Consider the following 288,358-nt stretch of genomic DNA (forward strand, 5'->3'; position numbering starts at 1 on the left):
CAGTAGGTTTTTACTGTCATCTTCTGAATAAATTTGCTTGGGAGTCATTGTTCTCTGGAACTGACAATGAGCTGAACAGAGAGGCTCTTCCCACTGACTGTGCTGCAGAGCAGGTGTTTTCCCACTCGTGCTGTTATTGGTGTGCAGGGACTGTGAACAGGGAAGTTGTAAAAAGCTCTCCTTATCAGCTTGGTGTTGAGACTGGATTCCAGGGTTCCTGCCTCAAGATCTACTTATGTAACTGTACAAGCGCATGCCCACACCCCCCCCCCCCAACCCTCCCCATCCCTAACCTCCTTCTGCTCTTGGAAAGCAGCAAAATCAGCTCTGCACCATGATGGAGACACATTCCCTCTGCAGTATGTTTGCTTCCTGAACAGTGACAGCTCTAAAGTTACTTAGTCCTTCTGAGATCCAGGACCTAAATGTGGCTCTTTTGAGGGTGGAAATGTTTCTGCTTGCTTTGTTGGGTCAATATTTGTGTCTCGTTTGACATGAAACATGAAGTGGTACTTTGGTAGAGGGACTGAACTCCAGTAGTTAGGCAGAACTCAATTTTACTCTGTATTTTAGGGTTTTATCTTGGAATAGACCAATAGAAACAAAGACCATTGAAGCTGTAGCTAAGAGATATTGCTCATTCTTTGTATTGGTATGGATGTGCTTTAGGTGTAAATACACCAAGTGTAACCTTGGTTTCAAAGGAATCCATGGATTCAAGCTGTGGCTATTCCTGATGGAGCACAATAAACATGAAACTGCTTCCCTATAAAGATTCCAATTCTGGGGTTGGACAATTAAGCCAGTGTTCCTTAGTCTCAAAGCAAACATCTTCTGCATAGCAAAACCTGAGGTGCAATATGTCTACGTGGCCTTGTCTTTTCTTTCAGGAAGTCAGGAACATTGTAATTGTGGTTGCTGCATTTTGAAAATCATAACGTGCTGAAATTGTTTCACTTACAAGAACTGGAACCTTAGTTGCTTTTAATTTATCTGAATAGTGGAGAAAATGTTATTCTAAGACAGAATGCAGTTTTCTTTGCTTGGTGAATGAGTGTGTGACTGGTTTTTAGCACAGGGAATTTTATTTTTTTCTTGTTGGCAATTTGTTTTTCATAAACCAAGCCTTAAAGATATGTCATCCAGATGACTCAGCTAAGATCAGGCTGCCTTTCTTGTAAATGATTATATATGCTTCCAGCTCTTATATTTGACTAGACAAAGAGCAGAAATCCTTTTTCTCGTTCCTTAGAAAATACTGGATTTGTTTACAAAAGAGTTCGAATTAAAATTTCACTGGACTCACCAGAACAATTCTAATTTTTTTTTATGCTGGATTTTCTTAAAAAAAACCTCACAGATATTTTCACTGAAAAAGTGAAATCTGTCCACACTAGGAATTAAAGCCAGAATGCCTTCCTAACTGTCACAGACTGAAATGGTTAATGATTTATGCATTCTAAGGAGACTTTTGCAGACTTTTGACTTGCATGATACCTCTGATGAGCAGAGGCCCCTCCCTCCCTCCAGTGCTGACGGTGTGAAGCCCTGAAAAGGCAAGAGCTGAGCTTACAGGCTTTTGACTGTTGATACATCTGATGAGGAATCAGGCCCCTCCCTCCCTCTGCTAATCTTGAAAGGCGGGAACCAGGCGAGACAAAAAAAAAAAACCTCAGCACACAGACCTAGGAGATGTTGGAGGCTCGAGGCATGGCCCGTGACACTAATCATGGCTATAACTCATAACTTCTTGGAGTATGGGGGCTTCCCTCCTTCACCCCCGGCAGATCAAGGCCACCACTTCAACTGACAGACATGGAAGCATCACTGGACCCCGTGGGCGGTGACTATATACATCTGTCCACTCTCAGCTTTTCTTTCTCTTACTCTCCCTTGCTCTTATCCTGCCTTTCTCTCCCCTATGCATTTTCTTTCCCCCCCCCCAAAGGTTATCTCTGTGTCACATTGTGGGATGACAGCACCCAAACTGCTAGCATGCCTGTTGATACAGAATTGTTAAAATAAACCTTGCCAGTATATGTTTTCAGACACCGATTATTTAGTGTCGTTTCACTTTAATCCACCCCAAGGGAATTATTAATAAAAACCTGCGTTACCCCCTCTCCCCTTTTCCTGGGGCGGGTCGTAACATTTTTGGCGTAGTCGGCAGGATCCTTTGGATGTGGTGGAGTAATCGGTGTTGTCTAAAATTGGTACCGAGGGCGAGTCAAATGGTGACTATCCCCTCGCTGTAAAATTATAGTAAGAATTTTTCTCCTCTCGGTGTGACCCGGGCACATCGGACCTGTTGAACAGTTTCCTGGTGTGGCCTGGACCTGTTGAAAGGTTCTCTGGTACCTGGACCTGTTGAAAGGTTTTTCCAGGGGAGAGTCAAGCCGACCCTCAGAGGGTTAAGGGGGAGAAAGACATTAACCTGAGCTGGGTTAATGATTGAGGCAAAGGGGATGGCACCCCTGGTTGAGTTATATGGGGGTTATTCCCTCCTGATGTTTGTCCTTGGTTTAGGACTGTTTCTGATAGTTGCTGTTTTGGGCGTTGTCCTTAGAACAGTGCCAAAGGAAAGACTGGTTATTCAGAAATCTCTAAGTGAGGTGATAAAATCTTTCCAAGAGTCAGTGAGAGCTTTGCAAGACCAGCTAGAAAAAGAGGCTATTCAAAAATCTTCTGGTGAGGTGATAAGATCTCTTCAGGAGTCAATGAAGGCATTACAGGAGCAATTAGAAAAGGAACGCTTGCAGTTAACTGCTGAGAGAGAGATAAACTTGTTGCTTAGGTCAGCCCTGCAAGATGAGGAGAAACAAAATGAAAGGCAGAAAAGGGTACTAGAAATGAAAAATTGTGAATCACGAGATATCAATTTAAAATACCCTAGACCGGTGGATGTTAACAAATCCCTGTACCCCTCTGGGGAATTGGAAGAGCTTAAACAAAGTTATCCAGAGGACAAGGTAATACATCTGCGTCCCCTCATTAAATCTGAAACCACTGGCCAAGGGGCAAATAGGCAAACTACCACACGGACTACCCCGTACACGGGGGAAGCACTGGCCAGAATTCAGGAAAAATATAACCGTAAGGCCAGTGAATCAGAGACTGAATATGTGTGGAGGGTGTCCCTTACTGGGGGAGACTGAATTTTATTGAGTGAAGGTGAGGCCAGAGGATTTTGGGGCCCAGGGGTCTTCCTGACCACAAATGATAACCGAGCCCCGTGGTCCTTGACCCAGAGAGCTGCCTACTGGGCAGGCGGGTTAGACCCTATAGAAAGGGGAGATCCTCACACAATTAAAACACCCACAATTGGCCACATTGTAAAAAATGTACAAAAAACAGCATGTCTCCAATTAATGCATACAAAATTATTAGACCCACAACGAAATTCCCCAATGGAACTCGAGGCGGATCCACAGAGATTTCCAGCCTTAATTCGAGGCCTGCCTGATGGACTAAAAGTTTATGCTAAACAATTACAGGAGTGCATAAAGGCAACCTCCAGACCTAGAAGAAGGGGTGCTCCATCAGGAATAACCTGGTTGGAGATAGCCCAAGAATTAATAGCTACTAGTCAGCAGCTGGGGCTCTCTGGTACCAATGGCCAGAGAATACACAGCAGGAGGGCAGGGAAGGTCCAAAAACCTGCCTCGCCAGGTATTTGTCAACAAAATGTGTCATCTAGCGGGAGAAAGAGATTCAGTCTGTGGGGAGAAGGTGTTGCAAAAGGAATTCCTCCAGAAGTGATGGATAAATTACCCACTGCTAATTTGGAATACTTGATAAAGCACTGGGATAAGATCAAAGAGCACAAGTCACCCCCTAGGGGCAGCCCCCCTAAGGAGTCCAACACTGTGATCCCCTCAGCCTCTCCAAAAACCGGACTAACCAGTTTGACCAGTTCTGAGTCAAGAAACTGGACTTACTGCTCTCAAGTAAATAAGCCAAAAAATGGCCAGTGGGTTTATGAGAGAAAACTTACAGAAAACAACCAGGGAGATTTGGTAATCACTTTTCCTCTCGGTCCTTTTAAATCTTTGGTTACATTCGTGGTAGACACGGGTGCACAGGTCTCAGCACTCCAAACTGAAGCTGCTATTCAGTGTGGCATTAAACCAGACAAAAAAAGATATGGGTAACTGATGCTTTTGGCAAATCCCGACCCCAGTACACTGCTCGAGTGAAATGCTGGTTACCTGGAGATGAGACAGCCACAGAAACTATCATGATTGTGGGGCCATTACCAGCTAACATCCTGGGGTTAGATCTCCTAAAGGGGAAGGCTTGGACAGACGCCAGAGGGAGAGAATGGATGTTTGGTCTCCCATCCCCCTCTGTCCGTCTGTTGCAAACTGCTCCAAGTCTGCCTCCTTCTAAAATAACAAATGTAAACCCCCACCCACTCCCTTTAGGAACACGTGAAAACATTACCCCAGAAATTGCAGAATTGCTGGAGCAAGGAGTAGTTGTCCCTATACACTCACCATGGACAGTATGGTCTGTCCATAAACCTAATGGGCAGTGGCAGCTGCCAGTGAGTTACCTCGATGCTGACACTGGCTCACAAATAGCTGCTGTACATAACAAAGCTGAACTGATTGCCCAGATTGCTGATGTCACCACAGGGGACCAGACTCAGAAAAGTACTATCACCCACTTAGAAAGTCTGAGACTTCAGATTCCCACAGAAAAAGTAACAGTGTGTTTTCCCCCGACGCCTTGGCCACCCCAGAGCAAATAAAGATGCTGAGAAGTAAAAAAGAACTCCAGTATGCTCTGAGTTTATTTGTTTTTTGGAGAAAACATGTTCCAAACTTCTCTATTATTACTGCCCTAGTGACATTATGCCAGATAAGAAAAGGAGTTGGATAAATAGATAGTTCCTTCTTTTTAATAATGGGTCCATAGTGGGCCAGATTTCTTTTTTTTTCCGCAGGAACCTGCCAGCAGATGAAATCAAACTGCATGAAACATGAGAACATGAAGTAACAATAAGACTGAAGAGTTATGCTGTTGTTGTTGTTTTGCCACATTGGTTGTTTGCATGTGTTTTACCTTAAAAATGTTATGATCTTAATAATTTTACAATATGTAAAAACCTACCACAAATATTGTGTTTGTGTTCCCCTACTCCCAAAATTGCTTGTATTAACAAGTTGTTAATAATTGTTAACTTGTGTGGTTTTTCCTTTTATATGAGCAACTTACTGGTAAAATTATATAAGATGTACTGTTAGTTTGATTTTTGTCAAGTTCATTTTGTCTTTTAAAATCTCTCTCTCGATTGAGAAACTCAACCAAATATAACCTGGGAGTTAATACAAGTATTTATGCATATTTAGAGTCACATAAATATGCATTATATACATTAGCCTTCTGCCTTGAAAGGCATTGAATTTCCTATTTGGTTAAATTTAGCAAACAGAACTAAATTTAGGCCTAAAAGAAAACATAAGAAAGCCTTCTACCAACTCCCAAGTAACTCAGTGGTTTGGGGTTTTTTTTTGATGTATAATTTCAAGTATTTGCGTGTATGTTTGTAACCTCATTAATGTTAAGAAATTTGATTGTAGCTATTGAGATCCTATTACATCCCCTATGACTACTCACGGGGTGGAGAGAGTAACTAATGCAAATTAGCTTACTATATTATTATAAAATATTTTTTTTTTTTAAAGGGGGGGAGAATTGCAGTATATTAGGGCTATCCCTTCCTTTCCTTCACTCTTCTGTCTTCCTGTCCACTATAAGAAAAGCACCGCCCACAAAGAAGATTCACAGTGAAAGACAAAAGAAGAGAAATTATTGAATGCATAAATCACGGGGTGGTGTCAGAGACTGAAATGGTTAATGATTTATGCATTCTAGGAGACTTTTCAGGCTTTTGACTTGCATGATACCTCTGATGAGCAGTCGGGCCCCTCCCTCCCTCCAGTGCTGACGGTGTGAAGCCCTGAAAAGGCAAGAGCTGAGCTTACAGGCTTTTGACTGTTGATACATCTGATGAGGAATCAGGCCCCTCCCTCCCTCTGCTAATCTTGAAAGGCGGGAACCAGGCGAGACAAAAAAAAAAAACCTCAGCACACAGACCTAGGAGATGTTGGAGGCTCGAGGCATGGCCCGTGACACTAATCATGGCTATAACTCATAACTTCTTGGAGTATGGGGACTTCCCTCCTTCACCCCCGGCAGATCAAGGCCACCACTTCAACTGACAGACATGGAAGCATCGCTGGACCCTGTGGGCGGTGACTATATACATCTGTCCACTCTCAGCTTTTCTTTCTCTTACTCTCCCTTGCTCTTATCCTGCCTTTCTCTCCCCTATGCATTTTCTTTCCCCCCCAAAGGTTATCTCTGTGTCACACTGTTGTATGACAGCACCCAAACTGCTAGCATGCCTGTTGATACAGAATTGTTAAAATAAACCTTGCCAGTATATGTTTTCAGACACCGATTATTTAGTGTCGTTTCACTTTAATCCACCCCAAGGGAATTATTAATAAAAACCTGAGTTACCCCCTCTCCCCTTTTCCTGGGGCGGGTTGTAACACTAACAAAGCCAACAATTTTTGTGAGGAAGATTATTTATTTAATACAACCTCTGGATTACACACTTGCGGGAAAAGATGCTATAGCTGCATCAGGATTTAAGGGAAGCACTCTGAATTTTGAAACACTGTAGTTTCAAAAGTGTGATTAATGCAGGGTCTAAATATTGAACCACCTAAATTGTGATTTTCTATGTTCCCTTGTTACAGTTCTTGCGTGTTTTTCTCTACTGTTAGTTAAGACACATCCAACCTTTCAGACAGAAGAAAGACTGTTACTTTCTTAAGACAGAAGAAAGACTATGTGCATGTTTTTGAGCACCTCTAAAGCATATGCTGGAAAGTCACCAGAGAAAATATTTGCTGGTTTGAGTAACTTTCATTATTATCTAGTAGCTACTTTCTAAAGTAAGGTCTGCTTTTGGAAGCTTTGGAGATTGTCATGGGTTGTTTTTTTCATTGGTTAGAGTGGGGGTTTCATACCTTGTGACATGCATCAGATGTGCCCTTTTTGAAATTTAAGTTATAGCACAGTTATCCACACTTTCAACAAATATAGCCTGAGATTTGGCAGCCCTGTGCTTGTGTTTAATGCTTTAATCCAGTACTCATTTTTCTGATTAGAATTTTGCAGAAGCTTAAAAACCCATCTCAAACATGAAGAAGCTTGGAAAGAAGTAACAGCTCCAAGAAATAAAGGACCCTTTGGCTGGAGCCCTTTGAGGTGAATCCAGCATATTTACTCTCCCACTTAAATTCACTTTTTTTCATAATTATTACCTTGGCTCTGAAGAAGTAATGGAAGGAAACCTGGCAACCAGAATGGAATAGCTGTCTTTTAATTTTCCATTAATGCTATTTGTGACAGAGGAATAAATGTGTCATTTAAAATGCAGCTAGATGTGCCACTTTGGGACATGGTTTTGTGAGGGATTTGGCAGTTCTGGGTTAATGGTTTGGCTTGATCATCTTAGAGGTCTTTTCCAACCCAAATGATTCTATGATCACACACTTATGGCTTACGAATTCCCTAAGGGAAGAGGAAAAAACTCTAAGTGCTGCTGCCGTAGGTGTGGTGTTTGACTTGTTTCATTAATGCTTCTTGAGGACAACAATGGTGCAAAAAGCATCTCAAAGAACCTCAGTGGCAGGTTGGCATCAACTGCATTGGCACTTTAGGGGACTTAGGTAGTTGGCCAAAACTTGCATTTGCAGTTTGCATATCTTTTATAGAAGATGTATAAAAGAATACTGAAAAAAAAGATGATAAAAATTCCAAATCCCTTTGCAATAGAGGATTAAACTACTTCGAAGGAAAGCATTTGAGTTTCTGTTGTTCTCACAATTAAGGTTATTTTGGAATTTTTGAAGGGAGAGATTTTTCCCCCCCCTTTTTTCGCAGCAACCTTAGAGGGAATATGAATACCTCTAAGGCTTGGTTTTGGCAAGCATTTTGCATATTTCTTTTACAAGTACTGTCTTTAAGAATAGGTCTCTTAATGTCACTAACTTTCTCCTCTTGGTGGTTCCTCATAAGCTTATCAGGGATGAAAGGTGATGAATGCTAAAATTCCATACGTGGTACATATTCCAAACTATGTAAGTTCAGTTGTGTTCATTAAGAAGGAACATGTGGAAATTGTTATCATCACTAATAAACTAATTTTCTTTCTCTGTGTTATGAAGAAAAGAAGAGCAATTAGGCCACCCAGGAGAATCTGTGGCAAACAACATGCATTTTACTTTTGAGGTGAAAAAAAAGTACACTGACAAATGGACAAATGCCTTATACTGTTGAAAAATGTAAAAAAACCAGCACCAGAAACTGTTGCAGTGTTTTGATGCTGTTGTATACAAGATTTTGTGTTTGTAGAATTCATTGCACTGCACTGGTTTTAATAGTCTTCTTAAAAAACATTTTGGCCTGGGTACAAAACCTATGTAAAAAAATAAGTGATAAAAAGTCCCCTTAATAATTGCAAGATGGATTCAAGGAGAAAGTAGAGCTTTTAGTGGAAGTTTAAGTGCCTCTCCAAGCACTTTATCCATTTGTTTTTGTCTTCTACTGCATGTATTGTTTATTATTTTGCTTAAAAAAAGAAGTTGGTCTCATCTGTGCACTTACTCTTCCAGCTCTGGGGTGGAACTAGAATTGTCCATGGATGTCGTGTGTTTCTGAGCATAGGCATAAAGGGAGTTCAAGGTGAAAGCTTTTCTTGAGCAGCTTTAGTTGAGGTCAGAAAGGGATTACTGGAAATAATGAGCACTGTGCTCATAACTTTTTTCCGCCCCTTCTTTTGCACTTCCTTTCATTCCCTTCCTATTTGTTTCTCTGAGGTTACTTTGGTATTTCTTTGTTCATACAACTAACATTAATGTTATTGTCCTCACAGAAATTTCTTTCAAGACAAAGTTTAGCAGGAGCTTTAAAACGGAAAGTATTCTGAAAACAGAGTGCCCTGAAGTGCAAGAAAATAAGTTAACATACATAAGCTTGGCCTGGAAACAAGTTTATTATATGTAGTAAACTGAAACAAAGTAGAAAAAGATTGAAGGGGAAAAAAAAATCTACTTGTCCATTGCTCACAGGCATGCAATTGAACATTGCTACCTTTAATGTATCATGGAGAATGGCTAGCAAAATCTTATATTCTTTCTTCAGCTCTTCTGTCTCCATGTGAAACCTTATCCACCTATCTTCTGCCAGTCATACTAGTTTTGTATAAATGTTCTGTGTTGCAAAGGGGTATTTGAATAGAAAGGGTAATATACTGTTGACACCTCTGTAAAATAAAAGACAAAAACTAAAGGCATTTTGTTTATGCATAAACAAACTATCTTAACTCCTTTAAGTTTTGTTTGGACTTTCCTCAAGAGCAGAGGCAGCAACCTCTGTGCTTGGTAGCCAGGCTGATGCAGGCAAGCCAAGAGCTTCTGTCACTCAAGTGACATTTATTGTTTTGTGCTGAGAGGGTTTGTTAAGAAATCCTCCGTAATGAAGGATGATACACACCCAAAGCTGCTTTTCTTCACACAGGATCATTTAGGTTGAAAAAGCCCTCCCAGCCTATCCAGTCCACCCTGTGCCCGATGCTGACCTTGTGCCCCAACCCAAAGCACTGAGTGCCACGGCCAGTCCTTCCTTGGAGACCTCCAGGGGTGGGGACTCCACCACTCTCCCGGGCAGCCCCTGCCAGTGCCTGACCACCCTTTCCATGGGGAAATTCCTCCTGATGTCCATCCTGACCCACCCCAGGCACAGCTTGAGGCTGTTTCCTCTCATCCTGTCCCTTATTCCCTGGGAGCAGAGCCTGACACATCCCCCCTCTCCCCCCCCCCCTCCTCCTGTCAGGGAGTTGCAGAGCCAGAAGGTCCCCCCTGAGCCTCCTTTTCTCCAGGCTGAGCCCCCCCAGCTCCCTCAGCCCCTCCTTGTATGGCTTACATCATCCTTCTACTTCTCAGATATTGTTATAAATCCAGAATATTTAGAAGCCAAGATTGTTTTAAGTGTTGTCCTTGCTTTCATTGAGCAAGTGAGCAGGAATAAATTGCCTGACTTTCTGCCACAGTGCTTTGGGTTCCCCCATTAAAGCACAGCTATTTCCTTCCTTAGAGCACTCCAGTCCCATTGTCTTCCTAGGGACTTGAGTGTATGGCTATGAATCAAATTAAGAAAACAAAAGAAACGAACTCTGGGTTTGGTCCTCGTGAAATCATTCTGTTCCTTTGATAAGAAGTAATCTATTTTATTAATAGATTTAGCTTTAGTCGGTCACACAGTGCAGCTAACAGGAAACATGGAAACTATACTGCTCTGCATAAATTTAGGTAACTAATAATAGAGTCCTTTAATTCATCTAGAAGTGTACTAGAAATGGCTTTGAAAAATGAATCACTAATTCCATCAGGTCCTTATTAAGTACCACTGTAGTGCAGCACTCTGCACTACAGGATGCTACTCTCATTTCTTCTTGAAAAATATGTTGTGTCCTGGGTAATACAGCCACTGTAGTCATAAACAGAAAACTACTGAGAATGTTCAATTATAACCAAGAAATACCACAGGTGAATCTCTCACAGTATATTAAATCAAACATTTAATTTGCTTTTAGCTATTTTCTTGCAACGAAGGAAACATCTTTGTTTAGAAGAGAAGGATTTTTCACTTTTTCCATGAAAAGGAATTATTTGGTAATGCTCTGTCCAGCTTGAGATTATGTAAAATTTGCAGGAGCAAATTTCTTGTTTGAAAGATTTACACAATAAATATCTAAAATATGTCCATGCAAATTGAAAGATTCCGATATACATCATGGAACTAATCAGGAAGAACTTAAATAAAGTCATAATCCTGGTCAGGACTGCATTGAAAAAGTTTTGCTGCTGTTGCCACATTTGGTGGGAATTATGCCCAGTGCAACACAAACTCTATCTAAGGACTACCAGAGAATTGCTGCAAATCCACAGATCTTGTCCCACTTGTTCAGACATGGTGACCATGGCTTACTTGAAGTCTCATTTGTGTGTTGAAGGCTTCACATCCAGTTTTAAAACTGGACATTCTTCCCTTTTGGATGCAAAGAAGGAGCTTTCTGCCTTTCTTTTTAGAGGGTGTGATTTCTTCCTTTCTCCCTGTGCCTTACCATATAACAATGAAAAGATTAGAAAAAAGACAAATGATGAGGAAAAAAGGGAATTGAAAGAACGAAAGAAAACTAGAGGAAGCATCAAGGAGTAGAAATAGAATAATGTGTAAGATCTTGCTGGTGGTAGAGTGTCATGGGTGGCCCAACATCTCCACCCGAGACACCGAGATGACAGGCTTGCTTTCTTGAGAGAAAGGGCTGTTGTTTGCTTGCAGGAGCCCAGTGCAAAAATTGCCAGTCTGACTCCCAAAATTGAATATGACCGAAGATGACTCCCAGACAAAATGTGCCAGATTGGCTTCAGCAAGGCCTTTCACCCAGGAAAGAAAGCCCATACCCTCGATATCTCAGGTGCAGATGATGGGCTGCCCAGGGCCCTCCAAGGACAGCAAGACCTTCCTGTCCCGGGCCCTTTCGTCTGGGAGTAATCTTCAGCCACATTCAATTTGGGGAGGTGGAATTGCAAGTTCAGCACTGGACTCCTGAAAGACAACATCCCTTCCCCCAGGAAAGAAAGCCTGGAGCCTCAGTGTCTCAGGCCTGGAAAGAAAGCCCTTAGCCATCATAGGACCTAATGCACACATCCCAGTGTTTCAGAGACAGATCTGCCAATGCCAGGTATTAACCAGGAAGATCTTCCTTTCCTGGAACTTTTGGCTTGGGAGCAATCCCTAAACATAACAAGGCCAAGTGCCGGGTCCTGCTCTTTGGCCACAACAACCCCCTGCAGCGCTACAGGCTGGGGACAGAGTGGCTGGAGAGCAGCCAGGCAGAAAGGGACCTGGGAGTTTGGATTGATAGGAAGCTGAACATGAGCCAGCAGTGTGCTCAGGTGGGCAAGAAGGCCAATGGCATCCTGGCCTAGATCAGGAACAATGTAGCCAACAGGTCCAGGGAAATGATTCTTCCCTTGTACTCAGCACTGGTGAGGCCACCCCTGGAGTGCTGTGTCCAGCTCTGGGCCCCTCAGTTCAGGAAGGACATTGAGGTCCTGGAGCAGGTCCAGAGAAGAGCAACAAGGCTGGGGAAGGGACTCGAGCACAAGTCCTATGAGGAGAGGCTGAGGGAGCTGGGGCTGTTCAGCCTGGAGAAGAGGAGGCTCAGGGGAGACCTCCTTACTCTCTGCAACTACCTGGTTGTAGCCAGGTGGGGATTGGTCTCTTTTCCCAGGCAACCATCAGCAAGACAAGAGGACATAGTCTTAAGCTGTGCCAAGGGAGGTTTAGATTAGATATTAGAAAGAATTTCTTTACAGAGAGGGTAATCAGACATGGGTTGCCCAGGGAGGTGGTGGATTCTCCGTCCCTGGAGATTTTTAAGACAAGACTGGATGTGGCAACAGTGCCATGGTCTGGGAACCACGGCAGCGTTGGATCAAGGGTTGGACTTGATGATCTCGGAGGCCCCTTTCAACCCAGCTGATTCTATGATTCTATAATAAATTTTGGAGGTGTAATCAAAATTATGGTGGTGGTCTCCCAGAAGAGAATGACGGTTCTTTCCCATAGGAAGGACACGGTGTAACCCCAGTGTAGCAGGGAAAGATGATAGGTTACCCATAGCAGGTACTAACCAGCAAGACCTTTCTGTTCTGACACCTTTGTTCTGGGAACAATCCTTGAATGTATACAGTTTTGGACGTGAAATAGACTTTTGGGTGGCAGTGTCCTGAAAGAGAATGTTCTTTTCCATAGGAAATAATGCACTTTGCCCAGGAACAGTGTTCTGGCAGCTTTGTATGAGATCAATCATTGGATGTTTCCTATTTTGAGGTGGGAGTCACATTTGGTTTGTGATGTGGTATCATAGTTCCTCTCTGTGTCATGGTAACCATTTTTGGATCCACACTTTTTGGGTGGTCTTGGTGAATTTAATTGCTTTTCCTACTCTACAGTGCTATTGGTTTGAGCTGTTGAACCAGTACAATGGGAATGTAAAAGCCAAGCTGTTGACCATTTTGTCCTGGTCATTTTAGTGTCTGAGCATTTAATGGTAGGGTTTGGTTTTGAATCTTTACTATGTGAGACTGGAGGATTATGATGGAATGTAGAGCTGTGAAGGAAAGCGCAGGTAGCAGGGTGTTTGGTGCTGTTCAGTGGGTGCACCTGAAGGTGCAGCCAGCAAAGGTTTGCTGATTTGACACTTTTGTGAGCTGTATTTTGCCAGATGTTTTCGATTTTGTAGCTGGACTCTGCTAGAGGGAAAAAATTGATTAGTACGTACAATTGGGAAGTTCATGTTGCCATTTGAGTGTGGTGCAAATAAGAATTTGCACATGAAAGGGGAAGGTCAGCAAATCCTTCCTGTTCTGATACCTTTCCTTTCAGACTGGTTGACTAAACGTTTTCGTCTTTGGATCTGCAGTTCAGGTGGTTGTTTCATGTGTACACAGTGTCATCTGGGGGAACTGTTGAACGGTGACATTGGGGAATGTCCATGAGATGGTGCTGTGGACTTGAAAAAACGTAAATGTATCATGGTTCTCTCCAAACCACGTGAAGATACAAAATTGAAAAAGTCCACCACTGCCCTCAAGGACAATGTGCCAACAGAGAAAGATTTCACTGAATTGACCTTCCATTTGCAAAAGTGTATTCAAACAACAATCTGGCTGCCTGAAAACTACACACCCAACAGTGGTGCACTACACCAAAATCAAGTGACACTCCTTTTCCTCTAGCCTGTACATTGCACTCCCACTGCAGTGCTCTACACAGTCCTTCTCAGCTGGAAGTACCATCACACTATTCCAAGGCTCCCAGAGGCCAAAGTGTCCATCTCCCTCTCGCTCCTCTGTGCAAACTGTAGAGCTAATTGTGCACCACACCTCACCATATATGCAAATGAGCTCAACAATTAGCACCTATTCACCCACCAAAACTTACAAGATATGCAAATTAGCCCACCAATTAACAAACAATCAAACACCAGGCAACATGACATACAGAAATTATATAACCTTAATTAGTACCTAATCATGCAAAATGCCTAATCAACTTGGCAAACAACACCCCTAATTAACACCTAATCACACACCAGATGTCATCAGATATGCAAATAATCCTGCAAACTATCACCTATTTATGCACACATAACCAGATATGCAAATTAGTCACACAATTAAAACTGAACTCTACAGAGCAATTAGCACCGAATTACACTCAACAACAAATAACACCCAAAAGATATAAACCAAGTAACCCAACTACACCATAGTGCCACCTACAACACAAATAATAAAAAAGTAATTAATTAATTAATCACACTTAACAGCACCACCTTGTGACAAAACCAGTAATTGCAACTAAAAAAAATTATATTCAATAGTGCCACCTTGTTAATGAAAAAGAAAATTACAACAAAAACATAATTATGCAAAACCAAAATTAACTATAAAAATGAGCACCATAATTACCACACCAGCTACACCTAGAAACCCTAAGCAACACTCCAAAAAAATATGAACCAACAATGAATCACCTGCCCAACCCTAGATGACCAAAACTGACATTACCACACCCTAAACCAGACACACCCACGACAAAACACCCTCCCCAGACCTTTGACCTCAAACCCTCAATATCTGACCCTCTTTGACCTCAACCTTTGACCCCTGACCTTTAACCCTGGGACTTTCCACCCATGACCCCCTGAATTTGACCTTTCGCCTCTGACCAGGGTCACACATTAGGGTCACAAGTCAGGGGTAGGGTCATAGGTTAGGGTTACACTTCGATTCACAGGTTAGGGTTAGGGTTTAGGGTTAGGTTTAGGGGTTAGGGTTTAGGGTTTGGGGGTTAGGGTTGAGACGGTGAAAGAGCATAGAGTCCAAGAGACAACGGGGCTGGATAACGCATGCCAAGGGGAGCATGGCAGGGCCCCAGCCAGAACCCATGAGTTTGTTGGGGCTTTCATTCCTGGGGAAAAGGGCTGTTGTTCACTTGCAAGAACCCTGTGCCAAAGTTAACAGTCTGACTCCCAGAATTGAATACAGATGAAGATATCTCCCAGACAAAAGGTGCCCAGACAGAAAGCTCTTGCAGTTTATGGAGTGCCCTGGGCAGCCCACTACTGCATCTAAGATGCATAGGTTACAGGCTTTCTTTCCTGTGGGAAAGGGCTTTGTTTTCCTTTCCAGAGCCGTGCGCTGAAATTGCCAGTCCAACTTCCAAAAGTGAATATGGATGAAGATTCCTCCCAGATAAAAGGTGGCAAGACAGAAAATTCTTGCTGCCCATGATGTCCCCAGGGTGTCCCATCAGTTGTATCTGAGAACCAAAAGTTACCGGCTTTCTTTGCTGGAGGGAAGGGCTGTCATTCGGTTGCAGGAGCCAAGTGCTTAAATTGCCAGTCCTGCTCCAAAATTGAATACAGACGAAGATTCCTCGCAGAAGAAAGGTGCCATGACAAAAAGCTTTTGCTTCCCACAGAGTGCCCAGGGTGATCCACCACCTCCATCTGAGAGAACGAGGTTAAATCTTTTTTCCTGAGTGAAATGGATGTCATTCTCTTGCAAGAGCCTTGCACTGGTATTACCAGTCTGACTACTAATATTGAATAGGATTGAAGATTACCCCAAGACAAAAGGTGCCAGGACAGAAAGCTCTTGCTGACCATGGAGTGCCCAGGCTGCCCCACCAAGTGCACCAGAGAGCCAAAGGTTGCAGGCTTTCTTTCCTGGGGAGAAGGACAGATGTTTGCTTTTTTCAGCCCTGCGCTCCAACTACCAGTCCCACTGCCAAAATTCCATACGGACGAAGATTCCTCCAAGATCAAAGGTACCAGGACAGAGAGGTCTTGCTGCCCATGGAGTGCCCAGGCTACCCCACCAACTGCACCTGAAAGCCAAAGCTTCCCAGGCTTTCTGTCTTGGGGCTAAGGGCTGCTGTACCTTTTGTTCAGCCCTGCGCTGCAATTGCCGGCACCCCCCCTCCCCAAAACCGATACAAATGAAGATTCCTCCCAGGGAAAAGGTGCCACCACAGAAAGCTCAGGCTGCCCACGGAGTGCCCAGGCTGCCCCACCAACTGCACCTGAAAGCCAAAGCTCACAGGTTTTCTGTCTTGGGGCAAAGGGCTGCTGTACCCTTTGTTCAACCCCTCAACCTGCTGCAGATGTGCTGGTTCCAGCACATCCAGTTCAGGTGTGACAGGCTGTTCCCTGGACCTCTGAGCAAGAGGAGCAGGAGGAGGGACACACCAGAGCTCACCTATGGAGGCTTCATGTCCATGAAGTCCAAAGCAGATGGGAGAGGCCATGCCACATCCGAACTTTCTCTGGGGAAGGTACTTCTCCCATGCACTGCCTAGCCGTAGCACTGGTGCCACAGCCCCCGACAAAACCCCAAGTGGTCTTTGTCCCCAGCAGAAGTGCTCCTGCTGCCAGCAGGGGTGCTCCCCGGAACAGGCCAGGAGAGGCTGAGCCTGGGGTGCTGAGCCCCTCGACCATTCTCACAAGCGCGTGCCCTGGAGGACAACTCAGGAGTCTCCACATGCCAACAGAGGAGGGATGTGAGGGAAGAGACGACAGCGGCGAAAGGAGCTCATGGCCTGTCAATCTTGAGCTCCCTGATACCAACTCACAACCCTGCCATCCAGCCCGGCCCCACCACCTCCGCGGTGCAGAGCCCCCACCGCTGCTGCGCTGCTCCTGCCCACGAACGATTGCCTTTCAAATTAAGAAAAAAGGCCTGACCCTCCGTCTCTCCCCTGCTGTGGGTGCAGCACTCTGGGCACTACGTGCACAGCAAGAGCTTTCTGGGCGGGCCCCTTTGGTCTGGGAGGAACCTTCATCCGTATTCACTTTTGGCCCTTGGACGGCCCATTTTGTAACGGGGCTACTACCCACGAATGACTGCCCTTCCAGGCAAAAAAAAAAGGCCTGATCCCCTGTCTCTCAACTGCTGTTGGTGCAGCACTCTGGGCACTACATGCACAGCAAGAGCTTTCTGTGCTGGCACCTTTGTTCTGGGAGGAATCTTTGTCCATTTGAAATTTTGGGAGTCGGTCTGTCAGTTGGGAGCCAGGGTTGAAAACAGGAAACAACAGCCATTACCCCAGGAAAGAAAACCTGGAAGCTTTGGCTTCGTGGTTGAGTTGGTTTGTCAGCCTGGAGACTCAATGAGCAGCAAGAGCTTTGTGTGCTGGCACCTTTGGGGTGGGAGGAGTCTTTGTTCATATGCAATTTTGGGAGTCGTGTTGGCTTTTTGGAGGCAGGGCTGAAAACAGGAAACAATAGCCATTTTCTCAGGAAAGAAAGCCTGGAAGCTTTTGCTCTGTGTTGCGGCTGGTGTGTCATTCTGGGCACTCCACGGGCAGCAAGAGCTTTCTGTGCTGGCACCTTTAGTGTGGGAGGAATCTTTGTATGTAATTTTGGGAGTCGGGCTGGCAGTTAGGAGGCAGGTCTGAAAACAGGAAACAACAGCCATTTTTCCAAAGAAAGAAAGCCTGGAAACTTTAGCTTTGTGGTGCAGTTGGTGGGCCAGGGTAGGCATTCCATGAGCAGCAAGATCTTTGTGTGCTGGCACCTTTGGTGTGGGAGGAATCTTTGTCCGTATTCTCTTTTGGGAGTTGGTCTGTCAGTTGGGAGGCAGTTCTGAAAACAGGAAACAACAACCCATATCCCCAGGAAAGAAAGACTGAAAGCTTTTACTTTTTGTAGCACTGGGTTTGTCAGGCTGGAGACTCCCTGGGCAGCAAGAGCTTTCTGTGCTGGCACCTTTGGTGTGGGAGGAATCTTTGTATGCAATTTTGGGAGTAGGGTTGGCAGTTGGGAGGCAGAGCTGAAACGAGGAAACAAGAGCCCTTATTCCCAGGAAAGAAAGCCTGCAAGCTTTGGCTTTGTGGTGCAGTTAGTGTATCAGCCTGGGAACTCCATAAGCAGCAAGAGCTTTATTTGCTGGCACCTTTCTTGTAAGAGGAATTTTCATCCATATGTAATTTCGGGAGTCTGGCTGGCAGTTGGAAGGCAGGGTTGAAAACAGGAAACAACAGCCTTTATCACCAGGAAAGAAAGACTGGAAAGTTTGACTTTGTGGTAAAGTTGGTTTGTAAGCCTGGGAACTCTATTGGCAGCAAGAGCTTTCGGTGCTGGCACCTTTGGTGTGGGAGGAACCTTCGTCCTTATGCAATTTTGGGAGTCAGGCTGTCAGTTGGGAGACAGGGCTGAAAACAGGAAACAGCAGCCCTTATCCCCAGGAAAGGAAGCCTGGAAGCTTTGCCTTTGTGTTGCAGTTGGTGTATCACTCTAGAGACTCCATGTGTAGCAAGAGCTTTCTCTGGTGGCATCTTTGCTCTGGGAGGAATCTTTGTATGCAGTTTTTGGAGTCAGGCTGGCAGTTGGGAGGCACAGTTCAAAAGAGGAAACAACAGCCCTTATCCCCAGGAAAGAAAGCCTGCAAGCTATGGCTTTGTGGTGCAGTTGGTGGGCCAGCCTGGAAACTCCATGGGCAGCAAGACGTTTCTGTGCTTGCACCTTTGGTGTTGGAGGAATCTTTGTTTGTATGCAATTTTGGGAGTTGTACTGGCACTTGGGAGGCAGGGCTGAAAATATGAAACAAGAGCCCTTTTCCCCAGGAAAGAAAGACTGGAAGCTCTGGCTTTGTGGTGCAGTTGATGGGCCAGGCTGGACACTCCATGAGCAGCAGGAGCTTTCTGTGCTGGTACCTTTTTTCTGGGAGGAATCTTCGTCCGTTTGAAATTCTGGGAGTCGGTCTGTCAGTTGGGAGCCAGGGTTGAAAACAGGAAACAACAACCCTTATCCACAGGAAAGAAAGACTGCAAGCTTTGGCTTTGTGGTGCAGTTGGTGGGCCAGCCTGGGGACTCCATGAGCAGCAAAAGCTTTCTGTGCTGGCACCTTTAGTGTGGGAGGAATCTTCGTCCATATGCAATTTTGGGAGTAGGGCTTGCAGTTGGGAGGCAGGGCTGAAAACAGGAAACAATAGCCATTTTCTCAGGAAAGAAAGCCTGGAAGCTTTTGCTTTGTGTTCCAGTTGGTTTGTCAGCCTGGAGACTCCATGTGGAGCAAGAGCTTTGTGTGCTGGCACCTTTGGTGTGAGAGGAATCTTCGTCCGTTTGCAATTTTGGGAGTAGGGTTGTCAGTTGTGGGGCAGGGCTGAAAAATTAAACAACAACCATTACCCCAGGAAAGAAAGCCTGGAAGCTTTGGCTTGGTGGTGCAGTCGGTTTGTCATCCTGAGACTCCACGAGCAGCAAGAGCTTTGTGTGCTGGCACCTTTGGTGTGGGAGGAATCTTCATCCTTTTGCAATTTTGGGAGTCGGTCTGTCAGTTGGGAGGCAGTTCTGAAAACAGGAAACAACAGCCCATATCCCCAGGAAAGAAAGCCTGCGAGCTTTGGCTTTGTAGTGCAGTGGGTGGGCCAGCCTGGGGACTCCATGGGCAGCAAGAGCTTTCTGTGCTGGCACCTTTGGTGTGGGAGGAATATTCGCCCGTATGCAATTTTGGGAGTAGGGGTGGGAGTTGGGAGGAAGGGTTGAAAACGGGAAACAACAGCTCTAATCGCCAGGAAAGAAAGCATCAGAGCTTTGTCTTTTTGGTGCAGTTGGTAGGCCAGGCTTGGCATTCCATGAGCACCAAGAGCTTTCTGTTCTGGTACCTTTGTTCTGGGACGAATCTTTATCCGTATGCAATTTTGGGAGTCAGGCTGGCAGTTGGGAGGCACATCTGAAAACAGGAAACAACAGCCATTACCCCAGGAAAGAAAGACTGAAAGCTTTGGTTTTCTGGCATACTTGCTGGGTCAGCCTGGGCACTCTGTGGGCAGCAAGAACTTTCTGTGTTGGCACCTTTGGTGTGGGAGGAATCTTTGTTTGTATGCAATTTTGGGAGTCAGGCTGGCAGTTGGGAGGCAGGGCTGAAAAAAAGAAAGAACAGTCTTTCCCCTCAGAAGTCTGGGGGGAAAAATGGACGGAGGAATCTGCCGGAATAGGCTGGGGAGACCCAAAAGATTTTAGGATGCGGTCAGGAGGGGCCCAGGAGTCCTGAAGAGGGTTTGGGGGACCCCAGGAGGGAGTTTAGGGGTCCGAGGTGGTCCCAGGAGATTTCCAAGTGTAAGGGGACGCACGAGAGATTTCGGGGGGGGGAGGGGGAAAGGCGGAGGGGCAGCCCCCAGGAGGGGGGCTTTCAGAGGGTCCCCAAGAGTCTTGGGGGGGATCTGGGCGGTTCCCGAGAGTCTTGGGGGAGATTCAGAGGGGTCACCAGGAGCCCCCGGACCCCCTGAACTCACCCCACACCACCATGGCCTCGTTGGGGCCGCACGTGAAAAACATCGCGGCGGGGGAGACCCTGGGACCGGGATCGATCGGGACCAATCGGGGTCAATCCCGATCCTCCCCTCCCCCGCCATCACCGCCCCGCTCCCGGCAGCCCCCGCGGAAGTTTCGACGTTCTATTGGGTGACTCATCGGCACAAGGACAGGGGCCCAGCAGAATTTGGCAATGACGTCATTCCAGCAGAGCCGTTCTATTGGCTGCGACCCACGAGGGAGCCCCAGAACCTGTTCGTGGCTTGGGGGGGAAGGACAGCCGGTACGGCCGGGAATGGGGGTGCAGAAGGTGTTCAAGTGCCCAGGAAAGGGGCAAAAAACTTTCCCCTCTCCCTCCCAGTGCCCCCTCAGCCCATCCCAGTGTCTCCCCTCTCCCCCAGTGCCCTCAGCCCATCCCGATCTCTCCCCTGCTCTCCCAGTGCCCCCTCAGCCCATCCCGGTCTCTCCCCTGCTCTCCCAGTGTCCCCGTCCATCGAGGTCCCAACCCGACTCTGCCCCCTGCTCTGCTCCGGCCTGGATTTCTCCCCTGCAGGGGCAGCTGAGGTGGCTCCAGGGTGGGCGGGAGCTTTCGGGGCAGGGGGTGGCTCCTGACATGCTGCTGGAACCGCCCCTGTCTGGGCGGGCCCGTCAGCCTGGGGCACCTCCTCACCCGATACTGGGGGACGGGTCGGCAACTGGGAGGGGCTTTGGGGAGGAATGGGGAGGCTGAGAAGGGGTTGGAGGTCGTGGGGGTAACTGGGAAGGTGTTTGGGGAAGTTTGGGGGTTTGGGAGGGAGGTTGGGGAGATTGGGGCAGCTGTGAGGGGTTTTGGGGAATCGTCGGGGATGTGGGAAGGAACTGGGAGAGAGTTTGGGGGCATACTCAAGGGGAAGGGGGCAACTAGGAGAGGGTTTGAAAGGTCCTGGGAGGGCTGGAGGTAACTGGGAGGGGTTTGGGGGCATCTTGTGGGTTTTTGTGGGTCTGGGAGGCAGTCTGGGGGCCTCGGAGGGTTTAAGGGGAAGTTGGGAGTGTCCTGTGGGACCGGGATGGGATTTGAGGGTTCCTGGAGGGGCTGGGAGGGCTTTATGCCTTTATACTGCGGGCATTGTCTAGTATTGATGGGGGTAATCCGTGAGTTGACTGTTTCATAATCATCCAAATTTTAACAAGACTTTGAAGGTGGTCAACCTCAATTTGAAGCAGCTCATTTTTAGCAACAAATTTATCCGATTTTTCTCCTGTTTCCCTCTCAAAGGCTAACGATGACTTCAACACCACATTTTCTGATTTCAAAACAGTAGACTCAACATCAGAAATCCATTCATGACTTCCCTGTCACCACTCCATCCGAATGTCTGTGCACTCACTGTGGTCTGAGAGAAACCTGCCGGTTTGCAGCGCACTGACTGGGCAACTTTTCTTTTTGCAGGTGGAAAAGGGCAGATCAAGAAAAAACAGATGGGTCCAGCAGAAGCGATGCTGCTTCTGTCAAAAGCAGAGCAGAGGCCGAAAGCACTTAAGGAAGTTGCTTACAGAAGCACTTGTGCATTCCAAGTTACAACTCAGGAGTCTCAGTGACTTGTCCAACATGGGAGTTCCTTTTCCATTTCTCAACCCCCAGATTCCTCAGGAGTAGGAAACTGAAAACACTGACTCAGAAAAGCTCCATTCCTTCCTAATAATTGTGCTTTGTCCTTCCCATTTGACAGTGCTCTTGGAAATGTGCTGGTGTGATCTGGATCTGGGAGCAGCCCTGACCTCCCACAGCCCTGACCACACACACCTCATCCAACGGCAGGAAGAACCTGCCTGGCTCCTGCTGGGGTTCTCACCACCCACCAACAGCTTCTCCCTGCAGAGGGGTGGGCAACTACCCAGGTAGGATGAGACCTGACCCCAGCAGGCAGCAAAGTCCCTGCCCTGGCACAAAGAACCCCGGAGCACAGGGACCCTGCTCTGCAGGACAGCCCCGGGCATCCCTGGCTGCACCCCCACCTTCCCAGCCCGCAGCCATCCCTGGGAGAAGGAGCCCACCTGCGCTGTCCCTCTGACGGTGCTGCAGGGAAGGCCTGCCCTGGAGAACATCCTCCTCTGGCGCAACAGAGAAACTGGGAGAGTCCTGACAGATGTGCAAGGCTGTGGGATGTGGTAGCTTTAGGAGATTCCTCCAGGAACACAAGCGACATTGCCCTGCACCTGTAGACTCACTCTGCAGAGGAGTGTGAAGTTGTGTCCCCAAGTTGTGTCTCAGCTGAACACCTCCCATCTTTCTGCTGCCTTTAACCTCCCTTTGCCTTTCTTCTCTTCTCTCATGGCTACAGGCAGTGGCCTTGGCCCTGCTGGGCTGTGCAGAGGAGCTGCTCCTGGGCAGAGCTGTCTCTCTGCAGTGCTGCCCGCTTGCCAGGATTTCCCTGTGTGCCAGGAGCCCGGCCCAGCTGAGCAGCACAGCAAGAGCCAAAGGCAGCCCTTTCTCTGCCCCTCTGGGTTCCCCGCAGGTGTCCCTGGGGCTCCAGGGGAACCTGCTGTGGAACAGACTGAAGGAAACAATGATGTTCCCTCTTCTCACCTCTTCAGTGACACTTCTTTCCAGCAGTGACACTTCTTTCCAGCAGTGACATTTCTCCTCTTAGAAAATTACCAGGGTATGATGATCACCTTTTCTAGTTTCATCATTACACAGGACACCAGGAGGGTGACGGCAAAGGATCTGGTAACTCCCTGGCACAGCGGGGGTTTTCCTGGAGTCACACAGAGAAATGTGTCAGGGCTCTGAGAGGTGTCCAACCCTGAGCTGGACTGATGCACATACGGGGGTGTTCAGAGACACGAGTCCTTCCCTGGCACACACACAGGCAGTTCATTGCAGCAGGGGCAGTGTGTCCCTGGGCTCCTGCTACCACTCCCAGAGCCTGGAGCCACCTCAGCCCTGTAATGCTCCCACCCTGCCCACTCCTACACTTCAGATGAACATTGGGATTTTCTAGTCACTGGAACTGCCCAGACCAGCCCCTCCCTGGTCCCCCCATCTCCCTGCCCCGCCCCAGCCCAGCAGAGCAGCACAGTCGTTTCTGGTCCTGCAGCAAGAAAGGGAGGCAATAGAGGACAGGGACAGTCACTGCATGTCTGGACTGCTCAGGAGATCATCAGCTCAGGCGACAGCTCCTGCAGCCCCAGGGCCAGACCCGCTTCCCAGTGGCCCAGGCAGCTGCTACCACGTGGGCACAAGCTCTGCTGCCCAGGAGGGTCCTGTAGTGAAGGACTTTGCAGATGGCCACGTAGCGGTCATAGGACATGATGGTGAGAAGGGCAAGCTCCGCTGTGATCAAGAAGAAAAGCAAAAAATACCTGTGCAGCTCATCCTGAGTAGGACATGCCCCTGGTGTTCCAGAGGGAATTGGCCATGGCTTTGGGGAGAGTGGTGCAGATGCAGCCCGGGTGTGTGAGGGAGAGGTGGAGCAGGAAGAAGTCCCTGGGGGCTGTTCAGGTGGTGGTGGCAGGCTACGGCGCTGAGGATGAGGCTGTTGCCCAGGAGGGCAGCCAGGGAGATGCCCAGGAAGAAGCAGAAGTGCAAGAGCTGCAGCCAGGAGGAGGAAGTGGGGGATGGAGCTGCTCTTGGACATGAGCTTCCTCCGGGCATCAGGAAATGTCCAAGGAGGAAAAGGCAGTGAAAACTTCGGGACAGGTTTCCTAGATCAAACCCATGAATTCCTCTGAGCATCTACCCTCATCCCAAGTATCTGCAGTCACACATATATAGATTCTGGACTGTAGAAGACAGGCTTAGCATGACTTTAAGATGATTTCTTCTCAATTTTTTGATTTATTTTTCTACTGCCAGGTCTGAGAGGGGCATCGTGGAACCAAAGGAACCCTGAGACATTTCAGAATCCCACATGTGTTGGGTCTGTCTGAGCTGGAGTTCATTTTCTCACTGCAGGCGTCACAGTGCTGTGCTTTGCATTGGGAGCTACAAAGGGGTTAATCACACCAGTGCTTTGGCAACTGCTGAGCAGGGCTGGTGCAGCACCTGCATTGTCAGCTTAGTCCCCGGGGCAAGATCATGGGAGGCGATACAGACAGGTCGGTTGAGCCAAATGGACCGAAGGGACATTGCAGAATATATGGCGTCAGCTCAGCTACAAGAGCTCAGGAAAGGAACAGGAAAGGGGGAAAATCCATTTTTTTACAATACATGCCTTCTGAGCGGCTTCTCTGTGTGGTGAAGCCCTGCTTCCCATGAAGTGGTCAGGTATCGCTGCTGACAGGAAGTAGAGAGAAAATCTTTTTATTTTCCTCTTCACTTATGCATGCGCAAACTTTGGCTTTTGCTTTAGTCAAGTGCCTGATCTCAAGGTAGAAATAATTTTCCATCTTATTCTGTCTCTTCTGTCTGACTGGGAAGGGCAGCAATAGAGCAGCTTGGTGGGCACCTGGCATCCAGGTAAGGTCAACCCACTGCAACATTGCAGGGTCTCATGGAACCAAAGGACTGCTGGGAGACTGGGGGAACTCACGGAATCAAGTGGCCGTCGTGGCACTGCCCTGCATCATAGAAGCAAATGTTTCCTGGGAAACTACAGAAACCAGGGACTTAAGGGACATCATTGGGATGTGCGGGACCTCATGGAATTAAACAAACCGTGGGATATCTTTGGAACTTCATGGAATCAAAGGGATAAAACAAAAGAATTAAACCCCATGACCAGAAACCATTGGATCGAACATTTCTTTAATATGCCAGCTGGGGATTCATGGGGGTACTCTGCCATGCATGAATCAAAGAATCAGTATAAATTTCGGAGTATAAATACAGTGATACTTGAAAGACCCTCCCCTTCACAAGCAGTCCAAAATTCTCTTCTGATTTTAGGGTCAAATAGCCTCTTGGATTTTATTCGTGGAGCAAGACTGCCATCTAGCGTCCATTTCTTCTGGGAGGGGCAGTCATTTTCACAGAGCGGTCTTCTCCCTTAGCAGGCCTCGTAGCATCTCTGATTGATCTATTCGACCCCTAACCCCTAAACTAAATGCTTTAGGACCAGCTAAGACGTGTCTTAGAACTTCCCATTTGCTTAAACAATGTAGAATTGACTTTCTTCTTAACAGAACAATCTCTTATTAAACAAGTTTTCTGAGGCCTGTAAGCTAATTTCTTGAAGATGGGCATATGATACACTCTCTATTAGTTTCCATGTATCATCTACATTCTCTCTCCTACAACTAATTGTAGTCTTAAAAGAAAAGAAAAGACTGCTACCATGCCAAAAAAGCAAACCCCTTTGTTGATCAGGATTTTTATCTAAGAAAAACTCTCCCCAAAGCCATGGCCAATTCCCTCTGGAACACCAGGGGCATGTCCTACTCAGGATGAGCTGCACAGGTATTTTTTGCTTTTCTTCTTGATCACAGCGGAGCTTGCCCTTCTCACCATCATGTCCTATGACCGCTACGTGGCCATCTGCAAAGCCCTTCACTACAGGACCCTCCTGGGCCGCAGAGCTTGTGCCCACGTGGCAGCAGCTGCCTGGGCCACTGGGAAGCGGGTCTGGCCCTGGGGCTGCAGGAGCTGCCGCCTGAACTGATGATCTCCTGAGCAGTCCAGATACGCAGTGACTGTCCCTGTCCTCTATTGCCTCCCTTTCTTGCTGCAGGACCAGAAACGACTGTGCTGCTCTGCTGGGCTGGGGCGGGGCAGGGAGATGGGGGCACCAGGGAGGGGCTAGTCTGGGCAGTTCCAGTGACTAGAAAACCCCAATGTTCATCTGAAGTGTAGGAGTGGGCAGGGTGGGAGCATTACAGGGCTGAGGTGGCTCCAGGCTCTGGGAGTGGTAGCAGGAGCCCAGGGACACACTGCCCCTGCTGCAATGAACTGCCTGTGTGTGTGCCAGGGAAGGACTCGTGTCTCTGAACACCCCCGTGTGTGCATCAGTCCAGCTCAGGGTTGGACACCTCTCAGAGCCCTGACACATTTCTCTGTGTGACTCCAGGAAAACCCCCGCTGTGCCAGGGAGTTACCAGATCCTTTGCCGTCACCCTCCTGGTGTCCTGTGTAATGATGAAACTAGAAAAGGTGATCATCATACCCTGGTAATTTTCTAAGAGGAGAAATGTCACTGCTGGAAAGAAGTGTCACTGAAGAGGTGAGAAGAGGGAACATCATTGTTTCCTTCAGTCTGTTCCACAGCAGGTTCCCCTGGAGCCCCAGGGACACCTGCGGGGAACCCAGAGGGGCAGAGAAAGGGCTGCCTTTGGCTCTTGCTGTGCTGCTCAGCTGGGCCGGGCTCCTGGCACACAGGGAAATCCTGGCAAGCGGGCAGCACTGCAGAGAGACAGCTCTGCCCAGGAGCAGCTCCTCTGCACAGCCCAGCAGGGCCAAGGCCACTGCCTGTAGCCATGAGAGAAGAGAAGAAAGGCAAAGGGAGGTTAAAGGCAGCAGAAAGATGGGAGGTGTTCAGCTGAGACACAACTTGGGGACACAACTTCACACTCCTCTGCAGAGTGAGTCTACAGGTGCAGGGCAATGTCGCTTGTGTTCCTGGAGGAATCTCCTAAAGCTACCACATCCCACAGCCTTGCACATCTGTCAGGACTCTCCCAGTTTCTCTGTTGCGCCAGAGGAGGATGTTCTCCAGGGCAGGCCTTCCCTGCAGCACCGTCAGAGGGACAGCGCAGGTGGGCTCCTTCTCCCAGGGATGGCTGCGGGCTGGGAAGGTGGGGGTGCAGCCAGGGATGCCCGGGGCTGTCCTGCAGAGCAGGGTCCCTGTGCTCCGGGGTTCTTTGTGCCAGGGCAGGGACTTTGCTGCCTGCTGGGGTCAGGTCTCATCCTACCTGGGTAGTTGCCCACCCCTCTGCAGGGAGAAGCTGTTGGTGGGTGGTGAGAACCCCAGCAGGAGCCAGGCAGGTTCTTCCTGCCGTTGGATGAGGTGTGTGTGGTCAGGGCTGTGGGAGGTCAGGGCTGCTCCCAGATCCAGATCACACCAGCACATTTCCAAGAGCACTGTCAAATGGGAAGGACAAAGCACAATTATTAGGAAGGAATGGAGCTTTTCTGAGTCAGTGTTTTCAGTTTCCTACTCCTGAGGAATCTGGGGGTTGAGAAATGGAAAAGGAACTCCCATGTTGGACAAGTCACTGAGACTCCTGAGTTGTAACTTGGAATGCACAAGTGCTTCTGTAAGCAACTTCCTTAAGTGCTTTCGGCCTCTGCTCTGCTTTTGACAGAAGCAGCATCGCTTCTGCTGGACCCATCTGTTTTTTCTTGATCTGCCCTTTTCCACCTGCAAAAAGAAAAGTTGCCCAGTCAGTGCGCTGCAAACCGGCAGGTTTCTCTCAGACCACAGTGAGTGCACAGACATTCGGATGGAGTGGTGACAGGGAAGTCATGAATGGATTTCTGATGTTGAGTCTACTGTTTTGAAATCAGAAAATGTGGTGTTGAAGTCATCGTTAGCCTTTGAGAGGGAAACAGGAGAAAAATCGGATAAATTTGTTGCTAAAAATGAGCTGCTTCAAACTGAGGTTGACCACCTTCAAAGTCTTGTTAAAATTTGGATGATTATGAAACAGTCAACTCACGGATTACCCCATCAATACTTGACAATGCCCACAGTATAAAGGCATAAAGCCCTCCCAGCCCCTCCAGGAACCCTCAAATCCCATCCCGGTCCCACAGGACACTCCCAACTTCCCCTTAAACCCTCCGAGGCCCCCAGACTGCCTCCCAGACCCACAAAAACCCACAAGATGCCCCCAAACCCCTCCCAGTTACCTCCAGCCCTCCCAGGACCTTTCAAACTCTCTCCTAGTTGCCCCCTTCCCCTTGAGTATGCCCCCAAACTCTCTCCCAGTTCCTTCCCACATCCCCGACGATTCCCCAAAACCCCTCACAGCTGCCCCAATCTCCCCAACCTCCCTCCCAAACCCCCAAACTCCCCCAAACACCTTCCCAGTTACCCCCACGACCTCCAACCCCTTCTCAGCCTCCCCATTCCTCCCCAAAGCCCCTCCCAGTTGCCGACCCGTCCCCCAGTATCGGGTGAGGAGGTGCCCCAGGCTGACGGGCCCACCCAGACAGGGGCGGTTCCAGCAGCATGTCAGGAGCCACCCCCTGCCCCGAAAGCTCCCGCCCACCCTGGAGCCACCTCAGCTGCCCCTGCAGGGGAGAAATCCAGGCCGGAGCAGAGCAGGGGGCAGAGTCGGGTTGGGACCTCGATGGACGGGGACACTGGGAGAGCAGGGGAGAGACCGGGATGGGCTCAGAGGGCACTGGGAGAGAGGGGAGAGACCAGGATGGGCTGAGGGGGCACTGGGGGAGAGGGGAGAGACTGGGATGGGCTGAGGGGGCACTGGGAGGGAGAGGGGAAAGTTTTTTGCCCCTTTCCTGGGCACTTGAACACCCTCTGCACCCCCGTTCTCGGCCGTGCCGGCTGTCCTTTCCCCCCAAGTCATGAACAGGTTTTGGGGCTTCCTTGTGCGTCGCAGCCAATAGAACGGCTCTGCTGGAATGACGTCATTGCCAAATTCTGCTGGGCCCCTGTCCTTGTGCCGGTGAGTCACCCAATAGAACGTCGAAACTTCCACGGGGGCTGCCGGGAGCGGGGCGGTGATGGCGGGGGAGGGGAGGATCGGGATTGAACCCGATTGGTCCCGATCGATCCCGGCCCCAGGGTCTCCCCCCGCCGCGCTGTTTTTCACGTGCGGCCCCAACGAGGCCATGGTGGTGTGGGGTGAGTTCAGGGGGTCCGGGGGCTCCTGGTGACCCCTCCGAATCTCCCCCAAGACTCTCGGGAACCGCCCAGATCTCCCCCAAGACTCCTGGGGACCCTCCGCCTTTCCCCCTCCTCCCCCAAATCTCCTGTGCATCCCCTTAACCCTTGAAAAACTCCTGGGACCACCTCAGACCCCCAGACTCCCTCCTGGGGACCCCCGAACACTCTTCAGGACTCCGGGGCCCCTCCCGACCCCCTCCTAGAGTCTTTTGGGTGTCACCAACCCTTTACGGCGGATTCCTCCGTCCATTTTTCCACCCCGGACTGCTGGGGGTCCACCCCCCCAAGAAACTACTGGGAACTCCCCAGTGTCCCACCACGAGATTCCTGGGTCCCTCCCCCCCCCAACCCCCTGTGGGTGCCCCCATCCTTTCTTCCCCTCGAAAATATTCTTGGGGGTCCCCCAATGTCTCCTCCAGCCCCCATCCTGCCAGGGATGGATTTGGGGGGATCTCCTTCCCATTCCCTCTGGCCCGAAGGCAAATGCCCTCCCTGTCCTTCTTCCTTTGCCCCCAGGCAGAAAAGAGAAGAGAAACAGCCAGTTGGCCCTGGCAGGTGTGGGTGTGTGCAGGCTGTGGTTGAGTGGTTGAGAAGGGAGAGGAGGGGGCTGGTGTTTGGGCCAAGTCCAGCAGGTGATGTCTTTTGTGTCTGGCAGTCCTTGGTCGGCTCCACGACCATCCAGCTGTCAGTGTTCATGACATACCCATCAGCCCTTCTCTTCTTGGCTCCTACACTTGCCAACCCTAAGCTGCTCCTAAGTTCTCTTGCTGTCAGTTCATAAAGAGGTCTTGTCAAGTGTAACTGATTTAGAAACTAAACCCTGACATCTTTGTCTTTGCCAAAGATGTGTGTGAAAGGGCAGTGCTGTTGCAAAGCAGTGTTGAGCTTCACATTGGGTGACTTGGCAGCTTCCTCTGCATCACCCATGCACCCTGGGTTTCTTTGAAAAGTACTTTTCACTCCAAATGTGACACCACATTAGCCTGTAGGTAATCCTGTCCCCAAATGGATAACTGTAAATATGAATAATTAAAAAGTGACCCCCTCCATTATTCAAGAAAAGCTTGTATCTCTGTACTAAAAGCATCCAAGGGTCACATCCCCCAGTTTTCTATCTGACAAGGGTTTGGAGGGGCTGCTTTGTGCAGGGAACCCTTTGGGGGCCCCTTGCACATGGGTAGGGCTGCACTCTGGGGGTGTGGGGCTTTGGTTCTTTGGTTGCCAGGGGCCACTGTGAGTCACTGAGCCGGGATGGGGACAATGGGCAGGGCTGGCTGGGACAGGCTGTGGCACCTGTGACATAAAAGGGAAGTGTCCCCGTGGGGCAGCTCTGCAGGGCCCATCAGGGGATGCTGCCCAGTGCAGCCTGTGCTGTGGGGAGCACACACACAGGGAGAGGCTGGGCCGGACGAGGGCCGGGGCAGCAAGGCCGCCCCAGGGAGTGGGTTCTGCCCCTGCCTGCAGGGCCCAGCCCCTGGCAGGAGCGCCTTGGGCAGGGCCCGGTGCTGCTGCTGGGGCAGGGGGTGAGGCCTTGCCGCCTGCCAGCTGCCTGGGCCCCTGTCCTTGCTGCGCCACATCCCCGAGACTCCATCCCCGCTCCTCCAGGGCCAGCTCCCTCCTTCCCAGCCCCAACCAAGCCCTTCTCTGTGTCCTCCTGCAGGCCATGGCTTTCACAACATTCCTTTTGGTGCTTGTGCAAAGCATCATCCAGTCCCTGCAGGCGGTCGGGGAGGGGTTACACAAGACTCAGTGAGCTTGGAGGTCTTTTCCAAGCTGAAGGACTCTTGGATTCTGTGATTGTGTGCTGGATTCAGCTGGGTCCGTGTTAGCAGCATTAGTTTGCTCCCAAAGTTTCCTCGCTGTCAGCTCTTGTGGCCTAAGGCTTGAGCTCCTTTAACTCCTTGTGCTGAGCTACTGATGGGAAAGGAGAGGCCTCTGCGAGCAGATTCCTGGTGTTCCCTGTAGAACAGTGAGGGAGAAGGTGTAGTCAAGTGGGAAGAGGAGTACTGTTTGTGTGTGGCCTCCTATGTGGCCTTGGCACCTTTGAGGGGCTTGAAGGAGAAAAGAGCTTTGTTAAAGTGAGAAGTGAAATAGTGTGTTGGCTGTGGGAATGGGAAGAGAAGAGGAACGGAGAATGGGAAGGGAAAGAGGAATGGAAAGACATCTGCTGATGCTGTCGTTTGTTATGTTTGCATGTAGCAGGGTGTGGTGGAAGAAAAAACCAATTGGGAAAGATCTGTGGCATGGAGAAGCATCTATGGGAACTAGATGGACTTTTATACACTGGACAATTCATCCACCGGACTGACAGTTGTTCCTCAGTTTTACCCCAGTTTATTGCTCTATTGTCATGGAGTTTTATGTACCCCAGTTTACTGTTGAATTTTTATGAAGTTTGTTATACCTCCATATTGTTCCCCTTTCTCCCTCAGATTTTCCTGCCCAAAGTTGTTTGTCACCCTGTCCTCCCCTGCTTTCCCGCTCCTCTGCCACTGATTGGCTACAGTTTGCTGCAGTGCAAAGAGAGCTCCCATTGGCCCTTTCTCCTGGAGACTCCGAAGTTCCACCTGCCTTTTCCCTGTCTCCCTATCACACTTTTCCCTGAGTTTTCAGTTCCATGCTCCTCCCCAGTTCTGAATCCTCCCCTCAGACTTACCTTATTTAAAACCCTGTTGTCCCTGAATAAAGTGGCATTGCTGCACGAACCCTCGACTGTGCCAAGAACTGTTATTGCAGTCCTCGGTCCCATTTCCCATCCCCCCGGACCATGGCAAGTGGCGCCCAACGTGGGGCACAGTTGAGGACTCTCATATTGAGAGAACTCCTGTGTCCTCACCTGGGTTCAGGCGACGCCAGGAGAGGCGATCGTCCCCGCCGGTCCTCCTCAGCAGAGCGGACGGCTGTGGGCTCAGCGGTAGCTGCACAGGTCGACGCACCAGACAGGTGAACCGCTGAGGACATTCCTCACCCTACCCTAACACCCACAGCCCGGCAGAACACCAAAGGGAGGACTTTCCATCAAGACACTGTTGTTGAGACTTGACTAACATCAACATGGGACTCACACTCTCAACCTCCCAAAAATTTGTGTACAGGCGCCTAAAAGAGTTTGTAATAGAACACGGTCACCCCTTAGATAAAAAATTGGCAAAATCACTTGCCAGATGGCTCGACCACAAGGGTCACCAGCTTGCCGAGGACACCAGCGTAGAACAGTGGCAAGTCATAGGCTACAGCCTCTGGCGGGACAGCGATAAGGGGGACCGTATAGCTAAAGAGGCGCTCATCGCATGGAGGTTAGTTCTGATGGTGCTACAGCACCAGATGATGAACAAGAATATCAGCCTCCCCAAGACAGACACTGAGCGGACAGAGAGGGACACTGAGCAGACAGAGATGGACACTGAGCAGACAGACACACAAGATGGCGGGAGGGGGAAGAAACCATCGCGCCAAATTCAAAATGGCGTCAAGGAGGAGGGACCCAGGGACCACGCGGAGAAAAGGCGGGAAGGGACACCGCGGGAAAAATCAGCGCAGGAAAGGAGGAGGCGAGCTCCCTTAGCACCACCCTCCAGGCCGCCTCCGCCTCCACCTGATTGCATCAGAGATCCCTCCCCCGGCATGCCCACGAGCACACCCACTTCCTCCAGCCCCACCTCTTCCCCGGATACATCACCTTCAAGGGGCGGAAGGGTGGCAAAGGACAGGGTCAAGGCGAAGGTCAGGGCCTCCTTCCGGCAAGATGGCTGCGCCCATAGGCCTCACACCACCGAGGCCTACCCCGCTTGCCGCCACCCTGAACCGGACATAGACTTAATGCAGCACTCCCCTGAATGGCAGCTTAAGCTACCAGATATCTGGAGAACCTTCAGGGAGGAGGCTGCTAGCGCTAAAGACACTGAATTCCTAAAAGCATTTCCCATCTATGTAGAGGAAGGAAGGGCCTCAGAGTGGCTGTAGGGAATTGGCTATAGAACATGGCTTGCCTAGGCCGTGGGAACATCTTAGATAGCGAGGTTACAGTGCCCTTGTACCCTGTTAGCTGGCTGGTAAACAGGACATTGTGATTAGCAAAACAAAAAGCAACTGAGTACCACCTGTGTCAATAAAGAAATGAGTAAGAGGTGAGATCAACATTTAAGCAGAACCAATAATGAGCTTAGCTTTTGCAATATGTATGAACTAATTATAAAGCGTATATTAAGCTGTTAGCAATGATCAATAAACGAAGCTTGCTGATTCTCATATTGAGCGTCTCATTCTTCCCTCATCACGACAAATGGCGCCCGAACAGGGACTAAGTTGAAACTGCGGTCCCCGAAGTTTGAACAGGGGGTAAGTTAAATCTGCATCCCCCAGGGGCTAAGTTAAATCAGTATGCCCCAAGCGACTAAGTTGAATCTGCAGTCTCCGAAACCTGAACAGGGGGTAAGTTAAATCTGCATCCCCCGAAGCCACGGTCTGACGCAGTAGCCGGTCGGTCCTGAAGCAGCACAAGAGGCGAAAGAGCTGGACTCTGCGCCCCAGGCGACCTTACAGAAGGGTCCTGGCCGACAACACCGCCGACATCTTGTAAAAGGCTGCAACAGCGCGCTGAAGATTTATAGGTATGGAAAGACAAGCGGTGCTTTTATTACTCCAGTGCTTTTTAGAAAAGCGGGGACTTAAGGGTATAGTTTTGAAAAAAGAATTACCAAGATTGCTTACAATGAGGGTTGCTAAAAGTTGTTTTGTGGACCCTAATACAGTTTTTGATGAAAGAGAATGGAGACGTTATGAGGTTAAGTTGTGGGAGGCTGACGCGGAGACGGAGCTCAATGTAACATGACAGAAGTGGAGAAACTGCCAGGCCAACCAGACAAGACACCTGGACAGGTGAGCCACCGAGAACAAAAGGGATCTAATGTTGCATCTATATGGAAGTCTATCCTGCTTAAAAAAGGAAGAAAAATTAGACGAACTGGCTTTGCGGCAGATGCTGCTTTCATGTAAGGGCCAGGGATATGAAGCGAACACTGTAACTGCCTTTACTATCTCTACTTGGAAAGAACTTAGTGATAAGCTCTTTACTGCTGCCTCTAAGGGAGAAAAAGTTGCTGCTTCCCTCCTTACAACTTGGCGATTGTTATCTGGAATAGTAAAAGGCATTAGAGCACAGTATGAGGACATTAGAATGCTACTAGATACCATCATACAGAGAAATCGTGTAAAAAGGGAGTCGAGCGGAGTTGAAGGGAGACGGAGCGGGACAAGAAATCACGGATCGGAACCAGGGACAACCGAGCGGCCCCGCCAACATGAACGCGGTGCTAGCATCTCGGCAGTGCATATCCAGGACGATCGGAGATGATGGTTGCAGTGTGAAAGTACTGCTGATGGACCAGAGATGAACTTTACAAGCACTATGACTGAGTTCCACCTTAAGACATTTCCAGCTTTTCATCTGAACTGTACTGTGGGACTGCGCTGCGCGTTTGTGGCTGTGTTCACGGCGCTGTGTGCTTATGCCGCCGTGCCGAGTGAACCCGTGCTGGCGCTGGGTCTGTCCGCCTGTGGCGGGTGTCTACGGGGCCGCGCCGAGCAGCGGAGCAGTGGCGGTGGTCGCGGCGCCTGTGCGGAGCGGTGCGCCTGCTCGCGTGCACGCCGGCGGCTCCGGGCGCGGCGAGCAGCGGGGGGGCTCTGTGTCCCCCGCACTGCTGACAGCCATGGTCCTGGGGGGTGTGCGTTCCCCTTCCCTTCTTTGCAGCGAGTGTTTTTTCCCTGGTGCCGCTCCTCTTCCTAGAGCGGCGAGTTAATGATGGTAGCAAAAGCCTTGAGGGGTGCAGCTGGAGGAGGGGGAAAGCTGTTTCTCCTTTTCCCCGTTAGACCAATCACCCCCTCTCTGAAACTGTTTGCAGCTGTTCTCTCCCTCTCCTATGTTTTTGTCTTTTCTTAAGCAGACTCTGTGATTAAGTTAAGTTCCTTCTGCTGATTTTCTTTGGGTGAGCCCGGTCCCTCCTCCCCCTCCTTCGTCCTTCGGCAATGAGGGGCGGGGGGGAGGCAAAGACGGTAAAACACAGAAAAAAGGGAAAAGAGAAAAAACAACTTAAAATTAACAATATCTCAACTTATAAATCAGATAAGATTGCATTGTTTTTACAGCAATAGGTGTTACGCATGCAGCGTGCTCATGGCATTCTCAAATGTTTTCTTCAAAAACAGAAAGGGAGACTGACGAAAAATCCTTTGAAGCAAGATTAGAAATAATGCAACATCCGTGCTTAGCCTTTTGCATATTACAGAAGGTTATTAAGAATTTCCTATAGCTTGCTATTTCGCATCTCTTACATGAAATTTGGCTGTTTCCCCCAGGGGCAGGGTGCAGGTAGAAGATTTGGAGACGGAACGATGAGACAGAAGGGGACATAGTCTTGCCCCCTGAAAAAGTAGTTTTATTACCTTTATGACAGAATATCATTGCTCTATGAGAAGGGTTGAAGATTTCCAAGGTAATATTCTGTTCTTTCTTGCTGTATCTGTCTTTTACATAGAGAGTTATGCAGGATTTGCAGATTGTTGATGACGGTTATGCCATAAATTTCCTTTGAATTATGAAACTGATAAGAAGTGCACAGCCAATGATTACTTGAAAATGTGTGTGATTGAGGAGCATGTTTGAGGTGGCCACCTGAATGTGGTATGAAAGAGAAAAGCTACATGAATGTGTGACTGTGTAAACTTAAAAATACCTTCTGCCGGTGTTAAGATTTTAGAGATGTGTAACATGATTCTGTTGAACCATAGTGAATCCTTATTCTGAATGGTATATGAATTCTTCAAATTCCCACCGTGAGTGATGAGGTTTTAGTTATTTCTAGACTAGCCCTGTCCGGCTAGCTGTTTGATCTGAACTGAAGTTAAATAAGAAGTTCTTACAAAAATTTAATATTCTATTACAGCCTTGTATGAAATTTATGCAAGTTAAGTCTCAGGTGGAGTTTTTCCACTGCTGTTGTTCCTTAGCTGTGTAAGCTGCGCAGGAGACCACTAGTTTTAGAGCAAGTAAAAATCATAAGCCAGCAAACATTAGTGCAGACTGCAAGGTTGGCAGAGCCTGAAACAAAATACACCACTATGCATCCAGGTGCCCGGGAACCATTCTTACAATTCGTGGAAAAGCTGCAAGATGCTGTAGAGAAACAAGTTTTGTGACAGATACAGAAGTTGCTAGTTACATAACTAGCTAGAGATAATGCAGGCTTGTGGCAGGGTGAGGTCCTTAGACCATCAAATAATTGCATTTGCATCTGCTATGGCAGTAGTGAGAGTCGTTTTGAGCTTTTCTGTGTTTTCCAGGATTTAAATCAGGAGTTGTCGATGTTGCTGCCTTGTTTGCTCAGCTCGTTGCAGGGGCAGACTGTCAAGGCCATCCTGCGTGCCTTCTCAAAAACATCTGTAGTGTTGTGGATAGTGTGTCTTCAGGCCTCCTGGTTGGAGGCCAGAGCAGACCAATTATGTTGATCAGTGTGACCAGAGCTGAAGTGTTGTTTTAAAGAATCCTTATATATTGTCTTCAAAACCCCTCCCGTGCAACAGCTGGTAGCAATATTAATTGTAAAACGGCTAGTCTCTCCTCCTTAAAACATGCCTACCCATTGTAGCTGTGTTCTCAGCAAAATAGCCTCACTAATTGTGATTAATCCTTGTTTTATACCAGATGTATTGCTTGCATAATTTGACTAGTGAATGTTTAGGGTTGTACGAAGGCAACCTGTATTCTTTGTGATGCTCAAAGCTTGCTGTTAATTGTCCAAACAAACAAACTTCTATAGTCATTCCAAGAGTTAAGGTTGTGATATTAGGAGGTACTGCTTGGAGTTTTCCTTTAGAACATACAGATCCTGTGTGACTTAAACAATGGTTCCTACCTACAGAACAGCTGTTGGCCCTGCAACAGCTTGTCAGAAGGCAACTTGATTCTGATTACATTGAACCATCTCAGAATCCTTTAATTACCCCTGTGTTTGTGATAAAGAAAAAATCTATGAAATGAAAACCTTTGCATGATCTCAGACAGGTTGGTGCAATCATAGTTAGTAAGCATTGGCTTACTGACCCCTTCTGTGCTTTCTACTGAATAACCCATTGTTATTATTGATTTGACAGGTTATCTTCTCACAATCCAGTTAGATCCCAGTGATAGAGAAAAAATGTGCATTTTTAGTTCCATCTATTATTCGTGCAGAACCTTATGAGTGTTATCCATAGAAAACCCTCTCCCATAGAATGAAAGGCTTTTCTATAATTTGTCAGTGGTTTATGTTTCCAATGCAATTTTCTGACTGTCTTTGTTGTCATTATATAGATGATATTTCTGCTAGCTGTAACCACTGAGGATTAGTTGGGTGTGTTGGACGCTGAAACCAGAAAGAGTTTTTTCTGAGTGTTCTTTGTGCTATGCTTACTCAGGTGGGCTTGGCACAGGGAGACCTTGCAGGTCAGGCAAGTCTTCATGACTGAACGGGGGCCTGTGGGGTGAAGGCAGAGTGGGCACTGGGAAGGGCCCTGCTGGCATATTTCTGTTCCTTCTGTATGCGTGCACTCCTTGCAGAAGCTGTGACCGCACCCCAGAGACATAGGGTTCCTGTAAATGTCCAGGCAGATGGGGCATGTCAGTTCGTCCTTCAGCCTGGCCTCAGCACCCACCTCGACCATGTTGCCTGAGCCTCGTGACAGGGCTGAGAGCAAGGAGGAGGGCACTGGTGAGAAACTGAGAGCACAGCATACAGAAGCCTTCAGATGTTGATTTAGCTTAATTCATTCTATTGCTCGCTCAGTTGTTGTCTCTTGTCCGGATTGTCGTCGTGCTTGTACTGTCTATTTTAGTACTAACCCTCGAGGTCTTACTCTGGCAAAAGATCCCCAAGAGTTAGATTTAATGGGATCACTGTATATACATAACACAAGTGGTAATGGGACTCAAACCTGTTTTATGTTGAGATTATTTCAATCTAGATTAATTGTTTATCAAAACCATGACTTGTCCAGCTGGCACAAACTGCCTAGCCTGTACACAAAAGAACTGTAGAGCCTGAGTGAAACAGTAGAACACACAAAGAAAGTAACAGTAACAACTAGTCCTATAGACTTGTGGCTTCAATCTATTTTTGGTTCTGTGTCTGAATGGGTTTTAAGTTTTGTTAAAGAAAAACCTTACATGGTTGTTGACAATTGTTGTAATTTTAGTAATAGTTCATATTGCTTTTTCTTGTATTGTTAAATGTGTAAGTGCTATAACAGAGAAAACATTATTAGCCCAGAATAAAAAAACGGGGGTATTTGTAGGGAATTGGCTATAGAACACGGTTTGCCTAGGCCGTGGGAACATCTTAGATAGCGAGGTTACAGTGCCCTTGTACCCTGTTAGCTGGCTGGTAAACAGGACATTGTGATTAGCAAAACAAAAAGCAACTGAGTACCACCTGTGTCAATAAAGAAATGAGTAAGAGGTGAGATCAACATTTAAGCAGAACCAATAATGAGCTTAGCTTTTGCAATATGTATGAACTAATTATAAAGCGTATATTAAGCTGTTAGCAATGATCAATAAACGAAGCTTGCTGATTCTCATATTGAGCGTCTCATTCTTCCCTCGTCACGACAAGTGGCGACCAATATCGTACCCCATGCTAAAAGATATGAAAAAGGCCATCGTCGAGTATGGGTTGGGGGCACCCTTCACCATCGAGTTGCTAGAATCCCTCTTCCTGGCCTATAAGCTGATACGTTACAACATAAGAGCAGTGATAGGAGGACTCTTTACAACAGTACAGTCCTCAGTATTTGAGGCAGAATGGAAAAAATTAATCACTGCATATGTCAATGACAAAATGGAAAGAAGGGGAATCCCAATTCAGCAGGCAATAGACATGCTCTATGGGGAGGGGAACTATTCGAGTAGGGGGGATCAAGCTCGAATTGACCCCAAATTTTTAGAAGCGACTAAAGAATTGGCATTGGAGGCCGTGAAAAGGGTGACAGATGCCTATGTGCAGACGCCTTCTTTCACACTTATTAACCAAGGCCCAAAAGAACCTTTTGTAGAATTCATAACCAGGCTAAAAGAGGCAATCAGCAGGCAGGTCCACCAAAAAGAGAGCCAGGAAATTTTATTCAATAAATTGGTTATCAAAAAGGTGAATGAGGACTGTCAGAAAGCTTTGAAGATGCTAAAGGATCCCTCCCTACTCGAAATGATAGACGCTTGTAAAAATATAGGTTCCAATTCCCATAAAGCGCGTCTATTGGCTGCCACTTTCATGGGTCCCCAATCATGTTTCAATCGTGGTGAAAAGGGACACTTCAAAAAACATTGTCCTAAGTTAGTCCCCGAACCAAATTTGCCTAAGACCCTATGTCGGAGGTGTGGGAAGGGCCGCCATTGGTCTTCTAGTTGTAGGTCAATGACCAATATCAATGGTGAGACCCTTCCCCCCAGGAGGTCCCCAGAGCTGAGGAAAAGGGTAACCTTCCAATCTTTGCCCGATCTTCACCCTTGCTCCTGTGAACATCAGGGAAATGGGGAGCAGAGCGCCCAGGGGGGCGCGACGACACAAATAACCCCTGCTCTCCGCTCCATCCTGCACCCAACACCGCACCCAGCTACCCCATTACCCAAGAGCCTCCGACAGACCTCATTCCCGTTCAGTGTGATCCTTTAAATTCAGCAGACCCTATCTCAGTTAAAAACCAGTGTGTTCCCCTAAATTGGATAATCCTTTCCGTTACTCATCCGTCTACTCACCTAAGCTCCTATGAGCAGGCCAGGGTTAGACCATCTGCCCCGGTCGATCCAGATAAGACTTACCTGATGATATCGCGCTTTTCAGCAGTGGCTAAGGGAATAATTGTAGTGCCTACTCTCCTGACGGGACTGACGAACACAAATATAGCTATATGCCTAACTGTGCATCTCCCTCCCGTGCAGTTGGAGGACCGCTTCCCCGTGGCGAAGATGGTCTCCACCGACGAGCTGCTCTGCGTGGTGTCCCCAGATGAGGAGCGGAGGGAGGGATCACTGAGGGAAGTCCACTGGACAACCTCGGTGAAGACCTCTCGCCCTCTTCTAACATGTCTCATCTACTTTTCTCAACCTAGGCACCCTCAGAAAGTCAAGGTGGAAGGGCTACTCGACATGGGGGCGGATGTCACCATAATTGCCTCCAAGGACTGGCCGTACGGCTGGCCAGCCCAGACCACTAACATCAGAGTCAGTGGTGTAGGGGGATCGCAGTACCCGATCAGGAGTAAAGAGGTAAAGAGGAACTCCAAAGTTCCACCCACCTTTTCCCTGTCTCCTTATCACACTTTTCCCTGAGTTGTCAGTCCCATGCTCCTCCCCAGTTCAGAATCCTCCCCTCAGACTTTAAACCCCTTATTTAAACCCCTGTTGTCCCTGAATAAAGTGGCATTGCTGCACGAACCCTCAACTGTGCCAAGAACCGTTATTGCAGTGCTCAGTCCTATTTCCCATCCCCCCGGACCGTGGCAGCAGGGAGATTGCCAAAACTGAAACCAGTACACAGTTGAAAGCTGAACAAAACAACATTTATTCCAAAGAAAGTAGCAAACAAAATGAGAAACCAAGAGACAGAAAAGAGAAGGGAAACAAGCCCCCAAGACAACCCCCCATTCAGTCAAGTGTTACTTACCAGGTTGTCTTACTGACCCCAGAATGCTTAGAATTCCCCATAGCAGAAGCTGCATCCTCATTATCCTCAATGAGTCAATTTTCATTAATGTGAGGAAAGCTGAGAGACTGTAGAAACATCAGTTGAATTTCAAAGTCTCCTGGTTTCTGTCTCTCCTCAGACTTAGAATCAGGGTTAGGGTTAGGGTTAGGGTTAGGGTTAGGTTTAGGGTTGGGTTTAGAGTTTAGGGTTAGGGTTAGGGTTAGGGTTGGGGTTAGGGTTAGGGTTAGGGTTAGGTTTTTTTTTAGGGTTAGGGAACCGGGTTTGCGCATAGCTTGCAGTCTCTTTTTTAGGGTTAATGTTGCGATGCGCAAACCCGATTCCCTGACCCTAATCCTAAAAAAGTGAATGCAAGCTATGTGCAAACCCTGTTCCCTAACCTTAACCTTAAAAAAGAGACTGCAAGCTATGCACAAAACCAGTTCCCTAACCCTAACTTTAAAAAAGAGACTGCAAGATACTAGGGTTAGGGTTAGGGTTACGGTAAGGGTTAGGGTTGGAGTTAGGGTTTAGGGTTAGGGTTAGGGTTAGGGTCAGGGTTAGGGTTAGGATTTGGATTAGGGTTAAGGTTAGGGTTACGGTAAGGGTTAGGGGTTTTGGTTGGGGTTAGGGTTAGGGTTAGTCAGAATCTGTCTCAATGCGCGATCTAACTATCGTGGGTTTACCCCGTTCCAGGAACGCAAACCGTAAACCCTAAAACCTAAGCCCTAACCCTTGCTAACCTTAACCGTAACCCTAACCCTAACATCTCATAGCAGAGGGAGGGAGGGGCCTGATTCCTCATCAGATATATCAACAGTCAAAAGCCTGTAAGCTCAGCTCTTGCCTTTTCAGGGCTTCACACAGTCAACACTGGAGGGAGGGAGGGGCCCGACTGCTCATCAGAGGTATCATGCAAGTCAAAAGCCTGAAAAGTCTCCTAGAATGCATAAATCATTAACCATTTCAGTCTCTGACAATTGGTCCACACAGTAACTGCAAGCTATGCCCAAAACCTGTTCCCTAACCTTAGAAGAGAGACTGCAACCCTCGAGATGTTGGAGGCTCGAGGCATGGTCCGTGACACTAATCATGGCTATAACTCATAACTTCTTGGAGTATGGGGACTTCCCTCCTTCACCCCCGGTAGATCAAGGCCACCACTTCAACTGACAGACATGGAAGCATCACTGGACCCCGTGGGCGGTGACTATATACATCTGTCCACTCTCAGCTTTTCTTTCTCTTACTCTCCCTTGCTCTTATCCTGCCTTTCTCTCCCCTATGCATTTTCTTTCCCCCCCCAAAGGTTATCTCTGTGTCACATTGTGGGATGACAGCACCCAAACTGCTAGCATGCCTGTTGATACAGAATTGTTAAAATAAACCTTGCCAGTATATGTTTTCAGACATCGATTATTTAGTGTCATTTCACTTTAATCCACCCCAAGGGAATTATTAATAAAAACCCCTCTCCCCTTTTCCTGGGGCGGGTTGTAACACCAATCAGTACTGACTCCGCCCAGTAGGCGGGGCCAGTGACGCGGACTCCACCTCTTGACTCCACCCAGTGGGCGGGGCCAGTGCTCTATAGAAGCAGAGTACATACCGGACGGCGGTGGGTATTCTGCCAGACACGCAACAGAACAGCAACAGCAAAAGCAGAGACCCAAGAGAAAAAGCAAAAGATTCTGACAGCGGTGGGCACTGAATCGGGCTTATAACCTGAGAGGGGCTTATTGGGCAGCGCTGCGTGTCCAGAATGGGCTAAACCCGTGATTGTTAGATCGCGCACTGAGACAAATTCTTCCTAACCCTAACCCTAACCCTTACCCATACCCCTAACCCTAACCCTAACCCTAACCCTAACCCGAACCCTAACCCTAACAGTAACCCTGTCTTTTGCTAACGCTAAACCTAACCCTAACCCTAACCCTAACTTTTGCTAACTCTAACCCTAACCCTAAATTTCCTAACCCTAACCCTAACCCTTTCTAACCCTAACCCTAACTCAAAACCTAACCCTAACCCTAACCCTAACCCTGACCCTAACCCTAACCCTAACCCTAACCCTAACCCTAACCCTAACCCCGACCCTAACCCTAACCCTAACCCTAACCCTAACCCTAAACCCTAACCCTAACCCTAACCGTAACCCTAACCCTAACCCTAACCCTAAATCTAACCTTAGTAGCTTGCAGTCTCTTTTTTAAGGTGAGGGGTAGAGAAAAGGGTTTGCGCATAGCTTGCAGGTTTTTTTTAGGGTTAGGGAACTGGGTTTAAGCATAGCTTGCAGTCTCTTGTTTAGGGTTAGTGTTGGGGAAAAGGGTTTGCGCAGAGCTTGCAGTTACTGTGTGGACCAATCAGCACTGACTCCGCCCAGTAGGCAAAGCCAGTGACACGGACCAATCAGCACTGGCTCCACCTCTTGACTCCACCCAGTGGGCGGGGTCAGTGCTCTATAGAAGCAGAGTACATACCAGACGGCGCTGGGTATTCTACCAGACACGCAACAGAACAGCAACAACAATGGCAGAGACCCAAGAGAAAAAGCAAAAGATTCTGACAGCGGTGGGCACTGAATCGGGCTTATAGCCCTAGAGGGGCTTATTGGGCACCGCTGCGTGTCTGGAATGGGCTAAGCCCGCAATTGTTAGATCGTGCATTGAGACCGATTCTTCCTCACCCTAACACTAAACCCTAACCCAAACCCACACCCCAGCCTTAAACCCCAAACCGTAAACCCTAAAACCTAAACCATAACCCTTGCTAACCTTAACCCTAAGCCTAACCCTAACATCTCATAGCAGAGGGAGGGAGGGGCCTGATTCCTCCTCAAATATATCAACAGTCAAAAGCCTGTAAGCTCAGCTCTTGCCTTTTCAGGGCTTCACACCGTCAGCACTGGAGGGAGGGAGGGGCCTGACTGCTCATCAGAGGTATCATGCAAGTCAAAAGCCTGAAAAGTCTCCTAGAATGCATAAATCATTAACCATTTCAGTCTCTGACAATTGGTCCACACAGTAACTGCAAGCTATGCCCAAAGCCTGTTCCCTAACCTTAGAAGAGAGACTGCAACCCTCAAGATGTTGGAGGCTCGAGGCATGGTCCGTGACACTAATCATGGTTATAATTCATAACTTCTTGGGGTATGGGGACTTCCCTCCTTCGCCCCGGCAGATCAAGGCCACCACTTCAACTGACAGACATGGAAGCATCGCTGGACCCCGTGGGCGGTGACTATATATGTCTGTCCACTCTCAGCTTTTTTTTCTCTTACTCTCCCATGCTCTTATCCTGCCTTTCTCTCCCCTATGCATTTTCTTTCCCCCCCCCCCAAGGTTATCTCTGTGTGTAGCAGTACGTTCGGATACATGTCCGGAATAAAGACAAGTGCCAAAAAATACTCAAGCACACAAAATATCTTTTATTACAGTGAGAATAATAATAATAGTAATAAACTTAGCAAGAGGAATTAAAAACTAAAAAAGGATACAAAGTAACTATCTTATCGGGTGGCATTAAAACAAATACTTAGAACAGCATTTAATACAGTATTAACTAGTGAAAAGGATACCAAAAAAAGAAAAAGGATCTTAGTAAAAGGGGAAAACTAAAGGAAAAATAGTATAAACATAAAAGGAGAATTAAAGGAACACTAAAAGGATATTAAAAAAGTCTGTTCTCTCAGTTGCTTCCTATCAATAAACTGTGCTTACCCACACAGACAGGCCAGGGCTGTCAGGATCTGCAGCAGTTGGTCGGTACCCATGCTTAGCGGGCGTCCCCGCGGAGCAACACAGTCTCGGTGGTAGGATGAGTATCGCTCAACTCAGCAGCTCCGCCACCCCATTTTTATCAGTTCCACATTACACTACGTAGGGCCAGTACGCAGTATAAGGTGATGCCTGAATGGCAGCCAAACACCGCCTGATCATTACCTCATGGCAGCAGTCTGCGCATGCCCTACTTGTAGGGCAAGGGGCGAGCGACCCCTGCCCACATAATCTTCCTCCCATCATCATCTTTCTCACCCCTATGTATGACCTCTACCACTGTGTTTCAAGGGTAGATGTATCTATCTTGCAATATGTAGCAAAACCAAGGAAGAACTCAGCTCTGATAATAGGGGATATCAGGCTGACTTGCTGAAAAGCGCAATGGACCTTACAATTAGCTTGTGCCATGAAGTTACATTGTACCATACTCTAGTTGGTTTCACATCCTAATATGATTCCGTTCTCACGCCTCTATGCTCCATTGATCATCTAATTCAAAAGTACCCCCCTTACACTGTGTCACATTGTGGGATGACAGCACCCAAACTGCTAGCATGCCTGTTGATACAGAATTGTTAAAATAAACCTTGCCAGTATATGTTTTCAGACACCGATTATTTAGTGTCGTTTCACTTTAATCCACCCCAAGGGAAATATTAATAAAAACCTGAGTTACCCCCTCTCCCCTTTTCCTGGGGCGGGTTGTAACACCAATCAGCACTGACTCCGCCCAGTAGGCGGAGCCAGTGACGCAGAACAATCAACACGGACTCCCCCTCTTGACTCCACCCAGTGGGCGGGGCCAGTGCTCTATAGGAGCAGAGTACATACCGGACGGTGGTGGGTATTCTGCCAGACACGCAACAGAACAGCAACAGCAAAAGCAGAGACCCAAGAGAAAAAGCAAAAGATTCTGACAGTGGTGGGCACTGAATCGGGCTTATAGCCCGAGAGGGGTTTACTGGGCACCACTGCGTTCCTGGAATGGGGTAAACCCGCGATAGTTAGATCGCGCATTGAGACAGATTCTGACTAACCCTAATGCTAACCCCAACCCTAACCCCTAACCCTTGCCCTAACCCTAACCTTAACCCTAACCTGAATCCTAACCCTAACCCTAAGCCTAACCCTAACCCTAACCCTAAACCCTAACCCCAACCCTAACCCTTACCCTAACCCTTACCCTAACCCTAACCCTAGTAGCTTGCAGTCTCTTTTTTAAAGTTAGGGTTAGGGAACTGGTTTTGTGCATAGCTTGCAGTCTCTTTTTTAAGGTTAAGGTTAGGGAACAGGGTTTGCACATAGCTTGCATTCACTTTTTTAGGATTAGGGTCAGGGAATCGGGTTTGCGCATAGCTTGCAGTCTCTTTTTTAAGGTTAGGTTCAGAGAAAAGGGTTTGCGTATAGCTTGCAGTCTCTTTTTTAAGGTTAGGGTTAGGTAACAGGGTTTGTGCATAGTTTGCAGTATCTTAGGGTTAGGGTTAGGGAAGAGGGTTTGCGCATAACTTGCAGTCTCGTTTTTAGGGTAAGGGTTAGGGAAAAGGGTTTGCGCATAGCTTGCATTCTCACTTTTAAGGTTAGGGTTAGGGAACAGGGTTTGCGCATAGCTTGCAGTCTCTCTTTTAACGTTGGGGTTAGGGGACAGTGCTCTATAGAAGCAGAGTACATACTGGACGGCGATGGGTATTCTGCCAGACATGCAACAGAACAGCAACAGCAAAAGCAGAGACCCAAGAGAAAAAGCAAAAGATTCTGACAGCGGTGGGCACTGAATCGGGCTTATAACCTGAGAGGGGCTTATTGGGCAGCGCTGCGTGTCCAGAATGGGCTAAAACCGCGATTGTTAGATCGCGCAATGAGACAAATTCTTCCTAACCCTAACCCTTACCCATAACCCTAACCCTAACCCTAACCCTAACCCTAACCCTAACCCTAACCCTAACCCTAACAGTAACCCTGTCTTTTACTAACCCTAAACCTAACCCTAACCCTAAACCTAACTTTTGCTAACTCTAACCCTAACCCTAAGTTTCCTAACCCTAAACCTAACTTTTGCTAACTCTAACCCTAACCCTAAATTTCCTAACCTTAACCCTAACCCTTTCTAACCCTAACCCTAACTCAAAACCTAACCCTAACACTAACCCTAACCCTAACCCTAACCCTAACACTAAACCCTAAACCAAAAGGAAACTTCCTTTGCTATGCCTACTGGGCGAAGTCAGTGCTGATTGGTGTTACAACCCGCCCCAGGAAAAGGGGAGAGGGGGTAACTCAGGTTTTTATTAATAATTCCCTTGGGGTGGATTAAAGTGAAACGACACTAAATAATCGGTGTCTGAAAACATATACTGGCAAGGTTTATTTTAACAATTCTGTATCAACAGGCATGCTAGCAGTTTGGGAGTTGGGCTATCAGTTGGGAGGCATGGCTGAAAACAGGAAACAACAGCCCTAATTCCCAGGAAAGAAAGCCTGGAAGCTTTGGTTTTGTGGTGCAGTTGGTGGGCCACACTGGGCACTCCATGGGCAGGCAGCAAGAGTTTTCTGGATCTGGGAGTCAATCTGGGGGCCTCGGAGTGTTTGAGGGGAAGTTGGGAGTGTCCTGTGGGACCAGGATGGGATTTGAGGGCTCCTGGAGGGGCTGGGACGGGTGTATACTGCGGGCATCGTCTAGTATTGATGGGGGTAATCAGTGAGCTGACTGTTTCTTAATCATCCAAATTTTAACATACAATATGATTATTAGAATAAAAAGCAAAAAGGTAATATCAACAAAACAGTAACAGGGTGAAGCTCTTGGTTGAAGACTGGTTTCTTCTTTTTCTCCAGTGATTTTAATTCTTTTTCGTCTGGGTTTTAATCCCATCTTTGGCATTTTGCTGCGAACATTTTGTCCCCATATCCATTGGAAATTGTATTAACTGTTGAGGAGAACAAAGTGGAATCCCAAGGTATGTGATATATTGATAGGATTTCACTGGTTGGCTTTTAATTTGTCCAGGTTTATCGCCATAATACTTCTGCTCTTTAACCACTTGAATCAGAATGAATTGAGTTGTTTTCTGGGTCGGGTTCTCTTTTTGAGTCCAAGGTTTTTTAGTGGATTCAGTATCAGGCACAAAGGAAATTGAGGGAGGTAAAGAATAATCTTCCCTTTGTTCATTATCACAGGGATCACTCAGTCTATTTTCATTAATGTGAGGAAAGCTGGGAGACTCTAGAAACATCAGTTGAACTTCAAATTCTCCTTGTTTCTTTCTCTCCTGAGACTTAGAATCAGGGTTCTCTGTGGTTTCCCAAGTCTCAATGCCAGGGTAAGACACTGGTTTATGAAGTTGCCTGACCAAACCAGGAGCCTGTTTTTTTAGCAACAGTTTTCTCTCTGCACTCTGGTGCAACAAGACTTTGAAGGTGGTCAACCTCAGTTTGAAGCAGCTCATTTTAGCAACAAGTTTATCCGATTTTTCTCCTGTTTCCCTCTCAAAGGCTAACGATGACTTCAGCACCACATTTTCTGATTTCAAAACAGTAGATTCAACATCAGAAATCCATTCATGACTTCCCTGTCAGCACTCCATCCAAATGTCTGTGCTCTCACTTTGACCTGAGAGAAACCTCAGGCAGGTGGAAAAGGGCAGATAAAGAAAAAACAGATGGGTCCAGCAGAAGTGATGCTGCTTCTGTCAAAAGCAGAGCAGAGACCGAAAGCACTTTAGGAAGTTGTTTACAGAAGCACTTGTGCATTCCAACTTACAGCTCAGGAGTCTCAGTGACTTGTCCAACATGAGAGTTTCTTTTCCATTTCTCAACCCCCAGATTCCTCAGGAGTAGGAAACTGGAAACACTGACTGAGAAAAGCTCCATTCCTTCCTAATAATTGCGCTTTGCCCTTCCCATTTGACAGTGCTCTTGGAAATGTGCTGGTGTGATCTGGATCTGTGAGCAGCCCTGACCTCCCAGAGCACTCATCCAATGGCAGGAAGACCCCACCTGGCTCCTGCTGGGGTTCTTGTCACCACGACCCAGTATGGGTCAATGGAATGGGGAGCAGGGTGGTGGGACCAGTAAGGACCAGTTAAGGGGGTTGGGGGCACTTCAGCATCTCCATCAAGGTCAGACCGGTACAGAGCAGCATAGACCAGTATAGATCGGTATAGACCAGTATAAACCAGTATGGACCAGTATAGACCAATATGGGTCACTGGAATGGGGAATTGGGCAGTGGGACCGATAAGGACCAGTTAAGGGGCTTGGGGGCACTTCAGCATCTCCATCAAGGTCAGACCATTATAGACCAGTATAGACCAGTGTAGACCAGTATAGACCAGTATAGACCAGTAAAAAACCAGTACGAACCAGTATGGACCAGTATGGACCAGTACAGGTCACTAGAACAGCGAGCAGGGTAGTGGGACCAGTAAGGACCAGTTAAGGGGGTTGGGGGCACTTCAGCATCTCCATCAAGGTCAGACCAGTACAGACCGGTACAAACCAGTATGAACCAGTATAGACCAGTATAAACCAGGGTAGAGCAGTATAAACCGATATAAACCAGTACGGGTCACTGAAACAGGGAATGGGGTGGTGGGATCAGTAAGGACCAGTTAAGGGGGTTGGGGGCGCTTCATCATCTCTGTCAAGGTCAGACCAGTACAGACCAGTATAAACCAGTATAGACCAGTATGGACTGGTATAGACCGGTATAGACCAGTATAAACCAGTACAGACCGGTACGGGTCATTGGAATGGGGAATGGGGCAGTGGGACCAGTAAGGACCAGTTAAGGGGGTTGGGGGCACTTCAGCGTCTCCATCAAGGTCAGACCAGTACAGACCAGTATAAACCACGGTAGAGCAGTATAAACCAGTATAAACAAGTACGGGTCCCTGGAACGGGGAATGGGGTGGTAGGACCAGTAAGAACCAGTTAAGGGGGTTGGGGGCACTTCAGCATCTCCATCAAGGTCAGGTCAGTATAAACCAGTATAGACCCGTATAGACCAGTATGGGCCAGTATAAACCGGTATAAACCAGTATGGACCAGTACGGGTCACTGGAACATGGAATGGGGTGGTGGGACCAGAAAGGACCAGTTAAGGGGGTTGGGAGCACTTCAGCATCTCCATCAAGGTCAGACCAGTACAGACCAGTGTAAACCAGTATGGACCAGTATAGACCAGTATAAACCAGGATAGACCAGTATAAACCAGTATGGACCAGTATGGGTCACTGGAACGCGGAATGGGGTGGTGGGACCAGTAAGGACCAGTTAAGGCAGAACTCAGCTGGGACTTAGTGGTTTGGGGGTGGGCGTGTCCCTTCTTTAGGTGGGCGTGGTCTCTCCCTGGTGGGCGTGTCCCATCCCAAGGTGGCCATAGCCTCTGCAAGTGGGCGTGTCTTTTGCATCCTGTCCCCCTCCCTGAACTGGGAGCTCAACTGGGACTTACTGGGTTTTGGGTGGGCGTGTCCCCTCCCAATGATGGACCCACTTTCAGCCCCTCCCCCCACCTTTAAGGGCCCCCCCCAAAGCCCCTCCCCCCCCTTCCTGCACCTCCCCAACCCTCAGGGTCCCTCCTGTCCCTCCCCCACCCTCAGGGTCCCTTCCTTCCCCTCCCCCCAGTGAACCTGCTACCCCTCCCCCACTCTCAGGAGCCCTCCCTGCCCCTCCCCCACCTTCAGGGGCCCTCAGGACCCCTCCCCCAACCTCAGAGACTCTCCTGCCCCTCCCCCACCCTCGGGGAACTTCCTACCCTTCCCCCACCCTCAGGGACCCTCAGGGCCCCTCCTTCACTTTCGGGGTCCCTCCCTGCCCCTCCCCAACCCTCAGGACCCTCCTGCCCCTCCCCCCACCTCGGGGTTCCTCCTGCCCCTCCCCCACCCTCAGGGACCCGCCTACCCCTCCCCCACCCTCAGGGACGGTCCTGCCCTTCCCCCACCCTCAGGGAACCTCCTGCCCTTCCCCCACGCTCAAGGACCATCCTGCTCCATCCCCACCCTCAGTGTTCCCTCCTTCCCCTCCCCCCCCCACTGGGGCCGTTACTGGTCCCTTACTGGTCTGTACTGGGAAGGGAGAGGGGAGGGGCCGCCCCCTCGAGGCCCCTCCCCCAGTGACGTCACCGGGTCCCAAAAATAGCCCCGGGGGCCCAAACTGGAGGGGGGACCTGGAGCCGCTCCCAGTGTGACCAGTTCAGGTACTGGGAGGGACTGGGAGGGAACTGGGAGGGAACTGGGAGGGACTGGGAGGGGGCAGGGCTTCCCCCCCTCCCCCCCCTCCATGTCCTTGGGGTGACCTTGTGGCTCCCAGTAGCTCCCAGTAACCCCAGTAATGCCTCCGGTATCTCCTGCGATCCCCCCAGTAACCCCAGTGACCCCCCCAGTAGCTCCTAGTAGCTCCCAGTAACCCCAGTGTCTATCCCAGTAGCTCCCAGTAACTCCCAGTAATCCTAGTGTCCATCCCAGTAACTCCCAGTAACCCCCCCAGTAGCTCCTAGTAGCTCCCAGTAACCCCAGTGTCTATCCCAGTAGCTCCCAGTAACTCCCAGTAATCCTAGTGTCCATCCCGGTAACTCCCAGTAACCCCAGTGTCCACCCCAGTAGCTCCCAGTAACTCCCAGTAAGCCCCCCAGTAGCTCCCAGTAACTCCCAGTAACCCCAGTGACCCCCCCAGTAGCTCCCAGTAACTCCAGTGTCCATCCTAGTAACCCCAGTGACCCCCCCAGTAGCTTCCAGTAGCTCCCAGTAACTCCCAGTGTCCCCCCCAGTGCCTCCCAGTATGTCCCAGTTTAACCCAGTTCCCCCCCCCGTGGGCCCTGGGCCGGGTGGGGGAGGGGCGGGCTCACATTTCCATGGCAACATCCCTTTCCCTCTGGCCCAGTTTCTCCCAGTTCCTCCCAGTTTAACCCAGTTTTTCCACATTTTTCCCCATTTTTCCACATTTCCCCCCATTTTCCCCATTTTTCCCAGATTTCCCCCCATTTTTCCACATTTTCCTGAATTTTTCCCCATTTCCCCCCCATTTTCCAGATTTTTCCCAATTTTCCTACATTTTCCCAGATTTTTTCCCATTTTTCCCCCATTTTCCCAGATTTTTCCCCATTTTGTCCCGATTTTCCCAGATTTTCCCCCCATTTTCCCAGATTTTTCCCCATTTTTTCCACATTTTTCCCATATTTTCCCAGATTTTCACACATTTTTCTCCAGATTTTCCCAGATTTTTTTCCCCATTTTTTCCACATTTTCCCCCATTTTTTCTCACATTTTTCCCAGATTTGCCCAGATTTCTTCCCCCATTTTCCTGGATTTTTCCCAGAATTTCCCATATTTTCACCATTTTTCCAAAATTTTTTTTATCTTTCCCCATTTTTCCCCATTTCCTGGATTTTCTCCCATTTTTTCCACATTTTCCCAGATTTTTCCTCATTTTTCCCAGATTTTCCCAGATTTTTCCCCATTTTTCCCAGATTTTCCCAAGATTTTTTCCCATTTTTTTAAATCTTTCCCCATTTTTCCCCATTTTCTGGGATTTTTTCCCATTTTTCTCCATTTCCCCCCATTTTCCCCAGAATTTCCAGCATTTCCCCCCCAGTTTGTCCCCATTTTCCCAGATTTCTCCCAGGTTTTCCCAGATTTTTCCCTATTTTTTCCACATTTTCCCGGATTTTTCCCAGATTTTTCCTCTACTTTTCCCAGAATTTCCCACATTTTCTTCCAGATTTTTCCCACATTTTTTCCCATTTTTCCCACATTTTCTCAGATTTTTCTCCAGAGTTTCTTCCAGATTTTCCCACATTTTCCCCCCTTTTTCCCCATTTCCCCGGATTTTTCTCACATTTTTCCCAGAATTTTCCGCAATTTCCCCATTTGCCCACATTTTCCCAGATTTTCCACCATTTTCCTGATTTTCCCCCCATTTTTCCCACATTTTCACAGATTTTTCTCCAGATTTTACCCACATTTTCCCCCCATTTCCCCACATTTTCTTGGATTTTTGGGTCCCCAGTTTTCCAAATTTCCCAAATTTCCCCAGTGGGAAAAAATGGGGGGAAAAAACCAGGAATTTTGGGGAAAATGGGAAAAAATTGGGGAAAAAAGTGGGAAATTTGGTGAACACGAATGAAAAATTGGGAAAAATGGGGGAAAATTTGAGAAAAAAGTGGGAAATTTGGGGAAAATTGATAAAAATGGGGAAAAATGGGGGGAAATTTAGGAAAACTGGGGGGAAATCCGGGAAAATGAGGAAAAACGGGGGAAATTTTGGGGAAAAAGTCAGAAATTTGGAGAAATGGGGGATTTTGAGGGGAAATGGAGGGAAAACTGGGAAAAAAGTAAGAAATTTGGGGAAAAAGGGTGAAAAATCAGGAAAAATGGGGGATAATTGGGAAAAATTAGGGGAAATTTAGGAAAAAATTGGGAAAAAATGGTGGAATTTGGGTAAAATTGGATGAAAAATTGGGGAAAGTTGGGAAAAATGGGGGGAAATTTGGGGAAAATGGGAAAAAATGGGGGAAATTTGGGAACAATGGAAGGAATTTGGAAAAAAATGGGGAAAAATTGAGAAAAATGGGGAAATTTGGGAAAAATGGGGGAAATGGGGGGAAAATTGGGGAAAGAGTAGGAAATTTGGGAGAAATGGATGAAAAACTGGGAAAAATGAGGGGAAATTTGGGAAAAACTTGGGTGTCCCCACCAGGTTTGGCCCCGCCATGGCCTCGATAGCCCCAAGATCAGGTGAGACCCCTACCCCACGCCCTGACCCCTCCCCCTCCCCGAGGTCACTGCCCTGACCCCCGGAGTCCAGGCTGTGACCCCTCCCCCACCCTGTGGCCCCTCCCACACTTTATGGCCCCTTCCCCATTCTGTGGCCCCTACCCCATTCTGTAGCCCCTACCCCACTCTGTGACTCCTCTCCCACTTCACGGCCCCTCCCCCACTCTCTGACCCCTCCCGCACCCTATGGCCCCTCATCCACTTTTTGGTCCCTCCCGCACTCTCAGACCCTTCCCCCACTCTGTGACCCCTCCCCCATTCTGTGACCCCTCTCCCACTCTGTGGCCCCTCCCCCACTTTACGGCATCTCCCCCACTCTGTGACCCCTCCCCCACCGACGGCTTCTCCCTGCAGAGGGGTGGGCAACTACCCAGGCAGGATGAGACCTGACCCCAGCAGGCAGCAAAGTCCCTGCCCTGGCACAAAGAACCCCGGAGCACAGGGACCCTGCTCTGCAGGACAGCCCCGGGCATCCCTGGCTGCATCCCCACCTTCCCAGCCCACAGCCATCCCTGGGAGAAGGAGCCCACCTGCGCTGTCCCTCTGATGGTGCTGCAGGGAAGACCTGCCCTGGAGAACATCCTCCTCCGGCGCAACAGAGAAACTGGGAGAGTCCTGGCAGATGTGCAAGGCTGTGGGATGTGGTAGCTTTAGGAGATTCCTCCAGGAACACAAGCGACATTGCCCTGCACCTGTAGACTCACTCTGCAGAGGAGTGTGAAGTTGTGTCCCCAAGTTGTGTCTCAGCTGAACACCTCCCATCTTTCTGCTGCCTTTAACCTCCCTTTGCCTTTCTTCTCTTCTCTCATGGCTACAGGCAGTGGCCTTGGCCCTGCTGGGCTGTGCAGAGGAGCTGCTCCTGGGCAGAGCTGTCTCTCTGCAGTGCTGCCCGCTTGCCAGGATTTCCCTGTGTGCCAGGAGCCCGGCCCAGCTGAGCAGCACAGCAAGAGCCAAAGGCAGCCCTTTCTCTTCCCCTCTGGGTTTCCCGCAGGTGTCCCTGGGGCTCCAGGGGAACCTGCTGTGGAACAGACTGAAGGAAACAATGATGTTCCCTCTTCTCACCTCTTCAGTGACACTTCTTTCCAGCAGTGACACTTCTTTCCAGCAGTGACATTTCTCCTCTTAGAAAATTACCAGGGTATGATGATCACCTTTTCTAGTTTCATCATTACACAGGACACCAGGAGGGTGACGGCAAAGGATCTGGTAACTCCCTGGCACAGCGGGGGTTTTCCTGGAGTCACACAGAGAAATGTGTCAGGGCTCTGAGAGGTGTCCAACCCTGAGCTGGACTGATGCACACACGGGGGTGTTCAGAGACACGAGTCCTTCCCTGGCACACACACAGGCAGTTCATTGCAGCAGGGGCAGTGTGTCCCTGGGCTCCTGCTACCACTCCCAGAGCCTGGAGCCACCTCAGCCCTGTAATGCTCCCACCCTGCCCACTCCTACACTTCAGATGAACATTGGGGTTTTCTAGTCACTGGAACTGCCCAGACCAGCCCCTCCCTGGTGCCCCCATCTCCCTGCCCCGCCCCAGCCCAGCAGAGCAGCACAGTCGTTTCTGGTCCTGCAGCAAGAAAGGGAGGCAATAGAGGACAGGGACAGTGACTGCATGTCTGGACTGCTCAGGAGATCATCAGCTCAGGCGGCAGCTCCTGCAGCCCCAGGGCCAGACCCGCTTCCCAGTGGCCCAGGCAGCTGCTGCCACGTGGGCACAAGCTCTGCTGCCCAGGAGGGTCCTGTAGTGAAGGGCTTTGCAGATGGCCACGTAGCGGTCATAGGACATGATGGTGAGAAGGGCAAGCTCCGCTGTGATCAAGAAGAAAAGTAAAAATCACCTGTGCGCTCATCCTGAGTAGGACATGCCCCTGGTGTTCCAGAGGGAATTGGCCATGGCTTTGGGGAGAGTGGTGCAGATGCAGCCCGGGTGTGTGAGGGAGAGGTGGAGCAGGAAGAAGTCCCTGGGGGGTGTGCAGGTGGTGGTGGCAGGCTACGGCACTGAGGATGAGGCCGTTGCCCAGGAGGGCAGCCAGGGAGATGCCCAGGAAGAAGCAGAAGTGCAAGAACTGCAGCCAGGAGGAGGAAGTGGGGGATGGAGCTGCTGTTGGGCATGAGCTTCCTCCGGGCATCAGGAAATGTCCAAGGAGGAAAAGGCAGTGAAAACTTTGGGACAGGTTTCCTAGATCAAACCCATGAATTCCTCTGAGCATCTACCCTCATCCCAAGTATCTGCAGTCACACATATATAGATTCTGGACTGTAGAAGACAGGCTTAGCATGACTTTAAGATGATTTCTTCTCAATTTTTTGATTTATTTTTCTACTGCCAGGTCTGAGAGGGGCATCGTGGAACCAAAGGAACCCTGAGACATTTCAGAATCCCACATGTGTTGGGTCTGTCTGAGCTGGAGTTCATTTTCTCACTGCAGGCGTCACAGTGCTGTGCTTTGCATTGGGAGTTACAAAGGGGTTAATCACACCAGTGCTTTGGCAACTGCTGAGCAGGTCTGGTGCAGCATCTGCATTGTCAGCTTCGTCCCCTGAATCGGGGGAAAGATCATGGGAGGCGATACAGACAGGTCAGTTGAGCCAAATGGACCAAAGGGACATTGCAGAATATATGGCGTCAGCTCAGCTACAAGAGCTCAGGAAAGGAACAGGAAAGGGGGAAAATCCATTTTTTTACAATACATGCCTTCTGAGCGGCTTCTCTGTGTGGTGAAGCCCTGCTTCCCATGAAGTGGCCAGGTATCGCTGCTGACAGGAAGTAGAGAGAAAATCTTTTTATTTTCCTCTTCACTTATGCATGCGCAAACTTTGGCTTTTGCTTTAGTCAAGTACCTGATGTCAAGGTAGAAATAATTTTCCATCTTATTCTGTCTCTTCTGTCTGACTGGGAAGGGCAGCAATAGAGCAGCTTGGTGGGCACCTGGCATCCAGGTAAGGTCAACCCACTGCAACATTGCAGGGTCTCATGGAACCAAAGGACTGCTGGGAGACTGGGGGAACTCACGGAATCAAGTGGCCGTCGTGGCACTGCCCTGCATCATAGAAGCAAATGTTCCCTGGGAAACTACAGAAACCAGGGACTTAAGGGACATCATTGGGATGTGCGGTACCTCATGGAATTAAACAAACCGTGAGATATCTTTGGAACTTCATGGAATCAAAGGGATAAAACAAAAGAATTAAACCCCATGACCAGAAACCATTGGATCGAACATTTCTTTAATATGCCAGCTGGGGATTCATGGGGGTACTCTGCCATGCATGAATCAAAGAATCAGTATAAATTTCGGAGTATAAATACAGTGATACTTGAAAGACCCTCCCCTTCACAAGCAGTCCAAAATTCTCTTCTGATTTTAGGGTCAAATAGCCTCTTGGATTTTATTCGTGGAGCAAGACTGCCATCTAGCGTCCATTTCTTCTGGGAGGGGCAGTCATTTTCACAGAGCGGTCTTCTCCCTTAGGCGGCCTCGTAGCATCTCTGATTGATCTATTCGACCCCTAACCCCTAAACTAAATGCTTTAGGACCAGCTAAGACGTGTCTTAGAACTTCCCATTTGCTTAAACAATGTAGAATTGACTTTCTTCTTAACAGAACAATCTCTTATTAAACAAGTTTTCTGAGGCCTGTAAGCTAATTTCTTGAAGATGGGCATATGATACACTCTCTATTAGTTTCCATGTATCATCTACATTCTCTCTCCTACAACTAATTGTAGTCTTAAAAGAAAAGAAAAGACTGCTACCATGCCAAGAAAGCAAACCCCTTTGTTGATTAGGATTTTTATCTAAGAAAACTTGTGATTTACGAAACCATTAAGGATGGAGATCCTCTCTCATTTCAGTGCCATTGTGACAATATGGGGCCTCATGGAACACATGGAACACAGAACACTGCACATTCCCAAGCAATCAAGGGGCCATTGTAACACTCCAGGGCCTCCTGGAAGACGGAGGCCCCGCAGAGAGACCTCAAATCAGAGGTTTGGGCAATCCTCAACCAGAGGAAGTTCAACAAGGGGAAGTGCCAGATTCTGTCCCTGTGATGGGGCAACCCCGAACGTCCGGACAGACTGGGAAGGATATTCTGCGTAGCAGCGCTGGAAAATGGCCTCTGGGGTCCTGGTGGATGGTCAGTTGGCCAAGAGTCAGTGGTGCTCTGGCGGGGGCTCACTGCTCGGTCACAGGAGGGTTTTCAGACACACGAGTCCCTCGCTTGCACACAGACACAGACAGTTCATGGCAGCAGGGGCAGTATCTCCTGGGGTTCCTGCTGCCACGCCAGGAGCCTGGATGCACCTAAGCCCTTGTGGGGTGCCACCTGCTCTGCCACTATCTGAGATGCCCCACCGCCTGAGAGATGGAAACGCGGAGCTCTGTCCAAGAGAAGCACATCCCAGAGCTGCACGCATGGGCTTTGCCAGGATTTAGAACCGTAAATGCAATGTGACACCGAGACACTCTTTGTCCCACATAACTTCAAGGTCTCCCCAGGAGGTTGATGGCAATTGTTCTTGCTCAGGGTCATCTCCCCACACCAACAGCAGGTGTGTGCTCAAGACTTGTCTGTGCAATGCAAACAGATACACCCTGTCTAGTTCTTCCGGTCTCTCCAAGGAAGGCAAAAGAATCTCTGTGTGCCGGGTGAGAAGCCAGTGTTGGAAGTTGTGGTTCTATTGTGAGTGCCAAGAGCGGATGGCAGGTCTGTGATGAATGCCCTGAGGAGATGACCTGGGTTTTCCAGTGCACATGGCAATAGATCACACCCTGCTTTGGTGGTCATTTATGTCCTACGGAGGTGACAGAGATGGGAAAGAGAATGAAATTTTTGAATGTGCCTCTGAGTGCCCCTCAAGCTGCTGCAAATGTGCAGATTGCAGTACATCCAGTTCAGGTGTGAGAGGCTGTTCCCTGGTCCTCTGAGCAAGAAGAGTTGGACGAGGGACGCAGCAGAACTCGCTTACTGAGACTGCATCTCCATGAATCCCAAAGCAAGTGCGAGGGGTTATGTATGCCACGTCCGAGTTTTCTCAGGGGAAGGTGTTTCTCCCATGCACTGCCTCCCCGTGGCACTGGTGCCACAGCCCCCGACAAAACCACAAGTGGTCTTTGTCCCTAGCAAAAGTGCTCCTTCTGCTAGCAGGGATGTTCCACGGGAAAGGCCAGGAGAGGTTGAGCCGGGAGGGTACTGAGCCCGGAGGGATGTTCTGCCTCTCGTGCCCCTCGACCATTCTCGCAAGCGCTTGCCCTGGAGGACAATTCAGGAGTCTCCACGTGCCAAAAGAGAGATGTGAGGGAAGAGACGATGGCGGTGTAAGAAGCACATGGCCTGTCAATCTGAAGATCCTCGATACCAAACACCACCCCTGCCACCCAGCCCGGCCACGCCGGTTCCACGGTGGAGAGCACGGACTGCCGCCGCGCTGCCGCCGCTGTCGCCTGGCCTCCGCCTCCAGCCAGCACCCGAGGAGAGCCCGAGAGGCACCGGCGCCTATCCCAGCCCCGGGGCGGATTTGTCGGAGGAGGACAGCCCCGAACTCCTCGTACGCACTGCTAAATGGTCCAGAGAGCTGCGGACGCCAACGGGATGGCTGTTGGTGACGGGACACGGTCTTTCCGCCCTCCTCTGGCTCTCCGGACCCCATCATGGGAACGCGGCTCTGTATTCCTGGGCCCTGGTGGACACGGACTCATTGACACTGTCGTCTTCAGAGATTTCAGGGGATTCTCTTAGAAACAAAACTCGGTTAATTGGTTCTACGACAGAGCAAATTAGCACCCTTATGAAAACATGGCTTTTCATTCCTACACAGAGTGCAGGCTTGTGACAGAATGCCTGAGTGCAAAGTGATTTATACAGCACAGGGCAGCACAAATCTGGGCATCCTGCAGTCAGCTACCATGCGTGTCCCTAGCTTCTCTTGAGGCATCGTTTCCTGGTTACTCTGATCCACTCCAGGCAGGAACCGCGATTCTCTGGTTCATGAAGATCTTTCTCTTTGGATAGGAGGAGGGGTTCTTGCCTTGCCTGGAGTGTGGAAAAGACAGAGAATAAGGGTCCGCAAGATCTGGAGTGTCACTCGTCAAGGATCTGAACACTACATCTCGGACGTGATCTGAAGAAGTTCTGAAGGCAGACAGTGCGAAGGAGCGAGGTGCAACCAAGCCAGACCAAGCGTTAGAGGTGGTGAGAGAGGAAAGCAAAGCAGTAAGAATGGAGAGACCTCCAGCCATGTGGCCATGGCCTCAGGAAGGATGGTTGCAGGACCATCCTTCATTAGCCTCTCAGTAAAAATGCAGAATTCTGAGCTTCCTCTAAATGTGTTCTCTCTCCTCTGATACTTAAGGTGGTAGAAAATTTTCAGGAGCACACAGGCATAAGGAGGGTGAACTCGATAATGCTCTTCCACCTGGGAAGCATGTGAAAGCCTCTGTTTCCTGTGGTGTGATGGGTGCCTGGGATCCCTCTGGACTTGGTTTAGGGAAGGGGTTGGGTGTAAGGGTCTCCATCTGCCAAGCCCCCAGACCTTTAACTGCCCTGGGTGGGCCAGGGCTCTCCTAGCCCCACCACTCGCAAGCAGCACTCTGGCAGTTGCCCCATGTGCTCCCTGCATGTGCGTCAGGGTCTTCATCTTGTTCCCTTCTCATCACTCAGTACATTCCCTAGGGCATATGCTCTCCTTGCCGTCGCTGGAGCTGGGATATCCAGCAGCCCTGCTGGAGCCACGTTCCTCTCAGACTTTGTGTTTTCGCAGAAGAGAAAGGCAAATCTAGAGACACTGGGCTGCTGCCCAGCAGGGCTCATCTCCCTTTCCCGGGGAGCTGGGAGAGAGGCATTCTTCCCAGGCAGATGAAGAAGGACGGGGAAAAGCCACAGAAGCGGAGGAGACACGTGTTCCCCGAGGAAGCTGCAAGCAGCCCAGAGAGCTGAGGACAGCACGGGAAGATGTGAAAGGTGCAGAAGGGTACAAGCCCGGAGCTCCCAAAAGCACATCAGTGGGTGTGCAGCAGAGCAGGCGATTGCAACTGGGGAGGGGAGGACTGCACTGCGAGCTGACCGGGAACAATCTCTGCCCATAAGTGAGACCCCAGAGCCAGGTAATGCTCAGAATGCCATCGGCTGGGGGAGCCAGACGGGCTGCTGCTTGGGGAGGGAGAAACCCAAAGAGAGCATTTGAGGTACTGAAAGTACAGTTCATTTCTCGTCCCTCCTGCTTCCTTTGCTCCCCCAAGAGATTCGTTTATGGCAGCTCTCTTCTCTCGGCACAGGGTGGAGATTTCTGACACTCTCAGCAAACAGGCAGGTTTGTCTCAGCATGAATTTTGGCTACCTCGTCGTCACTTTCTGCCTCCTCTCTATATCCCAGCTTTTCATAAATGCATTCTTTTTCCTCCCAGGAAATAGTCAACTGCCTTTTCAGGCCCCATGGGGGAATACAACTGAATAGAGAAACATCGCTGCAGATCATGTACTTGCTGTCTTTCATGGGTTCACTCCAGGCGATCTTACTTCTCTAAAGAAATAAAGAGGGAAAGAAGAGAAAGCTCAGGCCTCCTTCTCTCTCTCTGCTCGCCACTTCAGCTTCGCTATCCCTCTCCGTCTGTCCTCTCCACCACATGCTGCCACCAAAAGATATCTCGGCTCTCTCTGCAGTCACACATTTCTCCTTTTCTAAAGAAAATCAGGAGATTATTCCAAAGCTGCTCCAGGTCTATCAAACTCTCATCTCACTAACTTTATTAATGCATCCCTTTCAACCTGCAGGCTGCCTCTGGCACGACTTCCAGTTTTCCCCGGCTGGCAACATATTCAAATCTTTCTGTTTGCAGTGGGCCATGGCTTACGGGCGCTGCGATACACCGGGAGACCGATCGACGTCTGTAGGGGGAGCGGAGCTGTCAGCAGGAGCATTTCTGCTGGAGACAAATAGCACCTTAGTTTTAGACTTGGGCTGTGGCACCAGTTCTACGCCGAAGCAGTGCATGGGTGAAGCACCTGCCCAAGAGAAATCACGGCATGGCATCTCCCACCCGCTTTGGACCAATGGAGATACAGTCTCCGTGATGAGATCCCAGTTGTGTCACTTCTCCTGCTCAGAAGATTGGGGAACACCTGAAATATGTATGCTTGTCCTGAAAACAGAGAGCTCTAACTATTTTGGCAACCTGGAGAAAACTGGAGGTCGTGCCAGAGGCAGCCTGGAAGCAGAATCTGACGCATTATTAAGTTTAGAGAGATGAGGATTTGATAGGCCAGGGGTAAATTCAGTGTTCTAGCACTGGTGCCTCTTGCGCTGCGCTGTGCTTTTTACGTCACTTGGCACCCAGGTACTCAAGCCTGTTCTCTTTGTATGGCTGAAAACCCTGTTTTAATAGAAGAGCTAATACCCAACTCGTCTCCATGACGGTGCCCGGAGAGCCAGAGGACGGTGGAAAGACCATCACCCGTCACCCACAGCCGTCCTGTTGGCGCCCGCAGCTCTCTGGACCATTTAGCAGCTCTCTGGACCATTTAGCACCGAGGAACTCGGGGCTGTGACCCGGGAGCTGCCGGTAGGAATGGATAAATTCACCGTTTCTTATGTTGGCGTGTGAGTACTTGGTGATTTCACTGCTCTCGCTGGTCTCTACCAATGGGTCTTGCTGCACCTGGGCTCTACCTGCAGACACTGGCAGGGAGATGAAGAAAAGCCGTCGGAAGTGTTTTTGCACTGGATGTTTTTTCCCAAAACAAAGGGCACAGCAGCAGTCAAGCCAATACGGAGAAGAATTTTAAGAGGATATAAAGGTGTGTAGTAGTTGAAATGTCCATTAATATTTACTGGAGAGAGGTGAGCGGAAAAGAGAAGTGGATTGGTGAAGTCACTGAAGAATGGAAAGCTGCGGGATTAAGCCAAGCGAAGAGAGGAAGAAAAGCAGGAAAGGGGAAGGACGGACTACACGAATTCACTGAAGGACAGAGAGTAAAGCAAGGAAAGAATAACGGCTCGACAAAGAAAAAAGCGATGAGTGTTCCCAGGGAATACTTTATGGACCAGAGGGAGGTAGGGCTGGGAAGATAGTTCGGGAGAAGAGCTTTGTGAAGAACCTATAAGGCAGGAGGACAGTCTCGAGGAATATGCACGTCTACCACAGCGGGCCCCTACGGTCTCCGGCCGCCAGCCCTGCTCACAGATCAAAACCGCGACCAGCGCCACCAGCCCCGCTCTCCGACAGCGCCGCAGCCGCCGATCCGATTCCCGGCGCCCCGCTGCCCCCGCCAGCCCTGACTCTCTGCTCCTGGCGGGTCGCCTCCTCTCCGCCTCCTCTACCTTCCTCTCCCTCCTCCCCTTTCCTCCTCCGACAAATCCACCCCGGGGCTGGGACAGGCGCCGGCGCCTCTCGGGCTCTCCTCGGGTGCTGGCTGGAGGCGGAGACCAGGCGACATCGGCGGCAGCCCGGCGGCGGTCCGTGCTCTTCACCGTGGAACCGGCGTGGCCGGGCGGGGTGGCAGGGGTGGTGTTTGGTATCGAGGATCTTCAGATTGACAGGCCATGTGCTTCTTACACCGCCATCGTCTCTTCCCTCACATCTCTCTTTTGGCACGTGGAGACTCCTGAATTGTCCTCCAGGGCAAGCGCTTGCGAGAATGGTCGAGGGGCACGAGAGGCAGAACATCCCTCCGGGCTCAGTACCCTCCGGGCTCAACCTCTCCTGGCCTTTCCCGTGGAACAACCCCGCTAGCAGCAGGAGCACTTTTGCTAGGGACAAAGACCACTTGTGGTTTTGTCGGGGGCTGTGGCACCAGTGCCACGGGGAGGCAGTGCATGGGAGAAACACCTTCCCCTGAGAAAACTCGGACGTGGCATACATAACCCCTCGCACTTGCTTTGGGATTCATGGAGATGCAGTCTCAGTAAGCGAGTTCTGCTGCGTCCCTCGTCCAACTCTTCTTGCTCAGAGGACCAGGGAACAGCCTCTCACACCTGAACTGGATGTACTGCAATCTGCACATTTGCAGCAGCTTGAGGGGCACTCAGAGGCACATTCAAAAATTTCATTCTCTTTCCCATCTCTGTCACCTCCGTAGGACATAAATGACCACCAAAGCAGGGTGTGATCTATTGCCATGTGCACTGGAAAACCCAGGTCATCTCCTCAGGGCATTCATCACAGACCTGCCATCCGCTCTTGGCACTCACAATAGAACCACAACTTCCAGCACTGGCTTCTCACCCGGCACACAGAGATTCTTTTGCCTTCCTTGGAGAGACCGGAAGAACTAGACAGGGTGTATCTGTTTGCATTGCACAGACAAGTCTTGAGCACACACCTGCTGTTGGTGTGGGGAGATGGCCCTGAGCAAAGACAATTGCCATCAAGCTCCTGGGGAGACCTTGAAGTTATGTGGGACAAAGAGTGTCTCGGTGTCACATTGCATTTACGGTTCTAAATCCTGGCAAAGCCCATGCGTGCAGCTCTGGGATGTGCTTCTCTTGGACAGAGCTCCGCGTTTCCATCTCTCAGGCGGTGGGGCATCTCAGATAGTGGCAGAGCAGGTGGCACCCCACAAGGGTTTAGGTGCATCCAGGCTCCTGGCGTGGCAGCAGGAACCCCAGGAGATACTGCCCCTGCTGCCATGAACTGTCTGTGTCTGTGTGCAAGCGAAGGACTCGTGTGTCTGAAAACCCTCCTGTGAGCGAGCAGGGAGCCCCCGCCAGAGTACCACTGACTCTTGGCCAACTGGCCATCCACCAGGACCCCAGAGGCCATTTTCCAGCGCTGCTACGCAGAATATCATTCCCAGTCTGTCCGGACATTCGGGGTTGCCCCATCACAGGGACAGAATCTGGCACTTCCCCTTGTTGAACTTCCTCTGGTTGAGGATTGCCCAAACCTCTGATTTGAGGTCTCTCTGCGGGGCCTCCGTCTTCCAGGAGGCCCTGGAGTGTTACAATGGCCCCTTGATTGCTTGGGAATGCGCAGTGTTCTGTGTTCCATGTGTTCCATGAGGCCCCATATTGTCACAATGGCACTGAAATGAGAGAGGATCTCCATCCTTAATGGCTTCGTAAATCACAAGTTTTTCTTAGATAAAAATCCTAATCAACAAAGGGGTTTGCTTTCTTGGCATGGTAGCAGTCTTTTCTTTTCTTTTAAGACTACAATTAGTTGTAGGAGAGAGAATGTAGATGATACATGGAAACTAATAGAGAGTGTATCATATGCCCATCTTCAAGAAATTAGCTTACAGGCCTCAGAAAACTTGTTTAATAAGAGATTGTTCTGTTAAGAAGAAAGTCAATTCTACATTGTTTAAGCAAATGGGAAGTTCTAAGACACGTCTTAGCTGGTCCTAAAGCATTTAGTTTAGGGGTTAGGGGTCGAATAGATCAATCAGAGATGCTACGAGGCCTGCTAAGGGAGAAGACCGCTCTGTGAAAATGACTGCCCCTCCCAGAAGAAATGGACGCTAGATGGCAGTCTTGCTCCACGAATAAAATCCAAGAGGCTATTTGACCCTAAAATCAGAAGAGAATTTTGGACTGCTTGTGAAGGGGAGGGTCTTTCAAGTATCACTGTATTTATACTCCGAAATTTATACTGATTCTTTGATTCATGCATGGCAGAGTACCCCCATGAATCCCCAGCTGGCATATTAAAGAAATGTTCGATCCAATGGTTTCTGGTCATGGGGTTTAATTCTTTTGTTTTATCCCTTTGATTCCATGAAGTTCCAAAGATATCTCACGGTTTGTTTAATTCCATGAGGTCCCGCACATCCCAATGATGTCCCTTAAGTCCCTGGTTTCTGTAGTATCCCAGGAAACATTTGCTTCTATGATGCAGGGCAGTGCCACGACGGCCACTTGATTCCGTGAGTTCCCCCAGTCTCCCAGCAGTCCTTTGGTTCCATGAGACCCTGCAATGTTGCAGTGGGTTGACCTTACCTGGATGCCAGGTGCCCACCAAGCTGCTCTATTGCTGCCCTTCCCAGTCAGACAGAAGAGACAGAATAAGATGGAAAATTATTTCTACCTTGAGATCAGGCACTTGACTAAAGCAAAAGCCAAAGTTTGCGCATGCATAAGTGAAGAGGAAAATAAAAAGATTTTATCTCGATTTCCTTCCATACTTGGGATGAGGGTAGATGCTCAGAGGAATTCATGGGTTTGATCTAGGAAACCTGTCCCAAAGTTTTCACTACCTTTTCCTCCTTGGACATTTCCTGATGCCTGGAGGAAGCTCATGCCCAACAGCAGCTCCATCCCCCACTTCCTCCTCCTGGTTGCAGTTCTTGCACTTCTACTTCTTCCTGAGCATCTCCCTGGCTGCCCTCCTGGGCAACGGCCTCATCCTCAGCGCCGTAGCCTGCCACCACCACCTGCACACCCCCCAGGGACTTCTTCCTGCTCCACCTCTCCCTCACACACCCGGGCTGCATCTGCACCACTCTCCCCAAAGCCATGGCCAATTCCCTCTGGAACACCAGGGGCATGTCCTACTCAGGATGTGCTGCACAGGTGATTTTTACTTTTCTTCTTGATCACAGCGGAGTTTACCCTTCTCACCATCATGTCCTATGACCGCTACGTGGCCATCTGCAAAGCCCTTCACTACAGGACCCTCCTGGGCAGCAGAGCTTGTGCCCACGTGGCAGCAGCTACCTGGGCCACTGGGAAGCGGGTCTGGCCCTGGGGCTGCAGGAGCTGCCGCCTGAACTGATGATCTCCTGAGCAGTCCAGATACGCAGTGACTGTCCCTGTCCTCTATTGCCTCCCTTTCTTGCTGCAGGACCAGAAACGACTGTGCTGCTCTGCTGGGCTGGGGTGGGGCAGGGAGATGGGGGCACCAGGGAGGGGCTGGTCTGGGCAGTTCCAGTGACTAGAAAACCCCAATGTTCATCTGAAGTGTAGGAGTGGGCAGGGTGGGAGCATTACAGGGCTGAGGTGGCTCCAGGCTCTGGGAGTGGTAGCAGGAGCCCAGGGACACACTGCCCCTGCTGCAATGAACTGCCTGTGTGTGTGCCAGGGAAGGACTCGTGTCTCTGAACACCCCCGTGTGGGCATCAGTCCAGCTCAGGGTTGGACACCTCTCAGAGCCCTGACACGTTTCTCTGTGTGACTCCAGGAAAACCCCCGCTGTGCCAGGGAGTTACCAGATCCTTTGCTGTCACCCTCCTGGTGTCCTGTGTAATGATGAAACTAGAAAAGGTGATCATCATACCCTGGTAATTTTCTAAGAGGAGAAATGTCACTGCTGGAAAGAAGTGTCACTGAAGAGGTGAGAAGAGGGAACATCATTGTTTCCTTCAGTCTGTTCCACAGCAGGTTCCCCTGGAGCCCCAGGGACACCTGCGGGGAACCCAGAGGGGAAGAGAAAGGGCTGCCTTTGGCTCTTGCTGTGCTGCTCAGCTGGGCCGGGCTCCTGGCACACAGGGAAATCCTGGCAAGCGGGCAGCACTGCAGAGAGACAGCTCTGCCCAGGAGCAGCTCCTCTGCACAGTCCAGCAGGGCCGAGGGCACTGCCTGTAGGCACGAGAGAAGAGAAGAAAGGCAAAGGGAGGTTAAAGGCAGCAGAAAGATGGGAGGTGTTCAGCTGAGACACAACTTGGGGACACAACTTCGCACTCCTCTGCAGAGTGAGTCTACAGGTGCAGGGCAATGTCGCTTGTGTTCCTGGAGGAATCTCCTAAAGCTACCACATCCCACAGCCTTGCACATCTGTCAGGACTCTCCCAGTTTCTCTATTGTGCCGGAGGAGGATGTTCTCCAGGGCAGGCCTTCCCTGCAGCACCGTCAGAGGGACAGCGCAGGTGGCCTCCTTCTCCCAGGGATGGCTGCGGGCTGGGAAGGTGGGGGTGCAGCCAGGGATGCCCGGGGCTGTCCTGCAGAGCAGGGTCCCTGTGCTCCGGGGTTCTTTGTGCCAGGGCAGGGACTTTGCTGCCTGCTGGGGTCAGGTCTCATCCTGCCTGGGTAGTTGCCCACCCCTCTGCAGGGAGAAGCTGTTGGTGGGTGGTGAGAACCCCAGCAGGAGCCAGGCAGGTTCTTCCTCCCGTTGGATAAGGTGTGTGTGGTCAGGGCTGTGGGAGGTCAGGGTTGCTCCCAGATCCAGATCACACCAGCACATTTACAAGAGCACTGTCAAATGGGAAGGGCAAAGCACAATTATTAGGAAGGAATGGAGCTTTTTCTCAGTCAGTGTTTTCAGTTTCCTACTCCTGAGGAATCTGGGGGTTGAGAAATGGAAAAGGAGCTCCCATGTTGGACAAGTCACTGAGACTCCTGAGTTGTAACTTGGAATGCACAAGTGCTTCTGTAAGCAACTTCCTAAAGTGCTTTCGGCCTCTGCTCTGCTTTTGACAGAAGCAGCATCACTTCTGCTGGACCCATCTGTTTTTTCTTGATCTGCCCTTTTCCACCTGCAAAAAGAAAAGTTGCCCAGTCAGTGCGTTGCAAACAGGCAGGTTTCTCTCAGACCACAGTGAGTGCACAGACATTCGGATGGAGTGGTGACAGGGAAGTCATGAATGGATTTCTGATGTTGAGTCTACTGTTTTGAAATCAGAAAATGTGGTGTTGAAGTCATCGTTAGCCTTTGAGAGGGAAACAGGAGAAAAATCGGATAAATTTGTTGTTAAAAATGAGCTGCTTCAAACTGAGGTTGACCACCTTAAAAGTCTTGTTAAAATTTGGATGATTATGAAACAGTCAACTCACGGATTACCCCCATCAATACTCGACAATGCCCGCAGTATAAAGGCATAAAGCCCTCCCAGCCCCTCCAGGAACCCTCAAATCCCATCCCGGTCCCACAGGACACTCCCAACTTCCCCTTAAACCCTCCGAGGCCCCCAGACTGCCTCCCAGACCCACAAAAACCCACAAGAGGCCCCCAAACCCCTCCCAGTTACCTCCAGCCCTCCCAGGACCTTTCAAACCCTATCCTAGTTGCCCCCTTCCCCTTGAGTATGTCCCCAAACTCTCTCCCAGTTCCTTCCCACATCCCCGACGATTCCCCAAAACCCCTCACAGCTACCCCAATCTCCCCAACCTCCCTCCCAAACCCCCAAACTCCCCCAAACACCTTCCCACTTACCCCCACAACCTCCAACCCCTTCTCAGCCTCCCCATTCCTTCCCAAAGCCCCTCCCAGCTGCCGGTCAGTCCCCCAGGCTCGGGTGAGTAGGTGCCCCAGGCTGACGGGCCCGCCCAGGCAGGGGCGGTTCCAGCAGCATGTCAGGAGCCACCCCCTGCCCCGAAAGCTCCCGCTCGCCCTGGAGCCACCTCAGCTGCCCGTGCAGGGGAGAAATCCAGGCCGGAGCAGAGCAGGTGGCAGGGCCGGGCTGGGACCTCGATGGACGGGGGCACTGGGAGAGCAGGGGAGAGACCAGGATGGTCTGAGAGGGCACTGGGGGAGAGGGGAGACACTGGGATGGGCTGAGGGGGCACTGGGAGGGAGAGGGGAAAGTTTTTTGCCCCTTTCCTGGGCACTTGAACACCCTCTGTACCCCCGTTCCCGGCCGTGCTGGCTGTCCTTCCCCCCCAAGCCAGGAACAGGTTTTGGGGCTCCCTCGTGGGTTGCAGCCAATAGAACAGCTCTGCTGGAATGACGTCATTGCCAAATTCTGTTGGGCCCTGTCCTTGTGCCGATGAGTCACCCGATAGAACGTCCAAATTTCCGCGGGGGCTGCCGGGAGCGGGGCGGTGATGGCGGGGGAGGGGAGGATCGGGATTGAACCCGATTGGTCCCGATCGATCCCGGCCCCAGGGTCTCCCCCCACCGCGCTGTTTTTTCACGTGCGGCCCCAACGAGGCCATGGTGGTGTGGGGTGAGTTCAGGGGGTCCGGGGGCTCCTGGTGACCCCTCCGAATCTCCCCCAAGACTCTCGGGAACCGCCCAGATCCCCCCCAAGACTCCTGGGGACCCTCCGCCTTTCCCCCACCTCCCCCAAATCTCCTGTGCATCCCCTTAACCCTTGAAAATCTCCTGGGACCAGCTCAGACCCCCAGACTCCGTCCTGGGGACCCCCAAACACTCTTCAGGACTCCAGGGCCCCTGCCGACCCCCTCCTAGAGTCTTTTGGGTGTCACCAACCCTTTACGGCGGATTCCTCCATCCATTTTTCCACCCCGGACTGCTGGGGGTCCACCCCCCCAAGAAACTACTGGGAACTCCCCAGTGTCCCACCACGAGATTCCTGGGTCCCTCCCCCCCCCCCAACCCCCTGTGGGTGCCCCCATCCTTTCTTCCCCTCGAAAACATTCTTGGGGGTCCCCCAATGTCTCCTCCAGCCCCCATCCTGCCAGGGATGGATTTGGGGGGATCTCCTTCCCCTTCCCTCTGGCCCGAAGGCAAATGCCCTCCCTGTCCTTCTTCCTTCGCCCCCACGCAGAAAAGAGAAGAGAAACAGCCAGTTGGCCCTGGCAGGTGTGGGTGTGTGCAGGCTGTGGTTGAGTGGTTGAGAAGGGAGAGGAGGGGGCTGATGTTTGGGCCAAGTCCAGCAGGTGATGTCTTTTGTGTCTGGCAGTCCTTGGTCGGCTCCACGACCATCCAGCTCTCAGTGTTCATGATATACCCATCAGCCCTTCTCTTCTTGGCTCCTACACTTGCCAACCCTAAGCTGCTCCTAAGTTCTCTTGCTGTCAGTTCATAAAGAGGTCTTGTCAAGTGTAACTGATTTAGAAACTAAACCCTGACATCTTTGTCTTTGCCAAAGATGTGTGTGAAAGGGCAGTGCTGTTGCAAAGCAGTGTTGAGCTTCACATTGGGTGACTTGGCAGCTTCCTCTGCATCACCCATGCACCCTGGGTTTCTTTGAAAAGTACTTTTCACTCCAAATGTGACACCACATTAGCCTGTAGGACATCCTGTCCCCAAATGGATAACTGTAAATATGAATAATTAAAAAGTGACCCCCTCCATTATTCAAGAAAAGCTTGTATCTCTGTACTAAAAGCATCCAAGGGTCACGTCCCCAAGTTTTCTATCTGACAAGGGTTTGGAGGGGCTGCTTTGTGCAGGGAACCCTTTGGGGGCCCCTTGCACATGGGTAGGGCTGCACTCTGGGGGTGTGGGGCTTTGGTTCTTTGGTTGCCAGGGGCCACTGTGAGTCACTGAGCCGGGGTGGGGACAATGGGCAGGGTTGGCTGGGACAGGCTGTGGCACCTGTGACATAAAAGGGAAGTGTCCCCGTGGGGCAGCTCTGCAGGGCCCATCAGGGGATGCTGCCCAGTGCAGCCTGTGCTGTGGGGAGCACGCACACAGGGAGAGGCTGGGCCGGACGAGGGCCGGGGCAGCAAGGCCGCCCCAGGGAGTGGGTTCTACCCCTGCCTGTAGGACCCAGCCCCTGGCAGGAGCGCCTTGGGCAGGGCCCGGTGCTGCTGCTGGGGCAGGGGGTGAGGCCTTGCCGCCTGCCAGCTGCCTGGGCCCCTGTCCTTGCTGCGCCACATCCCCGAGACTCCATCCCCGCTCCCCCAGGGCCAGCTCCCTCCTTCCCAGCCCCAACCAAGCCCTTCTCTGTGTCCTCCTGCAGGCCATGGCTTTCACAACATTCCTTTTGGTGCTTGTGCAAAGCATCATCCAGTCCCTGCAGGAGGTCGGGGAGGGGCTGCACAAGACTCAGTGAGCTTGGAGGTCTTTTCCAAGCTGAAGGACTCTTGGATTCTGTGATTGTGTGCTGGATTCAGCTGGGTCCGTGTTAGCAGCATTAGTTTGCTCCCAAAGTTTCCTCACTGTCAGCTCTTGTGGCCTAAGGCTTGAGCTCCTTTAACTCCTTGTGCTGAGCTACTGATGGGAAAGGAGAGGCCTCTGCGAGCAGATTCCTGGTGTTCCCTGTAGAACAGTGAGGGAGAAGGTGTAGTCAAGTGGGAAGAGGAGTACTGTTTGTGTGTGGCCTCCTATGTGGCCTTGGCACCTTTGAGGGGCTTGAAGGAGAAAAGAGCTTTGTTAAAGTGAGAAGTGAAATAGTGTGTTGGCTGTTCTCTCTGCAGGGAGAAGGTGTCGGTGGGGGAGGGGTCACAGAGTGGGGGAGAGGTTGTAAAGTGGGGGAGGGGCCACAGAGTGGGAGAGGGGTCACAGAATGGGGGAGGGGTCACAGAGTGGGGGAGGGGCCATAAAGTGGGGGAAGGGTCTGAGAGTGGGGGAGGGGCCCTAAAGTAGATGAGGGGCCATAGAGTGGGGGAGGGGTCAGAGAGTGGGAGAGGGGTCATGAAGTGGGAGAGGGGTCACAGAGTGCGGTAGGGGCTACAGAATGGGGTCGGGGCCACAGAATGGGGAAGGGGCCATAAAGTGTGGGAGGGGCCACGGGGTGGGGGAGGGGTCACAACCTGGACTCGGGGGGTCAGGGCAGTGACCTCGGGGAGGGGGAGGGGTCAGGGCATGGGGTAGGGGTCTCACCTGATCCCAGGGCTATCGGGGCCATGGCGGGGCCGAACCTGGTGGGGACACCCAAGTTTTTCCCAAATTTCCCCTCATTTTTCCCAATTTTTCATCCATTTCTCCCACATTTCCCACTCTTTCCCCAATTTTCCCCCCATTTCCCCCATTTTTCCCAAATTTCCCCATTTTTCTCAATTTTTCCCCATTTTTTTCCAAATTCCTTCCATTGTTCCCAAATTTCCCCCATTTTTCCCATTTTCCCCAAATTTCCCCCCATTTTTCCCAACTTTCCCCAATTTTTCATCCAATTTTACCCAAATTCCCCCATTTTTTTCTCAATTCACCCCATTTTTCCCAAATTTCCCCATTTTCCCCAAATTCCGCCATTTTTTCCCAATTTTTTCCCAAATTTCCCCTAATTTTTCCCATTATCCCCCATTTTTCCTGATTTTTCACCCCTTTTCCCCAAATTTCTTACTTTTTTCCCAGTTTTCCCTCCATTTCCCCTCAAAATCCCCCATTTCTCCAAATTTCTGACTTTTTCCCCAAAATTTCCCCCGTTTTTCCACATTTCCCCGGATTTTCCCCCAGTTTTCCTAAATTTCCCCCCATTTTTCCCCATTTTTATCAATTTTCCCCAAATTTCCCACTTTTTTCTCAAATTTTCCCCCATTTTTCCCAATTTTTCATTCATGTCCACCAAATTTCCCACTTTTTTCCCCAATTTTTCCCCATTTTCCCCAAAATTCCTGGGTTTTTCCCCCCATTTTTTCCCACTGGGGAAATTTGGAAAACTGGGGACCCAAAAATCCAAGAAAATGTGGGGAAATGGGAGAAAAATGTGGGGAAAATCTGGAGAAAAATCTGTGAAAATCCAGGAAAAATGGGGGGAAAATCTGGGAAAATGGGGGGAAATCGAGAAAAAATCCAGGAAAATGGGGGAAAAATTGGGAAAAAACTGGGAAAATAGGGAACAATTGGGAAAAAACCTGGGAAATTCTGGGGAAAATGGGAGAAAATCTGGGAAAAATGTGGAGAAAATGGGGGGGAAAGGGGATAAATTGGGAAAAATCTGGGAAAATAGGGAAAAAATGGGGGGAAAATGGGGAATATTCTGGGAAAATCTGGAAATCTGGGGAAAAAAAATCTGAGAAAAATGGGGAAAAATCTGGGAAAAATAGGGGAAAATGAGGAAAAATCTGGGAAAATGTGGGAAAAATCATGGAAATTGGGGGGAAATTGGGAAAAAATCCGGGGAAATGTGGGAAAAAAAGGGGGGAAATCTGGGAAAATGGGGAAAATAACTGGGAAAAAATCTGGGAAAAAATGGGAAAAATGAGGAAAAATCTGGGGAAATAGGGAGAAAATCAGGGAAAATGTGGGAAAAAATTTGGGAAAATGTGGGAAAATGGGGAAAAATCCGAGAAAATGGGTGTGAAATGGGGAAAAATCTGGGGAAATGGGGAAAATGGTTAAAAATCTGGGAAAATGTGAAAAAAATGGGAAAAACTGTGGGAAAATGGGGGAAATGAGGAGAAATCCGTGAAAATGGGGGAAAATGAGGAAAAATGTGTGAAAATGGGAAAAAATGGGAAAAATATCCAGAAAAATGGGGAAAATCTGAGAGAAATCTGGGAAAATGGGGACAAACTGGGGGGGAAATGCTGGAAATTCTGGGGAAAATGGGGGGAAATGGAGAAAAATGGGAAAAAATCCCAGAAAATGGGGAAAAATGGGAAAAGATTTAAAAAAATGGGAAAAAATCTTGGGAAAATCTGGGAAAAATGGGGAAAAATCTGGGAAAATCTGGGAAAAATGAGGAAAAATCTGGGAAAATGTGGAAAAAATGGGAGAAAATCCAGGGAATGGGGAAAAATGGGGAAAGATAAAAAAAATTTTGGAAAAATGGGGAAAATATGGGAAATTCTGGGAAAAATCCAGGAAAATGGGGGAAGAAATCTGGGCAAATCTGGGAAAAATGTGAGAAAAAATGGGGGAAAATGAGGAAAAAATGGGAAAAAAAATCTGGGAAAATCTGGAGAAAAATGTGTGAAAATCTGGGAAAATGTGGGAAAAATGTGGAAAAAATGGGGAAAGATCTGGGAAAATGGGGGGAAAATCTGGGAAAATCTGGACAGAATGGGGAAAAATCTGGGAAAATGGGGGAAAAATGGGAAAAAGTCTGGGAAAATGTAGGAAAATAGGGAAAAATCTGGAAAATGGGGGGGAAATGGGGAAAAATTCAGGAAAATGTGGAAAAATGGGGGAAAATCTGGGAAAAATGGGGAAAATGGGGGGAAATGTGGAAAAATGGGGAAAAATGTGTAAAAACTGTGTTAAACTGGGAGGAACTGGGAGAAACTGGGTCAGAGGGAAAGGGATGTTGCCATGGAAATGTGAGCCCGCCCCTCCCCCACCCGGCCCAGGGCCCACGGGGGGGGAACTGGGTTAAACTGGGACATACTGGGAGGCACTGGGGGGGACACTGGGAGTTACTGGGAGCTACTGGAAGCTACTGGGGGGCTCACTGGGGTTACTGGAATGGACACTGGGGTTACTGGGAGCTACTGGGGGGGTCACTGGGGTTACTGGGAGTTACTGGGAGCTACTGGGGGGCTTACTGGGAGTTACTGGGAGCTACTAGGAGCTACTGGGGGGGTTACTGGGAGTTACTGGGATGGACACTAGGATTACTGGGAGTTACTGGGAGCTACTAGGAGCTACTGGGGGGGGTCACTGGGGTTACTGGGGGGGTCGCTGGAGATACCGGAGGCATTACTGGGGTTACTGGGAGCTACTGGGAGCCACTGGGAGCGGCCCATCCCCCTCCCTCCCCAAGGTCACCCCAAGGACATGGAGGGGGGGGAGGGGGGGAAGCCCTGCCCCCTCCCAGTCCCTCCCAGTCCCTCCCAGTTCCCTCCCAGTCCCTCCCAGTACCTGAACTGGTCACACTGGGAGCGGCTCCAGGTCCCCCCTCCAGTTTGGGCCCCCGGGGCTATTTTTGGGACCCGGTGACGTCACTGGGGGGAGGGGCCTCGAGGGGGCGGCCCCTCCCCTCTCCCTTCCCAGTACAGACCAGTAAGGGACCAGTAACGGCCCCAGTGGGGGGGGGAGGGGAAGGAGGGAACACTGAGGGTGGGGATGGAGCAGGATGGTCCTTGAGCGTGGGGGAAGGGCAGGAGGTTCCCTGAGGGTGGGGGAAGGGCAGGACCGTCCCTGAGGGTGGGGGAGGGGTAGGCGGGTCCCTGAGGGTGGGGGAGGGGCAGGAGGGACCCCGAGGTGGGGGGAGGGGCAGGAGGGTCCTGAGGGTTGGGGAGGGGCAGGGAGGGACCCCGAAAGTGAAGGAGGGGCCCTGAGGGTCCCTGAGGGTGGGGGAAGGGTAGGAAGTTCCCCGAGGGTGGGGGAGGGGCAGGAGAGTCTCTGAGGTTGGGGGAGGGGTCCTGAGGGCCCCTGAAGGTGGGGGAGGGGCAGGGAGGGCTCCTGAGAGTGGGGGAGGGGTAGCAGGTTCACTGGGGGGAGGAGAAGGAAGGGACCCTGAGGGTGGGGGAGGGACAGGAGGGACCCTGAGGGTTGGGGAGGGGTAGGAAGGGGGGGGAGGGGCTTTGGGGGGGCCCTTAAAGGTGGGGAGAGGGGCTGAAAGTGGGTCCATCATTGGGAGGGGACACGCCCACCCAAAACCCAGTAAGTCCCAGTTGAGCTCCCAGTTCAGGGAGGGAGACAGGATGCAAAAGACACGCCCACTCGGAGAGGCTATGGCCACCTTGGGATGGGACACGCCCACCAGGGAGAGACCACGCCCACCTAAAGAAGGGACACGCCCACCCCCAAACCACTAAGTCCCAGCTGAGTTCTGCCTTAACTGGTCCTTACTGGTCCCACCACCCCATTCCGCGTTCCAGTGACCCATACTGGTCCATACTGGTTTAAACTGGTCTATACCGGTCTATACCAGTCCATACTGGTCTATACTGGTCTGACCTTGATGGAGATGCTGAAGTGCCCCCAAGCCCCTTAACTGGTCCTTATCGGTCCCACTACCCCATTCCCCATTCCAGTGACCCATATTGGTCTATACTGGTCCATACTGGTTTATACTGGTCTATACCGATCTATACTGGTCTATGCTGCTCTGTACCGGTCTGACCTTGATGGAGATGCTGAAGTGCCCCCAACCCCCTTAACTGGTCCTTACTGGTCCCACCGCCCTGCTCCCCATTCCATTGACCCATACTGGGTCGTGGTGACAAGAACCCCAGCAGGAGCCAGGTGGGGTCTTCCTGCCATTGGATGAGTGCTCTGGGAGGTCAGGGCTGCTCACAGATCCAGATCACAGCAGCACATTTCCAAGAGCACTGTCAAATGGGAAGGGCAAAGCACAATTATTAGGAAGGAATGGAGCTTTTCTCAGTCAGTGTTTTCAGTTTCCTACTCCTGAGGAATCTGGGGGTTGAGAAATGGAAAAGAAACTCTCATGTTGGACAAGTCACTGAGACTCCTGAGTTGTAACTTGGAATGCACAAGTGCTTCTGTAAGCAACTTCCTAAAGTGCTTTCGGTCTCTGCTCTGCTTTTGACAGAAGCAGCATCACTTCTGCTGGACCCATCTGTTTTTACTTTATCTACCCTTTTCCACCTGCCTGAGGTTTCTCTCAGGTCAAAGTGAGAGCACAGACATTTGGATGGAGTGCTGACAGGGAAGTCATGAATGGATTTCTGATGTTGAATCTACTGTTTTGAAATCAGAAAATGTGGTGCTGAAGTCATCGTTAGCCTTTATGAGGGAAACAGGAGAAAAATCGCATAAACTTGTTGCTAAAAATGAGCTGCTTCAAACTGAGGTTGACCACCTTCAAAGTCTTGTTGCGCCAGAGTGCAGAGAGAAAACTGTTGCTAAAAAAACAGGCTCCTGGTTTGGTCAGGCAACTTCATAAACCAGTGTCTTACCCTGGCATTGAGACTTGGGAAACCACAGAGAACCCTGATTCTAAGTCTCAGGAGAGAAAGAAACAAGGAGAATTTGAAGTTCAACTGATGTTTCTAGAGTCTCCCAGCTTTCCTCACATTAATGAAAATAGACTGAGTGATCCCTGTGATAATGAACAAAGGGAAGATTATTCTTTACCTCCCTCAATTTCCTTTGTGCCTGATACTGAATCCACTAAAAAACCTTGGACTCTAAAAGAGAACCCGACCCAGAAAACAACTCAATTCATTCTGATTCAAGTGGTTAAAGAGCAGAAGCATTATGGCGATAAACCTGGACAAATTAAAAGCCAACCAGTGAAATCCTATCAATATATCACATACCTTGGGATTCCGCTTTGTTCTCCTCAACAGTTAATACAATTTCCAATGGATATGGGGACAAAATGTTCGCAGCAAAATGCCAAAGATGGGATTAAAACCCAGACGAAAAAGAATTAAAATCACTGGAGAAAAAGAAGAAACCACTCTTCAACCAAGAGCTTCACCCTGTTACTGTTTTGTTGATATTACCTTTTTGCTTTTTATTCTAATAATCATATTGTATGTTAAAATTTGGATGATTATGAAACAGTCAGCTCACTGATTACCCCCATCAATACTAGACGATGCCCGCAGTATACACCCGTCCCAGCCCCTCCAGGAGCCCTCAAATCCCATCCTGGTCCCACAGGACACTCCCAACTTCCCCTCAAACACTCTGAGGTCCCCAGATTGACTCCCAGATCCAGAAAACTCTTGCTGCCTGCCCATGGAGTGCCCAGTGTGGCCCACCAACTGCACCACAAAGCCAAAGCTTCCAGGCTTTTTTTCCTGGGAATTAGGGCTGTTGTTTCCTGTTTTCAACCATGCCTCCCAACTGATAGCCCAACTCCCAAACTGCTAGCATGCCTGTTGATACAGAATTGTTAAAATAAACCTTGCCAGTATATGTTTTCAGACACCGATTATTTAGTGTCATTTCACTTTAATCCACCCCAAGGGAATTATTAATAAAAACCTGAGTTACCCCCTCTCTCCTTTTCCTGGGGTGGGTTGTAACACCAATCAGCACTGACTCCGCCCAGTAGGCATAGCAAAGGAAGTTTCCTTTTGGTTTAGGGTTTAGTGTTAGGGTTAGGGTTAGGGTTAGGGTTAGGGTTAGGGTTAGGGTTAGGGTTAGGGTTAGGTTTTGAGTTAGGGTTAGGGTTAGAAAGGGTTAGGGTTAGGGTTAGAGTTAGAGTTAGCAAAAGTTAGGGTTAGGGTTAGGGTTAGGGTTAGGTTTAGGGTTAGCAAAAGACAGGGTTACTGTTATGGTTATGGTTAGAGTTAGGGTTAGGGTTAGGGGTATGGGTAAGGGTTAGGGTTAGGAAGAATTTGTCTCAGTGCGCGATCTAACAATCGTGGGTTTAGCCCATTCTGGACATGCAGTGGTGCCCAATAAGCCCCTCTCAGGCTATAAGCCTGATTCACTGCCCACCGCTGTCAGAATCTTTTGCTTTTTCTCTTGGGTCTCTGCTGTTGCTGTTCTGTTGCTTGTCTGGCAGAATACCCACCGCCGTCCGGTATGTACTCTGCTTCTATAGAGCACTGGCCCCGCCCACTGGGTGGAGTCAAGAGGGGGAGTCAATGCTGATTGGTCTGCACCAGTGACTTTCCCTACTGGGCCGAGTCAGTGCTGATTGGTCCACACAGTAACTGCAAACTATGCATAAACCCTTTTCCCTAACAGTAACCCTTTAAAAAGAGACTGCAAGCTATGCGCAAACCCGGTTCCCTAACCCTAACCCTAACCAAGAGACTGCAAGCTATGCGCTAACCTTTTTCCCTAACCCTAACTTTAAAAGTGAGAATGCAAGCTATGTGCAAACCCTTTTCCCTAACCCTAACCCTAAAAACGAGACTGCAAGTTATGCGCAAACCCTCTTCCCTAACCCTAACCTTAAAAAAGAGACTGCAAACTATGCGCAAACCCTGTTACCTAACCCTAACCTTAAAAAAGAGACTGCAAGCTATACGCAAACCCTTTTCTCTGAACCTAACCTTAAAAAAGAGACTGCAAGCTATGCGCAAACCCGATTCCCTGACCCTAATCCGATAAAAGCGAATGCAAGCTATGTGCAAACCCTGTTCCCTAACCTTAACCTTAAAAAAGAGACTGCAAGCAATGCACAAAACCAGTTCCCTAACCCTAACTTTAAAAAAGAGACTGCAAGCTACTAGGGTTAGGGTTAGGGTTAGGGTAAGGGTTAGGGTTGGGGTTAGGGTTTAGGGTTTAATGTTAGGGTTAGGGTTAGGGTTAGGATTCAGGTTAGGGTTAAGGTTAGGGTTAGGGTAAGGGTTAGGGGTTAGGGCTGGGGTTAGGGTTAGATTTAGTCAGAATCTGTCTCAATGCGCGATCTAACTATCGCGGGTTTCCCCCATTCCAGGAACGCAGTGGTGCCCAGTAAACCCCTCTCGGGCTATAAGCCCGATTCAGTGCCCACTGCTGTCAGAATCTTTTGCTTTTTCTCTTGGGTCTCTGCTTTTGCTGTTGCTGTTCTGTTGCGTGTCTGGTAGAATACCCACCACCGTCCGGTATGTACTCTGCTTCTATAGAGCACTGGCCCCGCCCACTGGGTGGAGTCAAGAGGTGGAGTCCGTGCTGATTGGTCTCCGCCAGTGGCTTTCCCTACTGGGCGGAGTCAGTGCTGATTGGTCCACACAGTAACTGCAAGCTATGCGTAAACCCTTTTCCCTAACAGTAACCCTTAAAAAAGAGACTGCAAGCTATGCGCAAACCCGGTTCCCTAACCCTAACGCTAAAAAAGAGACTGCAAGCTATGCGCAAACCCGGTTCCCTAACCCTAAAAAAAACCTGCATGCTATGCACAAACCCTTTTCCCTACCCCTCACCTTAAAAAAGAGACTGCAAGCTACTAAGGTTAGATTTAGGGTTAGGGTTAGGGTTAGGGTTAGGGTTATGGGTAAGGGTTAGGGTTAGGAAGAATTTGTCTCAGTGCACGATCTAACAATCGCGGGTTTAGCCCATTCCGGACACGCAGCGGTGCCCAATAAGCCCCTCTCAGGCTATAAGCCAGATTCAGTGCCCACCGCTGTCAGAATCTTTTGCTTTTTCTCTTGTGTCTCTGATTTTGCTGTTGCTGTTCTGTTGCGTGTCTGGCAGAATGCCCACCGCCGTCCGGTATGTACTCTTCTTCTATAGAGCACTGGCCCCGCCCACTGGGTGGAGTCAAGAGGTGGAGTCCGTGTTGATTGTTCTGCGTCACTGGCTCCGCCTACTGGGCGGAGTCAGTGCTGATTGGTGTTACAACCCGCCCCAGGAAAAGGGGAGAGGGGGTAACTCAGGTTTTTATTAATAATTCCCTTGGGGTGGATTAAAGTGAAACGACACTAAATAATCGGTATCTGAAAACATATACTGGCAAGGTTTATTTTAACAATTCTGTATCAACAGGCATGCTAGCAGTTTGGGTGCTGTCATCCCACAATGTGACACAGAGATAACCTTTGGGGGGGGAAAGAAAATGCATAGGGGAGAGAAAGGCAGGATAAGAGCAAGGGAGAGTAAGAGAAAGAAAAACTGAGAGTGGACAGATGTATATAGTCACCGCCCACGGGGTCCAGCGATGCTTCCATGTCTGTCAGTTGAAGTGGCGACCTTGATCTGCCGGGGGTGAAGGAGGGAAGTCCCCATACTCCAAGAAGTTATGAGTTATAGCCATGATTAGTGTCACGGACCATGCCTCGAGCCTCCAACATCTCGAGGGTTGCAGTCTCTCTTCTAAGGTTAGGGAACAGGCTTTGGGCATAGCTTGCAGTTACTGTGTGGACCAATTGTCAGAGACTGAAATGGTTAATGATTTATGCATTCTAGGAGACTTTTCAGGCTTTTGACTTGCATGATACCTCTGATGAGCAGTCGGGCCCCTCCCTTCCACCAGTGTTGATGGTGTGAAGCCCCGAAAAGGCAAGAGCTGAGCTTACAGGCTTTTGACTGTTGATATATTCGATGAGGAATCAGGCCCCTCCCTCCCTCTGCTATGAGATGTTAGGGTTAGGTTTAGGGTTAAGGTTAGCAAGGGTTAGGGTTTAGGTTTTCGGGTTTACAGTTTGGGGTTTAAGGCTGGGGCGTGGGTTTGGGTTAGGGTTTAATGTTAGGGATAGGATTAGGGTTAGGTAGAATCGGTCTCAATGCGCGATCTAACAATCGTGGGTTTAGCCCATTCTGGACACGCAGCGGTGCCCAATAAGCCCCTCTGGGGCTATAAGCCCGATTCAGTGCCCACCGCTGTCAGAATCTTTTGCTTTTTCTCTTGGGTCTCTGCCATTGTTGTTGCTGTTCTGTTGCGTGTCTGGTAGAATACCCACCGCCGTCCGGTATGTACTCTTCTTCTATAGAGCACTGGCCCCGCCCACTGGGTGGAGTCAAGAGGTGGAGTCAATGTTGATTGGTCTGTGCCAGTGGCTTTCCCTACTGGGCAGAGTCAGTGCTGATTGGTCCACACAGTAACTGCAAGCTATGCGTAAACCCTTTTCCCTAACAGTAACCCTTAAAAAAGAGACTGCAAGCTATGCGCAAACCCGGTTCCCTAACCCTAACGCTAAAAAAGAGACTGCAAGCTATGCGCAAACCCGGTTCCCTAACCCTAAAAAAAACCTGCATGCTATGCGCAAACCCTTTTCCCTACCCCTCACCTTAAAAAAGAGACTGCAAGCTACTAAGGTTAGATTTAGGGTTAGGGTTAGGGTTAGGGTTAGGGTTATGGGTAAGGGTTAGGGTTAGGAAGAATTTGTCTCAGTGCGCGATCTAACAATCGCGGGTTTAGCCCATTCCGGACACGCAGCGGTGCCCAATAAGCCCCTCTCAGGCTATAAGCCTGATTCAGTGCCCACCGCTGTCAGAATCTTTTGCTTTTTCTCTTGGGTCTCTGCTTTTGCTGTTGCTGTTCTGTTGCGTGTCTGGCAGAATGCCCACCGCCGTCCGGTACGTACTCTGCTTCTATAGAGCACTGACCCCGCCCACTGGGTGGAGTCAAGAGGTGGAGTCCGTGTTGATTGTTCTGCGTCACTGGCTCCGCCTACTGGGCGGAGTCAGTGCTGATTGGTGTTACAACCCGCCCCAGGAAAAGGGGAGAGGGGGTAACTCAGGTTTTTATTAATAATTCCCTTGGGGTGGATTAAAGTGAAACGACACTAAATAATCGGTGTCTGAAAACATATACTGGCAAGGTTTATTTTAACAATTCTGTATCAACAGACATGCTAGCAGTTTGGGTGCTGTCATCCCACAATGTGACACAGAGATAACCTTTGGGGGGGGAAAGAAAATGCATAGGGGAGAGAAAGGCAGGATAAGAGCAAGGGAGAGTAAGAGAAAGAAAAGCTGAGAGTGGACAGATGTATATAGTCACCGCCCACGGGGTCCAGCGATGCTTCCATGTCTGTCAGTTGAAGTGGCGGCCTTGATCTGCCGGGGGTGAAGGAGGGAAGTCCCCATACTCCAAGAAGTTATGAGTTATAGCCATGATTAGTGTCACGGACCATGCCTCGAGCCTCCAACATCTCGAGGGTTGCAGTCTCTCTTCTAAGGTTAGGGAACAGGCTTCGGGCATAGCTTGCAGTTACTGTGTGGACCAATTGTCAGAGACTGAAATGGTTAATGATTTATGCATTCTAGGAGACTTTTCAGGCTTTTGACTTGCATGATACCTCTGATGAGCAGTCGGGCCCCTCCCTCCCTCCAGTGCTCTTTATTTATTTAGAGATGTAAGATCGCCTGGAGTTAACACATGAAAGACAGCAAGTACATGATCTGCAGCGATGTTTCTCTATTCAGTTGTATTCCCCCATGGGGCCTGAAAAGGCAGTTGACTATTTCCTGGGAGGAAAAAGAATGCATTTATGAAAAGCTGGGATATGGAGAGGAGGTGTACCAGGCAGAAAGTGACGACGAGGTAGCCAAAATTCATGCTGAGACGAACCTGCCTGTTTGCCGAGAGTGTCAGTAATCTCCACCCTGTGCCGAGAGAAGAGAGCTGCCAGAAACGAATCTCTTAGAGGGGGAGTAAAGGAAGCAGGAGGGCCGAGAAATGAACTGTACTTTCAGTACCTCAAATGCTCTCTTTGGGTTTCTCCCTCCCCAAGCAACAGCCTGTCTGGCTCCCCCAGCCGATGGCATTCTGAGCATTGCCTGGCTCTGGGGTCTCACTTATGGGCAGAGATTGTTCCCGGTCAGCTCGCAGTGCAGTCCTCCCCTCCCCAGTTGCAATCGCCTGCTCTGCTGCACACCCACTGCTCTGCTTTTGGGAGCTCCGGGCTTGTACCGTTCTGCACCTTTCACATCTCCCCGTGCTGTCCTCAGGTCTCTGGGCTGCTTGCAGCTTCCTCGGGGAACACGTGTCTCCTCCGCTTCTGTGGCTTTTCCCCGTCCTTCTTCATCTGCCTGGGAAGAATGCCTCTCTCCCAGCTCCCCGGGAAAGGGAGATGAGCCCTGCTGGGCAGCAACCCAGTGTCTCTAGATTTGCCTTTCTCTTCTGTGAAAACGCAAATTCTGAGAGGAACGTGGCTCCAGAAGGGCTGCTGGATATCCCAGCTCCAGCGATGGCAAGGCTAGCATATGCCCTAGGGAATGTACTGAGGGATGAGCAGGGAACAGGGTGAAGACCCTGACGCACATGCAGGGAGCACATGGGGCAACTGCCAGAGTGCTGCTTGCGAGTGGTGGGGCTAGGAGAGTCCTGGCCCACCCAGGGTAGTTGAAGGTCTGGGGGCTTGGCAGATGGAGACCCTTACACCCAACCCCTTCCCTAAACCAAGTCCAGAGGGATCCCAGGCACCCATCACACCACAGGAAACAGAGGCTTTCACATGCTTCCCAGGTGGAAGAGCATTATCGAGTTCACCCTCCTTATGCCTGTGTGCTCCTGAAAATTTTCTACCATCTTAAGTATCAGAGGAGAGATAACACATTTAGAGGAAGCTCAGAATTCTGCAATTTTACTGAGAGGTTAATGAAGGATGGTCCTGCAACCATCCTTCCTGAGGCCAGGGCCACATGGCTGGAGGTCTCTCCATTCTTACTGCTTTGCTTTCCTCTCTCACCACCTCTAACGCTTGGTCTGGCTTCGTTGCACTTCACTCCTTCGCACTGTCTGCCTTCACAGCTTCTTCAGAACACGTCCGAGATGTAGTGTTCAGATTCTTGACGAGTGACACTCCAAATCTTTCGGACCCATACACTCTGTCTTTTCCACACTCCAGGCAAGGCAAGAACCCCTCCTCCTATCCAAAGAGAAAGATCTTCATGAACCAGAGAATCGCGGCTCCTGCCTGGAGTGGATCAGAGTAACCAGGAGAAGATGGCTCAAGAGAAGCTAGGGACACACATGGTAGCTGACTGCAGGATGCCCAGATATGCACTGCCCTGTGCTGTATAAATCACTTTGCACTCAGGCATTCTGTCGCAAGGCTGCGCTCTGTGAAGGAATGAAAAGCCATGTTTTCATAAGGGTGCTAATTTGCTCTGCCGTAGAACCAATTAACCGAGTTTTGTTTCTGAGAATCCCCTGAAATCTCTGAAGACGACAGTGTCAATGAGTCCGTGTCCACCAGGGCCCAGGAATACAGAGCCGCGTTCCCATGAAGGGGTCCGGAGAGCCAGAGGAGGGCGGAAAGACCGTGTCCCGTCACCAACAGCCACCCCGTTGGCGTCCGCAGATCTCTGGAACATTTAGCAGCGCGTACGAGGAGCTCGGGACTGTGACCCGAGAGCTGCCGGTAGGAATGGATACGGTCTCCGGCCGCTAGCCCTGCGCACAGATCAGAACCGCGACCAGCGCCGCCAGCGCCTCTCCCCGACAGTGCCGCAGCCGCCGATCCGCTTCCCGGCGCCCCGCTGCCCCCGCCAGCCCCGACTCTCTGCTCCTGGTGGGACGCCTCCTCTCCGCCTCCTCTGCCTTCCTCCCCCTCCTCCCCTGTCCTCCTCCGACAAATCCGCCCCGGGGCTGGGATAGGCGCCGGTGCCTCTCGGGCTCTCCTCGGGTGCTGGCTGGAGGCGGAGGCCTGGCGACAGCGGCGGCAGCCCGGCGGCGGTCCGTGCTCTGCACCGTAGAACCGGTGGGGCCGGGCTGGGTGGCAGGGGTGGTGTTTGGTATCGAGGATTTTCAGATTGACAGGTCATGTGCTTCTTACACCGCCATCGTCTCTTCCCTCACATCTCACTTTTGGCACGTGGAGACTCCTGAATTGTCCTCCAGGGCAAGCGCTTGCGAGAATGGTCGAGGGGTACGAGAGGCAGAACATCCCTCCGGGCTCAGTACCCTCCGGGCTCAACCTCTCCTGGCCTTTCCCGTGGAACATCCCTGCTAGCAGTAGGAGCACTCTTGCTAGGGACAAAGACAACTTGTGGTTTTGTCGGGGGCTGTGGCACCGGTGCCACGGGGAGGCAGTGCATGGGAAAAACACCTTCCCCTGAGAAAACTCGGACGCAGCATAACCCCTCGCACTTGCTTTGGGATTCATGGAGATGCAGTCTCAGGAAGCGAGTTCTACTGCGTCCCTCGTCCAGTTCTTCTTGCTCAGAGGACCAGGGAACAGCCTTTCACACCTGAACTGGATGTACTGGAATCTGCATATTTGCAGCAGCTTGAGGGGCACTCAGAGGCACATTCAAAAATCTCATTCTCTTTCCCATCTCTGTCACCTCCGTAGGACATAAATGACCACCAAAGCAGGGTGTGATCTATTGCCATGTGCACTGGAAAACCCAGGTCATCTCCTCAGGGCATTCATCACAGACCTGCCATCCGCTCTTGGCACTCACAATAGAACCACAACTTCCAGCACTGGCTTCTCACCCGGCACACAGAGATTCTTTTACCTTCCTTGGAGAGACCGGAAGAACTAGACAGGGTGTATCTGTTTGCATTGCACAGACAAGTCTTGAGCACACACCTGCTGTTGGTGTGGGGAGATGACCCTGAGCAAGAACAATTGCCATCAACCTCCTGGGGAGACCTTGAAGTTATGTGGGACAAAGAGTGTCTCGGTGTCACATTGCATTTACGGTTCTAAATCCTGGCAAAGCCCATGCGTGCAGCTCTGGGATGTGCTTCTCTTGGACAGAGCTCCGCGTTTCCATCTCTCAGGCGGTGGGGCATCTCAGATAGTGGCAGAGCAGGTGGCACCCCACAAGGGTTTAGGTGCATCCAGGCTCCTGGCGTGGCAGCAGGAACCCCAGGAGATACTGCCCCTGCTGCCATGAACTGTCTGTGTCTGTGTGCAAGCGAGGGACTCGTGTGTCTGAAAACCCTCCTGTGACCGAGCAGTGAGCCCCCGCCAGAGCACCACTGACTCTTGGCCAACTGGCCATCCACCAGGACCCCAGAGGCCATTTTCCAGCGCTGCTATGCAGAATATCATTCCCAGTCTGTCCGGACATTAGGGGTTACCCTATCACAGGGACAGAATCTGACACTTCCCCTTTTTGAACTTCCTCTGGTTGAGGATTGCCCAAACCTCTGATTTCAGGTCTCTCTGCGGGGCCTCCGTCTTCCATGAGGCCCTGGAGTGTTACAATGGCCCCTTGATTGCTTGGGAATGTGCAGTGTTCTGTGTTCCATGTGTTCCATGAGGCCCCATATTGTCACAATGGCACTGAAATGAGAGAGGATCTCCATCCTTAATGGTTTCGTAAATCACAAGATTTTCTTAGATAAAAATCCTAATCAACAAAGGGGTTTGCTTTCTTGGCATGGTAGCAGTCTTTTCTTTTCTTTTAAGACTACAATTAGTTGTAGGAGAGAGAATGTAGATGATACATGGAAACTAATAGAGAGTGTATCATATGCCCTAATGCTCGAATAGAGAGTGTATCATTCCTTTGGTTCCACGATGCCCCTCTCAGACCTGGCAGTAGAAAAATAAATCAAAAAATTGAGAAGAAATCATCTTAAAGTCATGCTAAGCCTGTCTTCTACAGTCCAGAATCTATATATGTGTGACTGCAGATACTTGGGATGAGGGTAGATGCTCAGAGGAATTCATGGGTTTGATCTAGGAAACCTGTCCCAAAGTTTTCACTGCCTTTTCCTCCTTGGACATTTCCTGATGCCCGGAGGAAGCTCATGTCCAACAGCAGCTCCATCCTCCACTTTCTCCTCCGGGTTGCAGTTCTTGCACTTCTGCTTCTTCCTGGGCATCTCCCTGGCTGCCCTCCTGGGCAACAGCCTCATCCTCAGCGCCGTAGCCTGCCACCACCACCTGCACAACCCCCAGGGACTTCTTCCTGCTCCACCTCTCCCTCACACACCCGGGTTGCATCTGCACCACTCTCCCCAAAGCCATGGCCAATTCCCTCTGGAACACCAGGGGCATGTCCTACTCAGGATGAGCTGCACAGGTGTTTTTTGCTTTTCTTCTTGATCACAGCGGAGCTTGCCCTTCTCACCATCATGTCCTATGACCGCTACGTGGCCATCTGCAAAGCCCTTCACTACAGGACCCTCCTGGGCAGCAGAGCTTGTGCCCACGTGGCAGCAGCTGCCTGGGCCACTGGGAAGCGGGTCTGGCCCTGGGGCTGCAGGAGCTGCCGCCTGAGCTGATGATCTCCTGAGCAGTCCAGACATGCAGTCACTGTCCCTGTCCTCTATTGCCTCCCTTTCTTGCTGCAGGACCAGAAACGACTGTGCTGCTCTGCTGGGCTGGGGTGGGGCAGGGAGATGGGGGGACCAGGGAGGGGCTGGTCTGGGCAGTTCCAGTGACTAGAAAACCCCAATGTTCATCTGAAGTGTAGGAGTGGGCAGGGTGGGAGCATTACAGGGCTGAGGTGGCTCCAGGCTCTGGGAGTGGTAGCAGGAGCCCAGGGACACACTGCCCCTGCTGCAATGAACTGCCTGTGTGTGTGCCAGGGAAGGACTCGTGCCTCTGAACACCCCCGTGTGTGCATCAGTCCAGCTCAGGGTTGGACACCTCTCAGAGCCCTGACACATTTCTCTGTGTGACTCCAGGAAAACCCCCGCTGTGCCAGGGAGTTACCAGATCCTTTGCTGTCACCCTCCTGGTGTCCTGTGTAATGATGAAACTAGAAAAGGTGATCATCATACCCTGGTAATTTTCTAAGAGGAGAAATGTCACTGCTGGAAAGAAGTGTCACTGCTGGAAAGAAGTGTCACTGAAGAGGTGAGAAGAGGGAACATCATTGTTTCCTTCAGTCTGTTCCACAGCAGGTTCCCCTGGAGCCCCAGGGACACCTGCGGGGAACCCAGAGGGGAAGAGAAAGGGCTGCCTTTGGCTCTTGCTGTGCTGCTCAGCTGGGCCGGGCTCCTGGCACACAGGGAAATCCTGGCAAGCGGGCAGCACTGCAGAGAGACAGCTCTGCCCAGGAGCAGCTCCTCTGCACAGCCAAGCAGGGCCAAGGCCACTGTCTGTAGGCATGAAGGAAGAGTAGAAAGGCAAAGGGAGGTTAAAGGCAGTAGAAAGATGGGAGGTGTTCAGCTGAGACACAACTTGGGGACACAACTTCACACTCCTCTGCAGAGTGAGTCTACAGGTGCAGGGCAATGTCGCTTGTGTTCCTGGAGGAATCTCCTAAAGCTACCACATCCCACAGCCTTGCACATCTGTCAGGACTCTCCCAGTCTCTCTGTTGCGCCGGAGGAGGATGTTCTCCAGGGCAGGCCTTCCCTGCAGCACCGTCAGAGGGACAGCGCAGGTGGGCTCCTTCTCCCAGGGATGGCTGCGGGGTGGGAAGGTGGGGGTGCAGCCAGGGATGCCCGGGGCTGTCCTGCAGAGCAGGGTCCCTGTGCTCCGGGGTTCTTTGTGCCAGGGCAGGGACTTTGCTGCCTGCTGGGGTCAGGTCTCATCCTGCCTGGGTAGTTGCCCACCCCTCTGCAGGGAGAAGCTGTCGGTGGGTGGTGAGAACCCCAGCAGGAGCCAGGCAGGTTCTTCCTGCCGTTGGATGAGGTGTGTGTGGTCAGGGCTGTGGGAGGTCAGGGCTGCTCCCAGATCCAGATCACACCAGCACATTTCCAAGAGCACTGTCAAATGGGAAGGACAAAGCACAATTATTAGGAAGGAATGGAGCTTTTCTCAGTCAGTGTTTTCAGTTTCCTACTCCTGAGGAATCTGGGGGTTGAGAAATGGAAAAGGAGCTCCCATGTTGGACAAGTCACTGAGACTCCTGAGCTGTAACTTGGAATGCACAAGTGCTTCTGTAAGCAACTTCCTAAAGTGCTTTCGGCCTCTGCTCTGCTTTTGACAGAAGCAGCATCACTTCTGCTGGACCCATCTGTTTTTTCTTGATCTGCCCTTTTCCACCTGCAAAAAGAAAAGTTGCCCAGTCAGTGCGTTGCAAACAGGCAGGTTTCTCTCAGACCACAGTGAGTGCACAGACATTCGGATGGAGTGGTGACAGGGAAGTCATGAATGGATTTCTGATGTTGAGTCTACTGTTTTGAAATCAGAAAATGTGGTGTTGAAGTCATCGTTAGCCTTTGAGAGGGAAACAGGAGAAAAATCAGATAAATTTGTTGCTAAAAATGAGCTGCTTCAAACTGAGGTTGACCACCTTCAAAGTCTTGTTAAAATTTGGATGATTATGAAACAGTCAACTCACGGATTACCCCCATCAATACTCGACAATGCCCGCAGTATAAAGGCATAAAGCCCTCTCAGCCCCTCCAGGAACCCTCAAATCCCATCCTGGTCCCACAGGACACTCCCAACTTTCCCTTAAACCCTCCGAGGCCCCCAGACTGCCTCCCAGACCCACAAAAACCCACAAGATGCCCCCAAACCCCTCCCAGTTACCTCCAGCCCTCCCAGGACCTTTCAAACCCTCTCCTAGTTGCCCCCTTCCCCTTGAGTATGCCCCCAAACTCTCTCCCAGTTCCTTCCCACATCCCCGACGATTCCCCAAAACCCCTCACAGCTACCCCAATCTCCCCAACCTCCCTCCCAAACCCCCAAACTCCCCCAAACACTTTCCCACTTACCCCCACGACCTCCAACCCCTTCTCAGCCTCCCCATTCCTTCCCAAAGCCCCTCCCAGTTGCTGGCCAGTCCCCCAGGCTCGGGTGAGTAGGTGCCCCAGGCTGACGGGCCCGCCCAGGCAGGGGCGGTTCCAGTAGCATGTCAGGAGCCACCCCCTGCCCCAAAAGCTCCCGCCCGCCCTGGAGCCACCTCAGTTGCCCCTGCAGGGGAGAAATCCAGGCCGGAGCAGAGCAGGGGGCAGGACCGGGCTGGGACCTCGATGGACGGGGGCACTGGGTGAGCAGGGGAGAGACCGGGATGGGCTGAGGGGGCACTGGGAGAGAGGGGAGACACTGGGATGGGTTGAGGGGGCACTGGGAGGGAGAGGGGAAAGTTTTTTGCCCCTTTCCTGGGCACTTGAACACCCTCTGCACCCCCGTTCCCGGCCGTGCCGGCTGTCCTTCCCCCCAAAGCCAGGAACAGGTTTTGGGGCTCCCTCGTGGGTTGCAGCCAATAGAACGACTCTGCTGGAATGACGTCATTGCCAAATTCTGCTGGGCCCCTGTCCTTGTGCCGGTGAGTCACCCAATAGAACGTCGAAACTTCCGCGGGGGCTGCCGGGAGCGGGGCGGTGATGGCGGGGGAGGGGAGGATCGGGATTGAACCCGATTGGTCCCAATCGATCCCGGCCCCAGGGTCTCCCCCCGCCGCGCTGTTTTTCACGTGCGGCCCCAACAAGGCCATGGTGGTGTGGGGTGAGTTCAGGGGGTCCGGAGGCTCCTGGTGACCCCTCCGAATCTCCCCAAGACTCTCGGGAACCTCCCAGATCCCCCCCAAGACTCCTGGGGACCCTCCGCCTTTCCCCCTCCTCCCCCAAATCTCCTGTGCATCCCCTTAACCCTTGAAAATCTCCTGGGACCAGCTCAGACCCCCAGACTCCCTCCTGGGGACCCCCAAACACTCTTCAGGACTCCAGGGCCCCTCCCGACCCCCTCCTAGAGTCTTTTGGGTGTCACCCACCCTTTACGGCGGATTCCTCCGTCCATTTTTCCACCCCGGACTGCTGGGAGTCCACCCCCCCAAGAAACTACTGGGAACTCCCCAGTGTCCCACCACGAGATTCCTGGGTCCCTCCCCCCCCCCAACCCCCTGTGGGTGCCCCCATCCTTTCTTCCCCTCGAAAATATTCTTGGGGGTGCCTCAATGTCCCCTCCAGCCTGCATCCTACCAGGGATCGATTTGGGGGGATCTCCTTCCCATTCCCTCTGGCCCGAAGGCAAATGCCCTCCCTGTCCTTCTTCCTTCGCCCCCAGGCAGAAAAGAGAAGAGAAACAGTCAGTTGGCCCTGGTAGGTGTGGGTGTGTGCAGGCTGTGGTTGAGTGGTTGAGAAGGGAGAGGAGGGGGCTGGTGTTTGGGCCAAGTCCAGCAGGTGATGTCTTTTGTGTCTGGCAGTCCTTGGTCAGCTCCACGACCATTCAGCTGTCAGTGTTCATGACATACCCATCAGCCCTTCTCTTCTTGGCTCCTACACTTGCCAACTCTAAGCTGCTCCTAAGTTCTCTTGCTGTCAGTTCATAAAGAGGTCTTGTCAAGTGTTACTGATTTAGAAACTAAACCCTGACATCTTTGTCTTTGCCAAAGATGTGTGTGAAAGGGCAGTGCTGTTGCAAAGCACTGTTGAGCTTCACATTGGGTGACTTGGTAGCTTCCTCTGCATCACCCATGCACCCTGGGTTTCTTTGAAAAGTACTTTTCACTCCAAATGTGACACCACATTAGCCTGTAGGACATCCTGTCCCCAAATGGATAACTGTAAATATCAATAATTAAAAAGTGACCCCCTCCGTTATTCAAGAAAAGCTTGTATCTCTGTACTAAAAGCATCCAAGGGTCACGTCCCCAAGTTTTCTATCTGACAAGGGTTTGGAGGGGCTGCTTTGTGCAGGGAACCCTTTGGGGGCCCCTTGCACATGGGTAGGGCTGCACTCTGGGGGTGTGGGGCTTTGGTTCTTTGGTTGCCAGGGGCCACTGTGAGTCACTGAGCCGGGGTGGGGACAATGGGCAGGGTTGGCTGGGACAGGCTGTGGTACCTGTGACATAAAAGGGAAGTGTCCCCGTGGGGCAGCTCTGCAGGGCCCATCAGGGGATGCTGCCCAGTGCAGCCTGTGCTGTGGGGAGCACGCACACAGGGAGAGACTGGTCTGGATGAGGACCAGGGTAGCAAGGCCGCCCCAGGGAGTGGGTTCTACCCCTGCCTGTAGGACCCAGCCCCTGGCAGGAGCGCCTTGGGCAGGGCCCGGTGCTGCTGCTGGGGCAGGGGGTGAGGCCTTGCCGCCTGCCAGCTGCCTGGGCCCCTGTCCTTGCTGCGCCACATCCCCGAGACTCCATCCCCGCTCCCCCAGGGCCAGCTCCCTCCTTCCCAGCCCCAACCAAGCCCTTCTCTGTGTCCTCCTGCAGGCCATGGCTTTCACAACATTCCTTTTGGTGCTTGTGCAAAGCATCATCCAGTCCCTGCAGGCGGTCGGGGAGGGGCTGCACAAGACTCAGTGAGCTTGGAGGTCTTTTCCAAGCTGAAGGACTCTTGGATTCTGTGATTGTGTGCTGGATTCAGCTGGGTCCGTGTTAGCAGCATTAGTTTGCTCCCAAAGTTTCCTCGCTGTCAGCTCTTGTGACCTAAGGTTTGAGCTCCTTTAACTCCTTGTGCTGAGCTACTGATGGGAAACGAGAGGCCTCTGCGAGCAGATTCCTGGTGTTCCCTGTAGAACAGAGAGGGAGAAGGTGTAGTCAAGTGGGAAGAGGAGTACTGTTTGTGTGTGGCCTCCTATGTGGCCTTGGCGCCTTTGAGGGGCTTGAAGGAGAAAAGAGCTTTGTTAAAGTGAGAAGTGAAATAGTGTGTTGGCTGTTCTCTCTGCAGGGAGAGGTTGTCGGTGGGGGAGGGGTCACAGAGTGGGGGAGAGGCCGTAAAGTGGGGGAGGGGCCACAGAGTGGGAGAGGGGTCACAGAATGGGGGAGGGTTCACAGAGTGGGGGAGGAGTCACAGAGTGGGGGAGGGGTCATAAAGTGGGGGAAGGGTCTGAGAGTGAGGGAGGGGCCATAGAGTGGGGGAGGGGTCAGAGAGTGGGGGAGGGGCCATGAAGTGGGAGAGGGGTCACAGAATGGGGTAGGGGCCACAGAATGGGGAAGGGGCCATAAAGTGTAGGAAGGGGCCACGGGGTGGGGGAGGGGTCACAACCTGGACTCGGGGGGTCAGGGCAGTGACCTCGGGGAGGGGGAGGGGTCAGGGCGTGGGGTAGGGGTCTCACCTGATCCCGGGGCTATCGGGGCCATGGCGGGGCCGAACCTGGTGGGGACACCCAAGTTTTTCCCAAATTTCCCCTCATTTTTCCCAGTTTTTCATCCATTTCTCCCAAATTTCCCACTCTTTCCCCAATTTTCCCCCCATTTCCCCCATTTTTCCCAAATTTCCCCATTTTTCTCAATTTTTCCCCATTTTTTTTCCAAATTCCTTCCATTGTTCCCAAATTTCCCCCATTTTTTCCCATTTTCCCCAAATTTCCCCCCATTTTTCCCAACTTTCCCCAATTTTTCATCCAATTTTACCCAAATTCCCCCATTTTTTTCTCAATTCACCCCATTTTTCCCAAATTTCCCCATTTTCTGCCATTTTTTCCCAATTTTTTCCTAAATTTCCCCTAATTTTTCCCAATTATCCCCCATTTTTCCTGATTTTTCACCCCTTTTCCCCAAATTTCTTACTTTTTTTCCCAGTTTTCCCTCCATTTCCCCTCAAAATCCCCCATTTCCCAAAATTTCTGACTTTTTCCTCAAAATTTCCCCCGTTTTTCCACATTTTCCCGGATTTTCCCCCAGTTTTCCTAAATTTCCCCCCATTTTTCCCCATTTTTATCAATTTTCCCCAAATTTCCCACTTTTTTCTCAATTTTTCCCCCATTTTTCCCAATTTTTCATTGGTGTTCACCAAATTTCCCACTTTTTTCCCCAATTTTTCCCCATTTTCCCCAAAATTCCTGGGTTTTTCCCCCCATTTTTTCCCACTGGGGAAATTTGGGAAATTTGGAAAACTGGGGACCCAAAAATCCAAGAAAATGTGGGGAAATGGGGGAAAAATGTGGGGGAAATCTGGAGAAAAATCTGTGAAAATGCGGGAAAAATGGGGGGAAAATCAGGAAAATGGTGAAAAATCTGGGAAAATGTGGGCAAATGGGGAAATTGCGGAAAATTCTGGGAAAAATGTGAGAAAAATCTGGGGAAATGGGGAAAAATGGGGGAAAATGTGGGAAATTCTGGGGAAAATGGGGAAAAATCTGGGAAAATATGGAAAAATGAGGAAAAAATGGGGGGAAATGGGGAAAAATGTGTGAAAATCGGGGAAAATGTGGGAAAAATGGGGGGAAATCGAGAAAAAATCCAGGAAAATGGGGAAAAAACTGGGAAAAAACTGGGAAAATGGGGAAAAATTGGGAAAAAACCTGGGAAATTCTGGGGAAAATGGGAGAAAATCTGGGAAAAATGTGAAAAAATGGGGGGGAAAGGGGAAAAAATGGGAAAAATCTGGGAAAATAGGGAAAAAAATGGGGGGAAAATGGGGAATATTCTGGGAAAATCTGGAAATCTGGGGAAAAAAATCTGAGAAGAATGGGGAAAAATCTGGGAAAAATCTTGGAAAAATGGGGGGAAATGAGGAAAAATCTGGGAAAATGTGGAAAAAATGTGGGAAAAATCATGGAAAATGGGGGGAAATTGGGAAAAAATCCGGGGAAATGTGGGAAAAAAAGGGGGAAATCTGGGAAAATGGGGAAAATAATTGGGGAAAAAAATCTGGGAAAAAATGGGAAAAATGAGGAAAAATCTGGGGAAATAGGGAGAAAATCTGGGAAAACGTGGGAAAAACTTTGGGAAAATGTGGGAAAATGGGGAAAAATCCGAGAAAATGGGGGCGAAATGGGGAAAAATCTGGGGAAAATGGGGAAAAAATCTGGGAAAATGTGAAAAAATTGGGAAAAACGGGGAAAATGGGGGAAATGAGGAGAAATCCGTGAAAATGGGGGAAAATGAGGAAAAATGTGTGAAAATGGGGAAAAATGGGAAAAAAATCCGGAAAAATGGGGAAAATCGGGAAAAATCAAGAAAAATGGGGGAAAATCTGGGAAAATGTGGGAAAAATGGGAAAAATGTGGGAAAAATCTGGGAAAATGTGGGAAATTCTGGGAAAAGTGGAGGAAAAATCTGGGAAAAATCCGGGAAAATGGGGAAAAAATAGGGAAAAATCTGGGAAAATCTGGGAGAAATCTGGGAAAATGGGGACAAACTGAGGGGGAAATGCTGGAAATTCTGGGGAAAATGGGGGGAAATGGAGAAAAATGGGAAAAAATCCCAGAAAATGGGGAAAAATGGGGAAAGATTTAAAAAAATGGGAAAAAATCTTGGGAAAATCTGGGAAAAATGGGGAAAAATCTGGGAAAATCTGGGAAAAATGAGGAAAAATCTGGGAAAATGTGGAAAAAATGGGAGAAAATCCAGGAAATGGGGAAAAATGGGGAAAGATAAAAAAAATTTTGGAAAAATGGTGAAAATATGGGAAATTCTGGGAAAAATCCAGGAAAATGGGGGAAGAAATCTGGGCAAATCTGGGAAAAATGTGAGAAAAAATGGGGGAAAATGTAGGAAAATTGGGAAAAATCTGGAAAATGGGGGGAAATGGGGAAAAATTCAGGAAAATGTGGGAAAATGGGGGAAAATCTGGGGAAAATGGGGAAAATGGGGGGAAATGTGGAAAAATGGGGAAAAGTGTGGAAAAACTGGGTTAAACTGGGAGGAACTGGGAGAAACTGGGCCAGAGGGAAAGGGATGTTGCCATGGAAATGTGAGCCCGCCCCTCCCCCACCCGGCCCAGGGCCCACGGGGGGGGGAACTGGGTTAAACTGGGACATACTGGGAGGCACTGGGGGGGACACTGGGAGTTACTGGGAGCTACTGGAAGCTACTGGGGGGCTCACTGGGGTTACTGGGATGGACACTGGGGTTACTGGGAGCTACTGGGGGGGTCACTGGGGTTACTGGGAGTTACTGGGAGCTACTGGGGGGCTTACTGGGAGTTACTGGGAGCTACTGGGGTGGACACTGGGGTTACTGGGAGTTACTGGGATGGACACCAGGATTACTGGGAGTTACTGGGAGCTACTGGGATAGACACTGGGGTTACTGGGAGCTACTAGGAGCTACTGGGGGGGTCACTGGGGTTACTGGGGGGGTCGCTGGAGATACCGGAGGCATTACTGGGGTTACTGGGAGCTACTGGGAGCCACTGGGAGCGGCCCATCCCCCTCCCTCCCCAAGGTCACCCCAAGGACATGGAGGGGGGGGGAGGGGGGGAAGCCCTGCCCCCTCCCAGTCCCTCCCAGTCCCTCCCAGTTCCCTCCCAGTCCCTCCCAGTACCTGAACTGGTCACACTGGGAGCGGCTCCACGTCCCCCCTCCAGTTTGGGCCCCCGGGGCTATTTTTGGGATCTGGTGACGTCACTGGGGGGAGGGGCCTCGAGGGGGCGGCCCCTCCCCTCTCCCTTCCCAGTACAGACCAGTAAGGGACCAGTAATGGCCTCAGTGGCGGGGGGAGGGGAAGGAGGGAACACTGAGGGTGGGGATGGAGCAGGATGGTCCTTGAGCGTGGGGGAAGGGCAGGAGGTTCCCTGAGGGTGGGGGAAGGGCAGGACCGTCCCTGAGGGTGGGGGAGGGGTAGGCGGGTCCCTGAGGGTGGGGGAGGGGCAGGAGGAACCCCGAGGTGGGGGGAGGGGCAGGAGGGTCCTGAGGGTTGGGGAGGGGCAGGGAGGGACCCCGAAAGTGAAGGAGGGGCCCTGAGGGTCCCTGAGGGTGGGGGAAGGGTAGGAAGTTCCCCGAGGGTGGGGGAGGGGCAGGAGAGTCTCTGAGGTTGGGGGAGGGGTCCTGAGGGCCCCTGAAGGTGGGGGAGAGGCAGGGAGGGCTCCTGAGAGTGGGGGAGGGGTAGCAGGTTCACTGGGGGGGAAGGGAAGGAAGGGACCCTGAGGGTGGGGGAGGGACAGGAGGGACCCTGAGGGTTGGGGAGGTGCAGGAAGGGGGGGGAGGGGCTTTGGGGGGGCCCTTAAAGGTGGGGGGAGAGGCTGAAAGTGGGTCCATCATTGGGAGGGGACACGCCCACCCAAAACCCAGTAAGTCCCAGTTGAGCTCCCAGTTCAGGGAGGGGGAGAGGATGCAAAAGCCACGCCCACTTGCAGAGGCTATGGCCACCTTGGGATGGGACACGCCCACCAGGGAGAGACCACGCCCACCTAAAGAAGAGACAGGCCCACCCCCAAACCACTAAGTCCCAGCTGAGTTCTGCCTTAACTGGTCCTTACTGGTCCCACCACCCCATTCCGCGTTCCAGTGACCCGTACTGGTCCATACTGGTTTATACTGGTCTATCCTGGTTTATACTGGTCTGTACTGGACTGACCTTGATGGAGATGCTGAAGTGCCCCCAACCCCCTTAACTGGTCCTTACTGGTCCCACCACCCCATTCCGTGTTCCAGTGACCCGTACTGGTTTATATTGGTCTATACTGGTCCATACTGGTTTATACTAATCTATACTGGTCTATAGTGGTCTGACATTGACGGAGATGCTGAAGTGCCCCCAACCCCCTTAACTGGTCCTTACTGGTCCCACCACCCCATTCCGTGTTCCAGTGACCCGTACTGGTTTATATTGGTCTATACTGGTCCATACTGGTTTATACTAATCTATACTGGTCTATAGTGGTCTGACATTGACGGAGATGCTGAAGTGCCCCCAACCCCCTTAACTGGTCCTTACTGGTCCCACCACCCCATTCCCTGTTTCAGTGACCCGTACTGGTTTATATCGGTTTATACTGCTCTACCCTGGTTTATACTGGTCTATACTGGTCCATACTGGTTTGTACCGGTCTGTACTGGTCTGACCTTGATGGAGATGCTGAAGTGCCCCCAACCCCCTTAACTGGTCCTTACTGGTCCCACCACCCTGCTCGCTGTTCTAGTGACCTGTACTGGTCCATACTGGTCCATACTGGTCCATACTGGTTTTTTACTGGTCTATACTGGTCTATACTGGTCTATACTGGTCTACACTGGTCTACACTGGTCTATAATGGTCTGACCTTGATGGAGATGCTGAAGTGCCCCCAAGCCCCTTAACTGGTCCTTATCGGTCCCACTGCCCCATTCCCCATTCCAGTGACCCATATTGGTCTATACTGGTCCATACTGGTTTATACTGGTCTATACCGATCTATACTGGTCTATGCTGCTCTGTACTGGTCTGACCTTGATGGAGATGCTGAAGTGCCCCCAACCCCCTTAACTGGTCCTTACTGGTCCCACCACCCTGCTCCCCATTCCATTGACCCATACTGGGTCGTGGTGGCAAGAACCCCAGCAGGAGCCAGGTGGGGTCTTCCTGCCATTGGATGAGTGCTCTGGGAGGTCAGGGCTGCTCCCAGATCCAGATCACACCAGCACATTTCCAAGAGCACTGTCAAATGGGAAGGGCAAAGCGCAATTATTAGGAAGGAATGGAGCTTTTCTCAGTCAGTGTTTCCAGTTTCCTACTCCTGAGGAATCTGGGGTTGAGAAATGGAAAAGAAACTCTCATGTTGGACAAGTCACTGAGACTCCTGAGCTGTAACTTGGAATGCACAAGTGCTTCTGTAAGCAACTTCCTAAAGTGCTTTCGGTCTCTGCTCTGCTTTTGACAGAAGCAGCATCACTTCTGCTGGACCCATCTGTTTTTTCTTTATCTGCCCTTTTCCACCTGCCTGAGGTTTCTCTCAGGTCAAAGTGAGAGCACAGACATTTGGATGGAGTGCTGACAGGGAAGTCATGAATGGATTTCTGATGTTGAATCTACTGTTTTGAAATCAGAAAATGTGGTGCTGAAGTCATCGTTAGCCTTTGAGAGGGAAACAGGAGAAAAATCGGATAAACTTGTTGCTAAAAATGAACTGCTTCAAACTGAGGTTGACCACCTTCAAAGTCTTGTTGCGCCAGAGTGCAGAGAGAAAACTGTTGCTAAAAAAACAGGCTCCTGGTTTGGTCAGGCAACTTCATAAACCAGTGTCTTACCCTGGCATTGAGACTTGGGAAACCACAGAGAACCCTGATTCTAAGTCTCAGGAGAGAAAGAAACAAGGAGAATTTGAAGTTCAACTGATGTTTCTAGAGTCTCCCAGCTTTCCTCACATTAATGAAAATAGACTGAGTGATCCCTGTGATTATTCTTTACCTCCCTCAATTTCCTTTGTGCCTGATACTGAATCCACTAAAAAACCTTGGACTCAAAAAGAGAACTCGACCCAGAAAACAACTCAATTCATTCTGATTCAAGTGGTTAAAGAGCAGAAGCATTATGGCGATAAACCTGGACAAATTAAAAGCCAACCAGTGAAATCCTATCAATATATCACATACCTTGGCATTCCACTTTGTTCTCCTCAACAGTTAATACAATTTCCAATGGATATGGGGACAAAATGTTCTCAGCAAAATGCCAAAGATGGGATTAAAACCCAGACGAAAAAGAATTAAAATCACTGGAGAAAAAGAAGAAACCACTCTTCAACCAAGAGCTTCACCCTGTTACTGTTTTGTTGATATTACCTTTTTGCTTTTTATTCTAATAATCATATTGTATGTTAAAATTTGGATGATTAAGAAACAGTCAGCTCACTGATTACCCCCATCAATACTAGACGATGCCCGCAGTATACACCCGTCCCAGCCCCTCCAGGAGCCCTCAAATCCCATCCTGGTCCCACAGGACACTCCCAACTTCCCCTCAAACACTCTGAGGTCCCCAGATTGACTTCAAGATCCAGAAAACTCTTGCTGCCTGCCCATGGAGTGCCCAGTGTGGCCCACCAACTGCACCACAAAGCCAAAGCTTCCAGGCTTTCTTTCCTGGGAATTAGGGCTGTTGTTTCCTGTTTTCAGCCATGCCTCCCAACTGATAGCCCAACTCCCAAACTGCTAGCATGCCTGTTGATACAGAATTGTTAAAATAAACCTTGCCAGTATATGTTTTCAGACACCGATTATTTAGTGTCGTTTCACTTTAATCCACCCCAAGGGAATTATTAATAAAAACCTGAGTTACCCCCTCTCCCCTTTTCCTGGGGCGGGTTGTAACACCAATCAGCACTGACTCCGCCCAGTAGGCATAGTAAAGGAAGTTTCCTTTTGGTTTAGGGTTTAGTGTTAGGGTTAGGGTTAGGGTTAGGGTTTAAGGGTAGGGTTAGGGTTAGGGTTAGGGTTAGGGTTAGGTTTTGAGTTAGGGTTAGGGTTAGAAAGGGTTAGGGTTAGGGTTAGGAAATTTAGGGTTAGAGTTAGCAAAAGTTAGGGTTAGGGTTAGGGTTAGGTTTAGGGTTAGCAAAAGACAGGGTTACTGTTAGGGTTAGGGTTAGGGTTAGGGTTAGGGTTAGGGTTAGGGTTAGGGTTATGTGTAAGGGTTAGGGTTAGGAAGAATTTGTCTCAGTGTGCGATCTAACAATCGCGGTTTTAGCCCATTCTGGACACGCAGCAGTGCCCAATAAGCCCCTCTCAGGCTATAAGCCCGATTTATTGCCCACCGCTGTCAGAATCTTTTGCTTTTTCTCTTGGGTCTCTGCTTTTGCTGTTGCTGTTCAGTTGCGTGTCTGGCAGAATACCCACCGCCGTCCAGTATGTACTCTGCTTCTATAGAGCACTGGCCCCGCCCACTGGGTGGAGTCAAGAGGTGGAGTCCGTGTTGATTGTTCTGCGTCACTGGCTCCGCCTACTGGGCGGAGTCAGTGCTGATTGGTGTTACAACCCACCCCAGGAAAAGGGGAGAGGGGGTAACTCAGGTTTTTATTAATAATTCCCTTGGGGTGGATTAAAGTGAAACGACACTAAATAATCGGTGTCTGAAAACATATACTGGCAAGGTTTATTTTAACAATTCTGTATCAACAGGCATGCTAGCAGTTTGGGTGCTGTCATCCCACAATGTGACACAGAGATAACCTTTGGGGGGGGGGAAAGAAAATGCATAGGGGAGAGAAAGGCAGGATAAGAGCAAGGGAGAGTAAGAAAAGCTGAGACTGGACAGATGTATATAGTCACCGCCCACGGGGTCCAGCGATGCTTCCATGTCTGTTAGTTGAAGTGGTGGCCTTGATCTGCCAGGGGTGAAGGAGGGAAGTCCCCATACTCCAAGAAGTTATGAGTTATAGTCATGATTAGTGTCACGGACCATGCCTCGAGCCTCCAACATCTCGAGGGTTGCAGTGTCTCTTCTAAGGTTAGGGAACAGGCTTTGGGCATAGCTTGCAGTTACTGTGTGGACCAATTGTCAGAGACTGAAATGGTTAATGATTTATGCATTCTAGGAGACTTTTCAGGCTTTTGACTTGCATGATACCTCTGATGAGCAGTCGGGCCCCTCCCTCCCTCCAGTGCTGATGGTGTGAAGCCCTGAAAAGGCAAGAGCTGAGCTTACAGGCTTTTGACTGTTGATATATCTGATGAGGAATCAGGCCCCTCCCTCCCTCTGTTATGAGATGTTAGGATTAGGGTTAAGGTTAGCAAGGGTTAGGGTTTAGGTTTTAGGGTTTACGGTTTGGGGTTTAAGGTAGAGTTAAACCATCATTTTCGGGGTATGGGCCCAATAGCTTAATTAGCTGACCTTACTAGAAAATAATATAGAGGGAGTATAGAGGATTTTGATTCCTTTAGTGTAGGTTCGATTCCTACTTTTCTAAAATTAGGAAATGAGAGGATTGGTATACCTCTATGTTTACTTTATCATAGTAACCCTTTTGGATTCAGGCACATTTCCTTGAGTGTCTTAGGTAGGGGGGTAGGCCTGCATAGGAGATAGGAAGGCTGGTATGCCATAGGCATAAGGCTAATGTTAGGGGTAAGAAGTTTTTTCAAAGCAAATGTATGAGTTGATCATATCGGAATCGAGGGTAAGAGGCACGGATTCATAAGAATCCTGCGGAAAGGAGGAGGGTTTTTGTAGCTAAAGTAGGGGGAATGAGTTCTTGAGGGAGATTAAGTGAGCTGGGGTTTAGGCATAGAATGGTTGTGAGTGCATTTATTAGTATAATATTAGCATATTCGGCAAGAAAAAGCAAGGCGAATGGCCCTGCAGCATATTCTACGTTGAACCCTGAGACTAGTTCAGATTCTCCTTCTGTCAGGTCAAATGGAGCGCGATTTGTTTCGGCAAGAGTGGAGATATATCATATTATTGCTAAGGGCCAGGAGGATAAAATGAGGTAGAGAGGTTCTTGAGTTGTAGCTAGGGTATTGAGGGTGTAGTTACCACTAAGGATAATTACGGATAGGAGAATAATGGCTAGGGTAACTTCGTAAGAGATAGTTTGTGCGACTGCTCGGAGGGCACCGATTGAGGCATATTTTGAGTTAGAGGCTCACCCTGATCATAGAATTGAGTAGACTGCCAAGCTAGATAGAGCTAGAAGGAAGAGTATGCCAAGGTTTAGGTCGGTAAGGGGAAAGGGTAGGGGAAGTGGTGTTCAGATTGTAATTGCTAGGAGAAGGGCTAAGATAGGAGTAGATATAAATAAGTAAGGGGATGAAGTTGATGGATGAATTGGTTCTTTAATGAATAGTTTTACTCCATCTGCTATAGGTTGTAAGAGGCCAAATGGTCCTACAATATTAGGCCCTTTTCGGGCTTGCATATAACTTAGAATCTTACGTTCAACTAGGGTAAGAAATGCTACGGCGATGAGGGTGGAGAGAGCATAGGATATTGATATAATAAAGTAAGTGAGGGTTAAGTGAATTGTCATGTGGTTTGTGTTGGAGCTAGGGAGAGGATTTGAACCTCTGGGTAAAGGGCTTAAGCCTTCTGCATTTGCCAAGCTCTGCCACGCTAGCGGTCCTTTTCTAGGAGGGGGTTATGGTGGAGCTCTTAGTAATTTAGTTGGGTTCATTACTGGGTGCGAAGACGTGCTTGTGGCATAGGCCTTACTTCTTCGATCCTTTCGTACTAGAAGGAGTTGTAACATAGATAGAAACTGACCTGGATCACTCCGGTCTGAACTCAGATCACGTAGGACTGTTAATCGTTGAACAAACGAACCCTTGGTAGCGGTTGCACCACTAGGATGTCCTGATCCAACATCGAGGTCGTAAACCTCCTTGTCGATGTTGGCTCTTGAAGGAGATTGCCCTGTTATCCCCAACTGGGGTAGTTAGGTTCATTAATCAATTATATTGGGTCTGGTTACTATTAGCACGTTGATGGGTAGTTCTTGGTTAAGATGGATTGTCTGATATTTGGAGGTTAAGTTTGTCTCCAAGGTCGCCCCAACCAAAAAATGCACACCAGCAAAATCCCGGGGGAGTAGGCCCTGTGGGTGAGTATTGTTTATGGGAGTGGTAGCAGATTTTAAAGTTCCACAGGGTCTTCTTGTCTTATGGGGTTATTCCTGCTTTTGCACGGGAAGATCAATTTCACTGATTATCTGTAGGAGACAGCTAAGACCTCGTTAAGCCATTCATACAAGTCCCGATTTATGGGACAATTGATTGCGTTACCTTTGCACGGTTAGGATACCGCGGCCGTTGAACGAATTGTCACTGGGCAGGCTTCACCTTTAATACTTGGTTTGCTAAAGGCTATGTTTTTGGTAAACAGTCGGGCCTTGGATTTGCCTAGTTCCTTTTACAGATTTTAATCGTCTTTGGGGGCGCTCCATAGGTGGGTTAACAGAGTTTTGGGTATAAGGTCTTGTTAAGGTTAAAAAATATCCTGTGGATTGTTAATAATGTTGTAATGTAAGCTTGCGCCATAGAGGGGATCCCTAGTTACTTATTTTAGCATAAATTCTCTTATTTAATATAAGTTGGCCTATTGGGGAAGAGGGAGTCATGAGGAAGTTTAGATTTTTTTAGGTGAGGAGCTTTGACGCATTCTTTAATGGTGGCTGCTTGAAGGCCCACAATTAAGCTGTAATTAAATTTATCCGCTAGGGGAGAGTGTATTCTTTTTTAAAGGAACTGTACCTCCTTTAAATAGCCCTTAATTCGCTTCATGTGGGTTGAGTGTAGTCCTGGGAGGTGAATTAAGAGGGAACTAAGATTCATTTCATAGGCAGCCAGCTATCACCCAGCTCGATTGACTTTTCACCACTACTAACGAGTCTTCCCACTCTTTTGCAACAGAGACGGGTTTGCTCAGTAGATAGCTGCTCGTAAGTAGCTCGCTTGGGTTTCGGGGAAGCAAGCTTAAATTGGCGTTTTGCTTGGGTAGTTCTCGCTAAATCATGATGCAAAAGGTACAAGGGTTGGTCTTTGCTATTTATTACTTGGTTTGTCATTACTATTTCTTTCTTCCCTTACGGTACATGATCTCTATTGCGTCTTGAGTTTACCTTTCTATCGCCTATACTAGGTTGAGTGAGAGAATGTTTTGATTTAATGGGTAGTATTAACTTAGTTTATATGTAATCTGGTAGAAGAGCTAGAGTTAGGCTTCAAGGCGATCTGATATGGAACAGATATCTTTCAGGTGTAAGCTGAATGCTTTAGTTATAGCTACGTCTTGGTAGACTAAGTGCACCTTCCGGTACACTTACCTTGTTACGACTTGCCTCATCTCTAGCTTAGGGGTTTATTATAAATAAAATTAATCCTAGCTTGTGAGGAGGGTGACGGGCGGTATGTACGTGCTTCAGAGCCAGCTTAAAGGAGGCATTATTATCCTGCTTTACTGCTAAATCCGCCTTTTAGGAGTGATTTCACACTCCTTGTCGTGAGGTATTCTATGCTAGAAAATGTAGCCCATTTCTACCATCTCATGAGCTATACCTTGACCTGTCTTATTAGTGGGATGTTGCTGTTGTGCCCACTGTTAAACCCTCAGTTTAGGGGTGGGCTGACGACGGCGGTATATAGGCTGATTTGGCAAGGGATGGTTGGGTGTATCGTGGGTTATCGGTTATAGAACAGGTTCCTCTAGGTGGGTTTGGAGCACCGCCAAGTCCTTAGAGTTTTAAGCGTTTGTGCTCGTAGTTCTCAGGCGGATGCTTAAGTGGTGAAAGCATCGGGATTTAGGGCCAGGCATAGTGGAGTATCTAATCCCAGTTTGTGTCCTGACTTTCGTGGAGTTTTGTTGATCATGAAGCTAAGATCATTTCTATGGGAGTATTGGATGCATCTTGTGCTTATAACAGCTTGGTTACATTTCAGTCTTAGTTGAAGTGATAATGAAAAACCACTCTTTACGCCGTATAAAGTTAATTTGGGTTTCTTGTGTGACCGCGGTGGCTGGCACAAGATTTACCAACCCTGGTAAGTTGCTTTGACTAAGTCAAGTTTACACTTATTGCTTAATATTAATTACTGCTGAAAACCCGTGGGGGTGTGGCTAGGCAAGGCGTTTTGGGCTACAATTGGAGTGGTGTGCCTGATGCCTGCTCCTGCTGTCTTTTTAAGGTGCTGAGGGCATTTTCACTGGGATGCGGATACTTGCATGTATATATTTGGCAAGAACTAACTGTACGGTTAGGACTAAGTCTTTTTTGTCCTTGGGTATGTGTAATAGCCGTCTTAACATCTTCAGTGTTATGCTTTATTGTAAGCTACAAGGACTAAGGCTGTTATAGGCATAGTGATTATATTGGGGCTTGTTTTAGTTGTAGTAATAGTTGCTATTGATTTAGGATTTGTTTAGTGGTTGGAGAAGTAATTCTAGTGGATAACAAAAATGTGTTGTTGAGAAGTTAGAAGAGTAGAAAGGGGCAGGATTGTAGTGTTGTGGGCGGGTTTGTTAAGGTTTTATGTTCCTGTAGTTGAAATTACAACGATGGTTTTTCAGGCCAAAGGTCTTGGATAGAGGCCAAGCAGGAATTGTTATGACGTACTTTATACTATTTTTAAGTGTTAGTTTTATTTTGGGAGGACTAGCAGTTGCTTCCAATCCTTCTCCATACTATGCAGTAGTGGGGTTAGTGTTGGCGTCTATTGTAGGGTGTGGATGGTTAATGAGTTTGGGGGTGTCTTTTGTATCACTAGTGTTATTTCAGGTATATTTAGGTGGGATGTTAGTGGTTTTTGTGTATTCGGTTTCATTGGCAGCAGATCCATTTCCTGAGACCTGAGGGGACTGGCAGGTTGTTGGGTATGGTGCTGGGTTAGTTTTAGTGTTGGGGGGTGGGGTGTTTATTATAGGGCTATCTGAGTTAGAGTGGTTAGGGATAAACACAGTGGATAGTGGGGGTGTTTTATCTATTCGGTTGGATTTTGAGAGAGCGGTTATGTTTTCTTCTTGGGGGGTGGGACAATTTTTAATTACGGGCTGGGGTCTGTTGCTGACGTTGTTTGTTGTGCTAGAACTTGTACGAGGGTTGTCTCGTGGGGCAATTCGGGCGGTTTAAGGAGGTGTGGTTCAGAGAATAGTTTAATGAAAATGCCAGCTTTGGGAGTTGGTGATAAAGGTTTGATTCCTTTTTTTCTGAAGGGTTGGAAAAAAGTTTGGGACCAACTGTTAAAGGTCTATGTGGGTGGAATATTAGTTAGAGTAGTGGGGGTGATTAATTGGGGAGGTAAGAGGGTGAAAGGAAATGATGGGGTAGATTAAAGTGTAAACAAACAACTGAAGAAATGAATGATGAAAGGAAATGATGGGGTAGATTAAAGTGTAAACAAACAACTGAAGAAATGAATGATGAAAGGAAATGATGGGGTAGATTAAAGTGTAAACAAACAAATGAAGAAATGAATGATGGAAGGAAATGATGGGGTAGATTAAAGTGTGTTAAAAAAATTTAACAAATTGATGATGCAAATGTCTTAATTGGAAAATTAGGGGAATGGAAAGTTTGTAAAATTTGAAATTTTTGTTAAAAAATTTAAAAACAAAAATTAATGATGAATAGAGGGAAAGTCCCTAGATCATTGCAAAAAATGACAAAATTTTTGTAATTTTTTGTGAAATTGACGACAAAAAATATGTCTGGCGTGCATTAATTAAATTGCAACTTGATGAGAGACGTAATGGAAAAACCAAGCCAACAGCACGTGACAGTGCATCAGTGCAACAGTATGAGACCAAATAACACTTGAAACCATATCATTAATTTTCACGCGAAAGTGAGAAAACCGCTCGCCGACCATAAGGGGTACATGTCAACCATATATGGGAGCCCCCTGGCGGAGCACTCTGAAGGGCTTATTGAGATCTACCCCAAAAAAATAAACCAAAAGTTTAGAAGAGAGAAAATGCCGCAATCACGAGGTCCAGGTTGGCCGAGCATCCCCAACCATTAGTAACGGAGCGCAAGTTTAGGAAAATTAAGCAAGTTATGACCCTGACCGAGGAACCAGAGGCGACAAAGAGCAAGTTATGAGAGTGGGTTATTAGTGGAAAGGGAAAGAATACACCTGAAGCTGGACATGATAAACATTACTAACGCCGGGTTGCTGGTTTCTCGTGAGGAGTACGACTAATAAATAACCCAGCACTTCTTGGTTGGTACATAGAGCAAGTGGTGAGTGGTCCATGGACCATGGATTTTAGGTTCTGTGATGTTCCTCGTATTGAGAAGGATTTTATGCGAAAATTAGCAGTTTTAGGTTTTAGTTCGTTTGGCGGGATTATTCCTAGAACATGACATGTTATGTCCTTGTGTGGGAATGTGCCTAGATCTGTGAATGACAAGTTTTGGATTGTATGGGAGATAGTATGGAAATTTGGATGGTTTTTGCAATAATAGTATGTCAGATTTTCCTACATGCATGTTATGTCTAATGTGGTGGAGGATGCTATGCAAAGTAATACATACCGTAGGGTATGGGGGGAGGGGGGGGCCCTCCCCTTGATGTACGTGTTGATTGGAAAGTTGGGGGGTGCTTGGATATTTTTTGGAAAACTCTAAGAAGGGGGCGGCCTTCAGTCTTTGGTTTACAAGACCAACGTTTTTTATAAACTATTAGAGTGGTTAGAGGTTGAGTATCTTATTTTCTAGGAGACTAGTAATGGGGAATAAGATGAGAATGATTGTGAAGTAGGTAGTTGAGGCGAGTTGTCCGATGATAATAAATGGATGTTCGACTGGTTGGCTACCGATTCATGTAAGGATTAAAAGATTTGTTACTAGGATTCAGAATAGAAGTTGGGAGAGAGGTCGGAAGGTTGTAGTTCGTTGCTTTGACATGTGGAGGAATGGGGCTAGAAATAGAATTAAGACGGAGGCGACTAGGGCTAGGACTCCTCCTAATTTGTTGGGGATTGATCGTAGGATGGCATATGCAAATAGGAAGTACCACTCAGGTTTAATGTGGGGAGGTGTTACTAATGGGTTTGCAAGGTGTAAAATTTTCTGGATCTCCTAAGAGGTTGGGTGAGAATATGGCAAGTGTTATTAGAGGAATGAGGAGGAACAAAAGGCCTAGAATATCTTTTATTGAGAAATAGGGGTGAAATGGGATTTTGTCGCAGTCTGAATAAATACCTAGGGGGTTGTTTGAGCCTGTTTCGTGTAAGAAAGTTAAGTGGATGAGGGTGAGACCTGCAATTAAGAATGGGAGGAGGAAGTGGAGGGCAAAGAACTGGGTAAGTGTAGGGTTGTCAACTGAGAATCCTCGAGGCTCAAGCTCATTCTACAAGTGTTTGGCCAATGTAAGGAATTGCTGAGAATAGGTTAGTAATTACTGTAGCGCCTCAGAATGATATTTGGCCTCATGGGAGGACATATCCTACAAAGGCAGTTGCTATTAGAGTTAAGAGGAGAATAACTCCTGTGTTTCAGGTTTCTTTATATAGGTAGGAACCATAGTAGAATCCTCGTCCAATGTGTAGGTAAACGCATATGAAGAAGAAGGAGGCGCCGTTTGCATGGAGGTTTCGGATTAGTCAGCCGAATTGAACATTTCGGCATGTATGGGCGACGGACGTGAATGCCAGGGTGATATCCGCTGTATAATGTATTGCTAGTAGGAGGCCAGTGGTGATATGGATTGTTAGACAGATGCCAAGAAGAGATCCAAAGTTTCATCAGGCGGAAATGTTTGGTGGTGTTGGGAGGTCAATTAAAGAATTGTTGATCATTTTTAGAAGGGGGTGATGTTTTCGTAACTTAGGGGCCATTAATTCTTAGTTCTGTGTAAATAAGATTATAATTAAGATAGATAGAGCGAAGGATCCTAGATAGGTTTTGATTAGTCCGGAGTGTAGAGTAGTTGAGATTTTGGATACTTTGAGTTGAAGGGTCGCTAGTCCTTCTGGGCCTATTTTTTTATATCAGGATAGGTCGATTAAATGGGATGCAATGTTCTGGCCATTGTTTAGGAGTTTAGTAGAGCTGAGGCGGTGTATAAGGGGGTTAAAATATCCTAGAGTGCTGGAGAAGTTTATAGTGATATTTTGTTTGGGGGCAGAGAAGGTATGTGTGAGTTTTGATAGTTCTAATGCCAGAATGATGCCTAATGTTGTAATAATGATAGCAGTGGTTTTTGTGACCAGTGGTATGGTTATAGGAGGGGTTTTTGTAGGGGAGATATAAGAGGTAATTAATAGACCAGCCATAATACTTCCGAGAGCGAGACGAGTAATTGGGTTTGTGACTGCTGGGTTGTTTTCATTGATGGGAGTAATGGAGGGAATCCGGGTGTAGTCAGTTTGTACTAGTAGGGCTATACGTAGGCTGTAAGTTGCAGTAAAAGCTGTAGCTACGAGGGTTAGGAGGAGTGCTCAGGTGTTTAGATAGGAGGTGTTAAGACTTTGGATAATGAGATCTTTTGAGTAAAACCCTGCTAAAAATGGTGTTCCTATGAGAGCTAAATTTCCGATTGTCAGGCATGAGGTAGTTGTAGGGAGTAGTTTCTGTAATCCTCCTATTTTTCGAATGTCTTGTTCACCGTTAAGGCTGTGAATGATAGACCCAGAGCAAAGGAAGAGTATGGCTTTAAAGAATGCATGCGTAGAGATGTGTAGGAAGGCTAGTTGAGGTAGATTTAGGCCAATAGTGACTATTATTAGTCCTAGTTGGCTGGATGTAGAGAAAGCAATAATTTTTTTGATGTCGTTTTGGGTAAGAGTACATGTAGCGGCAAATAGGGTGGATAGGGCACCTATACAAAGGCACATAGTTAGGGCAATTTGGTTGTTACATAATATGTGGTGAGTGCGAATAAGTAGAAAGATTCCGGCAACTACTATTGTGCTGGAATGGAGTAGGGCAGATACAGGGGTTGGCCCTTCTATAGCTGCTGGGAGTCATGGATGCAGGCCAAATTGGGTGGATTTACCTGTGGCGGCTAGGATGAGCCCTAAGAGAGGGAAAAGGGATATTTGGTTTGGGGAGGGTTGCTGTTGAATTTCTCAAGTGTTTATTGAGGATGCTAGTCATACTATGCAGAGGATTAGTCCAATATCCCCAATACGGTTGTAAAGTACGGCTTGAAGTGCAGCGGTGTTGGCTTCTGCTCGACCGTGTCACCATCCAATCAGGAGGAAGGATATAATTCCGACTCCCTCTCAGCCGATAAATAAGAGGAATATGTTATTAGCGATGATTAAGATGAGTATTGCAATGAGAAAGATTAGAAGGTAAAGAGAGAATTTTGTGGTGTGGGGCTCTGAGGTTATATATCATGTTGTAAATTGAAGAATAGATCATGTTACGAATAGTGCAATAGGAAAAAACGTTAAGGAGTATTGGTCTATTTTAAGGCTAAAAGGGATTTTGAAGTTGGCAATAAATTTTCATTCTCAATAGAAAGTGGTATTTTCCATATTTAAGTAGATGGAGAGGATTATGGGAATTAAACTAACTATGAAGGAAGTTTTAACAGTGTGTATGATGGTTGTTGGAGAGTTTAGGTAGTTTTTGGATAGGAGGGGGAGTAGGATGGGTATAGAGAGGGTAGCCAGGGTCAAGAATATAGAGGTGTTGAGGATTAATGGGAAGTCCATTACTTTTACTTGGACTTGCACCAAGATGAATGGCTCCTAAGACCAGTGGATTGCTATTATCCTTTAAAAGTAAGGGGGCTGAGGTCTTAGGCTCAGATGCAAGAGTTAGCAGTTCTTGTTGGTTAAACCTCCCCTCGGCAGGCAAGAAGAGTTTAACTTCTATTTTTAGGATCACAGTCTAATGTTTGGTTTAAAACTATGCTTGCATGTGGGAATTCCTGAGATTAGCTCTGGTTTTAGGATGAGGAGGAGGGAGGGTAGGATATGAAGTGTTATAAGGAGATGTTCTCGTGTATTTGAATTTTGGGTGGTTGTAATATAGGTTGGAGTTGGACCTCGTTGGGTTATAAGGAGTATGTAGAGGGTATAGGCTGCAGTTAGTAGAGTTGCGGCTCTGGTTAGGATAATGGTGAAGGTGGATCAGTTGAAGAGTGCAATTATGATAGTTAATTCAGCTATCAGGTTAGTGGTAGGAGGAAGGGCTATGTTTGTTAGGTTGGCTAGGAGCCATCAGATTCCTGTTAGAGGTAAAAGGGGTTGTAGGCCTCGTGTTAGAAGGAGAGTACGACTATGTATGCGTTCATAGTTTGTATTAGCTAGGCAAAATAGTATGGAAGAGGTGAGTCCATGTGAAATCATTAGGATTATGGCCCCTGAAAAGGATCAGTGGGTTTGGATTATTGTTGCGGCAATGACTAGACCTATGTGGCTTACTGAGGAGTAGGCGATTAATGACTTGAGGTCGATTTGGCGTAGGCAGATGGAGCTTGTCATTAGTACCCCTCATAAGGCTAGGGTTAAAAATGGGTAGTAGAGGTAGTCTAATAGGGAGTTTGTAATTATTGAGGTACGCATAATGCCGTATCCCCCAAGTTTGAGGAGGAGCGCAGCTAGGAGTATGGATCCTGCGATTGGTGCCTCTACGTGGGCTTTTGGGAGTCATAGGTGTAGTCCGTAAAGGGGAGCTTTCACTATGAAAGCGAGCAATAGGGCTAGACTTGATATGAGGCCTGTTCAGGAGTTTGTAAGAGATGAGTGTGAAAGTTTTATTATAGTGATGTGTATAGTTCCTGTTTGGGTGTGAAGATAGAGGATCACTACTAATAGGGCAAGAGAACTAATTAGTGTATAAAATAAGAGGTAGATTCCAGCACTTAAACGTTCTGGTTGGTTACCCCATCGTGTGATTAGAATTAGGGTAGGGATTAGGGTAGTTTCAAATGCGATATAAAATAATATCAGTTCTAAGGCTGAGAAGGCCAAGATAATGAATGGTTGGGTGAGGATTATGGTTATGGTAAAAATATATTTTCGTGTGGGAGGTTCTTGTTGAAGGTGATTTTGGCTTGCCAGGATTATAAGAGGTAGAAGTCAACAAGATAGAGCTAATAAGGGGGATGAAATTTGATCAGTTCCAAGTCATGGTGATAGGTTTTTGCTAGGGTAATAGGTTGAAGGAAGTCATTGTAAGCTAGCGGTTGCAATTAAGAGGCTGTGCGAGGTGACATTGAGTCATAGGAATTTTGGAGGAGATAGGAGGGTTATGGGGAGTAATATGATTGTAGGGAGAATAATTTTTAACATTGTAGAAGGTTTAGATTGTGTAAATGATCTGATCCGTGAGTTCGGGTGGAAGCTACTAGGACTGCTAGACCGGCGCCTGCTTCACAGGCTGAGAATGCTAACATAAGAATGGGCATTAAAGTGGGGGATGTTGTTTGGGTTAAATAGGTCATATGGAGAGGGTATATTGATAGTATTATACTTTCTAAGCATAGCAGGGCAGAAATTAGGTGTATTCGGTGAAAGTCTAGTCCTAGACTACTTAGGGTGAAGGCAGAGTAGAAGCTTAAATGCAGAAAGGTCATTGAGAAAGTCACGGGGTAGGACTGTGGTTTGTTGAGCCGAAATCAACTGTCTTTGTGTAGAGGATTGGTTAGAAATGCGAGGACATATGAACATGGCTAAGGCTATGGATGAGCTGCTAAAGTATAAGACTACTGCTAAAGTATAAGCAGTTTTCACTAGGCCCATGAGAAAGTTTGAGATAGCAGGGCCTTGGGTATTCTAAATTGAGCTGAAAAACAGGAGCTAGGCATTACCAAAACAAAGGCACTTAATGAGCCACCTGTGTAAACAATGGAAAGCAGTTAAGATGATATCACCACCTAACTGAGTACCAATAATGAGTCTAATTTCTGTAATATTAATGAACCTATTATAGAGTGTATATTAAGCTACTGTCAATCTACAATAAACGAAGTTCCTGGATTCTCACATTGAGGTGTCTAGAGCTTTCCGTCGCGACATCTTTGCTAGACTAACTTTCTGAAGTTATTCTGCTCATTCTAAGCCCCCTTGAATTCATTCATAAATTAGCCCTAGTGCGAGGAGGAGAATGACTGTGGAGGTTCATGTTAAGGTAGTGAGGGGGGAGAGGAGTTGAGTAGCCCATGGGAGGGGCAGTAGGAGGGCAATTTCTAGGTCGAACAAGAGGAATAAGATTGCGACAAGGAAGAATCGGATTGAAAATGGGAGGCGGGCAGAGCTCAGTGGGTCAAAGCCACATTCGTATGGGGATAATTTTTCTGAATCTGGATTTATTTGAGCTAATCAAAGGTTTAGTGAAGTTAAGATAATACATAGTGATAGAGAAATTGTGAATATAAAGAGGATGATGTTAATTGCCTTTCTCTGGTTTTGATCCAGATTTTAGAGATTGGAAGTCAATTGTAATTAATATACTAGAAGGGCAAGATCCTCATCAATAGATTGTTATGTAGAGGAACAGTCAGATAATGTCAACAAAATGTCAGTATCAGGCCGCTGCTTCAAAGCCAAAGTGGTGGTTGGATGTGAAGTGGAATTTTACGAGGCGGAGGAGGCAAATCAAGAGGAAGGAGGATCCAATGATTACATGGAGACCATGAAATCCTGTGGCGACGAAAAAGGTTGATCCATAGACTCCGTCGGCAATTGAGAATGGAGCTTCATAATATTCTATTGCTTGAAGTGCTGTAAAGTAGAATCCTAATAGGACGGTTATAAGTCGGGCTTGGGTAGCTTGGTTCCGATTGCCCTCTGTAATGTTGTGATGTGCTCATGTGACAGTGACTCCTGAGGCTAGGAGGATAGCAGTGTTTAGTAGGGGGACTTCTATTGGATTGAGAGGTTTGATTCCTATAGGAGGTCATTGTCCTCCGAGTTCTGGAGTGGGGACTAAGCTGGAGTGGAAGAATGCTCAGAAGAATCCTAGGAAGAAGAATGCTTCGGATGTAATAAATAAAATTATTCCGTAACGTAAGCCCTTTTGGACTGTAGGGGTATGGTGGCCTCGGAACGTGCTTTCTCGTACGATGTCACGTCATCATTGGAGTATCACTAGGATTATAGAGAGTAGGCCTAGGAGTAAGAGTTGGATAGAGTTGTGGTGAAATCATATGGCTAACCCAGAGGTAGTGAGGAGGGCGGCTGCTGCTCCAAAAATGGGTCAAGGGCTTGGGTCTACTACTAGCATGACTTTAAGATGATTTCTTCTCAATTTTTTGATTTATTTTTCTACTGCCAGGTCTGAGAGGGGCATCGTGGAACCAAAGGAACCCTGAGACATTTCAGAATCCCACATGTGTTGGGTCTGTCTGAGCTGGAGTTCATTTTCTCACTGCAGGCGTCACAGTGCTGTGCTTTGCATTGGGAGCTACAAAGGGGTTAATCACACCAGTGCTTTGGCAACTGCTGAGCAGGGCTGGTGCAGCATCTGCATTGTCAGCTTCGTCCCCTGAATCGGGGGCAAGATCATGGGAGGCGATACAGACAGGTCAGTTGAGCCAAATGGACCGAAGGGACATTGCAGAATATATGGCGTCAGCTCAGCTACAAGAGCTCAGGAAAGGAACAGGAAAGGGGGAAAATCCATTTTTTTACAATACATGCCGTTCATTTTCTGTGGCCATGCTTATTAAAATATCATCCATGTATTGGATGATTATTGCAGAGGGAAAACTTCTTCTGACGGGTTGAATAGCATTTGCAACTACTGTTTGGCATATGGTTGGACTGTTCTTCATCCCCTGAGGGAGAACAACCCAGTGATACCTTTGCATAGGCTGTGAGTTGTTTAATGCTGGAATAGAAAATGCAAACCTTGGGGCATCCTCGGGGTGCAGGAATATGGTGAAAAAGCAGTCCTTTAAATCAATTATTGTCAGAGGCCAGTTCGCTGGGAGCATAGCAGGTGAGGGTAATCCTGGTTGCAATGCCCCCATAGACTCAATGACTGCGTTTACTGCTCTGAGATCCTGAATCATCCTCCATTTGCCAGTTTTTTTGGGAATGCAAAATACAGGAGTGTTCCAGAGACTATTTGTTGGCACAATGTGTCCTGCTTCCATTGTTCCTCTACAAACATCTTTAAATGTTCAAGCCTTTCTTTTTTCATGGGCCATTGGTCTACCCAGACCGGCTGGTCACTTTTCCAGACCAGCTTAATCGGTGCTTGGGACGGCTGACCAATGGCCCCTATTGAAAAACCTGGCTGCTTGCAGGAGGAATTTGCATTACTGTGCCAAACTGTGAAAGTATATCACGTCCCCACAGAGAGCAAGGGATCGGGGCTATGAATAGAGCTACCTTTGCTACTTGCCCCTCTGGTCCCAAGACAGTGAGTACTTGAGCACTCTGTCTGGGTCTTTGTGTGCCTCCCACCCCTTGAATGGTTGCAGCTGGGCAAACAGTAGGCCAGTCAAGTGGCCATTCGGAGTCCTTTATGATGGAAACATTGGCTCCCGAATCCAAAAGGCCTGTAAATCGGTGCCCATTAACCTGGCACGTCATGAGCGGCTGTGCTGCTGTGATGGCTGCTGCCCAGTAAACTTGTGGTTGTCCCGTGCTGCCAAAGGCCCCTGAACCCCGCTCCCTCCCCCCCTCCCCTGCAGGCGACGTACTGTAGAAGGGGATTAACTGAGCAAGCTTCTGTCCTTTCGGGATGAAGCAGGGGGGTGAAGGGGTCCATGCCATTATCAGAATCTCGCTATGAGAATCCGAGTCTATTACACCTGGCAGCACAAACAAACCCATTCTGGTGGTAGAGGACCTTCCAATCAGCAGTGCATGTACCCCTGGATTAAGGGGACCCCGATGTCCAGTCGGGATTAGCACCACCTCAGTGGAAGTTATGAGGACTGTGTCCCTGTTGGATAAGTCCAGCCCAGCGCTGGCTGATGTGACGGGGCACAGATCGCTGGCTGGGGTGCAGGGGCACAGAGCGCTGGCTGAGCTGGGGGGGCACAAATCGCCAGCCTGTTCCCCTGTGTCGCATGTGATTGCTGTACCGGGGCGTGCGACAGCGCCCCTCGCCTCCAGTTTTTTGGCATCCTCCTTGCTTTGGGTTGCTTTTGAGGTGCCAATGCTAGAGGTTTCTGAGGGCAGTCCCTTTGGAAATGGTCAGGGGTCCCACAAATGAAACAACCATCTTTGGGTCTGGCCCCCTGCTGTGTCCTTAACTGAGTACTCAGTGCTACTGCTAGCAAATCTGATTGATGTGTTAAAGAACCCACCTCTTGGCAGGCACGAACTAATTCTGAGATACTGCAAGTTTCCCTCTTAGGAAGGGTTTGCAGAACTCTTTTACAATCCACATTAGCATTTTCGAAAGCCAGTCTTCTACTAAGGATTTCCCTGGCTTCCTCATTTTCAATCTGCCTATCCAGAGCAGATTGCAGCCGATCTAGGAATTTTGGGTAAGGTTCTGTTGGGCCCTGTATTCTTTTGGTAAATGACAAGTTTGCATCTCTGTCTGATGTAGGTAATTTTCTTATTGCCCGCATGGCATGTTTTGCTATTACCTCGTATACCTCTCTATTGGAACCGGTTTGAGCATCTATGGAACGATAGTTCCCATCCCCTGTGAGTTGGTGTGCTGATACCCCTGCTTGCGGGTCATTAGCGTAAGCAGAACAGATTTCTCTAAAATCGTTCAGCAATACATTGTATTGTGTGTTAGAAAGGCTTATTTGTAACAAGGTTCTCCAGTCATGAGGCATGAAGATGTATGTGGAACTTAGTGACTCTAAAAATGCAAGCGTGTTAGGGGATGATACACCAGTTTCTCTCATTAACTGTCTTAGTTCTTTGGTTAGTTCATGTGGTAATGGTTGGAACCTGCGGCTTTGACGTGGACCGATAATTACTGGACGTGCTTGTATAACTTATAAGTCCCCAGTACGCAATGCCTCTTCTCTGCATAAAGCCCACCTATCAATTGTACCTTCTCGGTATGTTGCTTCATCCCTTGCCGGCGGAGCTATCCCGAAATCCCCCTCCTCCTCCCCCCATTCCTCCCATTCCCCCCGCCCCCGCAGCTCCGGCGAAAGCGGCTGTCTGTGGGTGGGTGGTGGTGGTGGTTGGGGAGTACGGCGCGGGGGCGGGGAAGGACGGGTCGGTGTCCGAACCGCGTGGCAGGCGAGATGGTGGTGCCCGCTCCTGGGCGCGTACTCGGCGTTCATGCGCGGGATGGGTTGGCGAGTAAGCTGGGCTAGCCCCCCCACTCCCGTCACGGGACCCCCTGCTGCTGTCCCACTGACTGGAACCTCGCATCTGGGGCCCCGCTCCCTCCCGCCGGTCCGTGTCCCTTGGGCTCCCGGTTCCCTTCCCCGGAGTTGAATTGTGAACGGCTCCCCCCCCTCCCCCCGCCGAGCTTTGTGAGTTCAAACTGCGGCGCGTAAAAGTGGGGCTGCTGCTTGCAGCCTGAGTGGGGGTGTATGTGTTCGTCATTCTTTGGTGGGATCTGCTTAATGCAGTCATTATAGCTTGCCAGGCTGGGTAAGCATTGTTTGCTTGGGAATCCCCTCTCTGAGCCTTGAGTTTGATAAGATTGCCTATTTTGTCCCATATGTGAATGTTGAGGGCTTCAACCAGAGGTAGTTCTGGTACGGCTGCTTTAATGAGCCGCACCAACTCTGATAATTCAGCCCTTGTAACCTGACCATAGTAAGGATTCAGCAGAGCAGCCAGTGCTTCTGTGTCCCGTGATACTTCGTTAGGGAAAAAGTTTCCCATGTTACCTTTGTGTCTCGGCGCTGCTGGGGTGCGCTGCTGAAGAGGGTCTGTCGGTTTGTTGATTTGTGTTGGCTCACTGTCGGTTGGGCTGTGGCGTCCCGTCGGCGGCGGCTGATGTCCCGGTGCAGGCGGCAAGCGGCAAGCGGCGGCGGCAGGCACGGGCAGCTGTAGCGACGGACGCGGGGGCTGGCTGTAGAGGCGGCGGCTTGGGGCTGCGGCGATCGGCGTGTGCGGGCTGCAAAGCGGCAAACGAAGCGGCGGCGCTGGCGGCGGCGTCTCAGTCACGTGGCGGCGGCTCGGCGTGGTCCCGGCTCCGTCTCCGGTGAGCGCGGCGTTCGCAGCGGCGGCAGCGGCGGCTCCGGGGGTTCCCGTGGTTCGCTGGGCGGCGCGGGGGTCGGGGGCACGCTGTGTCGGAAGGCGCGGCGCGGCGCCTCGGTGAAGCCCGCGCGGTCTGAATACGGCGCAGGGGCTTTTTGCTGGCAGTGCTTTTTAAGCACGCCGCAGGGTCAGTCAGCAGCGGTGAGCAGGCGGGGAGCCGCGGCCAGTTTCTGCTGGACAGAAAACTGGAGCGGGGGCTCCGCGGGGGTCAGCGGTGGCTGGGGTTGCTAGGACGCGGCAGCGGCAAGCCACTTCTTGCACGTGGTCCACACAGTCGGTAGCGAAGAGTCGCTTTACCAGATGACCGACACTCAGGGGACTAACAGGCCTTTCCCTGACGATCTTAAGGTGCTCCGCGGCTCGTTCTCCGAGCTGCAGGCACGCTTTCGCCCAGGGAGCAGTCTTAGACGTGCGAGGTGCGTCCCAGTCACTCACCGCTTTCGATGTTGCGTTGACCCTCTCCGCTCTCTCCGGTGGCTTTAATTAAGCTAGAACCTCCCCCTAGACAGATGGGCTTTGATCCCATAAAATTTTAGTTAACAGTTAAATGCCCCAACCAACAGGCTTCTGTCTACTAGATCCCGGCGCATGTTTAATGCACATCAATGAGCTTGCAACTCAACAGGAACTTCACTACAGAATCGATAAGAAGAGGAATCAAACCTCTGTAAAAAGGACTACAGCCTAACGCTTCTACACTCAACCATCTTACCTATGACTTTCATCAACCGTTGACTATTTTCCACTAACCACAAAGATATCGGCACACTTTACCTTATTTTTGGCGCATGAGCTGGTATAATCGGCACAGCCCTTAGTCTCCTCGTTCGAGCAGAACTAGGACAGCCAGGCACCCTTTTAGGCGATGACCAAATTTACAATGTAATCGTCACCGCACATGCCTTCGTTATAATTTTCTTTATAGTAATGCCTATTATAATTGGAGGGTTTGGTAACTGATTAGTACCATTAATAATTGGTGCCCCCGACATAGCATTTCCACGAATAAATAACATGAGCTTCTGACTACTTCCTCCATCCTTCCTACTTCTTCTAGCATCTTCTACAGTAGAAGCCGGGGCCGGAACAGGATGAACAGTATACCCACCCCTAGCCGGAAATCTAGTCCACGCCGGTGCATCAGTAGACCTTGCCATCTTCTCCCTTCACCTGGCAGGTGTCTCATCCATCCTTGGGGCAATCAACTTTATCACCACAGCAATCAATATAAAACCACCTGCTCTCTCACAATACCAAACCCCTCTATTCGTTTGATCCGTCCTAATTACTGCAGTTCTACTTCTCCTCTCCCTACCAGTCCTCGCTGCTGGCATTACAATGCTTCTAACAGATCGAAACCTAAACACTACATTCTTTGACCTCGCAGGAGGCGGAGACCCAATTTTATATCAACACTTATTCTGATTTTTTGGCCATCCAGAAGTCTACATCCTTATCCTACCAGGATTCGGAATTATTTCCCACGTTGTAGCCTACTACGCCGGTAAAAAAGAACCCTTTGGCTACATAGGCATAGTCTGAGCCATATTATCCATTGGTTTCTTGGGCTTTATCGTATGAGCTCACCACATATTTACAGTTGGAATGGACGTAGATACCCGAGCTTACTTCACATCCGCCACCATAATTATTGCAATCCCCACTGGCATTAAAGTCTTCAGCTGACTAGCAACCCTACACGGTGGAACAATCAAATGAGACCCGCCCATACTATGAGCCCTAGGCTTTATTTTCCTCTTCACCATTGGTGGACTAACAGGCATCGTTCTTGCCAACTCCTCCCTAGACATGGCCCTGCACGACACCTACTACGTAGTTGCACATTTCCACTATGTATTATCTATGGGGGCAGTATTCGCCATTTTAGCTGGCTTCACACATTGATTCCCACTGTTCACTGGCTACACCCTTCACTCTACATGAGCTAAAGTCCACTTTGGAGTAATATTCTTTGGGGTCAACCTAACATTCTTCCCACAACATTTCCTAGGCCTAGCTGGTATACCACGACGATACTCAGACTACCCAGATGCTTATACCCTATGAAACACCCTATCCTCCATCGGCTCCCTCATCTCCATAGTAGCTGTAATTATACTAATGTTCATTATCTGAGAAGCCTTCGCATCCAAACGGAAAGTAGTGCAACCAGAACTTACCTCCACAAACATTGAATGAATTCACGGCTGCCCTCCTCCCTACCATACCTTTGAAGAACCAGCTTTTGTCCAAGTACAAGAAAGGAAGGAATCGAACCCTCATAAGCTGGTTTCAAGCCAACCGCATCAAACCACTCATGCTTCTTTCTTATGGGTTGTTAGTAAAATCATTACATAGTCTTGTCAAGACTAAATCACAGGTGAAAACCCAGTACATCCCATCCCAACTCCATGGCCAACCACTCTCAATTTGGTTTTCAAGACGCTTCATCCCCTATTATAGAAGAACTTATTGAATTTCACGACCACGCCCTAATAGTCGCACTAGCCATTTGTAGCCTAGTCCTGTATTTACTAGCTCTTATACTTATAGAAAAACTATCCTCCAACACCGTCGACGCACAAGAAGTAGAACTTGTCTGAACAATCTTACCTGCCATTGTCCTAATTATACTAGCCCTCCCATCCCTTCAAATCCTCTACATGATAGACGAAATCGATGAGCCTGACCTCACCCTCAAAGCTATTGGCCACCAATGATACTGATCCTATGAATATACAGACTTTAAAGATTTATCTTTTGACTCTTACATACTACCAACTATGGATCTACCACTCGGTCATTTCCACCTCCTAGAAGTTGATAACCGCATCGTCATTCCAATAGAATCCCCGATTCGAATTATTGTCACAGCTGATGACGTTCTCCGCTCCTGAGCTGTTCCTAGCCTTGGTGTAAAAACCGATGCAATTCCAGGACGACTGAACCAAACTTCCTTTATCACAACCCGTCCTGGAATCTTCTACGGTCAGTGCTCAGAAATCTGTGGAGCCAACCACAGCTTCATACCTATCGTAGTAGAATCAGCCCCTCTAACACACTTCGAAAACTGATCTTCACTTCTAACATCCTAATCATTAAGAAGCTATGAACCAGCACTAGCCTTTTAAGCTAGAGAAAGAGGATTATTCACCCTCCTTAATGACACGCCCCAACTAAACCCCGCACCTTGACTTTTTATCATACTAACTTCATGATTCACTTTTTCTCTTATCCTTCAACCTAAACTCTTACTATTTACCCCAACTAACTCACCCTCCAACAAAACACTACCCACTATAAAAACCCATTCCTGAAACTGACCATGAACCTAAGCTTCTTTGATCAATTCATAAGCCCAACCCTCCTCGGAATCCCCCTTATCCTCATCTCGCTGTTATTCCCAACCCTATTACTTCCTTCTCCTGGCAATCGATGAGTTACAAATCGTCTTTCAACTCTTCAACTCTGATTTCTCCATTTAATCACAAAACAACTAATAACCCCATTAAACAAAAAAGGCCATAAATGAGCCCTAATCCTATCATCACTCATAATTATACTTCTAACAATTAACCTATTAGGCCTCCTACCTTACACATTCACACCTACTACCCAACTATCAATAAACCTAGCCCTCGCCTTCCCTCTGTGACTTGCCACCCTGCTAACAGGCCTACGAAACCAACCTTCAGCTTCCCTTGGACATCTCCTACCAGAAGGCACCCCAACACCTCTAATTCCTGCCCTCATCATAATTGAAACAACAAGCCTTCTCATTCGCCCTTTAGCCTTAGGAGTTCGCCTCACAGCCAACCTCACAGCAGGACACCTGCTCATCCAACTCATTTCAACAGCCACTACCGTCCTCCTTCCCATTATACCTACCGTGTCCCTTCTAACTAGAACAATTCTACTCCTCTTAACAATTCTAGAAGTGGCCGTGGCAATAATCCAAGCGCATGTCTTTGTACTTCTTCTAAGCCTTTACTTACAAGAAAACATTTAACCCTTAATGACACACCAAGCCCACTCATTTCACATAGTAGACCCAAGCCCTTGACCCATTTTTGGAGCAGCAGCCGCCCTCCTCACTACCTCTGGGTTAGCCATATGATTTCACCACAACTCTATCCAACTCTTACTCCTAGGCCTACTCTCTATAATCCTAGCGATACTCCAATGATGACATGACATCGTACGAGAAAGCACATTCCAAGGTCACCATACCCCTACAGTCCAAAAGGGCTTACGTTACGGAATAATTTTATTTATTACATCCGAAGCATTCTTCTTCCTAGGATTCTTCTGAGCATTCTTCCACTCCAGCTTAGTCCCCACTCCAGAACTCGGAGGACAATGACCTCCTATAGGAATCAAACCTCTCAATCCAATAGAAGTCCCCCTACTAAACACTGCTATCCTCCTAGCCTCAGGAGTCACTGTCACATGAGCACATCACAGCATTACAGAGGGCAATCGGAACCAAGCTACCCAACCCCGACTATTAGGATTCTACTTTACAGCACTTCAAGCAATAGAATATTATGAAGCTCCATTCTCAACTGCCGACGGAGTCTATGGATCAACCTTTTTCGTCGCCACAGGATTTCATGGTCTCCACGTAATCATTGGATCCTCCTTCCTCTTGATTTGCCTCCTCCGCCTCGTAAAATTCCACTTCACATCCAACCACCACTTTGGCTTTGAAGCAACGGCCTGATACTGACATTTTGTTGACATTATCTGACTGTTCCTCTACATAACAATCTATTGATGAGGATCTTGCCCTTCTAGTATATTAATTACAATTGACTTCCAATCTCTAAAATCTGGATCAAAACCAGAGAAAGGCAGTTAACATCATCCTCTTTATATTCACAATTTCTCTATCACTATGTATTATCTTAACTTCACTAAACCTTTGATTAGCTCAAATAAATCCAGATTCAGAAAAATTATCCCCATACGAATGTGGCTTTGACCCACTGGGCTCTGCCCGCCTCCCATTTTCAATCCGATTCTTCCTTGTCGCAATCTTATTCCTCTTGTTCGACCTAGAAATTGCCCTCCTACTGCCCCTCCCATGGGCTACTCAACTCCTCTCCCCCCTCACTACCTTAACATGAACCTCCACAGTCATTCTCCTCCTCGCACTAGGGCCAATTTATGAATGAATTCAAGGGGGCTTAGAATGAGCAGAATAACTTCAGAAAGTTAGTCTAGCAAAGACAGTTGATTTCGGCTCAACAAACCACAGTCCTACCCCGTGACTTTCTCAATGACCTTTCTGCATTTAAGCTTCTACTCTGCCTTCACCCTAAGTAGTCTAGGACTAGACTTTCATCGAATACACCTAATTTCTGCCCTGCTATGCTTAGAAAGTATAATACTATCAATATACATTGCCCTCTCCATATGACCTATTCAAACCCAAACAACATCCCCCACCTTAATGCCCATTCTTATGTTAGCATTCTCAACCTGTGAAGCAGGCGCCGGTCTAGCAGTCCTAGTAGCTTCCACCCGAACTCACAGATTGGATCATTTACACAATCTAAACCTTCTACAATGTTAAAAATTATTCTCCCTACAATCATATTACTCCCCATAACCCTCCTATCTCCTCCAAAATTCCTATGACTCAATGTCACCTCGCACAGCCTCTTAATTGCAACCGCTAGCTTACAATGACTTCCTTCAACCTATTACCCTAGCAAAAACCTATCACCATGACTTGGAACTGATCAAATTTCATCCCCCTTATTAGTTCTATCTTGTTGACTTCTACCTCTTATAATCCTGGCAAGCCAAAATCACCTTCAACAAGAACCTCCCACACGAAAGTATATTTTTACCATAACCATAATCCTCACCCAACCATTCATTATCTTGGCCTTCTCAGCCTTAGAACTGATATTATTTTATATCGCATTCGAAGCTACCCTAATCCCTACCCTAATTCTAATCACACGATGGGGTAGCCAACCAGAACGTTTAAGTGCTGGAATCTACCTCTTATTTTATACACTAATTAGTTCTCTTGCCCTATTAGTAGTGATCCTCTATCTTCACACCCAAACAGGAACTATACACATCACTATAATAAAACTTTCACACTCATCTCTTACAAACTCCTGAACAGGCCTCATATCAAGTCTAGCCCTATTGCTCGCTTTCATAGTGAAAGCTCCCCTTTACGGACTACACCTATGACTCCCAAAAGCCCACGTAGAGGCACCAATCGCAGGATCCATACTCCTAGCTGCGCTCCTCCTCAAACTTGGGGGATACGGCATTATGCGTACCTCAATAATTACAAACTCCCTATTAGACTACCTCTACTACCCATTTTTAACCCTAGCCTTATGAGGGGTACTAATGACAAGCTCCATCTGCCTACGCCAAATCGACCTCAAGTCATTAATCGCCTACTCCTCAGTAAGCCACATAGGTCTAGTCATTGCCGCAACAATAATCCAAACCCACTGATCCTTTTCAGGGACCATAATCCTAATGATTTCACATGGACTCACCTCTTCCATACTATTTTGCCTAGCTAATACAAACTATGAACGCATACATAGTCGTACTCTCCTTCTAACACGAGGCCTACAACCCCTTTTACCTCTAACAGGAATCTGATGGCTCCTAGCCAACCTAACAAACATAGCCCTTCCTCCTACCACTAACCTGATAGCTGAATTAACTATCATAATTGCACTCTTCAACTGATCCACCTTCACCATTATCCTAACCGGAGCTGCAACTCTACTAACTGCAGCCTATACCCTCTACATACTCCTTATAACCCAACGAGGTCCAACTCCAACCTATATTACAACCACCCAAAATTCAAATACACGAGAACATCTCCTTATAACACTTCATATCCTACCCTCCCTCCTCCTCATCCTAAAACCAGAGCTAATCTCAGGAATTCCCACATGCAAGCATAGTTTTAAACCAAACATTAGACTGTGATCCTAAAAATAGAAGTTAAACTCTTCTTGCCTGCCGAGGGGAGGTTTAACCAACAAGAACTGTTAACTCTTGCATCTGAGCCTAAGACCTCAGCCCCCTTACTTTTAAAGGATAATAGCAATCCACTGGTCTTAGGAGCCATTCATCTTGGTGCAAGTCCAAGTAAAAGTAATGGACTTCCCATTAATCCTCAACACCTCTATATTCTTGACCCTGGCTACCCTCTCTATACCCATCCTACTCCCCCTCCTATCCAAAAACTACCTAAACTCTCCAACAACCATCATACACACTGTTAAAACTTCCTTCATAGTTAGTTTAATTCCCATAATCCTCTCCATCTACTTAAATATGGAAAATACCACTTTCTATTGAGAATGAAAATTTATTGCCAACTTCAAAATCCCTTTTAGCCTTAAAATAGACCAATACTCCTTAACGTTTTTTCCTATTGCACTATTCGTAACATGATCTATTCTTCAATTTACAACATGATATATAGCCTCAGAACCCCACACCACAAAATTCTCTCTTTACCTTCTAATCTTTCTCATTGCAATACTCATCTTAATCATCGCTAATAACATATTCCTCTTATTTATCGGCTGAGAGGGAGTCGGAATTATATCCTTCCTCCTGATTGGATGGTGACACGGTCGAGCAGAAGCCAACACCGCTGCACTTCAAGCCGTACTTTACAACCGTATTGGGGATATTGGACTAATCCTCTGCATAGCATGACTAGCATCCTCAATAAACACTTGAGAAATTCAACAGCAACCCTCCCCAAACCAAATATCCCTTTTCCCTCTCTTAGGGCTCATCCTAGCCGCCACAGGTAAATCCACCCAATTTGACCTGCATCCATGACTCCCAGCAGCTATAGAAGGGCCAACCCCTGTATCTGCCCTACTCCATTCCAGCACAATAGTAGTTGCCGGAATCTTTCTACTTATTCGCACTCACCACATATTATGTAACAACCAAATTGCCCTAACTATGTGCCTTTGTATAGGTGCCCTATCCACCCTATTTGCCGCTACATGTGCTCTTACCCAAAACGACATCAAAAAAATTATTGCTTTCTCTACATCCAGCCAACTAGGACTAATAATAGTCACTATTGGCCTAAATCTACCTCAACTAGCCTTCCTACACATCTCTACGCATGCATTCTTTAAAGCCATACTCTTCCTTTGCTCTGGGTCTATCATTCACAGCCTTAACGGTGAACAAGACATTCGAAAAATAGGAGGATTACAGAAACTACTCCCTACAACTACCTCATGCCTGACAATCGGAAATTTAGCTCTCATAGGAACACCATTTTTAGCAGGGTTTTACTCAAAAGATCTCATTATCCAAAGTCTTAACACCTCCTATCTAAACACCTGAGCACTCCTCCTAACCCTCGTAGCTACAGCTTTTACTGCAACTTACAGCCTACCTATAGCCCTACTAGTACAAACTGACTACACTCGGATTCCCTCCATTACTCCCATCAATGAAAACAACCCAGCAGTCACAAACCCAATTACTCGTCTCGCTCTCGGAAGTATTATGGCTGGTCTATTAATTACCTCTTATATCTCCCCTACAAAAACCCCTCCTATAACCATACCACTGGTCACAAAAACCACTGCTATCATTATTACAACATTAGGCATCATTCTGGCATTAGAACTATCAAAACTCACACATACCTTCTCTGCCCCCAAACAAAATATCACTATAAACTTCTCCAGCACTCTAGGATATTTTAACCCCCTTATACACCGCCTCAGCTCTACTAAACTCCTAAACAACGGCCAGAACATTGCATCCCATTTAATCGACCTATCCTGATATAAAAAATAGGCCCAGAAGGACTAGCGACCCTTCAACTCAAAGTATCCAAAATCTCAACTACTCTACACTCCGGACTAATCAAAACCTATCTAGGATCCTTCGCTCTATCTATCTTAATTATAATCTTATTTACACAGAACTAAGAATTAATGGCCCCTAAGCTACGAAAACATCACCCCCTTCTAAAAATGATCAACAATTCTTTAATTGACCTCCCAACACCACCAAACATTTCCGCCTGATGAAACTTTGGATCTCTTCTTGGCATCTGTCTAACAATCCAAATCACCACTGGCCTCCTACTAGCAATACATTATACAGCGGATATCACCCTGGCATTCACGTCCGTCGCCCATACATGCCGAAATGTTCAATTTGGCTGACTAATCCGAAACCTCCATGCAAACGGCGCCTCCTTCTTCTTCATATGCATTTACCTACACATTGGACGAGGATTCTACTATGGTTCCTACCTATATAAAGAAACCTGAAACACAGGAGTTATTCTCCTCTTAACTCTAATAGCAACTGCCTTTGTAGGATATGTCCTCCCATGAGGCCAAATATCATTCTGAGGCGCTACAGTAATTACTAACCTATTCTCAGCAATTCCTTACATTGGCCAAACACTTGTAGAATGAGCTTGAGCCTCGAGGATTCTCAGTTGACAACCCTACACTTACCCAGTTCTTTGCCCTCCACTTCCTCCTCCCATTCTTAATTGCAGGTCTCACCCTCATCCACTTAACTTTCTTACACGAAACAGGCTCAAACAACCCCCTAGGTATTTATTCAGACTGCGACAAAATCCCATTTCACCCCTATTTCTCAATAAAAGATATTCTAGGCCTTTTGTTCCTCCTCATTCCTCTAATAACACTTGCCATATTCTCACCCAACCTCTTAGGAGATCCAGAAAATTTTACACCTTGCAAACCCATTAGTAACACCTCCCCACATTAAACCTGAGTGGTACTTCCTATTTGCATATGCCATCCTACGATCAATCCCCAACAAATTAGGAGGAGTCCTAGCCCTAGCCACCTCCGTCTTAATTCTATTTCTAGCCCCATTCCTCCACATGTCAAAGCAACGAACTACAACCTTCCGACCTCTCTCCCAACTTCTATTCTGAATCCTTGTGCTGGTTTAAAAGTTAACCAGCAGGGGGAATGAACTCAACTCAAAGGAGAGATTATAAGTCAGAATAACAATTTATTAAAATAATACAGTAAGTACAATAATACAAACAAACAATTGGTCTCAACCCACAAAAACCCAAATGTATAACCCAGTACCCTGGGGCCTGAACAAAGTGGTGTTCCTTGGGCCCTGTTTGAGTCCAAAGTAAAGGGAGAGGGGAAGAACCTGCTGGTGGGAGAGCTGCTGCAGTCTGGCCAGAACTGGTGATCGCAGTCCAGTGATGGTCTAAGTCTGGTTGAGAGCGATGAGATGCAACCGTCCTCTGGATCCCACGAGTGGGTTGAAAAATGTTCCAAAACTCCAAGATTATATATCCTCCAGTTCAGGCAGGAATGTTCAGTGCTCCCCTCAGGGCGGGGAGTTCCACAAAGGGTGTGAGGACAGAAACATCCTCCTATCTCACAGGCCTCTTAACACCTAGTTTATAGCCTGAGGAGTCAGGCTCCATGGGCAGAGGGTGCGAATAGTCTATTGACAACAATAGTCTAGTTTCTGGGAAATGACATGGAAGGCTATAGAATACAGTTTTGGGTTACACCCACCATGATGAACTGATCTCAGCTGTCCTAACTAGGACATTATCCACCCCTTATTCTATGCCATCCATGTCATGCCCAAATTAACCCCCTTTAAAAACTATATCCCTTTAAAACTATATACATCTATCTATCTATGTATATATATACAATGAAACATTACAGACCATTCTCACTCAAAATTAGGTCCCCTTGTGGTACACAACGTGTCTCCCCATCTTTTTGCATTATCCACCAGGTGGAACCAGGTCCTTGAGCAAAAACAATCCCTCGGATGGGTTTGCCTTTGCTTGAGGTGGGACTAATCCAAACAGTCTTCCCTAACATTCCTCTCATATGTACCACGGGGACTTTATCTCCAACTACAGTATGCAAAAGTTCTGATTGGGCAGGGCCAGCTCGATTGATGGAACCTCGGGTGTTGACCAACCAGGTGGCCTTTGCTAAATGCAGCTCCCAGTGTTTGAGAGTCTCCCCACACAGTGCCTTCAGGGTGGTTTTCAGCAGTCCGTTGCACCGCTCAACTTTTCCAGCAGCTGGTGCATGGTAGGGGATATGATACACCCACTCAATGCCGTGCTCTTTGGCCCAGGTGTCTACGAGGCCATTCTTGAAATGGGTCCCATTATCAGACTCAATTCTCTCTGGGGTGCCGTGTCGCCACAGGACTTGTTTTTCAAGGCCCAGGATGGTATTCCGGGCAGTGGCATGAGGCACTGGGTATGTCTCCAACCATCCAGTGCTTCCTTCTACCATGGTCAGTACGTAGTGCTTACCTTGGCGGGTTTTGGGGAGCGTGATGTAGTCAACTTGCCAGGTTTCCCCATACCTGTACTTCGACCACCGTCCACCATACCATAGAGGCTTCACCCGCTTGGCCTGCTTGATGGCAGCACATGTCTCACAGTCATGGATGACCTGTGAGACAATGTCCTTGGTTAAGTCCACCCCTCGGTCACGAGCCCATCTGTATGTTGCATCTCTCCCCTGGTGACCGGAGGCGTCATGGGCCCATCGAGCCAGAAATAATTCTCCTTTGTGCTGCCAATCCAGATCTACCTGAGAGACTTTAATCCTGGCAGCTCGGTCCGCCTGCTCGTTGTTACGATGCTCCTCATTAGCCCGTTTCTTGCCTACATGAGCGTCTACGTGACGGACCTTCACACTCAGCTTCTCTACCCGGCCAGCAATGTCCTGCCACATCTCCGCCGCCCAGATGGGTTTCCCTTGGCACTGCCAGTTGGCCTTTTTCCATCGCTCCAGCCATCCCCACAGAGCATTGGCCACCATCCATGAGTCAGTGTAGAGATAGAGTCTTGGCCACTTCTCTCGTTCAGCTATATCCAAAGCCAACTGAACGGCTTTAAGCTCTGCAAACTGACTTGACCCACCTTGTCCTTCGGTCGCTTCTGCAACTCGCCGTGTGGGACTCCATACAGCTGCCTTCCATTTTCGGTTTGTCCCTACAATGCGGCAGGAGCCATCCGTGAAGAGCACATATCGCCTTTCATCTGCGGGTAGCTTGTCATATGGTGGGGCCTCCTCAGCCCGTGTCACCTTCTCCTCCTCTTCTTCAGAGGATAGTCCGAAACTCTCACCTTCGGGCCAATTGGTGATAATTTCCAGAATCCCAGGGCGATTAGGATTCCCTATCCGGGTTCGCTGCATGATCAGAGCGATCCACTTACTCCATGTGGCATCGGTGGCATGATGTGTGGAAGGAACTCTTCCCTTGAACATCCAGCCCAGCACTGGTAGTCGGGGTGCCAGGAGGAGCTGCGCTTCGGTGCCGATTACTTCTGAGGCAGCTCGAACTCCTTCATAGGCAGCCAGGATCTCTTTCTCAGTTGGTGTATAGCTGGCTTCAGATCCTTTGTATCCCCGACTCCAGAATCCCAGCGGTCGTCCTCGGGTCTCCCCAGGCACTTTCTGCCAGAGGCTCCAAGAAGGGCCATTCTCCCCGGCTGCGGTGTAGAGCACGTTCTTCACGTCCTGTCCTGTCCTTACTGGCCCAAGGGCTACCGCATGGGCAATCTCCTGTTTAATTTGTTCAAAGGCTTGTTGTTGTTCGGGGCCCCACTGGAAATCATTTTTCTTCCGTGTCACAAGGTAGAGAGGGCTTACAATCTGACTATACTCGGGGATATGCATCCTCCAAAAGCCCACAGCGCCTAGGAAAGCCTGTGTTTCCTTCTTGCTGGTTGGTGGGGACATGGCTGCTATTTTGTTAATCACCTCCATTGGAATTAGGCGGCGTCCATCTTGCCACTTCACTCCTAGGAACTGAATTTCCTGAGCAGGTCCCTTGACCTTACTCCGTTTAATGGCAAAACCGGCTCTTAGGAGAATCTGGATTATCTTCTCTCCTTTCTCGAAGACTTCGCCCGCTGTGTTCCCCCATACAATGATGTCATCAATGTACTGTAGGTGCTCTGGAGCCTCACCCTTTTCCAGTGCAGTCTGGATCAGTCCATGGCAAATGCTGGGACTGTGTTTCCACCCCTGAGGCAGTCGATTCCAGGTGTACTGCACACCTCTCCAAGTGAAAGCAAATTGTGGCCTGCACTCCGCTGCCAAAGGAATGGAGAAAAAGGCGTTGGCTATGTCAATGGTGGCATACCACTTGGCTTCCTTGGACTCCAACTCGTACTGGAGCTCCAGCATGTCCGGCACAGCAGCACTCAGGGGTGGTGTGACTTCATTGAGTCCACGGTAATCCACCGTCAGCCTCCACTCTCCGCTGGACTTACGCACTGGCCATATAGGGCTATTAAAGGGTGAGCGAGTCTTGCTGACCACCCCCTGGGTCTCCAGGTCACGAATCATCTTATGTTTAGGGGTCACAGAGTCTCGGTCGGTGCGGTATTGCCGACGGTGCACTGTTGCTGTGGCTATCGGTACCAATTGTTCTTCAACCTTCAGCAGTCCCACAGCAGAGGGGTCCTCTGAGAGACCAGGCAAGGTGTTCAACTGTCTAATTTCCTCCGTCTCCACAGCAGCTATGCCAAAAGCCCAACGAAGTCCTTTTGGGTCTTTGAAATACCCACTCCTCAGGTAATCTATGCCAAGGATACACGGGGCCTCTGGGCCAGTCACGATGGGGTGTCTGTGCCATTCCTTCCCAGTCAGGCTCACTTCAGCTTCCAGTACAGTCAGCTGTTGGGATCCCCCTGTCACCCCAGAAATGGAGATGGATTCTGCCCCTACGTATCTTGATGGCATTAATGTACATTGTGCGCCGGTGTCTACTAAGGCCTTATATCTTTGTGGCTCTGATGTGCCAGGCCACCGAATCCACACAGTCCAATAAACTCTATTGTCCCTCTCCTCTACCTGGCTAGAGGCAGGGCACCCCTAGTCCTGGTCATGGTACTCATTGTGCTCTTCTTGTGGGTATGACCTGGAGGTCCCTTCAAGAGGATCATTCCTGTACCGTCTGGAGTCTTGCCCACGAGAGACTGGAGCAACGTTTACCCTTGAAGAGTTCTTTATGGTATTTGTTCCTCTTTTCAGTTCACGTACCCGGGCTGCTAAGGAAGAGGTGGGTTTCCCATCCCACTTCCTCATAGTACCTTCTCTCCTTAGCTGGGGGACGCTGGCTCCTGATAGCAGAGACTCTTGTTTGTCCTGGTGAGATATGGAAAATCCCTTCCTTAATTTCTTCTCTTAGTTTCTGGTGTCCCTCTTCAATTTTCTCTTCCAGGCTTCGGACGTGTTCAGCCAGTTTGGTTTCTACAGATGAGACGTGGGCTCGTAATGGGGCGGTGACAGTGTCTTCATAAATCCTGAGTTTGCTAACCAATGCTCCCACCTTGTCCTCTCCCTCCCTCCATTGCAGCGTTGCTAAGTAGCGGGAATACATTTCTGGCCCGAGTCGTGCAAACTTTAACCACATTTGGGAGGTGCACTGTACGCCATCTGGACTCTTAGGGAATCTTTCATCCTCTGAAAAAATTATCTCCAGTACAGCTAACTCCCTTAAGCACCGGATACCTTGTTCCATCGTGTTCCACTGTCCTTGCTGTACGTGGAGGTCCTCTTTGCAAAGGTATCTCTCCCTCACACTGGACAACAGTCGCCGCCAGAGGCTGAGAGTTTCCTGCCTCCTTCCAATCCCTTGATCAATGACTACATCTCGAGACAGGGATCCCAGCTGTCTGGCTTCACTCCCATCTAGGATCGTATCGTTAGCTGCGGCATCCCAGATTCGGAGCAGCCAGGTCAGAATGGACTCGTTCGCCTGTCGTGTGAACTCTCTCCGGAGCTCACGTAGCTCACCCAGGGATAGGGACCGAGTGATTATTTCTGGTTCTGTCTCCTCCGGTGGATGTGAAGGTCCCGCCTCTTCGTCATCATTTGCTATACGGACTGATTTAGTCTTTGATTTCCTTTTCTGGACAGGGGCGACTGCTATTGGTTTTGCTTGTTCTTCTGGCTCCTCGATGGTTTGTGTGGACACGGTGCCGGTTGGTTTATTTCTTTCTCCCTCTGACTCAGCTGTGGTTTGGGTGGACGTGGTGTCTGCGGATTTGCTCCTTCTCTCCTCCCCCTGACAGTGCTGTAGCATGTCAAGTAGTGCCCGGTAGGCAGTGGCCAGGGCCCAGCAGGTTGCTGTGAGCTGGCCGTCTCTGGAGCTGCCAGAGCATTTTTCCTTCACCAGTCTTATCATGCTAACAGGATCCTGCAGTTGTTCAGGGGTGAATTTCCAGATCATTGGAGGAGAAAACTTTTCCAAATACTGGCTGATATCCTCCCACTTCCCGTGCCACTCAGCATTATCTGCTCCCAGGGCAGGTGTCCAAACAACCTCCCTAAAAGGCACTTTTCTGACCCTAAACATGGTGTACACAGTACAGAGCAGACAGAGCAACACTAACAATAACATTATGCTGTCCTTAACATCAAAAGGGAACTCAATGTTTTCAAAAACTGTTGTAGCAGGTCTGAAGGGGAAGAAGGAGGTGAGAGGCTGGAAACCATCCACCCCTGTTCCCCCAAAAAGCTGGGTACGATTTTTAATGAGGCCCCAGAGGTAGCAACCCAAACCAGGACAGGCAAACAGGACTGAATACACATTTACAATGAAACTCATTGCTTCTGATGTTAGAATGACATAAACATAATATACTAATAAAACAATTTGGATCCCTCTCCCTGGTCTTAAAGAGAGCATCAAAACAGGCAAATAATACCCCATCTGTGGAAATATGAACAGGCTCAAATACAACATCCATGTGAGTGCATCAAACAACATGGTGATCAGGGAGTTTCTATATTCAAATAGACAAATGCTTAAAATGAAATTGTGATTCTGACTTCTCTCTCTCTGCCCGACGTTTGGGCGCCAAAATGTGCTGGTTTAAAAGTTAACCAGCAGGGGGAATGAACTCAACTCAAAGGAGAGATTATAAGTCAGAATAACAATTTATTAAAATAATACAGTAAGTACAATAATACAAACAAACAATTGGTCTCAACCCACAAAAACCCAAATGTATAACCCAGTACCCTGGGGCCTGAACAAAGTGGTGTTCCTTGGGCCCTGTTTGAGTCCAAAGTAAAGGGAGAGGGGAAGAACCTGCTGGTGGGAGAGCTGCTGCAGTCTGGCCAGAACTGGTGATCGCAGTCCAGTGATGGTCTAAGTCTGGTTGAGAGCGATGAGATGCAACCGTCCTCTGGATCCCACGAGTGGGTTGAAAAATGTTCCAAAACTCCAAGATTATATATCCTCCAGTTCAGGCAGGAATGTTCAGTGCTCCCCTCAGGGCGGGGAGTTCCACAAAGGGTGTGAGGACAGAAACATCCTCCTATCTCACAGGCCTCTTAACACCTAGTTTATAGCCTGAGGAGTCAGGCTCCATGGGCAGAGGGTGCGAATAGTCTATTGACAACAATAGTCTAGTTTCTGGGAAATGACATGGAAGGCTATAGAATACAGTTTTGGGTTACACCCACCATGATGAACTGATCTCAGCTGTCCTAACTAGGACAATCCTAGTAACAAATCTTTTAATCCTTACATGAATCGGTAGCCAACCAGTCGAACATCCATTTATTATCATCGGACAACTCGCCTCAACTACCTACTTCACAATCATTCTCATCTTATTCCCCATTACTAGTCTCCTAGAAAATAAGATACTCAACCTCTAACCACTCTAATAGTTTATAAAAAACGTTGGTCTTGTAAACCAAAGACTGAAGGCCGCCCCCTTCTTAGAGTTTTCCAAAAAATATCCAAGCACCCCCCAACTTTCCAATCAACACGTACATCAAGGGGAGGGCCCCCCCCTCCCCCCATACCCTACGGTATGTATTACTTTGCATAGCATCCTCCACCACATTAGACATAACATGCATGTAGGAAAATCTGACATACTATTATTGCAAAAACCATCCAAATTTCCATACTATCTCCCATACAATCCAAAACTTGTCATTCACAGATCTAGGCACATTCCCACACAAGGACATAACATGTCATGTTCTAGGAATAATCCCGCCAAACGAACTAAAACCTAAAACTGCTAATTTTCGCATAAAATCCTTCTCAATACGAGGAACGTCACAGAACCTAAAATCCATGGTCCATGGACCACTCACCACTTGCTCTATGTACCAACCAAGAAGTGCTGGGTTATTTATTAGTCGTACTCCTCACGAGAAACCAGCAACCCGGCGTTAGTAATGTTTATCATGTCCAGCTTCAGGTGTATTCTTTCCCTTTCCACCAATAACCCACTCTCATAACTTGCTCTTTGTCGCCTCTGGTTCCTCGGTCAGGGCCATAACTTGCTTAATTTTCCTAAACTTGCGCTCCGTTACTAATGGTTGGGGATGCTCGGCCAACCTGGACCTCGTGATTGCGGCATTTTCTCTCTTCTAAACTTTTGGTTTATTTTTTTGGGGTAGATCTCAATAAGCCCTTCAGAGTGCTCCGCCAGGGGGCTCCCATATATGGTTGACATGTACCCCTTATGGTCAGCGAGCGGTTTTCTCACTTTCGCGCGAAAATTAATGATATGGTTTCAAGTGTTATTCGGTCTCATACTGTTGCACTGATGCACTGTCACGTGCTGTTGGCTTGGTTTTTCCATTACGTCTCTCATCAAGTTGCAATTTAATTAATGCACGCCAGACATATTTTTTGTCGTCAATTTCACAAAAAATTACAAAAATTTTGTCATTTTTTGCAATGATCTAGGGACTTTCCCTCTATTCATCATTAATTTTTGTTTTTAAATTTTTTAACAAAAATTTCAAATTTTACAAACTTTCCATTCCCCTAATTTTCCAATTAAGACATTTGCATCATCAATTTGTTAAATTTTTTTAACACACTTTAATCTACCCCATCATTTCCTTTCATCATTCATTTCTTCATTTGTTTGTTTACACTTTAATCTACCCCATCATTTCCTTTCATCATTCATTTCTTCAGTTGTTTGTTTACACTTTAATCTACCCCATCATTTCCTTTCATCATTCATTTCTTCAGTTGTTTGTTTACACTTTAATCTACCCCATCATTTCCTTTCACCCTCTTACCTCCCCAATTAATCGCCCCCACTACTCTAACTAATATTCCACCCACATAGACCTTTAACAGTTGGTCCCAAACTTTTTTCCAACCCTTTAGAAAAAAAGGAATCAAACCTTTATCACCAACTCCCAAAGCTGGCATTTTCATTAAACTATTCTCTGAACCACACCTCCTTAAACCGCCCGAATTGCCCCACGAGACAACCCTCGTACAAGTTCTAGCACAACAAACAACGTCAGCAACAGACCCCAGCCCGCAATTAAAAATTGTCCCGCCCCCCAAGAAGAAAACATAACCGCTCTCTCAAAATCCAACCGAATAGATAAAACACCCCCACTATCCACTGTGTTTATCCCTAACCACTCTAACTCAGATAGTCCTATAATAAACACCCCAGCCCCCAACACTAAAACTAACCCAGCACCATACCCAACAACCTGCCAGTCCCCTCAGGTCTCAGGAAATGGATCTGCTGCCAATAAAACCGAATACACAAAAACCACTAACATCCCACCTAAATATACCTGAAATAACACTAGTGATACAAAAGACACCCCCAAACTCATTAACCATCCACACCCTACAATAGACGCCAACACTAACCCCACTACTGCATAGTATGGAGAAGGATTGGAAGCAACTGCTAGTCCTCCCAAAATAAAACTAACACTTAAAAATAGTATAAAGTACGTCATAACAATTCCTGCTTGGCCTCTATCCAAGACCTTTGGCCTGAAAAACCATCGTTGTAATTTCAACTACAAGAACATAAAACCTTAACAAACCCGCCCACAACACTACAATCCTGCCCCTTTCTACTAACTTCTCAACAACACATTTTTGTTATCCACTAGAACTACTTCTCCAACCACTAAACAAATCCTAAATCAATAGCAACTATTACTACAACTAAAACAAGCCCCAATAATAATCACTATGCCTATAACAGCCTTAGTCCTTGTAGCTTACAATAAAGCATAACACTGAAGATGTTAAGACGGCTATTACACATACCCAAGGACAAAAAAGACTTAGTCCTAACCTTACAGTTAGTTCTTGCCAAATATATACATGCAAGTATCCGCATCCCAGTGAAAATGCCCTCAGCACCTTAAAAAGACAGCAGGAGCAGGCATCAGGCACACCACTCCAATTGTAGCCCAAAACGCCTTGCCTAGCCACACCCCCACGGGTTTTCAGCAGTAATTAATATTAAGCAATAAGTGTAAACTTGACTTAGTCAAAGCAACTTACCAGGGTTGGTAAATCTTGTGCCAGCCACCGCGGTCACACAAGAAACCCAAATTAACTTTATATGGCGTAAAGAGTGGTTTTTCATTATCACTTCAACTAAGACTGAAATGTAACCAAGCTGTTATAAGCACAAGATGCATCCAATACTCCCATAGAAATGATCTTAGCTTCATGATCAACAAAACTCCACGAAAGCCAGGACACAAACTGGGATTAGATACCCCACTATGCCTGGCCCTAAATCCCGATGCTTTCACCACTTAAGCATCCGCCTGAGAACTACGAGCACAAACGCTTAAAACTCTAAGGACTTGGCGGTACTCCAAACCCACCTAGAGGAACCTGTTCTATAACCGATAACCCACGATACACCCAACCATCCCTTGCCAAATCAGCCTATATACCGCCGTCGTCAGCCCACCCCTAAACTGAGGGTTTAACAGTGGGCACAACAGCAACATCCCACTAATAAGACAGGTCAAGGTATAGTTCATGAGATGGTAGAAATGGGCTACATTTTCTAGCATAGAATACCTCACGACAAGGAGTGTGAAATCACTCCTAAAAGGCGGATTTAGCAGTAAAGCAGGATAATAATGCCTCCTTTAAGCTGGCTCTGAAGCACGTACATACCGCCCGTCACCCTCCTCACAAGCTAGGATTAATTTTATTTATAATAAACCCCTAAGCTAGAGATGAGGCAAGTCGTAACAAGGTAAGTGTACCGGAAGGTGCACTTAGTCTACCAAGACGTAGCTATAACTAAAGCATTCAGCTTACACCTGAAAGATATCTGTTCCATATCAGATCGCCTTGAAGCCTAACTCTAGCTCTTCTACCAGATTACATATAAACTAAGTTAATACTACCCATTAAATCAAAACATTCTCTCACTCAACCTAGTATAGGCAATAGAAAGGTAAACTCAAGACGCAATAGAGATCATGTACCGTAAGGGAAGAAAGAAATAGTAATGACAAACCAAGTAATAAATAGCAAAGACCAACCCTTGTACCTTTTGCATCATGATTTAGCGAGAACTACCCAAGCAAAACGCCAATTTAAGCTTGCTTCCCCGAAACCCAAGCGAGCTACTTACGAGCAGCTATCTACTGAGCAAACCCGTCTCTGTTGCAAAAGAGTGGGAAGACTCGTTAGTAGTGGTGAAAAGTCAATCGAGCTGGGTGATAGCTGGTTGCCTATGAAATGAATCTTAGTTCCCTCTTAATTCACCTCCCAGGACTACACTCAACCCACATGAAGCGAATTAAGGGCTATTTAAAGGAGGTACAGTTCCTTTAAAAAAGAATACACTCTCCCCTAGCGGATAAATTTAATTACAGCTTAATTGTGGGCCTTCAAGCAACCACCATTAAAGAATGTGTCAAAGCTCCTCACCTAAAAAAATCTAAACTTCCTCATGACTCCCTCTTCCCCAGTAGGCCAACTTATATTAAATAAGAGAATTTATGCTAAAATAAGTAACTAGGGATCCCCTCTATGGCGCAAGCTTACATTACAACATTATTAACAATCCACAGGATATTTTTTAACCTTAACAAGACCTTATACCCAAAACTCTGTTAACCCACCTATGGAGCGCCCCCAAAGACGATTAAAATCTGTAAAAGGAACTAGGCAAATCCAAGGCCCGACTGTTTACCAAAAACATAGCCTTTAACAAACCAAGTATTAAAGGTGAAGCCTGCCCAGTGACAATTCGTTCAACGGCCGCGGTATCCTAACCGTGCAAAGGTAGCGCAATCAATTGTCCCATAAATCGGGACTTGTATGAATGGCTTAACGAGGTCTTAGCTGTCTCCTACAGATAATCAGTGAAATTGATCTTCCCGTGCAAAAGCAGGAATAACCCCATAAGACAAGAAGACCCTGTGGAACTTTAAAATCTGCTACCACTTCCATAAACAATACTCACCCACAGGGCCTACTCCCCCGGGATTTTGCTGGTGTGCATTTTTTGGTTGGGGTGACCTTGGAGACAAACTTAACCTCCAAATATCAGACAATCCATCTTAACCAAGAACTACCCATCAACGTGCTAATAGTAACCAGACCCAATATAATTGATTAATGAACCTAGCTACCCCAGCTGGGGATAACAGCGCAATCTCCTTCAAGAGCCCACATCGACAAGGAGGTTTACGACCCCGATGTTGGATCAGGACATCCTAGTGGTGCAACCGCTACCAAGGGTTCATTTGTTCAACGATTAACAGTCCTACATGATCTGAGTTCAGACCGGAGTAATCCAGGTCAGTTTCTATCTATGTTACAACTCCTTCTAGTACGAAAGGATCGAAGAAGTAAGGCCTATGCCACAAGCACGCCTTCGCACCCAGTAATGAACCCAACTAAATTACTAAGAGCTCCACCATAACCCCCTCCTAGAAAAGGACCGCTAGCGTGGCAGAGCTTGGCAAATGCAGAAGGCTTAAGCCCTTTACCCAGAGGTTCAAATCCTCTCCCTAGCTCCAACACAAACCACATGACAATTCACTTAACCCTCACTTACTTTATTATATCAATATCCTATGCTCTCTCCATCCTCATCGCCGTAGCATTTCTTACCCGAAAAGGGCCTAATATTGTAGGACCATTTGGCCTCTTACAACCTATAGCAGATGGAGTAAAGCTATTCATTAAAGAACCAATTCGTCCATCAACTTCATCCCCTTACTTATTTATATCTACTCCTATCTTAGCCCTTCTCCTAGCAATTACAATCTGAACACCACTTCCCCTACCCTTTCCCCTTACTGACCTAAACCTTGGCATACTCTTCCTTCTAGCTCTATCTAGCTTGGCAGTCTACTCAATTCTATGATCAGGGTGAACCTCTAACTCAAAATATGCCTTAATCGGCGCCCTCCGAGCAGTCGCACAAACTATCTCTTACGAAGTTACCCTAGCCATTATTCTCCTATCCGTAATTATCCTATCCTTAGTGGTAACTACACCCTCAATACCCTAGCTACAACTCAAGAACCTCTCTACCTCATTTTCTCCTCCTGGCCCTTAGCAATAATATGATATATCTCCACTCTTGCCGAAACAAACCGCGCTCCATTTGACCTGACAGAAGGAGAATCTGAACTAGTCTCAGGGTTCAACGTAGAATATGCTGCAGGGCCATTCGCCTTGTTTTTTCTTGCCGAATATGCTAATATTATACTAATAAATGCACTCACAACCATTCTATTCCTAAACCCCAGCTCACTTAATCTCCCTCAAGAACTCATTCCCCCTACTTTAGCTACAAAAATCCTCCTCCTTTCCGCAGGATTCTTATGAATCCGCGCCTCTTACCCTCGATTCTGATATGATCAACTCATACATTTGCTTTGAAAAAACTTCTTACCCCTAACATTAGCCTTATGCCTATGGCATACCAGCCTTCCTATCTCCTATGCAGGCCTACCCCCCTACCTAAGACACTCAAGGAAATGTGCCTGAATCCAAAAGGGTTACTATCATAAAGTAAACATAGAGGTATACCAATCCTCTCATTTCCTAATTTTAGAAAAGTAGGAATCGAACCTACACTAAAGGAATCAAAATCCTCTATACTCCCTCTATATTATTTTCTAGAAAGGTCAGCTAATTAAGCTATCGGGCCCATACCCCGAAAATGATGGTTTAACTCTACCTTAAACCCCAAACCGTTAACCCTAAAACCTAAACCCTAACCCTTGCTAACCTTAACCCTAATCCTAACATCTCATAGCAGAGGGAGGGAGGGGCCTGATTCCTCATCAGATATATCAACAGTCAAAAGCCTGTAAGCTCAACTCTTGCCTTTTCGGAGATTCACACTGTCAGCACTGGAGGGAGGGAGGGGCCCGACTGCTCATCAGAGGTATCATGCAAGTCAAAAGCCTGAAAAGTCTCCTAGAATGCATAAATCATTAACCATTTCAGTCTCTGACAATTGGTCCACACAGTAACTGCAAGCTATGCCCAAAGCCTGTTCCCTAACCTTAGAAGAGAGACTGCAACCCTCAAGATGTTGGAGGCTCGAGGCATGGTCCGTGACACTAATCATGGCTATAACTCATAACTTCTTGGAGTATGGGGACTTCCCTCCTTCACCCCCGGCAGATCAAGGCCACCACTTCAACTAACAGACATGGAAGCATCGCTGGACCCTGTGGGCGGTGACTATATACATCTGTCCACTCTCAGCTTTTCTTTCTCTTACTCTCCCTTGCTCTTATCCTGCCTTTCTCTCCCCTATGCATTTTCTTTCCCCCCCCAAAGGTTATCTCTGTGTCACATTGTGGTATGACAGCACCCAAACTGCTAGCATGCCTGTTGATACAGAATTGTTAAAATAAACCTTGCCAGTATATGTTTTCAGACATCGATTATTTAGTGTCATTTCACTTTAATCCACCCCAAGGGAATTACTAATAAAAACCTGAGTTACCCCCTCTCCCCTTTTCCTGGGGCGGGTTGTAACACCAATCAGTACTGACTCCGCCCAGTAGGCAGAGCCAGTGACGCAGAACAATCAACACGGACTCCACCTCTTGACTCCACCCAGTGGGCGGGGCCAGTGCTCTATAGAAGCAGAGTACATACCGGACGGCGGTGGGTATTCTGCCAGACACGCAACAGAACAGCAACAGCAAAAGCAGAGACCCAAGAGAAAAAGCAAAAGATTCTGACAGCGGTGGGCACTGAATCGGTAGCCCGAGAGGGGTTTATTGGGCACCACTGCGTTCCTGGAATGGGGTAAACCCGCGATAGTTAGATCACACATTGAGACAGATTCTGACTAACCCTAACCCTAACCCCAACCCTAACACCTAACCCTTACCCTAACCCTAACCCTAACCCTAGTAGCTTGCAGTCTCTTTTTTAAAGTTAGGGTTAGGGAACTGGTTTTGTGCATAGCTTGCACTCTCTTTTTTAAGGTTAAGGTTAGGGAACAGGGTTTGCACATAGCTTGCATTCGCTTTTTTAGGATTAGGGTCAGGGAATCGGGTTTGCGCATAGCTTGCAGTCTCTTTTTTAAGGTTAGGTTCAGAGAAAAGGGTTTGCGTATAGCTTGCAGTCTCTTTTTTAAGGTTAGGGTTAGGTAACAGGGTTTGCGCATAGTTTGCAGTCTCTGTTTTAAGGTTAGGGTTAGGGAAGAGGGTTTGAGCATAACTTGCAGTCTCGTTTTTAGGGTTAGGGTTAGGGAAAAGGGTTTGCGCATAGCTTGCATTCTCACTTTTAAGGTTAGGGTTAGGGAAAAAGGTTTGCGCATAGCTTGCAGTCTCTTGGTTAGGGTTAGGGTTAGGGAACAGGGTTTGCGCATAGCTTCCAGTCTCTCTTTCAATGTTGGGGTTAGGGGACAGTGCTCTATAGAAGCAGAGTACATACTGGACGGCGGTGGGTATTCTGCCAGACACGCAACTGAACAGCAACAGCAAAAGCAGAGACCCAAGAGAAAAAGCAAAAGATTCTGACAGCGGTGGGCAATGAATCGGGCTTATAGTCTGAGAGGGGCTTATTGGGCACCGCTGCGTGTCCAGAATGGGCTAAACCCGCGATTGTTAGATCGCGCACTGAGACAAATTCTTCCTAACCCTAACCCTTACACATACCCCTAACCCTAACGCTAACCCTAACCCTAACCCTAACCCTAACCTTAACCCTAACCCTAACCCTAACAGTAACCCTGTCTTTTGCTAACCCTAAACCTAACCCTAACTTTTGCTAACTCTAACTCTAACCCTAAATTTCCTAACCCTAACCCTAACCCTTTCTAACCCTAACCCTAACTCAAAACCTAACCCTAACCCTAACCCTAACCCTACCCTTAAACCCTAACCCTAACCCTAACCCTAACACTAAACCCTAAACCAAAAGGAAACTTCCTTTGCTATGCCTACTGGGCGAAGTCAGTGCTGATTGGTGTTACAACCCGCCCCAGGAAAAGGGGAGAGGGGGTAACTCAGGTTTTTATTAATAATTCCCTTGGGGTGGATTAAAGTGAAACGACACTAAATAATCGGTGTCTGAAAACATATACTGGCAAGGTTTATTTTAACAATTCTGTATCAACAGGCATGCTAGCAGTTTGGGAGTTGGGCTATCAGTTGGGAGGCATGGCTGAAAACAGGAAACAACAGCCCTAATTCCCAGGAAAGAAAGCCTGGAAGCTTTGGCTTTGTGGTGCAGTTGGTGGGCCACACTGGGCACTCCATGGGCAGGCAGCAAGAGTTTTCTGGATCTGGGAGTCAATCTGGGGGCCTCGGAGTGTTTGAGGGGAAGTTGGGAGTGTCCTGTGGGACCAGGATGGGATTTGAGGGCTCCTGGAGGGGCTGGGACGGGTGTATACTGCGGGCATCGTCTAGTATTGATGGGGGTAATCAGTGAGCTGACTGTTTCTTAATCATCCAAATTTTAACATACAATATGATTATTAGAATAAAAAGCAAAAAGGTAATATCAACAAAACAGTAACAGGGTGAAGCTCTTGGTTGAAGAGTGGTTTCTTCTTTTTCTCCAGTGATTTTAATTCTTTTTCGTCTGGGTTTTAATCCCATCTTTGGCATTTTGCTGCGAACATTTTGTCCCCATATCCATTGGAAATTGTATTAACTGTTGAGGAGAACAAAGTGGAATGCCAAGGTATGTGATATATTGATAGGATTTCACTGGTTGGCTTTTAATTTGTCCAGGTTTATCGCCATAATGCTTCTGCTCTTTAACCACTTGAATCAGAATGAATTGAGTTGTTTTCTGGGTCGGGTTCTCTTTTTGAGTCCAAGGTTTTTTAGTGGATTCAGTATCAGGCACAAAGGAAATTGAGGGAGGTAAAGAATAATCTTCCCTTTGTTCATTATCACAGGGATCACTCAGTCTATTTTCATTAATGTGAGGAAAGCTGGGAGACTCTAGAAACATCAGTTGAACTTCAAATTCTCCTTGTTTCTTTCTCTCCTGAGACTTAGAATCAGGGTTCTCTGTGGTTTCCCAAGTCTCAATGCCAGGGTAAGACACTGGTTTATGAAGTTGCCTGACCAAACCAGGAGCCTGTTTTTTTAGCAACAGTTTTCTCTCTGCACTCTGGCGCAACAAGACTTTGAAGGTGGTCAACCTCAGTTTGAAGCAGTTCATTTTTAGCAACAAGTTTATCCGATTTTTCTCCTGTTTCCCTCTCAAAGGCTAACGATGACTTCAGCACCACATTTTCTGATTTCAAAACAGTAGACTCAACATCAGAAATCCATTCATGACTTCCCTGTCAGCACTCCATCCAAATGTCTGTGCTCTCACTTTGACCTGAGAGAAACCTCAGGCAGGTGGAAAAGGGCAGATAAAGAAAAAACAGATGGGTCCAGCAGAAGTGATGCTGCTTCTGTCAAAAGCAGAGCAGAGACCGAAAGCACTTTAGGAAGTTGCTTACAGAAGCACTTGTGCATTCCAAGTTACAGCTCAGGAGTCTCAGTGACTTGTCCAACATGAGAGTTTCTTTTCCATTTCTCAACCCCAGATTCCTCAGGAGTAGGAAACTGGAAACACTGACTGAGAAAAGCTCCATTCCTTCCTAATAATTGTGCTTTGCCCTTCCCATTTGACAGTGCTCTTGGAAATGTACTGCTGTGATCTGGATCTGTGAGCAGCCCTGACCTCCCAGAGCACTCATCCAATGGCAGGAAGACCCCACCTGGCTCCTGCTGGGGTTCTTGCCACCACGACCCAGTATGGGTCAATGGAATGGGGAGCAGGGTGGTGGGACCAGTAAGGACCAGTTAAGGGGGTTGGGGGCACTTCAGCATCTCCATCAAGGTCAGACCAGTACAGACCAGTATAAACCAGGATAGACCAGTATAAACCAGTATGGACCAGTATGGACCAGTATAGACCAATATGGGTCACTGGAATGGGGAATGGGGCAGTGGGACCGATAAGGACCAGTTAAGGGGCTTGGGGGCACTTCAGCATCTCCATCAAGGTCAGACCATTATAGACCAGTATAGACCAGTGTAGACCAGTATAGACCAGTATAGACCAGTATAGACCAGTATAGACCAGTAAAAAACCAGTACGGACCAGTGTGGACCAGTATGGACCAGTACAGGTCACTAGAACAGCGAGCAGGGTGGTGGGACCAGTAAGGACCAGTTAAGGGGGTTGGGGGCACTTCATCATCTCCGTCAAGGTCAGACCAGTACAGACCAGTATAAACCAGTATAGACCAGTATGGACTGGTATAGACCGGTATAGACCAATATAAACCAGTACAGACCGCTACGGGTCATTGGAATGGGGAATGGGGCAGTGGGACCAGTAAGGACCAGTTAAGGGGGTTGGGGGCACTTCAGCGTCTCCATCAAGGTCAGACCAGTACAGACCAGTATAAACCAGGGTAGAGCAGTATAAACCAGTATAAACCAGTACGGGTCACTGGAACACGGAATGGGGTGGTGGGACCAGTAAGAACCAGTTAAGGGGGTTGGGGGCACTTCAGCATCTCCATCAAGGTCAGGTCAGTATAAACCAGTATAGACCCGTATAGACCGGTATGGGCCAGTATAAACCAGTATAAACCAGTATGGACCAGTACAGGTGACTGGAACGGGGAATGGGGCGGTGGGACCAGTAAGGACCAGTTAAGGGGGTTGGGGGCACTTCAGCATCTCCGTCAACATCAGACCAGTACAGACCAGTATAGGACAGTATAGATTAGTATAAACCAGTATGGACCAGTATAGACCAATATAAACCAGTACGGGTCAGTGTAACACGGAATGGGGTGGTGGGACCAGTAAGGACCAGTTAAGGGGATTGGGGGCACTTCAGCATCTCCATCAAGGTCAGACCAGTACAGACCAGTATAAACCAGGATAGACCAGTATAAACCAGTATGGACCAGTACGGGTCACTGGAACGCGGAATGGGGTGGTGGGACCAGTAAGGACCAGTTAAGGCAGAACTCAGCTGGGACTTAGTGGTTTGGGGGTGGGCGTGTCCCTTCTTTAGGTGGGCGTGGTCTCTCCCTGGTGGGCGTGTCCCATCCCAAGGTGGCCATAGCCTCTGCAAGTGGGCGTGGCTTTTGCATCCTCTCCCCCTCCCTGAACTGGGAGCTCAACTGGGACTTACTGGGTTTTGGGTGGGCGTGTCCCCTCCCAATGATGGACCCACTTTCAGCCCCTCCCCCCACCTTTAAGGGCCCCCCCCAAAGCCCCTCCCCCCCCTTCCTGCCCCTCCCCAACCCTCAGGGTCCCTCCTGTCCCTCCCCCACCCTCAGGGTCCCTTCCTTCCCCTCCCCCCAGTGAACCTGCTACCCCTCCCACTCTCAGGAGCCCTCCCTGCCCCTCCCCCACCTTCAGGGGCCCTCAGGACCCCTCCCCCAACCTCAGAGACTCTCCTGCCCCTCCCCCACCCTCGGGGAACTTCCTACCCTTCCCCCACCCTCAGGGACCCTCAGGGCCCCTCCTTCACTTTCGGGGTCCCTCCCTGCCCCTCCCCAACCCTCAGGACCCTCCTGCCCCTCCCCCCACCTCGGGGTCCCTCCTGCCCCTCTCCCACCCTCAGGGACCCGCCTACCCCTCCCCCACCCTCAGGGACGGTCCTGCCCTTCCTCCACCCTCAGGGAACCTCCTGCCCTTCCCCCATGCTCAAGGACCATCCTGCTCCATCCCCACCCTCAGTGTTCCCTCCTTCCCCTGCCCCCCCCACTGGGGCCGTTACTGGTCCCTTACTGGTCTGTACTGGGAAGGGAGAGGGGAGGTGCCGCCCCCTCGAGGCCCCTCCCCCCCAGTGACATCACCGGGTTCCAAAAATAGCCCCGGGGGCCCAAACTGGAGGGGGAACCTGGAGCTGCTCCCAGTGTGACCAGTTCAGGTACTGGGAGGGACTGGGAGGGAACTGGGAGGGACTGGGAGGGACTGGGAGGGGGCAGGGCTTCCCCCCCTCCCCCCCTCCGTGTCCTTGGGGTGACCTTGGGGAGGGAGGGGGATGGGCCGCTCCCAGTGGCTCCCAGTAGCTCCCAGTTACCCCAGTAATGCCTCCGGTATCTCCAGCGATCCCCCCAGTAACCCCAGTGACCCCCCCAGTAGCTCCTAGTAGCTCCCAGTAACCCCAGTGTCTATCCCAGTAGCTCCCAGTAACTCCCAGTAATCCTAGTGTCCATCCCAGTAACTCCCAGTAACCCCAGTGTCCACCCCAGTAGCTCCCAGTAACTCCCAGTAAGCCCCCCAGTAGCTCCCAGTAACTCCCAGTAACCCCAGTGACCCCCCCAGTAGCTCCCAGTAACCCCAGTGTCCATTCCAGTAACCCCAGTGAGCCCCCCAGTAGCTTCCAGTAGCTCCCAGTAACTCCCAGTGTCCCCCCCACTGCCTCCCAGTATGTCCCAGTTTAACCCAGTTTCCCCCCCCGTGGGCCCTGGGCCGGGTGGGGGAGGGGCAGGCTCACATTTCCATGGCAACATCCCTTTCCCTCTGGCCCAGTTTCTCCCAGTTCCTCCCAGTTTAACCCAGTTTTTCCACATTTTTCCCCATTTTTCCACATTTCCCCCCATTTTCCCCATTTTTCCCAGATTTCCCCCCATTTTTCCACATTTTCCTGAATTTTTCCCCATTTCCCCCCCATTTTCTAGATTTTTCCCAATTTTCCTACATTTTCCCAGATTTTTTCCCATTTTTCCCCCATTTTCCCAGATTTTTCCCCATTTTGTCCAGATTTTCCCAGATTTTCCCCCCATTTTCCCAGATTTTTCCCCATTTTTTCCACATTTTTCCCACATTTTCCCAGATTTTCACACATTTTTCTCCAGATTTTCCCAGATTTTTTTTTCCCATTTTTCCACATTTCCCCCCATTTTTTCTCACATTTTTCCCAGATTTGCCCAGATTTCTTCCCCCATTTTCCTGGATTTTTCCCAGAATTTCCCATATTTTCCCCATTTTTCCAAAATTTTTTTTATCTTTCCCCATTTTTCCCCATTTCCTGGATTTTCTCCCATTTTTTCCACATTTTCCCAGATTTTTCCTCATTTTTCCCAGATTTTCCCAGATTTTTCCTCATTTTTCCCAGATTTTCCCAAGATTTTTTCCCATTTTTTTAAATCTTTCCCCATTTTTCCCCATTTTCTGGGATTTTTTCCCATTTTTCTCCATTTCCCCCCATTTTCCCCAGAATTTCCAGCATTTCCCCCCCAGTTTGTCCCCATTTTCCCAGATTTCTCCCAGGTTTTCCCAGATTTTTCCCTATTTTTTCCCCATTTTCCCGGATTTTTCCCAGATTTTTCCTCCACTTTTCCCAGAATTTCCCACATTTTCCCAGATTTTTCCCACATTTTTTCCCATTTTTCCCACATTTTCTCAGATTTTTCTCCAGATTTTCTTCCAGATTTTCCCACATTTTCCCACATTTTCCCAGATTTTCCCCCATTTTTCTTGATTTTTCCTCATTTTCCCCATTTTTCCGGATTTTTTTCCCATTTTTCCCCATTTTCACACATTTTTCCTCATTTTCCCCCATTTTCATGGATTTCTCCTCATTTCCCCCATTTTCCCACAGTTTTTCCCAATTTTTTCACATTTTCCCAGATTTTTCCCCATTTTCCCCATTTTCCCCAGATTTTTCCCCATTTCACCCCCATTTTCTCGGATTTTTCCCCATTTTCCCAAATTTTCCCAAAGTTTTTCCCACATTTTCCCAGATTTTCTCCCTATTTCCCCAGATTTTTCCTCATTTTGCCCATTTTTTCCCAGATTTTTTCCCAATTATTTTCCCCATTTTCCCAGATTTCCCCCCTTTTTTTCCCACATTTCCCCGGATTTTTTCCCAATTTCCCCCCATTTTCCATGATTTTTCCCACATTTTTTCCACATTTTCCCAGATTTTTCCTCATTTTCCCCCATTTTTCCCAGATTTTTCCCCATTTTTCTCAGATTTTTTTCCCCAGATTTCCAGATTTTCCCAGAATATTCCCCATTTTCCCCCCATTTTTTCCCTATTTTCCCAGATTTTTCCCATTTTTTCCCCTTCCCCCCCATTTTTTCCACATTTTTCCCAGATTTTCTCCCATTTTCCCCAGAATTTCCCAGTTTTTTTCCCAATTTTTCCCCATTTTCCCAGTTTTTTCCCAATTTTTTCCCCATTTTACTGGATTTTTTCTCGATTTCTCCCCATTTTTCCCACATATTCCCCGATTTTCACACATTTTTCCCCATTTTCCCTCTTTTTTTCCTCATTTTTCCATATTTTCCCAGATTTTTCCCCATTTTCCCCAGAATTTCCCACATTTTCCCCCATTTTTCCCCATTTCCCCGGATTTTTCTCACATTTTTCCCAGAATTTTCCGCAATTTCCCCATTTGCCCACATTTTCCCAGATTTTTCACCATTTTCCTAATTTTCCCCCCATTTTTCCCACATTTTCACAGATTTTTCTCCGGATTTTCCCCACATTTTTCCCCCATTTCCCCACATTTTCTTGGATTTTTGGGTCCCCAGTTTTCCAAATTTCCCAAATTTCCCCAGTGGGAAAAAATGGGGGAAAAAACCAGGAATTTTGGGGAAAATGGGGGAAAATTGGGGAAAAAAGTGGGAAATTTGGTGAACACCAATGAAAAATTGGGAAAAATGGGGGAAAAACTGAGAAAAAAGTGGGAAATTTGGGGAAAATTGATAAAAATGGGGAAAAATGGGGGGAAATTTAGGAAAACTGGGGGGAAATCCGGGAAAATGTGGAAAAACGGGGGAAATTTTGAGGAAAAAGTCAGAAATTTGGGGAAATGGGGGATTTTGAGGGGAAATGGAGGGAAAACTGGGAAAAAAGTAAGAAATTTGGGGAAAAGGGGTGAAAAATCAGGAAAAATGGGGGATAATTGGGAAAAATTAGGGGAAAATTAGGAAAAAATTGGGAAAAAATGGCGGAATTTGGGGAAAATGGGGAAATTTGGGAAAAATGGGGTGAATTGAGAAAAAAATGGGGGAATTTGGGCAAAATTGGATGAAAAATTGGGGAAAGTTGGGAAAAATGGGGGGAAATTTGGGGAAAATGGGAAAAAATGGGGGAAATTTGGGAACAATGGAAGGAATTTGGAAAAAAAATGGGGAAAAATTGAGAAAAATGGGGAAATTTGGGAAAAATGGGGGAAATGGGGGGAAAATTGGGGAAAGAGTGGGAAATTTGGGAGAAATGGATGAAAAACTGGGAAAAATGAGGGGAAATTTGGGAAAAACTTGGGTGTCCCCACCAGGTTCGGCCCCGCCATGACCCCGATAGCCCCGGGATCAGGTGAGACCCCTACCCCACGCCCTGACCCCTCCCCCTCCCCGAGGTCACTGCCCTGACTCCCCGAGTCCAGGCGGTGACCCCTCCCCCACCCCGTGGCCCCTTCCTACACTATATGGCCCCTTCCCCATTCTGTGGCCCCTACCCCATTCTGTAGCCCCTACCCCACTCTGTGACCCCTCTCCCACTTCATGGTCCCTCCCCCACTCTCTGACCCCTCCCCCACTCTATGGCCCCTCATCCACTTTATGGCCCCTCCCCCACTCTGTGACTCCTCCCCCACTCTGTGACCCCTCCCCCATTCTGTGACCCCTCTCCCACTCTGTGGCCCCTCCCCCACTTTACGGCCTCTCCCCCACTCTGTGACCCCTCCCCCACCGACAGCTTCTCCCTGCAGAGAGAACAGCCAACACACTATTTCACTTCTCACTTTAACAAAGCTCTTTTCTCCTTCAAGCCCCTCAAAGGCGCCAAGGCCACATAGGAGGCCACACACAAACAGTACTCCTCTTCCCACTTGACTACACCTTCTCCCTCACTGTTCTACAGGGAACACCAGGAATCTGCTCGCAGAGGCCTCTCGTTTCCCAGCAGTAGCTCAGCACAAGGAGTTAAAGGACCTCAAGCCTTAGGCCACAAGAGCTGACAGCGAGGAAACTTTGGGAGCAAACTAATGCTGCTAACACGGACCCAGCTGAATCCAGCACACAATCACAGAATCCAAGAGTCCTTCAGCTTGGAAAAGACCTCCAAGCTCACTGAGTCTTGTGCAGCCCCTCCCCGACCGCCTGCAGGGACTGGATGATGCTTTGCACAAGCACCAAAAGGAATGTTGTGAAAGCCATGGCCTGCAGGAGGACACAGAGAAGGGCTTGGTTGGGGCTGGGAAGGAGGGAGCTGGCGCTGGGGGAGCGGGGATGGAGCCTCGGGGATGTGGCGCAGCAAGGACAGGGGCCCAGGCAGCTGGCAGGCGGCAAGGCCTCACCCCCTGCCCCAGCAGCAGCACCGGGCCCTGCCCAAGGCGCTCCTGCCAGGGGCTGGGCCCTGCAGACAGGGGCAGAACCCACTCCCTGGGGCGGCCTTGCTGCCCCGGCCCTCGTCCGGCCCAGCCTCTCCCTGTGTGCGTGCTCCCCACAGCACAGGCTGCACTGGGCAGCATCCCCTGATGGGCCCTGCAGAGCTGCCCCACGGGGACACTTCCCTTTTATGTCACAGGTGCCACAGCCTGTCCCAGCCAGCCCTGCCCATTGTCCCCACCCCGGCTCAGTGACTCACAGTGGCCCCTGGCAACCAAAGAACCAAAGCCCCACACCCCCAGAGTGCAGCCCTACCCATGTGCAAGGGGCCCCCAAAGGGTTCCCTGCACAAAGCAGCCCCTCCAAACCCTTGTCAGATAGAAAACTGGGGGACGTGACCCTTGGATGCTTTTAGTACAGAGATACAAGCTTTTCTTGAATAATGGAGGGGGTCACTTTTTAATTATTAATATTTACAGTTATCCATTTGGGGACAGGATGTCCTACAGGCTAATGTGGTGTCACATTTGGAGTGAAAAGTACTTTTCAAAGAAACCCAGGGTGCATGGGTGATGCAGAGGAAGCTGCCAAGTCACCCAATGTGAAGCTCAACACTGCTTTGCAACAGCACTGCCCTTTCACACACATCTTTGGCAAAGACAAAGATGTCAGGGTTTAGTTTCTAAATCAGTAACACTTGACAAGACCTCTTTATGAACTGACAGCAAGAGAACTTAGGAGCAGCTTAGGGTTGGCAAGTGTAGGAGCCAAGAAGAGAAGGGCTGATGGGTATGTCATGGACACTGACAAGTGGATGGTCGTGGAGCTGACCAAGGACTGCCAGATACAAAAGACATCACCTGCTGGACTTGGCCCAAACACCAGCCCCCTCCTCTCCCTTCTCAACCACTCAACCACAGCCTGCACACACCCACACCTGCCAGGGCCAACTGGCTGTTTCTCTTCTCTTTTCTGCCTGGGGGCGAAGGAAGAAGGACAGGGAGGGCATTTGCCTTCGGGCCAGGGGGAAGGGGAAGGAGATCCCCCCAAATCCATCCCTGGCAGGATGGGGGCTGGAGGAGACATTGGGGGACCCCCAAGAATATTTTCGAGGGGAAGAAAGGATGGGGGCACCCACAGGGGGTTGGGGGGGGGAGGGACCCAGGAATCTCGTGGTGGGACACTGGGGAGTTCCCAGTAGTTTCTTGGGGGGGTAGACCCCCAGCAGTCCGGGGTGGAAAAATGGACGGAGGAATCCGCCGTAAAGGGTTGGTGACACCCAAAAGACTCTAGGAGGGGGTCGGCAGGGGCCCTGGAGTCCTGAAGAGTGTTTGGGGGTCCCCAGGAGGGAGTCTGGGGGTCTGAGCTGGTCCCAGGAGATTTTCAAGGGTTAAGGGAATGCACAGGAGATTTGGGGGAGGAGGGGGAAAGGCGGAGGGTCCCCAGGAGTCTTAGGGGGATCTGGGCGGTTCCCGAGAGTCTTGGGGGAGATTCGGAGGGGTCACCAGGAGCCCATGGACCCCCTGAACTCACCCCACACCACCATGGCCTTGTTGGGGCCGCACGTGAAAAACAGCACGGCGGGGGGAGACCCTGGGGCCGGGATCGATCGGGACCAATCGGGTTCAATCCCGATCCTCCCCTCCCCCGCCATCACCGCCCCGCTCCCGGCAGCCCCCGCGTAAGTTTCGACGTTCTATTGGGTGACTCACCGGCACAAGGACAGGGGCCCAGCAGAATTTGGCAATGACGTCATTCCAGCAGACCCGTTCTATTGGCTGCGACCCACGAGGGAGCCCCAAAACCTGTTCCTGGCTTTGGGGGGGAAGGACAGCCGGTACGGCCGGGAATGGGGGTGCAGAGGGTGTTCAAGTGCCCAGGAAAGGGGCAAAAAACTTTCCCCTCTCCCTCCCAGTGCCCCCTCAGCCCATCCCAGTGTCTCCCCTCTCTCCCAGTGCCCCCTCAGCCCATCCCGGTCTCTCCCCTGCTCTCCCAGTGCCCCCGTCCATCGAGGTCCCAGCCCGGCCCTGCCCCCTGCTCTGCTCCGGCCTGGGTTTCTCCCCTGCAGGGGCAGCTGAGGTGGCTCCAGGGCGGGCGGGAGCTTTCGGGGCAGGGGGTGGCTCCTGACATGCTGCTTGAACCGCCCCTGTCTGGGCGGGCCTGTCAGCATGGGGCACCTCCTCACCCGAGCCTGGGGGACGGGCCGGCAACTGGGAGGGGCTTTGGGAAGGAATGGGGAGGCTGAGAAGGGGTTGGAGGTCGTGGGGGTAAGTGGGAAGGTGTTTGGGGGAGTTTGGGGGTTTGGGAGGGAGGTTGGGGAGATTGGGGCAGCTGTGAGGGGTTTTGGGAAGGAAATGAAAGAGAGTCTGGGGGTATACTCAAGGGGAAGGGGGCAACTAGGAGAGGGTTTGATGCAGATGCAGCCCAGGTGTGTGAGGGAGAGGAGGAGCAAGAAGAAGTCCCTGGGGGGTGTGCAGGTGGTGGTGGCAGGCTACGGCGCTGAGGATGAGGCCGTTGCCCAGGAGAGCAGCCAGGGAGATGCCCAGGAAGAAGCAGAAGTGCAAGAGCTGCAGCCAGGAGGAGGAAGTGGGGGATGGAGCTGCTGTTGGACATGAGCTTCCTCCGGGCATCAGGAAATGTCCAAGGAGGAAAAGGCAGTGAAAACTTTGGGACAGGTTTCCTAGATCAAACCCATGAATTCCTCTGAGCATCTACCCTCATCCCAAGTATCTGCAGTCACACATATATAGATTCTGGACTGTAGAAGACAGGTTTAGCATGACTTTAAGATGATTTCTTCTCAATTTTTTGATTTATTTTTCTACTGCCAGGTCTGAGAGGGGCATCGTGGAACCAAAGGAACCCTGAGACATTTCAGAATCCTACATGTGTTGGGTCTGTCTGAGCTGGAGTTCATTTTCTCACTGCAGGCGTCACAGTGCTGTGCTTTGCATTGGGAGCTACAAAGGGGTTAATCACACCAGTGCTTTGGCAACTGCTGAGCAGGGCTGGTGCAGCATCTGCATTGTCAGCTTCGTCCCCTGAATCGGGGGCAAGATCATGGGAGGCGATACAGACAGGTCAGTTGAGCCAAATGGACCAAAGGGACATTGCAGAATATATGGCGTCAGCTCAGCTACAAGAGCTCAGGAAAGGAACAGGAAAGGGGGAAAATCCATTTTTTTACAATACATGCCTTCTGAGCGGCTTCTCTGTGTGGTGAAGCCCTGCTTCCCATGAAGTGGCCAGGTATCACTGCTGACAGGAAGTAGAGAGAAAATCTTTTTATTTTCCTCTTCACTTATGCGTGCGCAAACTTTGGCTTTTGCTTTAGTCAAGTGCCTGATCTCAAGGTAGAAATAATTTTCCATCTTATTCTGTCTCTTCTGTCTGGCTGGGAAGGGCAGCAATAGAGCAGCTTGGTGGGCACCTGGCATCCAGGTAAGGTCAACCCACTGCAACATTGCAGGGTCTCATGGAACCAAAGGACTGCTGGGAGACTGGGGGAACTCACGGAATCAAGTGGCCGTCGTGGCACTACCCTGCATCATAGAAGCAAATGTTCCCTGGGATACTACAGAAACCAGGGACTTAAGGGACATCATTGGGATGTGCGGGACCTCATGGAATTAAACAAACCGTGGGATATCTTTGGAACTTCATGGAATCAAAGGGATAAAACAAAAGAATTAAACCCCATGACCAGAAACCATTGGATCAAACGTTTCTTTAATATGCCAGCTGGGGATTCATGGGGGTACTCTGCCATGCATGAATCAAAGAATCAGTATAAATTTCGGAGTATAAATACAGTGATACTTGAAAGACCCTCCCCTTCACAAGCAGTCCAAAATTCTCTTCTGATTTTAGGGTCAAATAGCCTCTTGGATTTTATTCGTGGAGCAAGACTGCCATCTAGCGTCCATTTCTTCTGGGAGGGGCAGTCATTTTCACAGAGTGGTCTTCTCCCTTAGCAGGCCTCGTAGCATCTCTGATTGATCTATTCGACCCCTAACCCCTAAACTAAATGCTTTAGGACCAGCTAAGACGTGTCTTAGAACTTCCCATTTGCTTAAACAATGTAGAATTGACTTTCTTCTTAACAGAACAATCTCTTATTAAACAAGTTTTCTGAGGCCTGTAAGCTAATTTCTTGAAGATGGGCATATGATACACTCTCTATTAGTTTCCATGTATCATCTACATTCTCTCTCCTACAACTAATTGTAGTCTAAAAAGAAAAGAAAAGACTGCTACCATGCCAAGAAAGCAAACCCCTATGTTGATTAGGATTTTTATCTAAGAAAAACTTGTGATTTACGAAACCATTAAGGATGGAGATCCTCTCTCATTTCAGTGCCATTGTGACAATATGGGGCCTCATGGAACACATGGGACACAGAACACTGCACATTCCCAAGCAATCAAGGGGCCATTGTAACACTCCAGGGCCTCATGGAAGACGGAGGCCCCACAGAGAGACCTGAAATCAGAGGTTTGGGCAATCCTCAACCAGAGGAAGTTCAACAAGGGGAAGTACCAGATTCTGTCCCTGTGATGGGGCAACCCCGAATGTCCGGACAGACTGGGAAGGATATTCTGCCTAGCAGCGCTGGAAAATGGCCTCTGGGGTCCTGGTGGATGGCCAGTTGGCCAAGAGTCAGTGGTGCTCTGGCGGGGGCTCCCTGCTCGCTCACAGGAGGGTTTTCAGACACACGAGTCCTTCGCTTGCACACAGACACAGACAGTTCATGGCAGCAGGGGCAGTATCTCCTGGGGTTCCTGCTGCCACGCCAGGAGCCTGGATGCACCTAAGCCCTTGTGGGGTGCCACCTGCTCTGCCACTATCTGAGATGCCCCACCGCCTGAGAGATGGAAACGCGGAGCTCTGTCCAAGAGAAGCACATCCCAGAACTACACGCATGGGCTTTGCCAGGATTTAGAACCGTAAATGCAATGTGACACCGAGACACTCTTTGTCCCACATAACTTCAAGGTCTCCCCAGGAGGTTGATGGCAATTGTTCTTGCTCAGGGTCATCTCCCCACACCAACAGCAGGTGTGTGCTCAAGACTTGTCTGTGCAATGCAAACAGATACACATTGTCTAGTTCTTCCGGTCTCTCCAAGGAAGGTAAAAGAATCTCTGTGTGCCGGGTGAGAAGCCAGTGCTGGAAGTTATGGTTCTATTGTGAGTGCCAAGAGCGGCTGGCAGGTCTGTGATGAATGCCCTGAGGAGATGACCTGGGTTTTCCAGTGCACATGGCAATAGATCACACCCTGCTTTGGTGGTCATTTATGTCCTACGGAGGTGAAAGAGATGAGAAAGAGAATGAAATTTTTGAATGTGCCTCTGAGTGCCCCTCAACCTGCTGCAAATGTGCAGATTGCAGTACATCCAGTTCAGGTGTGAGAGGCTGTTCCCTGGTCCTCTGAGCAAGAAGAGCTGGACGAGGGACGCAGTAGAACTCGCTTCCTGAGACTGCATCTCCATGAATCCCAAAGCAAGTGCGAGGGGTTATGCCACGTCCGAGTTTTCTCAGGGGAAGGTGTTTCTCCCACGCACTGCCTCCCCGTGGCACTGGTACCACAGCCCCCGACAAAACCACAAGTTGTCTTTGTCCCTAGCAAAAGTGCTCCTACTGCTAGCAGGGATGTTCCACGGGAAAGGCCAGGAGAGGTTGAGCCGGGAGGGTACTGAGCCCAGAGGGATGTTCTGCCTCTCGTGCCCCTCGACCATTCTCGCAAGCGCTTGTCCTGGAGGACAATTCAGGAGTCTCCACATGCCAAAAGTGAGATGTGAGGGAAGAGACGATGGCGGTGTAAGAAGCACATGTCCTGTCAATCTGAAGATCCTCGATACCAAACACCACCCCTACCACCCAACCCGACCCCACCGGTTCTACGGTGCAGAGTACGGACAGCCGCCGCGCTGCCGCCTCTGTCGCCTGGCCTCCGCCTCCAACCAGCAACCGAGGAGAGCCCGAGAGGTGCCTGTGCCTGTCCCAGCCCCGGGGCATATTTGTCGGAGGAGGACAGGGGAGGAGGGAGAAGAAGGTAGAGGAGGCGGAGAGGAGGTGACCCGCCAGGAGCAGAGAGTCGGGGCTGGCGGGGGCAGCGGGGTGCCGGGAAGCGGATCGACTGCTGCGGCGCTGTCGGAGAGCGGGGCTGGTGGCGCTGGCCACGGTTTTGATCTGTGCGCAGGGCCTCGGCCGGAGACCGTAGAGGCCGGGGCAATCCCCTGGGGTGGACGTGCATATTCCTCGAGGCTACTCTCCTGTCTGGTAGGTTCTTCACAAAGCTCTTCTCCCGAACTATCTTCCCAGCCCTCCCTCCCTCTGGTCCATAAAGTATTCCTTGGGAACACTCATCGCTTTTTTCTTTGTCGAGCCGTTATTCTTTCCTTGCTTTACTCTCTGTCCTTCAGTGAATTCGTGCAGTCCGTCCTTCCCCTTTCCTACTTTTCTTCCTCTCTTCGCTTGGCTTAATCCCGCAGCTTTCCATTCTTCAGTGACTTCACCAATCCACTTCTCTTTTCCGCTCACCTCTCTCCAGTAAATATTAATGGGCATTTCAACTACTGCACACCTTTATATTCTCCTAAAATTCTTCTCGGTATTGGTTTGACTGCTGCTGTGCCCTTTGTTTTGGGAAAAAATATCCAGTGCAAAAACACTTCCGACCGTTTTTCTGTATCTCCCTGCCAGTGTCTGCAGGTAGAGCCCAGGTGCAGCAGGACCCATTGGTAGAGACCAGCGAGAGCAGTGAAATCACCAAGTGGTCACACGCCAACATACGAAACGGTGAATTTATCCATTCCTACCAGCAGCTCCCGGGTCACAGCCCCGAGTTCCTCGGTGCTAAATGGTCCAGAGAGCTGCTAAATGGTCCAGAGAGCTGCGGGCGCCAACGGGGCGGCTGTGGGTGACGGGTGATGGTCTTTCCACCGTCCTCTGGCTCTCCGGGCACCGTCATGGAGACGAGTTGGGTATTAGCGCTTCTATTAAAACAGGGTTTTCAGTCATACAAAGAGAACAGGCTTGAGTAGCTGGGTACCAAGTGACGTAAAAAGCACAGCGCAGCGCAAGAGGCACCAGTGCTAGAACACTGAATTTACCCCTGGCCTATCAAATCCTCATCTCTCTAAACTTAATAATGCGTCAGATTCTGCTTCCAGACTGCCTCTGGCACGACCTCCAGTTTTCTCCAGGCTGCCCAAATAGTTAGAGCTCTCTGTTTAAAGGACAACCATACATATTTCAGGTGTTCCCTAGTCTTCTGAGCAGGAGAAGTGACACAGCTGGGATCTCATCACGGAGACTGTATCTCCATTGGTCCAAAGCGGGTGGGAGATGCCATGCAGTGATTTCTCATGGGCAGGTGCTTCACCCATGCACTGCTTCGGCGTAGAACTGGTGCCACAGCCCAAGTCTAAAACTAAGGTGCTATTTGTCTCCAGTAGAAATGCTCCTGCTGACAGCTCCGCTCCCCACAGACGTCGATCGGTCTCCCGGTGTATCGCAGCCCCCGTAAGCCATGGCCCACTGCAAACAGAGAGATTTGAATATGTTGCCAGCTGGGGAAAACTGGAAGTCGTGCCAGAGGCAGCCTGCAGGTTGAAAGGGATGCATTAATAAAGTTAGTGAGATGAGAGTTTGATAGACCTGGAGAAACTTTGCAATGATCACCTGATTTTCTTTAGAAAAGGAGAAATGTGTGAATGCAGAGAGAGTCGAGATATCTTTTGGTGGCAGCATGTGGAGAAGAGGACAGAAGGAGAGGGATAGCGAAGTTGAAGTGGCGAGCAGAGAGAGAGAAGGAGGCCTGAGCTTTCTCTTCTTTCCCTCTTTATTTCTTTAGAGAAGTAAATCGCCTGGAGTTAACACATGAAGGATAGCAAGTACACGATCTGCAGCGATGTTTCCCTCTTCAGTTGTATTCCCCCACGGGGCCTGAAAAGGCAGTTGACTATTTCCTGGGAGGAAAAAGAATGCATTTATGAAAAGCTGGGATATAGAGAGGAGGTGTACCATGCAGAAAGTGACGACGAGGTAGCCAAAATTCATGCTGAGACGAACCTGCCTGTTGGCCGAGAGTGCCAGAAATCTCCACCCTGTGCCTAGAGAAGAGAGCTGCCAGAAACGAATCTCTTAGAGGGGGAGCAAAGGAAGCAGGAGGACCGAGAAATGAACTGTACTTTCAGTACCTCAAATGCTCTCTTTGGGTTTCTCCCTCCCCAAGCAACAGCCCGTCTGGCTCCCCCAGCCGATGGCATTCTGAGCATTGCCTGGCTCTGGGGTCTCACTTATGGGCAGAGATTGTTCCCGGTCAGCTCGCAGTGCAGTCCTCCCCTCCCCAGTTGCAATCGCCTGCTCTGCTGCACACCCACTGATGTGTTTTTGGGAGCTCCGGGCTTGTACCGTTCTGCACCTTTCACATCTTCCCGTGCTGTACTCAGCTTTCTGGGTTGCTTGCAGCTTCCTCGGGGAACACGTGTCTCCTCCGCTTCTGTGGTTTTTCCCCGTCCTTCTTCATCTGCCTGGGAAGAATGCCTCTCTCCCAGCTCCCCGGGAAAGGGAGATGAGCCCTGCTGGGCAGCAGCCCAGTGTCTCTAGATTTGCCTTTCTCTTCTGTGAAAACGCAAAGTCTGAGAGAAACGTGGCTCCAGAAGGGCTGCTGGATATCCCAGTTCCAGCGATGGCAAGGAGAGCATATACCCGAGGGAATGTACTGAGGGATGAGCAGGGAACAGGGTGAAGACCCTGACGCACATGCAGGGAGCACATGGGGCAACTGCCAGAGTGCTGCTTGCGAGTGGTGGGGCTAGGAGAAACCTGGCCCACCCAGGGTAGTTGAAGGTCTGGGGGCTTGGCAGATGGAGACCCTTACACCCAACCCCTTCCCTAAACCAAGTCCAGAGGGATCCCAGGCACCCATCACACCACAGGAAACAGAGGCTTTCACATGCTTCCCAGGTGGAAGAGCATTATCGAGTTCACCCTCCTTATACCTGTGTGCTCCTGAAAATTTTCTACCATCTTAAGTATCAGAGGAGAGAGAACACATTTAGAGGAAGCTCAGAATTCTGCATTTTTACTGAGAGGCTAATGAAGGATGGCCCTGCAACCATCCTTTCTGAGGCCAAGGCTACATGGCTGGAGGTCTCTCCATTCTTACTGCTTTGCTTTCCTCTCTCACCACCTCTAACGCTTGGTCTGGCTTGGTTACACTTCGCTCCTTCGCACTGTCTGCCTTCACAGCTTCTTCAGAACACGTCCGAGATGTAGTGTTCAGATCCTTGACGACTGACACTCCAAATCTTGCGGACCCTTACTCTTTGTCTTTTCCACACTCCAGGCAAGGCAAGAACCCCTCCTCCTATCCAAAGAGAAAGATCTTCATGAACCAGAGAATCGCGGCTCCTGCCTGGAGTGGATCAGAGTAACCAGGAGAAGATGGCTCAAGAGAAGCTAGGAACACACATGGTAGCTGACTGCAGGATTCCCAGATATGCACTGCCCTATGCTGTATAAATCACTTTGCACTCAGGCATTCTGTCGCAAGCCTGCGCTCTGTGAAGGAATGAAAAGCCATGTTTTCATAAGGGTGCTAATTTGCTCCGCCGTAGAACCAATTAACCGAGTTTTGTTTCTAAGAGGATCCCCTGAAATCTCTGAAGACGACAGTGTCAATGAGTCCGTGTCCGCCAGGGCCCAGGAATACAGAGCCGCGTTCCCATGATGGGGTCCGGTGGGCCAGAGTACAGCGGAAAGACCGTCTCCCGTCACCAACAGCCACCCCGTTGGCGTCCGAAGTTCTCTGGACCATTTAGCAGCGCGTACGAGGAGCTCGGGGCTGGGACCCGGGAGCTGCCGTTAGGAATGGATACGGTCTCCGGTCGCCAGCCCTGCCCACAGATCAAAACCGCGACCAGCGCCGCCAGCCCCTCTCCCCGACAGCGTCGCAGCCGCCGATCCGCTTCCCGGCGCCTCGCTGCCCGAGCCAGCCCCGACTCTCTGCTCCTGGTGGTTCGCCTCCTCTCCGCCTTCTCTGCCTTCCTCTCCCTCCTCCCCTGTCCTCCTCCGACAAATCCGCCCCGGGGCTGGGACAGACGCCGGTGCCTCTCGGGCTCTCCTCGGGTGCTGGCTGGAGGCGGAGACCAGGCGACAGCGGCGGCAGCGCGGCGGCGGTCCGTGCTCTGCACCGTAGAACCGGCGGGGCCGGGTTGGGCTTGCGAGAATGGTCGAGGGGCACGAGAGGCAGAACATCCTTCCGGGTTCAGTGCCCTCCGGAGTCAACCTCTCCTGGCCTTTTGCGTGGAATATCCCTGCTAGCAGTAGGGGCACTTTTGCTAGGGACAAAGACAACTTGTGGTTTTGTCGGGGGCTGTGGCACCAGTGCCACGGGGAGGCAGGGCATGGGAGTAACACCTTCCTCTTGCGCAGCGCTGTGCTTTCTACGTCACTTGGCACCCAGCTACTCAAGTCTGTTCTCTTTGTATGGCTGAAAACCCTGTTTTAATAGAAGCGCTAATACCCAACTCGTCTCCATGACGGTGTCCGGAGAGCCAGAGGACGGTGGAAAGACCATCACCCGTCACCCACAGCCGCCCCGTTGGCGCCCGCAGCTCTCTGGACAATTTAGCAGCTCTCTGGACCATTTAGCACCGAGGAACTCGGGGCTGTGACCCGGGAGCTGCCGGTAGCAATGGATAAATTCACCGTTTCGTATGTTGGCGTGTGAGCACTTGGTGATTACACTGCTCTCGCTGGTCTCTACCAATGGGTCCTACTGCACCTGGGCTCTACCTGCAGACACTGGCAGGGAGATGAAGAAAAACGGTCGGAAGTGTTTTGCACTGGATATTTTTTCCCAAAACAAAGGGCACAGCAGCAGTCAAACCAATACCGAGAAGAATTTTAGGAGGATATAAAAGTGTGCAGTAGTTGAAATGTCCATTAATATTTACTGGAGAGAGGTGAGCGGAAAAGAGAAGTGGATTGGTGAAGTCACTGAAGAATGGAAAGCTGCGGGATTAAGCCAAGCGAAGAGAGGAAGAAAAGTAGGAAAGGGGAAGGACGGACTGCACGAATTCACTGAAGGACAGAGAGTAAAGCAAGGAAAGAATAACGGCTCGACAAAGAAAAAAGCGATGAGTGTTCCCAAGGAATACTTTATGGACCAGAGGGAGGGAGGGCTGGGAAGATAGTTCGGGAGAAGAGCTTTGTGAAGAACCTACCAGACAGGAGGGCAGCCTCGAGGAATATGCACGTCCACCCCAGGGGGCTGCCCCGGCCCCTACGGTCTCCGGCCGAGGCCCTGCGCACAGATCAAAACCGTGGCCAGCGCCACCAGTCCCGCTCCCCGACAGCGTCGCAGCAGCCGATCCGCTTCCCGGCGCCCCGCTGCCCCCGCTAGCCCCGACTCTCTGCTCCTGGCGGGTCGCCTCCTCTCCGCCTCCTCTACCTTCCTCTCCCTCCTCCCCTGTCCTCCTCCGACAAATCCGCCCCGGGGCTGGGACAGGCACCGGCACCTCTCGGGCTCTCCTCGGTTGCTGGTTGGAGGCGGAGGCCAGGCGACAGCGGCGGCAGCGCGGCGGCTGTCCGTGCTCTGCACCGTAGAACCGGTGGGGCCGGGTTGGGTGGTAGGGGTGGTGTTTGGTATCGAGGATCTTCAGATTGACAGGACATGTGCTTCTTACACCGCCATCGTCTCTTCCCTCACATCTCACTTTTGGCACGTGGAGACTCCTGAATTGTCCTCCAGGACAAGCGCTTGCGAGAATGGTCGAGGGGCACGAGAGGCAGAACATCCCTCTGGGCTCAGTACCCTCCCGGCTCAACCTCTCCTGGCCTTTCCCGTGGAACATCCCTGCTAGCAGTAGGAGCACTTTTGCTAGGGACAAAGACAACTTGTGGTTTTGTCGGGGGCTGTGGTACCAGTGCCACGGGGAGGCAGTGCGTGGGAGAAACACCTTCCCCTGAGAAAACTCGGACGTGGCATAACCCCTCGCACTTGCTTTGGGATTCATGGAGATGCAGTCTCAGGAAGCGAGTTCTACTGCGTCCCTCGTCCAGCTCTTCTTGCTCAGAGGACCAGGGAACAGCCTCTCACACCTGAACTGGATGTACTGCAATCTGCACATTTGCAGCAGGTTGAGGGGCACTCAGAGGCACATTCAAATATTTCATTCTCTTTCTCATCTCTTTCACCTCCGTAGGACATAAATGACCACCAAAGCAGGGTGTGATCTATTGCCATGTGAACTGGAAAACCCAGGTCATCTCCTCAGGGCATTCATCACAGACCTGCCAGCCGCTCTTGGCACTCACAATAGAACCATAACTTCCAGCACTGGCTTCTCACCCGGCACACAGAGATTCTTTTACCTTCCTTGGAGAGACCGGAAGAACTAGAAAAGGTGTATCTGTTTGCATTGCACAGACAAGTCTTGAGCACACACCTGCTGTTGGTGTGGGGAGATGACCCTGAGCAAGAACAATTGCCATCAACCTCCTGGGGAGACCTTGAAGTTATGTGGGACAAAGAGTGTCTCGATGTCACATTGCATTTACGGTTCTAAATCCTGGCAAAGCCCACGGGTGCAGCTCTGGGATGTGCTTCTCTTGGACAGAGCTCCGCGTTTCCATCTCTCAGGCGGTGGGGCATCTCAGATAGTGGCAGAGCAGGTGGCACCCCACAAGGGCTTAGGTGCATCCAGGCTCCTGACGTGGCAGCAGGAACCCCAGGAGATACTGCCCCTGCTGCCATGAACTGTCTGTGTCTGTGTGCAAGCGAAGGACTCGTGTGTCTGAAAACCCTCCTGTGAGCGAGCAGGGAGCCCCCGCCAGAGCACCACTGACTCTTGGCCAACTGGCCATCCACCAGGACCCCAGAGGCCATTTTCCAGCGCTGCTAGGCAGAATATCCTTCCCAGTCTGTCCGGACATTCGGGGTTGCCCCATCACAGGGACAGAATCTGGTACTTCCCCTTGTTGAACTTCCTCTGGTTGAGGATTGCCCAAACCTCTGATTTCAGGTCTCTCTGCGGGGCCTCCGTCTTCCATGAGGCCCTGGAGTGTTACAATGGCCCCTTGATTGCTTGGGAATGTGCAGTGTTCTGTGTCCCATGTGTTCCATGAGGCCCCATATTGTCACAATGGCACTGAAATGAGAGAGGATCTCCATCCTTAATGGTTTCGTAAATCACAAGTTTTTCTTAGATAAAAATCCTAATCAACAAAGGGGTTTGCTTTCTTGGCATGGTAGCAGTCTTTTCTTTTCTTTTAAGACTACAATTGTAGGAGAGAGAATGTAGATGATACATGGAAACTAATAGAGAGTGTATCATATGCCCATCTTCAAGAAAGTAGCTTACATGCCTTAGAAAACTTGTTTAATAAGAGATTGTTCTGTTAAGAAGAAAGTCAATTCTACATTGTTTAAGCAAATGGGAAGTTCTAAGACACGTCTTAGCTGGTCCTAAAGCATTTAGTTTAGGGGTTAGGGGTCGGATAGATCAATCAGAGATGCTACGAGGCCGCCTAAGGGAGAAGACCACTCTGTGAAAATGACTGCCCCTCCCAGAAGAAATGGACGCTAGATGGCAGTCTTGCTCCACGAATAAAATCCAAGAGGCTATTTGACCCTAAAATCAGAAGAGAATTTTGGACTGCTTGTGAAGGGGAGGGTCTTTCAAGTATCACTGTATTTATACTCCGAAATTTATACTGATTCTTTGATTCATGCATGGCAGAGTACCCCCATGAATCCCCAGCTGGCATATTAAAGAAATGTTTGATCCAATGGTTTCTGGTCATGGGGTTTAATTCTTTTGTTTTATCCCTTTGATTCCATGAAGTTCCACGGTTTAATTCCATGAGGTCCCGCACATCCCAATGATGTCCCTTAAGTCCCTGGTTTCTGTAGTTTCCCAGGGAACATTTGCTTCTATGATGCAGGGTAGTGCCACGACGGCCACTTGATTCCGTGAGTTCCCCCAGTCTCCCAGCAGTCCTTTGGTTCCATGAGACCCTGCAATGTTGCAGTGGGTTGACCTTACCTGGATGCCAGGTGCCCACCAAGCTGCTCTATTGCTGCCCTTCCCAGCCAGACAGAAGAGACAGAATAAGATGGAAAATTATTTCTACCTTGAGATCAGGCACTTGACTAAAGCAAAAGCCAATGTTTGCGCATGCATAAGTGAAGAGGAAAATAAAAAGATTTTCTCTCTACTTCCTGTCAGCAGCGATACCTGGCCACTTCATGGGAAGCAGGGCTTCACCACACAGAGAAGCCGCTCAGAAGGCATGTATTGTAAAAAAATGGATTTTCCCCCTTTCCTGTTCCTTTCCTGAGCTCTTGTAGCTGAGCTGACGCCATATATTCTGCAATGTCCCTTTGGTCCATTTGGCTCAACTGACCTGTCTGTATCGCCTCCCGTGATCTTGCCCCCAATTCAGGGGACGAACCTGACAATGCAGATGCTGCACCAGCCCTGCTCAGCAGTTGCCAAAGCACTGGTGTGATTAACCCCTTTGTAGCTCCCAATGCAAAGCACAGCACTGTGACGCCTGCAGTGAGAAAATGAACTCCAGCTCAGACAGACCCAACACATGTGGGATTCTGAAATGTCTCAGGGTTCCTTTGGTTCCACGATGCCCCTCTCAGACCTGGCAGTAGAAAAATAAATCAAAAAATTGAGAAGAAATCATCTTAAAGTCATGCTAAGCCTGTCTTCTACAGTCCAGAATCTATATATGTGTGACTGCAGATACTTGGGATGAGGGTAGATGCTCAGAGGAATTCATGGGTTTGATCTAGGAAACCTGTCCCAAAGTTTTCACTGCCTTTTCCTCCTTGGACATTTCCTGATGCCCGGAGGAAGCTCATGTCCAACAGCAGCTCCATCCCCCACTTCCTCCTCCTGGCTGCAGCTCTTGCACTTCTGCTTCTTCCTGGGCATCTCCCTGGCTGCCCTCCTGGGCAACGGCCTCATCCTCAGTGCCGTAGCCTGCCACCCCCACCTGCACACCCCCCAGGGACTTCTTCCTGCTCCACCTCTCCCTCACACACCTGGGTTGCATCTGCACCACTCTCCCCAAAGCCATGGCCAATTCCCTCTGGAACACCAGGGGCATGTCCTACTCAGGATGAGCTGCACAGGTGTTTTTTGCTTTTCTTCTTGATCACAGCGGAGCTTGCCCTTCTCACCATCATGTCCTATGACTGCTACGTGGCCATCTGCAAAGCCCTTCACTACAGGACCCTCCTGGGTAGCAGAGCTTGTGCCCACGTGGCAGCAGCTGCCTGGGCCACTGGGTCTGGCCCTGGGGCTGCAGGAGCTGCCGCCTGAGCTGATGATCTCCTGAGCAGTCCAGACATGCAGTCACTGTCCCTGTCCTCTATTGCCTCCCTTTCTTGCTGCAGGACCAGAAACAACTGTGCTGCTCTGCTGGGCTGGGGTGGGGCAGGGAGATGGGGGCACCAGGGAGGGGCTGGTCTGGGCAGTTCCAGTGACTAGAAAACCCCAATGTTCATCTGAAGTGTAGGAGTGGGCAGGGTGGGAGCATTACAGGGCTGAGGTGGCTCCAGGCTCTGGGAGTGGTAGCAGGAGCCCAGGGAGACACTGCCCCTGCTGCAATGAACTGCCTGTGTGTGTGCCAGGGAAGGACTCGTGTCTCTGAACACCCCCGTGTGTGCATCAGTCCAGCTCAGGGTCGGACACCTCTCAGAGCCCTGACACATTTCTCTGTGTGACTCCAGGAAAACCCCCGCTGTGCCAGGGAGTTACCAGATCCTTTGCTGTCACCCTCCTGGTGTCCTGTGTAATGATGAAACTAGAAAAGGTGATCATCATACCCTGGTAATTTTCTAAGAGGAGAAATGTCACTGCTGGAAAGAAGTGTCACTGCTGGAAAGAAGTGTCACTGAAGAGGTGAGAAGAGGGAACATCATTGTTTCCTTCAGTCTGTTCCACAGCAGGTTCCCCTGGAGCCCCAGGGACACCTGTGGGGAACCCAGAGGGGCAGAGAAAGGGCTGCCTTTGGCTCTTGCTGTGCTGCTCAGCTGGGCCGGGCTCCTGGCACACAGGGAAATCCTGGCAAGCGGGCAGCACTGCAGAGAGACAGCTCTGCCCAGGAGCAGCTCCTCTGCACAGCCCAGCAGGGCCGAGGGCACTGCCTGTAGGCACGAGAGAAGAGAAGAAAGGCAAAGGGAGGTTAAAGGCAGCAGAAAGATGGGAGGTGTTCAGCTGAGACACAACTTGGGGACACAACTTCACACTCCTCTGCAGAGTGAGTCTACAGGTGCAGGGCAATGTCGCTTGTGTTCCTGGAGGAATCTCCTAAAGCCACCACATCCCACAGCCTTGCACATCTGTCAGGACTCTCCCAGTTTCTCTGTTGCGCCAGAGGAGGATGTTCTCCAGGGCAGGCCTTCCCTGCAGCACCGTCAGAAGGACAGCGCAGGTGGGCTCCTTCTCCCAGGGATGGCTGCGGGGTGGGAAGGTGGGGGTGCAGCCAGGGATGCCCGGGGCTGTCCTGCAGAGCAGGGTCCCTGTGCTCCGGGGTTCTTTGTGCCAGGGCAGGGACTTTGCTGCCTGCTGGGGTCAGGTCTCATCCTGCCTGGGTAGTTGCCCACCCCTCTGCAGGGAGAAGCTGTCGGTGGGTGGTGAGAACCCCAGCAGGAGCCAGGCAGGTTCTTCCTGCCGTTGGATGAGGTGTGTGTGGTCAGGGCTGTGGGAGGTCAGGGCTGCTCCCAGATCCAGATCACACCAGCACATTTCCAAGAGCACTGTCAAATGGGAAGGACAAAGCACAATTATTAGGAAGGAATGGAGTTTTTCTCAGTCAGTGTTTTCAGTTTCCTACTCCTGAGGAATCTGGGGGTTGAGAAATGGAAAAGGAGCTCCCATGTTGGACAAGTCACTGAGACTCCTGAGTTGTAACTTGGAATGAACAAGTGCTTCTGTAAGCAACTTCCGAAAGTGCTTTCGGCCTCTGTTCTGCTTTTGACAGAAGCAGCATCACTTCTGCTGGACCCATCTGTTTTTTCTTGATCTGCCCTTTTCCACCTGCAAAAAGAAAAGTTGCCCAGTCAGTGCGCTGCAAACAGGCAGGTTTCTCTCAGACCACAGTGAGTGCACAGACATTCGGATGGAGTGGTGACAGGGAAGTCATGAATGGATTTCTGATGTTGAGTCTACTGTTTTGAAATCAGAAAATGTGGTGTTGAAGTCATCGTTAGCCTTTGAGAGGGAAACAGGAGAAAAATCGGATAAATTTGTTGCTAAAAATGAGCTGCTTCAAACTGAGGTTGACCACCTTAAAAGTCTTGTTAAAATTTGGATGATTATGAAACAGTCAACTCACGGATTACCCCCATCAATACTAGACAATGCCCGCAGTCTAAAGGCATAAAGCCCTCCCAGCCCCTCCAGGAACCCTCAAATCCCATCCCGGTCCCACAGGACACTCCCAACTTCCCCTTAAACCCTCCGAGGCCCCCAGACTGCCTCCCAGACCCACAAAAGCCCACAAGATGCCCCCAAACCCCTCCCAGTTACCTCCAGCCCTCCCAGGACCTTTCAAACCCTCTCCTAGTTGCCCCCTTCCCCTTGAGTATGCCCCCAGACTCTCTCCCAGTTCCTTCCCACATCCCCGACGATTCCCCAAAACCCCTCACAGCTGCCCCAATCTCCCAACCTCCCTCCCAAACCCCCAAACTCCCCCAAACACCTTCCCACTTACCCCCACGACCTCCAACCCCTTCTCAGCCTCCCCATTCCTTCCCAAAGCCCCTCCCAGTTGCTGGCCGGTCCCCCAGGCTCGGGTGAGGAGGTGCCCCAGGCTGACGGGCCCACCCAGGCAGGGGCGGTTCCAGCAGCATGTCAGGAGCCACTCCCTGCCCCGAAAGCTCCCGCCCGCCCTGGAGCCACCTCAGCTGCCCCTGCAGGGGAGAAACCCAGGCCGGAGCAGAGCAGGGGGCAGGGCTGGGCTGGGACCTCGATGGATGGGGGCACTGGGAGAGCAGGGGAGAGACCGGGATGGGCTGAGGGGGCACTGGGAGAGAGGGGAGACACTGGGATGGGCTGAGGGGGCACTGGGAGGGAGAGGGGAAATTTTTTGCCCCTTTCCTGGGCACTTGAACACCCTCTGCACCCCCGTTCCCGGCCGTGCCGGCTGTCCTTCCCCCCAAAGCCAGGAACAGGTTTTGGGGCTCCCTCGTGGGTCGCAGCCAATAGAACGGCTCTGCTGGAATGACGTCATTGCCAAATTCTGCTGGGCCCCTGTCCTTGTGCCGGTGAGTCACCCGATAGAACTTCAAAACTTCGGCGGGGGCTGCCGGGAGCGGGGCGGTGATGGCGGGGGAGGGGAGGATCGGGATTGAACCCGATTGGTCCCGATCGATCCCGGCCCCAGGGTCTCCCCCCGCCGCGCTGTTTTTCACGTGCGGCCCCAACGAGGCCATGGTGGTGTGGGGTGAGTTCAGGGGGTCCGGGGGCTCCTGGTGACCCCTCCGAATCTCCCCCAAGACTCTCGGGAACCGCCCAGATCCCCCCAAGACTCCTGGGGACCCTCCGCCTTTCCTCCTCCTCCCCCAAATCTCCTGTGCATTCCCTTAACCCTTGAAAATCTCCTGGGACCAGCTCAGACCCCCAGACTCCCTCCTGGGGACCCCCAAACACTCTTCAGGACTCCAGGGCCCCTGCCGACCCCCTCCTAGAGTCTTTTGGGTGTCACCAACCCTTTACGGCGGATTCCTCAGTCCATTTTTCCACCCGGACTGCTGGGGGTCCACCCCACCAAGAAACTACTGGGAACTCCCCAGTGTCCCACCACGAGATTCCTGGGTCCCTCCCCCCCCAACCCCCTGTGGGTGCCCCCATCCTTTCTTCCCCTCGAAAATATTCTTGGGGGTCCCCCAATGTCTCCTCCAGCCCCCATCCTACCAGGGATGGATTTGGGGGGATCTCCTTCCCCTTCCCTCTGGCCCGAAGGCAAATGCCCTCCCTGTCCTTCTTCCTTCGCCCCCAGGCAGAAAAGAGAAGAGAAACAGCCAGTTGGTCCTGGCAGGTGTGGGTGTGTGCAGGCTGTGGTTGAGTGGTTGAGAAGGGAGAGGAGGGGGCTGGTGTTTGGGCCAAGTCCAGCAGGTGATGTCTTTTGTATCTGGCAGTCCTTGGTCAGCTCCACGACCATCCAGCTGTCAGTGTCCATGACATACCCATCAGCCCTTCTCTTCTTGGCTCCTACACTTGTCAACCCTAAGCTGCTCCTAAGTTCTCTTGCTGTCAGTTCATAAAGAGGTCTTGTCAAGTGTTACTGATTTAGAAACTAAACCCTGACATCTTTGTCTTTGCCAAAGATGTGTGTGAAAGGGCAGTGCTGTTGCAAAGCAGTGTTGAGCTTCACATTGGGTGACTTGGCAGCTTCCTCAGCATCACTCATGCACCCTGGGTTTCTTTGAAAAGTACTTTTCACTCCAAATGTGACACCACATTAGCCTGTAGGACATCCTGTCCCCAAATGGATAACTGTAAATATTAATAATTAAAAAGTGACCCCCTCCATTATTCAAGAAAAGCTTGTATCTCTGTACTAAAAGCATCCAAGGGTCACGTCCCCAAGTTTTCTATCTGACAAGGGTTTGGAGGGGCTGCTTTGTGCAGGGAACCCTTTGGGGGCCCCTTGCACATGGGTAGGGCTGCACTCTGGGGGTGTGGGGCTTTGGTTCTTTGGTTGCCAGGGGCCACTGTGAGTCACTGAGCTGGGGTGGGGACAATGGGCAGGGCTGGCTGGGACAGGCTGTGGCACCTGTGACATAAAAGGGAAGTGTCCCCGTGGGGCAGCTCTGCAGGGCCCATCAGGGGATGCTGCCCAGTGCAGCCTGTGCTGTGGGGAGCACGCACACAGGGAGAGGCAGGGCCGGACGAGGGCCAGGGCAGCAAGGCCGCCCCAGGGAGTGGGTTCTGCCCCTGCCTGCAGGGCCCAGCCCCTGGCAGGAGCGCCTTGGGCAGGGCCCGGTGCTGCTGCTGGGGCAGGGGGTGAGGCCTTGCCGCCTGCCAGCTGCCTGGGCCCCTGTCCTTGCTGCGCCACATCCCCGAGGCTCCATCCCCGCTCCCCCAGCGCCAGCTCCCTCCTTCCCAGCCCCAACCAAGCCCTTCTCTGTGTCCTCCTGCAGGCCATGGCTTTCACAACATTCCTTTTGGTGCTTGTGCAAAGCATCATCCAGTCCCTGCAGGCGGTCGGGGAGGGGCTGCACAAGACTCAGTGAGCTTGGAGGTCTTTTCCAAGCTGAAGGACTCTTGGATTCTGTGATTGTGTGCTGGATTCAGCTGGGTCCGTGTTAGCAGCATTAGTTTGCTCCCAAAGTTTCCTCGCTGTCAGCTCTTGTGGCCTAAGGCTTGAGGTCCTTTAACTCCTTGTGCTGAGCTACTGCTGGGAAACGAGAGGCCTCTGCGAGCAGATTCCTGGTGTTCCCTGTAGAACAGTGAGGGAGAAGGTGTAGTCAAGTGGGAAGAGGAGTACTGTTTGTGTGTGGCCTCCTATGTGGCCTTGGCACCTTTGAGGGGCTTGAAGGAGAAAAGAGCTTTGTTAAAGTGAGAAGTGAAATAGTGTGTTGGCTGTTCTCTCTGCAGGGAGAAGCTGTCAGTGGGGGAGGGGTCACAGAGTGGGGGAGAGGCCGTAAAGTGGGGGAGGGGCCACAGAGTGGGAGAGGGGTCACAGAGTGGGGGAGGAGCCACAGAGTGGGGGAGGAGCCACAGAGTGGGAGAGGGGCCATAAAGTGGGGGAGGAGTCACAGAGTGGGGGAGGGGCCATAAAGTGGATGAGGGGCCATAGAGTGGGGGAGGGGTCAGAGAGTGGGGGAGGGGCCATGAAGTGGGAGAGGGGTCACAGAGTGGGGTAGGGGCTACAGAATGGGGTAGGGGCCACAGAATGGGGAAGGGGCCATAAAGTGTGGGAGGGGCCACGGGGTGGGGGAGGGGTCACAGCCTGGACTTGGGGGGTCAGGGCAGTGACCTCGGGGAGGGGGAGGGGTCAGGGCGTGGGGTAGGGGTCTCACCTGATCCCGGGGCTATCGGGGCCATGGCGGGGCCGAACCTGGTGGGGACACCCAAGTTTTTCCCAAATTTGCCCTCATTTTTCCCAGTTTTTCATCCATTTCTCCCAAATTTCCCACTCTTTCCCCAATTTTCCCCCCATTTCCCCCATTTTTCCCAAATTTCCCCATTTTTCTCAATTTTTCCCCATTTTTTTTCCAAATTCCTTCCATTGTTCCCAAATTTCCCCCATTTTTTCCCATTTTCCCCAAATTTCCCCCCATTTTTCCCAACTTTCCCCAATTTTTCATCCAATTTTACCCAAATTCCCCCATTTTTTTCTCAATTCACCCCATTTTTCCCAAATTTCCCCATTTTCCCCAAATTCCGCCATTTTTTCCCAATTTTTTCCTAATTTTCCCCTAATTTTTCCCAATTATCCCCCATTTTTCCTGATTTTTCACCCCTTTTCCCCAAATTTCTTACTTTTTTCCCAGTTTTCCCTCCATTTCCCCTCAAAATCCCCCATTTCCCCAAATTTCTGACTTTTTCCTCAAAATTTCCCCCGTTTTTCCACATTTTCCCGGATTTCCCCCCAGTTTTCCTAAATTTCCCCCCATTTTTCCCCATTTTTATCAATTTTCCCCAAATTTCCCACTTTTTTCTCAATTTTTCCCCCATTTTTCCCAATTTTTCATTGGTGTTCACCAAATTTCCCATTTTTTTCCTCAATTTTTCCACATTTTCCCCCAAATTCCTGGTTTTTTCCCCCCATTTTTTCCCACTGGGGAAATTTGGGAAATTTGGAAAACTGGGGACCCAAAAATCCAAGAAAATGTGGGGAAATGGGGGAAAAATGTGGGGGAAATCTGGAGAAAAATCTGTGAAAATGTGGGAAAAATGGGGGGAAAATTAGGAAAATGGTGAAAAATCTGGGAAAATGTGGGAAAATGGGGAAATTGCGGAAAATTCTGGGGAAAATGTGAGAAAAATCTGGGGAAATGGGGAAAAATGGGGGAAAATGTGGGAAATTCTGGGGAAAATGGAGAAAAATCTGGGAAAATATGGAAAAATGAGGAAAAAAAGGGGGAAAATGGGGAAAAATGTGTGAAAATCGGGGAAAATGTGGGAAAAATGGGGGGAAATCGAGAGAAAATCCAGTAAAATGGGGAAAAAATTGGGAAAAAACTGGGAAAATGGGGAAAAATTGGGAAAAAAACTGGGAAATTCTGGGGAAAATGGGAGAAAATCTGGGAAAAATGTGGAAAAAATGGGGGGAAAGGGGAAAAAATGGGAAAAATCTGGGAAAATAGGGAAAAAAATGGGGGGAAAATGGGGAATATTCTGGGAAAATCTGGAAATCTGGGGAAAAAAATCTGAGAAAAATGGGGAAAAATCTGGGAAAAATGGGGGAAAATGAGGAAAAATCTGGGAAAATGTGGAAAAAATGTGGGAAAAATCATGGAAAATGGAGAAAATAATTGGGAAAAAATCCGGGGAAATGTGGGAAAAAAAGGGGGGAAATCTGGGAAAATGGGGAAAATAATTGGGAAAAAATCTGGGAAAAAATGGGAAAAATGAGGAAAAATCTGGGGAAATAGGGAGAAAATCTGGGAAAATGTGGGAAAAACTTTGGGAAAATGTGGGAAAATGGGGAAAAATCCGAGAAAACGAGGGCAAAATGGGGAAAAATCTGGGGAAAATGGGGAAAAATCTGGGAAAATGTGAAAAAATTGGGAAAAACTGTGGGAAAATGGGGGAAATGAGGAGAAATCCGTGAAAATGGGGGAAAATGAGGAAAAATGTGTGAAAATGGGGAAAAATGGGAAAAAAATCCGGAAAAATGGGGAAAATCGGGAAAAATCAAGAAAAATAGGGGAAAATGTGGGAAAATGTGGGAAAATCTGGAAGAAAATCTGGAGAAAAATCTGAGAAAATGTGGGAAAAATGGGAAAAAATGTGGGAAAAATCTGGGAAAATGTGGGAAATTCTGGGAAAAGTGGAGGAAAAATCTGGGAAAAAATCCGGGAAAATGTGGAAAAAATAGGGAAAAATCTGGGAAAATCTGGGAGAAATCTGGGAAAATGGGGATAAACTGGGGGGGAAATGTTGGAAATTCTGGGGAAAATGGGGGGAAATGGAGAAAAATGGGGAAAAATCCCAGAAAATGGGGAAAAATGGGGAAAGATTTAAAAAAATGGGAAAAAATCTTGGGAAAATCTGGGAAAAATGGGGAAAAATCTGGGAAAATCTGGGGAAAATGAGGAAAAATCTGGGAAAATGTGGAAAAAATGGGAGAAAATCCAGGAAATGGGGAAAAATGGGGAAAATATGGGAAATTCTGGGAAAAGTCCAGGAAAATGGGGGAAGAAATCTGGGAAAATCTGGGAAAAATGTGAGAAAAAATGGGGGAAAATGTGGAAAAAATGGGAAAAAAAATCTGGGAAAATCTGGAGAAAAATGTGTGAAAATCTGGGAAACTGTGGGAAAAATGTGGAAAAAATGGGGAAAGATCTGGGAAAATGGGGGGAAAATCTGGGAAAATCTGGAGAAAAATGTGTGAAAATCTGGGAAAATGTGGGAAAAATGTGGAAAAAATGGGGAAAAATCTGGGAAAATGGGGGGAAAATCTGGGAAAATCTGGACAAAATGGGGAAAAATCTGGGAAAATGGGGGAAAAATGGGAAAAAATCTGGGAAAATGTAGGAAAATTGGGAAAAATCTGGAAAATGGGGGGGAAATGGGGAAAAATTCAGGAAAATGTGGAAAAATGGGGGGAAATCTGGGAAAAATGGGGAAAATGGGGGGAAATGTGGAAAAATGGGGAAAAATGTGGAAAAACTGGGTTAAACTGGGAGGAACTGGGAGAAACTGGGCCAGTGGGAAAGGGATGTTGCCATGGAAATGTGAGCCCGCCCCTCCCCCACCCGGCCCAGGGCCCACGGGGGGGGGGAACTGGGTTAAACTGGGACATACTGGGAGGCACTGGGGGGGACACTGGGAGTTACTGGGAGCTACTGGAAGCTACTGGGGGGCTCACTGGGGTTACTGGGATGGACACTGGGGTTACTGGGAGCTACTGGGGGGGTCACTGGGGTTACTGGGAGTTACTGGGAGCTTCTGGGGGGCTTACTGGGAGTTACTGGGAGCTACTGGGGTGGACACTGGGATTACTGGGAGTTACTGGGATGGACACTAGGATTACTGGGAGTTACTGGGAGCTACTGGGATAGACACTGGGGTTACTGGGAGCTACTAGGAGCTACTGGGGGGGGTCACTGGGGTTACTGGGGGGATCGCTGGAGATACCGGAGGCATTACTGGGGTAACTGGGAGCTACTGGGAGCCAATGGGAGAGGCCCATCCCCCTCCCTCCCCAAGGTCACCCCAAGGACACGGAGGGGGGGAGGGGGGGAAGCCCTGCCCCCTCCCAGTCCCTCCCAGTTCCCTCCCAGTCCCTCCCAGTACCTGAACTGGTCACACTGGGAGCAGCTCCAGGTTCCCCCTCCAGTTTGGGCCCCCGGGGCTATTTTTGGAACCCGGTGACGTCACTGGGGGAGGGGCCTCGAGGGGGCGGCCCCTCCCCTCTCCCTTCCCAGGACAGACCAGTAAGGGACCAGTAACGGCCCCAGTGGGGGGGGGAGGGGAAGGAGGGAACACTGAGGGTGGGGATGGAGCAGGATGGTCCTTGAGCATGGGGGAAGGGCAGGAGGTTCCCTGAAGGTGGAGGAAGGGCAGGACCGTCCCTGAGGGTGGGGGAGGGGTAGGCGGGTTTCTGAGGGTGGGGGAGGGGCAGGAGGGACCCCGAGGTGGGGGGAGGGGCAGGAGGGTCCTGAGGGTTGGGGAGGGGCAGGGAGGGACCCCGAAAGTGAAGGAGGGGCCCTGAGGGTCCCTGAGGGTGGGGGAAGGGTAGGAAGTTCCCCGAGGGTGGGGGAGGGGCAGGAGAGTCTCTGAGGTTGGGGGAGGGGTCCTGAGGGCCCCTGAAGGTGGGGGAGGGGCAGGGAGGGTTCCTGAGAGTGAGGGAGGGGTAGCAGGTTCACTGGGGGGAGGGGAAGGAAGGGACCCTGAGGGTGGGGGAGGGACAGGAGGGACCCTGAGGGTTGGGGAGGTGCAGGAAGGGGGGGGGAGGGGCTTTGGGGGGGCCCTTAAAGGTGGGGGGAGAGGCTGAAAGTTGGTCCATCATTGGGAGGGGACACGCCCACCCAAAACCCAGTAAGTCCCAGTTGAGCTCCCAGTTCAGGGAGGGGGAGAGGATGCAAAAGACACGCCCACTTGCAGCGGCTATGGCCACCTTGGGATGGGACACGCCCACCAGGGAGAGACCACGCCCACCTAAAGAAGGGACACGCCCACCCCCAAACCACTAAGTCCCAGCTGAGTTCTGCCTTAACTGGTCCTTACTGGTCCCCCCACCCCATTCCGCGTTCCAGTGACCCGTACTGGTTTATACTGGTTTATACTGCTCTACCCTGGTTTATACTGGTCTGTACTGGTCTGATGTTGACAGAGATGCTGAAGTGCCCCCAACCCCCTTAACTGGTCCTTACTGGTCCCACTGCCCCATTCCCCATTCCAATGACCCGTAGCGGCCTGTACTGGTTTATACTGGTCTATACTGGTCTGACCTTGACGGAGATGATGAAGCACCCCCAACCCCCTAAACTGGTCCTTACTGATCCCACCACCCCATTCCCTGTTTCAGTGACCCGTACTGGTTTATATCGGTTTATACTGCTCTACCCTGGTTTATACTGGTCTATACTGGTCCATACTGGTTTGTACCGGTCTGTACTGGTCTGACCTTGATGGAGATGCTGAAGTGCCCCCAACCCCCTTAACTGGTCCTTACTGGTCCCACCACCCTGCTCGCTGTTCTAGTGACCTGTACTGGTCCATACTGGTCCATACTGGTCCATACTGGTTTTTTACTGGTCTACACTGGTCTATAATGGTCTGACCTTGATGGAGATGCTGAAGTGCCCCCAAGCCCCTTAACTGGTCCTTATCGGTCCCACTGCCCCATTCCCCATTCCAGTGACCCATATTGGTCTATACTGGTCCATACTGGTTTATACTGGTCTATACCGATCTATACTGGTCTATGCTGCTCTGTACTGGTCTGACCTTGATGGAGATGCTGAAGTGCCCCCAACCCCTTTAACTGGTCCTTACTGGTCCCACCACCCTGCTCCCCACTCCATTGACCCATACTGGGTCGTGGTGGCAAGAACCCCAGCAGGAGCCAGGTGGGGTCTTCCTGCCATTGGATGAGTGCTCTGGGAGGTCAGGGCTGCTCCCAGATCCAGATCACAGCAGTACATTTCCAAGAGCACTGTCAAATGGGAAGGGCAAAGCGCAATTATTAGGAAGGAATGGAGCTTTTCTCAGTCAGTGTTTCCAGTTTCCTACTCCTGAGGAATCTGGGGTTGAGAAATGGAAAAGAAACTCTCATGTTGGACAAGTCACTGAGACTCCTGAGCTGTAACTTGGAATGCACAAGTGCTTCTGTAAGCAACTTCCTAAAGTGCTTTCGGTCTCTGCTCTGCTTTTGACAGAAGCAGCATCACTTCTGCTGGACCCATCTGTTTTTTCTTTATCTGCCCTTTTCCACCTGCCTGAGGTTTCTCTCAGGTCAAAGTGAGAGCACAGACATTTGGATGGAGTGCTGACAGGGAAGTCATGAATGGATTTCTGATGTTGAATCTACTGTTTTGAAATCAGAAAATGTGGTGCTGAAGTCATCGTTAGCCTTTGAGAGGGAAACAGGAGAAAAATCGGATAAACTTGTTGCTAAAAATGAGCTGCTTCAAACTGAGGTTGACCACCTTCAAAGTCTTGTTGCGCCAGAGTGCAGAGAGAAAACTTGCTAAAAAAACAGGCTCCTGGTTTGGTCAGGCAACTTCATAAACCAGTGTCTTACCCTGGCATTGAGACTTGGGAAACCACAGAGAACCCTGATTCTAAGTCTCAGGAGAGAAAGAAACAAGGAGAATTTGAAGTTCAACTGATGTTTCTAGAGTCTCCCAGCTTTCCTCACATTAATGAAAACAGACTGAGTGATCCCTGTGATTATTCTTTACCTCCCTCAATTTCCTTTGTGCCTGATACTGAATCCACTAAAAAACCTTGGACTCAAAAAGAGAACTCGACCCAGAAAACAACTCAATTCATTCTGATTCAAGTGGTTAAAGAGTAGAAGCATTATGGTGATAAACCTGGACAAATTAAAAGCCAACCAGTGAAATCCTATCAATATATCACATACCTTGGGATTCCACTTTGTTCTCCTCAACAGTTAATACAATTTCCAATGGATATGGGGACAAAATGTTCGCAGCAAAATGCCAAAGATGGGATTAAAACCCAGACGAAAAAGAATTAAAATCACTGGAGAAAAAGAAGAAACCACTCTTCAACCAAGAGCTTCACCCTGTTACTGTTTTGTTGATATTACCTTTTTGCTTTTTATTCTAATAATCATATTGTATGTTAAAATTTGGATGATTAAGAAACAGTCAGCTCACTGATTACCCCCATCAATACTAGACGATGCCCGCAGTATACACCCGTCCCAGCCCCTCCAGGAGCCCTCAAATCCCATCCTGGTCCCACAGGACACTCCCAACTTCCCCTCAAACACTCTGAGGTCCCCAGATTGACTTCCAGATCCAGAAAACTCTTGCTGCCTGCCCATGGAGTGCCCAGTGTGGCCCACCAACTGCACCACAAAGCCAAAGCTTCCAGGCTTTCTTTCCTGGGAATTAGGGCTGTTGTTTCCTGTTTTCAGCCATGCCTCCCAACTGATAGCCCAACTCCCAAACTGCTAGCATGCCTGTTGATACAGAATTGTTAAAATAAACCTTGCCAGTATATGTTTTCAGACATCGATTATTTAGTGTCGTTTCACTTTAATCCACCCCAAGGGAATTATTAATAAAAACCTGAGTTACCCCCTCTCCCCTTTTCCTGGGGCGGGTTGTAACACCAATCAGCACTGACTCCGCCCAGTAGGCATAGCAAAGGAAGTTTCCTTTTGGTTTAGGGTTTAGTGTTAGGGTTAGGGTTAGGGTTAGGGTTTAAGGGTAGGGTTAGGGTTAGGGTTAGGGTTAGGGTTAGGTTTTGAGTTAGGGTTAGGGTTAGAAAGGGTTAGGGTTAGGGTTAGGAAATTTAGGGTTAGAGTTAGCAAAAGTTAGGGTTAGGGTTAGGGTTAGGTTTAGGGTTAGCAAAAGACAGGGTTACTGTTAGGGTTAGGGTTAGGGTTAGGGTTAGGGTTAGGGTTAGGGTTATGTGTAAGGGTTAGGGTTAGGAAGAATTTGTCTCAGTGCGCGATCTAACAATCGCGGTTTTAGCCCATTCTGGACACGCAGCAGTGCCCAATAAGCCCCTCTCAGGCTATAAGCCCGATTTATTGCCCACCGCTGTCAGAATCTTTTGCTTTTTCTCTTGGGTCTCTGCTTTTGCTGTTGCTGTTCAGTTGCGTGTCTGGCAGAATACCCACCGCCGTCCAGTATGTACTCTGCTTCTATAGAGCACTGGCCCCGCCCACTGGGTGGAGTCAAGAGGTGGAGTCCGTGTTGATTGTTCTGCGTCACTGGCTCCGCCTACTGGGTGGAGTCAGTGCTGATTGGTGTTACAACCCGCCCCAGGAAAAGGGGAGAGGGGGTAACTCAGGTTTTTATTAATAATTCCCTTGGGGTGGATTAAAGTGAAACGACACTAAATAATCGGTGTCTGAAAACATATACTGGCAAGGTTTATTTTAACAATTCTGTATCAACAGGCATGCTAGCAGTTTGGGTGCTGTCATACCACAATGTGACACAGAGATAACCTTTGGGGGGGGGGAAAGAAAATGCATAGGGGAGAGAAAGGCAGGATAAGAGCAAGGGAGAGTAAGAGAAAGAAAAGCTGAGACTGGACAGATGTATATAGTCACCGCCCACGGGGTCCAGCGATGCTTCCATGTCTGTTAGTTGAAGTGGTGGCCTTGATCTGCCAGGGGTGAAGGAGGGAAGTCCCCATACTCCAAGAAGTTATGAGTTATAGTCATGATTAGTGTCACGGACCATGCCTCGAGCCTCCAACATCTCGAGGGTTGCAGTGTCTCTTCTAAGGTTAGGGAACAGGCTTTGGGCATAGCTTGCAGTTACTGTGTGGACCAATTGTCAGAGACTGAAATGGTTAATGATTTATGCATTCTAGGAGACTTTTCAGGCTTTTGACTTGCATGATACCTCTGATGAGCAGTCGGGCCCCTCCCTCCCTCCAGTGCTGACGGTGTGAAGCCCTGAAAAGGCAAGAGCTGAGCTTACAGGCTTTTGACTGTTGATATATCTGATGAGGAATCAGGCCCCTCCCTCCCTCTGTTATGAGATGTTAGGATTAGGGTTAAGGTTAGCAAGGGTTAGGGTTTAGGTTTTAGGGTTTACGGTTTGGGGTTTAAGGTAGAGTTAAACCATCATTTTCGGGGTATGGGCCCAATAGCTTAATTAGCTGACCTTACTAGAAAATAATATAGAGGGAGTATAGAGGATTTTGATTCCTTTAGTGTAGGTTCGATTCCTACTTTTCTAAAATTAGGAAATGAGAGGATTGGTATACCTCTATGTTTACTTTATCATAGTAACCCTTTTGGATTCAGGCACATTTCCTTGAGTGTCTTAGGTAGGGGGGTAGGCCTGCATAGGAGATAGGAAGGCTGGTATGCCATAGGCATAAGGCTAATGTTAGGGGTAAGAAGTTTTTTCAAAGCAAATGTATGAGTTGATCATATCGGAATCGAGGGTAAGAGGCACGGATTCATAAGAATCCTGCGGAAAGGAGGAGGGTTTTTGTAGCTAAAGTAGGGGGAATGAGTTCTTGAGGGAGATTAAGTGAGCTGGGGTTTAGGCATAGAATGGTTGTGAGTGCATTTATTAGTATAATATTAGCATATTCGGCAAGAAAAAACAAGGCGAATGGCCCTGCAGCATATTCTACGTTGAACCCTGAGACTAGTTCAGATTCTCCTTCTGTCAGGTCAAATGGAGCGCGGTTTGTTTCGGCAAGAGTGGAGATATATCATATTATTGCTAAGGGCCAGGAGGATAAAATGAGGTAGAGAGGTTCTTGAGTGGTAGCTAGGGTATTGAGGGTGTAGTTACCACTAAGGATAATTACGGATAGGAGAATAATGGCTAGGGTAACTTCGTAAGAGATAGTTTGTGCGACTGCTCGGAGGGCGCCGATTAAGGCATATTTTGAGTTAGAGGCTCACCCTGATCATAGAATTGAGTAGACTGCCAAGCTAGATAGAGCTAGAAGGAAGAGTATGCCAAGGTTTAGGTCGGTAAGGGGAAAGGGTAGGGGAAGTGGTGTTCAGATTGTAATTGCTAGGAGAAGGGCTAAGATAGGAGTAGATATAAATAAGTAAGGGGATGAAGTTGATGGATGAATTGGTTCTTTAATGAATAGCTTTACTCCATCTGCTATAGGTTGTAAGAGGCCAAATGGTCCTACAATATTAGGCCCTTTTCGGGCTTGCATATAACTTAGAATCTTACGTTCAACTAGGGTAAGAAATGCTACGGCGATGAGGGTGGAGAGAGCATAGGATATTGATATAATAAAGTAAGTGAGGGTTAAGTGAATTGTCATGTGGTTTGTGTTGGAGCTAGGGAGAGGATTTGAACCTCTGGGTAAAGGGCTTAAGCCTTCTGCATTTGCCAAGCTCTGCCACGCTAGCGGTCCTTTTCTAGGAGGGGGTTATGGTGGAGCTCTTAGTAATTTAGTTGGGTTCATTACTGGGTGCGAAGGCGTGCTTGTGGCATAGGCCTTACTTCTTCGATCCTTTCGTACTAGAAGGAGTTGTAACATAGATAGAAACTGACCTGGATTACTCCGGTCTGAACTCAGATCACGTAGGACTGTTAATCGTTGAACAAACGAACCCTTGGTAGCGGTTGCACCACTAGGATGTCCTGATCCAACATCGAGGTCGTAAACCTCCTTGTCGATGTGGGCTCTTGAAGGAGATTGCGCTGTTATCCCCAGCTGGGGTAGTTAGGTTCATTAATCAATTATATTGGGTCTGGTTACTATTAGCACGTTGATGGGTAGTTCTTGGTTAAGATGGATTGTCTGATATTTGGAGGTTAAGTTTGTCTCCAAGGTCGCCCCAACCAAAAAATGCACACCAGCAAAATCCCGGGGGAGTAGGCCCTGTGGGTGAGTATTGTTTATGGGAGTGGTAGCAGATTTTAAAGTTCCACAGGGTCTTCTTGTCTTATGGGGTTATTCCTGCTTTTGCACGGGAAGATCAATTTCACTGATTATCTGTAGGAGACAGCTAAGACCTCGTTAAGCCATTCATACAAGTCCCGATTTATGGGACAATTGATTGCGCTACCTTTGCACGGTTAGGATACCGCGGCCGTTGAACGAATTGTCACTGGGCAGGCTTCACCTTTAATACTTGGTTTGCTAAAGGCTATGTTTTTGGTAAACAGTCGGGCCTTGGATTTGCCTAGTTCCTTTTACAGATTTTAATCGTCTTTGGGGGCGCTCCATAGGTGGGTTAACAGAGTTTTGGGTATAAGGTCTTGTTAAGGTTAAAAAATATCCTGTGGATTGTTAATAATGTTGTAATGTAAGCTTGCGCCATAGAGGGGATCCCTAGTTACTTATTTTAGCATAAATTCTCTTATTTAATATAAGTTGGCCTATTGGGGAAGAGGGAGTCATGAGGAAGTTTAGATTTTTTTAGGTGAGGAGCTTTGATGCATTCTTTAATGGTGGCTGCTTGAAGGCCCACAATTAAGCTGTAATTAAATTTATCCGCTAGGGGAGAGTGTATTCTTTTTTAAAGGAACTGTACCTCCTTTAAATAGCCCTTAATTCGCTTCATGTGGGTTGAGTGTAGTCCTGGGAGGTGAATTAAGAGGGAACTAAGATTCATTTCATAGGCAGCCAGCTATCACCCAGCTCGATTGACTTTTCACCACTACTAACGAGTCTTCCCACTCTTTTGCAACAGAGACGGGTTTGCTCAGTAGATAGCTGCTCGTAAGTAGCTCGCTTGGGTTTCAGGGAAGCAAGCTTAAATTGGCGTTTTGCTTGGGTAGTTCTCGCTAAATCATGATGCAAAAGGTACAAGGGTTGGTCTTTGCTATTTATTACTTGGTTTGTCATTACTATTTCTTTCTTCCCTTACGGTACATGATCTCTATTGCGTCTTGAGTTTACCTTTCTATCGCCTATACTAGGTTGAGTGAGAGAATGTTTTGATTTAATGGGTAGTATTAACTTAGTTTATATGTAATCTGGTAGAAGAGCTAGAGTTAGGCTTCAAGGCGATCTGATATGGAACAGATATCTTTCAGGTGTAAGCTGAATGCTTTAGTTATAGCTACATCTTGGTAGACTAAGTGCACCTTCCGGTACACTTACCTTGTTACGACTTGCCTCATCTCTAGCTTAGGGGTTTATTATAAATAAAATTAATCATAGCTTGTGAGGAGGGTGACGGGTGGTATGTACGTGCTTCAGAGCCAGCTTAAAGGAGGCATTATTATCCTGCTTTACTGCTAAATCCGCCTTTTAGGAGTGATTTCACACTCCTTGTCGTGAGGTATTCTATGCTAGAAAATGTAGCCCATTTCTACCATCTCATGAGCTATACCTTGACCTGTCTTATTAGTGGGATGTTGCTGTTGTGCCCACTGTTAAACCCTCAGTTTAGGGGTGGGCTGACGACGGCGGTATATAGGCTGATTTGGCAAGGGATGGTTGGGTGTATCGTGGGTTATCGGTTATAGAACAGGTTCCTCTAGGTGGGTTTGGAGCACCGCCAAGTCCTTAGAGTTTTAAGCGTTTGTGCTCGTAGTTCTCAGGCGGATGCTTAAGTGGTGAAAGCATCGGGATTTAGGGCCAGGCATAGTGGAGTATCTAATCCCAGTTTGTGTCCTGGCTTTCGTGGAGTTTTGTTGATCATGAAGCTAAGATCATTTCTATGGGAGTATTGGATGCATCTTGTGCTTATAACAGCTTGGTTACATTTCAGTCTTAGTTGAAGTGATAATGAAAAACCACTCTTTACGCCGTATAAAGTTAATTTGGGTTTCTTGTGTGACCGCGGTGGCTGGCACAAGATTTACCAACCCTGGTAAGTTGCTTTGACTAAGTCAAGTTTACACTTATTGCTTAATATTAATTACTGCTGAAAACCCGTGGGGGTGTGGCTAGGCAAGGCGTTTTGGGCTACAATTGGAGTGGTGTGCCTGATGCCTGCTCCTGCTGTCTTTTTAAGGTGCTGAGGGCATTTTCACTGGGATGCGGATACTTGCATGTATATATTTGGCAAGAACTAACTGTAAGGTTAGGACTAAGTCTTTTTTGTCCTTGGGTATGTGTAATAGCCGTCTTAACATCTTCAGTGTTATGCTTTATTGTAAGCTACAAGGACTAAGGCTGTTATAGGCATAGTGATTATTATTGGGGCTTGTTTTAGTTGTAGTAATAGTTGCTATTGATTTAGGATTTGTTTAGTGGTTGGAGAAGTAGTTCTAGTGGATAACAAAAATGTGTTGTTGAGAAGTTAGTAGAAAGGGGCAGGATTGTAGTGTTGTGGGTGGGTTTGTTAAAGTTTTATGTTCTTGTAGTTGAAATTACAACGATGGTTTTTCAGGCCAAAGGTCTTGGATAGAGGCCAAGCAGGAATTGTTATGACGTACTTTATACTATTTTTAAGTGTTAGTTTTATTTTGGGAGGACTAGCAGTTGCTTCCAATCCTTCTCCATACTATGCAGTAGTGGGGTTAGTGTTGGCGTCTATTGTAGGGTGTGGATGGTTAATGAGTTTGGGGGTGTCTTTTGTATCACTAGTGTTATTTCAGGTATATTTAGGTGGGATGTTAGTGGTTTTTGTGTATTCGGTTTCATTGGCAGCAGATCCATTTCCTGAGACCTGAGGGGACTGGCAGGTTGTTGGGTATGGTGCTGGGTTAGTTTTAGTGTTGGGGGGTGGGGTGTTTATTATAGGGCTATCTGAGTTAGAGTGGTTAGGGATAAACACAGTGGATAGTGGGGGTGTTTTATCTATTCGGTTGGATTTTGAGGGAGCGGTTATGTTTTCTTCTTGGGGGGCGGGACAATTTTTAATTACGGGCTGGGGTCTGTTGCTGACGTTGTTTGTTGTGCTAGAACTTGTACGAGGGTTGTCTCGTGGGGCAATTCGGGCGGTTTAAGGAGGTGTGGTTCAGAGAATAGTTTAATGAAAATGCCAGCTTTGGGAGTTGGTGATAAAGGTTTGATTCCTTTTTTTCTGAAGGGTTGGAAAAAAGTTTGGGACCAACTGTTAAAGGTCTATGTGGGTGGAATATTAGTTAGAGTAGTGGGGGTGATTAATTGGGGAGGTAAGAGGGTGAAAGGAAATGATGGGGTAGATTAAAGTGTAAACAAACAACTGAAGAAATGAATGATGAAAGGAAATGATGGGGTAGATGAAAGTGTAAACAAACAACTGAAGAAATGAATGATGAAAGGAAATGATGGGGTAGATTAAAGTGTAAACAAACAAATGAAGAAATGAATGATGAAAGGAAATGATGGGGTTGATTAAAGTGTGTTAAAAAAATTTAACAAATTGATGATGCAAATGTCTTAATTGGAAAATTAGGGGAATGGAAAGTTTGTAAAATTTGAAATTTTTGTTAAAAAATTTAAAAACAAAAATTAATGATGAATAGAGGGAAAGTCCCTAGATCATTGCAAAAAATGACAAAATTTTTGTAATTTTTTGTGAAATTGACGACAAAAAATATGTCTGGCGTGCATTAATTAAATTGCAACTTGATGAGAGACGTAATGGAAAAACCAAGCCAACAGCACGTGACAGTGCATCAGTGCAACAGTATGAGACTGAATAACACTTGAAACCATATCATTAATTTTCACGCGAAAGTGAGAAAACCGCTCGCCGACCATAAGGGGTACATGTCAACCATATATGGGAGCCCCCTGGCGGAGCACTCTGAAGGGCTTATTGAGATCTACCCCAAAAAAATAAACCAAAAGTTTAGAAGAGAGAAAATGCCGCAATCACGAGGTCCAGGTTGGCCGAGCATCCCCAACCATTAGTAACGGAGCGCAAGTTTAGGAAAATTAAGCAAGTTATGACCCTGACCGAGGAACCAGAGGCGACAAAGAGCAAGTTATGAGAGTGGGTTATTAGTGGAAAGGGAAAGAATACACCTGAAGCTGGACATGATAAACATTACTAACGCCGGGTTGCTGGTTTCTCGTGAGGAGTACGACTAATAAATAACCCAGCACTTCTTGGTTGGTACATAGAGCAAGTGGTGAGTGGTCCATGGACCATGGATTTTAGGTTCTGTGACGTTCCTCGTATTGAGAAGGATTTTATGCGAAAATTAGCAGTTTTCGGTTTTAGTTCGTTTGGAGGGATTATTCCTAGAACATGACATGTTATGTCCTTGTGTGGGAATGTGCCTAGATCTGTGAATGACAAGTTTTGGATTGTATGGGAGATAGTATGGAAATTTGGGTGGTTTTTGCAATAATAGTATGTCAGATTTTCCTACATGCATGTTATGTCTAATGTGGTGGAGGATGCTATGCAAAGTAATACATACCGTAGGGTATGGGGGGAGGGGGGGGCCCTCCCCTTGATGTACGTGTTGATTGGAAAGTTGGGGGGTGCTTGGATATTTTTTGGAAAACTCTAAGAAGGGGGCGGCCTTCAGTCTTTGGTTTACAAGACCAACGTTTTTTATAAACTATTAGAGTGGTTAGAGGTTGAGTATCTTATTTTCTAGGAGACTAGTAATGGGGAATAAGATGAGAATGATTGTGAAGTAGGTAGTTGAGGCGAGTTGTCTGATGATAATAAATGGATGTTCAACTGGTTGGCTACCGATTCATGTAAGGATTAAAAGATTTGTTACTAGGATTCAGAATAGAAGTTGGGAGAGAGGTCGGAAGGTTGTAGTTCGTTGCTTTGACATGTGGAGGAATGGGGCTAGAAATAGAATTAAGACGGAGGTGGCTAGGGCTAGGACTCCTCCTAATTTGTTGGGGATTGATCGTAGGATGGCATATGCAAATAGGAAGTACCACTCAGGTTTAATGTGGGGAGGTGTTACTAATGGGTTTGCAAGGTGTAAAATTTTCGGGATCTCCTAAGAGGTTGGGTGAGAATATGGCAAGTGTTATTAGAGGAATGAGGAGGAACAAAAGGCCTAGAATATCTTTTATTGAGAAATAGGGGTGAAATGGGATTTTGTCGCAGTCTGAATAAATACCTAGGGGGTTGTTTGAGCCTGTTTCGTGTAAGAAAGTTAAGTGGATGAGGGTGAGACCTGCAATTAAGAATGGGAGGAGGAAGTGGAGGGCAAAGAACTGGGTAAGTGTAGGGTTGTCAACTGAGAATCCTCGAGGCTCAAGCTCATTCTACAAGTGTTTGGCCAATGTAAGGAATTGCTGAGAATAGGTTAGTAATTACTGTAGCGCCTCAGAATGATATTTGGCCTCATGGGAGGACATATCCTACGAAGGCAGTTGCTATTAGAGTTAAGAGGAGAATAACTCCTGTGTTTCAGGTTTCTTTATATAGGTAGGAACCATAGTAGAATCCTCGTCCAATGTGTAGGTAAACGCATATGAAGAAGAAGGAGGCGCTGTTTGCATGGAGGTTTCGGATTAGTCAGCCGAATTGAACATTTCGGCATGTATGGGCGACGGACGTGAATGCCAGGGTGATATCCGCTGTATAATGTATTGCTAGTAGGAGGCCAGTGGTGATATGGATTGTTAGACAGATGCCAAGAAGAGATCCAAAGTTTCATCAGGCGGAAATGTTTGGTGGTGTTGGGAGGTCAATTAAAGAATTGTTGATCATTTTTAGAAGGGGGTGATGTTTTCGTAACTTAGGGGCCATTAATTCTTAGTTCTGTGTAAATAAGATTATAATTAAGATATATAGAGCGAAGGATCCTAGATAGGTTTTGATTAGTCCGGAGTGTAGAGTAGTTGAGATTTTGGATACTTTGAGTTGAAGGGTCGCTAGTCCTTCTGGGCCTATTTTTTTATATCAGGATAGGTCGATTAAATGGGATGCAATGTTCTGGCCGTTGTTTAGGAGTTTAGTAGAGCTGAGGTGGTGTATAAGGGGGTTAAAATATCCTAGAGTGCTGGAGAAGTTTATAGTGATATTTTGTTTGGGGGCAGAGAAGGTATGTGTGAGTTTTGATAGTTCTAATGCCAGAATGATGCCTAATGTTGTAATAATGATAGCAGTGGTTTTTGTGACCAGTGGTATGGTTATAGGAGGGGTTTTTGTAGGGGAGATATAAGAGGTAATTAATAGACCAGCCATAATACTTCCGAGAGCGAGACGAGTAATTGGGTTTGTGACTGCTGGGTTGTTTTCATTGATGGGAGTAATGGAGGGAATCCGGGTGTAGTCAGTTTGTACTAGTAGGGCTATACGTAGGCTGTAAGTTGCAGTAAAAGCTGTAGCTACGAGGGTTAGGAGGAGTGCTCAGGTGTTTAGATAGGAGGTGTTAAGACTTTGGATAATGAGATCTTTTGAGTAAAACCCTGCTAAAAATGGTGTTCCTATGAGAGCTAAATTTCCGATTGTCAGGCATGAGGTAGTTGTAGGGAGTAGTTTCTGTAATCCTCCTATTTTTCAAATGTCTTGTTCACCGTTAAGGTTGTGAATGATAGACCCAGAGCAAAGGAAGAGTATGGCTTTAAAGAATGCATGCGTAGAGATGTGTAGGAAGGCTAGTTTAGGTAGATTTAGGCCAATAGTGACTATTATTAGTCCTAGTTGGCTGGATGTAGAGAAAGCAATAATAGGGTGGATAGGGCACCTATACAAAGGCACATAGTTAGGGCAATTTGGTTGTTATATAATATGTGGTGAGTGCGAATAAGTAGAAAGATTCCGGCAACTACTATTGTGCTGGAATGGAGTAGGGCAGATACAGGGGTTGGCCCTTCTATAGCTGCTGGGAGTCATGGATGCAGGCCAAATTGGGCGGATTTACCTGTGGCGGCTAGGATGAGCCCTAAGAGAGGGAGAAGGGATATTTGGTTTGGGGAAGATTGCTGTTGAATTTCTCAAGTGTTTATTGAGGATGCTAGTCATGCTATGCAGAGGATTAGTCCAATATCCCCAATACGGTTGTAAAGTACGGCTTGAAGTGCAGCGGTGTTGGCTTCTGTTCGACCGTGTCACCATCCAATCAGGAGGAAGGATATAATTCCGACTCCCTCTCAGCCGATAAATAAGAGGAATATGTTATTAGCGATGATTAAGATGAGTATTGCAATGAGAAAGATTAGAAGGTAAAGAGAGAATATTGTGGTGTGGGGTTCTGAGGCTATATATCGTGTTGTAAATTGAAGAATAGATCATGTTACGAATAGTGCAATAGGAAAAAACGTTAAGGAGTATTGGTCTATTTTAAGGCTAAAAGGGATTTTGAAGTTGGCAATAAATTTTCATTCTCAATAGAAAGTGGTATTTTCCATATTTAAGTAGATGGAGAGGATTATGGGAATTAAACTAACTATGAAGGAAGTTTTAACAGTGTGTATGATGGTTGTTGGAGAGTTTAGGTAGTTTTTGGATAGGAGGGGGAGTAGGATGGGTATAGAGAGGGTAGCCAGGGTCAAGAATATAGAGGTGTTGAGGATTAATGGGAAGTCCATTACTTTTACTTGGACTTGCACCAAGATGAATGGCTCCTAAGACCAGTGGATTGCTATTATCCTTTAAAAGTAAGGGGGCTGAGGTCTTAGGCTCAGATGCAAGAGTTAGCAGTTCTTGTTGGTTAAACCTCCCCTCGGCAGGCAAGAAGAGTTTAACTTCTATTTTTAGGATCACAGTCTAATGTTTGGTTTAAAACTATGCTTGCATGTGGGAATTCCTGAGATTAGCTCTGGTTTTAGGATGAGGAGGAGGGAGGGTAGGATATGAAGTGTTATAAGGAGATGTTCTCGTGTATTTGAATTTTGGGTGGTTGTAATATAGGTTGGAGTTGGACCTCGTTGGGTTATAAGGAGTATGTAGAGGGTATAGGCTGCAGTTAGTAGAGTTGCGGCTCCGGTTAGGATAATGGTGAAGGTGGATCAGTTGAAGAGTGCAATTATGATAGTTAATTCAGCTATCAGGTTAGTGGTAGGAGGAAGGGCTATGTTTGTTAGGTTGGCTAGGAGCCATCAGATTCCTGTTAGAGGTAAAAGGGGTTGTAGGCCTCGTGTTAGAAGGAGAGTACGACTATGTATGCGTTCATAGTTTGTATTAGCTAGGCAAAATAGTATGGAAGAGGTGAGTCCATGTGAAATCATTAGGATTATGGCCCCTGAAAAGGATCAGTGGGTTTGGATTATTGTTGCGGCAATGACTAGACCTATGTGGCTTACTGAGGAGTAGGCGATTAATGACTTAAGGTCGATTTGGCGTAGGCAGATGGAGCTTGTCATTAGTGCCCCTCATAAGGCTAGGGTTAAAAATGGGTAGTAGAGGTAGTCTAATAGGGAGTTTGTAATTATTGAGGTACGCATAATGCCGTATCCCCCAAGTTTGAGGAGGAGCGCAGCTAGGAGTATGGATCCTGCGATTGGTGCCTCTACGTGGGCTTTTGGGAGTCATAGGTGTAGTCCGTAAAGGGGAGCTTTCACTATGAAAGCGAGCAATAGGGCTAGACTTGATATGAGGCCTGTTCAGGAGTTTGTAAGAGATGAGTGTGAAAGTTTTATTATAGTGATGTGTATAGTTCCTGTTTGGGTGTGAAGATAGAGGATCACTACTAATAGGGCAAGAGAACTAATTAGTGTATAAAATAAGAGGTAGATTCCAGCACTTAAACGTTCTGGTTGGTTACCCCATCGTGCGATTAGAATTAGGGTAGGGATTAGGGTAGTTTCAAATGCGATATAAAATAATATCAGTTCTAAGGCTGAGAAGGCCAAGATAATGAATGGTTGGGTGAGGATTATGGTTATGGTAAAAATATATTTTCGTGTGGGAGGTTCTTGTTGAAGGTGATTTTGGCTTGCCAGGATTATAAGAGGTAGAAGTCAACAAGATAGAGCTAATAAGGGGGATGAAATTTGATCAGTTCCAAGTCATGGTGATAGGTTTTTGCTAGGGTAATAGGTTGAAGGAAGTCATTGTAAGCTAGCGGTTGCAATTAAGAGGCTGTGCGAGGTGACATTGAGTCATAGGAATTTTGGAGGAGATAGGAGGGTTATGGGGAGTAATATGATTGTAGGGAGAATAATTTTTAACATTGTAGAAGGTTTAGATTGTGTAAATGATCCGATCCGTGAGTTCGGGTGGAAGCTACTAGGACTGCTAGACCGGCGCCTGCTTCACAGGCTGAGAATGCTAACATAAGAATGGGCATTAAGGTGGGGGATGTTGTTTGGGTTTGAATAGGTCATATGGAGAGGGTATATTGATAGTATTATACTTTCTAAGCATAGCAGGGCAGAAATTAGGTGTATTCGGTGAAAGTCTAGTCCTAGACTACTTAGGGTGAAGGCAGAGTAGAAGCTTAAATGCAGAAAGGTCATTGAGAAAGTCACGGGGTAGGACTGTGGTTTGTTGAGCCGAAATCAACTGTCTTTGTGTAGAGGATTGGTTAGAAATGCGAGGACATATGAACATGGCTAAGGCTATGGATGAGCTGCTAAAGTATAAGACTACTGCTAAAGTATAAGCAGTTTTCACTAGGCCCATGAGAAAGTTTGAGATAGCAGGGCCTTGGGTATTCTAAATTGAGCTGAAAAACAGGAGCTAGGCATTACCAAAACAAAGGCACTTAATGAGCCACCTGTGTAAACAATGGAAAGCAGTTAAGATGATATCACCACCTAACTGAGTACCAATAATGAGTCTAATTTCTGTAATATTAATGAACCTATTATAGAGTGTATATTAAGCTACTGTCAATCTACAATAAACGAAGTTCCTGGATTCTCACATTGAGGTGTCTAGAGCTTTCCGTCGCGACATCTTTGCTAGACTAACTTTCTGAAGTTATTCTGCTCATTCTAAGCCCCCTTGAATTCATTCATAAATTAGCCCTAGTGCGAGGAGGAGAATGACTGTGGAGGTTCATGTTAAGGTAGTGAGGGGGGAGAGGAGTTGAGTAGCCCATGGGAGGGGCAGTAGGAGGGCAATTTCTAGGTCGAACAAGAGGAATAAGATTGCGACAAGGAAGAATCGGATTGAAAATGGGAGGCGGGCAGAGCCCAGTGGGTCAAAGCCACATTCGTATGGGGATAATTTTTCTGAATCTGGATTTATTTGAGCTAATCAAAGGTTTAGTGAAGTTAAGATAATACATAGTGATAGAGAAATTGTGAATATAAAGAGGATGATGTTAACTGCCTTTCTCTGGTTTTGATCCAGATTTTAGAGATTGGAAGTCAATTGTAATTAATATACTAGAAGGGCAAGATCCTCATCAATAGATTGTTATGTAGAGGAACAGTCAGATAATGTCAACAAAATGTCAGTATCAGGCCGTTGCTTCAAAGCCAAAGTGGTGGTTGGATGTGAAGTGGAATTTTACGAGGCGGAGGAGGCAAATCAAGAGGAAGGAGGATCCAATGATTACGTGGAGACCATGAAATCCTGTGGCGACGAAAAAGGTTGATCCATAGACTCCGTCGGCAGTTGAGAATGGAGCTTCATAATATTCTATTGCTTGAAGTGCTGTAAAGTAGAATCCTAATAGTCGGGGTTGGGTAGCTTGGTTCCGATTGCCCTCTGTAATGTTGTGATGTGCTCATGTGACAGTGACTCCTGAGGCTAGGAGGATAGCAGTGTTTAGTAGGGGGACTTCTATTGGATTGAGAGGTTTGATTCCTATAGGAGGTCATTGTCCTCCGAGTTCTGGAGTGGGGACTAAGCTGGAGTGGAAGAATGCTCAGAAGAATCCTAGGAAGAAGAATGCTTCGGATGTAATAAATAAAATTATTCCGTAACGTAAGCCCTTTTGGACTGTAGGGGTATGGTGACCTTGGAATGTGCTTTCTCGTACGATGTCATGTCGTCATTGGAGTATCGCTAGGATTATAGAGAGTAGGCCTAGGAGTAAGAGTTGGATAGAGTTGTGGTGAAATCATATGGCTAACCCAGAGGTAGTGAGGAGGGCGGCTGCTGCTCCAAAAATGGGTCAAGGGCTTGGGTCTACTATGTGAAATGAGTGGGCTTGGTGTGTCATTAAGGGTTAAATGTTTTCTTGTAAGTAAAGGCTTAGAAGAAGTACAAAGACATGCGCTTGGATTATTGCCACGGCCACTTCTAGAATTGTTAAGAGGAGTAGAATTGTTCTAGTTAGAAGGGACACAGTAGGTATAATGGGAAGGAGGACGGTAGTGGCTGTTGAAATGAGTTGGATGAGCAGGTGTCCTGCTGTGAGGTTGACTGTGAGGCGAACTCCTAAGGCTAAAGGGCGAATGAGAAGGCTTGTTGTTTCAATTATGATGAGGGCAGGAATTAGAGGTGTTGGGGTGCCTTCTGGTAGGAGGTGTCCAAGGGAAGCTGAAGGTTGGTTTCGTAGGCCTGTTAGCAGGGTGACAAGTCACAGAGGGAAGGCGAGGGCTAGGTTTATTGATAGTTGGGTAGTAGGTGTGAATGTGTAAGGTAGGAGGCCTAATAGGTTAATTGTTAGAAGTATAATTATGAGTGATGATAGGATTAGGGCTCATTTATGGCCTTTTTTGTTTAATGGGGTTATTAGTTGTTTTGTGATTAAATGGAGAAATCAGAGTTGAAGAGTTGAAAGACGATTTGTAACTCATCGATTGCCAGGAGAAGGAAGTAATAGGGTTGGGAATAACAGCGAGATGAGGATAAGGGGGATTCCGAGGAGGGTTGGGCTTATGAATTGATCAAAGAAGCTTAGGTTCATGGTCAGTTTCAGGAATGGGTTTTTATAGTGGGTAGTGTTTTGTTGGAGGGTGAGTTAGTTGGGGTAAATAGTAAGAGTTTAGGTTGAAGGATAAGAGAAAAAGTGAATCATGAAGTTAGTATGATAAAAAGTCAAGGTGCGGGGTTTAGTTGGGGCATGTCATTAAGGAGGGTGAATAATCCTCTTTCTCTAGCTTAAAAGGCTAGTGCTGGTTCATAGCTTCTTAATGATTAGGATGTTAGAAGTGAAGATCAGTTTTCGAAGTGTGTTAGAGGGGCTGATTCTACTACGATAGGTATGAAGCTGTGGTTGGCTCCACAGATTTCTGAGCACTGACCGTAGAAGATTCCAGGACGGGTTGTGATAAAGGAAGTTTGGTTCAGTCGTCCTGGAATTGCATCGGTTTTTACACCAAGGCTAGGAACAGCTCAGGAGCGGAGAACATCATCAGCTGTGACAATAATTCGAATCGGGGATTCTATTGGAATGACGATGCGGTTATCAGCTTCTAGGAGGCGGAAATGACCGAGTGGTAGATCCATAGTTGGTAGTATGTAAGAGTCAAAAGATAAATCTTTAAAGTCTGTATATTCATAGGATCAGTATCATTGGTGGCCAATAGCTTTGAGGGTGAGGTCAGGCTCATCGATTTCGTCTATCATGTAGAGGATTTGAAGGGATGGGAGGGCTAGTATAATTAGGACAATGGCAGGTAAGATTGTTCAGACAAGTTCTACTTCTTGTGCGTCGACGGTGTTGGAGGATAGTTTTTCTATAAGTATAAGAGCTAGTAAATACAGGACTAGGCTACAAATGGCTAGTGCGACTATTAGGGCGTGGTCGTGAAATTCAATAAGTTCTTCTATAATAGGGGATGAAGCGTCTTGAAAACCAAATTGAGAGTGGTTGGCCATGGAGTTGGGATGGGATGTACTGGGTTTTCACCTGTGATTTAGTCTTGACAAGACTATGTAATGATTTTACTAACAACCCATAAGAAAGAAGCATGAGTGGTTTGATGCGGTTGGCTTGAAACCAGCTTATGAGGGTTCGATTCCTTCCTTTCTTGTACTTGGACAAAAGCTGGTTCTTCAAAGGTATGGTAGGGAGGAGGGCAGCCGTGAATTCATTCAATGTTTGTGGAGGTAAGTTCTGGTTGCACTACTTTGCGTTTGGATGCGAAGGCTTCTCAGATAATGAACATTAGTATAATTACAGCTACTATGGAGATGAGGGAGCCGATGGAGGATAGGGTGTTTCATAGGGTATAAGCATCTGGGTAGTCTGAGTATCGTCGTGGTATACCAGCTAGGCCTAGGAAATGTTGTGGGAAGAATGTTAGGTTGACCCCAAAGAATATTACTCCAAAGTGGACTTTAGCTCATGTAGAGTGAAGGGTGTAGCCAGTGAACAGTGGGAATCAATGTGTGAAGCCAGTTAAAATGGCGAATACTGCCCCCATAGATAATACATAGTGGAAATGTGCAACTACGTAGTAGGTGTCGTGCAGGGCCATGTCTAGGGAGGAGTTGGCAAGAACGATGCCTGTTAGTCCACCAATGGTGAAGAGGAAAATAAAGCCTAGGGCTCATAGTATGGGCGGGTCTCATTTGATTGTTCCACCGTGTAGGGTTGCTAGTCAGCTGAAGACTTTAATGCCAGTGGGGATTGCAATAATTATGGTGGCGGATGTGAAGTAAGCTCGGGTATCTACGTCCATTCCAACTGTAAATATGTGGTGAGCTCATACGATAAAGCCCAAGAAACCAATGGATAATATGGCTCAGACTATGCCTATGTAGCCAAAGGGTTCTTTTTTACCGGCGTAGTAGGCTACAACATGGGAAATAATTCCGAATCCTGGTAGGATAAGGATGTAGACTTCTGGATGGCCAAAAAATCAGAATAAGTGTTGATATAAAATTGGGTCTCCGCCTCCTGCGAGGTCAAAGAATGTAGTGTTTAGGTTTCGATCTGTTAGAAGCATTGTAATGCCAGCAGCGAGGACTGGTAGGGAGAGGAGAAGTAGAACTGCAGTAATTAGGACGGATCAAACGAATAGAGGGGTTTGGTATTGTGAGAGAGCAGGTGGTTTTATATTGATTGCTGTGGTGATAAAGTTGATTGCCCCAAGGATGGATGAGACACCTGCCAGGTGAAGGGAGAAGATGGCAAGGTCTACTGATGCACCGGCGTGGACTAGATTTCCGGCTAGGGGTGGGTATACTGTTCATCCTGTTCCGGCCCCGGCTTCTACTGTAGAAGATGCTAGAAGAAGTAGGAAGGATGGAGGAAGTAGTCAGAAGCTCATGTTATTTATTCGTGGAAATGCTATGTCGGGGGCACCAATTATTAATGGTACTAATCAGTTACCAAACCCTCCAATTATAATAGGCATTATTATAAAGAAAATTATAACGAAGGCATGTGCGGTGACGATTACATTGTAAATTTGGTCATCGCCTAAAAGGGTGCCTGGCTGTCCTAGTTCTGCTCGAACGAGGAGACTAAGGGCTGTGCCGATTATACCAGCTCATGCGCCAAAAATAAGGTAAAGTGTGCCGATATCTTTGTGGTTAGTGGAAAATAGTCAACGGTTGATGAAAGTCATAGGTAAGATGGCTGAGTGTAGAAGCGTTAGGCTGTAGTCCTTTTTACAGAGGTTTGATTCCTCTTCTTATCGATTCTGTAGTGAAGTTCCTGTTGAGTTGCAAGCTCATTGATGTGCATTAAACATGCGCCGGGATCTAGTAGACAGAAGCCTGTTGGTTGGGGCATTTAGTTGTTAACTAAAATTTTATGGGATCAAAGCCCATCTGTCTAGGGGGAGGTTCTAGCTTAATTAAAGCCACCGGAGAGAGCGGAGAGGGTCAACGCAACATCGAAAGCGGTGAGTGACTGGGACGCACCTCGCACGTCTAAGACTGCTCCCTGGGCGAAAGCGTGCCTGCAGCTCGGAGAACGAGCCGCGGAGCACCTTAAGATCGTCAGGGAAAGGCCTGTTAGTCCCCTGAGTGTCGGTCATCTGGTAAAGCGACTCTTCGCTACCGACTGTGTGGACCACGTGCAAGAAGTGGCTTGCCGCTGCCGCGTCCTAGCAACCCCAGCCACCGCTGACCCCCGCGGAGCCCCCGCTCCAGTTTTCTGTCCAGCAGAAACTGGCCGCGGCTCCCCGCCTGCTCACCGCTGCTGACTGACCCTGCGGCGTGCTTAAAAAGCACTGCCAGCAAAAAGCCCCTGCGCCGTATTCAGACCGCGCGGGCTTCACCGAGGCGCCGCGCCGCGCCTTCCGACACAGCGTGCCCCCGACCCCCGCGCCGCCCAGCGAACCACGGGAACCCCCGGAGCCGCCGCTGCCGCCGCTGCGAACGCCGCGCTCACCGGAGACGGAGCCGGGACCACGCCGAGCCGCCGCCACGTGACTGAGACGCCGCCGCCAGCGCCGCCGCTTCGTTTGCCGCTTTGCAGCCCGCACACGCCGATCGCCGCAGCCCCAAGCCGCCGCCTCTACAGCCAGCCCCCGCGTCCGTCGCTACAGCTGCCCGTGCCTGCCGCCGCCGCTTGCCGCTTGCCGCCTGCACCGGGACATCAGCCGCCGCCGACGGGACGCCACAGCCCAACCGACAGTGAGCCAACACAAATCAACAAACCGACAGACCCTCTTCAGCAGCGCACCCCAGCAGCGCCGAGACACAAAGGTAACATGGGAAACTTTTTCCCTAACGAAGTATCACGGGACACAGAAGCACTGGCTGCTCTGCTGAATCCTTACTATGGTCAGGTTACAAGGGCTGAATTATCAGAGTTGGTGCGGCTCATTAAAGCAGCCGTACCAGAACTACCTCTGGTTGAAGCCCTCAACATTCACATATGGGACAAAATAGGCAATCTTATCAAACTCAAGGCTCAGAGAGGGGATTCCCAAGCAAACAATGCTTACCCAGCCTGGCAAGCTATAATGACTGCATTAAGCAGATCCCACCAAAGAATGACGAACACATACACCCCCACTCAGGCTGCAAGCAGCAGCCCCACTTTTACGCGCCGCAGTTTGAACTCACAAAGCTCGGCGGGGGGAGGGGGGGGAGCCGTTCACAATTCAACTCCGGGGAAGGGAACCGGGAGCCCAAGGGACACGGACCGGCGGGAGGGAGCGGGGCCCCAGATGCGAGGTTCCAGTCAGTGGGACAGCAGCAGGGGGTCCCGTGACGGGAGTGGGGGGGCTAGCCCAGCTTACTCGCCAACCCATCCCGCGCATGAACGCCGAGTACGCGCCCAGGAGCGGGCACCACCATCTCGCCTGCCACGCGGTTCGGACACCGACCCGTCCTTCCCCGCCCCCGCGCCGTACTCCCCAACCACCACCACCACCCACCCACAGACAGCCGCTTTCGCCGGAGCTGCGGGGGCGGGGGGAATGGGAGGAATGGGGGGAGGAGGAGGGGGATTTCGGGATAGCTCCGCCGGCAAGGGATGAAGCAACATACCGAGAAGGTACAATTGATAGGTGGGCTTTATGCAGAGAAGAGGCATTGCGTACTGGGGACTTATAAGTTATACAAGCACGTCCAGTAATTATCGGTCCACGTCAAAGCCGCAGGTTCCAACCATTACCACATGAACTAACCAAAGAACTAAGACAGTTAATGAGAGAAACTGGTGTATCATCCCCTAACACGCTTGCATTTTTAGAGTCACTAAGTTCCACATACATCTTCATGCCTCATGACTGGAGAACCTTGTTACAAATAAGCCTTTCTAACACACAATACAATGTATTGCTGAACGATTTTAGAGAAATCTGTTCTGCTTACGCTAATGACCCGCAAGCAGGGGTATCAGCACACCAACTCACAGGGGATGGGAACTATCGTTCCATAGATGCTCAAACCGGTTCCAATAGAGAGGTATACGAGGTAATAGCAAAACATGCCATGCGGGCAATAAGAAAATTACCTACATCAGACAGAGATGCAAACTTGTCATTTACCAAAAGAATACAGGGCCCAACAGAACCTTACCCAAAATTCCTAGATCGGCTACAATCTGCTCTGGATAGGCAGATTGAAAATGAGGAAGCCAGGGAAATCCTTAGTAGAAGACTGGCTTTCGAAAATGCTAATGTGGATTGTAAAAGAGTTCTGCAAACCCTTCCTAAGAGGGAAACTTGCAGTATCTCAGAATTAGTTCGTGCCTGCCAAGAGGTGGGTTCTTTAACACATCAATCAGATTTGCTAGCAGTAGCACTGAGTACTCAGTTAAGGACACAGCAGGGGGCCAGACCCAAAGATGGTTGTTTCATTTGTGGGACCCCTGACCATTTCCAAAGGGACTGCCCTCAGAAACCTCTAGCATTGGCACCTCAAAAGCAACCCAAAGCAAGGAGGATGCCAAAAAACTGGAGGCGAGGGGCGCTGTCGCACGCCCCGGTACAGCAATCACATGCGACACAGGGGAACAGGCTGGCGATTTGTGCCCCCCCAGCTCAGCCAGCGCTCTGTACCCCTGCACCCCAGCCAGCGATCTGTGCCCCGTCACATCAGCCAGCACTGGGCTGGACTTATCCAACAGGGACACAGTCCTCATAACTTCCACTGAGGTGGTGCTAATCCCGACTGGACATCGGGGTCCCCTTAATCCAGGGGTACATGCACTGCTGATTGGAAGGTCCTCTACCACCAGAATGGGTTTGTTTGTGCTGCCAGGTGTAATAGACTCGGATTCTCATAGCGAGATTCTGATAATGGCATGGACCCCTTCACCCCCCTGCTTCATCCCGAAAGGACAGAAGCTTGCTCAGTTAATCCCCTTCTACAGTACGTCGCCTGCAGGGGAGGGGGGGAGGGAGCGGGGTTCAGGGGCCTTTGGCAGCACGGGACAACCACAAGTTTACTGGGCAGCAGCCATCACAGCAGCACAGCCGCTCATGACGTGCCAGGTTAATGGGCACCGATTTACAGGCCTTTTGGATTCGGGAGCCGATGTTTCCATCATAAAGGACTCCGAATGGCCACTTGACTGGCCTACTGTTTGCCCAGCTGCAACCATTCAAGGGGTGGGAGGCACACAAAGACCCAGACAGAGTGCTCAAGTACTCACTGTCTTGGGACCAGAGGGGCAAGTAGCAAAGGTAGCTCTATTCATAGCCCCGATCCCTTGCTCTCTGTGGGGACGTGATATACTTTCACAGTTTGGCACAGTAATGCAAATTCCTCCTGCAAGCAGCCAGGTTTTTCAATAGGGGCCATTGGTCAGCCGTCCCAAGCACCGATTAAGCTGGTCTGGAAAAGTGACCAGCCGGTCTGGGTAGACCAATGGCCCATGAAAAAAGAAAGGCTTGAACATTTAAAGATGTTTGTAGAGGAACAATGGAAGCAGGACACATTGTGCCAACAAATAGTCTCTGGAACACTCCTGTATTTTGCATTCCCAAAAAAACTGGCAAATGGAGGATGATTCAGGATCTCAGAGCAGTAAACGCAGTCATTGAGTCTATGGGGGCATTGCAACCAGGATTACCCTCACCTGCTATGCTCCCAGCGAACTGGCCTCTGACAATAATTGATTTAAAGGACTGCTTTTTCACCATATTCCTGCACCCCGAGGATGCCCCAAGGTTTGCATTTTCTATTCCAGCATTAAACAACTCACAGCCTATGCAAAGGTATCACTGGGTTGTTCTCCCTCAGGGGATGAAGAACAGTCCAACCATATGCCAAACAGTAGTTGCAAATGCTATTCAACCCGTCAGAAGAAGTTTTCCCTCTGCAATAATCATCCAATACATGGATGATATTTTAATAAGCATGGCCACAGAAAATGAACGGCATGTATTGTAAAAAAATGGATTTTCCCCCTTTCCTGTTCCTTTCCTGAGCTCTTGTAGCTGAGCTGACGCCATATATTCTGCAATGTCCCTTCGGTCCATTTGGCTCAACTGACCTGTCTGTATCGCCTCCCATGATCTTGCCCCCGATTCAGGGGACGAAGCTGACAATGCAGATGCTGCACCAGCCCTGCTCAGCAGTTGCCAAAGCACTGGTGTGATTAACCCCTTTGTAGCTCCCAATGCAAAGCACAGCACTGTGACGCCTGCAGTGAGAAAATGAACTCCAGCTCAGACAGACCCAACACATGTGGGATTCTGAAATGTCTCAGGGTTCCTTTGGTTCCACGATGCCCCTCTCAGACCTGGCAGTAGAAAAATAAATCAAAAAATTGAGAAGAAATCATCTTAAAGTCATGCTAGTAGTAGACCCAAGCCCTTGACCCATTTTTGGAGCAGCAGCCGCCCTCCTCACTACCTCTGGGTTAGCCATATGATTTCACCACAACTCTATCCAACTCTTACTCCTAGGCCTACTCTCTATAATCCTAGCGATACTCCAATGATGACATGACATCGTACGAGAAAGCACGTTCCGAGGCCACCATACCCCTACAGTCCAAAAGGGCTTACGTTACGGAATAATTTTATTTATTACATCCGAAGCATTCTTCTTCCTAGGATTCTTCTGAGCATTCTTCCACTCCAGCTTAGTCCCCACTCCAGAACTCGGAGGACAATGACCTCCTATAGGAATCAAACCTCTCAATCCAATAGAAGTCCCCCTACTAAACACTGCTATCCTCCTAGCCTCAGGAGTCACTGTCACATGAGCACATCACAGCATTACAGAGGGCAATCGGAACCAAGCTACCCAAGCCCGACTTATAACCGTCCTATTAGGATTCTACTTTACAGCACTTCAAGCAATAGAATATTATGAAGCTCCATTCTCAATTGCCGACAGAGTCTATGGATCAACCTTTTTCGTCGCCACAGGATTTCATGGTCTCCATGTAATCATTGGATCCTCCTTCCTCTTGATTTGCCTCCTCCGCCTCGTAAAATTCCACTTCACATCCAACCATCACTTTGGCTTTGAAGCAGCGGCCTGATACTGACATTTTGTTGACATTGTCTGACTGTTCCTCTACATAACAATCTATTGATGAGGATCTTGCCCTTCTAGTATATTAATTACAATTGACTTCCAATCTCTAAAATCTGGATCAAAACCAGAGAAAGGCAATTAACATCATCCTCTTTATATTCACAATTTCTCTATCACTATGTATTATCTTAACTTCACTAAACCTTTGATTAGCTCAAATAAATCCAGATTCAGAAAAATTATCCCCATACGAATGTGGCTTTGACCCACTGGGCTCTGCCCGCCTCCCATTTTCAATCCGATTCTTCCTTGTCGCAATCTTATTCCTCTTGTTCGACCTAGAAATTGCCCTCCTACTGCCCCTCCCATGGGCTACTCAACTCCTCTCCCCCCTCACTACCTTAACATGAACCTCCACAGTCATTCTCCTCCTCGCACTAGGGCTAATTTATGAATGAATTCAAGGGGGCTTAGAATGAGCAGAATAACTTCAGAAAGTTAGTCTAGCAAAGATGTCGCGACGGAAAGCTCTAGACACCTCAATGTGAGAATCCAGGAACTTCGTTTATTGTAGATTGACAGTAGCTTAATATACACTCTATAATAGGTTCATTAATATTACAGAAATTAGACTCATTATTGGTACTCAGTTAGGTGGTGATATCATCTTAACTGCTTTCCATTGTTTACACAGGTGGCTCATTAAGTGCCTTTGTTTTGGTAATGCCTAGCTCCTGTTTTTCAGCTCAATTTAGAATACCCAAGGCCCTGCTATCTCAAACTTTCTCATGGGCCTAGTGAAAACTGCTTATACTTTAGCAGTAGTCTTATACTTTAGCAGCTCATCCATAGCCTTAGCCATGTTCATATGTCCTCGCATTTCTAACCAATCCTCTACACAAAGACAGTTGATTTCGGCTCAACAAACCACAGTCCTACCCCGTGACTTTCTCAATGACCTTTCTGCATTTAAGCTTCTACTCTGCCTTCACCCTAAGTAGTCTAGGACTAGACTTTCATCGAATACACCTAATTTCTGCCCTGCTATGCTTAGAAAGTATAATACTATCAATATACATTGCCCTCTCCATATGACCTATTCAAACCCAAACAACATCCCCCACCTTAATGCCCATTCTTATGTTAGCATTCTCAACCTGTGAAGCAGGCGCCGGTCTAGCAGTCCTAGTAGCTTCCACCCGAACTCACAGATCGGATCATTTACACAATCTAAACCTTCTACAATGTTAAAAATTATTCTCCCTACAATCATATTACTCCCCATAACCCTCCTATCTCCTCCAAAATTCCTATGACTCAATGTCACCTCGCACAGCCTCTTAATTGCAACCGCTAGCTTACAATGACTTCCTTCAACCTATTACCCTAGCAAAAACCTATCACCATGACTTGGAACTGATCAAATTTCATCCCCCTTATTAGTTCTATCTTGTTGACTTCTACCTCTTATAATCCTGGCAAGCCAAAATCACCTTCAACAAGAACCTCCCACACGAAAGTATATTTTTACCATAACCATAATCCTCACCCAACCATTCATTATCTTGGCCTTCTCAGCCTTAGAACTGATATTATTTTATATCGCATTCGAAGCTACCCTAATCCCTACCCTAATTCTAATCACACGATGGGGTAGCCAACCAGAACGTTTAAGTGCTGGAATCTACCTCTTATTTTATACACTAATTAGTTCTCTTGCCCTATTAGTAGTGATCCTCTATCTTCACACCCAAACAGGAACTATACACATCACTATAATAAAACTTTCACACTCATCTCTTACAAACTCCTGAACAGGCCTCATATCAAGTCTAGCCCTATTGCTCGCTTTCATAGTGAAAGCTCCCCTTTACGGACTACACCTATGACTCCCAAAAGCCCACGTAGAGGCACCAATCGCAGGATCCATACTCCTAGCTGCGCTCCTCCTCAAACTTGGGGGATACGGCATTATGCGTACCTCAATAATTACAAACTCCCTATTAGACTACCTCTACTACCCATTTTTAACCCTAGCCTTATGAGGGGCACTAATGACAAGCTCCATCTGCCTACGCCAAATCGACCTCAAGTCATTAATCGCCTACTCCTCAGTAAGCCACATAGGTCTAGTCATTGCCGCAACAATAATCCAAACCCACTGATCCTTTTCAGGGGCCATAATCCTAATGATTTCACATGGACTCACCTCTTCCATACTATTTTGCCTAGCTAATACAAACTATGAACGCATACATAGTCGTACTCTCCTTCTAACACGAGGCCTACAACCCCTTTTACCTCTAACAGGAATCTGATGGCTCCTAGCCAACCTAACAAACATAGCCCTTCCTCCTACCACTAACCTGATAGCTGAATTAACTATCATAATTGCACTCTTCAACTGATCCACCTTCACCATTATCCTAACCGGAGCCGCAACTCTACTAACTGCAGCCTATACCCTCTACATACTCCTTATAACCCAACGAGGTCCAACTCCAACCTATATTACAACCACCCAAAATTCAAATACACGAGAACATCTCCTTATAACACTTCATATCCTACCCTCCCTCCTCCTCATCCTAAAACCAGAGCTAATCTCAGGAATTCCCACATGCAAGCATAGTTTTAAACCAAACATTAGACTGTGATCCTAAAAATAGAAGTTAAACTCTTCTTGCCTGCCGAGGGGAGGTTTAACCAACAAGAACTGCTAACTCTTGCATCTGAGCCTAAGACCTCAGCCCCCTTACTTTTAAAGGATAATAGCAATCCACTGGTCTTAGGAGCCATTCATCTTGGTGCAAGTCCAAGTAAAAGTAATGGACTTCCCATTAATCCTCAACACCTCTATATTCTTGACCCTGGCTACCCTCTCTATACCCATCCTACTCCCCCTCCTATCCAAAAACTACCTAAACTCTCCAACAACCATCATACACACTGTTAAAACTTCCTTCATAGTTAGTTTAATTCCCATAATCCTCTCCATCTACTTAAATATGGAAAATACCACTTTCTATTGAGAATGAAAATTTATTGCCAACTTCAAAATCCCTTTTAGCCTTAAAATAGACCAATACTCCTTAACGTTTTTTCCTATTGCACTATTCGTAACATGATCTATTCTTCAATTTACAACACGATATATAGCCTCAGAACCCCACACCACAATATTCTCTCTTTACCTTCTAATCTTTCTCATTGCAATACTCATCTTAATCATCGCTAATAACATATTCCTCTTATTTATCGGCTGAGAGGGAGTCGGAATTATATCCTTCCTCCTGATTGGATGGTGACACGGTCGAACAGAAGCCAACACCGCTGCACTTCAAGCCGTACTTTACAACCGTATTGGGGATATTGGACTAATCCTCTGCATAGCATGACTAGCATCCTCAATAAACACTTGAGAAATTCAACAGCAATCTTCCCCAAACCAAATATCCCTTCTCCCTCTCTTAGGGCTCATCCTAGCCGCCACAGGTAAATCCGCCCAATTTGGCCTGCATCCATGACTCCCAGCAGCTATAGAAGGGCCAACCCCTGTATCTGCCCTACTCCATTCCAGCACAATAGTAGTTGCCGGAATCTTTCTACTTGTTCGCACTCACCACATATTATGTAACAACCAAATTGCCCTAACTATGTGCCTTTGTATAGGTGCCCTATCCACCCTATTTGCCGCTACATGTGCTCTTACCCAAAATGACATCAAAAAAATTATTGCTTTCTCTACATCCAGCCAACTAGGACTAATAATAGTCACTATTGGCCTAAATCTACCTAAACTAGCCTTCCTACACATCTCTACGCATGCATTCTTTAAAGCCATACTCTTCCTTTGCTCTGGGTCTATCATTCACAGCCTTAACAGAGAACAAGACATTTGAAAAATAGGAGGATTACAGAAACTACTCCCTACAACTACCTCATGCCTGACAATCGGAAATTTAGCTCTCATAGGAACACCATTTTTAGCAGGGTTTTACTCAAAAGATCTCATTATCCAAAGTCTTAACACCTCCTATCTAAACACCTGAGCACTCCTCCTAACCCTCGTAGCTACAGCTTTTACTGCAACTTACAGCCTACGTATAGCCCTACTAGTACAAACTGACTACACCCGGATTCCCTCCATTACTCCCATCAATGAAAACAACCCAGCAGTCACAAACCCAATTACTCGTCTCGCTCTCGGAAGTATTATGGCTGGTCTATTAATTACCTCTTATATCTCCCCTACAAAAACCCCTCCTATAACCATACCACTGGTCACAAAAACCACTGCTATCATTATTACAACATTAGGTATCATTCTGGCATTAGAACTATCAAAACTCACACATACCTTCTCTGCCCCCAAACAAAATATCACTATAAACTTCTCCAGCACTCTAGGATATTTTAACCCCCTTATACACCACCTCAGCTCTACTAAACTCCTAAACAACGGCCAGAACATTGCATCCCATTTAATCGACCTATCCTGATATAAAAAAATAGGCCCAGAAGGACTAGCGACCCTTCAACTCAAAGTATCCAAAATCTCAACTACTCTACACTCCGGACTAATCAAAACCTATCTAGGATCCTTCGCTCTATATATCTTAATTATAATCTTATTTACACAGAACTAAGAATTAATGGCCCCTAAGTTACGAAAACATCACCCCCTTCTAAAAATGATCAACAATTCTTTAATTGACCTCCCAACACCACCAAACATTTCCGCCTGATGAAACTTTGGATCTCTTCTTGGCATCTGTCTAACAATCCAAATCACCACTGGCCTCCTACTAGCAATACATTATACAGCGGATATCACCCTGGCATTCACGTCCGTCGCCCATACATGCCGAAATGTTCAATTCGGCTGACTAATCCGAAACCTCCATGCAAACGGCGCCTCCTTCTTCTTCATATGCATTTACCTACACATTGGACGAGGATTCTACTATGGTTCCTACCTATATAAAGAAACCTGAAACACAGGAGTTATTCTCCTCTTAACTCTAATAGCAACTGCCTTCGTAGGATATGTCCTCCCATGAGGCCAAATATCATTCTGAGGCGCTACAGTAATTACTAACCTATTCTCAGCAATTCCTTACATTGGCCAAACACTTGTAGAATGAGCTTGAGCCTCGAGGATTCTCAGTTGACAACCCTACACTTACCCAGTTCTTTGCCCTCCACTTCCTCCTCCCATTCTTAATTGCAGGTCTCACCCTCATCCACTTAACTTTCTTACACGAAACAGGCTCAAACAACCCCCTAGGTATTTATTCAGACTGCGACAAAATCCCATTTCACCCCTATTTCTCAATAAAAGATATTCTAGGCCTTTTGTTCCTCCTCATTCCTCTAATAACACTTGCCATATTCTCACCCAACCTCTTAGGAGATCCCGAAAATTTTACACCTTGCAAACCCATTAGTAACACCTCCCCACATTAAACCTGAGTGGTACTTCCTATTTGCATATGCCATCCTATGATCAATCCCCAACAAATTAGGAGGAGTCCTAGCCCTAGCCGCCTCCGTCTTAATTCTATTTCTAGCCCCATTCCTCCACATGTCAAAGCAACGAACTACAACCTTCCGACCTCTCTCCCAACTTCTATTCTGAATCCTAGTAACAAATCTTTTAATCCTTACATGAATCGGTAGCCAACCAGTTGAACATCCATTTATTATCATCGGACAACTCGCCTCAACTACCTACTTCACAATCATTCTCATCTTATTCCCCATTACTAGTCTCCTAGAAAATAAGATACTCAACCTCTAACCACTCTAATAGTTTATAAAAAACGTTGGTCTTGTAAACCAAAGACTGAAGGCCGCCCCCTTCTTAGAGTTTTCCAAAAAATATCCAAGCACCCCCCAACTTTCCAATCAACACGTACATCAAGGGGAGGGCCCCCCCCTCCCCCCATACCCTACGGTATGTATTACTTTGCATAGCATCCTCCACCACATTAGACATAACATGCATGTAGGAAAATCTGACATACTATTATTGCAAAAACCATCCAAATTTCCATACTATCTCCCATACAATCCAAAACTTGTCATTCACAGATCTAGGCACATTCCCACACAAGGACATAACATGTCATGTTCTAGGAATAATCCCGCCAAACGAACTAAAACCTAAAACTGCTAATTTTCGCATAAAATCCTTCTCAATACGAGGAACGTCACAGAACCTAAAATCCATGGTCCATGGACCACTCACCACTTGCTCTATGTACCAACCAAGAAGTGCTGGGTTATTTATTAGTCGTACTCCTCACGAGAAACCAGCAACCCGGCGTTAGTAATGTTTATCATGTCCAGCTTCAGGTGTATTCTTTCCCTTTCCACCAATAACCCACTCTCATAACTTGCTCTTTGTCACCTCTGGTTCCTCGGTCAGGGCCATAACTTGCTTAATTTTCCTAAACTTGCGCTCCGTTACTAATGGTTGGGGATGCTCGGCCAACCTGGACCTCGTGATTGCGGCATTTTCTCTCTTCTAAACTTTTGGTTTATTTTTTTGGGGTAGATCTCAATAAGCCCTTCAGAGTGCTCCGCCAGGGGGCTCCCATATATGGTTGACATGTACCCCTTATGGTCGGCGAGCGGTTTTCTCACTTTCGCGTGAAAATTAATGATATGGTTTCAAGTGTTATTTGGTCTCATACTGTTGCACTGATGCACTGTCACGTGCTGTTGGCTTGGTTTTTCCATTACGTCTCTCATCAAGTTGCAATTTAATTAATGCACGCCAGACATATTTTTTGTCGTCAATTTCACAAAAAATTACAAAAATTTTGTCATTTTTTGCAATGATCTAGGGACTTTCCCTCTATTCATCATTAATTTTTGTTTTTAAATTTTTTAACAAAAATTTCAAATTTTACAAACTTTCCATTCCCCTAATTTTCCAATTAAGACATTTGCATCATCAATTTGTTAAATTTTTTTAACACACTTTAATCAACCCCATCATTTCCTTTCATCATTCATTTCTTCATTTGTTTGTTTACACTTTAATCTACCCCATCATTTCCTTTCATCATTCATTTCTTCAGTTGTTTGTTTACACTTTCATCTACCCCATCATTTCCTTTCATCATTCATTTCTTCAGTTGTTTGTTTACACTTTAATCTACCCCATCATTTCCTTTCACCCTCTTACCTCCCCAATTAATCACCCCCACTACTCTAACTAATATTCCACCCACATAGACCTTTAACAGTTGGTCCCAAACTTTTTTCCAACCCTTCAGAAAAAAAGGAATCAAACCTTTATCACCAACTCCCAAAGCTGGCATTTTCATTAAACTATTCTCTGAACCACACCTCCTTAAACCGCCCGAATTGCCCCACGAGACAACCCTCGTACAAGTTCTAGCACAACAAACAACGTCAGCAACAGACCCCAGCCCGTAATTAAAAATTGTCCCGCCCCCCAAGAAGAAAACATAACCGCTCTCTCAAAATCCAACCGAATAGATAAAACACCCCCACTATCCACTGTGTTTATCCCTAACCACTCTAACTCAGATAGTCCTATAATAAACACCCCAACCCCCAACACTAAAACTAACCCAGCACCATACCCAACAACCTGCCAGTCCCCTCAGGTCTCAGGAAATGGATCTGCTGCCAATGAAACCGAATACACAAAAACCACTAACATCCCACCTAAATATACCTGAAATAACACTAGTGATACAAAAGACACCCCCAAACTCATTAACCATCCACACCCTACAATAGACGCCAACACTAACCCCACTACTGCATAGTATGGAGAAGGATTGGAAGCAACTGCTAGTCCTCCCAAAATAAAACTAACACTTAAAAATAGTATAAAGTACGTCATAACAATTCCTGCTTGGCCTCTATCCAAGACCTTTGGCCTGAAAAACCATCGTTGTAATTTCAACTACAAGAACATAAAACCTTAACAAACCCACCCACAACACTACAATCCTGCCCCTTTCTACTAACTTCTCAACAACACATTTTTGTTATCCACTAGAACTACTTCTCCAACCACTAAACAAATCCTAAATCAATAGCAACTATTACTACAACTAAAACAAGCCCCAATAATAATCACTATGCCTATAACAGCCTTAGTCCTTGTAGCTTACAATAAAGCATAACACTGAAGATGTTAAGACGGCTATTACACATACCCAAGGACAAAAAAGACTTAGTCCTAACCTTACAGTTAGTTCTTGCCAAATATATACATGCAAGTATCCGCATCCCAGTGAAAATGCCCTCAGCACCTTAAAAAGACAGCAGGAGCAGGCATCAGGCACACCACTCCAATTGTAGCCCAAAACGCCTTGCCTAGCCACACCCCCACGGGTTTTCAGCAGTAATTAATATTAAGCAATAAGTGTAAACTTGACTTAGTTAAGGCAACTTACCAGGGTTGGTAAATCTTGTGCCAGCCACCGCGGTCACACAAGAAACCCAAATTAACTTTATACGGCGTAAAGAGTGGTTTTTCATTATCACTTCAACTAAGACTGAAATGTAACCAAGCTGTTATAAGCACAAGATGCATCCAATACTCCCATAGAAATGATCTTAGCTTCATGATCAACAAAACTCCACGAAAGCCAGGACACAAACTGGGATTAGATACCCCACTATGCCTGGCCCTAAATCCCGATGCTTTCACCACTTAAGCATCCGCCTGAGAACTACGAGCACAAACGCTTAAAACTCTAAGGACTTGGCGGTACTCCAAACCCACCTAGAGGAACCTGTTCTATAACCGATAACCCACGATACACCCAACCATCCCTTGCCAAATCAGCCTATATACCGCCGTCGTCAGCCCACCCCTAAACTGAGGGTTTAACAGTGGGCACAACAGCAACATCCCACTAATAAGACAGGTCAAGGTATAGCTCATGAGATGGTAGAAATGGGCTACATTTTCTAGCATAGAATACCTCACGACAAGGAATGTGAAATCACTCCTAAAAGGCGGATTTAGCAGTAAAGCAGGATAATAATGCCTCCTTTAAGCTGGCTCTGAAGCATGTACATACCGCCCGTCACCCTCCTCACAAGCTAGGATTAATTTTATTTATAATAAACCCCTAAGCTAGAGATGAGGCAAGTCGTAACAAGGTAAGTGTACCGGAAGGTGCACTTAGTCTACCAAGACGTAGCTATAACTAAAGCATTCAGCTTACACCTGAAAGATATCTGTTCCATATCAGATCGCCTTGAAGCCTAACTCTAGCTCTTCTACCAGATTACATATAAACTAAGTTAATACTACCCATTAAATCAAAACATTCTCTCACTCAACCTAGTATAGGCAATAGAAAGGTAAACTCAAGACGCAATAGAGATCATGTACCGTAAGGGAAGAAAGAAATAGTAATGACAAACCAAGTAATAAATAGCAAAGACCAACCCTTGTACCTTTTGCATCATGATTTAGCGAGAACTACCCAAGCAAAACGCCAATTTAAGCTTGCTTCCCCGAAACCCAAGCGAGCTACTTACGAGCAGCTATCTACTGAGCAAACCCGTCTCTGTTGCAAAAGAGTGGGAAGACTCGTTAGTAGTGGTGAAAAGTCAATCGAGCTGGGTGATAGCTGGTTGCCTATGAAATGAATCTTAGTTCCCTCTTAATTCACCTCCCAGGACTACACTCAACCCACATGAAGCGAATTAAGGGCTATTTAAAGGAGGTACAGTTCCTTTAAAAAAGAATACACTCTCCCCTAGCGGATAAATTTAATTACAGCTTAATTGTGGGCCTTCAAGCAACCACCATTAAAGAATGTGTCAAAGCTCCTCACCTAAAAAAATCTAAACTTCCTCATGACTCCCTCTTCCCCAGTAGGCCAACTTATATTAAATAAGAGAATTTATGCTAAAATAAGTAACTAGGGATCCCCTCTATGGCGCAAGCTTACATTACAACATTATTAACAATCCACAGGATATTTTTTAACCTTAACAAGACCTTATACCCAAAACTCTGTTAACCCACCTATGGAGCGCCCCCAAAGACGATTAAAATCTGTAAAAGGAACTAGGCAAATCCAAGGCCCGACTGTTTACCAAAAACATAGCCTTTAACAAACCAAGTATTAAAGGTGAAGCCTGCCCAGTGACAATTCGTTCAACGGCCGCGGTATCCTAACCGTGCAAAGGTAGCGCAATCAATTGTCCCATAAATCGGGACTTGTATGAATGGCTTAACGAGGTCTTAGCTGTCTCCTACAGATAATCAGTGAAATTGATCTTCCCGTGCAAAAGCAGGAATAACCCCATAAGACAAGAAGACCCTGTGGAACTTTAAAATCTGCTACCACTTCCATAAACAATACTCACCCACAGGGCCTACTCCCCCGGGATTTTGCTGGTGTGCATTTTTTGGTTGGGGCGACCTTGGAGACAAACTTAACCTCCAAATATCAGACAATCCATCTTAACCAAGAACTACCCATCAACGTGCTAATAGTAACCAGACCCAATATAATTGATTAATGAACCTAGCTACCCCAGCTGGGGATAACAGCGCAATCTCCTTCAAGAGCCCACATCGACAAGGAGGTTTACGACCTCGATGTTGGATCAGGACATCCTAGTGGTGCAACCGCTACCAAGGGTTCATTTGTTCAACGATTAACAGTCCTACGTGATCTGAGTTCAGACCGGAGTAATCCAGGTCAGTTTCTATCTATGTTACAACTCCTTCTAGTACGAAAGGATCGAAGAAGTAAGGCCTATGCCACAAGCACGCCTTCGCACCCAGTAATGAACCCAACTAAATTACTAAGAGCTCCACCATAACCCCCTCCTAGAAAAGGACCGCTAGCGTGGCAGAGATTGGCAAATGCAGAAGGCTTAAGCCCTTTACCCAGAGGTTCAAATCCTCTCCCTAGCTCCAACACAAACCACATGACAATTCACTTAACCCTCACTTACTTTATTATATCAATATCCTATGCTCTCTCCATCCTCATCGCCGTAGCATTTCTTACCCTAGTTGAACGTAAGATTCTAAGTTATATGCAAGCCCGAAAAGGGCCTAATATTGTAGGACCATTTGGCCTCTTACAACCTATAGCAGATGGAGTAAAGCTATTCATTAAAGAACCAATTCGTCCATCAACTTCATCCCCTTACTTATTTATATCTACTCCTATCTTAGCCCTTCTCCTAGCAATTACAATCTGAACACCACTTCCCCTACCCTTTCCCCTTACTGACCTAAACCTTGGCATACTCTTCCTTCTAGCTCTATCTAGCTTGGCAGTCTACTCAATTCTATGATCAGGGTGAGCCTCTAACTCAAAATATGCCTTAATCGGCGCCCTCCGAGCAGTCGCACAAACTATCTCTTACGAAGTTACCCTAGCCATTATTCTCCTATCCGTAATTATCCTATCCTTAGTGGTAACTACACCCTCAATACCCTAGCTACAACTCAAGAACCTCTCTACCTCATTTTCTCCTCCTGGCCCTTAGCAATAATATGATATATCTCCACTCTTGCCGAAACAAACCGCGCTCCATTTGACCTGACAGAAGGAGAATCTGAACTAGTCTCAGGGTTCAACGTAGAATATGCTGCAGGGCCATTCGCCTTGTTTTTTCTTGCCGAATATGCTAATATTATACTAATAAATGCACTCACAACCATTCTATTCCTAAACCCCAGCTCACTTAATCTCCCTCAAGAACTCATTCCCCCTACTTTAGCTACAAAAACCCTCCTCCTTTCCGCAGGATTCTTATGAATCCGCGCCTCTTACCCTCGATTCCGATATGATCAACTCATACATTTGCTTTGAAAAAACTTCTTACCCCTAACATTAGCCTTATGCCTATGGCATACCAGCCTTCCTATCTCCTATGCAGGCCTACCCCCCTACCTAAGACACTCAAGGAAATGTGCCTGAATCCAAAAGGGTTACTATGATAAAGTAAACATAGAGGTATACCAATCCTCTCATTTCCTAATTTTAGAAAAGTAGGAATCGAACCTACACTAAAGGAATCAAAATCCTCTATACTCCCTCTATATTATTTTCTAGTAAGGTCAGCTAATTAAGCTATTGGGCCCATACCCCGAAAATGATGGTTTAACTCTACCTTAAACCCCAAACCGTAAACCCTAAAACCTAAACCCTAACCCTTGCTAACCTTAACCCTAACCCTAACATCTCATAGCAGAGGGAGGGAGGGGCCTGATTCCTCATCAGATATATCAACAGTCAAAAGCCTGTAAGCTCAGCTCTTGCCTTTTCAGGGTTTCACACCGTCAGCACTGGAGGGAGGGAGGGGCCCGACTGCTCATCAGAGGTATCATGCAAGTCAAAAGCCTGAAAAGTCTCCTAGAATGCATAAATCATTAACCATTTCAGTCTCTGACAATTGGTCCACACAGTAACTGCAAGCTATGCCCAAAGCCTGTTCCCTAACCTTAGAAGAGACACTGCAACCCTCGAGATGTTGGAGGCTCGAGGCATGGTCCGTGACACTAATCATGACTATAACTCATAACTTCTTGGAGTATGGGGACTTCCCTCCTTCACCCCCGGCAGATCAAGGCCACCACTTCAACTAACAGACATGGAAGCATCGCTGGACCCTGTGGGCGGTGACTATATACATCTGTCCACTCTCAGCTTTTCTTTCTCTTACTCTCCCTTGCTCTTATCCTGCCTTTCTCTCCCCTATGCATTTTCTTTCCCCCCTCAAAGGTTATCTCTGTGTCACATTGTGGTATGACAGCACCCAAACTGCTAGCATGCCTGTTGATACAGAATTGTTAAAATAAACCTTGCCAGTATATGTTTTCAGACATCGATTATTTAGTGTCATTTCACTTTAATCCACCCCAAGGGAATTACTAATAAAAACCTGAGTTACCCCCTCTCCCCTTTTCCTGGGGCGGGTTGTAACACCAATCAGTACTGACTCCGCCCAGTAGGCAGAGCCAGTGACGCAGAACAATCAACACGGACTCCACCTCTTGACTCCACCCAGTGGGCGGGGCCAGTGCTCTATAGAAGCAGAGTACATACCGGACGGCGGTGGGTATTCTGCCAGACACGCAACAGAACAGCAACAGCAAAAGCAGAGACCCAAGAGAAAAAGCAAAAGATTCTGACAGCGGTGGGCACTGAATCGGTAGCCCGAGAGGGGTTTATTGGGCACCACTGCGTTCCTGGAATGGGGTAAACCCGCGATAGTTAGATCACACATTGAGACAGATTCTGACTAACCCTAACCCTAACCCCAACCCTAACACCTAACCCTTACCCTAACCCTAACCCTAACCCTAGTAACTTGCAGTCTCTTTTTTAAAGTTAGGGTTAGGGAACTGGTTTTGTGCATAGCTTGCACTCTCTTTTTTAAGGTTAAGGTTAGGGAACAGGGTTTGCACATAGCTTGCATTCGCTTTTTTAGGATTAGGGTCAGGGAATCGGGTTTGCGCATAGCTTGCAGTCTCTTTTTTAAGGTTAGGTTCAGAGAAAAGGGTTTGCGTATAGCTTGCAGTCTCTTTTTTAAGGTTAGGGTTAGGTAACAGGGTTTGCGCATAGTTTGCAGTCTCTGTTTTAAGGTTAGGGTTAGGGAAGAGGGTTTGAGCATAACTTGCAGTCTCGTTTTTAGGGTTAGGGTTAGGGAAAAGGGTTTGCGCATAGCTTGCATTCTCACTTTTGAGGTTAGGGTTAGGGAAAAAGGTTTGCGCATAGCTTGCAGTCTCTTGGTTAGGGTTAGGGTTAGGGAACAGGGTTTGCGCATAGCTTCCAGTCTCTCTTTCAATGTTGGGGTTAGGGGACAGTGCTCTATAGAAGCAGAGTACATACTGGACGGCGGTGGGTATTCTGCCAGACACGCAACTGAACAGCAACAGCAAAAGCAGAGACCCAAGAGAAAAAACAAAAGATTCTGACAGCGGTGGGCAATGAATCGGGCTTATAGTCTGAGAGGGGCTTATTGGGCAACGCTGCGTGTCCAGAATGGGCTAAAACCGCGATTGTTAGATCGCGCACTGAGACAAATTCTTCCTAACCCTAACCCTTACACATACCCCTAACCCTAACGCTAACCCTAACCCTAACCCTAACCCTAACCCTAACCCTAACCCTAACCCTAACCCTAACAGTAACCCTGTCTTTTGCTAACCCTAACCCTAACCCTAACTTTTGCTAACTCTAACTCTAACCCTAAATTTCCTAACCCTAACCCTAACCCTTTCTAACCCTAACCCTAACTCAAAACCTAACCCTAACCCTAACCCTAACCCTACCCTTAAACCCTAACCCTAACCCTAACCCTAACACTAAACCCTAAACCAAAAGGAAACTTCCTTTGCTATGCCTACTGGGTGAAGTCAGTGCTGATTGGTGTTACAACCCGCCCCAGGAAAAGGGGAGAGGGGGTAACTCAGGTTTTTATTAATAATTCCCTTGGGGTGGATTAAAGTGAAACGACACTAAATAATCGGTGTCTGAAAACATATACTGGCAAGGTTTATTTTAACAATTCTGTATCAACAGGCATGCTAGCAGTTTGGGAGTTGGGCTATCAGTTGGGAGGCATGGCTGAAAACAGGAAAGAACAGCCCTAATTCCCAGGAAAGAAAGCCTGGAAGCTTTGGCTTTGTGGTGCAGTTGGTGGGCCACACTGGGCACTCCATGGGCAGGCAGCAAGAGTTTTCTGGATCTGGAAGTCAATCTGGGGACCTCAGAGTGTTTGAGGGGAAGTTGGGAGTGTCCTGTGGGACCAGGATGGGATTTGAGGGCTCCTGGAGGGGCTGGGACGGGTGTATACTGCGGGCATCGTCTAGTATTGATGGGGGTAATCAGTGAGCCGACTGTTTCTTAATCATCCAAATTTTAACATACAATATGATTATTAGAATAAAAAGCAAAAAGGTAATATCAACAAAACAGTAACAGGGTGAAGCTCTTGGTTGAAGAGTGGTTTCTTCTTTTTCTCCAGTGATTTTAATTCTTTTTCGTCTGGGTTTTAATCCCATCTTTGGCATTTTGCTGCGAACATTTTGTCCCCATATCCATTGGAAATTGTATTAACTGTTGAGGAGAACAAAGTGGAATCCCAAGGTATGTGATATATTGATAGGATTTCACTGGTTGGCTTTTAATTTGTCCAGGTTTATCGCCATAATGCTTCTGCTCTTTAACCACTTGAATCAGAATGGAGTTGTTTTCTGGGTCGGGTTCTCTTTTTGAGTCCAAGGTTTTTTAGTGGATTCAGTATCAGGCACAAAGGAAATTGAGGGAGGTAAAGAATAATCTTCCCTTTGTTCATTATCACAGGGATCACTCAGTCTATTTTCATTAATGTGAGGAAAGCTGGGAGACTCTAGAAACATCAGTTGAACTTCAAATTCTCCTTGTTTCTTTCTCTCCTGAGACTTAGAATCAGGGTTCTCTGTGGTTTCCCAAGTCTCAATGCCAGGGTAAGACACTGGTTTATGAAGTTGCCTGACCAAACCAGGAGCCTGTTTTTTTAGCAACAGTTTTCTCTCTGCACTCTGGCGCAACAAGACTTTGAAGGTGGTCAACCTCAGTTTGAAGCAGCTCATTTTTAGCAACAAGTTTATCCGATTTTTCTCCTGTTTCCCTCTCAAAGGCTAACGATGACTTCAGCACCACATTTTCTGATTTCAAAACAGTAGACTCAACATCAGAAATCCATTCATGACTTCCCTGTCAGCACTCCATCCAAATGTCTGTGCTCTCACTTTGACCTGAGAGAAACCTCAGGCAGGTGGAAAAGGGCAGATAAAGAAAAAACAGATGGATCCAGCAGAAGTGATGCTGCTTCTGTCAAAAGCAGAGCAGAGACCGAAAGCACTTTAGGAAGTTGCTTACAGAAGCACTTGTGCATTCCAAGTTACAGCTCAGGAGTCTCAGTGACTTGTCCAACATGAGAGTTTCTTTTCCATTTCTCAACCCCAGATTCCTCAGGAGTAGGAAACTGGAAACACTGACTGAGAAAAGCTCCATTCCTTCCTAATAATTGTGCTTTGCCCTTCCCATTTGACAGTGCTCTTGGAAATGTGCTGCTGTGATCTGGATCTGTGAGCAGCCCTGACCTCCCAGAGCACTCATCCAATGGCAGGAAGACCCCACCTGGCTCCTGCTGGGGTTCTTGCCACCACGACCCAGTATGGGTCAATGGAATGGGGAGCAGGGTGGTGGGACCAGTAAGGACCAGTTAAGGGGGTTGGGGGCACTTCAGCATCTCCATCAAGGTCAGACCAGTACAGACCAGTATAAACCAGGATAGACCAGTATAAACCAGTATGGACCAGTATGGACCAGTATAGACCAATATGGGTCACTGGAATGGGGAATGGGGCAGTGGGACCGATAAGGACCAGTTAAGGGGCTTGGGGGCACTTCAGCATCTCCATCAAGGTCAGACCATTATAGACCAGTATAGACCAGTGTAGACCAGTATAGACCAGTATAAACCAGTAAAAAACCAGTACGGACCAGTATGGACCAGTATGGACCAGTACAGGTCACTAGAACAGCGAGCAGGGTGGTGGGACCAGTAAGGACCAGTTAAGGGGGTTGGGGGCACTTCATCATCTCCGTCAAGGTCAGACCAGTACAGACCAGTATAAACCAGTATAGACCAGTATGGACTGGTATAGACCGGTATAGACCAATATAAACCAGTACAGACCGCTACGGGTCATTGGAATGGGGAATGGGGCAGTGGGACCAGTAAGGACCAGTTAAGGGGGTTGGGGGCACTTCAGCGTCTCCATCAAGGTCAGACCAGTACAGACCAGTATAAACCAGGGTAGAGCAGTATAAACCAGTATAAACCAGTACGGGTCACTGGAACACGGAATGGGGTGGTGGGACCAGTAAGAACCAGTTAAGGGGGTTGGGGGCACTTCAGCATCTCCATCAAGGTCAGGTCAGTATAAACCAGTATAGACCCGTATAGACCGGTATGGGCCAGTATAAACCAGTATAAACCAGTATGGACCAGTACAGGTGACTGGAACGGGGAATGGGGCGGTGGGACCAGTAAGGACCAGTTAAGGGGGTTGGGGGCACTTCAGCATCTCCGTCAACATCAGACCAGTACAGACCAGTATAGGACAGTATAGATTAGTATAAACCAGTATGGACCAGTATAGACCAATATAAACCAGTACGGGTCACTGTAACACGGAATGGGGTGGTGGGACCAGTAAGGACCAGTTAAGGGGATTGGGGGCACTTCAGCATCTCCATCAAGGTCAGACCAGTACAGACCAGTATAAACCAGGATAGACCAGTATAAACCAGTATGGACCAGTACGGGTCACTGGAACGCGGAATGGGGTGGTGGGACCAGTAAGGACCAGTTAAGGCAGAACTCAGCTGGGACTTAGTGGTTTGGGGGTGGGCGTGTCCCTTCTTTAGTTGGGCGTGGTCTCTCCCTGGTGGGCGTGTCCCATCCCAAGGTGGCCATAGCCTCTGCAAGTGGGCGTGGCTTTTGCATCCTCTCCCCCTCCCTGAACTGGGAGCTCAACTGGGACTTACTGGGTTTTGGGTGGGCGTGTCCCCTCCCAATGATGGACCCACTTTCAGCCCCTCCCCCCACCTTTAAGGGCCCCCCCCAAAGCCCCTCCCCCCCCTTCCTGCACCTCCCCAACCCTCAGGGTCCCTCCTGTCCCTCCCCCACCCTCAGGGTCCCTTCCTTCCCCTCCCCCCAGTGAACCTGCTACCCCTCCCACTCTCAGGAGCCCTCCCTGCCCCTCCCCCACCTTCAGGGGCCCTCAGGACCCCTCCCCCAACCTCAGAGACTCTCCTGCCCCTCCCCCACCCTCGGGGAACTTCCTACCCTTCCCCCACCCTCAGGGACCCTCAGGGCCCCTCCTTCACTTTCGGGGTCCCTCCCTGCCCCTCCCCAACCCTCAGGACCCTCCTGCCCCTCCCCCCACCTCGGGGTCCCTCCTGCCCCTCTCCCACCCTCAGGGACCCGCCTACCCCTCCCCCACCCTCAGGGACGGTCCTGCCCTTCCTCCACCCTCAGGGAACCTCCTGCCCTTCCCCCATGCTCAAGGACCATCCTGCTCCATCCCCACCCTCAGTGTTCCCTCCTTCCCCTGCCCCCCCCACTGGGGCCGTTACTGGTCCCTTACTGGTCTGTACTGGGAAGGGAGAGGGGAGGTGCCGCCCCCTCGAGGCCCCTCCCCCCCAGTGACATCATCGGGTTCCAAAAATAGCCCCGGGGGCCCAAACTGGAGGGGGAACCTGGAGCTGCTCCCAGTGTGACCAGTTCAGGTACTGGGAGGGACTGGGAGGGAACTGGGAGGGACTGGGAGGGACTGGGAGGGGGCAGGGCTTCCCCCCCTCCCCCCCTCCGTGTCCTTGGGGTGACCTTGGGGAGGGAGGGGGATGGGCCGCTCCCAGTGGCTCCCAGTAGCTCCCAGTTACCCCAGTAATGCCTCCGGTATCTCCAGCGATCCCCCCAGTAACCCCAGTGACCCCCCCAGTAGCTCCTAGTAGCTCCCAGTAACCCCAGTGTCTATCCCAGTAGCTCCCAGTAACTCCCAGTAATCCTAGTGTCCATCCCAGTAACTCCCAGTAACCCCAGTGTCCACCCCAGTAGCTCCCAGTAACTCCCAGTAACCCCAGTGACCCCCCCAGTAGCTCCCAGTAACCCCAGTGTCCATTCCAGTAACCCCAGTGAGCCCCCCAGTAGCTTCCAGTAGCTCCCAGTAACTCCCAGTGTCCCCCCCAGTGCCTCCCAGTATGTCCCAGTTTAACCCAGTTCCCCCCCCCGTGGGCCCTGGGCCGGGTGGGGGAGGGGCGGGCTCACATTTCCATGGCAACATCCCTTTCCCTCTGGCCCAGTTTCTCCCAGTTCCTCCCAGTTTAACCCAGTTTTTCCACATTTTTCCCCATTTTTCCACATTTCCCCCCATTTTCCCCATTTTTCCCAGATTTCCCCCCATTTTTCCACATTTTCCTGAATTTTTCCCCATTTCCCCCCCATTTTCCAGATTTTTCCCAATTTTCCTACATTTTCCCAGATTTTTTCCCATTTTTCCCCCATTTTCCCAGATTTTTCCCCATTTTGTCCAGATTTTCCCCCCATTTTCCCAGATTTTTCCCCATTTTTTCCACATTTTTCCCACATTTTCCCAGATTTTCACACATTTTTCTCCAGATTTTCCCAGATTTTTTTTTCCCATTTTTTCCACATTTTCCCCCATTTTTTCTCACATTTTTCCCAGATTTGCCCAGATTTCTTCCCCCATTTTCCCGGATTTTTCCCAGAATTTCCCATATTTTCCCCATTTTTCCAAAATTTTTTTTATCTTTCCCCATTTTTCCCCATTTCCTGGATTTTCTCCCATTTTTTCCACATTTTCCCAGATTTTTCCTCATTTTTCCCAGATTTTCCCAGATTTTTCCCCATTTTTCCCAGATTTTCCCAAGATTTTTTCCCATTTTTTAAAATCTTTCCCCATTTTTCCCCATTTTCTGGGATTTTTTCCCATTTTTCTCCATTTCCCCCCATTTTCCCCAGAATTTCCAGCATTTCCCCCCCAGTTTGTCCCCATTTTCCCAGATTTCTCCCAGGTTTTCCCAGATTTTTCCCTATTTTTTCCCCATTTTCCCAGATTTTTCCCAGATTTTTCCTCCACTTTTCCCAGAATTTCCCACATTTTCCCAGATTTTTCCCACATTGTTTCCCATTTTCCCCACATTTTCTCAGATTTTTCTCCAGATTTTCTTCCAGATTTTCCCACATTTTCCCACATTTTCCCAGATTTTCCCCCATTTTTCTTGATTTTTCCCGATTTTCCCCATTTTTCCGGATTTTTTTCCCATTTTTTCCCATTTTCACACATTTTTCCTCATTTTCCCCCATTTTCACGGATTTCTCCTCATTTCCCCCATTTTCCCACAGTTTTTCCCAATTTTTTCACATTTTCCCAGATTTTTCCCCATTTTCCCCAGATTTTTCCCCATTTTGCCCTCGTTTTCTCGGACTTTTCCCCATTTTCCCACATTTTCCCAAATTTTTTCCCACATTTTCCCAGATTTTCTCCTATTTCCCCAGATTTTTCCTCATTTTTCCCATTTTTTCCCAGATTTTTTCCCAATTATTTTCCCCATTTTCCCAGATTTCCCCCCTTTTTTTCCCACATTTCCCCGGATTTTTTCCCAATTTCCCCCCATTTTCCATGATTTTTCCCACATTTTTTCCACATTTTCCCAGATTTTTCCTCATTTTCCCCCATTTTTCCCAGATTTTTCCCCATTTTTCTCAGATTTTTTCCCCCAGATTTCCAGATTTTCCCAGAATATTCCCCATTTCCCCCCATTTTTTCCCTATTTTCCCAGATTTTTCCCATTTTTTCCCCTTTCCCCCATTTTTTCCCAATTTTTCCCAGATTTTCTCCCATTTTCCCCAGAATTTCCCAGGTTTTTTCCCAATTTTTCCCCATTTTCCCAGTTTTTTCCCAATTTTTTCCCCATTTTCCTGGATTTTTTCTCGATTTCCCCCCATTTTTCCCACATTTTCCCCGATTTTCACACATTTTTCCCCATTTTCCCCCTTTTTTTCCTCATTTTTCCATATTTTCCCAGATTTTTCCCCATTTTCCCCAGAATTTCCCACATTTTCCCCCATTTTTCCCCATTTCCCCGGATTTTTCTCACATTTTTCCCAGAATTTTCCGCAATTTCCCCATTTTCCCACATTTTCCCAGATTTTTCACCATTTTCCTAATTTTCCCCCCATTTTTCCCACATTTTCACAGATTTTTCCCCCATTTCCCCACATTTTCTTGGATTTTTGGGTCCCCAGTTTTCCAAATTTCCCAAATTTCCCCAGTGGGAAAAAATGGGGGGAAAAAAACAGGAATTTGGGGGAAAATGGGGAAAAATTGGGGAAAAAAGTGGGAAATTTGGTGAACACCAATGAAAAATTGGGAAAAATGAGGGAAAAATTGAGAAAAAAGTGGGAAATTTGGGGAAAATTGATAAAAATGGGGAAAAATGGGGGGAAATTTAGGAAAACTGGGGGAAAATCCGGGAAAATGTGGAAAAACGGGGGAAATTTTGAGGAAAAAGTCAGAAATTTGGGGAAATGGGGGATTTTGAGGGGAAATGGAGGGAAAACTGGGAAAAAAAGTAAGAAATTTGGGGAAAAGGGGTGAAAAATCAGGAAAAATGGGGGATAATTGGGAAAAATTAGGGGAAATTTAGGAAAAAATTGGGAAAAAATGGCGGAAAATGGGGAAATTTGGGAAAAATGGGGTGAATTGAGAAAAAAATGGGGGAATTTGGGTAAAATTGGATGAAAAATTGGGGAAAGTTGGGAAAAATGGGGGGAAATTTGGGGAAAATGGGAAAAAATGGGGGAAATTTGGGAACAATGGAAGGAATTTGGAAAAAAAATGGGGAAAAATTGAGAAAAATGGGGAAATTTGGGAAAAATGGGGGAAATGGGGGGAAAATTGGGGAAAGAGTGGGAAATTTGGGAGAAATGGATGAAAAACTGGGAAAAATGAGGGGAAATTTGGGAAAAACTTGGGTGTCCCCACCAGGTTCGGCCCCGCCATGACCCCGATAGCCCCGGGATCAGGTGAGACCCCTACCCCACGCCCTGACCCCTCCCCCTCCCCGAGGTCACTGCCCTGACCCCCCGAGTCCAGGTTGTGACCCCTCCCCCACCCCGTGGCCCCTCCCACACTTTATGGCCCCTTCCCCATTCTGTGGCCCCTACCCCATTCTGTAGCCCCTACCCCACTCTGTGACCCCTCTCCCACTTCATGGCCCCTCCCCCACTCTCTGACCCCTCCCCCACTCTATGGCCCCTCCCCCACTCTCAGACCCTTCCCCCACTTTATGGCCCCTCCCCCACTCTGTGGCTCCTCCCCCACTCTGTGACCCCTCCCCCATTCTGTGACCCCTCTCCCACTCTGTGGCCCCTCCCCCACTTTACGACCTCTCCCCCACTCTGTGACCCCTCCCCCACCGACAGCCTCTCCCTGCAGAGAGAACAGCCAACACACTATTTCACTTCTCACTTTAACAAAGCTCTTTTCTCCTTCAAGCCCCTCAAAGGCGCCAAGGCCACATAGGAGGCCACACACAAACAGTACTCCTCTTCCCACTTGACTACACCTTCTCCCTCTCTGTTCTACAGGGAACACCAGGAATCTGCTCGCAGAGGCCTCTCGTTTCCCAGCAGTAGCTCAGCACAAGGAGTTAAAGGACCTCAAGCCTTAGGCCACAAGAGCTGACAGCGAGGAAACTTTGGGAGCAAACTAATGCTGCTAACACGGACCCAGCTGAATCCAGCACACAATCACAGAATCCAAGAGTCCTTCAGCTTGGAAAAGACCTCCAAGCTCACTGAGTCTTGTGCAGCCCCTCCCCGACCGCCTGCAGGGACTGGATGATGCTTTGCACAAGCACCAAAAGGAATGTTGTGAAAGCCATGGCCTGCAGGAGGACACAGAGAAGGGCTTGGTTGGGGCTGGGAAGGAGGGAACTGGCGCTGGGGGAGCGGGGATGGAGCCTCGGGGATGTGGCGCAGCAAGGACAGGGGCCCAGGCAGCTGGCAGGCAGCAAGGCCTCACCCCCTGCCCCAGCAGCAGCACCGGGCCCTGCCCAAGGCGCTCCTGCCAGGGGTTGGGCCCTGCAGGCAGGGGCAGAACCCACTCCCTGGGGCGGCCTTGCTACCCTGGCCCTCGTCCGGCCCAGCCTCTCCCTGTGTGCGTACTCCCCACAGCACAGGCTGCACTGGGCAGCATCCCCTGATGGGCCCTGCAGAGCTGCCCCACGGGGACACTTCCCTTTTATGTCACAGGTACCACAGCCTGTCCCAGCCAACCCTGCCCATTGTCCCCACCCCGGCTCAGTGACTCACAGTGGCCCCTGGCAACCAAAGAACCAAAGCCCCACACCCCCAGAGTGCAGCCCTACCCATGTGCAAGGGGCCCCCAAAGGGTTCCCTGCACAAAGCAGCCCCTCCAAACCCTTGTCAGATAGAAAACTTGGGGACGTGACCCTTGGATGCTTTTAGTACAGAGATACAAGCTTTTCTTGAATAATGGAGGGGGTCACTTTTTAATTATTAATATTTACAGTTATCCATTTGGGGACAGGATGTCCTACAGGCTAATGTGGTGTCACATTTGGAGTGAAAAGTACTTTTCAAAGAAACCCAGGGTGCATGGGTGATGCAGAGGAAGCTGCCAAGTCACCCAATGTGAAGCTCAACACTGCTTTGCAACAGCACTGCCCTTTCACACACATCTTTGGCAAAGACAAAGATGTCAGGGTTTAGTTTCTAAATCAGTAACACTTGACAAGACCTCTTTATGAACTGACAGCAAGAGAACTTAGGAGCAGCTTAGGGTTGGCAAGTGTAGGAGCCAAGAAGAGAAGGGCTGATGGGTATGTCATGGACACTGACAAGTGGATGGTCGTGGAGCTGACCAAGGACTGCCAGATACAAAAGACATCACCTGCTGGACTTGGCCCAAACACCAGCCCCCTCCTCTCCCTTCTCAACCACTCAACCACAGCCTGCACACACCCACACCTGCCAGGGCCAACTGGTTGTTTCTCATCTCTTTTCTGCCTGGGGGCGAAGGAAGAAGGACAGGGAGGGCATTTGCCTTCGGGCCAGAGGGAAGGGGAAGGAGATCCCCCCAAATCCATCCCTGGCAGGATGGGGGCTGGAGGAGACATTGGGGGACCCCCAAGAATATTTTCGAGGGGAAGAAAGGATGGGGGCACCCACAGGGGGTTGGGGGGGGAGGGACCCAGGAATCTCGTGGTGGGACACTGGGGAGTTCCCAGTAGTTTCTTGGGGGGGTGGACCCCCAGCAGTCTGGGGTGGAAAAATGGACAGAGGAATCTACCGTAAAGGGTTGGTGACACCCAAAAGACTCTAGGAGGGGGTTGGGAGGGGCCCTGGAGTCCTGAAGAGTGTTTGGGGGTCCCCAGGAGGGAGTCTGGGGGTCTGAGGTGGTCCCAGGAGATTTTCAAGGGTTAAGGGGATGCACAGGAGATTTGGGGGAGGAGGTGGAAAGGTGGAGGGTCCCCAGGAGTCTTGGGGGGATCTGGGCGGTTCCCGAGAGTCTTGGGGGAGATTCGGAGGGGTCACCAGGAGCCCCCGGACCCCCTGAACTCACCCCACACCACCATGGCCTTGTTGGGGCCGCACGTGAAAAACAGCGCGGCGGGGGGAGACCCTGGGGCCGGGATCGATCGGGACCAATCGGGTTCAATCCCGATCCTCCCCTCCCCCGCCATCACCGCCCTGCTCCCGGCAGCCCCCGCGGAAGTTTCGACGTTCTATTGGGTGACTCACCGGCACAAGGACAGGGGCCCAGCAGAATTTGGCAATGACGTCATTCCAGCAGAGCCGTTCTATTGGCTGCGACCCACGAGGGAGCCCCAAAACCTGTTCCTGGCTTGGGGGGGAAGGACAGCCGGCACGGCCGGGAACGGGGGTGCAGAGGGTGTTCAAGTGCCCAGGAAAGGGGCAAAAAACTTTCCCCTCTCCCTCCCAGTGCCCCCTCAGCCCATCCCAGTGTCTCCCCTCTCTCCCAGTGCCCCCTCAGCCCATCCCGGTCTCTCCCCTGCTCTCCCAGTGCCCCCATCCATCGAGGTCCCAGCCCAGCCCTGCCCCCTGCTCTGCTCCGGCCTGGGTTTCTCCCCTGCAGGGGCAGTTGAGGTGGCTCCAGGGCGGGCGGGAGCTTTCGGGGCAGGGGGTGGCTCCTGACATGCTGCTGGAACCGCCCCTGCCTGGGCGGGCTTGTCGGCCTGGGGCACCTCCTCACCCGAGCCTGGGGGACCGGCCAGCAACTGGGAGGGGTTTTGGGAAGGAATGGGGAGGCTGAGAAGGGGTTGGAGGTCGTGGGGGTAAGTGGGAAGGTGTTTGGGGGAGTTTGAGGGTTTGGGAGGGAGGTTGGGGAGATTGGGGCAGCTGTGAGGGGTTTTGGGGAATCGTCGGGGATGTGGGAAGGAACTGGGAGAGAGTCTGGGGGCATACTCAAGGGGAAGGGGGCAACTAGGAGAGGGTTTGAAAGGTCCTGGGAGGGCTGGAGGTAACTGGGAGGGGTTTGGGGGCATCTTGTGGGCTTTTGTGGGTCTGGGAGGCAGTCTGGGGGCCTCGGAGGGTTTAAGGGGAAGTTGGGAGTGTCCTGTGGGACCGGGATGGGATTTGAGGGTTCCTGGAGGGGCTGGGAGGGCTTTATGCCTTTATACTGTGGGCATTGTCGAGTACTGATGGGGGTAATCCGTGAGTTGACTGTTTCATAATCATCCAAATTTTAACAAGACTTTTAAGGTGGTCAACCTCAGTTTGAAGCAGCTCATTTTTAGCAACAAATTTATCCGATTTTTCTCCTGTTTCCCTCTCAAAGGCTAACGATGACTTCAACACCACATTTTCTGATTTCAAAACAGTAGACTCAACATCAGAAATCCATTCATGACTTCCCTGTCACCACTACATCCGAATGTCTGTGCACTCACTGTGGCCTGAGAGAAACCTGCCTGTTTGCAACGCACTGACTGGGCAACTTTTCTTTTTGCAGGTGGAAAAGGGCAGATCAAGAAAAAACAGATGGGTCCAGCAGAAGTGATGCTGCTTCTGTCAAAAGCAGAACAGAGGCCGAAAGCACTTTCGGAAGTTGCTTACAGAAGCACTTGTTCATTCCAAGTTACAACTCAGGAGTCTCAGTGACTTGTCCAACATGGGAGCTCCTTTTCCATTTCTCAACCCCCAGATTCCTCAGGAGTAGGAAACTGAAAACACTGACTGAGAAAAACTCCATTCCTTCCTAATAATTGTGCTTTGTCCTTCCCATTTGACAGTGCTCTTGGAAATGTGCTGGTGTGATCTGGATCTGGGAGCAGCCCTGACCTCCCACAGCCCTGACCACACACACCTCATCCAACGGCAGGAAGAACCTGCCTGGCTCCTGCTGGGGTTCTCACCACCCACCGACAGCTTCTCCCTGCAGAGGGGTGGGCAACTACCCAGGCAGGATGAGACCTGACCCCAGCAGGCAGCAAAGTCCCTGCCCTGGCACAAAGAACCCCGGAGCACAGGGACCCTGCTCTGCAGGACAGCCCCGGGCATCCCTGGCTGCACCCCCACCTTCCCACCCCGCAGCCATCCCTGGGAGAAGGAGCCCACCTGCGCTGTCCTTCTGACGGTGCTGCAGGGAAGGCCTGCCCTGGAGAACATCCTCCTCTGGCGCAACAGAGAAACTGGGAGAGTCCTGACAGATGTGCAAGGCTGTGGGATGTGGTAGCTTTAGGAGATTCCTCCAGGAACACAAGCGACATTGCCCTGCACCTGTAGACTCACTCTGCAGAGGAGTGTGAAGTTGTGTCCCCAAGTTGTGTCTCAGCTGAACACCTCCCATCTTTCTGCTGCCTTTAACCTCCCTTTGCCTTTCTTCTCTTCTCTCGTGCCTACAGGCAGTGCCCTCGGCCCTGCTGGGCTGTGCAGAGGAGCTGCTCCTGGGCAGAGCTGTCTCTCTGCAGTGCTGCCCGCTTGCCAGGATTTCCCTGTGTGCCAGGAGCCCGGCCCAGCTGAGCAGCACAGCAAGAGCCAAAGGCAGCCCTTTCTCTGCCCCTCTGGGTTCCCCACAGGTGTCCCTGGGGCTCCAGGGGAACCTGCTGTGGAACAGACTGAAGGAAACAATGATGTTCCCTCTTCTCACCTCTTCAGTGACACTTCTTTCCAGCAGTGACACTTCTTTCCAGCAGTGACACTTCTTTCCAGCAGTGACATTTCTCCTCTTAGAAAATTACCAGGGTATGATGATCACCTTTTCTAGTTTCATCATTACACAGGACACCAGGAGGGTGACAGCAAAGGATCTGGTAACTCCCTGGCACAGCGGGGGTTTTCCTGGAGTCACACAGAGAAATGTGTCAGGGCTCTGAGAGGTGTCCAACCCTGAGCTGGACTGATGCACACACGGGGGTGTTCAGAGACACGAGTCCTTCCCTGGCACACACACAGGCAGTTCATTGCAGCAGGGGCAGTGTCTCCCTGGGCTCCTGCTACCACTCCCAGAGCCTGGAGCCACCTCAGCCCTGTAATGCTCCCACCCTGCCCACTCCTACACTTCAGATGAACATTGGGGTTTTCTAGTCACTGGAACTGCCCAGACCAGCCCCTCCCTGGTGCCCCCATCTCCCTGCCCCGCCCCAGCCCAGCAGAGCAGCACAGTCGTTTCTGGTCCTGCAGCAAGAAAGGGAGGCAATAGAGGACAGGGACAGTGACTGCATGTCTGGACTGCTCAGGAGATCATCAGCTCAGGCGGCAGCTCCTGCAGCCCCAGGGCCAGACCCAGTGGCCCAGGCAGCTGCTGCCACGTGGGCACAAGCTCTGCTGCCCAGGAGGGTCCTGTAGTGAAGGGCTTTGCAGATGGCCACGTAGCGGTCATAGGACATGATGGTGAGAAGGGCAAGCTCCGCTGTGATCAAGAAGAAAAGCAAAAAACACCTGTGCAGCTCATCCTGAGTAGGACATGCCCCTGGTGTTCCAGAGGGAATTGGCCATGGTTTTGGGGAGAGTGGTGCAGATGCAACCCAGGTGTGTGAGGGAGAGGTGGAGCAGGAAGAAGTCCCTGGGGGGTGTGCAGGTGGGGGTGGCAGGCTACGGCACTGAGGATGAGGCCGTTGCCCAGGAGGGCAGCCAGGGAGATGCCCAGGAAGAAGCAGAAGTGCAAGAGCTGCAGCCAGGAGGAGGAAGTGGGGGATGGAGCTGCTGTTGGACATGAACTTCCTCCGGGCATCAGGAAATGTCCAAGGAGGAAAAGGCAGTGAAAACTTTGGGACAGGTTTCCTAGATCAAACCCATGAATTCCTCTGAGCATCTACCCTCATCCCAAGTATCTGCAGTCACACATATATAGATTCTGGACTGTAGAAGACAGGCTTAGCATGACTTTAAGATGATTTCTTCTCAATTTTTTGATTTATTTTTCTACTGCCAGGTCTGAGAGGGGCATCGTGGAACCAAAGGAACCCTGAGACATTTCAGAATCCCACATGTGTTGGGTCTGTCTGAGCTGGAGTTCATTTTCTCACTGCAGGCGTCACAGTGCTGTGCTTTGCATTGGGAGCTACAAAGGGGTTAATCACACCAGTGCTTTGGCAACTGCTGAGCAGGGCTGGTGCAGCATCTGCATTGTCAGGTTCGTCCCCTGAATCGGGGGCAAGATATGGGAGGCGATACAGACAGGTCAGTTGAGCCAAATGGACCGAAGGGACATTGCAGAATATATGGCGTCAGCTCAGCTACAAGAGCTCAGGAAAGGAACAGGAAAGGGGGAAAATCCATTTTTTTACAATACATGCCTTCTGAGCGGCTTCTCTGTGTGGTGAAGCCCTGCTTCCCATGAAGTGGCCAGGTATCGCTGCTGACAGGAAGTAGAGAGAAAATCTTTTTATTTTCCTCTTCACTTATGCATGCGCAAACATTGGCTTTTGCTTTAGTCAAGTGCCTGATCTCAAGGTAGAAATAATTTTCCATCTTATTCTGTCTCTTCTGTCTGGCTGGGAAGGGCAGCAATAGAGCAGCTTGGTGGGCACCTGGCATCCAGGTAAGGTCAACCCACTGCAACATTGCAGGGTCTCATGGAACCAAAGGACTGCTGGGAGACTGGGGGAACTCACGGAATCAAGTGGCCGTCGTGGCACTGCCCTGCATCATAGAAGCAAATGTTCCCTGGGAAACTACAGAAACCAGGGACTTAAGGGACATCATTGGGATGTGCGGGACCTCATGGAATTAAACAAACCGTGGGATATCTTTGGAACTTCATGGAATCAAAGGGATAAAACAAAAGAATTAAACCCCATGACCAGAAACCATTGGATCAAACGTTTCTTTAATATGCCAGCTGGGGATTCATGGGGGTACTCTGCCATGCATGAATCAAAGAATCAGTATAAATTTCGGAGTATAAATACAGTGATACTTGAAAGACCCTCCCCTTCACAAGCAGTCCAAAATTCTCTTCTGATTTTAGGGTCAAATAGCCTCTTGGATTTTATTCGTGGAGCAAGACTGCCATCTAGCGTCCATTTCTTCTGGGAGGGGCAGTCATTTTCACAGAGTGGTCTTCTCCCTTAGGCGGCCTTGTAGCATCTCTGATTGATTTATCCGACCCATAACCCCTACACTAAATGCTTTAGGACCAGCTAAGACGTGTCTTAGAACTTCCCATTTGCTTAAACAATGTAGAATTGACTTTCTTCTTAACAGAACAATCTCTTATTAAACGAGTTTTCTAAGGCCTGTAAGCTACTTTCTTGAAGATGGGCATATGATACACTCTCTATTAGTTTCCATGTATCATCTACATTCTCTCTCCTACAACTAATTGTAGTCTTAAAAGAAAAGAAAAGACTGCTACCATGCCAAGAAAGCAAATCCCTTTGTTGATTAGGATTTTTATCTAAGAAAAACTTGTGATTTACGAAGCCATTAAGGATGGAGATCCTCTCTCATTTCAGTGCCATTGTGACAATATGGGGCCTCATGGAACACGGGACACAGAACACTGCACATTCCCAAGCAATCAAGGGGCCATTGTAACACTTCAGGGCCTCATGGAAGACGGAGGCCCCGCAGAGAGACCTGAAATCAGAGGTTTGGGCAATCTTCAACCAGAGGAAGTTCAACAAGGGCAAGTGCCAGATTCTGTCCCTGTGATGGGGCAACCCCGAACGTCCGGACAGACTGGGAAGGATATTCTGCCTAGCAGCGCTGGAAAATGGCCTCTGGGGTCCTGGTGGATGGCCAGTTGGCCAAGAGTCAGTGGTGCTCTGGCGGGGGCTCCCTGCTCGCTCACAGGAGGGTTTTCAGACACACGAGTCCTTCGCTTGCACACAGACACAGACAGTTCATGGCAGCAGGGGCAGTATCTCCTGGGGTTCCTGCTGCCACGCCAGGAGCCTGGATGCACCTAAGCCCTTGTGGGGTGCCACCTGCTCTGCCACTATCTGAGATGCCCCACCGCCTGAGAGATGGAAACGCGGAGCTCTGTCCAAGAGAAGCACATCCCAGAGCTGCACGCATGGGTTTTGCCAGGATTTAGAACCGTAAATGCAATGTGACACCGAGACACTCTTTGTCCCACATAACTTCAAGGTCTCCCCAGGAGGTTGATGGCAATTGTTCTTGCTCAGGGTCATCTCCCCACACCAACAGCAGGTGTGTGCTCAAGACTTGTCTGGGCAATGCAAACAGATACACCCTGTCTAGTTCTTCCGGTCTCTCCAAGGAAGGCAAAAGAATCTCTGTGTGCCGGGTGAGAAGCCAGTGCTGGAAGTTGTGGTTCTATTGTGAGTGCCAAGAGGGGATGGCAGGTCTGTGATGAATGCCCTGAGGAGATGACCTGGGTTTTCCAGTGCACATGGCAATAGATCACACCCTGCTTTGGTGGTCATATATGTCCTACGGAGGTGACAGAGATGAGAAAGAGAATGAAATTTTTGAATGTGCCTCTGAGTGCCCCTCAACCTGCTGCAAATATGCAGATTCCAGTACATCCAGTTCAGGTGTGAGACGCTGTTCCCTGGTCCTCGTAGCAAGAAGAACTTGACGAGGGACGCAGTAGAACTCGCTTCCTGAGACTGCATCTCCATGGATCCCAAAGCAAGTGCGAGGGGTTATGCCACGTCCGAGTTTTCTCAGGGGAAGGTGTTTCTCCCATGCACTGCCTCCCCGTGGCACTGGTACCACAACCCCCGACAAAACCACAAGTTGTCTTTGTCCCTAGCAAAAGTGCTCCTACTGCTAGCAGGGATGTTACACGGGAAAGGCCAGGAGAGGTTGAGCCCGGAGGGTACTGAGCCCAGAGGGATGTTCTGCCTCTCGTGTCCCTCGACCATTCTCGCAAGCGCTTGTCCTGGAGGACAATTCAGGAGTCTCCACGTGCCAAAAGTGAGATGTGAGGGAAGAGACGATGGCGGTGTAAGAAGCACATGTCCTGTCAATCTGAAAATCCTCGATACCAAACACCACCCCTACCACCCAACCCGGCCCCACCGGTTCTACGGTGCAGAGCACGGACCGCCGCCGCGCTGCCGCCGCTGTCGCCTGGTCTCCGCCTCCAGCCAGCACCCGAGGGAGCCCGAGAGGCACCGGTGCCTGTCCCAGTCCCGGGGCGGATTTGTCGGAGGAGGACAGGGGAGGAGGGAGAGTTAGGCAGAGGAGGCGGAGAAGAGGCGACCCACCAGGAGCAGAGAGTCCGGGCTGGCGGGGGCAGCGGGGCGCCGGGAAGCGGATCGGCGGCTGCGACGCTGTCGGGGAGAGGGGCTGGCGGCGCTGGTCGCGGTTTTGATCTGTGCGCAGGGCTGGTGACCGGAGACCGTATCCATTCCTATCCGCAGCTCCCGGGTCACAGCCCCGAGCTCCTCGTACGCGCTGCTAAATTGTCCAGAGAACTTCGGACGCCAACGGGGTGGCTGTTGGTGACGGGAGACGGTCTTTCCGCTGTACTCTGTCCCTCCGGACCCCATCATGGGAACGCGGCTCTGTATTCCTGGGCCCTGGCGGACACGGACTCATTGACACTGTCGTCTTCAGAGATTTCAGGGGATCCTCTTAGAAACAAAACTCGGTTAATTGGTTCTACGGCAGAGCAAATTAGCACCCTTATGAAAACATGGCTTTTCATTCCTTCACAGAGCGCAGCCTTGCGACAGAATGCCTGAGTGCAAAGTGATTTATACAGCATAGGGCAGTGCATATCTGGGCATCCTGCAGTCAGCTACCATGTGTGTCCCTAGCTTCTCTTGAGCCATCTTCTCCTGGTTACTCTGATCCACTCCAGGCAGGAGCCGCGATTCTCTGGTTCATGAAGATCTTTCTCTTTGGATAGGAGGAGGGGTTCTTGCCTTGCCTGGAGTGTGGAAAAGACAGAGAGTATGGGTCCGCAAGATTTGGAGTGTCACTCGTCAAGGATCTGAACACTGCATCTCGGACGTGATCTGAAGAAGCTGTGAAGGCAGACAGTGCGAAGGAGCGAGGTGCAACCAAGCCAGACAAAGCGTTAGAGGAAAGCAAAGCTGTAAGAATGGAGAGACCTCCAGCCATGTAGCCTTGGCCTCAGAAAGGATGGTTGCAGGACCATCCTTCATTAGCCTCTCTGTAAAAATGCAGAATTCTGGGCTTCCTCTAAATGTGTTCTCTCTCCTCTGATACTTAAGATGGTAGAAAATTTTCAGGAGCACACAGGCATAAGGAGGGTGAACTCGATAATGCTCTTCCACCTGTGAAGCATGTGAAAGCCTCTGTTTCCTGTGGTGTGATGGGTGCCTGGGATCCCTCTGGACTTGGTTTAGGGAAGGGGTTGGGTGTAAGGGCCTCCATCTGCCAAGCCCCCAGACCTTCAACTACCCTGGGTGGGCCAGGGCTCTCCTAGCCCCACCACTCGCAAGCAGCACTCTGGCATTTGCCCCATGTGCTCCCTGCATGTGCGTCAGGGTCTTCACCCTGTTCCCTGCTCATCCCTCAGTACATTCCCTAGGGCATTTCAGTACGTTCCCTTGCCATCGCTGGAGCTGGGATATCCAGCAGCCCTTCTGGAGCCACGTTCCTCTCAGAATTTGCGTTTTCACAGAAGAGAAAGGTAAATCTAGAGACACTGGGCTGCTGCCCAGCAGGGCTCATCTCCCTTTCCCGGGGAGCTGGGAGAGAGGCATTCTTCCCAGGCAGATGAAGAAGGACGGGGAAAAGCCACAGAAGCGGAGGAGACACGTGTTCCCCGAGGAAGCTGCAAGCAACCCAGAAAGCTGAGTACAGCACGGGAAGATGTGAAAGGTGCAGAACGGTACAAGCCCGGAGCTCCCAAAAACACATCAGTGGGTGTGCAGCAGAGCAGGCGATTGCAACTGGGGAGGGGAGGACTGCACTGCGAGCTGACCGGGAACAATCTCTGCCCATAAGTGAGACCCCAGAGCCAGGCAATGCTCAGAATGCCATCGGCTGGGGGAGCCAGACGGGCTGTTGCTTGGGGAGGGAGAAACCCAAAGAGAGCATTTGAGGTACTGAAAGTACAGTTCATTTCTCGGCCCTCCTGCTTCCTTTGCTCCCCCTCTAAGAGATTCGTTTCTGGCAGCTCTCTTCTCTAGGCACAGGGTGGAGATTTCTGGCACTCTCGGCCAATAGGCAGGTTCGTCTCAGCATGAATTTTGGCTACCTCGTCGTCACTTTCTGCCTGGTACACCTCCTCTCTATATCCCAGCTTTTCATAAATGCATTCTTTTTCCTCCCAGGAAATAGTCAACTGCCTTTTCAGGCCCCGTGGGGGAATACAACTGAATAGAGAAACATCGCTACAGATCCTGTACTTGCTGTCTTTCATGGGTTAACTCCAGGCGATCTTACTTCTCTAAAGAAATAAAGAGGGAAAGAAGAGAAAGCTCAGGCCTCCTTCTCTCTCTCTGCTCGCCACTTCAACTTCGCTATCCCTCTCCGTCTGTCCTATCCTCCACATGCTGCCACCAAAAGATATCTCGGCTCTCTCTGCAGTCACACATTTCTCCTTTTCTAAAGAAAATCAGGAGATCATTCCAAAGTTGCTCCAGGTCTATCAAACTCTCATCTCACTAACTTTATTAATGCATCCCTTTCAAACTGCAGGCTGCCTCTGGCACGACTTCCAGTTTTCCCCGGCTGGCAACATATTCAAATCTCTCTGTTTGCAGTGGGCCATGGCTTACGGGGGCTGCGATACACCGGGAGACCGATCGACGTCTGTGGGGAGCGGAGCTGTCAGCAGGAGCATTTCTACTGGAGACAAATAGCACCTTAGTTTTAGACTTGGGCTGTGGCACCAGTTCTACGCCGAAGCAGTGCATGGGTGAAGCACCTACCCATGAGAAATCACTGCATGGCATCTCCCACCCGCTTTGGACCAATGGAGATACAGTCTCCGTGATGAGATCCCAGTTGTGTCACTTCTCCTGCACAGAAGACTAGGGAACACCTGAAATATGTATGCTTGTCCTTTAAACAGAGAGCTCTAACTATTTGGGCAGCCTGGAGAAAACTGGAGGTCGTGCCAGAGGCAGCCTGGAAGCAGAATCTGACGCATTATTAAGTTTAGAGAGATGAGGATTTGATAGGCCAGGGGTAAATTCAGTGTTCTAGCACTGGTGCCTCTTGCGCTGCGCTGTGCTTTTTACGTCACTTGGTACCCAGCTACTCAAGCCTGTTCTCTTTGTATGACTGAAAACCCTGTTTTAATAGAAGAGCTAATACCCAACTAGTCTCCATGACGGTACCCGGAGAGCCAGAGGACGGTGGAAAGACCATCACCCGTCACCCACAGCCGCCCCGTTGGCGCCCGCAGCTCTCTGGACCATTTAGCAGCACTCTGGACCATTTAGCACCGAGGAATTCGGGGCTGAGACCCGGGAGCTGCCGGTAGCAATGGATAAATTCACCGTTTCGTATGTAGGCGTGTGAGCATTTGGTGATTTCACTGCTCTCGCTGGTCTCTACCAATGGGTCCTGCTGCACCTGGGCTCTACCTGCAGACACTGGCAGGGAGATGAAGAAAAGCGGTCGGAAGTGTTTTTGCACTGGATATTTTTTCCCAAAACAAAGGGCACAGCAGCAGTCAAACCAATACCGAGAAGAATTTTAAGAGGATATAAAGGTGTGCAGTAGTTGAAATATCCATTAATATTTACTGGAGAGAGGTGAGCGGAAAAGAGAAGTGGATTGGTGAAGTCACTGAAGAATGGAAAGCTGCGGGATTAAGCCTAGCGAAGAGAGGAAGAAAAGTAGGAAAGGGGAAGGACGGACTGCACGAATTCACTGAAGGACAGAGAGAAAAGCAAGGAAAGAATAACGGCTCGACAAAGAAAAAAGCGATGAGTGTTCCCAAGGAATACTTTATGGACCAGAGGGAGGGAGGGCTGGGAAGATAGTTCGGGAGAAGAGCTTTGTGAAGAACCTACCAGACAGGAGGGTAGCCTCGAGGAATATGCACGTCCACCCCAGGGGGCTGCCCCGGCCTCTACGGTCTCCGGCCGAGGCCCTGCGCACAGATCAAAACCGTGGCCAGCGCCACCAGCCCCGCTCTCCGACAGCGCCGCAGCAGCCGATCCGCTTCCCGGCGCCCCGCTGCCCCCGCCAGCCCCGACTCTCTGCTCCTGGCGGGTCACCTCCTCTCCGCCTCCTCTACCTTCCTCTCCCTCCTCCCCTGTCCTCCTCCGACAAATCCGCCCCGGGGCTGGGACAGGCACCGGCACCTCTCGGGCTCTCCTCGGTTGCTGGTTGGAGGCGGAGACCAGGCGACAGCGGCGGCAGCGCGGCGGCTGTCCGTGCTCTGCACCGTAGAACCGGTGGGGCCCGGTTGGGTGGTAGGGGTGGTGTTTGGTATCGAGGATCTTCAGACTGACAGGACATGTGCTTCTTACACCGCCATCGTCTCTTCCCTCACATCTCACTTTTGGCACGTGGAGACTCCTGAATTGTCCTCCAGGACAAGCGCTTGCGAGAATGGTCGAGGGGCACGAGAGGCAGAACATCCCTCTGGGCTCAGTACACTCCGGGCTCAACCTCTCCTGGTCTTTCCCGTGTAACATCCCTGCTAGCAGTAGGAGCACTTTTGCTAGGGACAAAGACAACTTGTGGTTTTGTCGGGGGCTGTGGCACCAGTGCCACGGGGAGGCAGTGCGTGGGAGAAACACCTTCCCCTGAGAAAACTCGGACGTGGCATCCCTCGCACTTGTTTTGGGATTCATGGAGATGCAGTCTCAGGAAGCGAGTTCTGCTGTGTCCCTCGTCCAGCTCTTCTTGCTCAGAGGACCAGGGAACAGCCTCTCACACCTGAACTGGATGTACTGCAATCTGCACATTTGCAGCAGGTTGAGGGGCACTCAGAGGCACATTCAAAAATTTCATTCTCTTTCCCATCTCTGTCACCTCCGTAGGACATAAATGACCACCAAAGCAGGGTGTGATCTATTGCCATGTGCACTGGAAAACCCAGGTCATCTCCTCAGGGCATTCATCACAGACCTGCCATCCCCTCTTGGCACTCACAATAGAACCACAACTTCCAGCACTGGCTTCTCACCCGGCACACAGAGATTCTTTTGCCTTCCTTGGAGAGACCGGAAGAACTAGACAGGGTGTATCTGTTTGCATTGCCCAGACAAGTCTTGAGCACACACCTGCTGTTGGTGTGGGGAGATGACCCTGAGCAAGAACAATTGCCATCAACCTCCTGGGGAGACCTTGAAGTTATGTGGGACAAAGAGTGTCTCGGTGTCACATTGCATTTACGGTTCTAAATCCTGGCAAAGCCCATGCGTGCAGCTCTGGGATGTGCTTCTCTTGGACAGAGTTCCGTGTTTCCATCTCTCAGGCGGTGGGGTATCTCAGATAGTGGCAGAGCAGGTGGCACCCCACAAGGGCTTAGGTGCATCCAGGCTCCTGGCGTGGCAGCAAGAACCCCAGGAGATACTGCCCCTGCTGCCATGAACTGTCTGTGTCTGTGTGCAAGCGAAGGACTCGTGTGTCTGAAAACCCTCCTGTGAGCGAGCAGGGAGCCCCCGCCAGAGCACCACTGACTCTTGGCACACTGGCCATCCACCAGGACCCCAGAGGCCATTTTCCAGTGCTGCTAGGCAGAATATCCTTCCCAGTCTGTCCGGACGTTCGGGGTTGCCCCATCACAGGGACAGAATCTGGCACTTGCCCTTGTTGAACTTCCTCTGGTTGAGGATTGCCCAAACCTCTGATTTGAGGTCTCTCTGCGGGGCCTCCGTCTTCCAGGAGGCCCTGGAGTGTTACAATGGCCCCTTGATTGCTTGGGAATGCGCAGTGTTCTGTGTTCCATGTGTTCCATGAGGCCCCATATTGTCACAATGGCACTGAAATGAGAGAGGATGTCCATCCTTAATGGCTTCGTAAATCACAAGTTTTTCTTAGATAAAAATCCTAATCAACAAAGGGGTTTGCTTTCTTGGCATGGTAGCAGTCTTTTCTTTTCTTTTAAGACTACAATTAGTTGTAGGAGAGAGAATGTAGATGATACGTGGAAACTAATAGAGAGTGTATCATATGCCCATCTTCAAGAAATTAGCTTACAGGCCTCAGAAAACTCGTTTAATAAGAGATTGTTCTGTTAAGAAGAAAGTCAATTCTACATTGTTTAAGCAAATGGGAAGTTCTAAGACACGTCTTAGCTGGTCCTAAAGCATTTAGTGTAGGGGTTAGGGGTCGGAGAGATCAATCAGAGATGCTACGAGGCCGCCTAAGGGAGAAGACCACTCTGTGAAAATGACTGCCCCTCCCAGAAGAAATGGACGCTAGATGGCAGTCTTGCTCCACGAATAAAATCCAAGAGGCTATTTGACCCTAAAATCAGAAGAGAATTTTGGACCGCTTGTGAAGGGGAGGGTCTTTCAAGTATCACTTGAAAGTATTTATACTCCGAAATTTATACTGATTCTTTGATTCATGCATGGCAGAGTACCCCCATGAATCCCCAGCTGGCATAATAAAGAAATGTTCCATCCAATGGTTTCCGGTCATGGGGTTTAATTCTTTTGTTTTATCCCTTTGATTCCATGAAGTTCCAAAGATATCCCACGGTTTGTTTAATTCCATGAGGTCCCGCACATCCCAATGATGTCCCTTAAGTCCCTGGTTTCTGTAGTTTCCCAGGGAACATTTCCCAGGGAGCACTTTTGCTAGGGACAAAGACCGCTTGTGGTTTCGTCGGGGGCTGTGGCACCAGTGCCACGGGGAGGCAGTGCGTGGGAGAAACACCTTCCCCTGAGAAAACTCGGACGTGACATCCCTCGCACTTGTTTTGGGATTCATGGAGATGCAGTCTCAGGAAGCGAGTTCTACTGCGTCCCTCGTCCAGCTCTTCTTGCTCCGAGGACCAGGGAACAGCCTCTCACACCTGAACTGGATGTACTGCAATCTGCACATTTGCAGCAGGTTGAGGGGCACTCAGAGGCACATTCAAAAATTTCATTCTCTTTCCCATCTCTGTCACCTCCGTAGGACATAAATGACCACCAAAGCAGGGTGTGATCTATTGCCATGTGCACTGGAAAACCCAGGTCATCTCCTCAGGGCATTCATCACAGACCTGCCATCCCCTCTTGGCACTCACAATAGAACCACAACTTCCAGCACTGGCTTCTCACCCGGCACACAGAGATTCTTTTGCCTTCCTTGGAGAGACCGGAAGAACTAGACAGGGTGTATCTGTTTGCATTGCCCAGACAAGTCTTGAGCACACACCTGCTGTTGGTGTGGGGAGATGACCCTGAGCAAGAACAATTGCCATCAACCTCCTGGGGAGACCTTGAAGTTATGTGGGACAAAGAGTGTCTCGGTGTCACATTGCATTTACGGTTCTAAATCCTGGCAAAGCCCATGCGTGCAGCTCTGGGATGTGCTTCTCTTGGACAGAGCTCCGCGTTTCCATCTCTCAGGCGGTGGGGCATCTCAGATAGTGGCAGAGCAGGTGGCACCCCACAAGGGCTTAGGTGCATCCAGGCTCCTGGCGTGGCAGCAGGAACCCCAGGAGATACTGCCCCTGCTACCATGAACTGTCTGTGTCTGTGTGCAAGCGAAGGACTCGTGTGTCTGAAAACCCTCCTGTGAGCGAGCAGGGAGCCCCCGCCAGAGCACCACTGACTCTTGGCCAACTGGCCATCCACCAGGACCCCAGAGGCCATTTTCCAGCGCTGCTAGGCAGAATATCCTTCCCAGTCTGTCCGGACGTTCGGGGTTGCCCCATCACAGGGACAGAATCTGGCACTTGCCCTTGTTGAACTTCCTCTGGTTGAGGATTGCCCAAACCTCTGATTTGAGGTCTCTCTGCGGGGCCTCCGTCTTCCAGGAGGCCCTGGAGTGTTACAATGGCCCCTTGATTGCTTGGGAATGCGCAGTGTTCTGTGTTCCATGTGTTCCATGAGGCCCCATATTGTCACAATGGCACTGAAATGAGAGAGGATCTCCATCCTTAATGGCTTCGTAAATCACAAGTTTTTCTTAGATAAAAATCCTAATCAACAAAGGGGTTTGCTTTCTTGGCATGGTAGCAGTCTTTTCTTTTCTTTTAAGACTACAATTAGTTGTAGGAGAGAGAATGTAGATGATACATGGAAACTAATAGAGAGTGTATCATATGCCCATCTTCAAGAAATTAGCTTACAGGCCTCAGAAAACTCGTTTAATAAGAGATTGTTCTGTTAAGAAGAAAGTCAATTCTACATTGTTTAAGCAAATGGGAAGTTCTAAGACACGTCTTAGCTGGTCCTAAAGCATTTAGTGTAGGGGTTAGGGGTCGGAGAGATCAATCAGAGATGCTACGAGGCCGCCTAAGGGAGAAGACCACTCTGTGAAAATGACTGCCCCTCCCAGAAGAAATGGACGCTAGATGGCAGTCTTGCTCCACGAATAAAATCCAAGAGGCTATTTGACCCTAAAATCAGAAGAGAATTTTGGACCGCTTGTGAAGGGGAGGGTCTTTCAAGTATCACTTGAAAGTATTTATACTCCGAAATTTATACTGATTCTTTGATTCATGCATGGCAGAGTACCCCCATGAATCCCCAGCTGGCATATTAAAGAAATGTTCCATCCAATGGTTTCCGGTCATGGGGTTTAATTCTTTTGTTTTATCCCTTTGATTCCATGAAGTTCCAAAGATATCCCACGGTTTGTTTAATTCCATGAGGTCCCGCACATCCCAATGATGTCCCTTAAGTCCCTGGTTTCTGTAGTTTCCCAGGGAACATTTCCCAGGGAGCACTTTTGCTAGGGACAAAGACCGCTTGTGGTTTCGTCGGGGGCTGTGGCACCAGTGCCACGGGGAGGCAGTGCGTGGGAGAAACACCTTCCCCTGAGAAAACTCGGACGTGACATCCCTCGCACTTGTTTTGGGATTCATGGAGATGCAGTCTCAGGAAGCGAGTTCTACTGCGTCCCTCGTCCAGCTCTTCTTGCTCCGAGGACCAGGGAACAGCCTCTCACACCTGAACTGGATGTACTGCAATCTGCACATTTGCAGCAGGTTGAGGGGCACTCAGAGGCACATTCAAAAATTTCATTCTCTTTCCCATCTCTGTCACCTCCGTAGGACATAAATGACCACCAAAGCAGGGTGTGATCTATTGCCATGTGCACTGGAAAACCCAGGTCATCTCCTCAGGGCATTCATCACAGACCTGCCATCCCCTCTTGGCACTCACAATAGAACCACAACTTCCAGCACTGGCTTCTCACCCGGCACACAGAGATTCTTTTGCCTTCCTTGGAGAGACCGGAAGAACTAGACAGGGTGTATCTGTTTGCATTGCCCAGACAAGTCTTGAGCACACACCTGCTGTTGGTGTGGGGAGATGACCCTGAGCAAGAACAATTGCCATCAACCTCCTGGGGAGACCTTGAAGTTATGTGGGACAAAGAGTGTCTCGGTGTCACATTGCATTTACGGTTCTAAATCCTGGCAAAGCCCATGTGTGCAGCTCTGGGATGTGCTTCTCTTGGACAGAGCTCCGCGTTTCCATCTCTCAGGCGGTGGGGCATCTCAGATAGTGGCAGAGCAGGTGGCACCCCACAAGGGCTTAGGTGCATCCAGGCTCCTGGCGTGGCAGCAGGAACCCCAGGAGATACTGCCCCTGCTGCCATGAACTGTCTGTGTCTGTGTGCAAGCGAAGGACTCGTGTGTCTGAAAACCCTCCTGTGAGCGAGCAGGGAGCCCCCGCCAGAGCACCACTGACTCTTGGCCAACTGGCCATCCACCAGGACCCCAGAGGCCATTTTCCAGCGCTGCTAGGCAGAATATCCTTCCCAGTCTGTCCGGACGTTCGGGGTTGCCCCATCACAGGGACAGAATCTGGCACTTGCCCTTGTTGAACTTCCTCTGGTTGAGGATTGCCCAAACCTCTGATTTGAGGTCTCTCTGCGGGGCCTCCGTCTTCCATGAGGCCCTGGAGTGTTACAATGGCCCCTTGATTGCTTGGGAATGCGCAGTGTTCTGTGTTCCATGTGTTCCATGAGGCCCCATATTGTCACAATGGCACTGAAATGAGAGAGGATCTCCATCCTTAATGGCTTCGTAAATCACAAGTTTTTCTTAGATAAAAATCCTAATCAACAAAGGGGTTTGCTTTCTTGGCATGGTAGCAGTCTTTTCTTTTCTTTTAAGACTACAATTAGTTGTAGGAGAGAGAATGTAGATGATACATGGAAACTAATAGAGAGTGTATCATATGCCCATCTTCAAGAAATTAGCTTACAGGCCTCAGAAAACTCGTTTAATAAGAGATTGTTCTGTTAAGAAGAAAGTCAATTCTACATTGTTTAAGCAAATGGGAAGTTCTAAGACACGTCTTAGCTGGTCCTAAAGCATTTAGTGTAGGGGTTAGGGGTCGGAGAGATCAATCAGAGATGCTACGAGGCCGCCTAAGGGAGAAGACCACTCTGTGAAAATGACTGCCCCTCCCAGAAGAAATGGACGCTAGATGGCAGTCTTGCTCCACGAATAAAATCCAAGAGGCTATTTGACCCTAAAATCAGAAGAGAATTTTGGACCGCTTGTGAAGGGGAGGGTCTTTCAAGTATCACTTGAAAGTATTTATACTCCGAAATTTATACTGATTCTTTGATTCATGCATGGCAGAGTACCCCCATGAATCCCCAGCTGGCATATTAAAGAAATGTTCCATCCAATGGTTTCCGGTCATGGGGTTTAATTCTTTTGTTTTATCCCTTTGATTCCATGAAGTTCCAAAGATATCCCACGGTTTGTTTAATTCCATGAGGTCCCGCACATCCCAATGATGTCCCTTAAGTCCCTGGTTTCTGTAGTTTCCCAGGGAACATTTCCCAGGGAGCACTTTTGCTAGGGACAAAGACCGCTTGTGGTTTCGTCGGGGGCTGTGGCACCAGTGCCACGGGGAGGCAGTGCGTGGGAGAAACACCTTCCCCTGAGAAAACTCGGACGTGACATCCCTCGCACTTGTTTTGGGATTCATGGAGATGCAGTCTCAGGAAGCGAGTTCTACTGCGTCCCTCGTCCAGCTCTTCTTGCTCCGAGGACCAGGGAACAGCCTCTCACACCTGAACTGGATGTACTGCAATCTGCACATTTGCAGCAGGTTGAGGGGCACTCAGAGGCACATTCAAAAATTTCATTCTCTTTCCCATCTCTGTCACCTCCGTAGGACATAAATGACCACCAAAGCAGGGTGTGATCTATTGCCATGTGCACTGGAAAACCCAGGTCATCTCCTCAGGGCATTCATCACAGACCTGCCATCCCCTCTTGGCACTCACAATAGAACCACAACTTCCAGCACTGGCTTCTCACCCGGCACACAGAGATTCTTTTGCCTTCCTTGGAGAGACCGGAAGAACTAGACAGGGTGTATCTGTTTGCATTGCCCAGACAAGTCTTGAGCACACACCTGCTGTTGGTGTGGGGAGATGACCCTGAGCAAGAACAATTGCCATCAACCTCCTGGGGAGACCTTGAAGTTATGTGGGACAAAGAGTGTCTCGGTGTCACATTGCATTTACGGTTCTAAATCCTGGCAAAGCCCATGCGTGCAGCTCTGGGATGTGCTTCTCTTGGACAGGGCTCCGCGTTTCCATCTCTCAGGCGGTGGGGCATCTCAGATAGTGGTAGAGCAGGTGGCACCCCACAAGGGCTTAGGTGCATCCAGGCTCCTGGCGTGGCAGCAGGAACCCCAGGAGATACTGCCCCTGCTGCCATGAACTGTCTGTGTCTGTGTGCAAGCGAAGGACTCGTGTGTCTGAAAACCCTCCTGTGAGCGAGCAGGGAGCCCCCGCCAGAGCACCACTGACTCTTGGCCAACTGGCCATCCACCAGGACCCCAGAGGCCATTTTCCAGCGCTGCTAGGCAGAATATCCTTCCCAGTCTGTCCGGACGTTCGGGGTTGCCCCATCACAGGGACAGAATCTGGCACTTGCCCTTGTTGAACTTCCTCTGGTTGAGGATTGCCCAAACCTCTGATTTGAGGTCTCTCTGCGGGGCCTCCGTCTTCCATGAGGCCCTGGAGTGTTACAATGGCCCCTTGATTGCTTGGGAATGCGCAGTGTTCTGTGTTCCATGTGTTCCATGAGGCCCCATATTGTCACAATGGCACTGAAATGAGAGAGGATCTCCATCCTTAATGGCTTCGTAAATCACAAGTTTTTCTTAGATAAAAATCCTAATCAACAAAGGGGTTTGCTTTCTTGGCATGGTAGCAGTCTTTTCTTTTCTTTTAAGACTACAATTAGTTGTAGGAGAGAGAATGTAGATGATACATGGAAACTAATAGAGAGTGTATCATATGCCCATCTTCAAGAAATTAGCTTACAGGCCTCAGAAAACTCGTTTAATAAGAGATTGTTCTGTTAAGAAGAAAGTCAATTCTACATTGTTTAAGCAAATGGGAAGTTCTAAGACACGTCTTAGCTGGTCCTAAAGCATTTAGTGTAGGGGTTAGGGGTCGGAGAGATCAATCAGAGATGCTACGAGGCCGCCTAAGGGAGAAGACCACTCTGTGAAAATGACTGCCCCTCCCAGAAGAAATGGACGCTAGATGGCAGTCTTGCTCCACGAATAAAATCCAAGAGGCTATTTGACCCTAAAATCAGAAGAGAATTTTGGACCGCTTGTGAAGGGGAGGGTCTTTCAAGTATCACTTGAAAGTATTTATACTCCGAAATTTATACTGATTCTTTGATTCATGCATGGCAGAGTACCCCCATGAATCCCCAGCTGGCATATTAAAGAAATGTTCCATCCAATGGTTTCCGGTCATGGGGTTTAATTCTTTTGTTTTATCCCTTTGATTCCATGAAGTTCCAAAGATATCCCACGGTTTGTTTAATTCCATGAGGTCCCGCACATCCCAATGATGTCCCTTAAGTCCCTGGTTTCTGTAGTTTCCCAGGGAACATTTCCCAGGGAGCACTTTTGCTAGGGACAAAGACCGCTTGTGGTTTCGTCGGGGGCTGTGGCACCAGTGCCACGGGGAGGCAGTGCGTGGGAGAAACACCTTCCCCTGAGAAAACTCGGACGTGACATCCCTCGCACTTGTTTTGGGATTCATGGAGATGCAGTCTCAGGAAGCGAGTTCTACTGCGTCCCTCGTCCAGCTCTTCTTGCTCCGAGGACCAGGGAACAGCCTCTCACACCTGAACTGGATGTACTGCAATCTGCACATTTGCAGCAGGTTGAGGGGCACTCAGAGGCACATTCAAAAATTTCATTCTCTTTCCCATCTCTGTCACCTCCGTAGGACATAAATGACCACCAAAGCAGGGTGTGATCTATTGCCATGTGCACTGGAAAACCCAGGTCATCTCCTCAGGGCATTCATCACAGACCTGCCATCCCCTCTTGGCACTCACAATAGAACCACAACTTCCAGCACTGGCTTCTCACCCGGCACACAGAGATTCTTTTGCCTTCCTTGGAGAGACCGGAAGAACTAGACAGGGTGTATCTGTTTGCATTGCCCAGACAAGTCTTGAGCACACACCTGCTGTTGGTGTGGGGAGATGACCCTGAGCAAGAACAATTGCCATCAACCTCCTGGGGAGACCTTGAAGTTATGTGGGACAAAGAGTGTCTCGGTGTCACATTGCATTTACGGTTCTAAATCCTGGCAAAGCCCATGCGTGCAGCTCTGGGATGTGCTTCTCTTGGACAGGGCTCCGCGTTTCCATCTCTCAGGCGGTGGGGCATCTCAGATAGTGGTAGAGCAGGTGGCACCCCACAAGGGCTTAGGTGCATCCAGGCTCCTGGCGTGGCAGCAGGAACCCCAGGAGATACTGCCCCTGCTGCCATGAACTGTCTGTGTCTGTGTGCAAGCGAAGGACTCGTGTGTCTGAAAACCCTCCTGTGAGCGAGCAGGGAGCCCCCGCCAGAGCACCACTGACTCTTGGCCAACTGGCCATCCACCAGGACCCCAGAGGCCATTTTCCAGCGCTGCTAGGCAGAATATCCTTCCCAGTCTGTCCGGACGTTCGGGGTTGCCCCATCACAGGGACAGAATCTGGCACTTGCCCTTGTTGAACTTCCTCTGGTTGAGGATTGCCCAAACCTCTGATTTGAGGTCTCTCTGCGGGGCCTCCGTCTTCCATGAGGCCCTGGAGTGTTACAATGGCCCCTTGATTGCTTGGGAATGCGCAGTGTTCTGTGTTCCATGTGTTCCATGAGGCCCCATATTGTCACAATGGCACTGAAATGAGAGAGGATCTCCATCCTTAATGGCTTCGTAAATCACAAGTTTTTCTTAGATAAAAATCCTAATCAACAAAGGGGTTTGCTTTCTTGGCATGGTAGCAGTCTTTTCTTTTCTTTTAAGACTACAATTAGTTGTAGGAGAGAGAATGTAGATGATACATGGAAACTAATAGAGAGTGTATCATATGCCCATCTTCAAGAAATTAGCTTACAGGCCTCAGAAAACTCGTTTAATAAGAGATTGTTCTGTTAAGAAGAAAGTCAATTCTACATTGTTTAAGCAAATGGGAAGTTCTAAGACACGTCTTAGCTGGTCCTAAAGCATTTAGTGTAGGGGTTAGGGGTCGGAGAGATCAATCAGAGATGCTACGAGGCCGCCTAAGGGAGAAGACCACTCTGTGAAAATGACTGCCCCTCCCAGAAGAAATGGACGCTAGATGGCAGTCTTGCTCCACGAATAAAATCCAAGAGGCTATTTGACCCTAAAATCAGAAGAGAATTTTGGACCGCTTGTGAAGGGGAGGGTCTTTCAAGTATCACTTGAAAGTATTTATACTCCGAAATTTATACTGATTCTTTGATTCATGCATGGCAGAGTACCCCCATGAATCCCCAGCTGGCATAATAAAGAAATGTTCCATCCAATGGTTTCTGGTCATGGGGTTTAATTCTTTTGTTTTATCCCTTTGATTCCATGAAGTTCCAAAGATATCCCACGGTTTGTTTAATTCCATGAGGTCCCGCACATCCCAATGATGTCCCTTAAGTCCCTGGTTTCTGTAGTTTCCCAGGGAACATTTCCCAGGGAGCACTTTTGCTAGGGACAAAGACCGCTTGTGGTTTTGTCGGGGGCTGTGGCACCAGTGCCACGGGGAGGCAGTGCGTGGGAGAAACACCTTCCCCTGAGAAAACTCGGACGTGGCATCCCTCGCACTTGTTTTGGGATTCATGGAGATGCAGTCTCAGGAAGCGAGTTCTACTGCGTCCCTCGTCCAGCTCTTCTTGCTCCGAGGACCAGGGAACAGCCTCTCACACCTGAACTGGATGTACTGCAATCTGCACATTTGCAGCAGGTTGAGGGGCACTCAGAGGCACATTCAAAAATTTCATTCTCTTTCCCATCTCTGTCACCTCCGTAGGACATAAATGACCACCAAAGCAGGGTGTGATCTATTGCCATGTGCACTGGAAAACCCAGGTCATCTCCTCAGGGCATTCATCACAGACCTGCCATCCCCTCTTGGCACTCACAATAGAACCACAACTTCCAGCACTGGCTTCTCACCCGGCACACAGAGATTCTTTTGCCTTCCTTGGAGAGACCGGAAGAACTAGACAGGGTGTATCTGTTTGCATTGCCCAGACAAGTCTTGAGCACACACCTGCTGTTGGTGTGGGGAGATGACCCTGAGCAAGAACAATTGCCATCAACCTCCTGGGGAGACCTTGAAGTTATGTGGGACAAAGAGTGTCTCGGTGTCACATTGCATTTACGGTTCTAAATCCTGGCAAAGCCCATGCGTGCAGCTCTGGGATGTGCTTCTCTTGGACAGAGTTCCGCGTTTCCATCTCTCAGGCGGTGGGGCATCTCAGATAGTGGCAGAGCAGGTGGCACCCCACAAGGGCTTAGGTGCATCCAGGCTCCTGGCATGGCAGCAGGAACCCCAGGAGATACTGCCCCTGCTGCCATGAACTGTCTGTGTCTGTGTGCAAGCGAAGGACTCGTGTGTCTGAAAACCCTCCTGTGAGCGAGCAGGGAGCCCCCGCCAGAGCACCACTGACTCTTGGCCAACTGGCCATCCACCAGGACCCCAGAGGCCATTTTCCAGCGCTGCTAGGCAGAATATCCTTCCCAGTCTGTCCGGACGTTCGGGGTTGCCCCATCACAGGGACAGAATCTGGCACTTGCCCTTGTTGAACTTCCTCTGGTTGAGGATTGCCCAAACCTCTGATTTGAGGTCTCTCTGCGGGGCCTCCGTCTTCCATGAGGCCCTGGAGTGTTACAATGGCCCCTTGATTGCTTGGGAATGCGCAGTGTTCTGTGTTCCATGTGTTCCATGAGGCCCCATATTGTCACAATGGCACTGAAATGAGAGAGGATCTCCATCCTTAATGGCTTCGTAAATCACAAGTTTTTCTTAGATAAAAATCCTAATCAACAAAGGGGTTTGCTTTCTTGGCATGGTAGCAGTCTTTTCTTTTCTTTTAAGACTACAATTAGTTGTAGGAGAGAGAATGTAGATGATACATGGAAACTAATAGAGAGTGTATCATATGCCCATCTTCAAGAAATTAGCTTACAGGCCTCAGAAAACTCGTTTAATAAGAGATTGTTCTGTTAAGAAGAAAGTCAATTCTACATTGTTTAAGCAAATGGGAAGTTCTAAGACACGTCTTAGCTGGTCCTAAAGCATTTAGTGTAGGGGTTAGGGGTCGGAGAGATCAATCAGAGATGCTACGAGGCCGCCTAAGGGAGAAGACCACTCTGTGAAAATGACTGCCCCTCCCAGAAGAAATGGACGCTAGATGGCAGTCTTGCTCCACGAATAAAATCCAAGAGGCTATTTGACCCTAAAATCAGAAGAGAATTTTGGACCGCTTGTGAAGGGGAGGGTCTTTCAAGTATCACTTGAAAGTATTTATACTCCGAAATTTATACTGATTCTTTGATTCATGCATGGCAGAGTACCCCCATGAATCCCCAGCTGGCATATTAAAGAAATGTTCCATCCAATGGTTTCCGGTCATGGGGTTTAATTCTTTTGTTTTATCCCTTTGATTCCATGAAGTTCCAAAGATATCCCACGGTTTGTTTAATTCCATGAGGTCCCGCACATCCCAATGATGTCCCTTAAGTCCCTGGTTTCTGTAGTTTCCCAGGGAACATTTCCCAGGGAGCACTTTTGCTAGGGACAAAGACCGCTTGTGGTTTTGTCGGGGGCTGTGGCACCAGTGCCACGGGGAGGCAGTGCGTGGGAGAAACACCTTCCCCTGAGAAAACTCGGACGTGGCATCCCTCGCACTTGTTTTGGGATTCATGGAGATGCAGTCTCAGGAAGCAAGTTCTACTGCGTCCCTCGTCCAGCTCTTCTTGCTCCGAGGACCAGGGAAGAGCCTCTCACACCTGAACTGGATGTACTGCAATCTGCACATTTGCAGCAGGTTGAGGGGCACTCAGAGGCACATTCAAAAATTTCATTCTCTTTCCCATCTCTGTCACCTCCGTAGGACATAAATGACCACCAAAGCAGGGTGTGATCTATTGCCATGTGCACTGGAAAACCCAGGTCATCTCCTCAGGGCATTCATCACAGACCTGCCATCCCCTCTTGGCACTCACAATAGAACCACAACTTCCAGCACTGGCTTCTCACCCGGCACACAGAGATTCTTTTGCCTTCCTTGGAGAGACCGGAAGAACTAGACAGGGTGTATCTGTTTGCATTGCCCAGACAAGTCTTGAGCACACACCTGCTGTTGGTGTGGGGAGATGACCCTGAGCAAGAACAATTGCCATCAACCTCCTGGGGAGACCTTGAAGTTATGTGGGACAAAGAGTGTCTCGGTGTCACATTGCATTTACGGTTCTAAATCCTGGCAAAGCCCATGCGTGCAGCTCTGGGATGTGCTTCTCTTGGACAGAGTTCCGTGTTTCCATCTCTCAGGCGGTGGGGCATCTCAGATAGTGGCAGAGCAGGTGGCACCCCACAAGGGCTTAGGTGCATCCAGGCTCCTGGCGTGGCAGCAGGAACCCCAGGAGATACTGCCCCTGCTGCCATGAACTGTCTGTGTCTGTGTGCAAGCGAAGGACTCGTGTGTCTGAAAACCCTCCTGTGAGCGAGCAGGGAGCCCCCGCCAGAGCACCACTGACTCTTGGCCAACTGGCCATCCACCAGGACCCCAGAGGCCATTTTCCAGCGCTGCTAGGCAGAATATCCTTCCCAGTCTGTCCGGACGTTCGGGGTTGCCCCATCACAGGGACAGAATCTGGCACTTGCCCTTGTTGAACTTCCTCTGGTTGAGGATTGCCCAAACCTCTGATTTGAGGTCTCTCTGCGGGGCCTCCGTCTTCCATGAGGCCCTGGAGTGTTACAATGGCCCCTTGATTGCTTGGGAATGCGCAGTGTTCTGTGTTCCATGTGTTCCATGAGGCCCCATATTGTCACAATGGCACTGAAATGAGAGAGGATCTCCATCCTTAATGGCTTCGTAAATCACAAGTTTTTCTTAGATAAAAATCCTAATCAACAAAGGGGTTTGCTTTCTTGGCATGGTAGCAGTCTTTTCTTTTCTTTTAAGACTACAATTAGTTGTAGGAGAGAGAATGTAGATGATACATGGAAACTAATAGAGAGTGTATCATATGCCCATCTTCAAGAAATTAGCTTACAGGCCTCAGAAAACTCGTTTAATAAGAGATTGTTCTGTTAAGAAGAAAGTCAATTCTACATTGTTTAAGCAAATGGGAAGTTCTAAGACACGTCTTAGCTGGTCCTAAAGCATTTAGTGTAGGGGTTAGGGGTCGGAGAGATCAATCAGAGATGCTACGAGGCCGCCTAAGGGAGAAGACCACTCTGTGAAAATGACTGCCCCTCCCAGAAGAAATGGACGCTAGATGGCAGTCTTGCTCCACGAATAAAATCCAAGAGGCTATTTGACCCTAAAATCAGAAGAGAATTTTGGACCGCTTGTGAAGGGGAGGGTCTTTCAAGTATCACTTGAAAGTATTTATACTCCGAAATTTATACTGATTCTTTGATTCATGCATGGCAGAGTACCCCCATGAATCCCCAGCTGGCATAATAAAGAAATGTTCCATCCAATGGTTTCCGGTCATGGGGGTTTTTTGTTTTATCTCTTTGATTCCATGAAGTTCCAAAGATATCCCACAGTTTGTTTAATTCCATGAGGTCCCGCACATCCCAATGATGTCCCTTAAGTCCCTGGTTTCTGTAGTTTCCCAGGGAACATTTCCCAGGGAGCACTTTTGCTAGGGACAAAGACCGCTTGTGGTTTTGTCGGGGGCTGTGGCACCAGTGCCACGGGGAGGCAGTGCGTGGGAGAAACACCTTCCCCTGAGAAAACTCGGACGTGGCATCCCTCGCACTTGTTTTGGGATTCATGGAGATGCAGTCTCAGGAAGCGAGTTCTACTGCGTCCCTCGTCCAGCTCTTCTTGCTCCGAGGACCAGGGAAGAGCCTCTCACACCTGAACTGGATGTACTGCAATCTGCACATTTGCAGCAGGTTGAGGGGCACTCAGAGGCACATTCAAAAATTTCATTCTCTTTCCCATCTCTGTCACCTCCGTAGGACATAAATGACCACCAAAGCAGGGTGTGATCTATTGCCATGTGCACTGGAAAACCCAGGTCATCTCCTCAGGGCATTCATCACAGACCTGCCATCCCCTCTTGGCACTCACAATAGAACCACAACTTCCAGCACTGGCTTCTCACCCGGCACACAGAGATTCTTTTGCCTTCCTTGGAGAGACCGGAAGAACTAGACAGGGTGTATCTGTTTGCATTGCCCAGACAAGTCTTGAGCACACACCTGCTGTTGGTGTGGGGAGATGACCCTGAGCAAGAACAATTGCCATCAACCTCCTGGGGAGACCTTGAAGTTATGTGGGACAAAGAGTGTCTCGGTGTCACATTGCATTTACGGTTCTAAATCCTGGCAAAGCCCATGCGTGCAGCTCTGGGATGTGCTTCTCTTGGACAGAGCTCCGCGTTTCCATCTCTCAGGCGGTGGGGCATCTCAGATAGTGGCAGAGCAGGTGGCACCCCACAAGGGCTTAGGTGCATCCAGGCTCCTGGCGTGGCAGCAGGAACCCCAGGAGATACTGCCCCTGCTGCCATGAACTGTCTGTGTCTGTGTGCAAGCGAAGGACTCGTGTGTCTGAAAACCCTCCTGTGAGCGAGCAGGGAGCCCCCGCCAGAGCACCACTGACTCTTGGCCAACTGGCCATCCACCAGGACCCCAGAGGCCATTTTCCAGCGCTGCTAGGCAGAATATCCTTCCCAGTCTGTCCGGACGTTCGGGGTTGCCCCATCACAGGGACAGAATCTGGCACTTGCCCTTGTTGAACTTCCTCTGGTTGAGGATTGCCCAAACCTCTGATTTGAGGTCTCTCTGCGGGGCCTCCGTCTTCCATGAGGCCCTGGAGTGTTACAATGGCCCCTTGATTGCTTGGGAATGCGCAGTGTTCTGTGTTCCATGTGTTCCATGAGGCCCCATATTGTCACAATGGCACTGAAATGAGAGAGGATCTCCATCCTTAATGGCTTCGTAAATCACAAGTTTTTCTTAGATAAAAATCCTAATCAACAAAGGGGTTTGCTTTCTTGGCATGGTAGCAGTCTTTTCTTTTCTTTTAAGACTACAATTAGTTGTAGGAGAGAGAATGTAGATGATACATGGAAACTAATAGAGAGTGTATCATATGCCCATCTTCAAGAAATTAGCTTACAGGCCTCAGAAAACTCGTTTAATAAGAGATTGTTCTGTTAAGAAGAAAGTCAATTCTACATTGTTTAAGCAAATGGGAAGTTCTAAGACACGTCTTAGCTGGTCCTAAAGCATTTAGTGTAGGGGTTAGGGGTCGGAGAGATCAATCAGAGATGCTACGAGGCCGCCTAAGGGAGAAGACCACTCTGTGAAAATGACTGCCCCTCCCAGAAGAAATGGACGCTAGATGGCAGTCTTGCTCCACGAATAAAATCCAAGAGGCTATTTGACCCTAAAATCAGAAGAGAATTTTGGACCGCTTGTGAAGGGGAGGGTCTTTCAAGTATCACTTGAAAGTATTTATACTCCGAAATTTATACTGATTCTTTGATTCATGCATGGCAGAGTACCCCCATGAATCCCCAGCTGGCATATTAAAGAAATGTTCCATCCAATGGTTTCCGGTCATGGGGTTTAATTCTTTTGTTTTATCCCTTTGATTCCATGAAGTTCCAAAGATATCCCACGGTTTGTTTAATTCCATGAGGTCCCACACATCCCAATGATGTCCCTTAAGTCCCTGGTTTCTGTAGTTTCCCAGGGAACATTTCCCAGGGAGCACTTTTGCTAGGGACAAAGACCGCTTGTGGTTTCGTCGGGGGCTGTGGCACCAGTGCCACGGGGAGGCAGTGCGTGGGAGAAACACCTTCCCCTGAGAAAACTCGGACGTGGCATCCCTCGCACTTGTTTTGGGATTCATGGAGATGCAGTCTCAGGAAGCGAGTTCTACTGCGTCCCTCGTCCAGCTCTTCTTGCTCCGAGGACCAGGGAACAGCCTCTCACACCTGAACTGGATGTACTGCAATCTGCACATTTGCAGCAGGTTGAGGGGCACTCAGAGGCACATTCAAAAATTTCATTCTCTTTCCCATCTCTGTCACCTCCGTAGGACATAAATGACCACCAAAGCAGGGTGTGATCTATTGCCATGTGCACTGGAAAACCCAGGTCATCTCCTCAGGGCATTCATCACAGACCTGCCATCCCCTCTTGGCACTCACAATAGAACCACAACTTCCAGCACTGGCTTCTCACCCGGCACACAGAGATTCTTTTGCCTTCCTTGGAGAGACCGGAAGAACTAGACAGGGTGTATCTGTTTGCATTGCCCAGACAAGTCTTGAGCACACACCTGCTGTTGGTGTGGGGAGATGACCCTGAGCAAGAACAATTGCCATCAACCTCCTGGGGAGACCTTGAAGTTATGTGGGACAAAGAGTGTCTCGGTGTCACATTGCATTTACGGTTCTAAATCCTGGCAAAGCCCATGTGTGCAGCTCTGGGATGTGCTTCTCTTGGACAGAGCTCCGCGTTTCCATCTCTCAGGCGGTGGGGCATCTCAGATAGTGGCAGAGCAGGTGGCACCCCACAAGGGCTTAGGTGCATCCAGGCTCCTGGCGTGGCAGCAGGAACCCCAGGAGATACTGCCCCTGCTGCCATGAACTGTCTGTGTCTGTGTGCAAGCGAAGGACTCGTGTGTCTGAAAACCCTCCTGTGAGCGAGCAGGGAGCCCCCGCCAGAGCACCACTGACTCTTGGCCAACTGGCCATCCACCAGGACCCCAGAGGCCATTTTCCAGCGCTGCTAGGCAGAATATCCTTCCCAGTCTGTCCGGACGTTCGGGGTTGCCCCATCACAGGGACAGAATCTGGCACTTGCCCTTGTTGAACTTCCTCTGGTTGAGGATTGCCCAAACCTCTGATTTGAGGTCTCTCTGCGGGGCCTCCGTCTTCCATGAGGCCCTGGAGTGTTACAATGGCCCCTTGATTGCTTGGGAATGCGCAGTGTTCTGTGTTCCATGTGTTCCATGAGGCCCCATATTGTCACAATGGCACTGAAATGAGAGAGGATCTCCATCCTTAATGGCTTCGTAAATCACAAGTTTTTCTTAGATAAAAATCCTAATCAACAAAGGGGTTTGCTTTCTTGGCATGGTAGCAGTCTTTTCTTTTCTTTTAAGACTACAATTAGTTGTAGGAGAGAGAATGTAGATGATACATGGAAACTAATAGAGAGTGTATCATATGCCCATCTTCAAGAAATTAGCTTACAGGCCTCAGAAAACTCGTTTAATAAGAGATTGTTCTGTTAAGAAGAAAGTCAATTCTACATTGTTTAAGCAAATGGGAAGTTCTAAGACACGTCTTAGCTGGTCCTAAAGCATTTAGTGTAGGGGTTAGGGGTCGGAGAGATCAATCAGAGATGCTACGAGGCCGCCTAAGGGAGAAGACCACTCTGTGAAAATGACTGCCCCTCCCAGAAGAAATGGACGCTAGATGGCAGTCTTGCTCCACGAATAAAATCCAAGAGGCTATTTGACCCTAAAATCAGAAGAGAATTTTGGACCGCTTGTGAAGGGGAGGGTCTTTCAAGTATCACTTGAAAGTATTTATACTCCGAAATTTATACTGATTCTTTGATTCATGCATGGCAGAGTACCCCCATGAATCCCCAGCTGGCATATTAAAGAAATGTTCCATCCAATGGTTTCCGGTCATGGGGTTTAATTCTTTTGTTTTATCCCTTTGATTCCATGAAGTTCCAAAGATATCCCACGGTTTGTTTAATTCCATGAGGTCCCGCACATCCCAATGATGTCCCTTAAGTCCCTGGTTTCTGTAGTTTCCCAGGGAACATTTCCCAGGGAGCACTTTTGCTAGGGACAAAGACCGCTTGTGGTTTCGTCGGGGGCTGTGGCACCAGTGCCACGGGGAGGCAGTGCGTGGGAGAAACACCTTCCCCTGAGAAAACTCGGACGTGGCATCCCTCGCACTTGTTTTGGGATTCATGGAGATGCAGTCTCAGGAAGCGAGTTCTACTGCGTCCCTCGTCCAGCTCTTCTTGCTCCGAGGACCAGGGAAGAGCCTCTCACACCTGAACTGGATGTACTGCAATCTGCACATTTGCAGCAGGTTGAGGGGCACTCAGAGGCACATTCAAAAATTTCATTCTCTTTCCCATCTCTGTCACCTCCGTAGGACATAAATGACCACCAAAGCAGGGTGTGATCTATTGCCATGTGCACTGGAAAACCCAGGTCATCTCCTCAGGGCATTCATCACAGACCTGCCATCCCCTCTTGGCACTCACAATAGAACCACAACTTCCAGCACTGGCTTCTCACCCGGCACACAGAGATTCTTTTGCCTTCCTTGGAGAGACCGGAAGAACTAGACAGGGTGTATCTGTTTGCATTGCCCAGACAAGTCTTGAGCACACACCTGCTGTTGGTGTGGGGAGATGACCCTGAGCAAGAACAATTGCCATCAACCTCCTGGGGAGACCTTGAAGTTATGTGGGACAAAGAGTGTCTCGGTGTCACATTGCATTTACGGTTCTAAATCCTGGCAAAGCCCATGCGTGCAGCTCTGGGATGTGCTTCTCTTGGACAGGGCTCCGCGTTTCCATCTCTCAGGCGGTGGGGCATCTCAGATAGTGGCAGAGCAGGTGGCACCCCACAAGGGCTTAGGTGCATCCAGGCTCCTGGCGTGGCAGCAGGAACCCCAGGAGATACTGCCCCTGCTGCCATGAACTGTCTGTGTCTGTGTGCAAGCGAAGGACTCGTGTGTCTGAAAACCCTCCTGTGAGCGAGCAGGGAGCCCCCGCCAGAGCACCACTGACTCTTGGCCAACTGGCCATCCACCAGGACCCCAGAGGCCATTTTCCAGCGCTGCTAGGCAGAATATCCTTCCCAGTCTGTCCGGACGTTCGGGGTTGCCCCATCACAGGGACAGAATCTGGCACTTGCCCTTGTTGAACTTCCTCTGGTTGAGGATTGCCCAAACCTCTGATTTGAGGTCTCTCTGCGGGGCCTCCGTCTTCCATGAGGCCCTGGAGTGTTACAATGGCCCCTTGATTGCTTGGGAATGCGCAGTGTTCTGTGTTCCATGTGTTCCATGAGGCCCCATATTGTCACAATGGCACTGAAATGAGAGAGGATCTCCATCCTTAATGGCTTCGTAAATCACAAGTTTTTCTTAGATAAAAATCCTAATCAACAAAGGGGTTTGCTTTCTTGGCATGGTAGCAGTCTTTTCTTTTCTTTTAAGACTACAATTAGTTGTAGGAGAGAGAATGTAGATGATACATGGAAACTAATAGAGAGTGTATCATATGCCCATCTTCAAGAAATTAGCTTACAGGCCTCAGAAAACTCGTTTAATAAGAGATTGTTCTGTTAAGAAGAAAGTCAATTCTACATTGTTTAAGCAAATGGGAAGTTCTAAGACACGTCTTAGCTGGTCCTAAAGCATTTAGTGTAGGGGTTAGGGGTCGGAGAGATCAATCAGAGATGCTACGAGGCCGCCTAAGGGAGAAGACCACTCTGTGAAAATGACTGCCCCTCCCAGAAGAAATGGACGCTAGATGGCAGTCTTGCTCCACGAATAAAATCCAAGAGGCTATTTGACCCTAAAATCAGAAGAGAATTTTGGACCGCTTGTGAAGGGGAGGGTCTTTCAAGTATCACTTGAAAGTATTTATACTCCGAAATTTATACTGATTCTTTGATTCATGCATGGCAGAGTACCCCCATGAATCCCCAGCTGGCATAATAAAGAAATGTTCCATCCAATGGTTTCTGGTCATGGGGTTTAATTCTTTTGTTTTATCCCTTTGATTCCATGAAGTTCCAAAGATATCCCACGGTTTGTTTAATTCCATGAGGTCCCGCACATCCCAATGATGTCCCTTAAGTCCCTGGTTTCTGTAGTTTCCCAGGGAACATTTCCCAGGGAGCACTTTTGCTAGGGACAAAGACCGCTTGTGGTTTTGTCGGGGGCTGTGGCACCAGTGCCACGGGGAGGCAGTGCGTGGGAGAAACACCTTCCCCTGAGAAAACTCGGACGTGGCATCCCTCGCACTTGTTTTGGGATTCATGGAGATGCAGTCTCAGGAAGCGAGTTCTACTGCGTCCCTCGTCCAGCTCTTCTTGCTCCGAGGACCAGGGAACAGCCTCTCACACCTGAACTGGATGTACTGCAATCTGCACATTTGCAGCAGGTTGAGGGGCACTCAGAGGCACATTCAAAAATTTCATTCTCTTTCCCATCTCTGTCACCTCCGTAGGACATAAATGACCACCAAAGCAGGGTGTGATCTATTGCCATGTGCACTGGAAAACCCAGGTCATCTCCTCAGGGCATTCATCACAGACCTGCCATCCCCTCTTGGCACTCACAATAGAACCACAACTTCCAGCACTGGCTTCTCACCCGGCACACAGAGATTCTTTTGCCTTCCTTGGAGAGACCGGAAGAACTAGACAGGGTGTATCTGTTTGCATTGCCCAGACAAGTCTTGAGCACACACCTGCTGTTGGTGTGGGGAGATGACCCTGAGCAAGAACAATTGCCATCAACCTCCTGGGGAGACCTTGAAGTTATGTGGGACAAAGAGTGTCTCGGTGTCACATTGCATTTACGGTTCTAAATCCTGGCAAAGCCCATGCGTGCAGCTCTGGGATGTGCTTCTCTTGGACAGAGTTCCGCGTTTCCATCTCTCAGGCGGTGGGGCATCTCAGATAGTGGCAGAGCAGGTGGCACCCCACAAGGGCTTAGGTGCATCCAGGCTCCTGGCGTGGCAGCAGGAACCCCAGGAGATACTGCCCCTGCTGCCATGAACTGTCTGTGTCTGTGTGCAAGCGAAGGACTCGTGTGTCTGAAAACCCTCCTGTGAGCGAGCAGGGAGCCCCCGCCAGAGCACCACTGACTCTTGGCCAACTGGCCATCCACCAGGACCCCAGAGGCCATTTTCCAGCGCTGCTAGGCAGAATATCCTTCCCAGTCTGTCCGGACGTTCGGGGTTGCCCCATCACAGGGACAGAATCTGGCACTTGCCCTTGTTGAACTTCCTCTGGTTGAGGATTGCCCAAACCTCTGATTTGAGGTCTCTCTGCGGGGCCTCCGTCTTCCATGAGGCCCTGGAGTGTTACAATGGCCCCTTGATTGCTTGGGAATGCGCAGTGTTCTGTGTTCCATGTGTTCCATGAGGCCCCATATTGTCACAATGGCACTGAAATGAGAGAGGATCTCCATCCTTAATGGCTTCGTAAATCACAAGTTTTTCTTAGATAAAAATCCTAATCAACAAAGGGGTTTGCTTTCTTGGCATGGTAGCAGTCTTTTCTTTTCTTTTAAGACTACAATTAGTTGTAGGAGAGAGAATGTAGATGATACATGGAAACTAATAGAGAGTGTATCATATGCCCATCTTCAAGAAATTAGCTTACAGGCCTCAGAAAACTCGTTTAATAAGAGATTGTTCTGTTAAGAAGAAAGTCAATTCTACATTGTTTAAGCAAATGGGAAGTTCTAAGACACGTCTTAGCTGGTCCTAAAGCATTTAGTGTAGGGGTTAGGGGTCGGAGAGATCAATCAGAGATGCTACGAGGCCGCCTAAGGGAGAAGACCACTCTGTGAAAATGACTGCCCCTCCCAGAAGAAATGGACGCTAGATGGCAGTCTTGCTCCACGAATAAAATCCAAGAGGCTATTTGACCCTAAAATCAGAAGAGAATTTTGGACCGCTTGTGAAGGGGAGGGTCTTTCAAGTATCACTTGAAAGTATTTATACTCCGAAATTTATACTGATTCTTTGATTCATGCATGGCAGAGTACCCCCATGAATCCCCAGCTGGCATATTAAAGAAATGTTCCATCCAATGGTTTCCGGTCATGGGGTTTAATTCTTTTGTTTTATCCCTTTGATTCCATGAAGTTCCAAAGATATCCCACGGTTTGTTTAATTCCATGAGGTCCCGCACATCCCAATGATGTCCCTTAAGTCCCTGGTTTCTGTAGTTTCCCAGGGAACATTTCCCAGGGAGCACTTTTGCTAGGGACAAAGACCGCTTGTGGTTTTGTCGGGGGCTGTGGCACCAGTGCCACGGGGAGGCAGTGCGTGGGAGAAACACCTTCCCCTGAGAAAACTCGGACGTGGCATCCCTCGCACTTGTTTTGGGATTCATGGAGATGCAGTCTCAGGAAGCGAGTTCTACTGCGTCCCTCGTCCAGCTCTTCTTGCTCCGAGGACCAGGGAAGAGCCTCTCACACCTGAACTGGATGTACTGCAATCTGCACATTTGCAGCAGGTTGAGGGGCACTCAGAGGCACATTCAAAAATTTCATTCTCTTTCCCATCTCTGTCACCTCCGTAGGACATAAATGACCACCAAAGCAGGGTGTGATCTATTGCCATGTGCACTGGAAAACCCAGGTCATCTCCTCAGGGCATTCATCACAGACCTGCCATCCCCTCTTGGCACTCACAATAGAACCACAACTTCCAGCACTGGCTTCTCACCCGGCACACAGAGATTCTTTTGCCTTCCTTGGAGAGACCGGAAGAACTAGACAGGGTGTATCTGTTTGCATTGCCCAGACAAGTCTTGAGCACACACCTGCTGTTGGTGTGGGGAGATGACCCTGAGCAAGAACAATTGCCATCAACCTCCTGGGGAGACCTTGAAGTTATGTGGGACAAAGAGTGTCTCGGTGTCACATTGCATTTACGGTTCTAAATCCTGGCAAAGCCCATGTGTGCAGCTCTGGGATGTGCTTCTCTTGGACAGAGTTCCGTGTTTCCATCTCTCAGGCGGTGGGGCATCTCAGATAGTGGCAGAGCAGGTGGCACCCCACAAGGGCTTAGGTGCATCCAGGCTCCTGGCGTGGCAGCAGGAACCCCAGGAGATACTGCCCCTGCTGCCATGAACTGTCTGTGTCTGTGTGCAAGCGAAGGACTCGTGTGTCTGAAAACCCTCCTGTGAGCGAGCAGGGAGCCCCCGCCAGAGCACCACTGACTCTTGGCCAACTGGCCATCCACCAGGACCCCAGAGGCCATTTTCCAGCGCTGCTAGGCAGAATATCCTTCCCAGTCTGTCCGGACGTTCGGGGTTGCCCCATCACAGGGACAGAATCTGGCACTTGCCCTTGTTGAACTTCCTCTGGTTGAGGATTGCCCAAACCTCTGATTTGAGGTCTCTCTGCGGGGCCTCCGTCTTCCATGAGGCCCTGGAGTGTTACAATGGCCCCTTGATTGCTTGGGAATGCGCAGTGTTCTGTGTTCCATGTGTTCCATGAGGCCCCATATTGTCACAATGGCACTGAAATGAGAGAGGATCTCCATCCTTAATGGCTTCGTAAATCACAAGTTTTTCTTAGATAAAAATCCTAATCAACAAAGGGGTTTGCTTTCTTGGCATGGTAGCAGTCTTTTCTTTTCTTTTAAGACTACAATTAGTTGTAGGAGAGAGAATGTAGATGATACATGGAAACTAATAGAGAGTGTATCATATGCCCATCTTCAAGAAATTAGCTTACAGGCCTCAGAAAACTCGTTTAATAAGAGATTGTTCTGTTAAGAAGAAAGTCAATTCTACATTGTTTAAGCAAATGGGAAGTTCTAAGACACGTCTTAGCTGGTCCTAAAGCATTTAGTGTAGGGGTTAGGGGTCGGAGAGATCAATCAGAGATGCTACGAGGCCGCCTAAGGGAGAAGACCACTCTGTGAAAATGACTGCCCCTCCCAGAAGAAATGGACGCTAGATGGCAGTCTTGCTCCACGAATAAAATCCAAGAGGCTATTTGACCCTAAAATCAGAAGAGAATTTTGGACCGCTTGTGAAGGGGAGGGTCTTTCAAGTATCACTTGAAAGTATTTATACTCCGAAATTTATACTGATTCTTTGATTCATGCATGGCAGAGTACCCCCATGAATCCCCAGCTGGCATAATAAAGAAATGTTCCATCCAATGGTTTCCGGTCATGGGGGTTTTTTGTTTTATCTCTTTGATTCCATGAAGTTCCAAAGATATCCCACAGTTTGTTTAATTCCATGAGGTCCCGCACATCCCAATGATGTCCCTTAAGTCCCTGGTTTCTGTAGTTTCCCAGGGAACATTTCCCAGGGAGCACTTTTGCTAGGGACAAAGACCGCTTGTGGTTTTGTCGGGGGCTGTGGCACCAGTGCCACGGGGAGGCAGTGCGTGGGAGAAACACCTTCCCCTGAGAAAACTCGGACGTGGCATCCCTCGCACTTGTTTTGGGATTCATGGAGATGCAGTCTCAGGAAGCGAGTTCTACTGCGTCCCTCGTCCAGCTCTTCTTGCTCCGAGGACCAGGGAACAGCCTCTCACACCTGAACTGGATGTACTGCAATCTGCACATTTGCAGCAGGTTGAGGGGCACTCAGAGGCACATTCAAAAATTTCATTCTCTTTCCCATCTCTGTCACCTCCGTAGGACATAAATGACCACCAAAGCAGGGTGTGATCTATTGCCATGTGCACTGGAAAACCCAGGTCATCTCCTCAGGGCATTCATCACAGACCTGCCATCCCCTCTTGGCACTCACAATAGAACCACAACTTCCAGCACTGGCTTCTCACCCGGCACACAGAGATTCTTTTGCCTTCCTTGGAGAGACCGGAAGAACTAGACAGGGTGTATCTGTTTGCATTGCCCAGACAAGTCTTGAGCACACACCTGCTGTTGGTGTGGGGAGATGACCCTGAGCAAGAACAATTGCCATCAACCTCCTGGGGAGACCTTGAAGTTATGTGGGACAAAGAGTGTCTCGGTGTCACATTGCATTTACGGTTCTAAATCCTGGCAAAGCCCATGCGTGCAGCTCTGGGATGTGCTTCTCTTGGACAGAGTTCCGCGTTTCCATCTCTCAGGCGGTGGGGCATCTCAGATAGTGGCAGAGCAGGTGGCACCCCACAAGGGCTTAGGTGCATCCAGGCTCCTGGCGTGGCAGCAGGAACCCCAGGAGATACTGCCCCTGCTGCCATGAACTGTCTGTGTCTGTGTGCAAGCGAAGGACTCGTGTGTCTGAAAACCCTCCTGTGAGCGAGCAGGGAGCCCCCGCCAGAGCACCACTGACTCTTGGCCAACTGGCCATCCACCAGGACCCCAGAGGCCATTTTCCAGCGCTGCTAGGCAGAATATCCTTCCCAGTCTGTCCGGACGTTCGGGGTTGCCCCATCACAGGGACAGAATCTGGCACTTGCCCTTGTTGAACTTCCTCTGGTTGAGGATTGCCCAAACCTCTGATTTGAGGTCTCTCTGCGGGGCCTCCGTCTTCCATGAGGCCCTGGAGTGTTACAATGGCCCCTTGATTGCTTGGGAATGCGCAGTGTTCTGTGTTCCATGTGTTCCATGAGGCCCCATATTGTCACAATGGCACTGAAATGAGAGAGGATCTCCATCCTTAATGGCTTCGTAAATCACAAGTTTTTCTTAGATAAAAATCCTAATCAACAAAGGGGTTTGCTTTCTTGGCATGGTAGCAGTCTTTTCTTTTCTTTTAAGACTACAATTAGTTGTAGGAGAGAGAATGTAGATGATACATGGAAACTAATAGAGAGTGTATCATATGCCCATCTTCAAGAAATTAGCTTACAGGCCTCAGAAAACTCGTTTAATAAGAGATTGTTCTGTTAAGAAGAAAGTCAATTCTACATTGTTTAAGCAAATGGGAAGTTCTAAGACACGTCTTAGCTGGTCCTAAAGCATTTAGTGTAGGGGTTAGGGGTCGGAGAGATCAATCAGAGATGCTACGAGGCCGCCTAAGGGAGAAGACCACTCTGTGAAAATGACTGCCCCTCCCAGAAGAAATGGACGCTAGATGGCAGTCTTGCTCCACGAATAAAATCCAAGAGGCTATTTGACCCTAAAATCAGAAGAGAATTTTGGACCGCTTGTGAAGGGGAGGGTCTTTCAAGTATCACTTGAAAGTATTTATACTCCGAAATTTATACTGATTCTTTGATTCATGCATGGCAGAGTACCCCCATGAATCCCCAGCTGGCATATTAAAGAAATGTTCCATCCAATGGTTTCCGGTCATGGGGTTTAATTCTTTTGTTTTATCCCTTTGATTCCATGAAGTTCCAAAGATATCCCACGGTTTGTTTAATTCCATGAGGTCCCGCACATCCCAATGATGTCCCTTAAGTCCCTGGTTTCTGTAGTTTCCCAGGGAACATTTCCCAGGGAGCACTTTTGCTAGGGACAAAGACCGCTTGTGGTTTTGTCGGGGGCTGTGGCACCAGTGCCACGGGGAGGCAGTGCGTGGGAGAAACACCTTCCCCTGAGAAAACTCGGACGTGGCATCCCTCGCACTTGTTTTGGGATTCATGGAGATGCAGTCTCAGGAAGCGAGTTCTACTGCGTCCCTCGTCCAGCTCTTCTTGCTCCGAGGACCAGGGAAGAGCCTCTCACACCTGAACTGGATGTACTGCAATCTGCACATTTGCAGCAGGTTGAGGGGCACTCAGAGGCACATTCAAAAATTTCATTCTCTTTCCCATCTCTGTCACCTCCGTAGGACATAAATGACCACCAAAGCAGGGTGTGATCTATTGCCATGTGCACTGGAAAACCCAGGTCATCTCCTCAGGGCATTCATCACAGACCTGCCATCCCCTCTTGGCACTCACAATAGAACCACAACTTCCAGCACTGGCTTCTCACCCGGCACACAGAGATTCTTTTGCCTTCCTTGGAGAGACCGGAAGAACTAGACAGGGTGTATCTGTTTGCATTGCCCAGACAAGTCTTGAGCACACACCTGCTGTTGGTGTGGGGAGATGACCCTGAGCAAGAACAATTGCCATCAACCTCCTGGGGAGACCTTGAAGTTATGTGGGACAAAGAGTGTCTCGGTGTCACATTGCATTTACGGTTCTAAATCCTGGCAAAGCCCATGTGTGCAGCTCTGGGATGTGCTTCTCTTGGACAGAGTTCCGTGTTTCCATCTCTCAGGCGGTGGGGCATCTCAGATAGTGGCAGAGCAGGTGGCACCCCACAAGGGCTTAGGTGCATCCAGGCTCCTGGCGTGGCAGCAGGAACCCCAGGAGATACTGCCCCTGCTGCCATGAACTGTCTGTGTCTGTGTGCAAGCGAAGGACTCGTGTGTCTGAAAACCCTCCTGTGAGCGAGCAGGGAGCCCCCGCCAGAGCACCACTGACTCTTGGCCAACTGGCCATCCACCAGGACCCCAGAGGCCATTTTCCAGCGCTGCTAGGCAGAATATCCTTCCCAGTCTGTCCGGACGTTCGGGGTTGCCCCATCACAGGGACAGAATCTGGCACTTGCCCTTGTTGAACTTCCTCTGGTTGAGGATTGCCCAAACCTCTGATTTGAGGTCTCTCTGCGGGGCCTCCGTCTTCCATGAGGCCCTGGAGTGTTACAATGGCCCCTTGATTGCTTGGGAATGCGCAGTGTTCTGTGTTCCATGTGTTCCATGAGGCCCCATATTGTCACAATGGCACTGAAATGAGAGAGGATCTCCATCCTTAATGGCTTCGTAAATCACAAGTTTTTCTTAGATAAAAATCCTAATCAACAAAGGGGTTTGCTTTCTTGGCATGGTAGCAGTCTTTTCTTTTCTTTTAAGACTACAATTAGTTGTAGGAGAGAGAATGTAGATGATACATGGAAACTAATAGAGAGTGTATCATATGCCCATCTTCAAGAAATTAGCTTACAGGCCTCAGAAAACTCGTTTAATAAGAGATTGTTCTGTTAAGAAGAAAGTCAATTCTACATTGTTTAAGCAAATGGGAAGTTCTAAGACACGTCTTAGCTGGTCCTAAAGCATTTAGTGTAGGGGTTAGGGGTCGGAGAGATCAATCAGAGATGCTACGAGGCCGCCTAAGGGAGAAGACCACTCTGTGAAAATGACTGCCCCTCCCAGAAGAAATGGACGCTAGATGGCAGTCTTGCTCCACGAATAAAATCCAAGAGGCTATTTGACCCTAAAATCAGAAGAGAATTTTGGACCGCTTGTGAAGGGGAGGGTCTTTCAAGTATCACTTGAAAGTATTTATACTCCGAAATTTATACTGATTCTTTGATTCATGCATGGCAGAGTACCCCCATGAATCCCCAGCTGGCATATTAAAGAAATGTTCCATCCAATGGTTTCCGGTCATGGGGGTTTTTTGTTTTATCTCTTTGATTCCATGAAGTTCCAAAGATATCCCACAGTTTGTTTAATTCCATGAGGTCCCGCACATCCCAATGATGTCCCTTAAGTCCCTGGTTTCTGTAGTTTCCCAGGGAACATTTCCCAGGGAGCACTTTTGCTAGGGACAAAGACCGCTTGTGGTTTTGTCGGGGGCTGTGGCACCAGTGCCACGGGGAGGCAGTGCGTGGGAGAAACACCTTCCCCTGAGAAAACTCGGACGTGGCATCCCTCGCACTTGTTTTGGGATTCATGGAGATGCAGTCTCAGGAAGCGAGTTCTACTGCGTCCCTCGTCCAGCTCTTCTTGCTCCGAGGACCAGGGAACAGCCTCTCACACCTGAACTGGATGTACTGCAATCTGCACATTTGCAGCAGGTTGAGGGGCACTCAGAGGCACATTCAAAAATTTCATTCTCTTTCCCATCTCTGTCACCTCCGTAGGACATAAATGACCACCAAAGCAGGGTGTGATCTATTGCCATGTGCACTGGAAAACCCAGGTCATCTCCTCAGGGCATTCATCACAGACCTGCCATCCCCTCTTGGCACTCACAATAGAACCACAACTTCCAGCACTGGCTTCTCACCCGGCACACAGAGATTCTTTTGCCTTCCTTGGAGAGACCGGAAGAACTAGACAGGGTGTATCTGTTTGCATTGCCCAGACAAGTCTTGAGCACACACCTGCTGTTGGTGTGGGGAGATGACCCTGAGCAAGAACAATTGCCATCAACCTCCTGGGGAGACCTTGAAGTTATGTGGGACAAAGAGTGTCTCGGTGTCACATTGCATTTACGGTTCTAAATCCTGGCAAAGCCCATGCGTGCAGCTCTGGGATGTGCTTCTCTTGGACAGAGCTCCGCGTTTCCATCTCTCAGGCGGTGGGGCATCTCAGATAGTGGCAGAGCAGGTGGCACCCCACAAGGGCTTAGTTGCATCCAGGCTCCTGGCGTGGCAGCAGGAACCCCAGGAGATACTGCCCCTGCTGCCGTGAACTGTCTGTGTCTGTGTGCAAGCGAAGGACTCGTGTGTCTGAAAACCCTCCTGTGAGCGAGCAGGGAGCCCCCGCCAGAGCACCACTGACTCTTGGCCAACTGGCCATCCACCAGGACCCCAGAGGCCATTTTCCAGCGCTGCTAGGCAGAATATCCTTCCCAGTCTGTCCGGACGTTCGGGGTTGCCCCATCACAGGGACAGAATCTGGCACTTGCCCTTGTTGAACTTCCTCTGGTTGAGGATTGCCCAAACCTCTGATTTGAGGTCTCTCTGCGGGGCCTCCGTCTTCCATGAGGCCCTGGAGTGTTACAATGGCCCCTTGATTGCTTGGGAATGCGCAGTGTTCTGTGTTCCATGTGTTCCATGAGGCCCCATATTGTCACAATGGCACTGAAATGAGAGAGGATCTCCATCCTTAATGGCTTCGTAAATCACAAGTTTTTCTTAGATAAAAATCCTAATCAACAAAGGGGTTTGCTTTCTTGGCATGGTAGCAGTCTTTTCTTTTCTTTTAAGACTACAATTAGTTGTAGGAGAGAGAATGTAGATGATACATGGAAACTAATAGAGAGTGTATCATATGCCCATCTTCAAGAAATTAGCTTACAGGCCTCAGAAAACTCGTTTAATAAGAGATTGTTCTGTTAAGAAGAAAGTCAATTCTACATTGTTTAAGCAAATGGGAAGTTCTAAGACACGTCTTAGCTGGTCCTAAAGCATTTAGTGTAGGGGTTAGGGGTCGGAGAGATCAATCAGAGATGCTACGAGGCCGCCTAAGGGAGAAGACCACTCTGTGAAAATGACTGCCCCTCCCAGAAGAAATGGACGCTAGATGGCAGTCTTGCTCCACGAATAAAATCCAAGAGGCTATTTGACCCTAAAATCAGAAGAGAATTTTGGACCGCTTGTGAAGGGGAGGGTCTTTCAAGTATCACTTGAAAGTATTTATACTCCGAAATTTATACTGATTCTTTGATTCATGCATGGCAGAGTACCCCCATGAATCCCCAGCTGGCATAATAAAGAAATGTTCCATCCAATGGTTTCTGGTCATGGGGTTTAATTCTTTTGTTTTATCCCTTTGATTCCATGAAGTTCCAAAGATATCCCACGGTTTGTTTAATTCCATGAGGTCCCGCACATCCCAATGATGTCCCTTAAGTCCCTGGTTTCTGTAGTTTCCCAGGGAACATTTCCCAGGGAGCACTTTTGCTAGGGACAAAGACCGCTTGTGGTTTTGTCGGGGGCTGTGGCACCAGTGCCACGGGGAGGCAGTGCGTGGGAGAAACACCTTCCCCTGAGAAAACTCGGACGTGGCATCCCTCGCACTTGTTTTGGGATTCATGGAGATGCAGTCTCAGGAAGCGAGTTCTACTGCGTCCCTCGTCCAGCTCTTCTTGCTCCGAGGACCAGGGAACAGCCTCTCACACCTGAACTGGATGTACTGCAATCTGCACATTTGCAGCAGGTTGAGGGGCACTCAGAGGCACATTCAAAAATTTCATTCTCTTTCCCATCTCTGTCACCTCCGTAGGACATAAATGACCACCAAAGCAGGGTGTGATCTATTGCCATGTGCACTGGAAAACCCAGGTCATCTCCTCAGGGCATTCATCACAGACCTGCCATCCCCTCTTGGCACTCACAATAGAACCACAACTTCCAGCACTGGCTTCTCACCCGGCACACAGAGATTCTTTTGCCTTCCTTGGAGAGACCGGAAGAACTAGACAGGGTGTATCTGTTTGCATTGCCCAGACAAGTCTTGAGCACACACCTGCTGTTGGTGTGGGGAGATGACCCTGAGCAAGAACAATTGCCATCAACCTCCTGGGGAGACCTTGAAGTTATGTGGGACAAAGAGTGTCTCGGTGTCACATTGCATTTACGGTTCTAAATCCTGGCAAAGCCCATGCGTGCAGCTCTGGGATGTGCTTCTCTTGGACAGAGCTCCGCGTTTCCATCTCTCAGGCGGTGGGGCATCTCAGATAGTGGCAGAGCAGGTGGCACCCCACAAGGGCTTAGTTGCATCCAGGCTCCTGGCGTGGCAGCAGGAACCCCAGGAGATACTGCCCCTGCTGCCGTGAACTGTCTGTGTCTGTGTGCAAGCGAAGGACTCGTGTGTCTGAAAACCCTCCTGTGAGCGAGCAGGGAGCCCCCGCCAGAGCACCACTGACTCTTGGCCAACTGGCCATCCACCAGGACCCCAGAGGCCATTTTCCAGCGCTGCTAGGCAGAATATCCTTCCCAGTCTGTCCGGACGTTCGGGGTTGCCCCATCACAGGGACAGAATCTGGCACTTGCCCTTGTTGAACTTCCTCTGGTTGAGGATTGCCCAAACCTCTGATTTGAGGTCTCTCTGCGGGGCCTCCGTCTTCCATGAGGCCCTGGAGTGTTACAATGGCCCCTTGATTGCTTGGGAATGCGCAGTGTTCTGTGTTCCATGTGTTCCATGAGGCCCCATATTGTCACAATGGCACTGAAATGAGAGAGGATCTCCATCCTTAATGGCTTCGTAAATCACAAGTTTTTCTTAGATAAAAATCCTAATCAACAAAGGGGTTTGCTTTCTTGGCATGGTAGCAGTCTTTTCTTTTCTTTTAAGACTACAATTAGTTGTAGGAGAGAGAATGTAGATGATACATGGAAACTAATAGAGAGTGTATCATATGCCCATCTTCAAGAAATTAGCTTACAGGCCTCAGAAAACTCGTTTAATAAGAGATTGTTCTGTTAAGAAGAAAGTCAATTCTACATTGTTTAAGCAAATGGGAAGTTCTAAGACACGTCTTAGCTGGTCCTAAAGCATTTAGTGTAGGGGTTAGGGGTCGGAGAGATCAATCAGAGATGCTACGAGGCCGCCTAAGGGAGAAGACCACTCTGTGAAAATGACTGCCCCTCCCAGAAGAAATGGACGCTAGATGGCAGTCTTGCTCCACGAATAAAATCCAAGAGGCTATTTGACCCTAAAATCAGAAGAGAATTTTGGACCGCTTGTGAAGGGGAGGGTCTTTCAAGTATCACTTGAAAGTATTTATACTCCGAAATTTATACTGATTCTTTGATTCATGCATGGCAGAGTACCCCCATGAATCCCCAGCTGGCATATTAAAGAAATGTTCCATCCAATGGTTTCTGGTCATGGGGTTTAATTCTTTTGTTTTATCCCTTTGATTCCATGAAGTTCCAAAGATATCCCACGGTTTGTTTAATTCCATGAGGTCCCGCACATCCCAATGATGTCCCTTAAGTCCCTGGTTTCTGTAGTTTCCCAGGGAACATTTCCCAGGGAGCACTTTTGCTAGGGACAAAGACCGCTTGTGGTTTTGTCGGGGGCTGTGGCACCAGTGCCACGGGGAGGCAGTGCGTGGGAGAAACACCTTCCCCTGAGAAAACTCGGACGTGGCATCCCTCGCACTTGTTTTGGGATTCATGGAGATGCAGTCTCAGGAAGCGAGTTCTACTGCGTCCCTCGTCCAGCTCTTCTTGCTCCGAGGACCAGGGAACAGCCTCTCACACCTGAACTGGATGTACTGCAATCTGCACATTTGCAGCAGGTTGAGGGGCACTCAGAGGCACATTCAAAAATTTCATTCTCTTTCCCATCTCTGTCACCTCCGTAGGACATAAATGACCACCAAAGCAGGGTGTGATCTATTGCCATGTGCACTGGAAAACCCAGGTCATCTCCTCAGGGCATTCATCACAGACCTGCCATCCCCTCTTGGCACTCACAATAGAACCACAACTTCCAGCACTGGCTTCTCACCCGGCACACAGAGATTCTTTTGCCTTCCTTGGAGAGACCGGAAGAACTAGACAGGGTGTATCTGTTTGCATTGCCCAGACAAGTCTTGAGCACACACCTGCTGTTGGTGTGGGGAGATGACCCTGAGCAAGAACAATTGCCATCAACCTCCTGGGGAGACCTTGAAGTTATGTGGGACAAAGAGTGTCTCGGTGTCACATTGCATTTACGGTTCTAAATCCTGGCAAAGCCCATGCGTGCAGCTCTGGGATGTGCTTCTCTTGGACAGAGCTCCGCGTTTCCATCTCTCAGGCGGTGGGGCATCTCAGATAGTGGCAGAGCAGGTGGCACCCCACAAGGGCTTAGGTGCATCCAGGCTCCTGGCATGGCAGCAGGAACCCCAGGAGATACTGCCCCTGCTGCCATGAACTGTCTGTGTCTGTGTGCAAGCGAAGGACTCGTGTGTCTGAAAACCCTCCTGTGAGCGAGCAGGGAGCCCCCGCCAGAGCACCACTGACTCTTGGCCAACTGGCCATCCACCAGGACCCCAGAGGCCATTTTCCAGCGCTGCTAGGCAGAATATCCTTCCCAGTCTGTCCGGACGTTCGGGGTTGCCCCATCACAGGGACAGAATCTGGCACTTGCCCTTGTTGAACTTCCTCTGGTTGAGGATTGCCCAAACCTCTGATTTGAGGTCTCTCTGCGGGGCCTCCGTCTTCCATGAGGCCCTGGAGTGTTACAATGGCCCCTTGATTGCTTGGGAATGCGCAGTGTTCTGTGTTCCATGTGTTCCATGAGGCCCCATATTGTCACAATGGCACTGAAATGAGAGAGGATCTCCATCCTTAATGGCTTCGTAAATCACAAGTTTTTCTTAGATAAAAATCCTAATCAACAAAGGGGTTTGCTTTCTTGGCATGGTAGCAGTCTTTTCTTTTCTTTTAAGACTACAATTAGTTGTAGGAGAGAGAATGTAGATGATACATGGAAACTAATAGAGAGTGTATCATATGCCCATCTTCAAGAAATTAGCTTACAGGCCTCAGAAAACTCGTTTAATAAGAGATTGTTCTGTTAAGAAGAAAGTCAATTCTACATTGTTTAAGCAAATGGGAAGTTCTAAGACACGTCTTAGCTGGTCCTAAAGCATTTAGTGTAGGGGTTAGGGGTCGGAGAGATCAATCAGAGATGCTACGAGGCCGCCTAAGGGAGAAGACCACTCTGTGAAAATGACTGCCCCTCCCAGAAGAAATGGACGCTAGATGGCAGTCTTGCTCCACGAATAAAATCCAAGAGGCTATTTGACCCTAAAATCAGAAGAGAATTTTGGACCGCTTGTGAAGGGGAGGGTCTTTCAAGTATCACTTGAAAGTATTTATACTCCGAAATTTATACTGATTCTTTGATTCATGCATGGCAGAGTACCCCCATGAATCCCCAGCTGGCATATTAAAGAAATGTTCCATCCAATGGTTTCCGGTCATGGGGTTTAATTCTTTTGTTTTATCCCTTTGATTCCATGAAGTTCCAAAGATATCCCACGGTTTGTTTAATTCCATGAGGTCCCGCACATCCCAATGATGTCCCTTAAGTCCCTGGTTTCTGTAGTTTCCCAGGGAACATTTCCCAGGGAGCACTTTTGCTAGGGACAAAGACCGCTTGTGGTTTTGTCGGGGGCTGTGGCACCAGTGCCACGGGGAGGCAGTGCGTGGGAGAAACACCTTCCCCTGAAAAAACTCGGACGTGGCATCCCTCGCACTTGTTTTGGGATTCATGGAGATGCAGTCTCAGGAAGCGAGTTCTACTGCGTCCCTCGTCCAGCTCTTCTTGCTCCGAGGACCAGGGAACAGCCTCTCACACCTGAACTGGATGTACTGCAATCTGCACATTTGCAGCAGGTTGAGGGGCACTCAGAGGCACATTCAAAAATTTCATTCTCTTTCCCATCTCTGTCACCTCCGTAGGACATAAATGACCACCAAAGCAGGGTGTGATCTATTGCCATGTGCACTGGAAAACCCAGGTCATCTCCTCAGGGCATTCATCACAGACCTGCCATCCCCTCTTGGCACTCACAATAGAACCACAACTTCCAGCACTGGCTTCTCACCCGGCACACAGAGATTCTTTTGCCTTCCTTGGAGAGACCGGAAGAACTAGACAGGGTGTATCTGTTTGCATTGCCCAGACAAGTCTTGAGCACACACCTGCTGTTGGTGTGGGGAGATGACCCTGAGCAAGAACAATTGCCATCAACCTCCTGGGGAGACCTTGAAGTTATGTGGGACAAAGAGTGTCTCGGTGTCACATTGCATTTACGGTTCTAAATCCTGGCAAAGCCCATGCGTGCAGCTCTGGGATGTGCTTCTCTTGGACAGAGCTCCGCGTTTCCATCTCTCAGGCGGTGGGGCATCTCAGATAGTGGCAGAGCAGGTGGCACCCCACAAGGGCTTAGTTGCATCCAGGCTCCTGGCGTGGCAGCAGGAACCCCAGGAGATACTGCCCCTGCTGCCGTGAACTGTCTGTGTCTGTGTGCAAGCGAAGGACTCGTGTGTCTGAAAACCCTCCTGTGAGCGAGCAGGGAGCCCCCGCCAGAGCACCACTGACTCTTGGCCAACTGGCCATCCACCAGGACCCCAGAGGCCATTTTCCAGCGCTGCTAGGCAGAATATCCTTCCCAGTCTGTCCGGACGTTCGGGGTTGCCCCATCACAGGGACAGAATCTGGCACTTGCCCTTGTTGAACTTCCTCTGGTTGAGGATTGCCCAAACCTCTGATTTGAGGTCTCTCTGCGGGGCCTCCGTCTTCCATGAGGCCCTGGAGTGTTACAATGGCCCCTTGATTGCTTGGGAATGCGCAGTGTTCTGTGTTCCATGTGTTCCATGAGGCCCCATATTGTCACAATGGCACTGAAATGAGAGAGGATCTCCATCCTTAATGGCTTCGTAAATCACAAGTTTTTCTTAGATAAAAATCCTAATCAACAAAGGGGTTTGCTTTCTTGGCATGGTAGCAGTCTTTTCTTTTCTTTTAAGACTACAATTAGTTGTAGGAGAGAGAATGTAGATGATACATGGAAACTAATAGAGAGTGTATCATATGCCCATCTTCAAGAAATTAGCTTACAGGCCTCAGAAAACTCGTTTAATAAGAGATTGTTCTGTTAAGAAGAAAGTCAATTCTACATTGTTTAAGCAAATGGGAAGTTCTAAGACACGTCTTAGCTGGTCCTAAAGCATTTAGTGTAGGGGTTAGGGGTCGGAGAGATCAATCAGAGATGCTACGAGGCCGCCTAAGGGAGAAGACCACTCTGTGAAAATGACTGCCCCTCCCAGAAGAAATGGACGCTAGATGGCAGTCTTGCTCCACGAATAAAATCCAAGAGGCTATTTGACCCTAAAATCAGAAGAGAATTTTGGACCGCTTGTGAAGGGGAGGGTCTTTCAAGTATCACTTGAAAGTATTTATACTCCGAAATTTATACTGATTCTTTGATTCATGCATGGCAGAGTACCCCCATGAATCCCCAGCTGGCATATTAAAGAAATGTTCCATCCAATGGTTTCTGGTCATGGGGTTTAATTCTTTTGTTTTATCCCTTTGATTCCATGAAGTTCCAAAGATATCCCACGGTTTGTTTAATTCCATGAGGTCCCGCACATCCCAATGATGTCCCTTAAGTCCCTGGTTTCTGTAGTTTCCCAGGGAACATTTCCCAGGGAGCACTTTTGCTAGGGACAAAGACCGCTTGTGGTTTTGTCGGGGGCTGTGGCACCAGTGCCACGGGGAGGCAGTGCGTGGGAGAAACACCTTCCCCTGAGAAAACTCGGACGTGGCATCCCTCGCACTTGTTTTGGGATTCATGGAGATGCAGTCTCAGGAAGCGAGTTCTACTGCGTCCCTCGTCCAGCTCTTCTTGCTCCGAGGACCAGGGAACAGCCTCTCACACCTGAACTGGATGTACTGCAATCTGCACATTTGCAGCAGGTTGAGGGGCACTCAGAGGCACATTCAAAAATTTCATTCTCTTTCCCATCTCTGTCACCTCCGTAGGACATAAATGACCACCAAAGCAGGGTGTGATCTATTGCCATGTGCACTGGAAAACCCAGGTCATCTCCTCAGGGCATTCATCACAGACCTGCCATCCCCTCTTGGCACTCACAATAGAACCACAACTTCCAGCACTGGCTTCTCACCCGGCACACAGAGATTCTTTTGCCTTCCTTGGAGAGACCGGAAGAACTAGACAGGGTGTATCTGTTTGCATTGCCCAGACAAGTCTTGAGCACACACCTGCTGTTGGTGTGGGGAGATGACCCTGAGCAAGAACAATTGCCATCAACCTCCTGGGGAGACCTTGAAGTTATGTGGGACAAAGAGTGTCTCGGTGTCACATTGCATTTACGGTTCTAAATCCTGGCAAAGCCCATGCGTGCAGCTCTGGGATGTGCTTCTCTTGGACAGAGCTCCGCGTTTCCATCTCTCAGGCGGTGGGGCATCTCAGATAGTGGCAGAGCAGGTGGCACCCCACAAGGGCTTAGGTGCATCCAGGCTCCTGGCATGGCAGCAGGAACCCCAGGAGATACTGCCCCTGCTGCCATGAACTGTCTGTGTCTGTGTGCAAGCGAAGGACTCGTGTGTCTGAAAACCCTCCTGTGAGCGAGCAGGGAGCCCCCGCCAGAGCACCACTGACTCTTGGCCAACTGGCCATCCACCAGGACCCCAGAGGCCATTTTCCAGCGCTGCTAGGCAGAATATCCTTCCCAGTCTGTCCGGACGTTCGGGGTTGCCCCATCACAGGGACAGAATCTGGCACTTGCCCTTGTTGAACTTCCTCTGGTTGAGGATTGCCCAAACCTCTGATTTGAGGTCTCTCTGCGGGGCCTCCGTCTTCCATGAGGCCCTGGAGTGTTACAATGGCCCCTTGATTGCTTGGGAATGCGCAGTGTTCTGTGTTCCATGTGTTCCATGAGGCCCCATATTGTCACAATGGCACTGAAATGAGAGAGGATCTCCATCCTTAATGGCTTCGTAAATCACAAGTTTTTCTTAGATAAAAATCCTAATCAACAAAGGGGTTTGCTTTCTTGGCATGGTAGCAGTCTTTTCTTTTCTTTTAAGACTACAATTAGTTGTAGGAGAGAGAATGTAGATGATACATGGAAACTAATAGAGAGTGTATCATATGCCCATCTTCAAGAAATTAGCTTACAGGCCTCAGAAAACTCGTTTAATAAGAGATTGTTCTGTTAAGAAGAAAGTCAATTCTACATTGTTTAAGCAAATGGGAAGTTCTAAGACACGTCTTAGCTGGTCCTAAAGCATTTAGTGTAGGGGTTAGGGGTCGGAGAGATCAATCAGAGATGCTACGAGGCCGCCTAAGGGAGAAGACCACTCTGTGAAAATGACTGCCCCTCCCAGAAGAAATGGACGCTAGATGGCAGTCTTGCTCCACGAATAAAATCCAAGAGGCTATTTGACCCTAAAATCAGAAGAGAATTTTGGACCGCTTGTGAAGGGGAGGGTCTTTCAAGTATCACTTGAAAGTATTTATACTCCGAAATTTATACTGATTCTTTGATTCATGCATGGCAGAGTACCCCCATGAATCCCCAGCTGGCATATTAAAGAAATGTTCCATCCAATGGTTTCCGGTCATGGGGTTTAATTCTTTTGTTTTATCCCTTTGATTCCATGAAGTTCCAAAGATATCCCACGGTTTGTTTAATTCCATGAGGTCCCGCACATCCCAATGATGTCCCTTAAGTCCCTGGTTTCTGTAGTTTCCCAGGGAACATTTCCCAGGGAGCACTTTTGCTAGGGACAAAGACCGCTTGTGGTTTTGTCGGGGGCTGTGGCACCAGTGCCACGGGGAGGCAGTGCGTGGGAGAAACACCTTCCCCTGAAAAAACTCGGACGTGGCATCCCTCGCACTTGTTTTGGGATTCATGGAGATGCAGTCTCAGGAAGCGAGTTCTACTGCGTCCCTCGTCCAGCTCTTCTTGCTCCGAGGACCAGGGAACAGCCTCTCACACCTGAACTGGATGTACTGCAATCTGCACATTTGCAGCAGGTTGAGGGGCACTCAGAGGCACATTCAAAAATTTCATTCTCTTTCCCATCTCTGTCACCTCCGTAGGACATAAATGACCACCAAAGCAGGGTGTGATCTATTGCCATGTGCACTGGAAAACCCAGGTCATCTCCTCAGGGCATTCATCACAGACCTGCCATCCCCTCTTGGCACTCACAATAGAACCACAACTTCCAGCACTGGCTTCTCACCCGGCACACAGAGATTCTTTTGCCTTCCTTGGAGAGACCGGAAGAACTAGACAGGGTGTATCTGTTTGCATTGCCCAGACAAGTCTTGAGCACACACCTGCTGTTGGTGTGGGGAGATGACCCTGAGCAAGAACAATTGCCATCAACCTCCTGGGGAGACCTTGAAGTTATGTGGGACAAAGAGTGTCTCGGTGTCACATTGCATTTACGGTTCTAAATCCTGGCAAAGCCCATGCGTGCAGCTCTGGGATGTGCTTCTCTTGGACAGAGTTCCGTGTTTCCATCTCTCAGGCGGTGGGGCATCTCAGATAGTGGCAGAGCAGGTGGCACCCCACAAGGGCTTAGGTGCATCCAGGCTCCTGGCGTGGCAGCAGGAACCCCAGGAGATACTGCCCCTGCTGCCATGAACTGTCTGTGTCTGTGTGCAAGCGAAGGACTCGTGTGTCTGAAAACCCTCCTGTGAGCGAGCAGGGAGCCCCCGCCAGAGCACCACTGACTCTTGGCCAACTGGCCATCCACCAGGACCCCAGAGGCCATTTTCCAGCGCTGCTAGGCAGAATATCCTTCCCAGTCTGTCCGGACGTTCGGGGTTGCCCCATCACAGGGACAGAATCTGGCACTTGCCCTTGTTGAACTTCCTCTGGTTGAGGATTGCCCAAACCTCTGATTTGAGGTCTCTCTGCGGGGCCTCCGTCTTCCATGAGGCCCTGGAGTGTTACAATGGCCCCTTGATTGCTTGGGAATGCGCAGTGTTCTGTGTTCCATGTGTTCCATGAGGCCCCATATTGTCACAATGGCACTGAAATGAGAGAGGATCTCCATCCTTAATGGCTTCGTAAATCACAAGTTTTTCTTAGATAAAAATCCTAATCAACAAAGGGGTTTGCTTTCTTGGCATGGTAGCAGTCTTTTCTTTTCTTTTAAGACTACAATTAGTTGTAGGAGAGAGAATGTAGATGATACATGGAAACTAATAGAGAGTGTATCATATGCCCATCTTCAAGAAATTAGCTTACAGGCCTCAGAAAACTCGTTTAATAAGAGATTGTTCTGTTAAGAAGAAAGTCAATTCTACATTGTTTAAGCAAATGGGAAGTTCTAAGACACGTCTTAGCTGGTCCTAAAGCATTTAGTGTAGGGGTTAGGGGTCGGAGAGATCAATCAGAGATGCTACGAGGCCGCCTAAGGGAGAAGACCACTCTGTGAAAATGACTGCCCCTCCCAGAAGAAATGGACGCTAGATGGCAGTCTTGCTCCACGAATAAAATCCAAGAGGCTATTTGACCCTAAAATCAGAAGAGAATTTTGGACCGCTTGTGAAGGGGAGGGTCTTTCAAGTATCACTTGAAAGTATTTATACTCCGAAATTTATACTGATTCTTTGATTCATGCATGGCAGAGTACCCCCATGAATCCCCAGCTGGCATAATAAAGAAATGTTCCATCCAATGGTTTCCGGTCATGGGGGTTTTTTGTTTTATCTCTTTGATTCCATGAAGTTCCAAAGATATCCCACAGTTTCTTTAATTCCATGAGGTCCCGCACATCCCAATGATGTCCCTTAAGTCCCTGGTTTCTGTAGTTTCCCAGGGAACATTTCCCAGGGAGCACTTTTGCTAGGGACAAAGACCGCTTGTGGTTTTGTCGGGGGCTGTGGCACCAGTGCCACGGGGAGGCAGTGCGTGGGAGAAACACCTTCCCCTGAAAAAACTCGGACGTGGCATCCCTCGCACTTGTTTTGGGATTCATGGAGATGCAGTCTCAGGAAGCGAGTTCTACTGCGTCCCTCGTCCAGCTCTTCTTGCTCCGAGGACCAGGGAACAGCCTCTCACACCTGAACTGGATGTACTGCAATCTGCACATTTGCAGCAGGTTGAGGGGCACTCAGAGGCACATTCAAAAATTTCATTCTCTTTCCCATCTCTGTCACCTCCGTAGGACATAAATGACCACCAAAGCAGGGTGTGATCTATTGCCATGTGCACTGGAAAACCCAGGTCATCTCCTCAGGGCATTCATCACAGACCTGCCATCCCCTCTTGGCACTCACAATAGAACCACAACTTCCAGCACTGGCTTCTCACCCGGCACACAGAGATTCTTTTGCCTTCCTTGGAGAGACCGGAAGAACTAGACAGGGTGTATCTGTTTGCATTGCCCAGACAAGTCTTGAGCACACACCTGCTGTTGGTGTGGGGAGATGACCCTGAGCAAGAACAATTGCCATCAACCTCCTGGGGAGACCTTGAAGTTATGTGGGACAAAGAGTGTCTCGGTGTCACATTGCATTTACGGTTCTAAATCCTGGCAAAGCCCATGCGTGCAGCTCTGGGATGTGCTTCTCTTGGACAGAGCTCCGCGTTTCCATCTCTCAGGCGGTGGGGCATCTCAGATAGTGGCAGAGCAGGTGGCACCCCACAAGGGCTTAGGTGCATCCAGGCTCCTGGCGTGGCAGCAGGAACCCCAGGAGATACTGCCCCTGCTGCCGTGAACTGTCTGTGTCTGTGTGCAAGCGAAGGACTCGTGTGTCTGAAAACCCTCCTGTGAGCGAGCAGGGAGCCCCCGCCAGAGCACCACTGACTCTTGGCCAACTGGCCATCCACCAGGACCCCAGAGGCCATTTTCCAGCGCTGCTAGGCAGAATATCCTTCCCAGTCTGTCCGGACGTTCGGGGTTGCCCCATCACAGGGACAGAATCTGGCACTTGCCCTTGTTGAACTTCCTCTGGTTGAGGATTGCCCAAACCTCTGATTTGAGGTCTCTCTGCGGGGCCTCCGTCTTCCATGAGGCCCTGGAGTGTTACAATGGCCCCTTGATTGCTTGGGAATGCGCAGTGTTCTGTGTTCCATGTGTTCCATGAGGCCCCATATTGTCACAATGGCACTGAAATGAGAGAGGATCTCCATCCTTAATGGCTTCGTAAATCACAAGTTTTTCTTAGATAAAAATCCTAATCAACAAAGGGGTTTGCTTTCTTGGCATGGTAGCAGTCTTTTCTTTTCTTTTAAGACTACAATTAGTTGTAGGAGAGAGAATGTAGATGATACATGGAAACTAATAGAGAGTGTATCATATGCCCATCTTCAAGAAATTAGCTTACAGGCCTCAGAAAACTCGTTTAATAAGAGATTGTTCTGTTAAGAAGAAAGTCAATTCTACATTGTTTAAGCAAATGGGAAGTTCTAAGACACGTCTTAGCTGGTCCTAAAGCATTTAGTGTAGGGGTTAGGGGTCGGAGAGATCAATCAGAGATGCTACGAGGCCGCCTAAGGGAGAAGACCACTCTGTGAAAATGACTGCCCCTCCCAGAAGAAATGGACGCTAGATGGCAGTCTTGCTCCACGAATAAAATCCAAGAGGCTATTTGACCCTAAAATCAGAAGAGAATTTTGGACCGCTTGTGAAGGGGAGGGTCTTTCAAGTATCACTTGAAAGTATTTATACTCCGAAATTTATACTGATTCTTTGATTCATGCATGGCAGAGTACCCCCATGAATCCCCAGCTGGCATAATAAAGAAATGTTCCATCCAATGGTTTCCGGTCATGGGGGTTTTTTGTTTTATCTCTTTGATTCCATGAAGTTCCAAAGATATCCCACGGTTTGTTTAATTCCATGAGGTCCCGCACATCCCAATGATGTCCCTTAAGTCCCTGGTTTCTGTAGTTTCCCAGGGAACATTTCCCAGGGAGCACTTTTGCTAGGGACAAAGACCGCTTGTGGTTTTGTCGGGGGCTGTGGCACCAGTGCCACGGGGAGGCAGTGCGTGGGAGAAACACCTTCCCCTGAGAAAACTCGGACGTGGCATCCCTCGCACTTGTTTTGGGATTCATGGAGATGCAGTCTCAGGAAGCGAGTTCTACTGCGTCCCTCGTCCAGCTCTTCTTGCTCCGAGGACCAGGGAACAGCCTCTCACACCTGAACTGGATGTACTGCAATCTGCACATTTGCAGCAGGTTGAGGGGCACTCAGAGGCACATTCAAAAATTTCATTCTCTTTCCCATCTCTGTCACCTCCGTAGGACATAAATGACCACCAAAGCAGGGTGTGATCTATTGCCATGTGCACTGGAAAACCCAGGTCATCTCCTCAGGGCATTCATCACAGACCTGCCATCCCCTCTTGGCACTCACAATAGAACCACAACTTCCAGCACTGGCTTCTCACCCGGCACACAGAGATTCTTTTGCCTTCCTTGGAGAGACCGGAAGAACTAGACAGGGTGTATCTGTTTGCATTGCCCAGACAAGTCTTGAGCACACACCTGCTGTTGGTGTGGGGAGATGACCCTGAGCAAGAACAATTGCCATCAACCTCCTGGGGAGACCTTGAAGTTATGTGGGACAAAGAGTGTCTCGGTGTCACATTGCATTTACGGTTCTAAATCCTGGCAAAGCCCATGCGTGCAGCTCTGGGATGTGCTTCTCTTGGACAGAGCTCCGCGTTTCCATCTCTCAGGCGGTGGGGCATCTCAGATAGTGGCAGAGCAGGTGGCACCCCACAAGGGCTTAGGTGCATCTAGGCTCCTGGTGTGGCAGCAGGAACCCCAGGAGATACTGCCCCTGCTGCCATGAACTGTCTGTGTCTGTGTGCAAGCGAAGGACTCGTGTGTCTGAAAACCCTCCTGTGAGCGAGCAGGGAGCCCCCGCCAGAGCACCACTGACTCTTGGCCAACTGGCCATCCACCAGGACCCCAGAGGCCATTTTCCAGCGCTGCTAGGCAGAATATCCTTCCCAGTCTGTCCGGACGTTCGGGGTTGCCCCATCACAGGGACAGAATCTGGCACTTGCCCTTGTTGAACTTCCTCTGGTTGAGGATTGCCCAAACCTCTGATTTGAGGTCTCTCTGCGGGGCCTCCGTCTTCCATGAGGCCCTGGAGTGTTACAATGGCCCCTTGATTGCTTGGGAATGCGCAGTGTTCTGTGTTCCATGTGTTCCATGAGGCCCCATATTGTCACAATGGCACTGAAATGAGAGAGGATCTCCATCCTTAATGGCTTCGTAAATCACAAGTTTTTCTTAGATAAAAATCCTAATCAACAAAGGGGTTTGCTTTCTTGGCATGGTAGCAGTCTTTTCTTTTCTTTTAAGACTACAATTAGTTGTAGGAGAGAGAATGTAGATGATACATGGAAACTAATAGAGAGTGTATCATATGCCCATCTTCAAGAAATTAGCTTACAGGCCTCAGAAAACTCGTTTAATAAGAGATTGTTCTGTTAAGAAGAAAGTCAATTCTACATTGTTTAAGCAAATGGGAAGTTCTAAGACACGTCTTAGCTGGTCCTAAAGCATTTAGTGTAGGGGTTAGGGGTCGGAGAGATCAATCAGAGATGCTACGAGGCCGCCTAAGGGAGAAGACCACTCTGTGAAAATGACTGCCCCTCCCAGAAGAAATGGACGCTAGATGGCAGTCTTGCTCCACGAATAAAATCCAAGAGGCTATTTGACCCTAAAATCAGAAGAGAATTTTGGACCGCTTGTGAAGGGGAGGGTCTTTCAAGTATCACTTGAAAGTATTTATACTCCGAAATTTATACTGATTCTTTGATTCATGCATGGCAGAGTACCCCCATGAATCCCCAGCTGGCATATTAAAGAAATGTTCCATCCAATGGTTTCCGGTCATGGGGTTTAATTCTTTTGTTTTATCCCTTTGATTCCATGAAGTTCCAAAGATATCCCACGGTTTGTTTAATTCCATGAGGTCCCGCACATCCCAATGATGTCCCTTAAGTCCCTGGTTTCTGTAGTTTCCCAGGGAACATTTCCCAGGGAGCACTTTTGCTAGGGACAAAGACCACCTGTGGTTTCGTCGGGGGCTGTGGCACCAGTGCCACGGGGAGGCAGTGCGTGGGAGAAACACCTTCCCCTGAGAAAACTCGGACGTGGCATCCCTCGCACTTGTTTTGGGATTCATGGAGATGCAGTCTCAGGAAGCGAGTTCTACTGCGTCCCTCGTCCAGCTCTTCTTGCTCCGAGGACCAGGGAACAGCCTCTCACATCTGAACTGGATGTACTGCAATCTGCACATTTGCAGCAGGTTGAGGGGCACTCAGAGGCACATTCAAAAATTTCATTCTCTTTCCCATCTCTGTCACCTCCGTAGGACATAAATGACCACCAAAGCAGGGTGTGATCTATTGCCATGTGCACTGGAAAACCCAGGTCATCTCCTCAGGGCATTCATCACAGACCTGCCATCCCCTCTTGGCACTCACAATAGAACCACAACTTCCAGCACTGGCTTCTCACCCGGCACACAGAGATTCTTTTGCCTTCCTTGGAGAGACCGGAAGAACTAGACAGGGTGTATCTGTTTGCATTGCCCAGACAAGTCTTGAGCACACACCTGTTGTTGGTGTGGGGAGATGACCCTGAGCAAGAACAATTGCCATCAACCTCCTGGGGAGACCTTGAAGTTATGTGGGACAAAGAGTGTCTCGGTGTCACATTGCATTTACGGTTCTAAATCCTGGCAAAGCCCATGCGTGCAGCTCTGGGATGTGCTTCTCTTGGACAGGGCTCCACGTTTCCATCTCTCAGGCGGTGGGGCATCTCAGATAGTGGCAGAGCAGGTGGCACCCCACAAGGGCTTAGGTGCATCCAGGCTCCTGGCGTGGCAGCAGGAACCCCAGGAGATACTGCCCCTGCTGCCATGAGCTGTCTGTGTCTGTGTGCAAGCGAAGGACTCGTGTGTCTGAAAACCCTCCTGTGAGCGAGCAGGGAGCCCCCGCCAGAGCACCACTGACTCTTGGCCAACTGGCCATCCACCAGGACCCCAGAGGCCATTTTCCAGCGCTGCTAGGCAGAATATCCTTCCCAGTCTGTCCGGACGTTTGGGGTTGCCCCATCACAGGGACAGAATCTGGCACTTGCCCTTGTTGAACTTCCTCTGGTTGAGGATTGCCCAAACCTCTGATTTGAGGTCTCTCTGCGGGGCCTCCGTCTTCCATGAGGCCCTGGAGTGTTACAATGGCCCCTTGATTGCTTGGGAATGCGCAGTGTTCTGTGTTCCATGTGTTCCATGAGGCCCCATATTGTCACAATGGCACTGAAATGAGAGAGGATCTCCATCCTTAATGGCTTCGTAAATCACAAGTTTTTCTTAGATAAAAATCCTAATCAACAAAGGGGTTTGCTTTCTTGGCATGGTAGCAGTCTTTTCTTTTCTTTTAAGACTACAATTAGTTGTAGGAGAGAGAATGTAGATGATACATGGAAACTAATAGAGAGTGTATCATATGCCCATCTTCAAGAAATTAGCTTACAGGCCTCAGAAAACTCGTTTAATAAGAGATTGTTCTGTTAAGAAGAAAGTCAATTCTACATTGTTTAAGCAAATGGGAAGTTCTAAGACACGTCTTAGCTGGTCCTAAAGCATTTAGTGTAGGGGTTAGGGGTCGGAGAGATCAATCAGAGATGCTACGAGGCCGCCTAAGGGAGAAGACCACTCTGTGAAAATGACTGCCCCTCCCAGAAGAAATGGACGCTAGATGGCAGTCTTGCTCCACGAATAAAATCCAAGAGGCTATTTGACCCTAAAATCAGAAGAGAATTTTGGACCGCTTGTGAAGGGGAGGGTCTTTCAAGTATCACTTGAAAGTATTTATACTCCGAAATTTATACTGATTCTTTGATTCATGCATGGCAGAGTACCCCCATGAATCCCCAGCTGGCATATTAAAGAAATGTTCCATCCAATGGTTTCCGGTCATGGGGTTTAATTCTTTTGTTTTATCCCTTTGATTCCATGAAGTTCCAAAGATATCCCACGGTTTGTTTAATTCCATGAGGTCCCGCACATCCCAATGATGTCCCTTAAGTCCCTGGTTTCTGTAGTTTCCCAGGGAACATTTCCCAGGGAGCACTTTTGCTAGGGACAAAGACCGCTTGTGGTTTTGTCGGGGGCTGTGGCACCAGTGCCACGGGGAGGCAGTGCGTGGGAGAAACACCTTCCCCTGAGAAAACTCGGACGTGGCATCCCTCGCACTTGTTTTGGGATTCATGGAGATGCAGTCTCAGGAAGCGAGTTCTACTGCGTCCCTCGTCCAGCTCTTCTTGCTCCGAGGACCAGGGAACAGCCTCTCACACCTGAACTGGATGTACTGCAATCTGCACATTTGCAGCAGGTTGAGGGGCACTCAGAGGCACATTCAAAAATTTCATTCTCTTTCCCATCTCTGTCACCTCCGTAGGACATAAATGACCACCAAAGCAGGGTGTGATCTATTGCCATGTGCACTGGAAAACCCAGGTCATCTCCTCAGGGCATTCATCACAGACCTGCCATCCCCTCTTGGCACTCACAATAGAACCACAACTTCCAGCACTGGCTTCTCACCCGGCACACAGAGATTCTTTTGCCTTCCTTGGAGAGACCGGAAGAACTAGACAGGGTGTATCTGTTTGCATTGCCCAGACAAGTCTTGAGCACACACCTGCTGTTGGTGTGGGGAGATGACCCTGAGCAAGAACAATTGCCATCAACCTCCTGGGGAGACCTTGAAGTTATGTGGGACAAAGAGTGTCTCGGTGTCACATTGCATTTACGGTTCTAAATCCTGGCAAAGCCCATGCGTGCAGCTCTGGGATGTGCTTCTCTTGGACAGAGCTCCGCGTTTCCATCTCTCAGGCGGTGGGGCATCTCAGATAGTGGCAGAGCAGGTGGCACCCCACAAGGGCTTAGGTGCATCCAGGCTCCTGGCGTGGTAGCGGGAACCCCAGGAGATACTGCCCCTGCTGCCATGAACTGTCTGTGTCTGTGTGCAAGCGAAGGACTCGTGTGTCTGAAAACCCTCCTGTGAGCGAGCAGGGAGCCCCCGCCAGAGCACCACTGACTCTTGGCCAACTGGCCATCCACCAGGACCCCAGAGGCCATTTTCCAGCGCTGCTAGGCAGAATATCCTTCCCAGTCTGTCCGGACGTTCGGGGTTGCCCCATCACAGGGACAGAATCTGGCACTTGCCCTTGTTGAACTTCCTCTGGTTGAGGATTGCCCAAACCTCTGATTTGAGGTCTCTCTGCGGGGCCTCCGTCTTCCATGAGGCCCTGGAGTGTTACAATGGCCCCTTGATTGCTTGGGAATGCGCAGTGTTCTGTGTTCCATGTGTTCCATGAGGCCCCATATTGTCACAATGGCACTGAAATGAGAGAGGATCTCCATCCTTAATGGCTTCGTAAATCACAAGTTTTTCTTAGATAAAAATCCTAATCAACAAAGGGGTTTGCTTTCTTGGCATGGTAGCAGTCTTTTCTTTTCTTTTAAGACTACAATTAGTTGTAGGAGAGAGAATGTAGATGATACATGGAAACTAATAGAGAGTGTATCATATGCCCATCTTCAAGAAATTAGCTTACAGGCCTCAGAAAACTCGTTTAATAAGAGATTGTTCTGTTAAGAAGAAAGTCAATTCTACATTGTTTAAGCAAATGGGAAGTTCTAAGACATGTCTTAGCTGGTCCTAAAGCATTTAGTGTAGGGGTTAGGGGTCGGAGAGATCAATCAGAGATGCTACGAGGCCGCCTAAGGGAGAAGACCACTCTGTGAAAATGACTGCCCCTCCCAGAAGAAATGGACGCTAGATGGCAGTCTTGCTCCACGAATAAAATCCAAGAGGCTATTTGACCCTAAAATCAGAAGAGAATTTTGGACCGCTTGTGAAGGGGAGGGTCTTTCAAGTATCACTTGAAAGTATTTATACTCCGAAATTTATACTGATTCTTTGATTCATGCATGGCAGAGTACCCCCATG

General features: G+C 48.9%; 1 protein-coding gene and 1 long non-coding RNA gene across 5 annotated transcripts; one reads left to right on the top strand and one right to left on the bottom strand.

Moving 5' to 3' along the window:
* Window positions 1–51,453: 51,453 nt before the first annotated feature.
* On the top strand, window positions 51,454–223,575 carry LOC127473568 (DNA-directed RNA polymerase II subunit RPB1-like). 4 transcript variants are annotated; one of them, XM_051793347.1, is made up of 2 exons: window positions 51,454–52,348; window positions 222,461–223,575. In XM_051793347.1, the coding sequence occupies exons 1-2, from the start codon at window positions 51,506–51,508 to the stop codon at window positions 222,617–222,619; spliced, it is 1,002 nt and encodes a 333-aa protein (XP_051649307.1). In that variant the 5' UTR covers window positions 51,454–51,505; the 3' UTR covers window positions 222,620–223,575. The 4 variants fall into 4 exon arrangements, with proteins under 4 accessions (XP_051649307.1, XP_051649305.1, XP_051649306.1 ...); XM_051793345.1 differs by lacking the exon at window positions 222,461–223,575 and adding an exon at window positions 148,808–150,030; XM_051793346.1 differs by lacking the exon at window positions 222,461–223,575 and adding an exon at window positions 148,850–150,030.
* Window positions 171,565–176,421, bottom strand: LOC127473571 (uncharacterized). The gene is made up of 3 exons (XR_007905503.1): window positions 176,374–176,421; window positions 172,929–172,966; window positions 171,565–172,345 (listed from the first exon to the last, which is right to left on the bottom strand). It is a non-coding gene; the product is annotated as an uncharacterized LOC127473571 (long non-coding RNA).
* Window positions 223,576–288,358: the final 64,783 nt, after the last annotated feature.

The sequence above is a fragment of the Manacus candei genome, unplaced genomic scaffold (genome assembly GCF_025592945.1).
Source record: "Manacus candei isolate 608988 ecotype Guabito, Panama unplaced genomic scaffold, ASM2559294v1 h1tg000036l, whole genome shotgun sequence".
Classification (NCBI taxonomy): domain Eukaryota; kingdom Metazoa; phylum Chordata; class Aves; order Passeriformes; family Pipridae; genus Manacus; species Manacus candei.

Bases quoted from the DNA above. Each gene is read 5' to 3' on its own strand.
- LOC127473568 (XM_051793345.1), top strand. From the start codon at position 51,506: ATGTCCCAGTTTAACCCAGTTCCCCCCCCCGTGGGCCCTGGGCCGGGT. The intron at 52,349-148,807 runs GTTTTCCCAGAT...AGGTTTTCCCAG, and splicing joins TTTTCCCAGATTTCTCCCAG to ATTTTTCCCTATTTTTTCCC.